A 211216-nucleotide genomic window follows, 5' to 3' on the forward strand; every position below is an offset into this window, starting at 1 on the left:
TTTACCGGTCGTCCGAGCGATGATGGTAGGAATGTGAGACATATCCACGGGAAAGTATAATTACATAAACTTTTCAAAGCTCTGGTAGTACTTCAGATTTCTATCACCTGAAGCATGCACAGAACCATGTAAACACGTGTACGAGCTCGGCAAGAATGCATGCGTCTCGTGCATGTATTTTTTATCTTGTGCACATGCTTCAGGTGATAGAAATCTGAACTCAATACCAGTGCTTTGAAAAGTTTCTAATTATACTGTCCTGTTGATATACACTGAGTGTACTGAACATTAGGAACGCCTGACCTTTCCATGACCGACTGACCAGGTTAATCCAGGTGAAAGCTATGATCTCTTATTGATGTCACTTGTTAAATCCACTTCAATCAGTGTAGCTGAGGGAGGAGACGGGTTAAAAAAAAAGATTATTAAGCCTTGAGACAATTGAGACATGGATTGTGTATGTGTGCCATTCAGAGGGTGAATGGGCAAGACAAAAGATTCAAGTGCCTTTGAAAGGGGTATAGTAGTAGGTGCCAGGCACACTGGTTTGAGTGTGTCAGGAACTGCAGCGCTGCTGGGTTTTTCACGCTCAACACCAGTCTCAACGTCAACAGTGAAGAGGCGACTTTGGGATGCTGGCCTTCTAGGTAGAGTTGCAAAGAAAAAGCCATAACTCAGACTGGCCAATAAAAAGAAAATATTAAGATTGCCAAAAGACACTGGACAGAGGAACTGTGCCTAGAAGTTGACATTGAGACTGGTGTTTAACGGGTACTATTTAATGAAGCTGCCAGTTGAGGACTCTGTTTTTCAAACTAGACACTCTAATGTACTTGTCCTCTTGCTCAGTTGTTCACCGGGGGCTCCCACTCCTCTTTCTATTCTGGTTAGAGACAGTTGGCTCTGTTCTGTGAATGGAGTAGTACACAGCCTTGTACGAGATCTAAAGTTTCTTGGCAATTTCTCGCATGAAATAGCCTTCACTTCTCAAGAATAGAATGACGAGTTTCTGAAGAAAGTCCTTTGTTTCTGGCCATTTTGAGCCTGTATTCGAACCCACAAATGCTGATGCTCCAGATACTCAACTAGTCTAAAGCAGGCCAGTTTTATTGCTTCTTTAATCATGACAACAGTTTTCAGCTGTGCTAACGTAATTTCAAAAGGGTTTTCAAATGATCAATTAGCCTTTTAAAATGATAAACTTGGATTAGCTAACACAACGTTCCATTGGAACACGGGAGTGATGGTTGCTGATAATGGGCGTCTGTACGCCTATGTAGATAAAAAATCTGCTGTTTCCAGCAACAATAGTAATTTACAACATTAACAATGTCTACACTGTATTTCTGATCAATTTGATGTTATTTTTAATTGACCAAACATGTGCTTTTCTTTCAAAAACAAGGACATTTCTAAGTGACCCTAAACTTTTGAACGGTAGTGTATATAGATAATGCTGAATGTAAAAAAAAAAATGCCTAACTTACCCCACTCTCCCCTAAGGGTTAGGGTTTAGGGTAGGTATATGTCCCAAGGATCCCGACTAGCACTAACGTTTTCATTTCCCCTGAACAGTCGCTGAGATTATATTTGGTTGTCAATGCAAAATAGCCTGCTTATTTAATGCTAAGCTAAACCAAGACAGAGCAATGTTGTAGTTGAAGTGATTTTGAAGTTGATTAGTGACAACGGTCCAATTGATATATTTAGAATTATTTTCTTTGTGAAAAAAAGAGGAACAAAATCAATTTTCCTGGTTCCATTTTCAACCAAAGTGAGTTTGGTCTAAAATACAGAGCTTCATACTACTCAACACTGCCCCCGCCGCTGCACAAGGAATTGCGCGGTCCATTTCAATATTTGAGTGAAAGAAAACTGTAGGACTACGCAAGCAACATAGGCAGGACTACGTACTGCAAGGGGCCAGCCATTTTGTGATTTAATACCATATTCATGTACTCCCCAGACATTTTGTGATTTAAAACCAACTTCACGTACTCCGTTGCGCTGCGTTTGCGTAAGATTCACTATACAATCAGCACTCGCCTAGCCACACTAGTGTTGACCTCATGTGGGTGCTAACGTTAACAAGCTAGCAAGCAAACTAGGTAGTGCTACCTATCACCAGCCATTGTCAGCCAATCCATTTGGGGTTGTAGGCTATGGTGAGCTTCGATTGGTCACTTGCACCGCAATATCGGGCAGGATTTGCATAACGTTCAGCTTTCCCCAACTTTTGTTCCGCCCTGTTCAGCTCACTCGCCCATGCTCGCATCGCTCAACGTTCCCCACCCACTCCATTTCTCTCGCTTTCCTTCCATTGAAAGTGAATGGGTGAGTTTGAGCAGAACACTTTTGTCAAGTCTTCTCAAAATTTGTCGCGTTATGGGGATGAAAATTGTCCGATTTGCTCCTACAAGTCCACTGCATGAACTTTTTCAAAAATTGTGATCGAAGGTCATGAAGTTTTGACTGCAAGTTCTTGCTGTTGCTCTTCACCAACTTCATCTTGCAGCCTTCACCTGGATTTAGTGAGTGTATTACTATTTGCGTTGCCCCTCCCCCCCACGCTGCTGCTACTCTCTGCTATTATCTATGCATAGCCACCTTAATAACTACCTACATGTACATAATTACCTCGTCACCGGAGCCCCCGCACATTGACACGTTGACTCTGTACCGGTACCCCGTTTATAGCTCCGCTATTGTTATTTACTGCTGCTCTTTAATTATTTGTTATTCTTATGTCTTACTTTTTGGGGGTATTTTCTTACAAGCCCTAAACCAACAATGCAGTTAAGTAAGCATTTCACTATAACGTCTACTACACCTGTTGTATTCGGCGCATGTGACAAATACAATTTGATTTGATATGGAGGTTGCACTAGACATGTTTTATTTAGACATTATAAAGAACAACTTTGATAAATCAATGGCAACACTGCCATGTTGATCTTGGTCTTACTGTTTGAAAACATCATTAGTGTTCGATAGCACGTGAATGTCTTTTTCCACCAGAAACATGACAAGGTTAGTGTTTCCTGTGGAAAATGTCAATGGTAAGCTAGTCATCGGAATGGAATATACCCAGCCCTTGGGTTCTCAACTATAGGTATGGACCACACTAGCTACGGCTTGTAACGCAGTATGTGATGGCTCCATAGTCAACCTTACTTACGGCTTAGCTAATGGAAAACGCAGCTATATATACACTGCATTACCAAAGGAATGTCGACACCTGTTTGTTGAACATCTCATTCCAAAATCATTGGCATTAATATGGAGTTGGGCCCCCATTTGCTGCTATAACAGCCTTCACTATTCTGGGAAGGCTTTCCACTAGATGTCGGGACAGTGCTGCGGATACTTGCTTCGATTCAGCCACAAGAGCATTAGCGAGGTCAGGGCTCTGTGCAGGCCAGTCAAGTTCTTCCACACCGATCTCGACAAACCATTTCTGTATGGACCTCGCTTTGTGCATCGGAGAATTGTCATGCTGAAACAGGAAAGGGCCTTCCCCAAACTGTTGCCACAAAGTTGGAAGCACAGAATTGTCTAGAATGTCATTGTATGCTGTAGCATTAAGATTTCCCTTCACTGGAACTAAAGGGCCTAGCCCAGACCGTTATTCCTCCTCCACCAAACTTTACAGTTGGCACTATGTATTGGGGCAGGTAGCATACTCCTGGCACCCGCCAAACCCAGAGTTGTCCGTCAGACTGCCAGATGGTGGAGTGTGATTAATCACTCCAGAGACCGCGTTTACACTGCTCCAGAGTCCAATGGCGGTGAACTTTACGCCACGCCGACGCTTGGCATGTGTGTGGCTGCTCGGCCATAGAAACCCATTTTATGAAGCTCCGGACGAACAGTTCGTGTGCTGATGTTGCTTCCAGAGGCAGTTTGGAACTCGGTAGGCGCTTCAGCACTCGGCGGTCCGGTTCTGTGAGCTTGTGTGGCCTATCACTTTGCGGCTGAGCCGTTGTTGCTCCTAGACGTTGCCACTTCACAATAAAAGCGCTAACAGTTGTCCGGGGTAGCTTTAGCAGGGCAGAAATTTGATGAACTAACTTGTTGGAAAGATGGCATCCTATGATGGTGCCCGTTAAGTCACTGAGATCTTCAGTAAGGCCATTCTACTGTCAATGTTTGTCTATGGAGAATGCATGCTCGATTTTATACACAGCAACTGGTGTGGCTGAAATAGCCGAATCCACTAATTTGAAGGGGTGTCCACATACTTTTGTGTATATATAGTGTACATATAACTATACATATGATGTGAAAATTATACCAATATAGACGTAATTATATGCCTCACATAAGTGATCTGGCAGGATGGGGGCTACACAGTTGTTCCAGTACACATTTGATAGCATTTTACAGGAACATGAAGGCTAATGTAACACTTATTTTATTAAAAGGTTCTTCTGGCCTTGATGACGCCAAGAAGATCTACAACTACCGCCACTCAAGATTTTTGGGGGGGATATTCCAAATCAAATAGCTAAATGGTCCTTGGTATGACCATCTTAAAACAATTCATATATCTTAGTAGAAACCCCCCTCCCCTAGCGTAGGCAGGACTTAGACTCTTATGGGTTAAACTAACCTGGTCTTGGCGATACTTTCTTCAGCGGAAGTGCAACACTATTTGGCTGGCAGCCAGACAAGTAAATGAGCTTACAATGAAAAAGCAAGGTCTTTTTTGCATAAACGATGCATGGCCATCTGATTTCTGTATCATCCATTTCCTTATGTTTTGCTCTGTGTTAACGTGGCCCCGAAGTTTAACTTGCTAGTTATCTATGTAAGTGGCTGAATTAATAAGGTGATGGCATCTTATTGTGTTAGCTTTCTGCCGTCAAAGCCCTTTGGATGAGTTATCTGTACTGCTGCCACTGCAACATGATTTTCTTGCATTTCTTTCTCCTCCGTTCTCGGCCCATCTGCTCCTCTCCCATCTTCTCCGAGCAGGCAGGCCCTTTGCCCTAGCGACTCCAGACTCCACACAGATACAGCGTGTACACATGCTACTCCAGAGCCAGTACTTTTCTTCCTTAAGACAAGCATGTTTTTGAAACTTTGTTTATTTGCACATTTGCTTGTAAATATCCAAACTCACTAAAAATTACATTCGGTAGCTCCTATCTATATATGTATAAATGTATGAGCTGGATTGCCTGTCTTTGCAATTAGTTTATTTTCGTCTGCGCTCGTTAGCATATTTTGCAAGCAGCCTCAATTTGAAATTCACAAATTTTGTTAGTGTTCTGGTAATAGACGCCAAATGGTATCTTGTGCGTTTTTTTGCCTCCCCCTTGTGTACTACGGTAATACCGTAAATTCTGGGATGAGAGAATGACGGTATGAAAATCTGGATACCGCCCAACCCTAGAACATGCAAAAACTCAACACTTTAATTTGGTCTGTATTGCTTCATTACCATCTCTTTATAACTAACACTGGGGGACAGCTGTGAGTGGAAAAACAAGCTCTGTGAGCCCTTTCTAAAAGTCCAAAATGTATGCAATTTCCTACTTAAACTTTTCAAATAAAGCCTAAACATACAGGTCTTAAAGGTCCAATGCAGCTGTTTTTATCTGTTGTCGACGTTTCTACCATAGCATTTTTATTGGATGGGGTTGCTAGCCCCAAGCCCAGCTGTCTGCCATTTCTGGTTTTGACGTTGATCTGTTAGTCCCCTGCCCTAGCCTTTTGACCTCAATGGTAGTGGATTGCAGTCTCATACCACATGATACCAGACGGGCTTCCGGTTGTGTACAAGCTGGCACATCAAGTCCTGCTACTGTGTAGTAAAGGCTACAACAGAATGCTGTCAGAATATGCTGGTTTTGGAGTTAGCGGTTCATACCAGCAGCCCGAGACGGAGACAGTGGGTGGAGTAAGTTCAAATCAAATGTTATTCAACATTTACGAGGGATGTGTAGGTTTTCATAAATACAAATATATATGTGATGATGTTGACCAAGGGACAGCATAGGAACGTCGGGGCTAGAAACGGTCTATCTAAGAACAATTTATCCTTGATTGCGGTACAGTTTTGGAAACTTTGAATGCGCAACTTAATTATCATAAAATAACTTTACAAAAGATTGAAGCAAAGTTTGTGTTCCCTTGCCTGTTCCCATTAGCTCAGGAAGTGTCGTAGTTTACGTCATTAGACATGGTGTGTTTCATAGTAGGCATGTGAACTGGCTATAGGCCTAGGGCTTGTGCGACTGAGAGCAAATAGTCCGCTATCTACCTTTAGGCACGTCTAAAGGCTGTATAGATCATAGAGATCTATAATTCACCTGTATGAATCAAGTGTTCTATTTCATTCTGCTCTTCCTCCTTCCCTCCAGGCTCCCTGCAGCTCTCTCTTGCTGTCTCTGAAGAGGCGGTTCCCCCTGAACAGCAGCACTGTGAGCAGGAGTGGAGCCACAGTCTGGGGCAGGAGGACCCAAAGCCCACACAGATTAAAGAGGAACAGGAGGAACTCTGGACCAGTCAGGAGGAAGAGCAGCTTCAAGGGCTGGAGCCTGATATCATAGAGTTCAAATTTACTCCTTCCTGTGTGAAAAGTGAATGTGATCAGGAGGTCTCACTTCAGTCCTTAACTCTTCCCTTGACCCAGACTATGGAGAACAGAGAGCGTGACTCTACACCAGTGGATCTCAAACCTTGTGGCACTGTTACCAACCTAAAGGGTCTCGACATTCCTTGTGACCGTCCAAGTAATCAAAACAATGCCTCTGGCCACAGCTCAGCCGTAAGCAGCCACCCAGTAGGACTTTACAGCAGCCCACCAATGGATGCCAACGCACCATCCGGGGAACACCGCTCTAAACCCAGCACCACATCTATACATATTCACTGCTGCCATGACTGTGGTGAAACATTTGCTCTGAAAGCTGACCTGCAGAGACATTTGACTCACCCCAAGAAGAGACCCAGTGAATGCCGCTTATGCAAAAAACACTACAACTCCACCTGTAAACTGAAGGCCCATGTTCGACTCTGTCAGGGTGGGAAACCCTGCCTTGTTTGTGGTGAGACCTTCAAATACAAAGGAGATCTGTCCAGGCACATGAAGACTCACAAAGGGGAGAAACCATTCAGCTGTAGTGACTGTGGGAAAAGTTTCAATCGCAAAGAGTACCTAACCGAACATATACGGACTCACACAGGAGAGAAACCATTTAGCTGTGGTGTCTGTGGGAAGACCTTCAGTCAAAGGGGAGCCCTAGGGAGGCATATACGGACTCATACAGGAGAGAAACCGTTTAGCTGTGGCGACTGTGGGAAAAGATTCAGGCAGAAGGGTGACCTAGGGAAGCATATGTTGACTCACACAGGAGAGAAAATATTTAGCTGTGGTGACTGTGGGAAATGTTTCAGTCGCAAACATACGAACTGATCATATACCGACTCACACAGGAGAGAAACCATTTAACTGTCGAGACTGAAGGGTGACCTAAGGAGGCATATATTGACTCACACACGTGATAAGCACACTGTTGCTCAGTTTGTGGTAGAACATTCATTCGTAAGGCTCATCTGCTGAAACACGTGAATAACGTCCACAAAAGAAAGAAGTCAGGACAAAAACGGAAAGAAAGAAAAGTAGGACATAACGTCTTCTGTCAGATGGGAATAAAAGTTCAAGTTTTTGTCATGTGCACAGGATAAGAAAAAAGAAGAAACCCGCACACTGCTCTTGCTAGTATCATTGCTCTTTATTAAGCTTTATGTACGTATCGGCCTCAAGGCCTTCGTTAGAGCTTTGAGGCCGGTACGTAAAGCTTAATAAAGAGCAGTGATACTAGCAAGAGCAGTGTGCGGGTTTCTTCTTTTTTTCTCATCTTATTCAACTGTCACCATGCACCTGCAACAAAGATGGCGCAGATGTGCGAGTGCCTTTTTTGAATTTTAAGTGCACAGGATCTACATGGTGTACAATAAAATGCTTACTTGCAGGTTCACCTCTTGACAATGCAACAATAGAACACAAGTATGACAATAATGCAAATAAAGGCTCAATTGAATAACAATAGAATAAAATAAATATAAATACAAGGAGGCCACTCAAACAAATTTACAGTAGAGTATTTACACGATTGTTAGGGGAGGGGAATGTGGAGAGCAAAGTGTTGAATTGTGCAATAGTTAAGCAATAATAAGTAGATGTTTAGTAGCAGCAGTCATGGTGTACGTGTGTGAATGCATGTGTGCCAAGGTGTGGAGAGGAGCTGTTGGTGTGCAGGTGGTCAGTGCCAGTTCAGGCGTTGTGGGTCGAAACTGTCTCTGAGCCTGGCGGTCCCGAGACACAACGCTCTGATACCGTCTGCCCGACATTAAGGGAGTGAACAGTCAGTGGCTGGGATGTGTGCGGTCCTTGATAATATTACGGGCCTTTCTCGGGCACTGCTTGGGGAAAACGCCCCTGGTCCCAGTGATGGACTGGGCCTTCTTGACCAGAGTGGTGGTGGTTGACCGTTGTGAAAAAAGTACTACTTAATTACTACACAAAACATATTTGTGCAGTAGTGACTATGTAGAGACTTGTAGGAATGGTGTAGTTTATGCACTATTCAAGATACACAAGTAGGGTTCAATAGAAAAACACTAGTGTTTCCTGTAGTAATCAGGTAGATTTTTTACAACTTGTTGATTAGTAAATAAGTAGTCAAAGTACTATAGATTCACTACAAAAGCTTTTCAATAGTCAGAGCTTCTAGTGCTTGTTTGTATAGTGAATAAGTAGTTACAAAACTTCAGCCAGACTACACCGGCTTTTCAGTATTGATCAGGGCCCGGTTTCCCAATAGCGTTGGAATTTAGGCTTAACGACAGATGTCACACCCGTTTCCCAAAATGCCATGCAGTGCACTCTTTACGAAGTGAAACTTAACTGTCACTACAGGAGCTGTCCCGTGCTGAAAATGATTCCAGAATATAGGCTAAAGAGCTCGCTGTAGCTGTTAAATGATTTATGCCTATTTGAAGTCATCTTTTTTTTGTATCACTTTATTTTTACACAGTACACTTTTCCCATCAAGAGAAGAACTGTTTTGTAGCTTAGTTTGTATTTAAGTGTTTGTATTATACGTTTTCCATGTGTCATGTAGTCTTAAGTGTTTTCTCGTGCTATTTTGTATGCTATGTTTGATTGTCAATTCTGCATTTCTTAAGTTTGTGTAACTGAACAAGAACGAGTAAAGCCAAAGTCAGTCGCTCGCTCGTTCACTCGTTCGCCATTTAGAAAATATCAAGGTGACCTAAAAATAGGCTTAGATAACAATGGTTTTTTGTAATTGCTCAACAAACCATTGTAGCCTAATGGCAGGCAGTAATTGGGCTTCAAGTAGGTCTACAGATATACTACAATAAAACATGAAGTAGCAAGGTAAGCGACGTTGTCATAGACCTAATAGGTTGACCTTAAGGTTATTGGTTAAGCTACAGTGAAATGTGTGAGCTTTTAGAAAACAGTACACTATAGCCCTAATAGATACTAATGTTGGAGCGGCTCAGATGTAACCCGATGGCTTACTACTAGGTAGGTCTATTGATGACATCCCTTTCATGCATGTCCAAACGGTCTTAGCTGTTAGCCGTTGTCAGAGATGTATTGTGTTTAGCCTAGCTGTTTGCTAGCCCCATTGAAATGTAGAAATGCAGCCTCTGTTTTCGTTATGCTAGCTAATAACGATGTGTTTTGTATGCAAATGTACAGTAAGCTCATAAGTATACTCACACATTCTACTTACCTATTTTGACCTGTTGCGAAGGAGGCCCTCGACATGACTAGAGGCCATTGTTGGTAGGATTAACATTGTTTATCATATTTTTTTCTTATTTGACCTCTGTTAGCAGATCATTGATAATGGCTTATAATTGGTTGTTTCGTGTGCATGTCTTTTAATAGAACATAAAATATAAACTCTGTGGATGTGGAAAGCTGATGTTCTCCTGAGTAGAATGACACAATGTACAGGAAATTGTGTACGATGCAATATGTATGTCCATTATGAAAAACCTACTTCGTTTAAGCTAAGGGCCGCAGAATGAGCAGTGATGCTCCTTGGGTTGTACACTGTGGATTTGGAAACTAGCGGTGCTCCTGAGTAGAATGGGCCCCCCTTTTACTGAAACGCAGTGTACAGGAAATTGTGTGCTACGGAGCAGTATGTCCAATATTAAAAACGTACTGAACATCGTACAATGCGGATGGGCTAATTAACAATAGGATTTAAGTGTTTTCCAAAGTTGATTATTATAATATTGTTATTACTATTATTAATAGTAGCATTAAATGTTTTGTTATATTACCATAATTATCTACAATAAAAATCAGTACTTTTAATGTTGTTAGTCCTAACAATGTCAATGCTATATTATTTGTGCTTTAAAGGAGATTAATTTATCATTATTCAACAATATGAAAAGAAAGAAAACTGCTTACATTTCTTACCTAAATGTTATACATTTCGACCATTTGTATTTGTCATCATTGCGGGACTTTTATTTTGGAGGAAAATCGCTGAGGTCATGGTCTTATTCTTGCTGGTGGAACAGGTGCTATAGAGACTGCTGCGGACTACGCCAGAGATAAAACTGTGGAATAGGTTTGTATGTAGATCTATTGATCGCTAGCTATAGGTCTACTCTATCAATAAACTGTTTAGGCTAACAGTGATCACTATTTCATCCATTTTACAGAACAGTTTTTTTAATAACATTTAAATGTCACAAAGATTATTGACATAATATACACTAGCTTGCTGAGAAATCTCAACTCTACACATACAATGGAGAACGTGTGTGTTCACTAGTGGAATCAACGGTTCATCTTCAAAATTAAAGTCCCTGATTTGAAATGGATGAAAATAGTGGAATCATGCCACAATTGGACAAGGTTGGAATGTTACATAAATTTAACAAAAAACAATTTAGTTAATTAACAACAAAAAAATGTAATCTGTTAAAATCACACTGTGGATGTATAGACTTCAGAATTGCATTGGGGGCATACTTACAGTGCCTTCAGAAAGTATTCACACCCCTTGTCTTTTTCCACATTTTGTTGTGTTACAGCCTGAATTTAAAATGGATTACAATTATATATTTTATGACTGACCTACACACAATACCCCATAATGTCAAAGTGGAATTATGTTTTTAGAAATGTTTGCAAATTTATAAAATATTAAAAGCTGAAATGTCCTGAGTCAATAAGTACTCAACCCATTTGTTATGGCAATTCACTGATTGACTTAGGGATCTTTCAGATAATTGGTCAGAAGTAAACATTTGCTTAACAAGTCACAGAAGTTGCATGGACTGACTCTGTGTGCAATAATAGTATTTAACATTATTTTTTTTATGACTACATCATCTCTGTACCCCACACATACAATTATCTGAAAGATCCCTAAGTCGATCAGTGAATTTCAAACACAGATTCAACCACAAAGACCAGGGCAGTTTTCTAATGCCTTGCAAAGAAGGGAACTTACTGGTAGATGAAGAAAAAAGCACACACTGAATATGCCTTTTGAGCATGGTGAAGTTATTAATTACACTTTGAATGGTGTATCAATACACCCAGTCACTACAAAGATACGTTGCACTTACTCCACAATACTAACCTGATTAACAGAGTGAAAAGAAGGTAGCCTGTATAGAATACAAATATTACAAAATATGCATCTGTTTGTAACAAGGCACTAAAGTTACATTGAAAAAAAATTGGTAAAGCTATTTACTTTATGTCCTGAATACAAAGCAATATGTTTGGGGAAAATCCAATACAACACATTACTGAGAACCATTCTACATATTTTCAAGCATAGTGGTGGCTGCATCATGTTATGGGTATGGTTGTAATAATTAAGGACTGGGGAGTTTTTCAGGATAAAACATTTATGGAATGGAGCTAAGCACACGCAAAATTCACCAAGAAAACCTGGTTCAGTTTGCTTTCCACCAGACACTGGAAGATGAATTCACCTTTCAGCAGGACGATAACCTAAAACACAAAGCCAAATCTACATTGGAGTTGCTTACCAAAAAGTCAGCGAATGTTCCTGATTTACAGTTTGACATAAATCTGCTTGAGAATCTATGTTAAGACCTGAAAATGGTTGTCCAGCAATGATCAACAACCAATTTGACAGCTTGAAGAATTTTGAAAAGAAAAATTGGCAAATGTTACACAATACAGGTGTGAAAATCTCTTAGAGACCCGGAAATACACTGCTGTAATCACTGCCAAAGGTGATTCTAACATGCATTGACTCAAGGGGTTGAATACTTACCTAATCAAGATATATTAGTTTTTTTTTTTTTTTTTTTTTTTACAGATGTTAGACTCTTTCTTTCCGTTTGACAGTGTATTTTGTGTAGATTGTTGATTAAAAAAAAAGACAATTAAATCCATTAGAATCCCACTTTGTAACAATAAAATGTGGACAAAGTCAAATGGAACGAATACTTTCTGAAGACACTGTATATTGCAATGTACAGCCTAACCTAGGGCGCTTGGGTCCATGAAATGGCATATCAGCCTACTCTGTGACACCCACAGATTTCAACTCTGAAAAGTTTACACAAATATTAGCGTCATAGCCAGGGTTGCCAGGTCTAGCTAAAATTTCTAGCCCAATGACCTGTGAAAACCTGTCCACAAGGCCTGAAAACTAGCCCTCCAAAAATCTGGCAGCAAGAGAGGACTTCCCACATTTATCCAGTAAACACTTTTTCCATAATGTTAGGAATATCAACGTAATTTTTTACAACGTAGGCTAAGAAGCAAAATTCTGTTTTCCATCAAAATAAAAATTATTGCGAGTTTAATAATGTAGAAAGAGAAAAGATAAATCACCCTTATTAAACTCTCCATATCATTTTCGATCAACGGATGTCAATCTAAATTGTTTTGACTTCTATGATTAAGCAATAAGGCCAGAGGAGGTGTGGTATATTGCCAATTTACCACACACCCCTGAGGTGCCTTATTGCTATTATAAACTAGTTACCAACGTAATTAGAGCTGTTTTGTCATAGCCGTGGTATATCAGACCCTAAACCATGGATGTCAGCCAATCAGCATTCAGTGCTCAAACCACCCAGTTTATATTTGCGCATGTGCATAACTATAGATAAATCCAACAGGAGAGTGTGTGTGATGAAAGTTGGACAGAGGATCTCAAAATCTCTGCGCCAGAAACACCTGGATGAACTTCAAAAATGAATGTTGGGCAAATTTCTGGCAATTGTGCCAATATTATGTGCCAGATGTTAAGACTGCAAACCCTTATAAATTGCCTATTGGCGAGATTTACTTGTTATTCCAATAGGCATAGGCTATTGACTAAAATTTGGGTTTATAATTGTCATTCAACTTTGCCATGCTTTCTGAGCTAAATAAAGGTAGCCTATAGCCCCTGATAGGCCAACATCTAATTTCAGATAAAAGTCCACAATGAAACTGACATTAAATGTGGAGAATGATACATTTGTGATAGAGCTCCATGATCCATGATTGATAACTTCCAATTTAATTAACTGAACATGACCATGAATAAATGCAAGATAACACAAGGCTACAACAACAAACATCAGTTATAGGCTATTTATTAAATCTGTTTGCCAGCTCCAGGTAGGCTACACAAGTGGCACAAATTGATTTGCAATGACTCCAGTGATATCGTCATTTCAACATATTTATTGTATCAACCAGCTTCACGAGGTAGTCACCTGGAATGCATTTCGAGGCACATTAGACTGAATTGTGAGGTGATTTTCCACAGTTAAAATCCCACAATAAGAGCTAAGATGCCAATATTCGTGAAAACTCTTTAGAATTGTAATCTGTGGGTGTCACTGAGAAGACCGAGTACCCCATTTCATGGACCCAATATCCATAGGTAAGGCTGTACATAGAAATATGTTCAATAGACAGGTTGACTGGTGAGCTTAATGTTGCTCATTTCGTAGTGGATTCAGAGTCCTGCATTAAGAGCCACATCGCTAATATTTGTGTAAACTCTTTAGAATTGTAATATGCGGGTGTCACCGAGTAGGCTGATACCCCATTTCATTGACTTAAGATCCATAGATAAGGCAGTACATTGCAATATGAATGTCCAATATGCACAATAGACTGAATCGTGAGGTAAAGTCCCACAATAAGAGCTATGACGCTAATATTTCTGAAAACTATTTACAGTTGTGTATTGTTGGTGTTACTGAGTAGGCTGATACCCCATTTAATGGAGATATGATCCATAGGTAAGGCAGTACATTGCAATATAAGTATGCTTCCATTGCAATTCTGAAGTCTATACATCCACAGTGTGATTTCAACAGATTTTTACTTTGTGTCAAATTAACTAATTATTGTCTTGCTGAATTTATATAACATTCCAATCTTGTTTAGCATTATCTAGTCCAATTGTTATATGATTCCACTATTTTTATCCGTTTGCAGCAGTTTCAATAGGGGACTTATTTCGAAGGCGAACCGCCAATTCCACTATTGTTGCTCATGCTAATGTTGCTCACAACACACTGGTCAAGGGAGTTGAGTGGCAACGATTGTGGGTGGACTGGATCTCTGACTACATCAAGTCGATTTCAGTCGATGCTTGTAAAAATTTACAATTTTAAACACTTATCATGTACCTATGTTTGTCCTGTGTAAAGTCTGGCCTTTCTTTGTTTGCTGAAATTCATACTTTTTAAACCTTTAACTACTTTGCTAGCATGTTACCTAACCCTCACCTTAACCCCTAAATCTAACCCTAAACCCTAAATCTAACCCTAACCCCTAACCTAGCTAACGTCAGCCACCTAGCTAGACTAGCTAACGTCAGCCACCTAGCTAGACTAGCTAACGTTAGCCACAACAAATGTACTGTAATGTACACGAATGCGTTATGAAGAATGAAAATCCTACAATACACATGAAATGCGTAGTGTATAAAATCGTGTTATACTTTTTGTGTGCCTGTCAGGAATTTTGAATAAGTAGGCTAATTCGTGTAGATTTCTCAATAGGCTGTGATGGTGTGAAGTATATTTTCACCCCCTGCTTGTACAGCATGTGTGAAATCCACTGCTGTTATCCACTGTAGGAGAGTATGTGGGTTTATGACCAATTGTTTTCTGGAAAATGTTTCCAATTCATCCATGACTTGACTCATCTCTTCAGTAGTTCCTATGATTGAGTGTAGTCTGGCCCAGGGGTGCGAAGGTGAATGGCAAGGCACTGGAGTGACGAACCACCAATGCTGTCTCTGCCTGCCCGGTTCCCCTTTCTCCACTGGGATTCTCTGCCTCTGACCCTATTACTGAGTCACTGGAGTGCTCATGCTCTCCAATGCCGTCCCTAGGAGGGGTGCATCACGTTGTGCCAAGCTTTTTTTAGAGCCACTGACTTGATCTTCCTGTCCGGTTTTACGCCCCATCGGGTTCGTGCGGTGGGGGAGATCTTCATGGGCTATTCTCGGCCTTGTCTCAGAATAGTACGTTAGTGGTCTGTTGATATCCCTTTGGTGGTGTGCGGGCTGTGCTTTGGCAAAGTGGTAGGGATTATGTCCTGCCTGGTTGGCCTTTCTGGGGGGGACCCCCGTCTCAGTCTCCAGTATCTATGCTGCAATAGTCTATGTGCCGGGGGGCTATGGTCAGTCTGTCCTATCTGGTGTAATTATCCTGTCTTATCTGGTATCCTGTGTGATCTGAGGACCATGCCTCAGGAGTACCTGGCCTAAGGACTCCTGGCTTTTTGTCAAATCAAATCAAATCAACGTTTATTTGTCACATGCGCCGAATACAACAGGTGTAGACCTTACAGTGAAATGCTTACTTACAGGCTCTAACCAATAGTGCAAAAAAGGTATTAGGTGAACAATAAGTAAGTAAAGAAATAAAACAACAGTAAAAAGACAGTGAAAAATAACAGTAGCGAGGCTATAAAAGTAGCGAGGCTACATACAGACACTGCTTAGTCAGGCTGACTGAGGTAGTATGTACATGTAGATATGGTTAAAGTGACTATGCATATATGATGAACAGAGAGTAGCAGTAGCGTAAAGAGGGGTTGGCGGGTGGTGGGTGGTGGGTGGCAGGACACAATGCAGATAGCCCGGTTAGCCACTGTGCAAGAGCACTGGTTGGTCGGCCCAATTGAGGTAGTATGTACTGTACATGAATGTATAGTTAAAGTGACTATGCATATATGATAAACAGAGAGTAGCAGCAGCGTAAAAGAGGGGTTGGGGGGGCACACAATGCAAATAGTCCGGGTAGCCATTTGATTACCTGTTCAGGAGTCTTATGGCTATGGGGTAAAAACTGTTGAGAAGCATTTTTGTCCTAGACTTGGCACTCCGGTACCGCTTGCCATGTGGTAGTAGAGAGAACAGTCCATGACTGGGGTGGCTGGGGTCTTTGACAATTTTTAGGGCCTGACACCACCTGGTGTAGAGGTCCTGGATGGCAGGCAGCTTAACCCCAGTGATGTACTGGGCCGTACGCACTACCCTCTGTAGTGCCTTGCGATCGGAGGTCGAGCAGTTGCCATACCAGGCAGTGTTGAAACCAGTCAGGATGCTCTCGATGTTGCAGCTGTAGAACCTTTTGAGGATCTCAGGACCCATGCCAAATCTTTTTAGTTTCCTGAGGGGGAATAGGCTTTGTCGTGCCCTCTTCACGACTGTCTTGGTGTGTTTGGACCTTTCTAGTTTGTTGTTGATGTGGACACCAAGGAACTTGAAGCTCTCAACCTTGCCAGTTGGTCAGTGCATGCTCGGAGTACATGTCCTGGTAATCCATCTGGCCCAGCGGCCTTGTGAATGTTGACCTGTTTAAAGGTCTTACTCCCATCGGCTGCGGAGAGCGTGATCACACAGTTGTCCGGAACAGGTGATGCTCTCATGCATGTTTCATTGTTACTTGCCTCGAAGCAAGTATAGAAGTTATTTAGCTCGTCTGTTAGGCTTGTGTCACTGGGCAGCTTTTGGCTGTGCTTCCCTTTTGTAGTCTGTAATAGTTTGCACTGCCACATCCGACGAGCTTCGGAGCTGGTGTAGTACTATTCGACCTTAGTCCTGTATTGACGCTTTGCCTCTGATGGTTCATCGGAGGATATAGCAGGATTTATTATAAGCTTCTGGGTTAGAGTCCCACTCCTTGAAAGCGGCAGCTCTGGCCTTTAGGTCAGTACGAATGTTGCCTGTAGTCCATGGCTTCTGGTTGGGGTATGTACGTACAGTCACTGCAGGGACGACGTCCTCTATGCACTTATTGATAAAGCCTGTGACTGATGTGTGTACTCCTCAATGCCATCGGAAGAATCCCAGAACATATTCCAGTCTGTGCCAGCAAAACAGTCCTGTAGTTTAGCATCTGCTTCATTGCTAAACTTGGCACCAAGACACCAAGAACATTCCCCTTTTACAGGTTAAGGATGCAACACTTTTACATACATGGAAAAGAATAATGAAAATCAAATAAGAATCTTCTATGGCAGAAGAAGATTGCTTATTAGATTTTTGTACAAATAATATAATATGGATCTGGTACAATTTTGTATGTCAGTGATGTATTTGTATGAGTTAACTTATATGCCTCACAGCGCCTTCAGAAAGTATTCATACCCCTTAGCTTATTCCAAATGTTGTATTATAGCCTGAATTCAAAATGGACATTTTTCTCACCTATCTACACCCAATAATCCATAATGACGAAGTGAAAATGTTTCAATTTTTGGTAATTTATTGAAAATGAAATACAGTATCTAATTTACATAAGTATTCCCACCCCTGAGTCAATACATGTTAGAATCACCTTTTGGCAGCGATTATAGCTGTGAGTCTTTCTGGGTACCTCTCCAAAATCTTTGCACACCTGGAATGAACAATATTTGCATATTATTATTTTTTAATTCTTCAAGCTCTGTCAAGTTGGTTGTTGATCGTTGCTAGACAGCCATTTTCAAGTCTTGTCATATATTTTCAAGCCGATTGAATCATTTTTTTGTCAACGATCTACACAAAATATGTCAAAGGGGAAGAAAAAGTTGAACATTTGTAAAAAAAATATATATATATATAATTTAAAAAGAATATGAAAAGTAAAACATGAATATATCTTGATTAGATAAATATTCAACCCCCTGAGACAATACATGTTAGAATCACCTTTAGCAGCAATTACAGCTGTGTCTTTCTGGGTCTCTAAGAGCTTTCCACATCTGGATTGTGCAACATTTGCCCATTTTTCTTTTCAACATTCTTCAAGCTCTGTCAAATTTCTTGTTTATCTGGGTACCTCTCTAAAAGCTTTGCACATCTGGAATGTGAATATTTGCACATTACTTTTTTCAAAATTCTTCAAGCTCTGTCAAGTCGATTGTTGATCATTGCTAGACAGCCATTTTCAGGTCTTGCCATAGCTTTTCTGTAACTCGGCCTCTCAGGAACATTCAATGTCATCTTGGTAAGTAACTCCACTGTATATTTGGCATTTTGTTTTAGGTTATTGTTGTGCTGAAAGGTAAATGTGTCTCCCAGTGTCTGTTGGAAAGAAGACTGAACCAGGTTTTCCTCTAGGATTTTGCCTGTTGTTCTCTCTATTCCATTTCTATTTATTTAAAAAAAAACTCCCTGGTCATTGCCGATGACAAGCATACCCATAACATAATGCAGCCACCACCATGCTTGAAAATATGAAGATTGGTACTCAGTGATATGTTGGTGTTGGATTTCCTCCAAACATAAAGCTTTGTATTCATGACAAAGTTAATTTCGTTGCCACATTTTACTTTACTGCCTTATTGCAATCAGGATGCATGTTTTGGAATATTTGTATTCTGTGTAGGCTTCCTTCTTTTCACTCTGTCATTTAGGTCAGTATTGTGGAGTAACTACAATGTTGTTGATCCATCAGTTTTCTCCTATCACAGACATTAAACTCTGTAACTGTTGTAAAGTCATCATTGGCCTCATGGTGAAATCCCTGAGCGTTTTCCTTCCTCTCTGGCAACTGAGTTAGGAAGGACGCCTGTATCTTTGTAGTGACTTGGTGTATTGATACAACATCGAAAGTGTAGTTAACTTCACAATGCTCAAAGGGATTTTCATTGTCTGCTATTTTAATTTTGACTCATTTACCAATAAGTGCCCTTCTTTGTAAGGCATTGGACAACATCCCTGGTCTTTGTGGTTGAATCTGTGATTGAGATTCACTGCTCGACTTAGGGACTTTACAGATGGGGTACAGAGATGAGGTAGTCATTTAAAAATCATGAGAGAATGCCAAGAGTTTGCAAAGCTGTCATCAAGGATAAGGGTGGCTACTTTCAAGAATCTCAAATATAAAATATATGTTGATTTGTTTAACACTCTTTTGGTTACTACATGATTCCATGTGTGATAGTTCATAGTTTTGATGTCTTCACTATTATTCTACAATGTAGAAAATGGTAAAAATAAAGAAAAACCCTTGAATGAGTAGGTGTGTCCAAACTTTTGACTGGTACTGTATTTTGGACCATTTTCAATGATGTTGACTACTTTAACCTCTTCTTCCCTATAACCGCTCGACCAATCAGCAAAGGATGTGGTATATAGAATGTCCCCATGTCTTCTAACGCAATTTTTTCCAGCACTCTAGCTCAAACAATATGGCCGCTATGAGCCAATGAGCTTGAATTAATGTTTTTTCCTGTCCAACAACGCCACCATGCGGCCAAACTGAACCATTCTTTACAGGTAATCTACACACATCCCTCAGTATGTGTGCCAAATTTCATGACTGAGTCATATCGTGTGGTCGACATGAAGGGGCTTGCATATGTTTAGTCTTGACAGTGTTTGCAACATATGTACCAAGTTTTGTTACAATACGAATATCCGTGACTGATTTATATGCATTTATATGCCAGACCACACCCATTAATGCTTATTGATTAATAGTGGCCATGTTGTTATAGGGACTATTTTGGAAAATATTGCATTGAGAGACCTTTGTTCATACAGTAGATGCCACATATTGTCTTGTGCAGTAGCATTTGAGGAGTAGAGTTTTGAGTGGTTTTCACAAAATTCTAAATGGCAGAAAATCCATCATGGCGGATCTTACTCTTATGCAACTTTTTATCTTCCTTGGCCTTATTATTTGAATTGTTTGCCAAATTGTCAGAACCGTAATAATAATAAAAATAATAATAATAATGAATGCCAACAAACAGCTTCACTGCTCAACCCCAAAAAATACAATATTTGTATATACAATTTCAGGTATGAGTTTCAATGGTTAAGGCTATGCAGCACCACCTACTGAACAGTTGATTTATATACAGCTATGCCTTTGGTATCCAATCCAAGGCTTTAACCAAGCTCAGCTTTGATATTTGCCGCTGACTACTATCAATGAGTTATTGTGAGAACGATTGTTGAGAGATCTCCGCTTAATAACTAAATAGATTCACTGCTGCGATCAGTCCTCCTCCTCCTCTCCTTCTTCTCTTGTCCTCCTCTCCTCCTCCTCTCCTTCCCCTCCTACTCTTCTCTCCCCCTCTTTCTTCCTTCCCCCTTCCTCCTCCATCTGCTCCTCCTCGCGGAGGACTTTGCTTCTTTTTTCAACAAGTGTCACATTGCATGTGTCAATGATGTCAGACAGTGGGATGCAAGTGCTTTGACATTCTTATGTCGCATGTATGAGACCTTAGAAAGCGTAGCTTACATGTCTCTTGTATGTTTTTTACATGCAACATTTCTGTTATGTCCGAATATTTAACCACCCATGTAAATCAGATATTACAAGAATCTACACTAATTGTCTGCCATATATTTTACTTACAAGTTCCATGTAGAATACATAAGAATCTTGTTGAATTCTTCGATATCTTTTACATATGCGCATTGCTGCAAAGTCAATACATACAGTACCTAAAACATGCATGGAGACTTTCTTTGCAACTTGCGCTGTTATCGCTGTTTCATCTAAAACTGTCTTTATCACAGCACATTGTGGTGCAACCTATAAGCACTTATTAGTGAATTATTAGTAGCCATATACACGCTCCACTATTTGACAAACTCTAGACAATGATCTCATGACTTAAGCCATGAATTCATTCATAACTTATAGAGTAAATAAGCACAGTATTAAAACGCTTTATAGATGGCACCGTAATGTAAAGTGTAACCAAGATCATGACATCAAGATAAGTGTGACATGTGTCACGTAAATGTGATTAGTTCCAAGTGTTGCCTGTGAGTGTGGGGTTTTGTGTAAAAATGCCCAGTGATGGGGTTTTGTGTATAAATACCCAGTGATGGGGTTTTGTGTATAAATGCCCAGTGATGGGGTTTTGTGTATAAATGTCCAGTGTTGGGGTTTTGTGTATAAATGCCCAGTGTTGGGGTTTTGTGTATAAATGCCCAGTGTTGGGGTTTTGTGTATAAATGCCCAGTGTTGGGGTTTTGTGTATAAATGCCCAGTGATTCCCTGTGTTCGGCAGATCCCTTTTTATCCGTGTAGCCTTTAGGTTGGTGTGCTCTGGAAGGATGAGAGCAAGGATGGGACAGTGTGGCTTCATCCAAATCCAGTGGAACTTTGTAAGTGTGCTTGCGGACTGAGTGCCCATCTCCCTCCAGATCCACTCTCTGTCTTCCTGAGCAGGCCTTCCTCAACGATGCACTTTTGTAATTGTTATTGAAAGCCGATATTGAATCTAACTATTGGATAGCTTGTTTTTCAAGGGACAGCGCTGAAGATCGTGTTTGATATGTGCAGACCGCTCCGATTATCGATTGTTGATTATTTATGGTGATATTGACCTCATTGCTGCAACAGAAAATACAAATTAGAATGCCTCATGTCCATGCTTCACCTTTGATGTGAAGAACCTGTGTTTTGTTAATGTTTAGTTGCATTTAATAGGTATCCGAGTACCTCAGCTCGTTAAACAAAGTGACGTAGCGGCTACAAACTTCAACCGGTTACACACGGTCATGAAAATGTTATCCCCAAAACCACACCAAGAGCAATCAAAAGAGCAAAGCAACATGAACCACATATATATGGTGGTAATGTCATAATTCGAGTGAGTATTATCAAGGAGTAACTGACAGTAATAACCAGGCTGTAATGTAAAGGGCCAGGGTGAAAATAAGGGTCAACTTTTTTTATTAAAAAAAATGTATAGAATCAATAGGCTGAAGGGTGTAAATGTCCGATTCCTTGCCCTTCACACTCCTTTTTCCTACCTCCTTGACCCAGATTCCCCAGTGTTTGGCTGTGGAGGAGCAACACAATCCCGCTGACCCTCGAAGCACGCCATACCCCTACTGATCCCCTAGTCACATGCCCCAGAATACATTGGGAGGTGGCGGCCAAGGCCTTGGGATGTCTAGGAGAGAGGAGCTCAGTCAGGCTCTAAGCCTAAAACAATCGCCTTTTTACAGTTCTGGGGTTTTGATCTTTCTATGCTTCAAATGTAATACATAGTAAAAACTGCAGGGAAATGATTAAAAACGGTGAGAAATGTATTGAGAAAACAGGAAATAATGGAGGAGAAAAGTGTGTGGGGAGAAAATGGGAGAATGGCAAGATGCAGTCTTGTGTATTCTACTGTAAGACATCTCTCCATCACCAACACAACAATCTATCTATCGCATGGTAAAATTGTGGACATTGCCACTCTGAAACCCAAACCCTTTATCATCTGTTATTGTTTAGTTCGTACTGTGGAAAGACTTTGAGGAATGAGAAGCTGGACCAGAAACCGAGACAATAGTTCACTGTGCGATCTGATCTGTATGACTATGAGTATATATATAGCTGCTTGTTTGGGGATTTATAAAGGGTTCTGTCAAATAGGGGTCAGTACACACAGTAAAGGGAAGGGGAAGAGGAGACAACAGAGATAACTGACCCTGTATGGAGGGTGGAGGAGAAGACTGCAGTATAAAGATCACACACGTTCTACAGCTAAGAGCCACTACAGATGCTTGAACACTGATACGACTATACTTTTCTGTTGTATTTCTCCACAAAAACCTGTGTCAAGTAAGTAAGTGACTTTAGGCTTTTTTTAGTGTGACAACAGATTTTACTGGGGGGGGGGGGGGGGGGGGGGGGTTGTATTTTTTCCTAGATTTACTGGTAAGCTGTAGGTAGGGAGACTGTTGGACATTTGTTGACATAAGCGATGGCTTTAGCTGGATCAAGCTTCCAACGGGGCTTGGATACTTTATGGAGACAAGATAAGAAATTGACGGGGGAAGAGCACAATATAGAGACAGATCGAGAGGGAAAAGGGCATGCAGGGGAGTCAGTACAGTAAGACAGATCGAGAGAGAGGGCTGGCTGAAAAAGAGGATAATAAGGTTCAAGAAGTGAAAGAAGAGTGGGCAGTTGATGGAGAGCAGAAAGGGGTGATAGATGATGTGGATACAACAAGGGTATACAGCAGAGACTCATATGCCAGAGAAACGTTCAAAGCCCTGGAGCAGCTCAGGGACTCGTCTCTCCTCACTGACCTGACTCTGAGCACTGAGAATGGACAGCGTCTCCACGCGCACTCCCTGGTCCTGGCTGCTGTCAGCTCCCTGGTCCATCGCTCCCTAACACACCAGAGGCTGCCCAAGTGGGATGAAGAGATGGAGAAGATGAGGGAGAGGAGAGATTTTGACATGAACACACAGACAGAGATATTCATCAGTCTGGGTTCTGAGGTGAGGTGTGTAGGGCTGGCAGGGGTGACTGAGTTTGCCTACACTGGTGCCATATCAGCTCTGAACAGAGATTCACTGGCCCAGATACAGACTGCAGCTAAAACACTAGGGGTCCCCAGAGTTCTAGAACTCTGCAGTAAAGAGGAGGGGGAAATGAAGAAGGGAGTAGAGAAGAGGGCTGAAGAAAAGAAGGTATCTGGTGAAGAACAGATGAACCTCACTCTTCAGTCAATCAGACAGCTGTGGAAAGAGGGAGTGGGCTGTGATGTGGAGCTGGAGGTTGGTGGGACATCATTCCATGGTTAGTAAACTGGTGTCAAAATACATCATGACTACAATGATAGAGAAGACAATTAATATATTTTTAGGTGGGAGCGTCCGAGATCAAGCTAAATAACCCATGCATGCTTTTGATGGTAATAATATAGATTTTTAGCATATAATAATATGATTTTAAATAATAATAGGATGATATATAATATATTAATATTACTAATATATTAATATATAACAACCTGACGTTATAATGAGAAAATATATAAATGAAATATAAATTGTGTTTATATTTTTGTAATAATTGTTGGGGACTCGTCCGGGATCAACAAAATAAAATTATGTTAACTTCAAATATTCTGACTTTCTGTCTTACATCTGAATTCATAAGAGTCACGATTAACCAGATGGGGAAGTAGTCTATTTATGAGCTACCTGATTATAATAAGGATGATAACATCAATAATCAATTTCCTCTTCTCTCTCCTGTAAGTCCACAGAGTGCTCCTGGCTGCCAGTAGTGACTTCTTCCGGGGAATGTTCACCAGCGGGATGAAGGAATCCCAGCAGCCCTGTGTGGCCCTTCCCTTCCTGGAGGCTGCTGAGCTGGAGGCCATGATTGGCTGCTCCTACAGTGGGTCCCTCCCCCTCAGCTGGCGGCGTGTCTTTGAGATTACCTGCACTGCCCTCCAGCTCCAGTTCCAGCCCGCCCTCTCGCTGTGCCTCAACTTCCTGGAACAGGAAATCGATGCTCACTCCTGCCTGGACGTGGCCTCCTTCGCTGAGGCTTATGGGATGCCGGAACTCCTCGAAGTGGCAAACAGTTTTGTCCTGAGACACTTCCAAAACGTGGCAGCCACCCCTAAATTTCAAGACCTGCCAGCCAAGAAGCTTAGAAGATATCTGAAAAGCGATTCCCTCTTTGTGCCCTCTGAGCTTGTCGTCTTCAAGGCTGTGGTGGCTTGGATTGAGGCATGTCCCAGCAAAAGGCTTAAACTCACCAAAGAGCTGATGAAGAAAGTCCACTTTCCCCTCATGAACATCAAGGAGTTCAATGAAGTTAAAACCACAAAACTGTGGTCTGAACGCAACACGGAAGGTCTCTACCTGACTATACTGGAGGACTTTCACTCCCATCACGTTGCACCTCGGACCCTGTGCAGGGTCTACTTGCCGAAGGACAGTCTAGTCTTGGTGGGTGGAGATCGGATCTCTGCCGACTTTAGCCGGCGATCTCCCAGCCGAGAACTGTGGTTCGGAAACTCTCTGAGGAACTACACAGGCATTGTAAAGAATGTGGAATGGAGGTTGCTTGGAGAGATGCCAAAGCCACCAAGGCTAAGTCACGAGGTGGCGGTACTCACAGGGAAGTTGTACGTGGTTGGGGGACAGAGTTATGAAGGCATGCTTGACGTTTTCAACTCGACCTACAGGTGAGATAAGACGCTTTGGGTTTGTATCTACTAACCAATGAGTCCTTTAGGTATGACATGTTTTATATATTTATGTTTTTACATGATTTTCTTCCTTCGTCTCTCATTCTTTATTGTCTTTCAGATATGATCCACTTCAGAACCTCTGGGAGAGATTGTCTGACTTGCATAAGACAAGGTGCAACTTTTCCATGGTTGTGCTGGACAGGATGATATATGCCATTGGAGGGGACATTGATCCAGAAACTAACCTGGATAGTGTGGAGTGCTACTGTCCAAACACAGATTCCTGGAGGTAGGTTTTTTTTTGGTAACTCAAAAGGGAATGGTAACACAGAATTGCTTGTTGCAGTAGTTAATGGTTCCATTGGAAATTTAAGTAAAACGTTGTTTCTTTGTTGCTATCATTACCAACTTTGGCCTTCCCTGTTAGCTTTGCCCGACCCTTGGATATGACTTTGAGCTGCCATGCTGCCACAATGTTGGATGGAAAGATGTTCATCTCAGGGGGGTTGGACTGCAGGCACCAGTGTCTGGTATCCATGTTTCTGTACCACCCTGAGAGAGGAACCACCTACCTGGCCGAGATGAGTCAACCTCGAGCCCGTCACTGCATGGAGACTTTAAATGGCCGTCTTTACGTGGCAGGAGGAGTCACTGTTGATGAAAACATGACGTCTATCGACCAGCTGGCCTGTGAGGTCTATGACTCGGTTAGTGACCTTTGGAGTGCTCTCACACCCCTGGCCGTCTCACATGTTGGAGCAGCCTCTGTGGTTCTGGAGGGGATTCTCTATGTGCTGGGAGGATACTGCCAAGAGGACTACAGGGAGACCAGACTGGTTCATCGTTATGATCCCACCATCCAATTTTGGGAGAATATGGGTGAGATGCCAGGACCCAACACTGACATACGAGCCTGTTTGCTGCACCTGCCCAACCACTTAAGACAATGACACATCAGTATAAATCCCATAAGACTACACTACATTTGTCAGGGAACAGAAACGGAACCAGGAATGAAAGTGATCCATACTTTTCTGGAACAGAACTGTTATTTTAAAAGCATGGGGCCGAATGATAACGTTATTTTATGTTCCAGCCACTTTTTTCAAGTCTCACAAAAATACGCAGTAAAGCATGTTTTGAATTCTTGTGCCGCTGTGCACACAGAAGCTTGTTAGCTAGCTTGCTCAAAAGACATTCAAAGTTCCTTCGTAGAAGCCACTCCTCCTAGGTATTATTCTGTGGACCTAATTCAGCTAATGTATGTCATAAGATTTCTAGCACTTCAAGCCTCCTCCTCAACCATCTCTTGCTCTCACTCCACCCACAAACTTTCAGTCACAACTTGCACCATAGGCTACACTTGTCTGCTCTATCTGCACTGATTGCTGAAGTAATCTAATGAGCTAAAATTGTTGATTTCACTGGTTGAAAAAGGAACAGAAAAGAATGATATAAACCAGTACTTTTTGGGGGGTTTGAACCAGTTCATAGCTTTCTTTTGCTGGTCGGAACAGTGGAACAGAATGAACAAAAATAGTGGTTCTGTTCAAATCAAAATGATTGGAAAAATATTTTGGTCCCAACACCACTTGTAAGTATAATACCCATCTAGCTAACACCAAGCTATATTTACATAGATTAAGTTTATATTTTCATCAAATGAATAAAATTACAAATACAGTATATGTTCTCTACTGGCTTACAGCTAACTGAACTAGCTGTCGGGAAATTCAATGTAGTATACAGTTGCTATTTCCTAGTTGTGATGTCGGAAATACGACTTTGTTTCATTCATGTGCTTTTTGGTCGGAACAATTCTTCAACCAACAAGATTTTAGCTAACTTGCTTAAAGGCCCCCACCAGAGGGAAATACCGCCCCTATTTCGACATAATTCCTATCCTAGAGTGAAAGTGCTCATTTAGGTTCCACCTCCAAGTGTGACCTAGGCTCCTAATACATATTCACGAATTGGGGGTGTGAACCAAGGTTATTATAGTTTTGTGTTTTTATTTCTATTAGTTTTAATATATATATATTTAGTTTAAGTTAAAAAATATATATATATTTCTTTTTTATATTATTTAGTTTCAGTTTTAGTGTTAGGGACAGAAAGTAGCTTATGCCTGGGAGGCTAGGAGCCATTTATGTGTTGTGTAGTTTGTGTTTTTTTGGGGGATGTCACTTCTTGCCACTGTGGGGCAGTAATGCATAAGGTGATGGGTCAGGGCATAGTTTCATTTAGGTTAAATGTCGACTCAGCGAGATGACATAGATGCAAAAATCCGGAGTGTGAAAGCGCGAGGCTAAACTTAAACTGTTTTGGTCCCGTAGCTAACACGTTGTAGCAGCATGAAGTGTACCCGTGCACATATACTCTGTGTGACTGTGTGAGAGCAAAGTCTTGTATCACGCTCATCTCATTGGGTGAGTTCGAAAAGTAAGGCTAAGGAAGCAGACGAGACGAAAGTCGACGAGTGAAGTTGGGGGAGGTGCATATGCAACAGCCGGAAGTCGAACACTGTAGTGGTTTTCAAACAGCAAGGCTCAGATCAACATGGCAGTGTCAACATAGCTGCTATTGTTAATAAAAGTGTTTCTTTATAAATGTCCGAATAAACTTTTCTAAACCCCCATATTACACACTCAGAAACTGAAGACATAACGTGTGTACAATTAATTGGTTAGAGAGCGGTCTCAAATTACTTTTATTTGCATCACCGGTTCTGCCTGTAGCTTTAGAATTTTGGCAAAGTTGGTTCCTGTTTCAGTCACGTCTATGGTCACGTTCGCGTAGGTCAACCAAAAACCCACTAATGATTGGTTGACAAATAGTGCCTCCCACTAGCCAGGCGTTGGCTGCATGGTGCAGTTGGTGAGAAGCAACCGCAGCAACTTGAAGGCGACTTCATTAAAAAACTGCATGACCTTTGATCACATCGTTTTTGCAAAGTTCATGCCGTCGGCATGTAGGCGCAAGTTGGACAATTTTGATCCCCATAATGCAGCACACTTTGAAAGGCGGTGATCAACGATGGTCACCGATTAGAGAAAATGGATCAGCTTGAACGTGCCCAGTGTCTGCATTGTTGCTAGTGGCAACCTCATCTTTCTGAGTCTGAACCTTTAAATGATCATGCCAATGGGAGTGTTCGAGCAGATCACTTTTGTCAAGTTGGTGACCATCGTTGGTCATCACTTTCAAAGTGTCTCGCATTATTGGGATTAAAACTGCAGTCGACTGCAAGTTTCTGCAGTTGCTCTTCGCCAACTTCATCCTGCAGCCATGGCCTGCATTGTGGGAGATTCTATTGTCAACAAATCATTCAGTTTCTTTTGTTTGACCCATGCTAACGTGATCAAAGACATGACCGAAATAGGAAACAACTTGTCTGAGTTTCGTGTATACAGTGGGGCCCAATCCCAAACGAACCCCTAAACCCTACACACTTGTGAAGATTGGAGAGGATTTGACAGGTGTAAGCAATATTGTAATAGCTCCACCTTGCCCTCTGATAGGCTATGTGGAATTTTCATCATTTTGCTTATACCAGTCAAATCCTCTCAGATCACCACATGCATGGGGAGTCCATTTGGGATTGGGCCTGATATATACAAATAAATGTGATATCTGAGGCTCTCTCTCCCAGTAATTGATTGTACAATGTACATACATATTATTTCAGTTTGTGAGTGTGTGATATGGGGCTTGGAGACATAGAAAGAAAACTTTAAGAACAATGGCAACACTGCCATGTTGATCTGAGCCTTACTGCTGGAAAACTACATTAGTGTAGCAACTTATGGCTGTCGCAGTTGCACCTCCCCTGACTTCACTCCTCGAATTTCATCCACAGTTGGTTGCTTGAGCCTTTACCACTCAAACTCACCCAATCTGACCCGCCAAACCTCATTAGAGAAAAAATCGTATAAACCCCATTTAATTTTTGCCCCAAAATAAGAGAAAAATAACTAAAACTGAACATAATTCATGATGGTTTGTATTTTATTTCGGGTTTTTTGGAGTCAAAGATAATGTTTTTTGTATAGTTTTAGTTTTTCAAACAGGTTTGTAAATCATTTTATTTCAGTTTACAAAATAATTTTTTCATGATTAGCTTTAGTTTTCTATAATAACCTTAGTGTGAACGTTGTGGTGAATTCCGCATGGAGTGGAGAAACAATAACATTGACAGCTGACAGTGTAGCTAGCTAAGGCCATAATCCTCTAGCTTCTGACACCATGTATATGTGTATAAAGATAAACACACGTTGTAACTTAACTTGCCGAAGTCTGGTTTATTCACATACAGCTAGCTAGCATACAGCGGTACCGGCACAGATAGAACAATGAGACAGATTTTTCACCGGATGTTTAAAAGTGAAGCATCCAGTTGGCGTTTCCACTCACAACCTAATATGGTCGTGAGAGGAAGCCCAGTGGCCGGCAGTGGGAGAAGATGTAGCAAGATAGATTTTTGCCGACATTCTGATAATTTTCTCATTGATGAAACATTTGATCTCAATACAGTTTTCTGATCCCAAAACTAGAATCTCTTACGAACAGAGTGGACTAAGTTTTGTAGACTTTACCTTTTTCCAAAGTATTTTTTGTTGTTGTTGTTTAGAAGGAGTGCAAGGGTGAATTGTGCTATTGCACACGTGCACTTCACATAGTAGGTGTTCCATAACGTAAATATGCAAATACATGCTAGAACGTGCCAATTAGGACCTCACTAGCTCATGCTTGGTTCTGCCTTCCTCCTGCCCACTATGACTCATTTGTTCCCATTGGAAACGACAGGCTGTGGTCTATCTTGGGTTAGTCATAAAAATCTTTGGTAATACTGTAGGTAGATATGTTGTCGATTGCATTTCATATCAGTAGTCATCGATCATGCAAGGACAAATTACTGAGACAAATTGTGTGACTGTTATGAGCCCTCTTAAGGATCGTATCCTTTTCTTTGAAATGCAAGAGAAAGGCCATAATATAATAGCTTCCATACAGAAAAGTCACTAACCTTCACACATCTAGATGGCCAAGCGGGTGGGTGTAGGGCCAGAAACAGCAGGCGTTCAAACTTTAGAGCCCAGTTCCTACATTTGAATGTAATGGATTTTATCAAACAAAACTATGCTACATTTTATCTCTGGGACCATCAGGATGACAAATCAGAGCAAGATTACTGAATGTAAGCACATTATTTACCTTCAGAGGTGAATGTATGAAACCAAGTGCCGTAATAAAACTTTGTTGTTCTGCACTCTCCTCAAACAATAGCATGGTATTTTTTCACTGTAATAGCTACTGTAAATTGGACACTGAATTTAAGATTTCTGCACGTATGAGACATGCCTATGTCGTGGAAAGTTTGCTGTTACTTACAACGTCATTCTAGTCACATTAGCGCACGTTAGCAACAACCGTTCCGGTATAGGGACACTGATCCCATAGAGGATATGAGCACTTTATACACACAATAAACCTCTTCAGAATGATATAGCTACCATCCCACAACACAGACGAAAGGGTACAGGATTAGTTATCATAATCTTTGATCACACTGTTAATATAAATGCACATTATTAGTTGGCTAACTAGAGTTCTACAAAGAAATAGCACTAGTCATCTTGTAGCCGAATGTGTATGCACTGTACAGGTGATGGCCAAGTGCAGGAACATGGGGTGGTGGCATGTTACTGACCACCCAGGTTTTACCCTGTATGCCTCAACCCATTGCAAATGTACAAAAAACATATAAAAAACTGAAATACTTTATTTACATAAGTATTCAGACCTTTTGCTACGAGACTCGAAATTGAGCTCTGGTGCATCCTGTTTCCATTTATCATCTTTGAGATGTTTCTACGCCTTCATTGGAGTCCACCTGTGGTAAATTAAATTGATTGGGCATGATTTGGAAAGGCACACACAATCATACAATGTGATTTTCAGGATTTTTGTTTTAGATTCCGTCTCTCACAGTTGAAGTGTACCTATGATAAAAATGACAGACCTCTACATGCTTTGTAAGTAGGAAAACCTGCAAAATCGGCAGTGTGTCAAATACTTGTTCTCCCCACTGTATCTAATTTGGTCAGTATATAGGCCATTTCAACATTATATATGCTATTTGCACATGGTTCACTGACTTTTGGGTTTGGAAGCCAACTTCCTATGATCATATATGGCAAATGGACATAACATCCTGATTTAGTACTTTCAATACTTATGTATGCCGTTTGGACATTTCCTATGCCATTTGGACATGGTTCACTTACTTTTGGGTTCGGAAGCCGACTTCCTATTGGGCATATATGGCAAATGGACATAAAATCCTGATTTAGTACTTTCAATACTTATATATGTCACTTGGGGGCGGCAGGTAGCCTAGTGGTTAGAGCATTGGGCCAGTAACCGACTTGCTATGATCATATATGGCAAATGGACAAAACATAGGCCTTATGGACAAACTAGCATACAATCTATGTACATACAGTTCCTACATATGTATAATTGAAAAAAAAATGTACTTTTTTTGGTCCAAAACACACTTTTTACAAGGTTTTAAAATTTTGGAAAAAAAATGGATTTCACCCTTGAGACCTGACTTTCTGACCATTTCCCATATAGAATCCTGCGGTGGAGTGCGCTTGCCCCCTTTGGGACACCCGACATTTGCCATGTTCCACTTGCAATATGTTTTGGACCAATTGCCCCCCAATTGAGTGGTATTTGCGATTGTGTATATGTTTCGCCCAATGCCAATAAATAGCCATTCTTTTTTGTCCATTTCATGGGGTCTTCCCTTATAATTGAACTCCACCAAGCCAGAGGCCCTCGCAAGGCATCACCTGCACTCTAGTCCCTCGTTCTACACATTAACCTCACCAGTCCTACTATAATCAACCCAGTACCACGGATCTGGACTTTTGGTTGCCCGCAACTGGCTAATTAACAATCATGCTAAAGGATACCTCACTTAAGAACACTCTTATCAACTCAACTCAGTCCTGCTAGTTACCTCAGCTGTGGCCCTCTTAAGGAAAACCTCGCTCTAGGAGTACCCTCAACAGGGGCTTTTGTAAATGTTTTATTTAAAAAATATATTTTCATCTCTTATTGATAGATTAGATTGTCCAAGCTCACCTCTCTCAGTACTATATTCCCTGCCAGATGGTGCCGACAGAGACGGGCGCCTCGCTTCTAGTCCTTAGGAAACTTTGCGGTATTTAGTTTTTTATGTATTATTTCTTACATTGTTAGCCCAGAAAATCTTAACTGTTATGATTGGGAGAATTTGGACAAGATGCCCGGACACAACACGGACATACGAGCCTGTCTGCTCCGACTGCCCAACCACTTAAGACAATGTGAAAGGGAACTTTAGAGGGTGAGAAAGAGGTTGGGGTCCAATTTAATTTATAATTCCAAATTAGATTCTGGAAATCAAGCAGGAAGTGGAGAATTTACTTGGAATTTAATTGATATTGCAGCATTGTAGGCATTTATTAGTTCTTCAACTCGTTCTTACAGTGATGAAATCATGAACAGAATTTGGAAAAGCCTGAATTTGGAAACAAATGAAAGTCCAATAGGAGAGAGAGAGACAGTGAGAGCAAAAGAGCAAGTTCAAGCCAGCCAGCCAATGAGCACCAATATCCATGTGTCTGGCGTTAATGATCAACTGTAGCCCTATTCACTCAGTATTTACAAAGCTTCTCAGAGTAGGAGTACTGAGCAAGGGTTGGTTTTTCCCTCTTAGATCATAGCGAATAAGATTACCAAGGAAACGCTGAGAGCTACTCCACTCTGTCTCTCCCGAGAGGATAATGAAAATGATGATGAAGAGGATGGCTACTAGCTGGCTGGTCTTGCTGGGCTACGTGTGTCTGGCTCAAGAAGAGGAGGTCTTGGGTCCTGTGGTGAACGTCTACACTGAACTGAAGGAGCTTAGGTCTTTGGTGGGAGAGCTGAGTACTAAGCTCCATACAGCAGAGGCAGACCTGAAAGAGCAGAGAGCTATGGTGGATAAGCTGAATAAAGAGAGAGAAGGTACAGTAAATTGTAAATATCAATTAATTAATATTTATAACCAGACATTTCTAAAGCATTTATAAACATGTACTCAATCAAATCAATCCAACTTATTTCTAAAGCCCTTTTTACATCAGCAGATGTCATCAAAGTGCAATACAGAAACCCAGCCTAAAATCCCTAGAAAGGCAGGAATTTAGGAAGAAACCTAGAGGCTCTGAGGAGTGGCCAGTCCTCTTCTGGCTGTGCCGGGTGGAGATTATAAGAGTACATGGCCATTTAAGGACAGATTGTTCTTCAAGATGTTCAACTGTTCATAGATGACCAACAGAGTCAAATAATAATCAGTGGTTGTAGAGGGTGGAACAGGTCAGTACCTCAGGACTAAATGTCAGTTGGCTTTTCAGAGCCGAGCATTCAGATGTCGAGACAGCGGGTGCGGTAGAGAGAGCGAGAGAGTTGAAAACAGCAAGTCCGGGACAAGGTAGCACGTCCGGTGAAAAGGTCAGGGTTCCCTAGCCGCAGGCAGAACAGTTGAAACTGGAGCAGCAGCACGACCAAGTGGACTGGGGACAGCCAGGAGTCATCAGGCCATGTAGTCCGGAGACATGGTCCTAGGGCTCAGGTCCTCAGGATTAGCTTATTATCATGAAAATGCATATAAAGTGTTACCCAATACGTTACAGGTCAACGTATATAAATGTATATAAGTGTATATAAATGTATATAAGTGTATATAAGTGTATATAAAGTGTTACCCAACGCTTTACAGGTCAATAATGCTCACAAATAAGAAAGTCCTCTTCTTGCTCCTCCCCTTACTCCTTTTTTCTACCAATGCGCGAGTTTGTTTTGCATCGGGTGGGCGGAGTTTGCTCATTTTAGACCATCCCATTAGTCCTAAAGTGAAATCTCCACCCACCTGGGGCACCAGGCCATGCAAAACGAACTTGCCCGTTGTTAGGGATGAGGATGTTCTCATTGCTGTGTTGTTGTTGATTGGTGTTGTTGTTGTTACTATCTTTGCTGGCAGAGCAACCCAAGGTAGCCTTCTCAGCAGCCTTGCTGTCGTCTGAAAGTAAACACCATGGGCCCATCGACGCAGAGACTAACCTCATTTTCGGAAAAGTCCTGACCAACATTGGCAGTGCATACAACCCAATCACAGGTCTCGCACTGAACATACTGTATCTACATCATTATTTATAGCAGGGATGGTCGAAAAGGGCCAGTGAGGTGCAGGCTTTTTCCCCAGCCAGTCATGACACATCTCATTCAACTAATCAACTATTTTCAATAAATACGTTTGATTAGTTGAATCAGGTATGTTACTGCTTGGCTAGAACAAAAGCCTGCACCATTAGCGTTCCTTTGTGCGTACGACTGGTCCACCTGATTTTAAGCCTCTAGTAGCAATGGCTAAATGCCACCACTATTTATCCACTCCTTCTATGCCTCAGGTGTCTTCACAGCTCCAGTGAGAGGGGTCTACTACTTCAGATTTTCTGGAAATGGCTTTGCAGGCCATGACATGGGTCTGAGCATATTCAAGGATGGCCAAAGGATGATGTCTGTGTACGAATACCAATCCAGTGGGGAACAGAATGACCATGCGTCCAATGGAGTCACACTGCAGTTGGAGAAGGGAGAAGTGGTCAACATGCGTCTCTGGATCAACACATGGGTCTTCATCGATGGGCGATATGACTACTGCTCATTCAGTGGCTTCCTGCTCTTTCCTATGTGAAGCAGACAGCACAGTGTCACATTTTCCTCTGTCATGAGATAAAACCCTGATGCAGGAAAAAATATATATATATATATCCTGTTTTGAAGATGTTTATAATCGGTCTGCTAATTCAGGACTAGTAAAGGCCCAGTGCACTACTTTTGTGAATGTTATCATTTTTCAACTACATGCATTTGAGTGTTTAACAGCATTTGTAACATGAGTCTGATAAGTATCTGTACAAAACAGATTATCTGATAACACATGGAATATTAAAAATACTTGCTTGATATCTGTTTTTCAGTTTCTTGAAATACTTATTGCAACTTATTTCTATGTGAAAACTGAAATGGACTATTGATTTCTATGGGAAAACTGAAATGGTCTATCCAGAGCAACTTACAGTAAGCCGAAGAACACCATCCCAACCGTGAAGCACAGGGGTGGCAGCATCATGTTGTGGGGGTGCTTTGCTGCAGGAGGGACAGATGCACTTCACAAAATAGATGGCATCATGAGGAAAGAAAATGATGTGGATATATTGAAGCAACATCAAGACATCAGTCAGGAAGTTAAAGCTTGGTCGCAAATGGGTCTTCCAAATGGACACTGCATACTTCCAGAGTTGTGGCAAAATGGCAACAAAGTCAAGGTATTGGAGTGGCCATCACAAAGCCCTGACCTCAATCCTATAGAAAATGTGTGGGCAGAACTGAAAAAGCATGTGCGAGCAAGGAGGCCTACAAACCTGACTCAGTTACACCAGCTCTGTCAGGAGGAATGGGCCAAAATTCACCCAACTTATTGTGGGAATCTTGTCGAAGGCAACCCAAAACGTTTGACCCAAGTTAAACAATTTAAAGGCAATGCTACCAAATACTAATTGAGTGTATGTAAACTTCTGACCCACTGGGAATGTGATGAAAGAAATAAAAGCTGAAATAAATCATTCTGTCTACTATTATTCTGACGTTTCACATTCTTAAAATAAAGTGGTGATCCTAACTGACCTAAGACCTAAAACCGGGAAGTTTTACTAGGATTAAATGTCAGGAATTGTGAAAAACTGAGTTTAAATGTATTTGGCTAAGGTGTATGTAAACTTCCGACTTCAACTGTACATTTCAAAGTGAAAAATCTGAGTCTCAGCATTTCATGCAATGATGTTTCATCTTGCATGCGCACCATCTCGTGTCAGTTAGATTTTTGAATCGGAATTGACACCATAGACAGCGTGTATGGCATTGTGTGGGCGAGAGGTTTGCTCTTGTCAACGTTGTGAACAGAGTGCCCCATGGTGGCGGTGCGGTGAAGTTATGGTATGGGCAGGCATAAGCTACGGACAACAAACACAATTGCATTTTATCAATGGCAATTTGAATGCACAGAGGTACCATGATGAGATCCTGAGGCCCACTGTCGTGCAATTCATCCGCCGCCATCACCTCATTTTTCATAATGATAATGCACGGCCCCATGACGCAAGGATCTGTACACAATTCCTGGAAGCTGAAAATATCTTAGTTCTTCCATCGCCAGTCTGTTGTCCCCATATGCTTCAAGATGGCTACCATTGTTCCTGTACCCAAGAAGGCAAAGATAACTGAACTAAATGACTACCGACCCATAGCACCCACTTCTGTCATCATGAAGTGCTTTGAGAGGTTAGTCAGGGATCATATCACCGCCACCTTACCAGCCACCCAGACCCACTTCATTTTGCAAACCGCTCCAACAGGTCCACAGATGACGCAATTGCCATTGCACTGCACACTGCCCTATGCCATCTGTACAAAAATAATACCTATGTAAGAATGCTGTTCATTGACTACAGCTCAGCATTCAACACCATAGTACCCTCCAAGCTCATTATCAAGCTGGAGGCCCTGTGTCTCAACCCCTCCCTGTGCAACCTGGTTCTGGACTTTCTGACGGACCGCCCCCAGGTGGTGAAGGTAGGAAACAACATCTCCACTTCGCTGACCCTCAACACTGGGGCCCCACCAGGGTGTGTGCTCAGCCCTCTCCTGTACTCCCTGTTCACCCACGACTGCATGGCCATACACACCTCCAACTCAATCATCAAGTTTGCCAACGACACTGCAGTAGTGGGCTTGATCACCAAGAACGACGAGACAGCCTACAGGGAAGAGGTGAGGGCACTCAGAGTGTGGTGTCATGAAAACAACCTCTCACTCAACGTCAACAAAACAAAGGAGATGATCGTTGACTTCAGGAAACAGCAGAGGGAGCACCCCCCTATCCACATATTAGGGACAGCAGTGGAGAAGGTGGAACGTTTTAAGTTCCTGGGCGTACACATCACAGACAAACTGAAATGGTCCACCCACACAAACAGTGTGGTGAAAAAGGCGCAACAGCGCCTCTTCAACCTTAGGAGGCTGAAGAAATTTGGCTTTTCACCCAAAACCCTGACAAACTTTTACAGATGCACCATCGAGAGCATCGTGTTAGGCTGCATGCCATCCATGACACCTACAGCACCCAATATCACAGGAAGGCCAAAAAGATAATCAAGGACAACAACCACTCGAGCCACTGCCTGTTCACACAGCTATCATCCAGAAGGCGAGGTCAGTACAGGTGCATCAAAGCTGGGACCGAGAGATTGAGAAACAGCTTCTATCTCAAGGCCATCAGACTGCTAAACAGCAATCACTAACTCAGAGAGGCTGCTGCCTACATTGAGACCCAATCACTGGACACTTTAATAAATGGATCGCTAGTCACTTTAAACAATGCCACTCTAAATATTGCCACTTTAATAATAATGTCTACATATCTTACATTACTCATATCACATGTATATACTGTATTGAGACCCAATCACTAGACACTTTAATAAATGGATCACTAGTCACTTTAAACAATGCCACTTTAAAGTGGTACTTTAATAATGTTTACATATCTTACATTACTCATATCACATGTATATACTGTATTTTATACCACCTACTGCCCCTTGCCTATGCCGCTCGGTCATCGCTCATCCATATACTTATATATACATATTCTCATTCACCCCTTTAGATTTGTGTGTATTAGGTAGTTGTTGGGGATTTTTAGATTACTTGTTAGATGTGTGTGTATTAGGTAGTTGTTGGGAATTGTTAGATTACTTGTTAGATATTACTGCACTGTTGGAACTAGAAGCACAACTATTTCGCTACACTCGCATTAACATCTGCTAACCATGTGTATGTGACCAATAAGATTTGATTTGACTACTTCTCTAAACTTTGACCTACCAGCACCATCACCCACTATCCCCAAGGCATCTCAACTTACCCTGTCCCTATGCTCAACTTACCCCGTACCCAGTGTAAGTTGTGCCAAGAGACAACCTTTTTTTTTTGAAAGGCTATGTTTTCAAAAATGTTATGTTTACATGAATTCTGATTATTTCCAAGGATACAAAACATCCTGAAATATATGTAGATATCTTTGTTAGGAATAATATAGTATTTCCCTTGATGTAGTGATGCTGAATGTAAAGACTTGCTCAACTTACTCCACTCTCCCTTACTATTGACACCTAAAGTACAAAGTTATCTAATGCATTCTGTTTTTGCTTGTTACAGTATGCTATGTTTGTTGAAGTTAGTCACTGTATGTGATGTTTTAGAATCTGTGTGTTGAAAGCATTTGAATAATGGTGCATCAATAGCTGGCAACTGTTCCACACGGCTTCGCCTGCTCAGATATTTTGTAATAATTAACTATGATTATAATAATGAGATCATCGTGCAAATTCGAGTTTCCAAACACAGCTCAAGTCATTGGGATAAGTTGAGCCATTGTTTACATTCAGTTTCACCCCGTCAAGGTAAATATAGTATTCTTTCTAACAAAGATATCACTATATTCTTCAGGATGTTGTATATCCTTGGAAATAATCATAATCCATGTAAATATTACAGTTTTGGAAAACATAGCTTGTATAAAAAATAAAAAATAAACTGGGTATGTATGGTGTAAGTTGAGCCGCTGTCACGTTCCTGACCTGTTTTCTGTTGTTTTGTATGTGTTAGTCGGTCAGGGCGTGAGTGTGGGTGGGCATTTCTATGTTATGTGTTTCTATGTTGGTAAATGGGTGACCTGATATGGTTCTCAATTAGAGGCAGGTGGTTTTCATCTCCTCTGATTGAGAACCATATTAAGGTAGGTGGTTTCACATTGTTTGTTTGTGGGTGATTGTCGCTGTGTCTGTGTTTATTGCACCACACGGTACTGTCTCGTCTCATTCGTTCGTTCGTTCGTTCGTTCTTTCCTGTTCGTGCGTTCTTCATTTTATGTAGTTTGCATGTTCAGGTCAGTCTACGTTGTCTGTTTGTTATTTTGTATTTATCAAGTATAGTTCGGTTCAGTGTTCGTCTTGTCTAATAAATTCATGATGTCTACATACCTCGCTGCACATTGGTCTTCTGATCCCTCTCTCCTCTCCTCGTCTGAGGAGGAGGAATATGACGACTATCGTTACAGAATCACCCACCAAACTAGGATCAAGCAGCAGGGAAAAGGGCAGCGACAGCAACCGCAGAAATCCCAGGATTCATGGACATGGGAGGAGATCTTGAACGGAGAAGGACCCTGGGCACAGGCTGGGGAGTATCGCCGCCCCAAAGCTGAGCTGGAGGAAGCGAAAGCTGAGCGGCGGCGATATGAGGCAGCAGCAAGGCAGCGCGACAGGTACGAGAGGCAACCCCAGAATTTTTTTGGGGGGGGGCTAGAGAGGAGTGTGGCTAAGCCAGGTAGCAGACCTGAGCGCACTCCTCGTGCTTATTATAAGCAACGCGTCACTGGTCAGGCACCGTGTTATGCGGTTAAGCGCACGGTGTCGCCAGTGCGTGCCCATAGCCCGGTGCGCTATAGGGCAGCCCCCCGAAAGTGTCGTGTGAGTGTGGGCATCCAGCCGGGGCGTATCGTGCCTGCTCAGCGCGTCTGGTCTCCGGTACGCAGTTTCGGTCCAGGGTATCCTGCGCCGGCTCTGCGTGCTGTGTCTCCGGGGCGCTGGGAGGGTGCAGTGCGTCCTATGCCTACGCTCCGCTCGTACCGGGCAAATGTGGGAGTGGAGCCTAAGGGAGAGGTGCGCGTAGTAGGCACTAGATCTCCAGTGCTCATCCACAGCCCGGTTCAACCTGTGCCTGCACTCTGGAGGGTACGGGCTGGAATAGTACTCCAGCCTGGGGGAGTGGTGCAAAGGCTGCGCACCAGAGCTCCAGTGCTCCCCCACAGCCCGGTCCTTCAGGTGCCTCCTTTTAACATCAAGCCTCCTGTAGGTCTCTCCAGCCTGGTGGGTCCTGTGGCAGCCCCACGCACCAGGCTGTCTCTCCGTCTCCTCCCTACAGGTGTGCCCGTCTGTCCAGAGCCGTCCAGCCAGGACCAGCCAGAGCCGTCCAGCCAGGACCAGCCAGAGCCGTCCAGCCAGGACCAGCCAGAGCCGTCCAGCCAGGACCAGCCAGAGCCGTCCAGCCAGGACCAGCCAGAGCCGTCCAGCCAGGACCAGCCAGAGCCGTCCAGCCAGGACCAGCCAGAGCCGCCAGAGCCTTCCGCCAGACAGGATCCGCCAGAGCCTTCCGCCAGCCAGGATCCGCCAGAGCCTTCCGCCAGCCAGGATCCGCCAGAGCCTTCCGCCAGCCAGGATCCGCCAGAGCCTTCCGCCAGCCAGGATCCGCCAGAGCCTTCCGCCAGCCAGGATCCGCCAGAGCCTTCCGCCAGCCAGGATCCGCCAGAGCCTTCCGCCAGCCAGGATCCGCCAGAGCCTTCCGCCAGCCAGGATCCGCCAGAGCCAGCCAGCCAGGATCCGCCAGAGCCAGCCAGTCCGGAGCGGTCCCTCAGTCCGGGGCTGCCCCTAAGTCCAGCGGGACCCATGTCTAGGGTTCCCAGTCCAAGGTCGGTGGCGAGGGTCGCCACTTTGAGGAGGCTACGGAAGCTGGGATTGACTATGGTGGGGTGGGGACCTCGTCCAGAGCCTGAGCCACCACCGTGGTCAGATGCCCACCCAGACCCTCCCCTAGACTTTTGGTAGTGCGTCCGGAGTACGCACCTTGAGGGGGGGGTTATGTCACATTCCTAACCTGTTTTCTGTTGTTTTGTATGTGTTAGTCGGTCAGGGCGTGAGTGTGGGTGGGCATTTCTATGTTATGTGTTTCTATGTTGGTAAATGGGTGACCTGATATGGTTCTCAATTAGAGGCAGGTGGTTTTCATCTCCTCTGATTGAGAACCATATTAAGGTAGGTGGTTTCACATTGTTTGTTTGTGGGTGATTGTCGCTGTGTCTGTTTATTGCACCACACGGTACTGTCTCGTCTCGTTCGTTCGTTCGTTCTTTCCTGTTCGTGCGTTCTTCATTTTATGTAGTTTGCATGTTCAGGTCAGTCTACGTTGTCTGTTTGTTATTTTGTATTTATCAAGTATAGTTCGGTTCAGTGTTCGTCTTGTCTAATAAATTCATGATGTCTACATACCTCGCTGCACATTGGTCTTCTGATCCCTCTCTCCTCTCCTCGTCAGAGGAGGAGGAATATGACGACTATCGTTACAGCCGCAGGAAAGTGGTAAGTAAAGCTGCCAAAAAAATTCTGTACTGAATAAAATATTACCACTACCTTTATAAAACCAAGTCTATCTTTATTTCCCAAACACGTATCAACAGAATTACAATCACTTTTTTCTCTTTAAATAATTTAAGCATATTTGAACACAGGCTAAATGCCTAACAAACACTTCTGTACTTTTTTAAAACACGTTTAACATAGGCAAGGCCCTGTTGTTACCTCATATCCCAGTGATAATGCCTTGCATTACGCATGACAAGAAAACACTTCAAGTTGCTCAACTAGCAATTGGCTCAACTTACCCCAAAACAAACATTGACTATATTAGCCCACACAACTACAAGGATGCACTTTCATGCTAGGTTTAGGACCTCATGTTGAAGCTTATCGAGACCAAAACTGATGTATAGAACAATCTGAAAATGATCTACTTTGGTTTAGATACAAGCATCATATAAACTCTAACACGATAAATTCATTTGACTTGGTGAAAATCCATTTTTTGGACCTAACTTGCTTTTCCCATGTGGTTTCTTCCTTCACGTACACCATAAAATATTGGGTCAAATTATTAATTTTGTGTATGGTTTCCGAGAAACAAGGGTGGCTCAACTTACCCCTTTGGCTCAAATTACCACACTCTCCCCTCTACCTTGCGTGTAAGTGTCTCGAACAATTCCTTCCCTTCTTCCTTGAAGAAATCGCTATACTGACTCGATTTGTCAACAGGTTAAAACATTAAGTGTATTTTATAATATTTTTATCCAGAAATTGCATGGAGGCAACCACAAACGCGAGCTATAAAGCACAAATTGTATCAAAGATCTGTGAAATACATTAAATACGGTTAACCTATGACTAGTACAGTAGGCCACAAAAAGTAACACTACTCCAACGGATCATTGGATGTCAAAGTCTTGAGTTCCGGCTTGGACTTAACCTTGACCTCGACTTCCTGCAGCTCCGTCACACTATTCCCATCCCCCTCCTTCCCCTTCCCCGACCGCCCCAGCTTGAGTGGGGCTGAAGAACCACTCCGGCTGGACTTTGTGCAGCGGGTAAAGGAGGCAGAGGTCCCTCCCTCAATGTTGGTGCCCTCGAAGAGCTTGGCCATGAAGCTGAGACCGGCCTGGCGGATGTGGGAGCTGCCAGCGAATACGTACAGTACAGGGTTCACGCTGCTGCTCAGGAAAGCGAGCGCTGTGACGTTGGGACGGGCCACCGCGGCTGCTTTAAACAGAGTGTCGTTACCACCAAGTAGACCAATCACCTGAGAGAGAGGCAGATACAAGAGAGACAGATAGGGCTTATACCTGTTATTATACCTGTATGACACACAACAAATGAACTGCTTCATAATGTGCAGTAACTTGAAATACATTGGCAAACTCTCATACCTGTAAGATGTTGACCACGTGGTAGGGCAGCCAGAAGAGAGCGAAGGTGCCGATGATGAGGAGGATGAGACGGTTTCCCCGTCCCTTGTGCTGGAACATGGCCCTGCGTAGTCCACAGATGACAGAGGTGTAGCAGACGGTGATGAAAGTGAAGGGGAGGAAGAAGCCCAGGACGGTCTCAAACAGGTACTGGAACACCTGGTGACCCACACTTTTCCAGTGGTACGACATGCAGACGGTCACAGAGCTGTTCAAGTGCAGCTTCAGGTTACTAGGTATAGATAGATAGAGAGAGAGAGAGAGAGAGAGAGAGAGAGAGAGAGAGAGAGAGAGAGAGAGAAAGAGAGAGAGAGAGACATTTTATAACATGAAGGAGACATGATGGGTCTCATGGATGTTCCCCAGGACCACAGTGTGTGACTTGAGGAATGCATAAGGACAAAAGAGAGAGAGAGAGTTTGTTTGATTGAGACAATGGGAGTGTTCGAGGTTGTCTTTATTGCAGCCATACTTCGCAGGTTATTAGAGAAGTGTTTAAGAGCTCGGGAACTACAGAAATAAACAGCCTGTAATGCAAACAAAAATCTTCAGATCAGTATTGAAGAATGATAAGCCTTTTTGTTCGTGTAAGTGTATTTTAATATTTCCTCTCTCTCATGCCTCTCGCACACACACAACCCATACACACAACCCATACACACAACCCATACACACAACCCATACAAACAGCCCCACCTGCGATAGAAGGCCATGGGCAGTGCAAAGACGAAAGCCAGCACCTAGATCCCCAGTAGAACGGCCATCAGAGTTTTCTTTGTCCTCATCCTCTGGGCCAGGAAGGGCCTTGCGACGGCCAGCCAGCGATCCAAGCTCATCAGGCTGATCAGGTAGATGGACACGTTCATGTTGACACAGCACAGGTAGTGTACCAATTTACAGGCCACCGCCCCAAACTCCCAGCCTCGCCCGCCTGCCAGGAAGCGCAGGAAAAGCGGGGAGCTTAGCAACACCAACGCGTCGGCCACGGCGAGGTTTAAGACGAGCAGGCAGGTAACTGAACGATGCCTCACACGGCACAGCACCGACCACACAACAAACAGGTTACCGGGGAAACCGAAGACGAATGCTAGGACCAGGATGGAGATGCCGATCTGGTTTGATAGGTGAGAAAGGAGAGGAGGTGAGAGGAGAGGTGGAGGGGAGCTTGGGGGGCCAGCGGAGATGGAGAGGTCTGACGCCATTTTGGGAGGGAGTTGAAGAATCTGTGGTTTGTAGATCTTCGGGATTAGCAGTCCTCACTACTGTTGAATAGAATGACCAGAGAAATAAGAATTAGAACACATGGTATGAAATATAGATCTATGAATAGAAGAGAGAGAGACACAGAATGAGAGGACAACAATGGATATTACACAATTCCCAAAGAGAGTATCAATCAAATGTATCCATAAAACACTTTTTCATCAACATACAGTTGTCACAAAGTGCTTTATGGTTACCCAGCCTAGACCACAAAGAGCAAACAGAAGCTCTGCTTTTGTGTTCTGGCATAGATCAGTAAATGCATTTGCAGAAGTTGTACAAATGGGGAAAACATTTTGTAGCCTAGGGTTTGTGAAAAATGTGGCCTTTATAAACGCATTTCATGCAATTCTACATAATTTTAAATCAAAATGACAGGCTACTTTGACACTAACAAACTAAGAATCTGAGATCAATAAAAACAAACTTGTCTTCAATACATCAATAGCCTAGACCTAGGTGTGTGGAGACACATATTGTACAATACCAGGAGGAAATTACAGTCCTAAAAAAGCTTTCCAGTTTCACTCACTCACTGGCGATGTGCTCGTGGTAAAATGTATCTCTTGTTTTACTTGGTAAACAATGTTGTTTGCTCAATAGGTCTATTTGGAAGTTGAAAACTTGGTAGCCTACAGACAGAATAGTCTTCTCTTTTCAACAGAATCCATTTGCTTTCCAACCTGTATTTTTGCCGCGATTGTATCTGAAATATCAGTAAAGGCCTGTTTCGGCTGCATGACTGACAGATTTTCCGCGCATTCCCAACTGTAAGCTGTTTTGGCTGCATGACTGACAGATTTGCCGTGCAATCCCGACTGTAGGCATGCCTGGTGATTGCCCAGCTAGCAATGAGGTATCGGCCCAATTGATTGTATCAGCCCAGGAATCAGGTGTCAGACTCTGCCCGGAATCAAAATTAATGACTGCCCAGAATCCAGATTCTGGTAAGATGAAGGCAAAGTCGGCTGAATTCCGGTAGACGGAAACGGCCCGATGTACTTGGGCCGTTTCCGTCTACCGGAATTCAGCCGACTTTGCCGTCATCTTACCAGAATCCCCCCAGAAGCAGCCCGATGCAAATTTAAATAAATGTATACAAAATTACCCGATTTAGTCATTTTAAATATTACCATTATACATTTTCTACATACAAAACATCTTGTGTAGGAGGAAACACCATACACCTGGTGACCGTGTCAGCGTGCATGCGCCTGGCCCGCCATAGGAGTCGCTACAGCGCGATGGGACAAAGACATCCCGGCCGGCCGGCCAAACCCTCCCCTAACTCGGACGACGCTGGGCCAAATGTGTGTCGCCTCATGGGTCTCCCGGGCACGGCCGGCACGGGTCTCGACCCAGCATCTGTAATGCTTATCAATTGCCCTGCACAAAGTATCAAAATACTACACAGGACTCTTAAAGAATTGTATTTAAATGTTAATTCTATTTTTTTTCTCACAGAAACAATGACAAAATATAGAAAAATAAATTATGAAATGTTAATTATATAAAGCAGCCCGTGTAATCATCTGCCAGAGAGTAGCCCCAATCATCCCGAGCCCCAAGTAATACATTTGGGCCAGATAACTCACACGGGAATCGGGCCAAGCCCCAAGTAATACATTTGGGCCAGATACCTCACACCGGAATCGGCCCGAGCTCAATCCCCGCATCCTAGCCATAAGTAATACTGCCGAAGGCGGCCCAGACTCGGGCCACGTGACGTCGGCCAATTCTGACTCTCAGCAGAGTGCCCCACCTCTCAGCCGGAAGGAGTCAACTTGAATTAGCCAAATTTTTACATTGTAAACAGTGGAAATCAGGGCTGCAACTTTTGTTTTATAAGTGGGGGGGACAAAATAATGCAAAAAATATATATACCTTTTTTTAGGGGGAAGATCAGCTTTAATATTGCAGATAGATTGTGGCTTCCATCAATGTAATTGTCCGCATCATTTCCAATCCCCCATATATTTTTGGGGTAAATATATATAGTACCAGTAACTGTCCAAACTTTTATATATTTTCCTTTATTATTTTTCTCTAACTCTACCATCCCTCCCCTACCTGGAGTAAACTAATGGACAACAACACTTAGGCTTCTACTTCCAGCCTATACATACTATATACATTTTACGGACACAGTATATTTTACGGTAGTTATCTTCTGTTTGTTTTTAGTCCCATCCTTCAGCTCCACTCAACCCTTCTCATCTATCTGTGAACACCATCCAGTTTTTCAATTTCTATTTGCCATATATTTTTTAAACTGTGCTGTGATGTTTTACAAAAGTTCTGAACCTTTCTATTCTCATAGACTCAACATATTGTAAATAAAATAAAAACGTTTTTTGCTCAGAGTATTATTATATTATTGATCAATTGACTATGACTTTTTAAATCACCCAGCAGTGCTATTTTCAGAGGGAGACATAACTTGGCAGGAGTCTGGGGGCCCTCCCATTTTTGGGGGCATCTAAAGCACATTTCCTGCATTTCTACACAATCTATGGCCCTTCTAGCCATCTCTATGTAGAACAAAAAGTAAGCAAAAATTCCCACAGTCATCAAGCTAGGTAAGTGATTGACTGAACTAGATCCATGATAATTCAATAATCAGTATTGTGTTGCACCTTTAACCAATAGCCTAACAAATGAACAACTCTTACAAATAAAGTACAAAGACAACTTTTGATTGTCTTTAAGACATCCTCTATAACAAATTTCAGCCAGACCGCCCAGCCAACCCGAGCCGCTTACACGCACAACACCACCAGTCTAGTCAATAACTCAGTTCTCTCCCCAACACAACTTCCTTCTCATCTTTTTTTTTATATCTCAAGGGAAAGGTTTGGAAAACAAAAGCAGAATGAAAACACACATACACCTACAGATTAAGACACAGAAACAGTGTACCCTCCATATAATTCATATCATAGGCCTAATAGTACTGTAGAGCTCTTTTCACTTGTACACAATAGCTGGGTCACCCCATCCTGCCCCTAAGGGTCCACCACCCTGCAGCGCCCCAACCCAACACACCCCAATCAGCTTTAGGATCTTAGTGAAACATTCATTATTGTTTTCAGAGGTGTGTTAGGCCAAGGGCCGAGTGACAACAGTAGAGCAGACCCCCAAGGCCAGGACTGAGCAGCCCAGAAGCTAGGGATTGCCTAAATCTCCTCTGACGTGGACATGTTTTCAATAGGGACTCCTTTTGTCGTACAGTATTCCATATAAGGCATCCAAACCTTATGAAAGTTGCACAGTATACCCTTAATCTTAAAACAAATCTAGTGATACTGTACATAACTTGACATTTGTTCCATACATTGTGGAAGGATAACCAACCTTCCAATTAATGGCAATGCATTTATTAGCCGCTATAAATGCTTGGCTACACAGTATCTCCAGTATTAACATTTCCAAGCAAACAAAAACAGGGAGAATCTGTAGACTTGCTGAGATTAAAGAACATACTATTTGCCAGATTTCAGCCAGCCTTCACAAGACCATAACATATGCAAATATGTCTCCTTTTATGTTTTACACCTCCAGCAGAATAATACAATTTCTGAGTGCATGACAGTCAGTTTCACTGGCATATAGTACGTTCTATGGATGGTCTTAAACTGCAGTAATTTATGTGTGAGATTATATGAACATGACCGGGCATTCTAACAGATCTGTATTCTCTCATCATTACCAGAAGCGTCTCCCAGGTCTTCCTTGCATTTTTGTATTGTGTCATCGGGAAAAGCCTCTATCAACCCTTGATACAGTTTGGAAATCAACTTTGGGTGTTTGTCAGACTGCCTTAAAATAGCATCTGGCTTGTCCAGTGTTTACTGGACAGAGAGAAGAAAGTGTTGTATCTCCTCACCTCTGTCACAGACTGGTCTCCCCTAGCTTCCTGGCTGCTGAGACCCCTGTCACCATCTGATCCTCCTAAAATGAGGCATGACAAAGAATTACCTTGGTGTACATTTATACATTATATTATCCCAAAATTTAATGAATGGTTCAATAATTGAAATGACCATTATTCCCAGATCCCAGACGGTAGCTTTAAACGTAATCTGCTGTCCTGTAGCTACTGTAGGTCTACCCATCAATTCAAGATGGAACTTTGCATCATTCACTGAATATACTGCAAAATTCCCTTGAGCTCCGTAGACTGGTCTTCCCTGGCTGTCTTACACTACTGGGACCCCTGTCACAATCTGATCCCTTTAAGACATGATGAGCATAGTGTTGTGTACTGACTACACTAGAGGGCTGCATTTCCGTGGCATGCCTGCAGGTCCCGATCTTTCATGCTGCAGGCGGGAGCGGGCGGTCAGACAACTACTTTGGTGATTAAAATATTTTTGTTGTCCCACAGATTATTTTGAAACGGTCCTCTTTCTGCTTTGTATACGTTAGCCTACCTACTGTACGAGTTAGCCTAAAAACACATTTTTTGCATTATTCATACATTCAGAATCCGGTGCTTCACCTTCAGTAGCCTACCTCTCCTAGTTGGGCATGAGAGTTCAAGTACGCCTAGTATGTGTAGTCTCGTTGAAATAGTAGGCTGCCTGCATGGGTGGAGAATCACGTGTCAGTTAACTTGAATATGAAATTAACTTAAATACGATGAGACTGTAGTTTACTACAGTGTCTGCAAATAAATATTGATAATGAAAAGAAGTGGAGGGCACTCAACCAACGTGAGTAGAAGTGCAATCAACAAATTTAATCATGATTGAAAAGGCACAACAGGCACATAGGTTAGTCTACTATGGTGAGCGAGCATTGTGCCTTTTCATTTTCAATAAGTATGGATCACCCATTAATTTGTCTCTGCCTGCAAATCGTCCTCCTAAAAAGGTAGGCATTAACCTATAGTACTATGCAAAACGTAGGAAGTGTAGCTTATTCATTCACCTCAGTCGAGAGGGGATGAAACATTAACTAACGTTAATTGTCAGTTACAATACTAGCTCAGCACTGCGAATAAACACTAGTTTAGTTTTTTCTGTTGAGTTAATAAGCAGTTACCTTGCCAGCGTAAGGCATATCAGTCAACTAAAGAGTAGCCAGTTTCTGTTCCTTTTACAACTCGGTGAAAGAGCGCAACGCGTACACTGAACTATACCCAACTCTCCTGTGCTGGTCCAGCCAGCCTTCCAGAAGCTTTGCCTTCACACAGCCTGGCAGCCCACTCTGTGGTGTCCACGTGGTCTTAAATCCAGTCGGATAAACACTCCAAACAGCCTACCCGGCCGCTCGGGGGCATCCGCATGGTCCTAAAGCACACCGTTGCCTTGTTTTATATCACATTCCAATGATAAAACTGTCACTTGTCCCCCATGAAAGTTGCACCCCTGGTGGAAATGATTTTTCATGCCATGAGAGTTAAGGATCCTGGCAAATAGGTTCCGGAATGAAACAGTCCCAAATTTAGAGGTTCCGGATCCTGTTCCGGCAAGATCTGGTTCCAAATAAGCACTGGACAAAGGCCAGAGGGACTTGTTTACAGCTAGGTCCCTGTGGCTGTATTTCCATTCAGCATTGATAGGCATGCAAAGATCATGTACTTATCTTCAACACATCATCACATACAGCCATACACGCACATGGACATAACATCGTCACAAACAAGGGAAAATAAAACACACCTCCCCTCCGAAACGTTTCATTCTGGACACTATACACAATGTTTGTATCAACAAATATAAAAAATGTATATTGGCTTTACACTTCACAACGCTGACCTTTATGAGCTGGTTCACTTGTGGAGTTATCTTCGTTTTACCATTGATCTTCTCAGAGCAAATCCACAGGAAGTGCATTTGTTGGCTATTTTGTAAATGTTTTATCTGTCCGTCTATCTGACTGCCCGTCCGTCCATTTGCCTCCACGTCTCAGTCTTCCTTCTCTCCTCACTCTTGTACTCCTTCTGCCATTATTGCATCATGTTCTTGCACGCAAGAGAGGGGAAGCACTGAGGATATGATATCGCCACAAATAAGGAAGGAAGTCTGCGCTCACCCCATTTGAGCATGTTCAAATGCGATGATATCCTTCTGTTCCAACCTGGTCATTTATGTTGACACATCCTATTGCATTAAGCATATGCAATAACGTAACGTGTCATATATACGTCATACTGTTAAATATCCATCCGTCATTGTAGTCTGTTGTCTGCCTTACTGACCTGCTTGCTCTCTTCATTTCCCTGTCACCATCCCACCGGGCACACAATGGGTGAATCAACATTTGTTCCATGTGATTTCAATTAAATTACATTGAACCAACATGAAATAGACGTTGAATTGATGTCTGTGGGATATTTCAAGTTGGTGGGAATTTAGAAGAATGTGGGGTTCCCTGTGTGGTGGGAGAGGGGGACCTGCTTTGATACTGCTATGCAATGAGATGTTTTACTTTGTTGGCATTTGGAATTTTGCTACAGTTGAAGTCAGAAGTTTACATACACTTAGGTTGGAGTCATTAAAACTCGTTTTACAACCACTCCACAAATTTCTTGTTAACAAACTATAATTTTGGCAAGTCGCTTAGGACATCTAATTTGTACATGACAAGTAATTTTTCCAACAATTGTTTTACAGACAGATTATTTCACTTAAAATTCACTGTATCACAATTCCAGTGGGCCAGAGGTTTACATACACTAAGTTGACTGTGCCTTTAAACAGCTTGGAAAATTCCAGAAAATGTCATGGCTTTAGAAGCTGATAGGTTAGTTGACATAATTTGAGTCAATTGGAGGTGTACCTGTGGATGCATTTCAAGGCCTACCTTCAAACGCAGTGCCTCTTTGCTTAACATCATGGGAAAATCAAAAGAAATCACCCAAGACCTCATAAAAAATTGTAGACCTCCACAAGTCTGGTTCATCCTTGGAAGCAACTTCCAAACGCCTGAAGGTACCACATTGATCTGTACAAACAATAGTACGCAAGTATAAACACCATGGGACCATGCAGCCATCATACCACTCAGGAAGGAGACGCGTTCTGTCTCCTAGAGATGAACATACCTTGGTGCGAAAAGTGCAAATCAATCCCAGAACAACAGCAAAGGACCTTGTGAAGACGCCCGAGGAAACAGGTACAAAAGTATTTATATCCACAGTAAAACAAGTCCTATATCGACATAACCTGAAAGGCCGCTCAGCAAGGAAGAAGCCACTGCTCCAAAACTGCCATAAAAAAAGACAGACTACGGTTTGCAACTGCACATGGGGACAAAGATCGTACTTTTTGGAAAATGTCCTCTGGTCTGATGAAACAAAAATAGAACTGTTTGGCCATAATGACTATCGTTATGTTAGGAGGAAAAAAGGGGGGCTTGCGAGCCAAAGAACACAATCCCAACCGTGAAGCACTGGGGTGGCAGCATCATGTTGTGGGGGTGCTTTGCTGCAGGAGGGACTGGTGCACTTCACAAAATAGATGGCATCATGAGGATGGAAAATGATGTGGATATATTGAAGCAACATCTCAAGACATCAGTCAGGAAGTTAAAGCTTGGTCGCAAATGGGTCTTCCAACTGGACAATGACCCCAAGCACACTTCCAAAGTTGTTGCAAAATGGCTTAAGGACAACAAAGTCAAGGTATTGGAGTGGCCATCACAAAGCCCTGACCTCAATCCCATAGAAAAGTAGTGGGCAGAACTGAAAAAGCGTGTGCGAGCAAGGAGACCTACAAACCTGACTCAGTTACACCAGCTCTGTCAGGAGGAATGGGACAAAATTCACCCAACTTATTGTGGGAAGCTTGTGGAAGGCTACCCGAAACGTTTGACCCAAGTTACACAATTTAAAGGCAATGCTACCAAATACTAATTGAGTGTATGTAAACTTCTGACCCACTGGGAATGTGATGAAAGAAATAAAAGCTGAAATAAATCATTCTGTCTACTATTATTCTGACGTTTCACATTCTTAAAATAAAGTGGTGATCCTAACTGACCTAAGACCTAAAACCGGGAAGTTTTACTAGGATTAAATGTCAGGAAAAACTGAGTTTAAATGTATTTGGCTAAGGTGTATGTAAACTTCCGACTTCAACTGTACATTTCTAAGTGAAAAATCTGAGTCTCAGCATTTCATGCAATGATGTTTCATCTTGCATGCGCACCATCTCGTGTCAGTTAGATTTTTGAATCGGAATTGACACCATAGACAGCGTGTATGGCATTGTGTGGGCGAGAGGTTTGCTCTTGTCAACATTGTGAACAGAGTGCCCCATGGTGGCGGTGCGGTGAAGTTGTGGTATGGGCAGGCATAAGCTACGGACAACAAACACAATTGCATTTTATCAAATGGCAATTTGAATGCACAGAGGTACCATGACGAGATCCTGAGGCCCACTGTCGTGCAATTCATCCGCCGCCATCACCTCATTTTTCATAATAATAATGCACGGCCCCATGACGCAAGGATCTGTACACAATTCCTGGAAGCTGAAAATATCTTAGTTCTTCCATCGCCAGTCTGTTGTCCCCATATGCTTCAAGATGGCTACCATTGTTCCTGTACCCAAGAAGGCAAAGATAACTGAACTAAATGACTACCGACCCGTAGCACCCACTTCTGTCATCATGAAGTGCTTTGAGAGGTTAGTCAGGGATCATATCACCGCCACCTTACCAGCCACCCAGACCCACTTCATTTTGCAAACCGCTCCAACAGGTCCACAGATGACGCAATCGCCATTGCACTGCACACTGCCCTATGCCATCTGTACAAAAATAATACCTATGTAAGAATGCTGTTCATTGACTACAGCTCAGCATTCAACACCATAGTACCCTCCAAGCTCATTATCAAGCTGGAGGCCCTGTGTCTCAACCCCTCCCTGTGCAACCTGGTTCTGGACTTTCTGACGGACCGCCCCCAGGTGGTGAAGGTAGGAAACAACATCTCCACTTCGCTGACCCTCAACACTGGGGCCCCACCGGGGTGTGTGCTCAGCCCTCTCCTGTACTCCCTGTTCACCCACGACTGCGTGGCCATACACGCCTCCAACTCAATCATCAAGTTTGCCGACGACACTACAGTAGTGGGCTTGATCACCAACAACGACGAGACAGCCTACAGGGAAGAGGTGAGGGCACTCAGAGTGTGGTGTCATGAAAACAACCTCTCACTCAACGTCAACAAAACAAAGGAGATGATCGTTGACTTCAGGAAACAGCAGAGGGAGCACCCCCCTATCCACATATTAGGGACAGCAGTGGAGAAGGGGGAACGTTTTAAGTTCCTGGGTGTACACATCACAGACAAGCTGAAATGGTCCACCCACACAGACAGTGTGGTGAAGAAGGCGCAACAGCGCCTCTTCAACCTCAGGAGGCTGAAGAAATTTGGCTTATCACCCAAAACCCTGACAAACTTTTACAGATGCACAATCAAGAGCATCGTGTCAGGCTGTATCACAGCCTGGTACGGCAACTGCACCGCCCTCAACCGCAAGGCTCTCCAGAGGGTGGTACACAACGCATCACCGGGGGCAAACTACCTGCCCTCCATGACACCTACAGCACCCAATATCACAGGAAGGCCAAAAAGATCATCAAGGACAACAACCACTCGAGCCACTGCCTGTTCACACAGCTATCATCCAGAAGGCGAGGTCAGTACAGGTGCATCAAAGCTGGGACCGAGAGATTGAGAAACAGCTTCTATCTCAAGGCCATCAGACTGCTAAACAGCAATCACTAACTCAGAGAGGCTGCTGCCTACATTGAGACCCAATCACTGGACACTTTAATAAATGGATCGCTAGTCACTTTAAACAATGCCACTCTAAATAATACCACTTTAATAATGTCTACATATCTTACATTACTCATATCACATGTATATACTGTATTTTATACCACCTACTGCCCCTTGCCTATGCCGCTCGGCCATCGCTCATCTATATATTTATATGTAGATATTCTCATTCACCCCTTTAGATTTGTGTGTATTAGGTAGTTGTTGGGGAATTGTTAGATTACTTGTTAGATATTACTGCACTGTTGGAACTAGAAGCACAAGTATTTCGCTACACTCGCATTAACATCTGCTAACCATGTGTATGTGACCAATAAAATTGGATTTGCATACTTCTCTAAACTTTGACCTACCAGCACCATCACCCACTATCCCCAAGGCATCTCAACTTACCCTGTCCCAATGCTCAACTTACCCCGTACCCAGTGTAAGTTGTGCCAAGAGACAACCTTTTTTTTTTTGGAAAGGCTATGTTTTCAAAAATGTTATGTTTACATGAATTCTGATTATTTCCAAGGATACAAAACATCCTGAAATATATGTAGATATCTTTGTTAGGAATAATATAGTATTTCCCTTGATGTAGTGATGCTGAATGTAAAGACTTGCTCAACTTACCCCACTCTCCCTTACTATTGACACCTAAAGTACAAAGTTATCTAATGCATTCTGTTATTGCTTGTTACAGTATGCTATGTTTGTTGAAGTTAGTCACTGTATGTGATGTTTTAGAATCTGTGTGTTGAAAGCATTTGAATAATGGTGCATCAATAGCTGGCAACTGTTCCACACAGCTTCGCCTGCTCAGATATTTTGTAATAATTAACTATGATTATAATAATGAGATCATCGTGCAAATTCGAGTTTCCAAACACAGCTCAAGTCATTGGGATAAGTTGAGCCATTGTTTACATTCAGTTTCACCCCGTCAAGGTAAATATATTATTCTTTCTAACAAAGATATCACTATATTCTTCAGGATGTTGTATATCCTTGGAAATAATCATAATCCATGTAAATATTACAGTTTTGGAAAACATAGCTTGTATAAAAAATAAAAAATAAACTGGGTATGTATGGTGTAAGTTGAGCCGCTGTCACGTTCCTGACCTGTTTTCTGTTGTTTTGTATGTGTTAGTCGGTCAGGGCGTGAGTGTGGGTGGGCATTTCTATGTTATGTGTTTCTATGTTGGTAAATGGGTGACCTGATATGGTTCTCAATTAGAGGCAGGTGGTTTTCATCTCCTCTGATTGAGAACCATATTAAGGTAGGTGGTTTCACATTGTTTGTTTGTGGGTGATTGTCGCTGTGTCTGTGTTTATTGCACCACACGGTACTGTCTCGTCTCATTCGTTCGTTCGTTCGTTCTTTCCTGTTCGTGCGTTCTTCATTTTATGTAGTTTGCATGTTCAGGTCAGTCTACGTTGTCTGTTTGTTATTTTGTATTTATCAAGTATAGTTCGGTTCAGTGTTCGTCTTGTCTAATAAATTCATGATGTCTACATACCTCGCTGCACATTGGTCTTCTGATCCCTCTCTCCTCTCCTCGTCTGAGGAGGAGGAATATGACGACTATCGTTACAGCCGCAGGAAAGTGGTAAGTAAAGCTGCCAAAAAAAATCTGTACTGAATAAAATATTACCACTACCTTTTTAAAACCAAGTCTATCTTTATTTCCCAAACACGTATCAACAGAATTACAATCACTTTTTTCTCTTTAAATAATTTAAGCATATTTTAACACAGGCTAAATGCCTAACAAACACTTCTGTACTTTTTTAAAACACGTTTAACATAGGCAAGGCCCTGTTGTTACCTCATATCCCAGTGATAATGCCTTGCATTACGCATGAGAAGAAAACACTTCAATTTGCTCAACTAGCCATTGGCTCAACTTACCCCAAAACAAACATTGACTATATTAGCCCACACAACTACAAGGATGCACTTTCATGCTAGGTTTAGGACCTCATGTTGAAGCTTATCGAGACCAAAACTGATGTATAAAACAATCTGAAAATGATCTACTTTGGTTTAGATACAAGCATCATATAAACTCTAACACGATAAATTCATTTGACTTGGTGAAAATCCATTTTTTGGACCTAACTTGCTTTTCCCATGTGGTTTCTTCCTTCACGTACACCATAAAATATTGGGTCAAATTATTAATTTTGTGTATGGTTTCCGAGAAACAAGGGTGGCTCAACTTACCCCTTTGGCTCAAATTACCACACTCTCCCCTCTACCTTGCGTGTAAGTGTCTCGAACAATTCCTTCCCTTCTTCCTTGAAGAAATCGCTATACTGACTCGATTTGTCAACAGGTTAAAACATTAAGTGTATTTTATAATATTTTTATCCAGAAATTGCATGGAGGCAACCACAAACGCGAGCTATAAAGCACAAATTGTATCAAAGATCTGTGAAATACATTAAATACGGTTAACCTATGACTAGTACAGTAGGCCACAAAAAGTAACACTACTCCAACGGATCATTGGATGTCAAAGTCTTGAGCTCCGGCTTGGACTTAACCTTGACCTCGACTTCCTGCAGCTCCGTCACACTATTCCCATCCCCCTCCTTCCCCTTCCCCGACCGCCCCAGCTTGAGTGGGGCTGAAGAACCACTCCGGCTGGACTTTGTGCTGCGGGTAAAGGAGGCAGAGGTCCCTCCCTCAATGTTGGTGCCCTCGAAGAGCTTGGCCATGAAGCTGAGACCGGCCTGGCGGATGTGGGAGCTGCCAGCGAATACGTACAGTACAGGGTTCACGCTGCTGCTCAGGAAAGCGAGCGCTGTGACGTTGGGACGGGCCACCGCGGCTGCTTTAAACAGAGTGTCGTTACCACCAAGTAGACCAATCACCTGAGAGAGAGGCAGATACAAGAGAGACAGATAGGGCTTATACCTGTTATTATACCTGTATGACACACAACAAATGAACTGCTTCATAATGTGCAGTAACTTGAAATACATTGGCAAACTCTCATACCTGTAAGATGTTGACCACGTGGTAGGGCAGCCAGAAGAGAGCGAAGGTGCCAATGATGAGGAGGATGAGACGGTTTCCCCGTCCCTTGTGCTGGAACATGGCCCTGCGTAGTCCACAGATGACAGAGGTGTAGCAGACGGTGATGAAAGTGAAGGGGAGGAAGAAGCCCAGGACGGTCTCAAACAGGTACTGGAACACCTGGTGACCCACACTTTTCCAGTGGTACGACATGCAGACGGTCACAGAGCTGTTCAAGTGCAGCTTCAGGTTACTAGGTATAGAGAGAGAGAGAGAGAGAGAGAGAGAGAGAGAGAAAGAGAGAGAGAGAGACATTTTATAACATGAAGGAGACATGATGGGTCTCATGGATGTTCCCCAGGACCACAGTGTGTGACTTGAGGAATGCATAAGGACAAAAGAGAGAGAGAGAGTTTGTTTGATTGAGACAATGGGAGTGTTCCAGGTTGTCTTTATTGCAGCCATACTTCGCAGGTTATTAGAGAAGTGTTTAAGAGCTCGGGAACTACAGAAATAAACAGCCTGTAATGCAAACAAAAATCTTCAGATCAGTATTGAAGAATGATAAGCCTTTTTGTTCGTGTAAGTGTATTTTAATATTTCCTCTCTCTCATGCCTCTCGCACACACACAACCCATACACACAACCCATACACACAACCCATACACACAACCCATACAAACAGCCCCACCTGCGATAGAAGGCCATGGGCAGTGCAAAGACGAAAGCCAGCACCCAGATCCCCAGTAGAACGGCCATCAGAGTTTTCTTTGTCCTCATCCTCTGGGCCAGGAAGGGCCTTGCGACGGCCAGCCAGCGATCCAAGCTCATCAGGCTGATCAGGTAGATGGACACGTTCATGTTGACACAGCACAGGTAGTGTACCAATTTACAGGCCACCGCCCCAAACTCCCAGCCTCGCCCGCCTGCCAGGAAGCGCAGGAAAAGCGGGGAGCTTAGCAACACCAACGCGTCGGCCACGGCGAGGTTTAAGACGAGCAGGCAGGTAACTGAACGATGCCTCACACGGCACAGCACCGACCACACAACAAACAGGTTACCGGGGAAACCGAAGACGAATGCTAGGACCAGGATGGAGATGCCGATCTGGTTTGATAGGTGAGAAAGGAGAGGAGGTGAGAGGAGAGGTGGAGGGGAGCTTGGGGGGCCAGCGGAGATGGAGAGGTCTGACGCCATTTTGGGAGGGAGTTGAAGAATCTGTGGTTTGTAGATCTTCGGGATTAGCAGTCCTCACTACTGTTGAATAGAATGACCAGAGAAATAAGAATTAGAACACATGGTATGAAATATAGATCTATGAATAGAAGAGAGAGAGACACAGAATGAGAGGACAACAATGGATATTACACAATTCCCAAAGAGAGTATCAATCAAATGTATCCATAAAACACTTTTTCATCAACATACAGTTGTCACAAAGTGCTTTATGGTTACCCAGCCTAGACCACAAAGAGCAAACAGAAGCTCTGCTTTTGTGTTCTGGCATAGATCAGTAAATGCATTTGCAGAAGTTGTACAAATGGGGAAAACATTTTGTAGCCTAGGGTTTGTGAAAAATGTGGCCTTTATAAACGCATTTCATGCAATTCTACATAATTTTAAATCAAAATGACAGGCTACTTTGACACTAACAAACTAAGAATCTGAGATCAATAAAAACAAACTTGTCTTCAATACATCAATAGCCTAGACCTAGGTGTGTGGAGACACATATTGTACAATACCAGGAGGAAATTACAGTCCTAAAAAAGCTTTCCAGTTTCACTCACTCACTGGCGATGTGCTCGTGGTAAAATGTATCTCTTGTTTTACTTGGTAAACAATGCTGTTTGCTCAATAGGTCTATTTGGAAGTTGAAAACTTGGTAGCCTACAGACAGAATAGTCTTCTCTTTTCAACAGAATCCATTTGCTTTCCAACCTGTATTTTTGCCGCGATTGTATCTGAAATATCAGTAAAGGCCTGTTTCGGCTGCATGACTGACAGATTTTCCGCGCATTCCCAACTGTAAACTGTTTTGGCTGCATGACTGACAGATTTGCCGTGCAATCCCGACTGTAGGCATGCCTGGTGATTGCCCAGCTAGCAATGAGGTATCGGCCCAATTGATTGTATCAGCCCAGGAATCAGGTGTCAGACTCTGCCCGGAATCAAAATTAATGACTGCCCAGAATCCAGATTCTGGTAAGATGACGGCAAAGTCGGCTGAATTCCGGTAGACGGAAACGGCCCGATGTACTTGGGCCGTTTCCGTCTACCGGAATTCAGCCGACTTTGCCGTCATCTTACCAGAATCCCCCCAGAAGCAGCCCGATGAAAATTTAAATAAATGTATACAAAATTACCCGATTTAGTCATTTTAAATATTACCATTATACATTTTCTACATACAAAACATCTTGTGTAGGAGGAAACACCATACACCTGGTGACCGTGTCAGCGTGCATGCGCCTGGCCCGCCATAGGAGTCGCTACAGCGCGATGGGACAAAGACATCCCGGCCGGCCGGCCAAACCCTCCCCTAACTCGGACGACGCTGGGCCAAATGTGTGTCGCCTCATGGGTCTCCCGGGCACGGCCGGCACGGGTCTCGACCCAGCATCTGTAATGCTTATCAATTGCCCTGCACAAAGTATCAAAATACTACACAGGACTCTTAAAGAATTTTATTTAAATGTTAATTCTATTTTTTTTCTCACAGAAACAATGACAAAATATAGAAAAATAAATTATGAAATGTTAATTATATAAAGCAGCCCGTGTAATCATCTGCCAGAGAGTAGCCCCAATCATCCCGAGCCCCAAGTAATACATTTGGGCCAGATAACTCACACGGGAATCGGGCCAAGCCCCAAGTAATACATTTGGGCCAGATACCTCACACCGGAATCGGCCCGAGCTCAATCCCCGCATCCTAGCCATAAGTAATACTGCCGAAGGCGGCCCAGACTCGGGCCACGTGACGTCGGCCAATTCTGACTCTCAGCAGAGTGCCCCAGCTCTCAGCCGGAAGGAGTCAACTTGAATTAGCCAAATTTTTACATTGCAAACAGTGGAAATCAGGGCTGCAACTTTTGTTTTATAAGTGGGGGGGACATAATAATGCAAAAAATATATATACCTTTTTTTAGGGGGAAGATCAGCTTTAATATTGCAGATAGATTGTGGCTTCCATCAATGTAATTGTCCGCATCATTTCCAATCCCCCATATATTTTGGGGGTAAATATATACAGTACCAGTAACTGTCCAAACTTTTATATATTTTCCTTTATTATTTTTCTCTAACTCTACCATCCCTCCCCTACCTGGAGTAAACTAATGGACAACAACACTTAGGCTTCTACTTCCAGCCTATACATACTATATACATTTTACGGACACAGTATATTTTACGGTAGTTATCTTCTGTTTGTTTTTAGTCCCATCCTTCAGCTCCACTCAACCCTTCTCATCTATCTGTGAACACCATCCAGTTTTTCAATTTCTATTTGCCATATATTTTTTAAACTGTGCTGTGATGTTTTACAAAAGTTCTGAACCTTTCTATTCTCATAGACTCAACATATTGTAAATAAAATAAAAATGTTTTTTGCTCAGAGTATTATTATATTATTGATCAATTGACTATGACTTTTTAAATCACCCAGCAGTGCTATTTTCAGAGGGGGACATAACTTGGCAGGAGTCTGGGGGCCCTCCCATTTTTGGGGGCATCTAAAGCACATTTCCTGCATTTCTACACAATCTATGGCCCTTCTAGCCATCTCTATGTAGAACAAAAAGTAAGCAAAAATTCCCACAGTCATCAAGCTAGGTAAGTGATTGACTGAACTAGATCCATGATAATTCAATAATCAGTATTGTGTTGCACCTTTAACCAATAGCCTAACAAATGAACAACTCTTACAAATAAAGTACAAAGACAACTTTTGATTGTCTTTAAGACATCCTCTATAACAAATTTCAGCCAGACCGCCCAGCCAACCCGAGCCGCTTACACGCACAACACCACCAGTCTAGTCAATAACTCAGTTCTCTCCCCAACACAACTTCCTTCTCATCTTTTTTTTTATATCTCAAGGGAAAGGTTTGGAAAACAAAAGCAGAATGAAAACACACATACACCTACACATTAAGACACAGAAACAGTGTACCCTCCATATAATTCATATCATAGGCCTAATAGTACTGTAGAGCTCTTTTCACTTGTACACAATAGCTGGGTCACCCCATCCTGCCCCTAAGGGTCCACCACCCTGCAGCGCCCCAACCCAACACACCCCAATCAGCTTTAGGATCTTAGTGAAACATTCATTATTGTTTTCAGAGGTGTGTTAGGCCAAGGGCCGAGTGACAACAGTAGAGCAGACCCCCAAGGCCAGGACTGAGCAGCCCAGCAGCTAGGGATTGCCTAAATCTCCTCTGACGTGGACATGTTTTCAATAGGGACTCCTTTTGTCGTACAGTATTCCATATAAGGCATCCAAACCTTATGAAAGTTGCACAGTATACCCTTAATCTTAAAACAAATCTAGTGATACTGTACATAACTTGACATTTGTTCCATACATTGTGGAAGGATAACCAACCTTCCAATTAATGGCAATGCATTTATTAGCCGCTATAAATGCTTGGCTACACAGTATCTCCAGTATTAACATTTCCAAGCAAACAAAAACAGGGAGAATCTGTAGACTTGCTGAGATTAAAGAACATACTATTTGCCAGATTTCAGCCAGCCTTCACAACACCATAACATATGCAAATATGTCTCCTTTTATGTTTTACACCTCCAGCAGAATAATACAATTTCTGAGTGCATGACAGTCAGTTTCACTGGCATATAGTACGTTCTATGGATGGTCTTAAACTGCAGTAATTTATGTGTGAGATTATATGAACATGACCGGGCATTCTAACAGATCTGTATTCTCTCATCATTACCAGAAGCGTCTCCCAGGTCTTCCTTGCATTTTTGTGTTGTGTCATCGGGAAAAGCCTCTATCAACCCTTGATACAGTTTGGAAATCAACTTTGGGTGTTTGTCAGACTGCCTTAAAATAGCATCTGGCTTGTCCAGTGTTTACTGGACAGAGAGAAGAAAGTGTTGTATCTCCTCACCTCTGTCACAGACTGGTCTCCCCTAGCTTCCTGGCTGCTGAGACCCCTGTCACCATCTGATCCTCCTAAAATGAGGCATGACAAAGAATTACCTTGGTGTACATTTATACATTATATTATCCCAAAATTTAATGAATGGTTCAATAATTGAAATGACCATTATTCCCAGATCCCAGACGGTAGCTTTAAACGTAATCTGCTGTCCTGTAGCTACTGTAGGTCTACCCATCAATTCAAGATGGAACTTTGCATCATTCACTGAATATACTGCAAAATTCCCTTGAGCTCCGTAGACTGGTCTTCCCTGGCTGTCTTACACTACTGGGACCCCTGTCACAATCTGATCCCTTTAAGACATGATGAGCATAGTGTTGTGTACTGACTACACTAGAGGGCTGCATTTCCGTGGCATGCCTGCAGGTCCCGATCTTTCATGCTGCAGGCGGGAGCGGGCGGTCAGACAACTACTTTGGTGATTAAAATATTTTTGTTGTCCCACAGATTATTTTGAAACGGTCCTCTTTCTGCTTTGTATACGTTAGCCTACCTACTGTACGAGTTAGCCTAAAAACACATTTTTTGCATTATTCATACATTCAGAATCCGGTGCTTCACCTTCAGTAGCCTACCTCTCCTAGTTGGGCATGAGAGTTCAAGTACGCCTAGTATGTGTAGTCTCGTTGAAATAGTAGGCTGCCTGCATGGGTGGAGAATCACGTGTCAGTTAACTTGAATATGAAATTAACTTAAATACGATGAGACTGTAGTTTACTACAGTGTCTGCAAATAAATATTGATAATGAAAAGAAGTGGAGGGCACTCAACCAACGTGAGTAGAAGTGCAATCAACAAATTTAATCATGATTGAAAAGGCACAACAGGCACATAGGTTAGTCTACTATGGTGAGCGAGCATTGTGCCTTTTCATTTTCAATAAGTATGGATCACCCATTAATTTGTCTCTGCCTGCAAATCGTCCTCCTAAAAAGGTAGGCATTAACCTATAGTACTATGCAAAACGTAGGAAGTGTAGCTTATTCATTCACCTCAGTCGAGAGGGGATGAAACATTAACTAACGTTAATTGTCAGTTACAATACTAGCTCAGCACTGCGAATAAACACTAGTTTAGTTTTTTCTGTTGAGTTAATAAGCAGTTACCTTGCCAGCGTAAGGCATATCAGTCAACTAAAGAGTAGCCAGTTTCTGTTCCTTTTACAACTTGGTGAAAGAGCGCAACGCGTACACTGAACTATACCCAACTCTCCTGTGCTGGTCCAGCCAGCCTTCCAGAAGCTTTGCCTTCACACAGCCTGGCAGCCCACTCTGTGGTGTCCACGTGGTCTTAAATCCAGTCGGATAAACACTCCAAACAGCCTACCCGGCCGCTCGGGGGCATCCGCATGGTCCTAAAGCACACCGTTGCCTTGTTTTATATCACATTCCAATGATAAAACTGTCACTTGTCCCCCATGAAAGTTGCACCCCTGGTGGAAATGATTTTTCATGCCATGAGAGTTAAGGATCCTGGCAAATAGGTTCCGGAATGAAACAGTCCCAAATTTAGAGGTTCCGGATCCTGTTCCGGCAAGATCTGGTTCCAAATAAGCACTGGACAAAGGCCAGAGGGACTTGTTTACAGCTAGGTCCCTGTGGCTGTATTTCCATTCAGCATTGATAGGCATGCAAAGATCATGTACTTATCTTCAACACATCATCACATACAGCCATACACGCACATGGACATAACATCGTCACAAACAAGGGAAAATAAAACACACCTCCCCTCCGAAACGTTTCATTCTGGACACTATACACAATGTTTGTATCAACAAATATAAAAAATGTATATTGGCTTTACACTTCACAACGCTGACCTTTATGAGCTGGTTCACTTGTGGAGTTATCTTCGTTTTACCATTGATCTTCTCAGAGCAAATCCACAGGAAGTGCATTTGTTGGCTATTTTGTAAATGTTTTATCTGTCCGTCTATCTGACTGCCCGTCCGTCCATTTGCCTCCACGTCTCAGTCTTCCTTCTCTCCTCACTCTTGTACTCCTTCTGCCATTATTGCATCATGTTCTTGCACGCAAGAGAGGGGAAGCACTGGGGATATGATATCGCCACAAATAAGGAAGGAAGTCTGCGCTCACCCCATTTGAGCATGTTCAAATGCGATGATATCCTTCTGTTCCAACCTGGTCATTTATGTTGACACATCCTATTGCATTAAGCATATGCAATAACGTAACGTGTCATATATACGTCATACTGTTAAATATCCATCCGTCATTGTAGTCTGTTGTCTGCCTTACTGACCTGCTTGCTCTCTTCATTTCCCTGTCACCATCCCACCGGGCACACAATGGGTGAATCAACATTTGTTCCATGTGATTTCAATTAAATTACATTGAACCAACATGAAATAGACGTTGAATTGATGTCTGTGGGATATTTCAAGTTGGTGGGAATTTAGAAGAATGTGGGGTTCCCTGTGTGGTGGGAGAGGGGGACCTGCTTTGATACTGCTATGCAATGAGATGTTTTACTTTGTTGGCATTTGGAATTTTGCTACAGTTGAAGTCAGAAGTTTACATACACTTAGGTTGGAGTCATTAAAACTCGTTTTACAACCACTCCACAAATTTCTTGTTAACAAACTATAATTTTGGCAAGTCGCTTAGGACATCTAATTTGTACATGACAAGTAATTTTTCCAACAATTGTTTTACAGACAGATTATTTCACTTATAATTCACTGTATCACAATTCCAGTGGGCCAGAGGTTTACATACACTAAGTTGACTGTGCCTTTAAACAGCTTGGAAAATTCCAGAAAATGTCATGGCTTTAGAAGCTGATAGGTTAGTTGACATAATTTGAGTCAATTGGAGGTGTACCTGTGGATGCATTTCAAGGCCTACCTTCAAACGCAGTGCCTCTTTGCTTAACATCATGGGAAAATCAAAAGAAATCACCCAAGACCTCATAAAAAATTGTAGACCTCCAAAAGTCTGGTTCATCCTTGGAAGCAACTTCCAAACGCCTGAAGGTACCACATTGATCTGTACAAACAATAGTACGCAAGTATAAACACCATGGGACCATGCAGCCATCATACCACTCAGGAAGGAGACGCGTTCTGTCTCCTAGAGATGAACATACCTTGGTGCGAAAAGTGCAAATCAATCCCAGAACAACAGCAAAGGACCTTGTGAAGACGCCCGAGGAAACAGGTACAAAAGTATTTATATCCACAGTAAAACAAGTCCTATATCGACATAACCTGAAAGGCCGCTCAGCAAGGAAGAAGCCACTGCTCCAAAACTGCCATAAAAAAAGACAGACTACGGTTTGCAACTGCACATGGGGACAAAGATCGTACTTTTTGGAAAATGTCCTCTGGTCTGATGAAACAAAAATAGAACTGTTTGGCCATAATGACTATCGTTATGTTAGGAGGAAAAAAGGGGGGCTTGCGAGCCAAAGAACACAATCCCAACCGTGAAGCACTGGGGTGGCAGCATCATGTTGTGGGGGTGCTTTGCTGCAGGAGGGACTGGTGCACTTCACAAAATAGATGGCATCATGAGGATGGAAAATGATGTGGATATATTGAAGCAACATCTCAAGACATCAGTCAGGAAGTTAAAGCTTGGTCGCAAATGGGTCTTCCAACTGGACAATGACCCCAAGCACACTTCCAAAGTTGTTGCAAAATGGCTTAAGGACAACAAAGTCAAGGTATTGGAGTGGCCATCACAAAGCCCTGACCTCAATCCCATAGAAAAGTAGTGGGCAGAACTGAAAAAGCGTGTGCGAGCAAGGAGACCTACAAACCTGACTCAGTTACACCAGCTCTGTCAGGAGGAATGGGACAAAATTCACCCAACTTATTGTGGGAAGCTTGTGGTAGGCTACCCGAAACGTTTGACCCAAGTTACACAATTTAAAGGCAATGCTACCAAATACTAATTGAGTGTATGTAAACTTCTGACCCACTGGGAATGTGATGAAAGAAATAAAAGCTGAAATAAATCATTCTGTCTACTATTATTCTGACGTTTCACATTCTTAAAATAAAGTGGTGATCCTAACTGACCTAATAACCGGGAAGTTTTACTAGGATTAAATGTCAGGAATTGTGAAAAACTGAGTTTAAATGTATTTGGCTAAGGTGTATGTAAACTTCCGACTTCAACTGTACATTTCTAAGTGAAAAATCTGAGTCTCAGCATTTCATGCAATGATGTTTCATCTTGCATGCGCACCATCTCGTGTCAGTTAGATTTTTGAATCGGAATTGACACCATAGACAGCGTGTATGGCATTGTGTGGGCGAGAGGTTTGCTCTTGTCAACATTGTGAACAGAGTGCCCCATGGTGGCGGTGCGGTGAAGTTGTGGTATGGGCAGGCATAAGCTACGGACAACAAACACAATTGCATTTTATCAAATGGCAATTTGAATGCACAGAGGTACCATGACGAGATCCTGAGGCCCACTGTCGTGCAATTCATCCGCCGCCATCACCTCATTTTTCATAATAATAATGCACGGCCCCATGACGCAAGGATCTGTACACAATTCCTGGAAGCTGAAAATATCTTAGTTCTTCCATCGCCAGTCTGTTGTCCCCATATGCTTCAAGATGGCTACCATTGTTCCTGTACCCAAGAAGGCAAAGATAACTGAACTAAATGACTACCGACCCGTAGCACCCACTTCTGTCATCATGAAGTGCTTTGAGAGGTTAGTCAGGGATCATATCACCGCCACCTTACCAGCCACCCAGACCCACTTCATTTTGCAAACCGCTCCAACAGGTCCACAGATGACACAATCGCCATTGCACTGCACACTGCCCTATGCCATCTGTACAAAAATAATACCTATGTAAGAATGCTGTTCATTGACTACAGCTCAGCATTCAACACCATAGTACCCTCCAAGCTCATTATCAAGCTGGAGGCCCTGTGTCTCAACCCCTCCCTGTGCAACCTGGTTCTGGACTTTCTGACGGACCGCCCCCAGGTGGTGAAGGTAGGAAACAACATCTCCACTTCGCTGACCCTCAACACTGGGGCCCCACCGGGGTGTGTGCTCAGCCCTCTCCTGTACTCCCTGTTCACCCACGACTGCGTGGCCATACACGCCTCCAACTCAATCATCAAGTTTGCCGACGACACTACAGTAGTGGGCTTGATCACCAACAACGACGAGACAGCCTACAGGGAAGAGGTGAGGGCACTCAGAGTGTGGTGTCATGAAAACAACCTCTCACTCAACGTCAACAAAACAAAGGAGATGATCGTTGACTTCAGGAAACAGCAGAGGGAGCACCCCCCTATCCACATATTAGGGACAGCAGTGGAGAAGGGGGAACGTTTTAAGTTCCTGGGTGTACACATCACAGACAAGCTGAAATGGTCCACCCACACAGACAGTGTGGTGAAGAAGGCGCAACAGCGCCTCTTCAACCTCAGGAGGCTGAAGAAATTTGGCTTATCACCCAAAACCCTGACAAACTTTTACAGATGCACAATCAAGAGCATCGTGTCAGGCTGTATCACAGCCTGGTACGGCAACTGCACCGCCCTCAACCGCAAGGCTCTCCAGAGGGTGGTACACAACGCATCACCGGGGGCAAACTACCTGCCCTCCATGACACCTACAGCACCCAATATCACAGGAAGGCCAAAAAGATCATCAAGGACAACAACCACTCGAGCCACTGCCTGTTCACACAGCTATCATCCAGAAGGCTAGGTCAGTACAGGTGCATCAAAGCTGGGACCGAGAGATTGAGAAACAGCTTCTATCTCAAGGCCATCAGACTGCTAAACAGCAATCACTAACTCAGAGAGGCTGCTGCCTACATTGAGACCCAATCACTGGACACTTTAATAAATGGATCGCTAGTCACTTTAAACAATGCCACTCTAAATAATACCACTTTAATAATGTCTACATATCTTACATTACTCATATCACATGTATATACTGTATTTTATACCACCTACTGCCCCTTGCCTATGCCGCTCGGCCATCGCTCATCTATATATTTATATGTAGATATTCTCATTCACCCCTTTAGATTTGTGTGTATTAGGTAGTTGTTGGGGAATTGTTAGATTACTTGTTAGATATTACTGCACTGTTGGAACTAGAAGCACAAGTATTTCGCTACACTCGCATTAACATCTGCTAACCATGTGTATGTGACCAATAAAATTGGATTTGCATACTTCTCTAAACTTTGACCTACCAGCACCATCACCCACTATCCCCAAGGCATCTCAACTTACCCTGTCCCAATGCTCAACTTACCCCGTACCCAGTGTAAGTTGTGCCAAGAGACAACCTTTTTTTTTTTGGAAAGGCTATGTTTTCAAAAATGTTATGTTTACATGAATTCTGATTATTTCCAAGGATACAAAACATCCTGAAATATATGTAGATATCTTTGTTAGGAATAATATAGTATTTCCCTTGATGTAGTGATGCTGAATGTAAAGACTTGCTCAACTTACCCCACTCTCCCTTACTATTGACACCTAAAGTACAAAGTTATCTAATGCATTCTGTTATTGCTTGTTACAGTATGCTATGTTTGTTGAAGTTAGTCACTGTATGTGATGTTTTAGAATCTGTGTGTTGAAAGCATTTGAATAATGGTGCATCAATAGCTGGCAACTGTTCCACACGGCTTCGCCTGCTCAGATATTTTGTAATAATTAACTATGATTATAATAATGAGATCATCGTGCAAATTCGAGTTTCCAAACACAGCTCAAGTCATTGGGATAAGTTGAGCCATTGTTTACATTCAGTTTCACCCCGTCAAGGTAAATATAGTATTCTTTCTAGCAAAGTTATCACTATATTCTTCAGGATGTTGTATATCCTTGGAAATAATCATAATCCATGTAAATATTACAGTTTTGGAAAACATAGCTTGTATAAAAAATTAAAAATAAACTGGGTATCTATGGTGTAAGTTGAGCCGCAGGAAAGTGGTAAGTAAAGCTGCCAAAAAAATTCTGTACTGAATAAAATATTACCACTACCTTTTTAAAACCAAGTCTATCTTTATTTCCCAAACACGTATCAACAGAATTACAATCACTTTTTTCTCTTTAAATAATTTAAGCATATTTTAACACAGGCTAAATGCCTAACAAACACTTCTGTACTTTTTTAAAACACGTTTAACATAGGCAAGGCCCTGTTGTTACCTCATATCCCAGTGATAATGCCTTGCATTACGCATGAGAAGAAAACACTTCAATTTGCTCAACTAGCCATTGGCTCAACTTACCCCAAAACAAACATTGACTATATTAGCCCACACAACTACAAGGATGCACTTTCATGCTAGGTTTAGGACCTCATGTTGAAGCTTATCGAGACCAAAACTGATGTATAGAACAATCTGAAAATGATCTACTTTGGTTTAGATACAAGCATCATATAAACTCTAACACGATAAATTCATTTGACTTGGTGAAAATCCATTTTTTGGACCTAACTTGCTTTTCCCATGTGGTTTCTTCCTTCACGTACACCATAAAATATTGGGTCAAATTATTAATTTTGTGTATGGTTTCCGAGAAACAAGGGTGGCTCAACTTACCCCTTTGGCTCAAATTACCACACTCTCCCCTCTACCTTGCGTGTAAGTGTCTCGAACAATTCCTTCCCTTCTTCCTTGAAGAAATCGCTATACTGACTCGATTTGTCAACAGGTTAAAACATTAAGTGTATTTTATAATATTTTTATCCAGAAATTGCATGGAGGCAACCACAAACGCGAGCTATAAAGCACAAATTGTATCAAAGATCTGTGAAATACATTAAATACGGTTAACCTATGACTAGTACAGTAGGCCACAAAAAGTAACACTACTCCAACGGATCATTGGATGTCAAAGTCTTGAGCTCCGGCTTGGACTTAACCTTGACCTCGACTTCCTGCAGCTCCGTCACACTATTCCCATCCCCCTCCTTCCCCTTCCCCGACCGCCCCAGCTTGAGTGGGGCTGAAGAACTACTCCGGCTGGACTTTGTGCTGCGGGTAAAGGAGGCAGAGGTCCCTCCCTCAATGTTGGTGCCCTCGAAGAGCTTGGCCATGAAGCTGAGACCGGCCTGGCGGATGTGGGAGCTGCCAGCGAATACGTACAGTACAGGGTTCACGCTGCTGCTCAGGAAAGCGAGTGCTGTGACGTTGGGACGGGCCACCGCGGCTGCTTTAAACAGAGTGTCGTTACCACCAAGTAGACCAATCACCTGAGAGGGAGAGAGAGAGAGAGAGAGAGAGGCAGATACAAGAGAGACAGATAGGGCTTATACCTGTTATTATACCTGTATGACACACAACAAATGAACTGCTTCATAATGTGCAGTAACTTGAAATACATTGGCAAACTCTCATACCTGTAAGATGTTGACCACGTGGTAGGGCAGCCAGAAGAGAGCGAAGGTGCCGATGATGAGGAGGATGAGACGGTTTCCCCGTCCCTTGTGCTGGAACATGGCCCTGCGTAGTCCACAGATGACAGAGGTGTAGCAGACGGTGATGAAAGTGAAGGGGAGGAAGAAGCCCAGGACGGTCTCAAACAGGTACTGGAACACCTGGTGACCCACACTTTTCCAGTGGTACGACATGCAGACGGTCACAGAACTGTTCAAGTGCAGCTTCAGGTTACTAGGTATAGATAGATAGAGAGAGCGAGAGAGAGGAGAGAGGAGAGAGGAGAGAGGAGAGAGGAGAGAGGAGAGAGGAGAGAGAAGAGAGAAGAGAGAAGAGAGAGAGAGAGAGAGAGAGAGAGAGAGAGAGAGAGAGAGACATTTTATAACATGAAGGAGACATGATGGGTCTCATGGATGTTCCCCAGGACCACAGTGTGTGACTTGAGGAATGCATAAGGACAAAAGAGAGAGAGAGAGTTTGTTTGATTGAGACAATGGGAGTGTTCTAGGTTGTCTTTATTGCAGCCATACTTCGCAGGTTATTAGAGAAGTGTTTAAGAGCTCGGGAACTACAGAAATAAACAGCCTGTAATGCAAACAAAAATCTTCAGATCAGTATTGAAGAATGATAAGCCTTTTTGTTCGTGTAAGTGTATTTTAATATTTCCTCTCTCTCATGCCTCTCGCACACACACAACCCATACACACAACCCATACACACAACCCATACACACAACCCATACAAACAGCCCCACCTGCGATAGAAGGCCATGGGCAGTGCAAAGACGAAAGCCAGCACCCAGATCCCCAGTAGAACGGCCATCAGAGTTTTCTTTGTCCTCATCCTCTGGGCCAGGAAGGGCCTTGCGACGGCCAGCCAGCGATCCAAGCTCATCAGGCTGATCAGGTAGATGGACACGTTCATGTTGACACAGCACAGGTAGTGTACCAATTTACAGGCCACCGCCCCAAACTCCCAGCCTCGCCCGCCTGCCAGGAAGCGCAGGAAAAGCGGGGAGCTTAGCAACACCAACGCGTCGGCCACGGCGAGGTTTAAGACGAGCAGGCAGGTAACTGAACGATGCCTCACACGGCACAGCACCGACCACACAACAAACAGGTTACCGGGGAAACCGAAGACGAATGCTAGGACCAGGATGGAGATGCCGATCTGGTTTGATAGGTGAGAAAGGAGAGGAGGTGAGAGGAGAGGTGGAGGGGAGCTTGGGGGGCCAGCGGAGATGGAGAGGTCTGACGCCATTTTGGGAGGGAGTTGAAGAATCTGTGGTTTGTAGATCTTCGGGATTAGCAGTCCTCACTACTGTTGAATAGAATGACCAGAGAAATAAGAATTAGAACACATGGTATGAAATATAGATCTATGAATAGAAGAGAGAGAGACACAGAATGAGAGGACAACAATGGATATTACACAATTCCCAAAGAGAGTATCAATCAAATGTATCCATAAAACACTTTTTCATCAACATACAGTTGTCACAAAGTGCTTTATGGTTACCCAGCCTAGACCACAAAGAGCAAACAGAAGCTCTGCTTTTGTGTTCTGGCATAGATCAGTAAATGCATTTGCAGAAGTTGTACAAATGGGGAAAACATTTTGTAGCCTAGGGTTTGTGAAAAATGTGGCCTTTATAAACGCATTTCATGCAATTCTACATAATTTTAAATCAAAATGACAGGCTACTTTGACACTAACAAACTAAGAATCTGAGATCAATAAAAACAAACTTGTCTTCAATACATCAATAGCCTAGACCTAGGTGTGTGGAGACACATATTGTACAATACCAGGAGGAAATTACAGTCCTAAAAAAGCTTTCCAGTTTCACTCACTCACTGGCGATGTGCTCGTGGTAAAATGTATCTCTTGTTTTACTTGGTAAACAATGCTGTTTGCTCAATAGGTCTATTTGGAAGTTGAAAACTTGGTAGCCTACAGACAGAATAGTCTTCTCTTTTCAACAGAATCCATTTGCTTTCCAACCTGTATTTTTGCCGCGATTGTATCTGAAATATCAGTAAAGGCCTGTTTCGGCTGCATGACTGACAGATTTTCCGCGCATTCCCAACTGTAAACTGTTTTGGCTGCATGACTGACAGATTTGCCGTGCAATCCCGACTGTAGGCATGCCTGGTGATTGCCCAGCTAGCAATGAGGTATCGGCCCAATTGATTGTATCAGCCCAGGAATCAGGTGTCAGACTCTGCCCGGAATCAAAATTAATGACTGCCCAGAATCCAGATTCTGGTAAGATGACGGCAAAGTCGGCTGAATTCCGGTAGACGGAAACGGCCCGATGTACTTGGGCCGTTTCAGTCTACCGGAATTCAGCCGACTTTGCCGTCATCTTACCAGAATCCCCCCAGAAGCAGCCCGATGCAAATTTAAATAAATGTATACAAAATTACCCGATTTAGTCATTTTAAATATTACCATTATACATTTTCTACATACAAAACATCTTGTGTAGGAGGAAACACCATACACCTGGTGACCGTGTCAGCGTGCATGCGCCTGGCCCGCCATAGGAGTCGCTACAGCGCGATGGGACAAAGACATCCCGGCCGGCCGGCCAAACCCTCCCCTAACTCGGACGACGCTGGGCCAAATGTGTGTCGCCTCATGGGTCTCCCGGGCACGGCCGGCACGGGTCTCGACCCAGCATCTGTAATGCTTATCAATTGCCCTGCACAAAGTATCAAAATACTACACAGGACTCTTAAAGAATTTTATTTAAATGTTAATTCTATTTTTTTTCTCACAGAAACAATGACAAAATATAGAAAAATAAATTATGAAATGTTAATTATATAAAGCAGCCCGTGTAATCATCTGCCAGAGAGTAGCCCCAATCATCCCGAGGCCCAAGTAATACATTTGGGCCAGATAACTCACACGGGAATCGGGCCAAGCCCCAAGTAATACATTTGGGCCAGATACCTCACACCGGAATCGGCCCGAGCTCAATCCCCGCATCCTAGCCATAAGTAATACTGCCGAAGGCGGCCCAGACTCGGGCCACGTGACGTCGGCCAATTCTGACTCTCAGCAGAGTGCCCCAGCTCTCAGCCGGAAGGAGTCAACTTGAATTAGCCAAATTTTTACATTGCAAACAGTGGAAATCAGGGCTGCAACTTTTGTTTTATAAGTGGGGGGGACATAATAATGCAAAAAATATATATACCTTTTTTTAGGGGGAAGATCAGCTTTAATATTGCAGATAGATTGTGGCTTCCATCAATGTAATTGTCCGCATCATTTCCAATCCCCCATATATTTTTGGGGTAAATATATACAGTACCAGTAACTGTCCAAACTTTTATATATTTTCCTTTATTATTTTTCTCTAACTCTACCATCCCTCCCCTACCTGGAGTAAACTAATGGACAACAACACTTAGGCTTCTACTTCCAGCCTATACATACTATATACATTTTACGGACACAGTATATTTTTCGGTAGTTATCTTCTGTTTGTTTTTAGTCCCATCCTTCAGCTCCACTCAACCCTTCTCATCTATCTGTGAACACCATCCAGTTTTTCAATTTCTATTTGCCATATATTTTTTAAACTGTGCTGTGATGTTTTACAAAAGTTCTGAACCTTTCTATTCTCATAGACTCAACATATTGTAAATAAAATAAAACGTTTTTTGCTCAGAGTATTATTATATTATTGATCAATTGACTATGACTTTTTAAATCACCCAGCAGTGCTATTTTCAGAGGGGGACATAACTTGGCAGGAGTCTGGGGGCCCTCCCATTTTTGGGGGCATCTAAAGCACATTTCCTGCATTTCTACACAATCTATGGCCCTTCTAGCCATCTCTATGTAGAACAAAAAGTAAGCAAAAATTCCCACAGTCATCAAGCTAGGTAAGTGATTGACTGAACTAGATCCATGATAATTCAATAATCAGTATTGTGTTGCACCTTTAACCAATAGCCTAACAAATGAACAACTCTTACAAATAAAGTACAAAGACAACTTTTGATTGTCTTTAAGACATCCTCTATAACAAATTTCAGCCAGACCGCCCAGCCAACCCGAGCCGCTTACACGCACAACACCACCAGTCTAGTCAATAACTCAGTTCTCTCCCCAACACAACTTCCTTCTCATCTTTTTTTTTTATATCTCAAGGGAAAGGTTTGGAAAACAAAAGCAGAATGAAAACACACATACACCTACACATTAAGACACAGAAACAGTGTACCCTCCATATAATTCATATCATAGGCCTAATAGTACTGTAGAGCTCTTTTCACTTGTACACAATAGCTGGGTCACCCCATCCTGCCCCTAAGGGTCCACCACCCTGCAGCGCCCCAACCCAACACACCCCAATCAGCTTTAGGATCTTAGTGAAACATTCATTATTGTTTTCAGAGGTGTGTTAGGCCAAGGGCCGAGTGACAACAGTAGAGCAGACCCCCAAGGCCAGGACTGAGCAGCCCAGCAGCTAGGGATTGCCTAAATCTCCTCTGACGTGGACATGTTTTCAATAGGGACTCCTTTTGTCGTACAGTATTCCATATAAGGCATCCAAACCTTATGAAAGTTGCACAGTATACCCTTAATCTTAAAACAAATCTAGTGATACTGTACATAACTTGACATTTGTTCCATACATTGTGGAAGGATAACCAACCTTCCAATTAATGGCAATGCATTTATTAGCCGCTATAAATGCTTGGCTACACAGTATCTCCAGTATTAACATTTCCAAGCAAACAAAAACAGGGAGAATCTGTAGACTTGCTGAGATTAAAGAACATACTATTTGCCAGATTTCAGCCAGCCTTCACAAGACCATAACATATGCAAATATGTCTCCTTTTATGTTTTACACCTCCAGCAGAATAATACAATTTCTGAGTGCATGACAGTCAGTTTCACTGGCATATAGTACGTTCTATGGATGGTCTTAAACTGCAGTAATTTATGTGTGAGATTATATGAACATGACCGGGCATTCTAACAGATCTGTATTCTCTCATCATTACCAGAAGCGTCTCCCAGGTCTTCCTTGCATTTTTGTGTTGTGTCATCGGGAAAAGCCTCTATCAACCCTTGATACAGTTTGGAAATCAACTTTGGGTGTTTGTCAGACTGCCTTAAAATAGCATCTGGCTTGTCCAGTGTTTACTGGACAGAGAGAAGAAAGTGTTGTATCTCCTCACCTCTGTCACAGACTGGTCTCCCCTAGCTTCCTGGCTGCTGAGACCCCTGTCACCATCTGATCCTCCTAAAATGAGGCATGACAAAGAATTACCTTGGTGTACATTTATACATTATATTATCCCAAAATTTAATGAATGGTTCAATAATTGAAATGACCATTATTCCCAGATCCCAGACGGTAGCTTTAAACGTAATCTGCTGTCCTGTAGCTACTGTAGGTCTACCCATCAATTCAAGATGGAACTTTGCATCATTCACTGAATATACTGCAAAATTCCCTTGAGCTCCGTAGACTGGTCTTCCCTGGCTGTCTTACACTACTGGGACCCCTGTCACAATCTGATCCCTTTAAGACATGATGAGCATAGTGTTGTGTACTGACTACACTAGAGGGCTGCATTTCCGTGGCATGCCTGCAGGTCCCGATCTTTCATGCTGCAGGCGGGAGCGGGCGGTCAGACAACTACTTTGGTGATTAAAATATTTTTGTTGTCCCACAGATTATTTTGAAACGGTCCTCTTTCTGCTTTGTATACGTTAGCCTACCTACTGTACGAGTTAGCCTAAAAACACATTTTTTGCATTATTCATACATTCAGAATCCGGTGCTTCACCTTCAGTAGCCTACCTCTCCTAGTTGGGCATGAGAGTTCAAGTACGCCTAGTATGTGTAGTCTCGTTGAAATAGTAGGCTGCCTGCATGGGTGGAGAATCACGTGTCAGTTAACTTGAATATGAAATTAACTTAAATACGATGAGACTGTAGTTTACTACAGTGTCTGCAAATAAATATTGATAATGAAAAGAAGTGGAGGGCACTCAACCAACGTGAGTAGAAGTGCAATCAACAAATTTAATCATGATTGAAAAGGCACAACAGGCACATAGGTTAGTCTACTATGGTGAGCGAGCATTGTGCCTTTTCATTTTCAATAAGTATGGATCACCCATTAATTTGTCTCTGCCTGCAAATCGTCCTCCTAAAAAGGTAGGCATTAAACTATAGTACTATGCAAAACGTAGGAAGTGTAGCTTATTCATTCACCTCAGTCGAGAGGGGATGAAACATTAACTAACGTTAATTGTCAGTTACAATACTAGCTCAGCACTGCGAATAAACACTAGTTTAGTTTTTTCTGTTGAGTTAATAAGCAGTTACCTTGCCAGCGTAAGGCATATCAGTCAACTAAAGAGTAGCCAGTTTCTGTTCCTTTTACAACTCGGTGAAAGAGCGCAACGAGTACACTGAACTATACCCAACTCTCCTGTGCTGGTCCAGCCAGCCTTCCAGAAGCTTTGCCTTCACACAGCCTGGCAGCCCACTCTGTGGTGTCCACGTGGTTTTAAATCCAGTCGGATAAACACTCCAAACAGCCTACCCGGCCGCTCGGGGGCATCCGCATGGTCCTAAAGCACACCGTTGCCTTGTTTTATATCACATTCCAATGATAAAACTGTCACTTGTCCCCCATGAAAGTTGCACCCCTGGTGGAAATGATTTTTCATGCCATGAGAGTTAAGGATCCTGGCAAATAGGTTCCGGAATGAAACAGTCCCAAATTTAGAGGTTCCGGATCCTGTTCCGGCAAGATCTGGTTCCAAATAAGCACTGGACAAAGGCCAGAGGGACTTGTTTACAGCTAGGTCCCTGTGGCTGTATTTCCATTCAGCATTGATAGGCATGCAAAGATCATGTACTTATCTTCAACACATCATCACATACAGCCATACACGCACATGGACATAACATCGTCACAAACAAGGGAAAATAAAACACACCTCCCCTCCGAAACGTTTCATTCTGGACACTATACACAATGTTTGTATCAACAAATATAAAAAATGTATATTGGCTTTACACTTCACAACGCTGACCTTTATGAGCTGGTTCACTTGTGGAGTTATCTTCTTTGGGCTGCAGGGGCAGTATTGAGTAGCTCTGATTAAGGGTGCCCATTTCAAACGGCCTCGTACTCAATTCTTGCTCGTACAATATGCATATTATTGTTATTATTGGATAGAAAACACTCTCTAGTTTCTATAGCCGTTGGAATTTTGTCTCTGAGTGAAACACAGCTCCTTCTACAGCACTTTTCCTGACAGGGAGTCAGATTTCAGAAATCTTGGCCCCTGATCTGGGGTCGGTTTTAAGGTCCCTGTAAATGCTATGAGGATACAAACACTGCTTACGTCTTCCCCTGGATGTCAGTACGTGGTGACGCTTTGAATGGAGTCGATTGCGCAATCATGGCCTGTATAAAACAAGAAATACCGGAAGTACCGTTCTTTTCCTGCTGCGCCTGACGCACGATGTACTTTGGACCTGCTCTCTTTCCAAGCTTGGGTTTAGCCAGTAATATTTCGCCGGTCATGTTTTTACTCGTTAGAGGTGTTAAAAACATCATAAGGTAGTTAATTTAAACCGTTTTATAGCAATTTATATCCGTTTAGTGCGATTTTGAGGCAGTTCTATGTGATGCTCTTTGAAGCTTTGGGCACGTTTCGGGGTCCCGGTCGAACGTTAGTGGGCATTTCGACGGACAGAGGACATCTTTCGACCAAAAGAAGATTAGACCCAAGAAAGGATACATTGCCCAAGATTCTGATGGAAGATCACCTCACAGTAAGAAATATTTAATATGATAAATCGTTGTTCTGTCGAAAAATTTTAAACGCATATTCCGCCATTTTGTTTGGTATAGCTTCGCTTGGCGAACCCTGTATTGCACAGTAAGGATAATTTTAGAAATGTAATTCAGCGATTGCATTAAGAACTAATTTGTCTTTCGATTCCTGTCAACCCTGTATTTTTTAGTCAAGTATATGATTAGCTATTGATTAAACTAGATCACTCTGAAAGATGGCGACCGACATTTTCAGGCTTGGTTTGCTACTATTTTCATTGTATAACCACGTTTTTTTATGGCTAAATATGCACATTTTCGAACAAACTCTATATGTATGTTGTAATATGATGTTACAGGAGTGTCATCGGAAGAATTCTGAGAAGGTTAGTGAAAAAATTAATATATTTTGGCGATGATAACGCTCTCTTTGGCTTGAATTCATGCTGGGGTAACGTTTGCATATGTGGTATGCTAATATAACGATTTATTGTGTTTTCGCTGTAAAACACTTAGAACATCTGAAATAGTGTCTGAATTCACAAGATCTGTGTCTTTCCATTGCTGTGAGCTGTATATTTTTATGAAATGTTTTATGATGAGTAAATTGGTAAAACACGTTGCTCTCTGTAGTAATTCTAGTCGAGTTGTGATGGTGGGTGCAATTGTAAACTATGATTTCTACCTGAAATATGCACATTTTTCGAACAAAACCTATCCTATACAATAAATATGTTATCAGACTGTCATCTGATGAGGTTTTTTTCTTGGTTAGTGGCTATCAATATCTTTATTTGGCCGAATTGGTGATAGCTAGTGGTGGAGAGAAAAAATGGTGGACAAAGAAAAATGGTGTATTTTGCTAACGTGGTTAGCTAATAGATTTACATATTGTGTCTTCCCTGTAAAACATTTTAAAAAACAGAAATGATGGGTTTATTCACAAGATCTGTATCTTTCATCTGGTGTCTTGGACTTGTGATTTAATGATATTTAGATGCTACTATTTAATTGTGACGCTATGCTAGCGATGCTAATCAGTGTGGGGGGGGTGGGGGGATGTTGTCATAGGTGTACCGATATCGGGCTTGCAGCCATAACAGGTTATCTTCGTTTTACCATTGATCTTCTCAGAGCAAATCCACAGGAAGTGCATTTGTTGGCTATTTTGTAAATGTTTTATCTGTCCGTCTATCTGACTGCCCGTCCGTCCATTTGCCTCCACGTCTCAGTCTTCCTTCTCTCCTCACTCTTGTACTCCTTCTGCCATTATTGCATCATGTTCTTGCACGCAAGAGAGGGGAAGCACTGGGGATATGATATCGCCACAAATAAGGAAGGAAGTCTGCGCTCACCCCATTTGAGCATGTTCAAATGCGATGATATCCTTCTGTTCCAACCTGGTCATTTATGTTGACACATCCTATTGCATTAAGCATATGCAATAACGTAACGTGTCATATATACGTCATACTGTTAAATATCCATCCGTCATTGTAGTCTGTTGTCTGCCTTACTGACCTGCTTGCTCTCTTCATTTCCCTGTCACCATCCCACCGGGCACACAATGGGTGAATCAACATTTGTTCCATGTGATTTCAATTAAATTACATTGAACCAACATGAAATAGACATTGAATTGATGTCTGTGGGATATTTCAAGTTGGTGGGAATTTAGAAGAATGTGGGGTTCCCTGTGTGGTGGGAGAGGGGGACCTGCTTTGATACTGCTATGCAATGAGATGTTTTACTTTGTTGGCATTTGGAATTTTGCTACAGTTGAAGTCAGAAGTTTACATACACTTAGGTTGGAGTCATTAAAACTCGTTTTACAACCACTCCACAAATTTCTTGTTAACAAACTATAATTTTGGCAAGTCGCTTAGGACATCTAATTTGTACATGACAAGTAATTTTTCCAACAATTGTTTTACAGACAGATTATTTCACTTATAATTCACTGTATCACAATTCCAGTGGGCCAGAGGTTTACATACACTAAGTTGACTGTGCCTTTAAACAGCTTGGAAAATTCCAGAAAATGTCATGGCTTTAGAAGCTGATAGGTTAGTTGACATAATTTGAGTCAATTGGAGGTGTACCTGTGGATGCATTTCAAGGCCTACCTTCAAACGCAGTGCCTCTTTGCTTAACATCATGGGAAAATCAAAAGAAATCACCCAAGACCTCATAAAAAATTGTAGACCTCCACAAGTCTGGTTCATCCTTGGAAGCAACTTCCAAACGCCTGAAGGTACCACATTGATCTGTACAAACAATAGTACGCAAGTATAAACACCATGGGACCATGCAGCCATCATACCACTCAGGAAGGAGACGCGTTCTGTCTCCTAGAGATGAACATACCTTGGTGCGAAAAGTGCAAATCAATCCCAGAACAACAGCAAAGGACCTTGTGAAGACGCCCGAGGAAACAGGTACAAAAGTATTTATATCCACAGTAAAACAAGTCCTATATCGACATAACCTGAAAGGCCGCTCAGCAAGGAAGAAGCCACTGCTCCAAAACTGCCATAAAAAAAGACAGACTACGGTTTGCAACTGCACATGGGGACAAAGATCGTACTTTTTGGAAAATGTCCTCTGGTCTGATGAAACAAAAATAGAACTGTTTGGCCATAATGATTATCGTTATGTTAGGAGGAAAAAAGGGGGGCTTGCGAGCCAAAGAACACAATCCCAACCGTGAAGCACTGGGGTGGCAGCATCATGTTGTGGGGGTGCTTTGCTGCAGGAGGGACTGGTGCACTTCACAAAATAGATGGCATCATGAGGATGGAAAATGATGTGGATATATTGAAGCAACATCTCAAGACATCAGTCAGGAAGTTAAAGCTTGGTCGCAAATGGGTCTTCCAACTGGACAATGACCCCAAGCACACTTCCAAAGTTGTTGCAAAATGGCTTAAGGACAACAAAGTCAAGGTATTGGAGTGGCCATCACAAAGCCCTGACCTCAATCCCATAGAAAAGTAGTGGGCAGAACTGAAAAAGCGTGTGCGAGCAAGGAGACCTACAAACCTGACTCAGTTACACCAGCTCTGTCAGGAGGAATGGGACAAAATTCACCCAACTTATTGTGGGAAGCTTGTGGAAGGCTACCCGAAACGTTTGACCCAAGTTACACAATTTAAAGGCAATGCTACCAAATACTAATTGAGTGTATGTAAACTTCTGACCCACTGGGAATGTGATGAAAGAAATAAAAGCTGAAATAAATCATTCTGTCTACTATTATTCTGACGTTTCACATTCTTAAAATAAAGTGGTGATCCTAACTGACCTAAGACCTAAAACCGGGAAGTTTTACTAGGATTAAATGTCAGGAATTGTGAAAAACTGAGTTTAAATGTATTTGGCTAAGGTGTATGTAAACTTCCGACTTCAACTGTACATTTCTAAGTGAAAAATCTCAGTCTCAGCATTTCATGCAATGATGTTTCATCTTGCATGCGCACCATCTCGTGTCAGTTAGATTTTTGAATCGGAATTGACACCATAGACAGCGTGTATGGCATTGTGTGGGCGAGAGGTTTGCTCTTGTCAACATTGTGAACAGAGTGCCCCATGGTGGCGGTGCGGTGAAGTTGTGGTATGGGCAGGCATAAGCTACGGACAACAAACACAATTGCATTTTATCAAATGGCAATTTGAATGCACAGAGGTACCATGACGAGATCCTGAGGCCCACTGTCGTGCAATTCATCCGCCGCCATCACCTCATTTTTCATAATAATAATGCACGGCCCCATGACGCAAGGATCTGTACACAATTCCTGGAAGCTGAAAATATCTTAGTTCTTCCATCGCCAGTCTGTTGTCCCCATATGCTTCAAGATGGCTACCATTGTTCCTGTACCCAAGAAGGCAAAGATAACTGAACTAAATGACTACCGACCCGTAGCACCCACTTCTGTCATCATGAAGTGCTTTGAGAGGTTAGTCAGGGATCATATCACCGCCACCTTACCAGCCACCCAGACCCACTTCATTTTGCAAAACCGCTCCAACAGGTCCACAGATGACGCAATCGCCATTGCACTGCACACTGCCCTATGCCATCTGTACAAAAATAATACCTATGTAAGAATGCTGTTCATTGACTACAGCTCAGCATTCAACACCATAGTACCCTCCAAGCTCATTATCAAGCTGGAGGCCCTGTGTCTCAACCCCTCCCTGTGCAACCTGGTTCTGGACTTTCTGACGGACCGCCCCCAGGTGGTGAAGGTAGGAAACAACATCTCCACTTCGTTGACCCTCAACACTGGGGCCCCACCGGGGTGTGTGCTCAGCCCTCTCCTGTACTCCCTGTTCACCCACGACTGCGTGGCCATACACGCCTCCAACTCAATCATCAAGTTTGCCGACGACACTACAGTAGTGGGCTTGATCACCAACAACGACGAGACAGCCTACAGGGAAGAGGTGAGGGCACTCAGAGTGTGGTGTCATGAAAACAACCTCTCACTCAACGTCAACAAAACAAAGGAGATGATCGTTGACTTCAGGAAACAGCAGAGGGAGCACCCCCCTATCCACATATTAGGGACAGCAGTGGAGAAGGGGGAACGTTTTAAGTTCCTGGGTGTACACATCACAGACAAGCTGAAATGGTCCACCCACACAGACAGTGTGGTGAAGAAGGCGCAACAGCGCCTCTTCAACCTCAGGAGGCTGAAGAAATTTGGCTTATCACCCAAAACCCTGACAAACTTTTACAGATGCACAATCAAGAGCATCGTGTCAGGCTGTATCACAGCCTGGTACGGCAACTGCACCGCCCTCAACCGCAAGGCTCTCCAGAGGGTGGTACACAACGCATCACCGGGGGCAAACTACCTGCCCTCCATGACACCTACAGCACCCAATATCACAGGAAGGCCAAAAAGATCATCAAGGACAACAACCACTCGAGCCACTGCCTGTTCACACAGCTATCATCCAGAAGGCGAGGTCAGTACAGGTGCATCAAAGCTGGGACCGAGAGATTGAGAAACAGCTTCTATCTCAAGGCCATCAGACTGCTAAACAGCAATCACTAACTCAGAGAGGCTGCTGCCTACATTGAGACCCAATCACTGGACACTTTAATAAATGGATCGCTAGTCACTTTAAACAATGCCACTCTAAATAATACCACTTTAATAATGTCTACATATCTTACATTACTCATATCACATGTATATACTGTATTTTATACCACCTACTGCCCCTTGCCTATGCCGCTCGGCCATCGCTCATCTATATATTTATATGTAGATATTCTCATTCACCCCTTTAGATTTGTGTGTATTAGGTAGTTGTTGGGGAATTGTTAGATTACTTGTTAGATATTACTGCACTGTTGGAACTAGAAGCACAAGTATTTCGCTACACTCGCATTAACATCTGCTAACCATGTGTATGTGACCAATAAAATTGGATTTGCATACTTCTCTAAACTTTGACCTACCAGCACCATCACCCACTATCCCCAAGGCATCTCAACTTACCCTGTCCCAATGCTCAACTTACCCCGTACCCAGTGTAAGTTGTGCCAAGAGACAACCTTTTTTTTTTTGGAAAGGCTATGTTTTCAAAAATGTTATGTTTACATGAATTCTGATTATTTCCAAGGATACAAAACATCCTGAAATATATGTAGATATCTTTGTTAGGAATAATATAGTATTTCCCTTGATGTAGTGATGCTGAATGTAAAGACTTGCTCAACTTACCCCACTCTCCCTTACTATTGACACCTAAAGTACAAAGTTATCTAATGCATTCTGTTATTGCTTGTTACAGTATGCTATGTTTGTTGAAGTTAGTCACTGTATGTGATGTTTTAGAATCTGTGTGTTGAAAGCATTTGAATAATGGTGCATCAATAGCTGGCAACTGTTCCACACGGCTTCGCCTGCTCAGATATTTTGTAATAATTAACTATGATTATAATAATGAGATCATCGTGCAAATTCGAGTTTCCAAACACAGCTCAAGTCATTGGGATAAGTTGAGCCATTGTTTACATTCAGTTTCACCCCGTCAAGGTAAATATAGTATTCTTTCTAACAAAGATATCACTATATTCTTCAGGATGTTGTATATCCTTGGAAATAATCATAATCCATGTAAATATTACAGTTTTGGAAAACATAGCTTGTATAAAAAATAAAAAATAAACTGGGTATGTATGGTGTAAGTTGAGCCGCTGTCACGTTCCTGACCTGTTTTCTGTTGTTTTGTATGTGTTAGTCGGTCAGGGCGTGAGTGTGGGTGGGCATTTCTATGTTATGTGTTTCTATGTTGGTAAATGGGTGACCTGATATGGTTCTCAATTAGAGGCAGGTGGTTTTCATCTCCTCTGATTGAGAACCATATTAAGGTAGGTGGTTTCACATTGTTTGTTTGTGGGTGATTGTCGCTGTGTCTGTGTTTATTGCACCACACGGTACTGTCTCGTCTCATTCGTTCGTTCGTTCGTTCTTTCCTGTTCGTGCGTTCTTCATTTTATGTAGTTTGCATGTTCAGGTCAGTCTACGTTGTCTGTTTGTTATTTTGTATTTATCAAGTATAGTTCGGTTCAGTGTTCGTCTTGTCTAATAAATCATGATGTCTACATACCTCGCTGCACATTGTCTTCTGATCCCTCTCTCCTCTCCTCGTCTGAGGAGGAGGAATATGACGACTATCGTTACACGCCGCAGGAAAGTGGTAAGTAAAGCTGCCAAAAAAAATCTGTACTGAATAAAATATTACCACTACCTTTTTAAAACCAAGTCTATCTTTATTTCCCAAACACGTATCAACAGAATTACAATCACTTTTTCTCTTTAAATAATTTAAGCATATGTTAACACAGGCTAAATGCCTAACAAACACTTCTGTACTTTTTAAAACACGTTTAAACATAGGCAAGGCCCTGTTGTTACCTCATATCCCAGTGATAATGCCTTGCATTACGCATGAGAAGAAAACACTTCAATTTGCTCAACTAGCCATTGGCTCAACTTACCCCAAAACAAACATTGACTATATTAGCCCACACAACTACAAGGATGCACTTTCATGCTAGGTTTAGGACCTCATGTTGAAGCTTATCGAGACCAAAACTGATGTATAGAACAATCTGAAAATGTTCTACTTTGGTTTAGATACAAGCATCATATAAACTCTAACACGATAAATTCATTTGACTTGGTGAAAATCCATTTTTTGGACCTAACTTGCTTTCCCATTGTGGTTTCTTCCTTCACGTACACCATAAAATATTGGGTCAAATTATTAATTTTGTGTATGGTTTCAGAGAAACAAGGGTGGCTCAACTTACCCCTTTGGCTCAAATTACCACACTCTCCCTCTACCTTGCGTGTAAGTGTCTCGAACAATTCCTTCCCTTCTTCCTTGAAGAAATCGCTATACTGACTCGATTTGTCAACAGGTTAAAACATTAAGTGTATTTTATATTTTTATCCAGAAATTGCATGGAGGCAACCACAAACGCGAGCTATAAAGCACAAATTGTATCAAAGATCTGTGAAATACATTAAATACGGTTACCTATGACTAGTACAGTAGGCCACAAAAAGTAACACTACTCCAACGGATCATTGGATGTCAAAGTCTTGAGCTCCGGCTTGGACTTAACCTTGACCTCGACTTCCTGCAGCTCCGTCACACTATTCCCATCCCCCTCCTTCCCCTTCCCCGACCGCCCCAGCTTGAGTGGGGCTGAAGAACCACTCCGGCTGGACTTTGTGCTGCGGGTAAAGGAGGCAGAGGTCCCTCCCTCAATGTTGGTGCCCTCGAAGAGCTTGGCCATGAAGCTGAGACCGGCCTGGCGGATGTGGGAGCTGCCAGCGAATTACGTACAGTACAGGGTTCACGCTGCTGCTCAGGAAAGCGAGCGCTGTGACGTTGGGACGGGCCACCGCGGCTGCTTTAAAACAGAGTGTCGTTACCACCAAGTAGACCAATCACCTGAGAGAGAGGCAGATACAAGAGAGACAGATAGGGCTTATACCTGTTATTATACCTGTATGACACACAACAAATGAACTGCTTCATAATGTGCAGTAACTTGAAATACATTGGCAAACTCTCATACCTGTAAGATGTTGACCACGTGGTAGGGCAGCCAGAAGAGAGCGAAGGTGCCGATGATGAGGAGGATGAGACGGTTTTCCCCGTCCCTTGTGCTGGAACATGGCCCTGCGTAGTCCACAGATGACAGAGGTGTAGCAGACGGTGATGAAAGTGAAGGGGAGGAAGAAGCCCAGGACGGTCTCAAACAGGTACTGGAACACCTGGTGACCCACACTTTTCCAGTGGTACGACATGCAGACGGTCACAGAGCTGTTCAAGTGCAGCTTCAGGTTACTAGGTATAGATAGATAGATAGAGAGAGAGAGAGAGAGAGGAGAGAGGAGAGAGAGAGAGAGAGAGAGACATTTTATAACATGAAGGAGACATGATGGGTCTCATGGATGTTCCCCAGGACCACAGTGTGTGACTTGAGGAATGCATAAGGACAAAAGAGAGAGAGAGAGTTTGTTTGATTGAGACAATGGGAGTGTTCCAGGTTGTCTTTATTGCAGCCATACTTCGCAGGTTATTAGAGAAGTGTTTAAGAGCTCGGGAACTACAGAAATAACAGCCTGTAATGCAAACAAAAATCTTCAGATCAGTATTGAAGAATGATAAGCCTTTTTGTTCGTGTAAGTGTATTTTAATATTTCCTCTCTCTCATGCCTCTCGCACACACACAACCCATACACACAACCCATACACACAACCCATACACACAACCCATACAAACAGCCCCACCTGCGATAGAAGGCCATGGGCAGTGCAAAGACGAAAGCCAGCAACCCAGATCCCCAGTAGAACGGCCATCAGAGTTTTCTTTGTCCTCATCCTCTGGGCCAGGAAGGGCCTTGCGACGGCCAGCCAGCGATCCAAGCTCATCAGGCTGATCAGGTAGATGGACACGTTCATGTTGACACAGCACAGGTAGTGTACCAATTTACAGGCCACCGCCCCAAACTCCCAGCCTCGCCCGCCTGCCAGGAAGCGCAGGAAAAGCGGGGAGCTTAGCAACACCAACGCGTCGGCCACGGCGAGGTTTAAGACGAGCAGGCAGGTAACTGAACGATGCCTCACACGGCACAGCACCGACCACACAACAAACAGGTTACCGGGGAAACCGAAGACGAATGCTAGGACCAGGATGGAGATGCCGATCTGGTTTGATAGGTGAGAAAGGAGAGGAGGTGAGAGGAGAGGTGGAGGGGAGCTTGGGGGGCCAGCGGAGATGGAGAGGTCTGACGCCATTTTGGGAGGGAGTTGAAGAATCTGTGGTTTGTAGATCTTCGGGATTAGCAGTCCTCACTACTGTTGAATAGAATGACCAGAGAAATAAGAATTAGAACACATGGTATGAAATATAGATCTATGAATAGAAGAGAGAGAGACACAGAATGAGAGGACAACAATGGATATTACACAATTCCCCAAAGAGAGTATCAATCAAATGTATCCATAAAAACACTTTTTCATCAACATACAGTTGTCACAAAGTGCTTTATGGTTACCCAGCCTAGACCACAAAGAGCAAACAGAAGCTCTGCTTTTGTGTTCTGGCATAGATCAGTAAATGCATTTGCAGAAGTTGTACAAATGGGGAAAACATTTTGTAGCCTAGGGTTTGTGAAAAATGTGGCCTTTATAAACGCATTTCATGCAATTCTACATAATTTTAAATCAAAATGACAGGCTACTTTGACACTAACAAACTAAGAATCTGAGATCAATAAAAACAAACTTGTCTTCAATACATCAATAGCCTAGACCTAGGTGTGTGGAGACACATATTGTACAATACCAGGAGGAAATTACAGTCCTAAAAAAGCTTTCCAGTTTCACTCACTCACTGGCGATGTGCTCGTGGTAAAATGTATCTCTTGTTTTACTTGGTAAACAATGCTGTTTGCTCAATAGGTCTATTTGGAAGTTGAAAACTTGGTAGCCTACAGACAGAATAGTCTTCTCTTTTCAACAGAATCCATTTGCTTTCCAACCTGTATTTTTGCCGCGATTGTATCTGAAATATCAGTAAAGGCCTGTTTTCAGGCTGCTATGACTGACAGATTCTCCGCGCATGTCCCAACTGTAAAGCTGTTTTGGCTGCCTGACCTGACCAGATTTTGCCGTGCAATCCCGACTTTAGGGCATGCCTGGTGGATTGCCCACAGCTAGCAATGAGGGATCGGGCCCAAATTGATTGTATCAGCCCAGGAATCAGTGTCAGACTCTGCCCGGAATCAAACAATTAATAGACTGCCCAGAATCCAGATTCTGGTAAGATGACGGCAAAGTCGGGCGGAATTCCGGTAGACGGAAACGGCCCGATGTACTTGGGACCGTTTTCCGTCTACCGGAATTCAGCCGACTTATGCCGTCATCTTACCAGAATCCCCCCAGGAGCAGGCCCGATGAAAATTTAAATAAATGTATACAAAATTTACCCGATTTAGTCATTTTAAATATACCAATTATACATTTTCTACATACAAAACATCTTGTGTAGGAGGAAACACCATACACCTGCGTGACCGTGTCAGCGTGCATGCGCCTGGCCCGCCATAGGAGTCCGCTACAGCGCGATGGGACAAAGACATCCCGGCCGGCCGCCAAACCCTCCCCTAACTCGGACGACGCTGGGCCAAATGTGTGTCGCCTCATGGGTCTCCCGGGCACGGCCGCACGGGTCTCGACCCAGCATCTGTAATGCTTATCAATTGCCCTGCACAAAGTATCAAAATACTACACAGGACTCTTAAAGAATTTTATTTAAATGTTAATTCTATTTTTTTTCTCACAGAAACAATGACAAAATATAGAAAAATAAATTATGAAATGTTAATTATATAAAGCAGCCCGTGTAATCATCTGCCAGAGAGTAGCCCCAATCATCCCGAGCCCCAAGTAATACATTTGGCCAGATAACTCACACGGGAATCGGGCCAAGCCCCAAGTAATACATTTGGGCCAGATACCTCACACCGAATCGGCCCGAGCTCAATCCCCGCATCCTAGCCATAAGTAATACTGCCGAAGGCGGCCCAGACTCGGGCCACGTGACGTCGGCCAATTCTGACTCTCAGCAGAGTGCCCACCTCTCAGCCGGAAGGAGTCAACTTGAATTAGCCAAATTTTTACATTGTAAACAGTGGAAATCAGGGCTGCAACTTTTGTTTTATAAGTGGGGGGGACAAAATAATGCAAAAAATATATATACCTTTTTTAGGGGGAAGATCAGCTTTAATATTGCAGATAGATTGTGGCTTCCATCAATGTAATTGTCCGCATCATTTCCAATCCCCCATATATTTTTGGGGTAAATATATACAGTACCAGTAACTGTCCAAACTTTTATATATTTTCCTTTATTATTTTTCTCTAACTCTACCATCCCTCCCCTACCTGGAGTAAACTAATGGACAACAACACTTAGGCTTCTACTTCCAGCCTATACATACTATATACATTTTACGGACACAGTATATTTTACGGTAGTTATCTTCTGTTTGTTTTTAGTCCCATCCTTCAGCTCCACTCAACCCTTCCCATCTATCTGTGAACACCATCCAGTTTTTCAATTTCTATTTGCCATATATTTTTTAAACTGTGCTGTGATGTTTTACAAAAGTTCTGAACCTTTCTATTCTCATAGACTCAACATATTGTAAATGAAATAAAAACATTTTTTGCTCAGAGTATTATTAATTATCGATCAGTTGACTATGACTTTTTAAATCACCCAGCAGTGCTATTTTCAGAGGGGGACACAACTTGGCAGGGGTCTGGGGGCCCTCCCATTTTTTGGGGCATCTAAAGCACATTTCCTGCATTTCTACACAATCTATGGCCCTTCTAGCCATCTCTATGTAGACAAAAAGTAAGCAACAATTCCCACAGTCATCAAGCTAGGTAAGTGATTGACTGAACTAGATCCATGATAATTCAATAATCAGTATTGTGTTGCACCTTTAACCAATAGCCTAACAAATGAACAACTCTTACAAATAAAGTACAACTTTTGATTGTCTTTAAGACATCCTCTATAACAAATTTCAGCCAGACCGCCCAGCCAACCCGAGCCGCTTACACGCACAACACCACCAGTCTAGTCAATAACTCAGTTCTCTCCCCAACACAACTTCCTTCTCATCTTTTTTTTTATATCTCAAGGGAAAGGTTTGGAAAACAAAAGCAGAATGAAAACACACATACACCTACAGATTAAGACACAGAAACAGTGTACCCTCCATATAATTCATATCATAGGCCTAATAGTACTGTAGAGCTCTTTTCACTTGTACACAATAGCTGGGTCACCCCATCCTGCCCCTAAGGGTCCACCACCCTGCAGCGCCCCAACCCAACACACCCCAATCAGCTTTAGGATCTTAGTGAAACATTCATTATTGTTTTCAGAGGTGTGTTAGGCCAAGGGCCGAGTGACAACAGTAGAGCAGACCCCCAAGGCCAGGACTGAGCAGCCCAGCAGCTAGGGATTGCCTAAATCTCCTCTGACGTGGACATGTTTTCAATACAGGACTCCTTTTGTCGTACAGTATTCCATATAAGGCATCCAAACCTTATGAAAGGTTGCACAGTATACCCTTAATCTTAAAACAAATCTAGTGATACTGTACATAACTTGACATTTGTTCCATACATTGTGGAAGGATAACCAACCTTCCAATTAATGGCAATGCATTTATTAGGCAGCTATAAATGCTTGGCTACACAGTGTCTTCAGACAACAGTCTCCAGTATTAACATTTCCAAGCAAACAAAAACAGGGAGAATCTGTAGACTTGCTGAGATTAAAGAACATACTCGTTGACAGATTTCAGCCAGCCTTCACAAGACCATAACATATGCAAATATGTCCCTTTTTGTGTTTTACACCTCCAGCAGAATAATACAATTCTGAGTGCATGACAGTCAGTTTCACTGGCATATAGTACGTTCTATGGATGGTCTTAAACTGCAGTAATTTATGTGTGAGATTATATGAACATGACCGGGCATTCTAACAGATCTGTATTCTCTCATCATTACCAGAAGCGTCACCCAGGTCTTCCTTCACATTTTTGTGTTGTGTCATCGGGAAAAGCCTCTATCAACCCTTGATACAGTTTGGAAATCAACTTTGGAAGTTTGTCAGACTGCCTTAAAATAGCAACTGGCTTGTCCAGTGTTTACTGGACAGAGAGAAGAAAGTGTTGTATCTCCTCACCTCTGTCACAGACTGGTCTCCCCTAGCTTCCTGGCTGCTGAGACCCCTGTCACCATCTGATCCTCCTAAAATGAGGCATGACAAAGAATTACCTTGGTGTACATTTATACATTATATTATCCCAAAATTTAATGAATGGTTCAATAATTGAAATGACCATTATTCCCAGATCCCAGACGGTAGCTTTAAACGTAATCTGCTGTCCTGTAGCTACTGTAGGTCTACCCATCAATTCAAGATGGAACTTTGCATCATTCACTGAATATACTGCAAAATTCCCTTGAGCTCCGTAGACTGGTCTTCCCTGGCTGTCTTACACTACTGGGACCCCTGTCACAATCTGATCCCTTTAAGACATGATGAGCATAGTGTTGTGTACTGACTACACTAGAGGGCTGCATTTCCGTGGCATGCCTGCAGGTCCCGATCTTTCATGCTGCAGGCGGGAGCGGGCGGTCAGACAACTACTTTGGTGATTAAAATATTTTTGTTGTCCCACAGATTATTTTGAAACGGTCCTCTTTCTGCTTTGTATACGTTAGCCTACCTACTGTACGAGTTAGCCTAAAAACACATTTTTTGCATTATTCATACATTCAGAATCCGGTGCTTCACCTTCAGTAGCCTACCTCTCCTAGTTGGGCATGAGAGTTCAAGTACGCCTAGTATGTGTAGTCTCGTTGAAATAGTAGGCTGCCTGCATGGGTGGAGAATCACGTGTCAGTTAACTTGAATATGAAATTAACTTAAATACGATGAGACTGTAGTTTACTACAGTGTCTGCAAATAAATATTGATAATGAAAAGAAGTGGAGGGCACTCAACCAACGTGAGTAGAAGTGCAATCAACAAATGTAATCATGATTGAAAAGGCACAACAGGCACATAGGTTAGTCTACTATGGTGAGCGAGCATTGTGCCTTTTCATTTTCAATAAGTATGGATCACCCATTAATTTGTCTCTGCCTGCAAATCGTCCTCCTAAAAAGGTAGGCATTAACCTATAGTACTATGCAAAACGTAGGAAGTGTAGCTTATTCATTCACCTCAGTCGAGAGGGGATGAAACATTAACTAACGTTAATTGTCAGTTACAATACTAGCTCAGCACTGCGAATAAACACTAGTTTAGTTTTTTCTGTTGAGTTAATAAGCAGTTACCTTGCCAGCGTAAGGCATATCAGTCAACTAAAGAGTAGCCAGTTTCTGTTCCTTTTACAACTTGGTGAAAGAGCGCAACGCGTACACTGAACTATACCCAACTCTCCTGTGCTGGTCCAGCCAGCCTTCCAGAAGCTTTGCCTTCACACAGCCTGGCAGCCCACTCTGTGGTGTCCACGTGGTCTTAAATCCAGTCGGATAAACACTCCAAACAGCCTACCCGGCCGCTCGGGGGCATCCGCATGGTCCTAAAGCACACCGTTGCCTTGTTTTATATCACATTCCAATGATAAAACTGTCACTTGTCCCCATGAAAGTTGCACCCCTGGTGGAAATGATTTTTCATGCCATGAGAGTTAAGGATCCTGGCAAATAGGTTCCGGAATGAAACAGTCCCAAATTTAGAGGTTCCGGATCCTGTTCCGGCAAGATCTGGTTCCAAATAAGCACTGGACAAAGGCCAGAGGGACTTGTTTACAGCTAGGTCCCTGTGGCTGTATTTCCATTCAGCATTGATAGGCATGCAAAGATCATGTACTTATCTTCAACACATCATCACATACAGCCATACACGCACATGGACATAACATCGTCACAAACAAGGGAAAATAAAACACACCTCCCCTCCGAAACGTTTCATTCTGGACACTATACACAATGTTTGTATCAACAAATATAAAAAATGTATATTGGCTTTACACTTCACAACGCTGACCTTTATGAGCTGGTTCACTTGTGGAGTTATCTTCGTTTTACCATTGATCTTCTCAGAGCAAATCCACAGGAAGTGCATTTGTTGGCTATTTTGTAAATGTTTTATCTGTCCGTCTATCTGACTGCCCGTCCGTCCATTTGCCTCCACGTCTCAGTCTTCCTTCTCTCCTCACTCTTGTACTCCTTCTGCCATTATTGCATCATGTTCTTGCACGCAAGAGAGGGGAAGCACTGGGGATATGATATCGCCACAAATAAGGAAGGAAGTCTGCGCTCACCCCATTTGAGCATGTTCAAATGCGATGATATCCTTCTGTTCCAACCTGGTCATTTATGTTGACACATCCTATTGCATTAAGCATATGCAATAACGTAACGTGTCATATATACGTCATACTGTTAAATATCCATCCGTCATTGTAGTCTGTTGTCTGCCTTACTGACCTGCTTGCTCTCTTCATTTCCCTGTCACCATCCCACCGGGCACACAATGGGTGAATCAACATTTGTTCCATGTGATTTCAATTAAATTACATTGAACCAACATGAAATAGACGTTGAATTGATGTCTGTGGGATATTTCAAGTTGGTGGGAATTTAGAAGAATGTGGGGTTCCCTGTGTGGTGGGAGAGGGGGACCTGCTTTGATACTGCTATGCAATGAGATGTTTTACTTTGTTGGCATTTGGAATTTTGCTACAGTTGAAGTCAGAAGTTTACATACACTTAGGTTGGAGTCATTAAAACTCGTTTTACAACCACTCCACAAATTTCTTGTTAACAAACTATAATTTTGGCAAGTCGCTTAGGACATCTAATTTGTACATGACAAGTAATTTTTCCAACAATTGTTTTACAGACAGATTATTTCACTTATAATTCACTGTATCACAATTCCAGTGGGCCAGAGGTTTACATACACTAAGTTGACTGTGCCTTTAAACAGCTTGGAAAATTCCAGAAAATGTCATGGCTTTAGAAGCTGATAGGTTAGTTGACATAATTTGAGTCAATTGGAGGTGTACCTGTGGATGCATTTCAAGGCCTACCTTCAAACGCAGTGCCTCTTTGCTTAACATCATGGGAAAATCAAAAGAAATCACCCAAGACCTCATAAAAAATTGTAGACCTCCACAAGTCTGGTTCATCCTTGGAAGCAACTTCCAAACGCCTGAAGGTACCACATTGATCTGTACAAACAATAGTACGCAAGTATAAACACCATGGGACCATGCAGCCATCATACCACTCAGGAAGGAGACGCGTTCTGTCTCCTAGAGATGAACATACCTTGGTGCGAAAAGTGCAAATCAATCCCAGAACAACAGCAAAGGACCTTGTGAAGACGCCCGAGGAAACAGGTACAAAAGTATTTATATCCACAGTAAAACAAGTCCTATATCGACATAACCTGAAAGGCCGCTCAGCAAGGAAGAAGCCACTGCTCCAAAACTGCCATAAAAAAAGACAGACTACGGTTTGCAACTGCACATGGGGACAAAGATCGTACTTTTTGGAAAATGTCCTCTGGTCTGATGAAACAAAAATAGAACTGTTTGGCCATAATGACTATCGTTATGTTAGGAGGAAAAAAGGGGGGCTTGCGAGCCAAAGAACACAATCCCAACCGTGAAGCACTGGGGTGGCAGCATCATGTTGTGGGGGTGCTTTGCTGCAGGAGGGACTGGTGCACTTCACAAAATAGATGGCATCATGAGGATGGAAAATGATGTGGATATATTGAAGCAACATCTCAAGACATCAGTCAGGAAGTTAAAGCTTGGTCGCAAATGGGTCTTCCAACTGGACAATGACCCCAAGCACACTTCCAAAGTTGTTGCAAAATGGCTTAAGGACAACAAAGTCAAGGTATTGGAGTGGCCATCACAAAGCCCTGACCTCAATCCCATAGAAAAGTAGTGGGCAGAACTGAAAAAGCGTGTGCGAGCAAGGAGACCTACAAACCTGACTCAGTTACACCAGCTCTGTCAGGAGGAATGGGACAAAATTCACCCAACTTATTGTGGGAAGCTTGTGGAAGGCTACCCGAAACGTTTGACCCAAGTTACACAATTTAAAGGCAATGCTACCAAATACTAATTGAGTGTATGTAAACTTCTGACCCACTGGGAATGTGATGAAAGAAATAAAAGCTGAAATAAATCATTCTGTCTACTATTATTCTGACGTTTCACATTCTTAAAATAAAGTGGTGATCCTAACTGACCTAAGACCTAAAACCGGGAAGTTTTACTAGGATTAAATGTCAGGAATTGTGAAAAACTGAGTTTAAATGTATTTGGCTAAGGTGTATGTAAACTTCCGACTTCAACTGTACATTTCTAAGTGAAAAATCTGAGTCTCAGCATTTCATGCAATGATGTTTCATCTTGCATGCGCACCATCTCGTGTCAGTTAGATTTTTGAATCGGAATTGACACCATAGACAGCGTGTATGGCATTGTGTGGGCGAGAGGTTTGCTCTTGTCAACATTGTGAACAGAGTGCCCCATGGTGGCGGTGCGGTGAAGTTGTGGTATGGGCAGGCATAAGCTACGGACAACAAACACAATTGCATTTTATCAAATGGCAATTTGAATGCACAGAGGTACCATGACGAGATCCTGAGGCCCACTGTCGTGCAATTCATCCGCCGCCATCACCTCATTTTTCATAATAATAATGCACGGCCCCATGACGCAAGGATCTGTACACAATTCCTGGAAGCTGAAAATATCTTAGTTCTTCCATCGCCAGTCTGTTGTCCCCATATGCTTCAAGATGGCTACCATTGTTCCTGTACCCAAGAAGGCAAAGATAACTGAACTAAATGACTACCGACCCGTAGCACCCACTTCTGTCATCATGAAGTGCTTTGAGAGGTTAGTCAGGGATCATATCACCGCCACCTTACCAGCCACCCAGACCCACTTCATTTTGCAAACCGCTCCAACAGGTCCACAGATGACGCAATCGCCATTGCACTGCACACTGCCCTATGCCATCTGTACAAAAATAATACCTATGTAAGAATGCTGTTCATTGACTACAGCTCAGCATTCAACACCATAGTACCCTCCAAGCTCATTATCAAGCTGGAGGCCCTGTGTCTCAACCCCTCCCTGTGCAACCTGGTTCTGGACTTTCTGACGGACCGCCCCCAGGTGGTGAAGGTAGGAAACAACATCTCCACTTCGCTGACCCTCAACACTGGGGCCCCACCGGGGTGTGTGCTCAGCCCTCTCCTGTACTCCCTGTTCACCCACGACTGCGTGGCCATACACGCCTCCAACTCAATCATCAAGTTTGCCGACGACACTACAGTAGTGGGCTTGATCACCAACAACGACGAGACAGCCTACAGGGAAGAGGTGAGGGCATTCAGAGTGTGGTGTCATGAAAACAACCTCTCACTCAACGTCAACAAAACAAAGGAGATGATCGTTGACTTCAGGAAACAGCAGAGGGAGCACCCCCCTATCCACATATTAGGGACAGCAGTGGAGAAGGGGGAACGTTTTAAGTTCCTGGGTGTACACATCACAGACAAGCTGAAATGGTCCACCCACACAGACAGTGTGGTGAAGAAGGCGCAACAGCGCCTCTTCAACCTCAGGAGGCTGAAGAAATTTGGCTTATCACCCAAAACCCTGACAAACTTTTACAGATGCACAATCAAGAGCATCGTGTCAGGCTGTATCACAGCCTGGTACGGCAACTGCACCGCCCTCAACAGCAAGGCTCTCCAGAGGGTGGTACACAACGCATCACCGGGGGCAAACTACCTGCCCTCCATGACACCTACAGCACCCAATATCACAGGAAGGCCAAAAAGATCATCAAGGACAACAACCACTCGAGCCACTGCCTGTTCACACAGCTATCATCCAGAAGGCGAGGTCAGTACAGGTGCATCAAAGCTGGGACCGAGAGATTGAGAAACAGCTTCTATCTCAAGGCCATCAGACTGCTAAACAGCAATCACTAACTCAGAGAGGCTGCTGCCTACATTGAGACCCAATCACTGGACACTTTAATAAATGGATCGCTAGTCACTTTAAACAATGCCACTCTAAATAATACCACTTTAATAATGTCTACATATCTTACATTACTCATATCACATGTATATACTGTTTTTTATACCACCTACTGCCCCTTGCCTATGCCGCTCGGCCATCGCTCATCTATATATTTATATGTAGATATTCTCATTCACCCCTTTAGATTTGTGTGTATTAGGTAGTTGTTGGGGAATTGTTAGATTACTTGTTAGATATTACTGCACTGTTGGAACTAGAAGCACAAGTATTTCGCTACACTCGCATTAACATCTGCTAACCATGTGTATGTGACCAATAAAATTGGATTTGCATACTTCTCTAAACTTTGACCTACCAGCACCATCACCCACTATCCCCAAGGCATCTCAACTTACCCTGTCCCAATGCTCAACTTACCCCGTACCCAGTGTAAGTTGTGCCAAGAGACAACCTTTTTTTTTTTGGAAAGGCTATGTTTTCAAAAATGTTATGTTTACATGAATTCTGATTATTTCCAAGGATACAAAACATCCTGAAATATATGTAGATATCTTTGTTAGGAATAATATAGTATTTCCCTTGATGTAGTGATGCTGAATGTAAAGACTTGCTCAACTTACCCCACTCTCCCTTACTATTGACACCTAAAGTACAAAGTTATCTAATGCATTCTGTTATTGCTTGTTACAGTATGCTATGTTTGTTGAAGTTAGTCACTGTATGTGATGTTTTAGAATCTGTGTGTTGAAAGCATTTGAATAATGGTGCATCAATAGCTGGCAACTGTTCCACACGGCTTCGCCTGCTCAGATATTTTGTAATAATTAACTATGATTATAATAATGAGATCATCGTGCAAATTCGAGTTTCCAAACACAGCTCAAGTCATTGGGATAAGTTGAGCCATTGTTTACATTCAGTTTCACCCCGTCAAGGTAAATATAGTATTCTTTCTAGCAAAGTTATCACTATATTCTTCAGGATGTTGTATATCCTTGGAAATAATCATAATCCATGTAAATATTACAGTTTTGGAAAACATAGCTTGTATAAAAAATTAAAAATAAACTGGGTATGTATGGTGTAAGTTGAGCCGCAGGAAAGTGGTAAGTAAAGCTGCCAAAAAAATTCTGTACTGAATAAAATATTACCACTACCTTTTTAAAACCAAGTCTATCTTTATTTCCCAAACACGTATCAACAGAATTACAATCACTTTTTTCTCTTTAAATAATTTAAGCATATTTTAACACAGGCTAAATGCCTAACAAACACTTCTGTACTTTTTTAAAACACGTTTAACATAGGCAAGGCCCTGTTGTTACCTCATATCCCAGTGATAATGCCTTGCATTACGCATGAGAAGAAAACACTTCAATTTGCTCAACTAGCCATTGGCTCAACTTACCCCAAAACAAACATTGACTATATTAGCCCACACAACTACAAGGATGCACTTTCATGCTAGGTTTAGGACCTCATGTTGAAGCTTATCGAGACCAAAACTGATGTATAGAACAATCTGAAAATGATCTACTTTGGTTTAGATACAAGCATCATATAAACTCTAACACGATAAATTCATTTGACTTGGTGAAAATCCATTTTTTGGACCTAACTTGCTTTTCCCATGTGGTTTCTTCCTTCACGTACACCATAAAATATTGGGTCAAATTATTAATTTTGTGTATGGTTTCCGAGAAACAAGGGTGGCTCAACTTACCCCTTTGGCTCAAATTACCACACTCTCCCCTCTACCTTGCGTGTAAGTGTCTCGAACAATTCCTTCCCTTCTTCCTTGAAGAAATCGCTATACTGACTCGATTTGTCAACAGGTTAAAACATTAAGTGTATTTTATAATATTTTTATCCAGAAATTGCATGGAGGCAACCACAAACGCGAGCTATAAAGCACAAATTGTATCAAAGATCTGTGAAATACATTAAATACGGTTAACCTATGACTAGTACAGTAGGCCACAAAAAGTAACACTACTCCAACGGATCATTGGATGTCAAAGTCTTGAGCTCCGGCTTGGACTTAACCTTGACCTCGACTTCCTGCAGCTCCGTCACACTATTCCCATCCCCCTCCTTCCCCTTCCCCGACCGCCCCAGCTTGAGTGGGGCTGAAGAACTACTCCGGCTGGACTTTGTGCTGCGGGTAAAGGAGGCAGAGGTCCCTCCCTCAATGTTGGTGCCCTCGAAGAGCTTGGCCATGAAGCTGAGACCGGCCTGGCGGATGTGGGAGCTGCCAGCGAATACGTACAGTACAGGGTTCACGCTGCTGCTCAGGAAAGCGAGTGCTGTGACGTTGGGACGGGCCACCGCGGCTGCTTTAAACAGAGTGTCGTTACCACCAAGTAGACCAATCACCTGAGAGGGAGAGAGAGAGAGAGAGAGAGAGGCAGATACAAGAGAGACAGATAGGGCTTATACCTGTTATTATACCTGTATGACACACAACAAATGAACTGCTTCATAATGTGCAGTAACTTGAAATACATTGGCAAACTCTCATACCTGTAAGATGTTGACCACGTGGTAGGGCAGCCAGAAGAGAGCGAAGGTGCCGATGATGAGGAGGATGAGACGGTTTCCCCGTCCCTTGTGCTGGAACATGGCCCTGCGTAGTCCACAGATGACAGAGGTGTAGCAGACGGTGATGAAAGTGAAGGGGAGGAAGAAGCCCAGGACGGTCTCAAACAGGTACTGGAACACCTGGTGACCCACACTTTTCCAGTGGTACGACATGCAGACGGTCACAGAACTGTTCAAGTGCAGCTTCAGGTTACTAGGTATAGATAGATAGAGAGAGCGAGAGAGAGGAGAGAGGAGAGAGGAGAGAGGAGAGAGGAGAGAGGAGAGAGGAGAGAGGAGAGAGAAGAGAGAGAGAGAGAGAGAGAGAGAGAGACATTTTATAACATGAAGGAGACATGATGGGTCTCATGGATGTTCCCCAGGACCACAGTGTGTGACTTGAGGAATGCATAAGGACAAAAGAGAGAGAGAGAGTTTGTTTGATTGAGACAATGGGAGTGTTCCAGGTTGTCTTTATTGCAGCCATACTTCGCAGGTTATTAGAGAAGTGTTTAAGAGCTCGGGAACTACAGAAATAAACAGCCTGTAATGCAAACAAAAATCTTCAGATCAGTATTGAAGAATGATAAGCCTTTTTGTTCGTGTAAGTGTATTTTAATATTTCCTCTCTCTCATGCCTCTCGCACACACACAACCCATACACACAACCCATACACACAACCCATACACACAACCCATACAAACAGCCCCACCTGCGATAGAAGGCCATGGGCAGTGCAAAGACGAAAGCCAGCACCCAGATCCCCAGTAGAACGGCCATCAGAGTTTTCTTTGTCCTCATCCTCTGGGCCAGGAAGGGCCTTGCGACGGCCAGCCAGCGATCCAAGCTCATCAGGCTGATCAGGTAGATGGACACGTTCATGTTGACACAGCACAGGTAGTGTACCAATTTACAGGCCACCGCCCCAAACTCCCAGCCTCGCCCGCCTGCCAGGAAGCGCAGGAAAAGCGGGGAGCTTAGCAACACCAACGCGTCGGCCACGGCGAGGTTTAAGACGAGCAGGCAGGTAACTGAACGATGCCTCACACGGCACAGCACCGACCACACAACAAACAGGTTACCGGGGAAACCGAAGACGAATGCTAGGACCAGGATGGAGATGCCGATCTGGTTTGATAGGTGAGAAAGGAGAGGAGGTGAGAGGAGAGGTGGAGGGGAGCTTGGGGGGCCAGCGGAGATGGAGAGGTCTGACGCCATTTTGGGAGGGAGTTGAAGAATCTGTGGTTTGTAGATCTTCGGGATTAGCAGTCCTCACTACTGTTGAATAGAATGACCAGAGAAATAAGAATTAGAACACATGGTATGAAATATAGATCTATGAATAGAAGAGAGAGAGACACAGAATGAGAGGACAACAATGGATATTACACAATTCCCAAAGAGAGTATCAATCAAATGTATCCATAAAACACTTTTTCATCAACATACAGTTGTCACAAAGTGCTTTATGGTTACCCAGCCTAGACCACAAAGAGCAAACAGAAGCTCTGCTTTTGTGTTCTGGCATAGATCAGTAAATGCATTTGCAGAAGTTGTACAAATGGGGAAAACATTTTGTAGCCTAGGGTTTGTGAAAAATGTGGCCTTTATAAACGCATTTCATGCAATTCTACATAATTTTAAATCAAAATGACAGGCTACTTTGACACTAACAAACTAAGAATCTGAGATCAATAAAAACAAACTTGTCTTCAATACATCAATAGCCTAGACCTAGGTGTGTGGAGACACATATTGTACAATACCAGGAGGAAATTACAGTCCTAAAAAAGCTTTCCAGTTTCACTCACTCACTGGCGATGTGCTCGTGGTAAAATGTATCTCTTGTTTTACTTGGTAAACAATGCTGTTTGCTCAATAGGTCTATTTGGAAGTTGAAAACTTGGTAGCCTACAGACAGAATAGTCTTCTCTTTTCAACAGAATCCATTTGCTTTCCAACCTGTATTTTTGCCGCGATTGTATCTGAAATATCAGTAAAGGCCTGTTTCGGCTGCATGACTGACAGATTTTCCGCGCATTCCCAACTGTAAACTGTTTTGGCTGCATGACTGACAGATTTGCCGTGCAATCCCGACTGTAGGCATGCCTGGTGATTGCCCAGCTAGCAATGAGGTATCGGCCCAATTGATTGTATCAGCCCAGGAATCAGGTGTCAGACTCTGCCCGGAATCAAAATTAATGACTGCCCAGAATCCAGATTCTGGTAAGATGACGGCAAAGTCGGCTGAATTCCGGTAGACGGAAACGGCCCGATGTACTTGGGCCGTTTCAGTCTACCGGAATTCAGCCGACTTTGCCGTCATCTTACCAGAATCCCCCCAGAAGCAGCCCGATGCAAATTTAAATAAATGTATACAAAATTACCCGATTTAGTCATTTTAAATATTACCATTATACATTTTCTACATACAAAACATCTTGTGTAGGAGGAAACACCATACACCTGGTGACCGTGTCAGCGTGCATGCGCCTGGCCCGCCATAGGAGTCGCTACAGCGCGATGGGACAAAGACATCCCGGCCGGCCGGCCAAACCCTCCCCTAACTCGGACGACGCTGGGCCAAATGTGTGTCGCCTCATGGGTCTCCCGGGCACGGCCGGCACGGGTCTCGACCCAGCATCTGTAATGCTTATCAATTGCCCTGCACAAAGTATCAAAATACTACACAGGACTCTTAAAGAATTTTATTTAAATGTTAATTCTATTTTTTTTCTCACAGAAACAATGACAAAATATAGAAAAATAAATTATGAAATGTTAATTATATAAAGCAGCCCGTGTAATCATCTGCCAGAGAGTAGCCCCAATCATCCCGAGCCCCAAGTAATACATTTGGGCCAGATAACTCACACGGGAATCGGGCCAAGCCCCAAGTAATACATTTGGGCCAGATACCTCACACCGGAATCGGCCCGAGCTCAATCCCCGCATCCTAGCCATAAGTAATACTGCCGAAGGCGGCCCAGACTCGGGCCACGTGACGTCGGCCAATTCTGACTCTCAGCAGAGTGCCCCAGCTCTCAGCCGGAAGGAGTCAACTTGAATTAGCCAAATTTTTACATTGCAAACAGTGGAAATCAGGGCTGCAACTTTTGTTTTATAAGTGGGGGGGACATAATAATGCAAAAAATATATATACCTTTTTTTAGGGGGAAGATCAGCTTTAATATTGCAGATAGATTGTGGCTTCCATCAATGTAATTGTCCGCATCATTTCCAATCCCCCATATATTTTTGGGGTAAATATATACAGTACCAGTAACTGTCCAAACTTTTATATATTTTCCTTTATTATTTTTCTCTAACTCTACCATCCCTCCCCTACCTGGAGTAAACTAATGGACAACAACACTTAGGCTTCTACTTCCAGCCTATACATACTATATACATTTTACGGACACAGTATATTTTTCGGTAGTTATCTTCTGTTTGTTTTTAGTCCCATCCTTCAGCTCCACTCAACCCTTCTCATCTATCTGTGAACACCATCCAGTTTTTCAATTTCTATTTGCCATATATTTTTTAAACTGTGCTGTGATGTTTTACAAAAGTTCTGAACCTTTCTATTCTCATAGACTCAACATATTGTAAATAAAATAAAACGTTTTTTGCTCAGAGTATTATTATATTATTGATCAATTGACTATGACTTTTTAAATCACCCAGCAGTGCTATTTTCAGAGGGGGACATAACTTGGCAGGAGTCTGGGGGCCCTCCCATTTTTGGGGGCATCTAAAGCACATTTCCTGCATTTCTACACAATCTATGGCCCTTCTAGCCATCTCTATGTAGAACAAAAAGTAAGCAAAAATTCCCACAGTCATCAAGCTAGGTAAGTGATTGACTGAACTAGATCCATGATAATTCAATAATCAGTATTGTGTTGCACCTTTAACCAATAGCCTAACAAATGAACAACTCTTACAAATAAAGTACAAAGACAACTTTTGATTGTCTTTAAGACATCCTCTATAACAAATTTCAGCCAGACCGCCCAGCCAACCCGAGCCGCTTACACGCACAACACCACCAGTCTAGTCAATAACTCAGTTCTCTCCCCAACACAACTTCCTTCTCATCTTTTTTTTTTATATCTCAAGGGAAAGGTTTGGAAAACAAAAGCAGAATGAAAACACACATACACCTACACATTAAGACACAGAAACAGTGTACCCTCCATATAATTCATATCATAGGCCTAATAGTACTGTAGAGCTCTTTTCACTTGTACACAATAGCTGGGTCACCCCATCCTGCCCCTAAGGGTCCACCACCCTGCAGCGCCCCAACCCAACACACCCCAATCAGCTTTAGGATCTTAGTGAAACATTCATTATTGTTTTCAGAGGTGTGTTAGGCCAAGGGCCGAGTGACAACAGTAGAGCAGACCCCCAAGGCCAGGACTGAGCAGCCCAGCAGCTAGGGATTGCCTAAATCTCCTCTGACGTGGACATGTTTTCAATAGGGACTCCTTTTGTCGTACAGTATTCCATATAAGGCATCCAAACCTTATGAAAGTTGCACAGTATACCCTTAATCTTAAAACAAATCTAGTGATACTGTACATAACTTGACATTTGTTCCATACATTGTGGAAGGATAACCAACCTTCCAATTAATGGCAATGCATTTATTAGCCGCTATAAATGCTTGGCTACACAGTATCTCCAGTATTAACATTTCCAAGCAAACAAAAACAGGGAGAATCTGTAGACTTGCTGAGATTAAAGAACATACTATTTGCCAGATTTCAGCCAGCCTTCACAAGACCATAACATATGCAAATATGTCTCCTTTTATGTTTTACACCTCCAGCAGAATAATACAATTTCTGAGTGCATGACAGTCAGTTTCACTGGCATATAGTACGTTCTATGGATGGTCTTAAACTGCAGTAATTTATGTGTGAGATTATATGAACATGACCGGGCATTCTAACAGATCTGTATTCTCTCATCATTACCAGAAGCGTCTCCCAGGTCTTCCTTGCATTTTTGTGTTGTGTCATCGGGAAAAGCCTCTATCAACCCTTGATACAGTTTGGAAATCAACTTTGGGTGTTTGTCAGACTGCCTTAAAATAGCATCTGGCTTGTCCAGTGTTTACTGGACAGAGAGAAGAAAGTGTTGTATCTCCTCACCTCTGTCACAGACTGGTCTCCCCTAGCTTCCTGGCTGCTGAGACCCCTGTCACCATCTGATCCTCCTAAAATGAGGCATGACAAAGAATTACCTTGGTGTACATTTATACATTATATTATCCCAAAATTTAATGAATGGTTCAATAATTGAAATGACCATTATTCCCAGATCCCAGACGGTAGCTTTAAACGTAATCTGCTGTCCTGTAGCTACTGTAGGTCTACCCATCAATTCAAGATGGAACTTTGCATCATTCACTGAATATACTGCAAAATTCCCTTGAGCTCCGTAGACTGGTCTTCCCTGGCTGTCTTACACTACTGGGACCCCTGTCACAATCTGATCCCTTTAAGACATGATGAGCATAGTGTTGTGTACTGACTACACTAGAGGGCTGCATTTCCGTGGCATGCCTGCAGGTCCCGATCTTTCATGCTGCAGGCGGGAGCGGGCGGTCAGACAACTACTTTGGTGATTAAAATATTTTTGTTGTCCCACAGATTATTTTGAAACGGTCCTCTTTCTGCTTTGTATACGTTAGCCTACCTACTGTACGAGTTAGCCTAAAAACACATTTTTTGCATTATTCATACATTCAGAATCCGGTGCTTCACCTTCAGTAGCCTACCTCTCCTAGTTGGGCATGAGAGTTCAAGTACGCCTAGTATGTGTAGTCTCGTTGAAATAGTAGGCTGCCTGCATGGGTGGAGAATCACGTGTCAGTTAACTTGAATATGAAATTAACTTAAATACGATGAGACTGTAGTTTACTACAGTGTCTGCAAATAAATATTGATAATGAAAAGAAGTGGAGGGCACTCAACCAACGTGAGTAGAAGTGCAATCAACAAATTTAATCATGATTGAAAAGGCACAACAGGCACATAGGTTAGTCTACTATGGTGAGCGAGCATTGTGCCTTTTCATTTTCAATAAGTATGGATCACCCATTAATTTGTCTCTGCCTGCAAATCGTCCTCCTAAAAAGGTAGGCATTAAACTATAGTACTATGCAAAACGTAGGAAGTGTAGCTTATTCATTCACCTCAGTCGAGAGGGGATGAAACATTAACTAACGTTAATTGTCAGTTACAATACTAGCTCAGCACTGCGAATAAACACTAGTTTAGTTTTTTCTGTTGAGTTAATAAGCAGTTACCTTGCCAGCGTAAGGCATATCAGTCAACTAAAGAGTAGCCAGTTTCTGTTCCTTTTACAACTCGGTGAAAGAGCGCAACGAGTACACTGAACTATACCCAACTCTCCTGTGCTGGTCCAGCCAGCCTTCCAGAAGCTTTGCCTTCACACAGCCTGGCAGCCCACTCTGTGGTGTCCACGTGGTTTTAAATCCAGTCGGATAAACACTCCAAACAGCCTACCCGGCCGCTCGGGGGCATCCGCATGGTCCTAAAGCACACCGTTGCCTTGTTTTATATCACATTCCAATGATAAAACTGTCACTTGTCCCCCATGAAAGTTGCACCCCTGGTGGAAATGATTTTTCATGCCATGAGAGTTAAGGATCCTGGCAAATAGGTTCCGGAATGAAACAGTCCCAAATTTAGAGGTTCCGGATCCTGTTCCGGCAAGATCTGGTTCCAAATAAGCACTGGACAAAGGCCAGAGGGACTTGTTTACAGCTAGGTCCCTGTGGCTGTATTTCCATTCAGCATTGATAGGCATGCAAAGATCATGTACTTATCTTCAACACATCATCACATACAGCCATACACGCACATGGACATAACATCGTCACAAACAAGGGAAAATAAAACACACCTCCCCTCCGAAACGTTTCATTCTGGACACTATACACAATGTTTGTATCAACAAATATAAAAAATGTATATTGGCTTTACACTTCACAACGCTGACCTTTATGAGCTGGTTCACTTGTGGAGTTATCTTCTTTGGGCTGCAGGGGCAGTATTGAGTAGCTCTGATTAAGGGTGCCCATTTCAAACGGCCTCGTACTCAATTCTTGCTCGTACAATATGCATATTATTGTTATTATTGGATAGAAAACACTCTCTAGTTTCTATAGCCGTTGGAATTTTGTCTCTGAGTGAAACACAGCTCCTTCTACAGCACTTTTCCTGACAGGGAGTCAGATTTCAGAAATCTTGGCCCCTGATCTGGGGTCGGTTTTAAGGTCCCTGTAAATGCTATGAGGATACAAACACTGCTTACGTCTTCCCCTGGATGTCAGTACGTGGTGACGCTTTGAATGGAGTCGATTGCGCAATCATGGCCTGTATAAAACAAGAAATACCGGAAGTACCGTTCTTTTCCTGCTGCGCCTGACGCACGATGTACTTTGGACCTGCTCTCTTTCCAAGCTTGGGTTTAGCCAGTAATATTTCGCCGGTCATGTTTTTACTCGTTAGAGGTGTTAAAAACATCATAAGGTAGTTAATTTAAACCGTTTTATAGCAATTTATATTCCGTTTAGTGCGATTTTGAGGCAGTTCTATGTGATGCTCTTTGAAGCTTTGGGCACGTTTCGGGGTCCCGGTCGAACGTTAGTGGGCATTTCGACGGACAGAGGACATCTTTCGACCAAAAGAAGATTAGACCCAAGAAAGGATACATTGCCCAAGATTCTGATGGAAGATCACCTCACAGTAAGAAATATTTAATATGATAAATCGTTGTTCTGTCGAAAAATTTTAAACGCATATTCCGCCATTTTGTTTGGTATAGCTTCGCTTGGCGAACCCTGTATTGCACAGTAAGGATAATTTTAGAAATGTAATTCAGCGATTGCATTAAGAACTAATTTGTCTTTCGATTCCTGTCAACCCTGTATTTTTTAGTCAAGTATATGATTAGCTATTGATTAAACTAGATCACTCTGAAAGATGGCGACCGACATTTTCAGGCTTGGTTTGCTACTATTTTCATTGTATAACCACGTTTTTTTATGGCTAAATATGCACATTTTCGAACAAACTCTATATGTATGTTGTAATATGATGTTACAGGAGTGTCATCGGAAGAATTCTGAGAAGGTTAGTGAAAAAATTAATATATTTTGGCGATGATAACGCTCTCTTTGGCTTGAATTCATGCTGGGGTAACGTTTGCATATGTGGTATGCTAATATAACGATTTATTGTGTTTTCGCTGTAAAACACTTAGAACATCTGAAATAGTGTCTGAATTCACAAGATCTGTGTCTTTCCATTGCTGTGAGCTGTATATTTTTATGAAATGTTTTATGATGAGTAAATTGGTAAAACACGTTGCTCTCTGTAGTAATTCTAGTCGAGTTGTGATGGTGGGTGCAATTGTAAACTATGATTTCTACCTGAAATATGCACATTTTTCGAACAAAACCTATCCTATACAATAAATATGTTATCAGACTGTCATCTGATGAGGTTTTTTCTTGGTTAGTGGCTATCAATATCTTTATTTGGCCGAATTGGTGATAGCTAGTGGTGGAGAGAAAAAATGGTGGACAAAGAAAAATGGTGTATTTTGCTAACGTGGTTAGCTAATAGATTTACATATTGTGTCTTCCCTGTAAAACATTTTAAAAAACAGAAATGATGGGTTTATTCACAAGATCTGTATCTTTCATCTGGTGTCTTGGACTTGTGATTTAATGATATTTAGATGCTACTATTTAATTGTGACGCTATGCTAGCGATGCTAATCAGTGTGGGGGGGGTGGGGGGATGTTGTCATAGGTGTACCGATATCGGGCTTGCAGCCATAACAGGTTATCTTCGTTTTACCATTGATCTTCTCAGAGCAAATCCACAGGAAGTGCATTTGTTGGCTATTTTGTAAATGTTTTATCTGTCCGTCTATCTGACTGCCCGTCCGTCCATTTGCCTCCACGTCTCAGTCTTCCTTCTCTCCTCACTCTTGTACTCCTTCTGCCATTATTGCATCATGTTCTTGCACGCAAGAGAGGGGAAGCACTGGGGATATGATATCGCCACAAATAAGGAAGGAAGTCTGCGCTCACCCCATTTGAGCATGTTCAAATGCGATGATATCCTTCTGTTCCAACCTGGTCATTTATGTTGACACATCCTATTGCATTAAGCATATGCAATAACGTAACGTGTCATATATACGTCATACTGTTAAATATCCATCCGTCATTGTAGTCTGTTGTCTGCCTTACTGACCTGCTTGCTCTCTTCATTTCCCTGTCACCATCCCACCGGGCACACAATGGGTGAATCAACATTTGTTCCATGTGATTTCAATTAAATTACATTGAACCAACATGAAATAGACGTTGAATTGATGTCTGTGGGATATTTCAAGTTGGTGGGAATTTAGAAGAATGTGGGGTTCCCTGTGTGGTGGGAGAGGGGGACCTGCTTTGATACTGCTATGCAATGAGATGTTTTACTTTGTTGGCATTTGGAATTTTGCTACAGTTGAAGTCAGAAGTTTACATACACTTAGGTTGGAGTCATTAAAACTCGTTTTACAACCACTCCACAAATTTCTTGTTAACAAACTATAATTTTGGCAAGTCGCTTAGGACATCTAATTTGTACATGACAAGTAATTTTTCCAACAATTGTTTTACAGACAGATTATTTCACTTATAATTCACTGTATCACAATTCCAGTGGGCCAGAGGTTTACATACACTAAGTTGACTGTGCCTTTAAACAGCTTGGAAAATTCCAGAAAATGTCATGGCTTTAGAAGCTGATAGGTTAGTTGACATAATTTGAGTCAATTGGAGGTGTACCTGTGGATGCATTTCAAGGCCTACCTTCAAACGCAGTGCCTCTTTGCTTAACATCATGGGAAAATCAAAAGAAATCACCCAAGACCTCATAAAAAATTGTAGACCTCCACAAGTCTGGTTCATCCTTGGAAGCAACTTCCAAACGCCTGAAGGTACCACATTGATCTGTACAAACAATAGTACGCAAGTATAAACACCATGGGACCATGCAGCCATCATACCACTCAGGAAGGAGACGCGTTCTGTCTCCTAGAGATGAACATACCTTGGTGCGAAAAGTGCAAATCAATCCCAGAACAACAGCAAAGGACCTTGTGAAGACGCCCGAGGAAACAGGTACAAAAGTATTTATATCCACAGTAAAACAAGTCCTATATCGACATAACCTGAAAGGCCGCTCAGCAAGGAAGAAGCCACTGCTCCAAAACTGCCATAAAAAAAGACAGACTACGGTTTGCAACTGCACATGGGGACAAAGATCGTACTTTTTGGAAAATGTCCTCTGGTCTGATGAAACAAAAATAGAACTGTTTGGCCATAATGATTATCGTTATGTTAGGAGGAAAAAAGGGGGGCTTGCGAGCCAAAGAACACAATCCCAACCGTGAAGCACTGGGGTGGCAGCATCATGTTGTGGGGGTGCTTTGCTGCAGGAGGGACTGGTGCACTTCACAAAATAGATGGCATCATGAGGATGGAAAATGATGTGGATATATTGAAGCAACATCTCAAGACATCAGTCAGGAAGTTAAAGCTTGGTCGCAAATGGGTCTTCCAACTGGACAATGACCCCAAGCACACTTCCAAAGTTGTTGCAAAATGGCTTAAGGACAACAAAGTCAAGGTATTGGAGTGGCCATCACAAAGCCCTGACCTCAATCCCATAGAAAAGTAGTGGGCAGAACTGAAAAAGCGTGTGCGAGCAAGGAGACCTACAAACCTGACTCAGTTACACCAGCTCTGTCAGGAGGAATGGGACAAAATTCACCCAACTTATTGTGGGAAGCTTGTGGAAGGCTACCCGAAACGTTTGACCCAAGTTACACAATTTAAAGGCAATGCTACCAAATACTAATTGAGTGTATGTAAACTTCTGACCCACTGGGAATGTGATGAAAGAAATAAAAGCTGAAATAAATCATTCTGTCTACTATTATTCTGACGTTTCACATTCTTAAAATAAAGTGGTGATCCTAACTGACCTAAGACCTAAAACCGGGAAGTTTTACTAGGATTAAATGTCAGGAATTGTGAAAAACTGAGTTTAAATGTATTTGGCTAAGGTGTATGTAAACTTCCGACTTCAACTGTACATTTCTAAGTGAAAAATCTGAGTCTCAGCATTTCATGCAATGATGTTTCATCTTGCATGCGCACCATCTCGTGTCAGTTAGATTTTTGAATCGGAATTGACACCATAGACAGCGTGTATGGCATTGTGTGGGCGAGAGGTTTGCTCTTGTCAACATTGTGAACAGAGTGCCCCATGGTGGCGGTGCGGTGAAGTTGTGGTATGGGCAGGCATAAGCTACGGACAACAAACACAATTGCATTTTATCAAATGGCAATTTGAATGCACAGAGGTACCATGACGAGATCCTGAGGCCCACTGTCGTGCAATTCATCCGCCGCCATCACCTCATTTTTCATAATAATAATGCACGGCCCCATGACGCAAGGATCTGTACACAATTCCTGGAAGCTGAAAATATCTTAGTTCTTCCATCGCCAGTCTGTTGTCCCCATATGCTTCAAGATGGCTACCATTGTTCCTGTACCCAAGAAGGCAAAGATAACTGAACTAAATGACTACCGACCCGTAGCACCCACTTCTGTCATCATGAAGTGCTTTGAGAGGTTAGTCAGGGATCATATCACCGCCACCTTACCAGCCACCCAGACCCACTTCATTTTGCAAACCGCTCCAACAGGTCCACAGATGACGCAATCGCCATTGCACTGCACACTGCCCTATGCCATCTGTACAAAAATAATACCTATGTAAGAATGCTGTTCATTGACTACAGCTCAGCATTCAACACCATAGTACCCTCCAAGCTCATTATCAAGCTGGAGGCCCTGTGTCTCAACCCCTCCCTGTGCAACCTGGTTCTGGACTTTCTGACGGACCGCCCCCAGGTGGTGAAGGTAGGAAACAACATCTCCACTTCGTTGACCCTCAACACTGGGGCCCCACCGGGGTGTGTGCTCAGCCCTCTCCTGTACTCCCTGTTCACCCACGACTGCGTGGCCATACACGCCTCCAACTCAATCATCAAGTTTGCCGACGACACTACAGTAGTGGGCTTGATCACCAACAACGACGAGACAGCCTACAGGGAAGAGGTGAGGGCACTCAGAGTGTGGTGTCATGAAAACAACCTCTCACTCAACGTCAACAAAACAAAGGAGATGATCGTTGACTTCAGGAAACAGCAGAGGGAGCACCCCCCTATCCACATATTAGGGACAGCAGTGGAGAAGGGGGAACGTTTTAAGTTCCTGGGTGTACACATCACAGACAAGCTGAAATGGTCCACCCACACAGACAGTGTGGTGAAGAAGGCGCAACAGCGCCTCTTCAACCTCAGGAGGCTGAAGAAATTTGGCTTATCACCCAAAACCCTGACAAACTTTTACAGATGCACAATCAAGAGCATCGTGTCAGGCTGTATCACAGCCTGGTACGGCAACTGCACCGCCCTCAACCGCAAGGCTCTCCAGAGGGTGGTACACAACGCATCACCGGGGGCAAACTACCTGCCCTCCATGACACCTACAGCACCCAATATCACAGGAAGGCCAAAAAGATCATCAAGGACAACAACCACTCGAGCCACTGCCTGTTCACACAGCTATCATCCAGAAGGCGAGGTCAGTACAGGTGCATCAAAGCTGGGACCGAGAGATTGAGAAACAGCTTCTATCTCAAGGCCATCAGACTGCTAAACAGCAATCACTAACTCAGAGAGGCTGCTGCCTGCATTGAGACCCAATCACTGGACACTTTAATAAATGGATCGCTAGTCACTTTAAACAATGCCACTCTAAATAATACCACTTTAATAATGTCTACATATCTTACATTACTCATATCACATGTATATACTGTATTTTATACCACCTACTGCCCCTTGCCTATGCCGCTCGGCCATCGCTCATCTATATATTTATATGTAGATATTCTCATTCACCCCTTTAGATTTGTGTGTATTAGGTAGTTGTTGGGGAATTGTTAGATTACTTGTTAGATATTACTGCACTGTTGGAACTAGAAGCACAAGTATTTCGCTACACTCGCATTAACATCTGCTAACCATGTGTATGTGACCAATAAAATTGGATTTGCATACTTCTCTAAACTTTGACCTACCAGCACCATCACCCACTATCCCCAAGGCATCTCAACTTACCCTGTCCCAATGCTCAACTTACCCCGTACCCAGTGTAAGTTGTGCCAAGAGACAACCTTTTTTTTTTTGGAAAGGCTATGTTTTCAAAAATGTTATGTTTACATGAATTCTGATTATTTCCAAGGATACAAAACATCCTGAAATATATGTAGATATCTTTGTTAGGAATAATATAGTATTTCCCTTGATGTAGTGATGCTGAATGTAAAGACTTGCTCAACTTACCCCACTCTCCCTTACTATTGACACCTAAAGTACAAAGTTATCTAATGCATTCTGTTATTGCTTGTTACAGTATGCTATGTTTGTTGAAGTTAGTCACTGTATGTGATGTTTTAGAATCTGTGTGTTGAAAGCATTTGAATAATGGTGCATCAATAGCTGGCAACTGTTCCACACGGCTTCGCCTGCTCAGATATTTTGTAATAATTAACTATGATTATAATAATGAGATCATCGTGCAAATTCGAGTTTCCAAACACAGCTCAAGTCATTGGGATAAGTTGAGCCATTGTTTACATTCAGTTTCACCCCGTCAAGGTAAATATAGTATTCTTTCTAACAAAGATATCACTATATTCTTCAGGATGTTGTATATCCTTGGAAATAATCATAATCCATGTAAATATTACAGTTTTGGAAAACATAGCTTGTATAAAAAATAAAAAATAAACTGGGTATGTATGGTGTAAGTTGAGCCGCTGTCACGTTCCTGACCTGTTTTCTGTTGTTTTGTATGTGTTAGTCGGTCAGGGCGTGAGTGTGGGTGGGCATTTCTATGTTATGTGTTTCTATGTTGGTAAATGGGTGACCTGATATGGTTCTCAATTAGAGGCAGGTGGTTTTCATCTCCTCTGATTGAGAACCATATTAAGGTAGGTGGTTTCACATTGTTTGTTTGTGGGTGATTGTCGCTGTGTCTGTGTTTATTGCACCACACGGTACTGTCTCGTCTCATTCGTTCGTTCGTTCGTTCTTTCCTGTTCGTGCGTTCTTCATTTTATGTAGTTTGCATGTTCAGGTCAGTCTACGTTGTCTGTTTGTTATTTTGTATTTATCAAGTATAGTTCGGTTCAGTGTTCGTCTTGTCTAATAAATTCATGATGTCTACATACCTCGCTGCACATTGGTCTTCTGATCCCTCTCTCCTCTCCTCGTCTGAGGAGGAGGAATATGACGACTATCGTTACAGCCGCAGGAAAGTGGTAAGTAAAGCTGCCAAAAAAAATCTGTACTGAATAAAATATTACCACTACCTTTTTAAAACCAAGTCTATCTTTATTTCCCAAACACGTATCAACAGAATTACAATCACTTTTTTCTCTTTAAATAATTTAAGCATATTTTAACACAGGCTAAATGCCTAACAAACACTTCTGTACTTTTTTAAAACACGTTTAACATAGGCAAGGCCCTGTTGTTACCTCATATCCCAGTGATAATGCCTTGCATTACGCATGAGAAGAAAACACTTCAATTTGCTCAACTAGCCATTGGCTCAACTTACCCCAAAACAAACATTGACTATATTAGCCCACACAACTACAAGGATGCACTTTCATGCTAGGTTTAGGACCTCATGTTGAAGCTTATCGAGACCAAAACTGATGTATAGAACAATCTGAAAATGATCTACTTTGGTTTAGATACAAGCATCATATAAACTCTAACACGATAAATTCATTTGACTTGGTGAAAATCCATTTTTTGGACCTAACTTGCTTTTCCCATGTGGTTTCTTCCTTCACGTACACCATAAAATATTGGGTCAAATTATTAATTTTGTGTATGGTTTCCGAGAAACAAGGGTGGCTCAACTTACCCCTTTGGCTCAAATTACCACACTCTCCCCTCTACCTTGCGTGTAAGTGTCTCGAACAATTCCTTCCCTTCTTCCTTGAAGAAATCGCTATACTGACTCGATTTGTCAACAGGTTAAAACATTAAGTGTATTTTATATTTTTATCCAGAAATTGCATGGAGGCAACCACAAACGCGAGCTATAAAGCACAAATTGTATCAAAGATCTGTGAAATACATTAAATACGGTTATCCTATGACTAGTACAGTAGGCCACAAAAAGTAACACTACTCCAACGGATCATTGGATGTCAAAGTCTTGAGCTCCGGCTTGGACTTAACCTTGACCTCGACTTCCTGCAGCTCCGTCACACTATTCCCATCCCCCTCCTTCCCCTTCCCCGACCGCCCCAGCTTGAGTGGGGCTGAAGAACCACTCCGGCTGGACTTTGTGCTGCGGGTAAAGGAGGCAGAGGTCCCTCCCTCAATGTTGGTGCCCTCGAAGAGCTTGGCCATGAAGCTGAGACCGGCCTGGCGGATGTGGGAGCTGCCAGCGAATACATACAGTACAGGGTTCACGCTGCTGCTCAGGAAAGCGAGCGCTGTGACGTTGGGACGGGCCACCGCGGCTGCTTTAAACAGAGTGTCGTTACCACCAAGTAGACCAATCACCTGAGAGAGAGGCAGATACAAGAGAGACAGATAGGGCTTATACCTGTTATTATACCTGTATGACACACAACAAATGAACTGCTTCATAATGTGCAGTAACTTGAAATACATTGGCAAACTCTCATACCTGTAAGATGTTGACCACGTGGTAGGGCAGCCAGAAGAGAGCGAAGGTGCCGATGATGAGGAGGATGAGACGGTTTCCCCGTCCCTTGTGCTGGAACATGGCCCTGCGTAGTCCACAGATGACAGAGGTGTAGCAGACGGTGATGAAAGTGAAGGGGAGGAAGAAGCCCAGGACGGTCTCAAACAGGTACTGGAACACCTGGTGACCCACACTTTTCCAGTGGTACGACATGCAGACGGTCACAGAGCTGTTCAAGTGCAGCTTCAGGTTACTAGGTATAGATAGATAGATAGAGAGAGAGAGAGAGAGAGGAGAGAGGAGAGAGGAGAGAGAGAGAGAGACATTTTATAACATGAAGGAGACATGATGGGTCTCATGGATGTTCCCCAGGACCACAGTGTGTGACTTGAGGAATGCATAAGGACAAAAGAGAGAGAGAGAGTTTGTTTGATTGAGACAATGGGAGTGTTCCAGGTTGTCTTTATTGCAGCCATACTTCGCAGGTTATTAGAGAAGTGTTTAAGAGCTCGGGAACTACAGAAATAAACAGCCTGTAATGCAAACAAAAATCTTCAGATCAGTATTGAAGAATGATAAGCCTTTTTGTTCGTGTAAGTGTATTTTAATATTTCCTCTCTCTCATGCCTCTCGCACACACACAACCCATACACACAACCCATACACACAACCCATACACACAACCCATACAAACAGCCCCACCTGCGATAGAAGGCCATGGGCAGTGCAAAGACGAAAGCCAGCAACCAGATCCCCAGTAGAACGGCCATCAGAGTTTTCTTTGTCCTCATCCTCTGGGCCAGGAAGGGCCTTGCGACGGCCAGCCAGCGATCCAAGCTCATCAGGCTGATCAGGTAGATGGACACGTTCATGTTGACACAGCACAGGTAGTGTACCAATTTACAGGCCACCGCCCCAAACTCCCAGCCTCGCCCGCCTGCCAGGAAGCGCAGGAAAAGCGGGGAGCTTAGCAACACCAACGCGTCGGCCACGGCGAGGTTTAAGACGAGCAGGCAGGTAACTGAACGATGCCTCACACGGCACAGCACCGACCACACAACAAACAGGTTACCGGGGAAACCGAAGACGAATGCTAGGACCAGGATGGAGATGCCGATCTGGTTTGATAGGTGAGAAAGGAGAGGAGGTGAGAGGAGAGGTGGAGGGGAGCTTGGGGGGCCAGCGGAGATGGAGAGGTCTGACGCCATTTTGGGAGGGAGTTGAAGAATCTGTGGTTTGTAGATCTTCGGGATTAGCAGTCCTCACTACTGTTGAATAGAATGACCAGAGAAATAAGAATTAGAACACATGGTATGAAATATAGATCTATGAATAGAAGAGAGAGAGACACAGAATGAGAGGACAACAATGGATATTACACAATTCCCAAAGAGAGTATCAATCAAATGTATCCATAAAACACTTTTTCATCAACATACAGTTGTCACAAAGTGCTTTATGGTTACCCAGCCTAGACCACAAAGAGCAAACAGAAGCTCTGCTTTTGTGTTCTGGCATAGATCAGTAAATGCATTTGCAGAAGTTGTACAAATGGGGAAAACATTTTGTAGCCTAGGGTTTGTGAAAAATGTGGCCTTTATAAACGCATTTCATGCAATTCTACATAATTTTAAATCAAAATGACAGGCTACTTTGACACTAACAAACTAAGAATCTGAGATCAATAAAAACAAACTTGTCTTCAATACATCAATAGCCTAGACCTAGGTGTGTGGAGACACATATTGTACAATACCAGGAGGAAATTACAGTCCTAAAAAAGCTTTCCAGTTTCACTCACTCACTGGCGATGTGCTCGTGGTAAAATGTATCTCTTGTTTTACTTGGTAAACAATGCTGTTTGCTCAATAGGTCTATTTGGAAGTTGAAAACTTGGTAGCCTACAGACAGAATAGTCTTCTCTTTTCAACAGAATCCATTTGCTTTCCAACCTGTATTTTTGCCGCGATTGTATCTGAAATATCAGTAAAGGCCTGTTTCGGCTGCATGACTGACAGATTTTCCGCGCATTCCCAACTGTAAGCTGTTTTGGCTGCATGACTGACAGATTTGCCGTGCAGTCTACCGGAATTCAGCCGACTTTGCCGTCATCTTACCAGAATCCCCCCAGAAGCAGCCCGATGCAAATTTAAATAAATGTATACAAAATTACCCGATTTAGTCATTTTAAATATTACCATTATACATTTTCTACATACAAAACATCTTGTGTAGGAGGAAACACCATACACCTGGTGACCGTGTCAGCGTGCATGCGCCTGGCCCGCCATAGGAGTCGCTACAGCGCGATGGGACAAAGACATCCCGGCCGGCCGGCCAAACCCTCCCCTAACTCGGACGACGCTGGGCCAAATGTGTGTCGCCTCATGGGTCTCCCGGGCACGGCCGTCTCGACCCAGCATCTGTAATGCTTATCAATTGCCCTGCACAAAGTATCAAAATACTACACAGGACTCTTAAAGAATTTTATTTAAATGTTAATTCTATTTTTTTTCTCACAGAAACAATGACAAAATATAGAAAAATAAATTATGAAATGTTAATTATATAAAGCAGCCCGTGTAATCATCTGCCAGAGAGTAGCCCCAATCATCCCGAGCCCCAAGTAATACATTTGGGCCAGATAACTCACACGGAAATCGGGCCAAGCCCCAAGTAATACATTTGGGCCAGATACCTCACACCGGAATCGGCCCGAGCTCAATCCCCGCATCCTAGCCATAAGTAATACTGCCGAAGGCGGCCCAGACTCGGGCCACGTGACGTCGGCCAATTCTGACTCTCAGCAGAGTGCCCCACCTCTCAGCCGGAAGGAGTCAACTTGAATTAGCCAAATTTTTACATTGCAAACAGTGGAAATCAGGGCTGCAACTTTTGTTTTATAAGTGGGGGGGACAAAATAATGCAAAAAATATATATACCTTTTTTTAGGGGGAAGATCAGCTTTAATATTGCAGATAGATTGTGGCTTCCATCAATGTAATTGTCTGCATCATTTCCAATCCCCCATATATTTTTGGGGTAAATATATACAGTACCAGTAACTGTCCAAACTTTTATATATTTTCCTTTATTATTTTTCTCTAACTCTACCATCCCTCCCCTACCTGGAGTAAACTAATGGACAACAACACTTAGGCTTCTACTTCCAGCCTATACATACTATATACATTTTACGGACACAGTATATTTTACGGTAGTTATCTTCTGTTTGTTTTTAGTCCCATCCTTCAGCTCCACTCAACCCTTCCCATCTATCTGTGAACACCATCCAGTTTTTCAATTTCTATTTGCCATATATTTTTTTAAATGTGCTGTGATGTTTTACAAAAGTTCTGAACCTTTCTATTCTCATAGACTCAACATATTGTAAATGAAATAAAAACATTTTTGCTCAGAGTATTATTAAATTATCGATCAGTTGACTATGACTTTTTAAATCACCCAGCAGTGCTATTTTCAGAGGGGGACACAACTTGGCAGGGGTCTGGGGGCCCTCCCATTTTTTGGGGCATCTAAAGCACATTTCCTGCATTTCTACACAATCTATGGCCCTTCTAGCCATCTCTATGTAGAACAAAAAGTAAGCAACAATTCCCACAGTCATCAAGCTAGGTAAGTGATTGACTGAACTAGATCCATGATAATTCAATAATCAGTATTGTGTTGCACCTTTAACCAATAGCCTAACAAATGAACAACTCTTACAAATAAAGTACAACTTTTGATTGTCTTTAAGACATCCTCTATAACAAATTTCAGCCAGACCGCCCAGCCAACCCGAGCCGCTTACACGCACAACACCACCAGTCTAGTCAATAACTCAGTTCTCTCCCCAACACAACTTCCTTCTCATCTTTTTTTTTATATCTCAAGGGAAAGGTTTGGAAAACAAAAGCAGAATGAAAACACACATACACCTACACATTAAGACACAGAAACAGTGTACCCTCCATATAATTCATATCATAGGCCTAATAGTACTGTAGAGCTCTTTTCACTTGTACACAATAGCTGGGTCACCCCATCCTGCCCCTAAGGGTCCACCACCCTGCAGCGCCCCAACCCAACACACCCCAATCAGCTTTAGGATCTTAGTGAAACATTCATTATTGTTTTCAGAGGTGTGTTAGGCCAAGGGCCGAGTGACAACAGTAGAGCAGACCCCCAAGGCCAGGACTGAGCAGCCCAGCAGCTAGGGATTGCCTAAATCTCCTCTGACGTGGACATGTTTTCAATACAGACTCCTTTTGTCGTACAGTATTCCATATAAGGCATCCAAACCTTATGAAGGTTGCACAGTATACCCTTAATCTTAAAACAAATCTAGTGATACTGTACATAACTTGACATTTGTTCCATACATTGTGGAAGGATAACCAACTTTCCAATTAATGGCAATGCATTTATTAGGCAGTATAAATGCTTGGCTACACAGTGTCTTCAGACAACAGTCTCCAGTATTAACATTTCCAAGCAAACAAAAACAGGGAGAATCTGTAGACTTGCTGAGATTAAAGAACATACTCGTTGACAGATTTCAGCCAGCCTTCACAAGACCATAACATATGCAAATATGTCCCCTTTTTGTGTTTTACACCTCCAGCAGAATAATACAATTTCTGAGTGCATGACAGTCAGTTTCACTGCCATATAGTACGTTCTATGGATGGTCTTAAACTGCAGTAATTTATGTGTGAGATTATATGAACATGACCGGGCATTCTAACAGATCTGTATTCTCTCATCATTACCAGAAGCGTCACCCAGGTCTTCCTCACATTTTTGTGTTGTGTCATCGGGAAAAGCCTCTATCAACCCTTGATACAGTTTGGAAATCAACTTTGGAAGTTTGTCAGACTGCCTTAAAATAGCAACTGGCTTGTCCAGTGTTTACTGGACAGAGAGAAGAAAGTGTTGTATCTCCTCACCTCTGTCACAGACTGGTCTCCCCTAGCTTCCTGGCTGCTGAGACCCCTGTCACCATCTGATCCTCCTAAAATGAGGCATGACAAAGAATTACCTTGGTGTACATTTATACATTATATTATCCCAAAATTTAATGAATGGTTCAATAATTGAAATGACCATTATTCCCAGATCCCAGACGGTAGCTTTAAACGTAATCTGCTGTCCTGTAGCTACTGTAGGTCTACCCATCAATTCAAGATGGAACTTTGCATCATTCACTGAATATACTGCAAAATTCCCCTGAGCTCCGTAGACTGGTCTTCCCTGGCTGTCTTACACTACTGGGACCCCTGTCACAATCTGATCCCTTTAAGACATGATGAGCATAGTGTTGTGTACTGACTACACTAGAGGGCTGCATTTCCGTGGCATGCCTGCAGGTCCCGATCTTTCATGCTGCAGGCGGGAGCGGGCGGTCAGACAACTACTTTGGTGATTAAAATATTTTTGTTGTCCCACAGATTATTTTGAAACGGTCCTCTTTCTGCTTTGTATACGTTAGCCTACCTACTGTACGAGTTAGCCTAAAAACACATTTTTTGCATTATTCATACATTCAGAATCCGGTGCTTCACCTTCAGTAGCCTACCTCTCCTAGTTGGGCATGAGAGTTCAAGTACGCCTAGTATGTGTAGTCTCGTTGAAATAGTAGGCTGCCTGCATGGGTGGAGAATCACGTGTCAGTTAACTTGAATATGAAATTAACTTAAATACGATGAGACTGTAGTTTACTACAGTGTCTGCAAATAAATATTGATAATGAAAAGAAGTGGAGGGCACTCAACCAACGTGAGTAGAAGTGCAATCAACAAATGTAATCATGATTGAAAAGGCACAACAGGCACATAGGTTAGTCTACTATGGTGAGCGAGCATTGTGCCTTTTCATTTTCAATAAGTATGGATCACCCATTAATTTGTCTCTGCCTGCAAATCGTCCTCCTAAAAAGGTAGGCATTAACCTATAGTACTATGCAAAACGTAGGAAGTGTAGCTTATTCATTCACCTCAGTCGAGAGGGGATGAAACATTAACTAACGTTAATTGTCAGTTACAATACTAGCTCAGCACTGCGAATAAACACTAGTTTAGTTTTTTCTGTTGAGTTAATAAGCAGTTACCTTGCCAGCGTAAGGCATATCAGTCAACTAAAGAGTAGCCAGTTTCTGTTCCTTTTACAACTTGGTGAAAGAGCGCAACGCGTACACTGAACTATACCCAACTCTCCTGTGCTGGTCCAGCCAGCCTTCCAGAAGCTTTGCCTTCACACAGCCTGGCAGCCCACTCTGTGGTGTCCACGTGGTCTTAAATCCAGTCGGATAAACACTCCAAACAGCCTACCCGGCCGCTCGGGGGCATCCGCATGGTCCTAAAGCACACCGTTGCCTTGTTTTATATCACATTCCAATGATAAAACTGTCACTTGTCCCCCATGAAAGTTGCACCCCTGGTGGAAATGATTTTTCATGCCATGAGAGTTAAGGATCCTGGCAAATAGGTTCCGGAATGAAACAGTCCCAAATTTAGAGGTTCCGGATCCTGTTCCGGCAAGATCTGGTTCCAAATAAGCACTGGACAAAGGCCAGAGGGACTTGTTTACAGCTAGGTCCCTGTGGCTGTATTTCCATTCAGCATTGATAGGCATGCAAAGATCATGTACTTATCTTCAACACATCATCACATACAGCCATACACGCACATGGACATAACATCGTCACAAACAAGGGAAAATAAAACACACCTCCCCTCCGAAACGTTTCATTCTGGACACTATACACAATGTTTGTATCAACAAATATAAAAAATGTATATTGGCTTTACACTTCACAACGCTGACCTTTATGAGCTGGTTCACTTGTGGAGTTATCTTCTTTTACCATTGATCTTCTCAGAGCAAATCCACAGGAAGTGCATTTGTTGGCTATTTTGTAAATGTTTTATCTGTCCGTCTATCTGACTGCCCGTCCGTCCATTTGCCTCCACGTCTCAGTCTTCCTTCTCTCCTCACTCTTGTACTCCTTCTGCCATTATTGCATCATGTTCTTGCACGCAAGAGAGGGGAAGCACTGGGGATATGATATCGCCACAAATAAGGAAGGAAGTCTGCGCTCACCCCATTTGAGCATGTTCAAATGCGATGATATCCTTCTGTTCCAACCTGGTCATTTATGTTGACACATCCTATTGCATTAAGCATATGCAATAACGTAACGTGTCATATATACGTCATACTGTTAAATATCCATCCGTCATTGTAGTCTGTTGTCTGCCTTACTGACCTGCTTGCTCTCTTCATTTCCCTGTCACCATCCCACCGGGCACACAATGGGTGAATCAACATTTGTTCCATGTGATTTCAATTAAATTACATTGAACCAACATGAAATAGACGTTGAATTGATGTCTGTGGGATATTTCAAGTTGGTGGGAATTTAGAAGAATGTGGGGTTCCCTGTGTGGTGGGAGAGGGGGACCTGCTTTGATACTGCTATGCAATGAGATGTTTTACTTTGTTGGCATTTGGAATTTTGCTACAGTTGAAGTCAGAAGTTTACATACACTTAGGTTGGAGTCATTAAAACTCGTTTTACAACCACTCCACAAATTTCTTGTTAACAAACTATAATTTTGGCAAGTCGCTTAGGACATCTAATTTGTACATGACAAGTAATTTTTCCAACAATTGTTTTACAGACAGATTATTTCACTTATAATTCACTGTATCACAATTCCAGTGGGCCAGAGGTTTACATACACTAAGTTGACTGTGCCTTTAAACAGCTTGGAAAATTCCAGAAAATGTCATGGCTTTAGAAGCTGATAGGTTAGTTGACATAATTTGAGTCAATTGGAGGTGTACCTGTGGATGCATTTCAAGGCCTACCTTCAAACGCAGTGCCTCTTTGCTTAACATCATGGGAAAATCAAAAGAAATCACCCAAGACCTCATAAAAAATTGTAGACCTCCACAAGTCTGGTTCATCCTTGGAAGCAACTTCCAAACGCCTGAAGGTACCACATTGATCTGTACAAACAATAGTACGCAAGTATAAACACCATGGGACCATGCAGCCATCATACCACTCAGGAAGGAGACGCGTTCTGTCTCCTAGAGATGAACATACCTTGGTGCGAAAAGTGCAAATCAATCCCAGAACAACAGCAAAGGACCTTGTGAAGACGCCCGAGGAAACAGGTACAAAAGTATTTATATCCACAGTAAAACAAGTCCTATATCGACATAACCTGAAAGGCCGCTCAGCAAGGAAGAAGCCACTGCTCCAAAACTGCCATAAAAAAAGACAGACTACGGTTTGCAACTGCACATGGGGACAAAGATCGTACTTTTTGGAAAATGTCCTCTGGTCTGATGAAACAAAAATAGAACTGTTTGGCCATAATGATTATCGTTATGTTAGGAGGAAAAAAGGGGGGCTTGCGAGCCAAAGAACACAATCCCAACCGTGAAGCACTGGGGTGGCAGCATCATGTTGTGGGGGTGCTTTGCTGCAGGAGGGACTGGTGCACTTCACAAAATAGATGGCATCATGAGGATGGAAAATGATGTGGATATATTGAAGCAACATCTCAAGACATCAGTCAGGAAGTTAAAGCTTGGTCGCAAATGGGTCTTCCAACTGGACAATGACCCCAAGCACACTTCCAAAGTTGTTGCAAAATGGCTTAAGGACAACAAAGTCAAGGTATTGGAGTGGCCATCACAAAGCCCTGACCTCAATCCCATAGAAAAGTAGTGGGCAGAACTGAAAAAGCGTGTGCGAGCAAGGAGACCTACAAACCTGACTCAGTTACACCAGCTCTGTCAGGAGGAATGGGACAAAATTCACCCAACTTATTGTGGGAAGCTTGTGGAAGGCTACCCGAAACGTTTGACCCAAGTTACACAATTTAAAGGCAATGCTACCAAATACTAATTGAGTGTATGTAAACTTCTGACCCACTGGGAATGTGATGAAAGAAATAAAAGCTGAAATAAATCATTCTGTCTACTATTATTCTGACGTTTCACATTCTTAAAATAAAGTGGTGATCCTAACTGACCTAAGACCTAAAACCGGGAAGTTTTACTAGGATTAAATGTCAGGAATTGTGAAAAACTGAGTTTAAATGTATTTGGCTAAGGTGTATGTAAACTTCCGACTTCAACTGTACATTTCTAAGTGAAAAATCTGAGTCTCAGCATTTCATGCAATGATGTTTCATCTTGCATGCGCACCATCTCGTGTCAGTTAGATTTTTGAATCGGAATTGACACCATAGACAGCGTGTATGGCATTGTGTGGGCGAGAGGTTTGCTCTTGTCAACATTGTGAACAGAGTGCCCCATGGTGGCGGTGCGGTGAAGTTGTGGTATGGGCAGGCATAAGCTACGGACAACAAACACAATTGCATTTTATCAAATGGCAATTTGAATGCACAGAGGTACCATGACGAGATCCTGAGGCCCACTGTCGTGCAATTCATCCGCCGCCATCACCTCATTTTTCATAATAATAATGCACGGCCCCATGACGCAAGGATCTGTACACAATTCCTGGAAGCTGAAAATATCTTAGTTCTTCCATCGCCAGTCTGTTGTCCCCATATGCTTCAAGATGGCTACCATTGTTCCTGTACCCAAGAAGGCAAAGATAACTGAACTAAATGACTACCGACCCGTAGCACCCACTTCTGTCATCATGAAGTGCTTTGAGAGGTTAGTCAGGGATCATATCACCGCCACCTTACCAGCCACCCAGACCCACTTCATTTTGCAAACCGCTCCAACAGGTCCACAGATGACGCAATCGCCATTGCACTGCACACTGCCCTATGCCATCTGTACAAAAATAATACCTATGTAAGAATGCTGTTCATTGACTACAGCTCAGCATTCAACACCATAGTACCCTCCAAGCTCATTATCAAGCTGGAGGCCCTGTGTCTCAACCCCTCCCTGTGCAACCTGGTTCTGGACTTTCTGACGGACCGCCCCCAGGTGGTGAAGGTAGGAAACAACATCTCCACTTCGCTGACCCTCAACACTGGGGCCCCACCGGGGTGTGTGCTCAGCCCTCTCCTGTACTCCCTGTTCACCCACGACTGCGTGGCCATACACGCCTCCAACTCAATCATCAAGTTTGCCGACGACACTACAGTAGTGGGCTTGATCACCAACAACGACGAGACAGCCTACAGGGAAGAGGTGAGGGCACTCAGAGTGTGGTGTCATGAAAACAACCTCTCACTCAACGTCAACAAAACAAAGGAGATGATCGTTGACTTCAGGAAACAGCAGAGGGAGCACCCCCCTATCCACATATTAGGGACAGCAGTGGAGAAGGGGGAACGTTTTAAGTTCCTGGGTGTACACATCACAGACAAGCTGAAATGGTCCACCCACACAGACAGTGTGGTGAAGAAGGCGCAACAGCGCCTCTTCAACCTCAGGAGGCTGAAGAAATTTGGCTTATCACCCAAAACCCTGACAAACTTTTACAGATGCACAATCAAGAGCATCGTGTCAGGCTGTATCACAGCCTGGTACGGCAACTGCACCGCCCTCAACCGCAAGGCTCTCCAGAGGGTGGTACACAACGCATCACCGGGGGCAAACTACCTGCCCTCCATGACACCTACAGCACCCAATATCACAGGAAGGCCAAAAAGATCATCAAGGACAACAACCACTCGAGCCACTGCCTGTTCACACAGCTATCATCCAGAAGGCGAGGTCAGTACAGGTGCATCAAAGCTGGGACCGAGAGATTGAGAAACAGCTTCTATCTCAAGGCCATCAGACTGCTAAACAGCAATCACTAACTCAGAGAGGCTGCTGCCTACATTGAGACCCAATCACTGGACACTTTAATAAATGGATCGCTAGTCACTTTAAACAATGCCACTCTAAATAATACCACTTTAATAATGTCTACATATCTTACATTACTCATATCACATGTATATACTGTATTTTATACCACCTACTGCCCCTTGCCTATGCCGCTCGGCCATCGCTCATCTATATATTTATATGTAGATATTCTCATTCACCCCTTTAGATTTGTGTGTATTAGGTAGTTGTTGGGGAATTGTTAGATTACTTGTTAGATATTACTGCACTGTTGGAACTAGAAGCACAAGTATTTCGCTACACTCGCATTAACATCTGCTAACCATGTGTATGTGACCAATAAAATTGGATTTGCATACTTCTCTAAACTTTGACCTACCAGCACCATCACCCACTATCCCCAAGGCATCTCAACTTACCCTGTCCCAATGCTCAACTTACCCCGTACCCAGTGTAAGTTGTGCCAAGAGACAACCTTTTTTTTTTTGGAAAGGCTATGTTTTCAAAAATGTTATGTTTACATGAATTCTGATTATTTCCAAGGATACAAAACATCCTGAAATATATGTAGATATCTTTGTTAGGAATAATATAGTATTTCCCTTGATGTAGTGATGCTGAATGTAAAGACTTGCTCAACTTACCCCACTCTCCCTTACTATTGACACCTAAAGTACAAAGTTATCTAATGCATTCTGTTATTGCTTGTTACAGTATGCTATGTTTGTTGAAGTTAGTCACTGTATGTGATGTTTTAGAATCTGTGTGTTGAAAGCATTTGAATAATGGTGCATCAATAGCTGGCAACTGTTCCACACGGCTTCGCCTGCTCAGATATTTTGTAATAATTAACTATGATTATAATAATGAGATCATCGTGCAAATTCGAGTTTCCAAACACAGCTCAAGTCATTGGGATAAGTTGAGCCATTGTTTACATTCAGTTTCACCCCGTCAAGGTAAATATAGTATTCTTTCTAACAAAGATATCACTATATTCTTCAGGATGTTGTATATCCTTGGAAATAATCATAATCCATGTATATATCCATCCAATATTACAGTTTTGGAAAACATAGCTTGTATAAAAAATAAAAAATAAACTGGGTATGTATGGTGTAAGTTGAGCCGCTGTCACGTTCCTGACCTGTTTTCTGTTGTTTTGTATGTGTTAGTCGGTCAGGGCGTGAGTGTGGGTGGGCATTTCTATGTTATGTGTTTCTATGTTGGTAAATGGGTGACCTGATATGGTTCTCAATTAGAGGCAGGTGGTTTTCATCTCCTCTGATTGAGAACCATATTAAGGTAGGTGGTTTCACATTGTTTGTTTGTGGGTGATTGTCGCTGTGTCTGTGTTTATTGCACCACACGGTACTGTCTCGTCTCGTTCGTTCGTTCGTTCGTTCTTTCCTGTTCGTGCGTTCTTCATTTTATGTAGTTTGCATGTTCAGGTCAGTCTACGTTGTCTGTTTGTTATTTTGTATTTATCAAGTATAGTTCGGTTCAGTGTTCGTCTTGTCTAATAAATTCATGATGTCTACATACCTCGCTGCACATTGGTCTTCTGATCCCTCTCTCCTCTCCTCGTCTGAGGAGGAGGAATATGACGACTATCGTTACAGAATCACCCACCAAACTAGGATCAAGCAGCAGGGAAAAGGGCAGCGACAGCAACCGCAGAAATCCCAGGATTCATGGACATGGGAGGAGATCTTGAACGGAGAAGGACCCTGGGCACAGGCTGGGGAGTATCGCCGCCCCAAAGCTGAGCTGGAGGAAGCGAAAGCTGAGCGGCGGCGATATGAGGCAGCAGCAAGGCAGCGCGACAGGTACGAGAGGCAACCCCAGAATTTTTTTGGGGGGGGGCTAGAGAGGAGTGTGGCTAAGCCAGGTAGCAGACCTGAGCGCACTCCTCGTGCTTATTATAAGCAACGCGTCACTGGTCAGGCACCGTGTTATGCGGTTAAGCGCACGGTGTCGCCAGTGCGTGCCCATAGCCCGGTGCGCTATAGGGCAGCCCCCCGAAAGTGTCGTGTGAGTGTGGGCATCCAGCCGGGGCGTATCGTGCCTGCTCAGCGCGTCTGGTCTCCGGTACGCAGTTTCGGTCCAGGGTATCCTGCGCCGGCTCTGCGTGCTGTGTCTCCGGGGCGCTGGGAGGGTGCAGTGCGTCCTATGCCTACGCTCCGCTCGTACCGGGCAAATGTGGGAGTGGAGCCTAAGGGAGAGGTGCGCGTAGTAGGCACTAGATCTCCAGTGCTCATCCACAGCCCGGTTCAACCTGTGCCTGCACTCTGGAGGGTACGGGCTGGAATAGTACTCCAGCCTGGGGGAGTGGTGCAAAGGCTGCGCACCAGAGCTCCAGTGCTCCCCCACAGCCCGGTCCTTCAGGTGCCTCCTTTTAACATCAAGCCTCCTGTAGGTCTCTCCAGCCTGGTGGGTCCTGTGGCAGCCCCACGCACCAGGCTGTCTCTCCGTCTCCTCCCTACAGGTGTGCCCGTCTGTCCAGAGCCGTCCAGCCAGGACCAGCCAGAGCCGTCCAGCCAGGACCAGCCAGAGCCGTCCAGCCAGGACCAGCCAGAGCCGCCCAGCCAGGACCAGCCAGAGCCGTCCAGCCAGGACCAGCCAGAGCCGTCCAGCCAGGACCAGCCAGAGCCGTCCAGCCAGGACCAGCCAGAGCCGCCAGAGCCTTCCGCCAGACAGGATCCGCCAGAGCCTTCCGCCAGACAGGATCCGCCAGAGCCTTCCGCCAGACAGGATCCGCCAGAGCCTTCCGCCAGCCAGGATCCGCCAGAGCCTTCCGCCAGCCAGGATCCGCCAGAGCCTTCCGCCAGCCAGGATCCGCCAGAGCCTTCCGCCAGCCAGGATCCGCCAGAGCCTTCCGCCAGCCAGGATCCGCCAGAGCCTTCCGCCAGCCAGGATCCGCCAGAGCCTTCCGCCAGCCAGGATCCGCCAGAGCCTTCCGCCAGCCAGGATCCGCCAGAGCCAGCCAGCCAGGATCCGCCAGAGCCAGCCAGTCCGGAGCGGTCCCTCAGTCCGGGGCTGCCCCTAAGTCCAGCGGGACCCATGTCTAGGGTTCCCAGTCCAAGGTCGGTGGCGAGGGTCGCCACTTTGAGGAGGCTACGGAAGCTGGGATTGACTATGGTGGGGTGGGGACCTCGTCCAGAGCCTGAGCCACCACCGTGGTCAGATGCCCACCCAGACCCTCCCCTAGACTTTTGGTAGTGCGTCCGGAGTACGCACCTTGAGGGGGGGGGTTATGTCACGTTCCTGACCTGTTTTCTGTTGTTTTGTATGTGTTAGTCGGTCAGGGCGTGAGTGTGGGTGGGCATTTCTATGTTATGTGTTTCTATGTTGGTAAATGGGTGACCTGATATGGTTCTCAATTAGAGGCAGGTGGTTTTCATCTCCTCTGATTGAGAACCATATTAAGGTAGGTGGTTTCACATTGTTTGTTTGTGGGTGATTGTCGCTGTGTCTGTGTTTATTGCACCACACGGTACTGTCTCGTCTCGTTCGTTCGTTCTTTCCTGTTCGTGCGTTCTTCATTTTATGTAGTTTGCATGTTCAGGTCAGTCTACGTTGTCTGTTTGTTATTTTGTATTTATCAAGTATAGTTCGGTTCAGTGTTCGTCTTGTCTAATAAATTCATGATGTCTACATACAATCAATCAATCAATTTTATTTTATATAGCCCTTCGTACATCAGCTAATATCTCGAAGTGCTGTACAGAAACCCAGCCTAAAACCCCAAACAGCTAGTAATGCAGGTGTAGAAGCACGGTGGCTAGGAAAAACTCCCTAGAAAGGCCAAAACCTAGGAAGAAACCTAGAGAGGAACCAGGCTATGAGGGGTGGCCAGTCCTCTTCTGGCTGTGCCGGGTGGAGATTATAACAGAACTATGCCAAGATGTTCAAAAATGTTCATAAGTGACAAGCATGGTCAAATAATAATCATGAATAATTTTCAGTTGGCTTTTCATAGCTGATCATTAAGAGTTGAAAAACAACAGGTCTGGGACAGGTGGCGGTTCCATAACCGCAGGCAGAACAGCTGAAACTGGAATAGCAGCAAGGCCAGGCGGACTGGGGACAGCAAGGAGTCACCACGGGCGGCAGTCCCGACGCATGGTCCTAGGGCCCAGGTCCTCCGAGAGAAAGAAAGAGAGAAGGAGAAAATTAGAGAGAGCCAAGATTTTCAAAATGTTCATAAATGACAAGCATGGTCAAATAATAATCAGGAATAAATCTCAGTTGGCTTTTCATAGCCGATCATTAAGAGTTGAAAACAGCAGGTCTGGGACAGGTAGGGGTTCCATAACCGCAGGCAGAACAGTTGAAACTGGAATAGCAGCAAGGCCAGGCGGACTGGGGACAGCAAGGAGTCACCACGGCCGGTAGTCCCGACGTATGGTCCTAGGGCTCAGGTTCTCAGAGAGAAAGAGAGAACGAGAGAATTAGAGAGAGCATACTTAAATTCACACAGGACACTGGATAAGACAGGAGAAGTACTCCAGGTATAACCAACTGACCCTAGCCCCCCGACACATAAACTACTGCAGCATAAATACTGGAGGCTGAGACAGGAGCGGTCAATATATACATACCTCGCTGCACATTGGTCTTCTGATCCCTCTCTCCTCTCCTCGTCTGAGGAGGAGGAATATGACGACTATCGTTACAGCCGCAGGAAAGTGGTAAGTAAAGCTGCCAAAAAAAATCTGTACTGAATAAAATATTACCACTACCTTTTTAAAACCAAGTCTATCTTTATTTCCCAAACACGTATCAACAGAATTACAATCACTTTTTTCTCTTTAAATAATTTAAGCATATTTTAACACAGGCTAAATGCCTAACAAACACTTCTGTACTTTTTTAAAACACGTTTAACATAGGCAAGGCCCTGTTGTTACCTCATATCCCAGTGATAATGCCTTGCATTACGCATGAGAAGAAAACACTTCAATTTGCTCAACTAGCCATTGGCTCAACTTACCCCAAAACAAACATTGACTATATTAGCCCACACAACTACAAGGATGCACTTTCATGCTAGGTTTAGGACCTCATGTTGAAGCTTATCGAGACCAAAACTGATGTATAGAACAATCTGAAAATGATCTACTTTGGTTTAGATACAAGCATCATATAAACTCTAACACGATAAATTCATTTGACTTGGTGAAAATCCATTTTTTGGACCTAACTTGCTTTTCCCATGTGGTTTCTTCCTTCACGTACACCATAAAATATTGGGTCAAATTATTAATTTTGTGTATGGTTTCCGAGAAACAAGGGTGGCTCAACTTACCCCTTTGGCTCAAATTACCACACTCTCCCCTCTACCTTGCGTGTAAGTGTCTCGAACAATTCCTTCCCTTCTTCCTTGAAGAAATCGCTATACTGACTCGATTTGTCAACAGGTTAAAACATTAAGTGTATTTTATATTTTTATCCAGAAATTGCATGGAGGCAACCACAAACGCGAGCTATAAAGCACAAATTGTATCAAAGATCTGTGAAATACATTAAATACGGTTATCCTATGACTAGTACAGTAGGCCACAAAAAGTAACACTACTCCAACGGATCATTGGATGTCAAAGTCTTGAGCTCCGGCTTGGACTTAACCTTGACCTCGACTTCCTGCAGCTCCGTCACACTATTCCCATCCCCCTCCTTCCCCTTCCCCGACCGCCCCAGCTTGAGTGGGGCTGAAGAACCACTCCGGCTGGACTTTGTGCTGCGGGTAAAGGAGGCAGAGGTCCCTCCCTCAATGTTGGTGCCCTCGAAGAGCTTGGCCATGAAGCTGAGACCGGCCTGGCGGATGTGGGAGCTGCCAGCGAATACATACAGTACAGGGTTCACGCTGCTGCTCAGGAAAGCGAGCGCTGTGACGTTGGGACGGGCCACCGCGGCTGCTTTAAACAGAGTGTCGTTACCACCAAGTAGACCAATCACCTGAGAGAGAGGCAGATACAAGAGAGACAGATAGGGCTTATACCTGTTATTATACCTGTATGACACACAACAAATGAACTGCTTCATAATGTGCAGTAACTTGAAATACATTGGCAAACTCTCATACCTGTAAGATGTTGACCACGTGGTAGGGCAGCCAGAAGAGAGCGAAGGTGCCGATGATGAGGAGGATGAGACGGTTTCCCCGTCCCTTGTGCTGGAACATGGCCCTGCGTAGTCCACAGATGACAGAGGTGTAGCAGACGGTGATGAAAGTGAAGGGGAGGAAGAAGCCCAGGACGGTCTCAAACAGGTACTGGAACACCTGGTGACCCACACTTTTCCAGTGGTACGACATGCAGACGGTCACAGAGCTGTTCAAGTGCAGCTTCAGGTTACTAGGTATAGATAGATAGAGAGAGAGAGAGAGAGAGAGAGAGAGAAAGAGAGAGAGAGAGACATTTTATAACATGAAGGAGACATGATGGGTCTCATGGATGTTCCCCAGGACCACAGTGTGTGACTTGAGGAATGCATAAGGACAAAAGAGAGAGAGAGAGTTTGTTTGATTGAGACAATGGGAGTGTTCCAGGTTGTCTTTATTGCAGCCATACTTCGCAGGTTATTAGAGAAGTGTTTAAGAGCTCGGGAACTACAGAAATAAACAGCCTGTAATGCAAACAAAAATCTTCAGATCAGTATTGAAGAATGATAAGCCTTTTTGTTCGTGTAAGTGTATTTTAATATTTCCTCTCTCTCATGCCTCTCGCACACACACAACCCATACACACAACCCATACACACAACCCATACACACAACCCATACAAACAGCCCCACCTGCGATAGAAGGCCATGGGCAGTGCAAAGACGAAAGCCAGCACCCAGATCCCCAGTAGAACGGCCATCAGAGTTTTCTTTGTCCTCATCCTCTGGGCCAGGAAGGGCCTTGCGACGGCCAGCCAGCGATCCAAGCTCATCAGGCTGATCAGGTAGATGGACACGTTCATGTTGACACAGCACAGGTAGTGTACCAATTTACAGGCCACCGCCCCAAACTCCCAGCCTCGCCCGCCTGCCAGGAAGCGCAGGAAAAGCGGGGAGCTTAGCAACACCAACGCGTCGGCCACGGCGAGGTTTAAGACGAGCAGGCAGGTAACTGAACGATGCCTCACACGGCACAGCACCGACCACACAACAAACAGGTTACCGGGGAAACCGAAGACGAATGCTAGGACCAGGATGGAGATGCCGATCTGGTTTGATAGGTGAGAAAGGAGAGGAGGTGAGAGGAGAGGTGGAGGGGAGCTTGGGGGGCCAGCGGAGATGGAGAGGTCTGACGCCATTTTGGGAGGGAGTTGAAGAATCTGTGGTTTGTAGATCTTCGGGATTAGCAGTCCTCACTACTGTTGAATAGAATGACCAGAGAAATAAGAATTAGAACACATGGTATGAAATATAGATCTATGAATAGAAGAGAGAGAGACACAGAATGAGAGGACAACAATGGATATTACACAATTCCCAAAGAGAGTATCAATCAAATGTATCCATAAAACACTTTTTCATCAACATACAGTTGTCACAAAGTGCTTTATGGTTACCCAGCCTAGACCACAAAGAGCAAACAGAAGCTCTGCTTTTGTGTTCTGGCATAGATCAGTAAATGCATTTGCAGAAGTTGTACAAATGGGGAAAACATTTTGTAGCCTAGGGTTTGTGAAAAATGTGGCCTTTATAAACGCATTTCATGCAATTCTACATAATTTTAAATCAAAATGACAGGCTACTTTGACACTAACAAACTAAGAATCTGAGATCAATAAAAACAAACTTGTCTTCAATACATCAATAGCCTAGACCTAGGTGTGTGGAGACACATATTGTACAATACCAGGAGGAAATTACAGTCCTAAAAAAGCTTTCCAGTTTCACTCACTCACTGGCGATGTGCTCGTGGTAAAATGTATCTCTTGTTTTACTTGGTAAACAATGCTGTTTGCTCAATAGGTCTATTTGGAAGTTGAAAACTTGGTAGCCTACAGACAGAATAGTCTTCTCTTTTCAACAGAATCCATTTGCTTTCCAACCTGTATTTTTGCCGCGATTGTATCTGAAATATCAGTAAAGGCCTGTTTCGGCTGCATGACTGACAGATTTTCCGCGCATTCCCAACTGTAAGCTGTTTTGGCTGCATGACTGACAGATTTGCCGTGCAATCCCGACTGTAGGCATGCCTGGTGATTGCCCAGCTAGCAATGAGGTATCGGCCCAATTGATTGTATCAGCCCAGGAATCAGGTGTCAGACTCTGCCCGGAATCAAAATTAATGACTGCCCAGAATCCAGATTCTGGTAAGATGACGGCAAAGTCGGCTGAATTCCGGTAGACGGAAACGGCCCGATGTACTTGGGCCGTTTCCGTCTACCGGAATTCAGCCGACTTTGCCGTCATCTTACCAGAATCCCCCCAGAAGCAGCCCGATGCAAATTTAAATAAATGTATACAAAATTACCCGATTTAGTCATTTTAAATATTACCATTATACATTTTCTACATACAAAACATCTTGTGTAGGAGGAAACACCATACACCTGGTGACCGTGTCAGCGTGCATGCGCCTGGCCCGCCATAGGAGTCGCTACAGCGCGATGGGACAAAGACATCCCGGCCGGCCGGCCAAACCCTCCCCTAACTCGGACGACGCTGGGCCAAATGTGTGTCGCCTCATGGGTCTCCCGGGCACGGCCGGCACGGGTCTCGACCCAGCATCTGTAATGCTTATCAATTGCCCTGCACAAAGTATCAAAATACTACACAGGACTCTTAAAGAATTTTATTTAAATGTTAATTCTATTTTTTTTCTCACAGAAACAATGACAAAATATAGAAAAATAAATTATGGAATGTTAATTATATAAAGCAGCCCGTGTAATCATCTGCCAGAGAGTAGCCCCAATCATCCCGAGCCCCAAGTAATACATTTGGGCCAGATAACTCACACGGGAATCGGGCCAAGCCCCAAGTAATACATTTGGGCCAGATACCTCACACCGGAATCGGCCCGAGCTCAATCCCCGCATCCTAGCCATAAGTAATACTGCCGAAGGCGGCCCAGACTCGGGCCACGTGACGTCGGCCAATTCTGACTCTCAGCAGAGTGCCCCAGCTCTCAGCCGGAAGGAGTCAACTTGAATTAGCCAAATTTTTACATTGCAAACAGTGGAAATCAGGGCTGCAACTTTTGTTTTATAAGTGGGGGGGACATAATAATGCAAAAAATATATATACCTTTTTTTAGGGGGAAGATCAGCTTTAATATTGCAGATAGATTGTGGCTTCCATCAATGTAATTGTCCGCATCATTTCCAATCCCCCATATATTTTTGGGGTAAATATATACAGTACCAGTAACTGTCCAAACTTTTATATATTTTCCTTTATTATTTTTCTCTAACTCTACCATCCCTCCCCTACCTGGAGTAAACTAATGGACAACAACACTTAGGCTTCTACTTCCAGCCTATACATACTATATACATTTTACGGACACAGTATATTTTTCGGTAGTTATCTTCTGTTTGTTTTTAGTCCCATCCTTCAGCTCCACTCAACCCTTCTCATCTATCTGTGAACACCATCCAGTTTTTCAATTTCTATTTGCCATATATTTTTTAAACTGTGCTGTGATGTTTTACAAAAGTTCTGAACCTTTCTATTCTCATAGACTCAACATATTGTAAATAAAATAAAAACGTTTTTTGCTCAGAGTATTATTATATTATTGATCAATTGACTATGACTTTTTAAATCACCCAGCAGTGCTATTTTCAGAGGGGGACATAACTTGGCAGGAGTCTGGGGGCCCTCCCATTTTTGGGGGCATCTAAAGCACATTTCCTGCATTTCTACACAATCTATGGCCCTTCTAGCCATCTCTATGTAGAACAAAAAGTAAGCAAAAATTCCCACAGTCATCAAGCTAGGTAAGTGATTGACTGAACTAGATCCATGATAATTCAATAATCAGTATTGTGTTGCACCTTTAACCAATAGCCTAACAAATGAACAACTCTTACAAATAAAGTACAAAGACAACTTTTGATTGTCTTTAAGACATCCTCTATAACAAATTTCAGCCAGACCGCCCAGCCAACCCGAGCCGCTTACACGCACAACACCACCAGTCTAGTCAATAACTCAGTTCTCTCCCCAACACAACTTCCTTCTCATCTTTTTTTTTATATCTCAAGGGAAAGGTTTGGAAAACAAAAGCAGAATGAAAACACACATACACCTACAGATTAAGACACAGAAACAGTGTACCCTCCATATAATTCATATCATAGGCCTAATAGTACTGTAGAGCTCTTTTCACTTGTACACAATAGCTGGGTCACCCCATCCTGCCCCTAAGGGTCCACCACCCTGCAGCGCCCCAACCCAACACACCCCAATCAGCTTTAGGATCTTAGTGAAACATTCATTATTGTTTTCAGAGGTGTGTTAGGCCAAGGGCCGAGTGACAACAGTAGAGCAGACCCCCAAGGCCAGGACTGAGCAGCCCAGCAGCTAGGGATTGCCTAAATCTCCTCTGACGTGGACATGTTTTCAATAGGGACTCCTTTTGTCGTACAGTATTCCATATAAGGCATCCAAACCTTATGAAAGTTGCACAGTATACCCTTAATCTTAAAACAAATCTAGTGATACTGTACATAACTTGACATTTGTTCCATACATTGTGGAAGGATAACCAACCTTCCAATTAATGGCAATGCATTTATTAGCCGCTATAAATGCTTGGCTACACAGTATCTCCAGTATTAACATTTCCAAGCAAACAAAAACAGGGAGAATCTGTAGACTTGCTGAGATTAAAGAACATACTATTTGCCAGATTTCAGCCAGCCTTCACAAGACCATAACATATGCAAATATGTCTCCTTTTATGTTTTACACCTCCAGCAGAATAATACAATTTCTGAGTGCATGACAGTCAGTTTCACTGGCATATAGTACGTTCTATGGATGGTCTTAAACTGCAGTAGTTTATGTGTGAGATTATATGAACATGACCGGGCATTCTAACAGATCTGTATTCTCTCATCATTACCAGAAGCGTCTCCCAGGTCTTCCTCGCATTTTTGTGTTGTGTCATCGGGAAAAGCCTCTATCAACCCTTGATACAGTTTGGAAATCAACTTTGGGTGTTTGTCAGACTGCCTTAAAATAGCATCTGGCTTGTCCAGTGTTTACTGGACAGAGAGAAGAAAGTGTTGTATCTCCTCACCTCTGTCACAGACTGGTCTCCCCTAGCTTCCTGGCTGCTGAGACCCCTGTCACCATCTGATCCTCCTAAAATGAGGCATGACAAAGAATTACCTTGGTGTACATTTATACATTATATTATCCAAAAATGTAATGAATGGTTCAATAATTGAAATGACCATTATTCCCAGATCCCAGACGGTAGCTTTAAACGTAATCTGCTGTCCTGTAGCTACTGTAGGTCTACCCATCAATTCAAGATGGAACTTTGCATCATTCACTGAATATACTGCAAAATTCCCTTGAGCTCCGTAGACTGGTCTTCCCTGGCTGTCTTACACTACTGGGACCCCTGTCACAATCTGATCCCTTTAAGACATGATGAGCATAGTGTTGTGTACTGACTACACTAGAGGGCTGCATTTCCGTGGCATGCCTGCAGGTCCCGATCTTTCATGCTGCAGGCGGGAGCGGGCGGTCAGACAACTACTTTGGTGATTAAAATATTTTTGTTGTCCCACAGATTATTTTGAAACGGTCCTCTTTCTGCTTTGTATACGTTAGCCTACCTACTGTACGAGTTAGCTTAAAAACACATTTTTTGCATTATTCATACATTCAGAATCCGGTGCTTCACCTTCAGTAGCCTACCTCTCCTAGTTGGGCATGAGAGTTCAAGTACGCCTAGTATGTGTAGTCTCGTTGAAATAGTAGGCTGCCTGCATGGGTGGAGAATCACGTGTCAGTTAACTTGAATATGAAATTAACTTAAATACGATGAGACTGTAGTTTACTACAGTGTCTGCAAATAAATATTGATAATGAAAAGAAGTGGAGGGCACTCAACCAACGTGAGTAGAAGTGCAATCAACAAATTTAATCATGATTGAAAAGGCACAACAGGCACATAGGTTAGTCTACTATGGTGAGCGAGCATTGTGCCTTTTCATTTTCAATAAGTATGGATCACCCATTAATTTGTCTCTGCCTGCAAATCGTCCTCCTAAAAAGGTAGGCATTAACCTATAGTACTATGCAAAACGTAGGAAGTGTAGCTTATTCATTCACCTCAGTCGAGAGGGGATGAAACATTAACTAACGTTAATTGTCAGTTACAATACTAGCTCAGCACTGCGAATAAACACTAGTTTAGTTTTTTCTGTTGAGTTAATAAGCAGTTACCTTGCCAGCGTAAGGCATATCAGTCAACTAAAGAGTAGCCAGTTTCTGTTCCTTTTACAACTCGGTGAAAGAGCGCAACGCGTACACTGAACTATACCCAACTCTCCTGTGCTGGTCCAGCCAGCCTTCCAGAAGCTTTGCCTTCACACAGCCTGGCAGCCCACTCTGTGGTGTCCACGTGGTCTTAAATCCAGTCGGATAAACACTCCAAACAGCCTACCCGGCCGCTCGGGGGCATCCGCATGGTCCTAAAGCACACCGTTGCCTTGTTTTATATCACATTCCAATGATAAAACTGTCACTTGTCCCCCATGAAAGTTGCACCCCTGGTGGAAATGATTTTTCATGCCATGAGAGTTAAGGATCCTGGCAAATAGGTTCCGGAATGAAACAGTCCCAAATTTAGAGGTTCCGGATCCTGTTCCGGCAAGATCTGGTTCCAAATAAGCACTGGACAAAGGCCAGAGGGACTTGTTTACAGCTAGGTCCCTGTGGCTGTATTTCCATTCAGCATTGATAGGCATGCAAAGATCATGTACTTATCTTCAACACATCATCACATACAGCCATACACGCACATGGACATAACATCGTCACAAACAAGGGAAAATAAAACACACCTCCCCTCCGAAACGTTTCATTCTGGACACTATACACAATGTTTGTATCAACAAATATAAAAAATGTATATTGGCTTTACACTTCACAACGCTGACCTTTATGAGCTGGTTCACTTGTGGAGTTATCTTCGTTTTACCATTGATCTTCTCAGAGCAAATCCACAGGAAGTGCATTTGTTGGCTATTTTGTAAATGTTTTATCTGTCCGTCTATCTGACTGCCCGTCCGTCCATTTGCCTCCACGTCTCAGTCTTCCTTCTCTCCTCACTCTTGTACTCCTTCTGCCATTATTGCATCATGTTCTTGCACGCAAGAGAGGGGAAGCACTGGGGATATGATATCGCCACAAATAAGGAAGGAAGTCTGCGCTCACCCCATTTGAGCATGTTCAAATGCGATGATATCCTTCTGTTCCAACCTGGTCATTTATGTTGACACATCCTATTGCATTAAGCATATGCAATAACGTAACGTGTCATATATACGTCATACTGTTAAATATCCATCCGTCATTGTAGTCTGTTGTCTAAGAATAATAAGAATAAGAACACATGGTATGAAATATAGATCTATGAATAGAAGAGAGAGAGACACAGAATGAGAGGACAACAATGGATATTACACAATTCCCAAAGAGAGTATCAATCAAATGTATCCATAAAACACTTTTTCATCAACATACAGTTGTCACAAAGTGCTTTATGGTTACCCAGCCTAGACCACAAAGAGCAAACAGAAGCTCTGCTTTTGTGTTCTGGCATAGATCAGTAAATGCATTTGCAGAAGTTGTACAAATGGGGAAAACATTTTGTAGCCTAGGGTTTGTGAAAAATGTGGCCTTTATAAACGCATTTCATGCAATTCTACATAATTTTAAATCAAAATGACAGGCTACTTTGACACTAACAAACTAAGAATCTGAGATCAATAAAAACAAACTTGTCTTCAATACATCAATAGCCTAGACCTAGGTGTGTGGAGACACATATTGTACAATACCAGGAGGAAATTACAGTCCTAAAAAAGCTTTCCAGTTTCACTCACTCACTGGCGATGTGCTCGTGGTAAAATGTATCTCTTGTTTTACTTGGTAAACAATGCTGTTTGCTCAATAGGTCTATTTGGAAGTTGAAAACTTGGTAGCCTACAGACAGAATAGTCTTCTCTTTTCAACAGAATCCATTTGCTTTCCAACCTGTATTTTTGCCGCGATTGTATCTGAAATATCAGTAAAGGCCTGTTTCGGCTGCATGACTGACAGATTTTCCGCGCATTCCCAACTGTAAACTGTTTTGGCTGCATGACTGACAGATTTGCCGTGCAATCCCGACTGTAGGCATGCCTGGTGATTGCCCAGCTAGCAATGAGGTATCGGCCCAATTGATTGTATCAGCCCAGGAATCAGGTGTCAGACTCTGCCCGGAATCAAAATTAATGACTGCCCAGAATCCAGATTCTGGTAAGATGACGGCAAAGTCGGCTGAATTCCGGTAGACGGAAACGGCCCGATGTACTTGGGCCGTTTCCGTCTACCGGAATTCAGCCGACTTTGCCGTCATCTTACCAGAATCCCCCCAGAAGCAGCCCGATGAAAATTTAAATAAATGTATACAAAATTACCCGATTTAGTCATTTTAAATATTACCATTATACATTTTCTACATACAAAACATCTTGTGTAGGAGGAAACACCATACACCTGGTGACCGTGTCAGCGTGCATGCGCCTGGCCCGCCATAGGAGTCGCTACAGCGCGATGGGACAAAGACATCCCGGCCGGCCGGCCAAACCCTCCCCTAACTCGGACGACGCTGGGCCAAATGTGTGTCGCCTCATGGGACTCCCGGGCACGGCCGGCACGGGTCTCGACCCAGCATCTGTAATGCTTATCAATTGCCCTGCACAAAGTATCAAAATACTACACAGGACTCTTAAAGAATTTTATTTAAATGTTAATTCTATTTTTTTTCTCACAGAAACAATGACAAAATATAGAAAAATAAATTATGGAATGTTAATTATATAAAGCAGCCCGTGTAATCATCTGCCAGAGAGTAGCCCCAATCATCCCGAGCCCCAAGTAATACATTTGGGCCAGATAACTCACACGGGAATCGGGCCAAGCCCCAAGTAATACATTTGGGCCAGATACCTCACACCGGAATCGGCCCGAGCTCAATCCCCGCATCCTAGCCATAAGTAATACTGCCGAAGGCGGCCCAGACTCGGGCCACGTGACGTCGGCCAATTCTGACTCTCAGCAGAGTGCCCCAGCTCTCAGCCGGAAGGAGTCAACTTGAATTAGCCAAATTTTTACATTGCAAACAGTGGAAATCAGGGCTGCAACTTTTGTTTTATAAGTGGGGGGGACATAATAATGCAAAAAATATATATACCTTTTTTTAGGGGGAAGATCAGCTTTAATATTGCAGATAGATTGTGGCTTCCATCAATGTAATTGTCCGCATCATTTCCAATCCCCCATATATTTTTGGGGTAAATATATACAGTACCAGTAACTGTCCAAACTTTTATATATTTTCCTTTATTATTTTTCTCTTCTCTAATCGCGGCACATTTCCTGCATTTCTACACAATCTATGGCCCTTCTAGCCATCTCTATGTAGAACAAAAAGTAAGCAAAAATTCCCACAGTCATCAAGCTAGGTAAGTGATTGACTGAACTAGATCCATGATAATTCAATAATCAGTATTGTGTTGCACCTTTAACCAATAGCCTAACAAATGAACAACTCTTACAAATAAAGTACAAAGACAACTTTTGATTGTCTTTAAGACATCCTCTATAACAAATTTCAGCCAGACCGCCCAGCCAACCCGAGCCGCTTACACGCACAACACCACCAGTCTAGTCAATAACTCAGTTCTCTCCCCAACACAACTTCCTTCTCATCTTTTTTTTTATATCTCAAAGGAAAGGTTTGGAAAACAAAAGCAGAATGAAAACACACATACACCTACAGATTAAGACACAGAAACAGTGTACCCTCCATATAATTCATATCATAGGCCTAATAGTACTGTAGAGCTCTTTTCACTTGTACACAATAGCTGGGTCACCCCATCCTGCCCCTAAGGGTCCACCACCCTGCAGCGCCCCAACCCAACACACCCCAATCAGCTTTAGGATCTTAGTGAAACATTCATTATTGTTTTCAGAGGTGTGTTAGGCCAAGGGCCGAGTGACAACAGTAGAGCAGACCCCCAAGGCCAGGACTGAGCAGCCCAGCAGCTAGGGATTGCCTAAATCTCCTCTGACGTGGACATGTTTTCAATAGGGACTCCTTTTGTCGTACAGTATTCCATATAAGGCATCCAAACCTTATGAAAGTTGCACAGTATACCCTTAATCTTAAAACAAATCTAGTGATACTGTACATAACTTGACATTTGTTCCATACATTGTGGAAGGATAACCAACCTTCCAATTAATGGCAATGCATTTATTAGCCGCTATAAATGCTTGGCTACACAGTATCTCCAGTATTAACATTTCCAAGCAAACAAAAACAGGGAGAATCTGTAGACTTGCTGAGATTAAAGAACATACTATTTGCCAGATTTCAGCCAGCCTTCACAAGACCATAACATATGCAAATATGTCTCCTTTTATGTTTTACACCTCCAGCAGAATAATACAATTTCTGAGTGCATGACAGTCAGTTTCACTGGCATATAGTACGTTCTATGGATGGTCTTAAACTGCAGTAATTTATGTGTGAGATTATATGAACATGACCGGGCATTCTAACAGATCTGTATTCTCTCATCATTACCAGAAGCGTCTCCCAGGTCTTCCTTGCATTTTTGTGTTGTGTCATCGGGAAAAGCCTCTATCAACCCTTGATACAGTTTGGAAATCAACTTTGGGTGTTTGTCAGACTGCCTTAAAATAGCATCTGGCTTGTCCAGTGTTTACTGGACAGAGAGAAGAAAGTGTTGTATCTCCTCACCTCTGTCACAGACTGGTCTCCCCTAGCTTCCTGGCTGCTGAGACCCCTGTCACCATCTGATCCTCCTAAAATGAGGCATGACAAAGAATTACCTTGGTGTACATTTATACATTATATTATCCCAAAATTTAATGAATGGTTCAATAATTGAAATGACCATTATTCCCAGATCCCAGACGGTAGCTTTAAACGTAATCTGCTGTCCTGTAGCTACTGTAGGTCTACCCATCAATTCAAGATGGAACTTTGCATCATTCACTGAATATACTGCAAAATTCCCTTGAGCTCCGTAGACTGGTCTTCCCTGGCTGTCTTACACTACTGGGACCCCTGTCACAATCTGATCCCTTTAAGACATGATGAGCATAGTGTTGTGTACTGACTACACTAGAGGGCTGCATTTCCGTGGCATGCCTGCAGGTCCCGATCTTTCATGCTGCAGGCGGGAGCGGGCGGTCAGACAACTACTTTGGTGATTAAAATATTTTTGTTGTCCCACAGATTATTTTGAAACGGTCCTCTTTCTGCTTTGTATACGTTAGCCTACCTACTGTACGAGTTAGCCTAAAAACACATTTTTTGCATTATTCATACATTCAGAATCCGGTGCTTCACCTTCAGTAGCCTACCTCTCCTAGTTGGGCATGAGAGTTCAAGTACGCCTAGTATGTGTAGTCTCGTTGAAATAGTAGGCTGCCTGCATGGGTGGAGAATCACGTGTCAGTTAACTTGAATATGAAATTAACTTAAATACGATGAGACTGTAGTTTACTACAGTGTCTGCAAATAAATATTGATAATGAAAAGAAGTGGAGGGCACTCAACCAACGTGAGTAGAAGTGCAATCAACAAATTTAATCATGATTGAAAAGGCACAACAGGCACATAGGTTAGTCTACTATGGTGAGCGAGCATTGTGCCTTTTCATTTTCAATAAGTATGGATCACCCATTAATTTGTCTCTGCCTGCAAATCGTCCTCCTAAAAAGGTAGGCATTAACCTATAGTACTATGCAAAACGTAGGAAGTGTAGCTTATTCATTCACCTCAGTCGAGAGGGGATGAAACATTAACTAACGTTAATTGTCAGTTACAATACTAGCTCAGCACTGCGAATAAACACTAGTTTAGTTTTTTCTGTTGAGTTAATAAGCAGTTACCTTGCCAGCGTAAGGCATATCAGTCAACTAAAGAGTAGCCAGTTTCTGTTCCTTTTACAACTCGGTGAAAGAGCGCAACGCGTACACTGAACTATACCCAACTCTCCTGTGCTGGTCCAGCCAGCCTTCCAGAAGCTTTGCCTTCACACAGCCTGGCAGCCCACTCTGTGGTGTCCACGTGGTCTTAAATCCAGTCGGATAAACACTCCAAACAGCCTACCCGGCCGCTCGGGGGCATCCGCATGGTCCTAAAGCACACCGTTGCCTTGTTTTATATCACATTCCAATGATAAAACTGTCACTTGTCCCCCATGAAAGTTGCACCCCTGGTGGAAATGATTTTTCATGCCATGAGAGTTAAGGATCCTGGCAAATAGGTTCCGGAATGAAACAGTCCCAAATTTAGAGGTTCCGGATCCTGTTCCGGCAAGATTTGGTTCCAAATAAGCACTGGACAAAGGCCAGAGGGACTTGTTTACAGCTAGGTCCCTGTGGCTGTATTTCCATTCAGCATTGATAGGCATGCAAAGATCATGTACTTATCTTCAACACATCATCACATACAGCCATACACGCACATGGACATAACATCGTCACAAACAAGGGAAAATAAAACACACCTCCCCTCCGAAACGTTTCATTCTGGACACTATACACAATGTTTGTATCAACAAATATAAAAAATGTATATTGGCTTTACACTTCACAACGCTGACCTTTATGAGCTGGTTCACTTGTGGAGTTATCTTCGTTTTACCATTGATCTTCTCAGAGCAAATCCACAGGAAGTGCATTTGTTGGCTATTTTGTAAATGTTTTATCTGTCCGTCTATCTGACTGCCCGTCCGTCCATTTGCCTCCACGTCTCAGTCTTCCTTCTCTCCTCACTCTTGTACTCCTTCTGCCATTATTGCATCATGTTCTTGCACGCAAGAGAGGGGAAGCACTGGGGATATGATATCGCCACAAATAAGGAAGGAAGTCTGCGCTCACCCCATTTGAGCATGTTCAAATGCGATGATATCCTTCTGTTCCAACCTGGTCATTTATGTTGACACATCCTATTGCATTAAGCATATGCAATAACGTAACGTGTCATATATACGTCATACTGTTAAATATCCATCCGTCATTGTAGTCTGTTGTCTAAGAATAATAAGAATAAGAACACATGGTATGAAATATAGATCTATGAATAGAAGAGAGAGAGACACAGAATGAGAGGACAACAATGGATATTACACAATTCCCAAAGAGAGTATCAATCAAATGTATCCATAAAACACTTTTTCATCAACATACAGTTGTCACAAAGTGCTTTATGGTTACCCAGCCTAGACCACAAAGAGCAAACAGAAGCTCTGCTTTTGTGTTCTGGCATAGATCAGTAAATGCATTTGCAGAAGTTGTACAAATGGGGAAAACATTTTGTAGCCTAGGGTTTGTGAAAAATGTGGCCTTTATAAACGCATTTCATGCAATTCTACATAATTTTAAATCAAAATGACAGGCTACTTTGACACTAACAAACTAAGAATCTGAGATCAATAAAAACAAACTTGTCTTCAATACATCAATAGCCTAGACCTAGGTGTGTGGAGACACATATTGTACAATACCAGGAGGAAATTACAGTCCTAAAAAAGCTTTCCAGTTTCACTCACTCACTGGCGATGTGCTCGTGGTAAAATGTATCTCTTGTTTTACTTGGTAAACAATGCTGTTTGCTCAATAGGTCTATTTGGAAGTTGAAAACTTGGTAGCCTACAGACAGAATAGTCTTCTCTTTTCAACAGAATCCATTTGCTTTCCAACCTGTATTTTTGCCGCGATTGTATCTGAAATATCAGTAAAGGCCTGTTTCGGCTGCATGACTGACAGATTTTCCGCACATTCCCAACTGTAAACTGTTTTGGCTGCATGACTGACAGATTTGCCGTGCAATCCCGACTGTAGGCATGCCTGGTGATTGCCCAGCTAGCAATGAGGTATCGGCCCAATTGATTGTATCAGCCCAGGAATCAGGTGTCAGACTCTGCCCGGAATCAAAATTAATGACTGCCCAGAATCCAGATTCTGGTAAGATGACGGCAAAGTCGGCTGAATTCCGGTAGACGGAAACGGCCCGATGTACTTGGGCCGTTTCCGTCTACCGGAATTCAGCCGACTTTGCCGTCATCTTACCAGAATCCCCCCAGAAGCAGCCCGATGCAAATTTAAATAAATGTATACAAAATTACCCGATTTAGTCATTTTAAATATTACCATTATACATTTTCTACATACAAAACATCTTGTGTAGGAGGAAACACCATACACCTGGTGACCGTGTCAGCGTGCATGCGCCTGGCCCGCCATAGGAGTCGCTACAGCGCGATGGGACAAAGACATCCCGGCCGGCCGGCCAAACCCTCCCCTAACTCGGACGACGCTGGGCCAAATGTGTGTCGCCTCATGGGTCTCCCGGGCACGGCCGGCACGGGTCTCGACCCAGCATCTGTAATGCTTATCAATTGCCCTGCACAAAGTATCAAAATACTACACAGGACTCTTAAAGAATTTTATTTAAATGTTAATTCTATTTTTTTTCTCACAGAAACAATGACAAAATATAGAAAAATAAATTATGAAATGTTAATTATATAAAGCAGCCCGTGTAATCATCTGCCAGAGAGTAGCCCCAATCATCCCGAGCCCCAAGTAATACATTTGGGCCAGATAACTCACACGGGAATCGGGCCAAGCCCCAAGTAATACATTTGGGCCAGATACCTCACACCGGAATCGGCCCGAGCTCAATCCCCGCATCCTAGCCATAAGTAATACTGCCGAAGGCGGCCCAGACTCGGGCCACGTGACGTCGGCCAATTCTGACTCTCAGCAGAGTGCCCCAGCTCTCAGCCGGAAGGAGTCAACTTGAATTAGCCAAATTTTTACATTGCAAACAGTGGAAATCAGGGCTGCAACTTTTGTTTTATAAGTGGGGGGGACATAATAATGCAAAAAATATATATACCTTTTTTTAGGGGGAAGATCAGCTTTAATATTGCAGATAGATTGTGGCTTCCATCAATGTAATTGTCCGCATCATTTCCAATCCCCCATATATTTTTGGGGTAAATATATACAGTACCAGTAACTGTCCAAACTTTTATATATTTTCCTTTATTATTTTTCTCTTCTCTAATCGCGGCACATTTCCTGCATTTCTACACAATCTATGGCCCTTCTAGCCATCTCTATGTAGAACAAAAAGTAAGCAAAAATTCCCACAGTCATCAAGCTAGGTAAGTGATTGACTGAACTAGATCCATGATAATTCAATAATCAGTATTGTGTTGCACCTTTAACCAATAGCCTAACAAATGAACAACTCTTACAAATAAAGTACAAAGACAACTTTTGATTGTCTTTAAGACATCCTCTATAACAAATTTCAGCCAGACCGCCCAGCCAACCCGAGCCGCTTACACGCACAACACCACCAGTCTAGTCAATAACTCAGTTCTCTCCCCAACACAACTTCCTTCTCATCTTTTTTTTTATATCTCAAGGGAAAGGTTTGGAAAACAAAAGCAGAATGAAAACACACATACACCTACAGATTAAGACACAGAAACAGTGTACCCTCCATATAATTCATATCATAGGCCTAATAGTACTGTAGAGCTCTTTTCACTTGTACACAATAGCTGGGTCACCCCATCCTGCCCCTAAGGGTCCACCACCCTGCAGCGCCCCAACCCAACACACCCCAATCAGCTTTAGGATCTTAGTGAAACATTCATTATTGTTTTCAGAGGTGTGTTAGGCCAAGGGCCGAGTGACAACAGTAGAGCAGACCCCCAAGGCCAGGACTGAGCAGCCCAGCAGCTAGGGATTGCCTAAATCTCCTCTGACGTGGACATGTTTTCAATAGGGACTCCTTTTGTCGTACAGTATTCCATATAAGGCATCCAAACCTTATGAAAGTTGCACAGTATACCCTTAATCTTAAAACAAATCTAGTGATACTGTACATAACTTGACATTTGTTCCATACATTGTGGAAGGATAACCAACCTTCCAATTAATGGCAATGCATTTATTAGCCGCTATAAATGCTTGGCTACACAGTATCTCCAGTATTAACATTTCCAAGCAAACAAAAACAGGGAGAATCTGTAGACTTGCTGAGATTAAAGAACATACTATTTGCCAGATTTCAGCCAGCCTTCACAAGACCATAACATATGCAAATATGTCTCCTTTTATGTTTTACACCTCCAGCAGAATAATACAATTTCTGAGTGCATGACAGTCAGTTTCACTGGCATATAGTACGTTCTATGGATGGTCTTAAACTGCAGTAATTTATGTGTGAGATTATATGAACATGACCGGGCATTCTAACAGATCTGTATTCTCTCATCATTACCAGAAGCGTCTCCCAGGTCTTCCTTGCATTTTTGTGTTGTGTCATCGGGAAAAGCCTCTATCAACCCTTGATACAGTTTGGAAATCAACTTTGGGTGTTTGTCAGACTGCCTTAAAATAGCATCTGGCTTGTCCAGTGTTTACTGGACAGAGAGAAGAAAGTGTTGTATCTCCTCACCTCTGTCACAGACTGGTCTCCCCTAGCTTCCTGGCTGCTGAGACCCCTGTCACCATCTGATCCTCCTAAAATGAGGCATGACAAAGAATTACCTTGGTGTACATTTATACATTATATTATCCCAAAATTTAATGAATGGTTCAATAATTGAAATGACCATTATTCCCAGATCCCAGACGGTAGCTTTAAACGTAATCTGCTGTCCTGTAGCTACTGTAGGTCTACCCATCAATTCAAGATGGAACTTTGCATCATTCACTGAATATACTGCAAAATTCCCTTGAGCTCCGTAGACTGGTCTTCCCTGGCTGTCTTACACTACTGGGACCCCTGTCACAATCTGATCCCTTTAAGACATGATGAGCATAGTGTTGTGTACTGACTACACTAGAGGGCTGCATTTCCGTGGCATGCCTGCAGGTCCCGATCTTTCATGCTGCAGGCGGGAGCGGGCGGTCAGACAACTACTTTGGTGATTAAAATATTTTTGTTGTCCCACAGATTATTTTGAAACGGTCCTCTTTCTGCTTTGTATACGTTAGCCTACCTACTGTACGAGTTAGCCTAAAAACACATTTTTTGCATTATTCATACATTCAGAATCCGGTGCTTCACCTTCAGTAGCCTACCTCTCCTAGTTGGGCATGAGAGTTCAAGTACGCCTAGTATGTGTAGTCTCGTTGAAATAGTAGGCTGCCTGCATGGGTGGAGAATCACGTGTCAGTTAACTTGAATATGAAATTAACTTAAATACGATGAGACTGTAGTTTACTACAGTGTCTGCAAATAAATATTGATAATGAAAAGAAGTGGAGGGCACTCAACCAACGTGAGTAGAAGTGCAATCAACAAATTTAATCATGATTGAAAAGGCACAACAGGCACATAGGTTAGTCTACTATGGTGAGCGAGCATTGTGCCTTTTCATTTTCAATAAGTATGGATCACCCATTAATTTGTCTCTGCCTGCAAATCGTCCTCCTAAAAAGGTAGGCATTAACCTATAGTACTATGCAAAACGTAGGAAGTGTAGCTTATTCATTCACCTCAGTCGAGAGGGGATGAAACATTAACTAACGTTAATTGTCAGTTACAATACTAGCTCAGCACTGCGAATAAACACTAGTTTAGTTTTTTCTGTTGAGTTAATAAGCAGTTACCTTGCCAGCGTAAGGCATATCAGTCAACTAAAGAGTAGCCAGTTTCTGTTCCTTTTACAACTCGGTGAAAGAGCGCAACGCGTACACTGAACTATACCCAACTCTCCTGTGCTGGTCCAGCCAGCCTTCCAGAAGCTTTGCCTTCACACAGCCTGGCAGCCCACTCTGTGGTGTCCACGTGGTCTTAAATCCAGTCGGATAAACACTCCAAACAGCCTACCCGGCCGCTCGGGGGCATCCGCATGGTCCTAAAGCACACCGTTGCCTTGTTTTATATCACATTCCAATGATAAAACTGTCACTTGTCCCCCATGAAAGTTGCACCCCTGGTGGAAATGATTTTTCATGCCATGAGAGTTAAGGATCCTGGCAAATAGGTTCCGGAATGAAACAGTCCCAAATTTAGAGGTTCCGGATCCTGTTCCGGCAAGATCTGGTTCCAAATAAGCACTGGACAAAGGCCAGAGGGACTTGTTTACAGCTAGGTCCCTGTGGCTGTATTTCCATTCAGCATTGATAGGCATGCAAAGATCATGTACTTATCTTCAACACATCATCACATACAGCCATACACGCACATGGACATAACATCGTCACAAACAAGGGAAAATAAAACACACCTCCCCTCCGAAACGTTTCATTCTGGACACTATACACAATGTTTGTATCAACAAATATAAAAAATGTATATTGGCTTTACACTTCACAACGCTGACCTTTATGAGCTGGTTCACTTGTGGAGTTATCTTCGTTTTACCATTGATCTTCTCAGAGCAAATCCACAGGAAGTGCATTTGTTGGCTATTTTGTAAATGTTTTATCTGTCCGTCTATCTGACTGCCCGTCCGTCCATTTGCCTCCACGTCTCAGTCTTCCTTCTCTCCTCACTCTTGTACTCCTTCTGCCATTATTGCATCATGTTCTTGCACGCAAGAGAGGGGAAGCACTGGGGATATGATATCGCCACAAATAAGGAAGGAAGTCTGCGCTCACCCCATTTGAGCATGTTCAAATGCGATGATATCCTTCTGTTCCAACCTGGTCATTTATGTTGACACATCCTATTGCATTAAGCATATGCAATAACGTAACGTGTCATATATACGTCATACTGTTAAATATCCATCCGTCATTGTAGTCTGTTGTCTGCCTTACTGACCTGCTTGCTCTCTTCATTTCCCTGTCACCATCCCACCGGGCACACAATGGGTGAATCAACATTTGTTCCATGTGATTTCAATTAAATTACATTGAACCAACATGAAATAGACGTTGAATTGATGTCTGTGGGATATTTCAAGTTGGTGGGAATTTAGAAGAATGTGGGGTTCCCTGTGTGGTGGGAGAGGGGGACCTGCTTTGATACTGCTATGCAATGAGATGTTTTACTTTGTTGGCATTTGGAATTTTGCTACAGTTGAAGTCAGAAGTTTACATACACTTAGGTTGGAGTCATTAAAACTCGTTTTACAACCACTCCACAAATTTCTTGTTAACAAACTATAATTTTGGCAAGTCGCTTAGGACATCTAATTTGTACATGACAAGTAATTTTTCCAACAATTGTTTTACAGACAGATTATTTCACTTATAATTCACTGTATCACAATTCCAGTGGGCCAGAGGTTTACATACACTAAGTTGACTGTGCCTTTAAACAGCTTGGAAAATTCCAGAAAATGTCATGGCTTTAGAAGCTGATAGGTTAGTTGACATAATTTGAGTCAATTGGAGGTGTACCTGTGGATGCATTTCAAGGCCTACCTTCAAACGCAGTGCCTCTTTGCTTAACATCATGGGAAAATCAAAAGAAATCACCCAAGACCTCATAAAAAATTGTAGACCTCCACAAGTCTGGTTCATCCTTGGAAGCAACTTCCAAACGCCTGAAGGTACCACATTGATCTGTACAAACAATAGTACGCAAGTATAAACACCATGGGACCATGCAGCCATCATACCACTCAGGAAGGAGACGCGTTCTGTCTCCTAGAGATGAACATACCTTGGTGCGAAAAGTGCAAATCAATCCCAGAACAACAGCAAAGGACCTTGTGAAGACGCCCGAGGAAACAGGTACAAAAGTATTTATATCCACAGTAAAACAAGTCCTATATCGACATAACCTGAAAGGCCGCTCAGCAAGGAAGAAGCCACTGCTCCAAAACTGCCATAAAAAAAGACAGACTACGGTTTGCAACTGCACATGGGGACAAAGATCGTACTTTTTGGAAAATGTCCTCTGGTCTGATGAAACAAAAATAGAACTGTTTGGCCATAATGACTATCGTTATGTTAGGAGGAAAAAAGGGGGGCTTGCGAGCCAAAGAACACAATCCCAACCGTGAAGCACTGGGGTGGCAGCATCATGTTGTGGGGGTGCTTTGCTGCAGGAGGGACTGGTGCACTTCACAAAATAGATGGCATCATGAGGATGGAAAATGATGTGGATATATTGAAGCAACATCTCAAGACATCAGTCAGGAAGTTAAAGCTTGGTCGCAAATGGGTCTTCCAACTGGACAATGACCCCAAGCACACTTCCAAAGTTGTTGCAAAATGGCTTAAGGACAACAAAGTCAAGGTATTGGAGTGGCCATCACAAAGCCCTGACCTCAATCCCATAGAAAAGTAGTGGGCAGAACTGAAAAAGCGTGTGCGAGCAAGGAGACCTACAAACCTGACTCAGTTACACCAGCTCTGTCAGGAGGAATGGGACAAAATTCACCCAACTTATTGTGGGAAGCTTGTGGTAGGCTACCCGAAACGTTTGACCCAAGTTACACAATTTAAAGGCAATGCTACCAAATACTAATTGAGTGTATGTAAACTTCTGACCCACTGGGAATGTGATGAAAGAAATAAAAGCTGAAATAAATCATTCTGTCTACTATTATTCTGACGTTTCACATTCTTAAAATAAAGTGGTGATCCTAACTGACCTAAGACCTAAAACCGGGAAGTTTTACTAGGATTAAATGTCAGGAATTGTGAAAAACTGAGTTTAAATGTATTTGGCTAAGGTGTATGTAAACTTCCGACTTCAACTGTACATTTCTAAGTGAAAAATCTGAGTCTCAGCATTTCATGCAATGATGTTTCATCTTGCATGCGCACCATCTCGTGTCAGTTAGATTTTTGAATCGGAATTGACACCATAGACAGCGTGTATGGCATTGTGTGGGCGAGAGGTTTGCTCTTGTAAACATTGTGAACAGAGTGCCCCATGGTGGCGGTGCGGTGAAGTTGTGGTATGGGCAGGCATAAGCTACGGACAACAAACACAATTGCATTTTATCAAATGGCAATTTGAATGCACAGAGGTACCATGACGAGATCCTGAGGCCCACTGTCGTGCAATTCATCCGCCGCCATCACCTCATTTTTCATAATAATAATGCACGGCCCCATGACGCAAGGATCTGTACACAATTCCTGGAAGCTGAAAATATCTTAGTTCTTCCATCGCCAGTCTGTTGTCCCCATATGCTTCAAGATGGCTACCATTGTTCCTGTACCCAAGAAGGCAAAGATAACTGAACTAAATGACTACCGACCCGTAGCACCCACTTCTGTCATCATGAAGTGCTTTGAGAGGTTAGTCAGGGATCATATCACCGCCACCTTACCAGCCACCCAGACCCACTTCATTTTGCAAACCGCTCCAACAGGTCCACAGATGACGCAATCGCCATTGCACTGCACACTGCCCTATGCCATCTGTACAAAAATAATACCTATGTAAGAATGCTGTTCATTGACTACAGCTCAGCATTCAACACCATAGTACCCTCCAAGCTCATTATCAAGCTGGAGGCCCTGTGTCTCAACCCCTCCCTGTGCAACCTGGTTCTGGACTTTCTGACGGACCGCCCCCAGGTGGTGAAGGTAGGAAACAACATCTCCACTTCGCTGACCCTCAACACTGGGGCCCCACCGGGGTGTGTGCTCAGCCCTCTCCTGTACTCCCTGTTCACCCACGACTGCGTGGCCATACACGCCTCCAACTCAATCATCAAGTTTGCCGACGACACTACAGTAGTGGGCTTGATCACCAACAACGACGAGACAGCCTACAGGGAAGAGGTGAGGGCACTCAGAGTGTGGTGTCATGAAAACAACCTCTCACTCAACGTCAACAAAACAAAGGAGATGATCGTTGACTTCAGGAAACAGCAGAGGGAGCACCCCCCTATCCACATATTAGGGACAGCAGTGGAGAAGGGGGAACGTTTTAAGTTCCTGGGTGTACACATCACAGACAAGCTGAAATGGTCCACCCACACAGACAGTGTGGTGAAGAAGGCGCAACAGCGCCTCTTCAACCTCAGGAGGCTGAAGAAATTTGGCTTATCACCCAAAACCCTGACAAACTTTTACAGATGCACAATCAAGAGCATCGTGTCAGGCTGTATCACAGCCTGGTACGGCAACTGCACCGCCCTCAACCGCAAGGCTCTCCAGAGGGTGGTACACAACGCATCACCGGGGGCAAACTACCTGCCCTCCATGACACCTACAGCACCCAATATCACAGGAAGGCCAAAAAGATCATCAAGGACAACAACCACTCGAGCCACTGCCTGTTCACACAGCTATCATCCAGAAGGCGAGGTCAGTACAGGTGCATCAAAGCTGGGACCGAGAGATTGAGAAACAGCTTCTATCTCAAGGCCATCAGACTGCTAAACAGCAATCACTAACTCAGAGAGGCTGCTGCCTACATTGAGACCCAATCACTGGACACTTTAATAAATGGATCGCTAGTCACTTTAAACAATGCCACTCTAAATAATACCACTTTAATAATGTCTACATATCTTACATTACTCATATCACATGTATATACTGTATTTTATACCACCTACTGCCCCTTGCCTATGCCGCTCGGCCATCGCTCATCTATATATTTATATGTAGATATTCTCATTCACCCCTTTAGATTTGTGTGTATTAGGTAGTTGTTGGGGAATTGTTAGATTACTTGTTAGATATTACTGCACTGTTGGAACTAGAAGCACAAGTATTTCGCTACACTCGCATTAACATCTGCTAACCATGTGTATGTGACCAATAAAATTGGATTTGCATACTTCTCTAAACTTTGACCTACCAGCACCATCACCCACTATCCCCAAGGCATCTCAACTTACCCTGTCCCAATGCTCAACTTACCCCGTACCCAGTGTAAGTTGTGCCAAGAGACAACCTTTTTTTTTTTGGAAAGGCTATGTTTTCAAAAATGTTATGTTTACATGAATTCTGATTATTTCCAAGGATACAAAACATCCTGAAATATATGTAGATATCTTTGTTAGGAATAATATAGTATTTCCCTTGATGTAGTGATGCTGAATGTAAAGACTTGCTCAACTTACCCCACTCTCCCTTACTATTGACACCTAAAGTACAAAGTTATCTAATGCATTCTGTTATTGCTTGTTACAGTATGCTATGTTTGTTGAAGTTAGTCACTGTATGTGATGTTTTAGAATCTGTGTGTTGAAAGCATTTGAATAATGGTGCATCAATAGCTGGCAACTGTTCCACACGGCTTCGCCTGCTCAGATATTTTGTAATAATTAACTATGATTATAATAATGAGATCATCGTGCAAATTCGAGTTTCCAAACACAGCTCAAGTCATTGGGATAAGTTGAGCCATTGTTTACATTCAGTTTCACCCCGTCAAGGTAAATATAGTATTCTTTCTAGCAAAGTTATCACTATATTCTTCAGGATGTTGTATATCCTTGGAAATAATCATAATCCATATAAATATTACAGTTTTGGAAAACATAGCTTGTATAAAAAATTAAAAATAAACTGGGTATGTATGGTGTAAGTTGAGCCGCAGGAAAGTGGTAAGTAAAGCTGCCAAAAAAATTCTGTACTGAATAAAATATTACCACTACCTTTTTAAAACCAAGTCTATCTTTATTTCCCAAACACGTATCAACAGAATTACAATCACTTTTTTCTCTTTAAATAATTTAAGCATATTTTAACACAGGCTAAATGCCTAACAAACACTTCTGTACTTTTTTAAAACACGTTTAACATAGGCAAGGCCCTGTTGTTACCTCATATCCCAGTGATAATGCCTTGCATTACGCATGAGAAGAAAACACTTCAATTTGCTCAACTAGCCATTGGCTCAACTTACCCCAAAACAAACATTGACTATATTAGCTCACACAACTACAAGGATGCACTTTCATGCTAGGTTTAGGACCTCATGTTGAAGCTTATCGAGACCAAAACTGATGTATAGAACAATCTGAAAATGATCTACTTTGGTTTAGATACAAGCATCATATAAACTCTAACACGATAAATTCATTTGACTTGGTGAAAATCCATTTTTTGGACCTAACTTGCTTTTCCCATGTGGTTTCTTCCTTCACGTACACCATAAAATATTGGGTCAAATTATTAATTTTGTGTATGGTTTCCGAGAAACAAGGGTGGCTCAACTTACCCCTTTGGCTCAAATTACCACACTCTCCCCTCTACCTTGCGTGTAAGTGTCTCGAACAATTCCTTCCCTTCTTCCTTGAAGAAATCGCTATACTGACTCGATTTGTCAACAGGTTAAAACATTAAGTGTATTTTATAATATTTTTATCCAGAAATTGCATGGAGGCAACCACAAACGCGAGCTATAAAGCACAAATTGTATCAAAGATCTGTGAAATACATTAAATACGGTTAACCTATGACTAGTACAGTAGGCCACAAAAAGTAACACTACTCCAACGGATCATTGGATGTCAAAGTCTTGAGCTCCGGCTTGGACTTAACCTTGACCTCGACTTCCTGCAGCTCCGTCACACTATTCCCATCCCCCTCCTTCCCCTTCCCCGACCGCCCCAGCTTGAGTGGGGCTGAAGAACCACTCCGGCTGGACTTTGTGCAGCGGGTAAAGGAGGCAGAGGTCCCTCCCTCAATGTTGGTGCCCTCGAAGAGCTTGGCCATGAAGCTGAGACCGGCCTGGCGGATGTGGGAGCTGCCAGCGAATACGTACAGTACAGGGTTCACGCTGCTGCTCAGGAAAGCGAGCGCTGTGACGTTGGGACGGGCCACCGCGGCTGCTTTAAACAGAGTGTCGTTACCACCAAGTAGACCAATCACCTGAGAGAGAGGCAGATACAAGAGAGACAGATAGGGCTTATACCTGTTATTATACCTGTATGACACACAACAAATGAACTGCTTCATAATGTGCAGTAACTTGAAATACATTGGCAAACTCTCATACCTGTAAGATGTTGACCACGTGGTAGGGCAGCCAGAAGAGAGCGAAGGTGCCGATGATGAGGAGGATGAGACGGTTTCCCCGTCCCTTGTGCTGGAACATGGCCCTGCGTAGTCCACAGATGACAGAGGTGTAGCAGACGGTGATGAAAGTGAAGGGGAGGAAGAAGCCCAGGACGGTCTCAAACAGGTACTGGAACACCTGGTGACCCACACTTTTCCAGTGGTACGACATGCAGACGGTCACAGAGCTGTTCAAGTGCAGCTTCAGGTTACTAGGTATAGATAGATAGATAGAGAGAGAGAGAGAGAGAGAGAGAGAGAGAGAGAGAGAGAGAGGAGAGAGGAGAGAGGAGAGAGAGAGAGAGAGACATTTTATAACATGAAGGAGACATGATGGGTCTCATGGATGTTCCCCAGGACCACAGTGTGTGACTTGAGGAATGCATAAGGACAAAAGAGAGAGAGAGAGTTTGTTTGATTGAGACAATGGGAGTGTTCCAGGTTGTCTTTATTGCAGCCATACTTCGCAGGTTATTAGAGAAGTGTTTAAGAGCTCGGGAACTACAGAAATAAACAGCCTGTAATGCAAACAAAAATCTTCAGATCAGTATTGAAGAATGATAAGCCTTTTTGTTCGTGTAAGTGTATTTTAATATTTCCTCTCTCTCATGCCTCTCGCACACACACAACCCATACACACAACCCATACACACAACCCATACACACAACCCATACAAACAGCCCCACCTGCGATAGAAGGCCATGGGCAGTGCAAAGACGAAAGCCAGCAACCAGATCCCCAGTAGAACGGCCATCAGAGTTTTCTTTGTCCTCATCCTCTGGGCCAGGAAGGGCCTTGCGACAGCCAGCCAGCGATCCAAGCTCATCAGGCTGATCAGGTAGATGGACACGTTCATGTTGACACAGCACAGGTAGTGTACCAATTTACAGGCCACCGCCCCAAACTCCCAGCCTCGCCCGCCTGCCAGGAAGCGCAGGAAAAGCGGGGAGCTTAGCAACACCAACGCGTCGGCCACGGCGAGGTTTAAGACGAGCAGGCAGGTAACTGAACGATGCCTCACACGGCACAGCACCGACCACACAACAAACAGGTTACCGGGGAAACCGAAGACGAATGCTAGGACCAGGATGGAGATGCCGATCTGGTTTGATAGGTGAGAAAGGAGAGGAGGTGAGAGGAGAGGTGGAGGGGAGCTTGGGGGGCCAGCGGAGATGGAGATGTCTGACGCCATTTTGGGAGGGAGTTGAAGAATCTGTGGTTTGTAGATCTTCGGGATTAGCAGTCCTCACTACTGTTGAATAGAATGACCAGAGAAATAAGAATTAGAACACATGGTATGAAATATAGATCTATGAATAGAAGAGAGAGAGACACAGAATGAGAGGACAACAATGGATATTACACAATTCCCAAAGAGAGTATCAATCAAATGTATCCATAAAACACTTTTTCATCAACATACAGTTGTCACAAAGTGCTTTATGGTTACCCAGCCTAGACCACAAAGAGCAAACAGAAGCTCTGCTTTTGCGTACTGGCATAGATCAGTAAATGCATTTGCAGAAGTTGTACAAATGGGGAAAACATTTTGTAGCCTAGGGTTTGTGAAAAATGTGGCCTTTATAAACGCATTTCATGCAATTCTACATAATTTTAAATCAAAATGACAGGCTACTTTGACACTAACAAACTAAGAATCTGAGATCAATAAAAACAAACTTGTCTTCAATACATCAATAGCCTAGACCTAGGTGTGTGGAGACACATATTGTACAATACCAGGAGGAAATTACAGTCCTAAAAAAGCTTTCCAGTTTCACTCACTCACTGGCGATGTGCTCGTGGTAAAATGTATCTCTTGTTTTACTTGGTAAACAATGCTGTTTGCTCAATAGGTCTATTTGGAAGTTGAAAACTTGGTAGCCTACAGACAGAATAGTCTTCTCTTTTCAACAGAATCCATTTGCTTTCCAACCTGTATTTTTGCCGCGATTGTATCTGAAATATCAGTAAAGGCCTGTTTCGGCTGCATGACTGACAGATTTTCCGCGCATTCCCAACTGTAAACTGTTTTGGCTGCATGAATGACAGATTTGCCGTGCAATCCCGACTGTAGGCATGCCTGGTGATTGCCCAGCTAGCAATGAGGTATCGGCCCAATTGATTGTATCAGCCCAGGAATCAGGTGTCAGACTCTGCCCGGAATCAAAATTAATGACTGCCCAGAATCCAGATTCTGGTAAGATGACGGCAAAGTCGGCTGAATTCCGGTAGACGGAAACGGCCCGATGTACTTGGGCCGTTTCAGTCTACCGGAATTCAGCCGACTTTGCCGTCATCTTACCAGAATCCCCCCAGAAGCAGCCCGATGCAAATTTAAATAAATGTATACAAAATTACCCGATTTAGTCATTTTAAATATTACCATTATACATTTTCTACATACAAAACATCTTGTGTAGGAGGAAACACCATACACCTGGTGACCGTGTCAGCGTGCATGCGCCTGGCCCGCCATAGGAGTCGCTACAGCGCGATGGGACAAAGACATCCCGGCCGGCCGGCCAAACCCTCCCCTAACTCGGACGACGCTGGGCCAAATGTGTGTCGCCTCATGGGTCTCCCGGGCACGGCCGTCTCGACCCAGCATCTGTAATGCTTATCAATTGCCCTGCACAAAGTATCAAAATACTACACAGGACTCTTAAAGAATTTTATTTAAATGTTAATTCTATTTTTTTTCTCACAGAAACAATGACAAAATATAGAAAAATAAATTATGAAATGTTAATTATATAAAGCAGCCCGTGTAATCATCTGCCAGAGAGTAGCCCCAATCATCCCGAGCCCCAAGTAATACATTTGGGCCAGATAACTCACACGGAAATCGGGCCAAGCCCCAAGTAATACATTTGGGCCAGATACCTCACACCGGAATCGGCCCGAGCTCAATCCCCGCATCCTAGCCATAAGTAATACTGCCGAAGGCGGCCCAGACTCGGGCCACGTGACGTCGGCCAATTCTGACTCTCAGCAGAGTGCCCCACCTCTCAGCCGGAAGGAGTCAACTTGAATTAGCCAAATTTTTACATTGCAAACAGTGGAAATCAGGGCTGCAACTTTTGTTTTATAAGTGGGGGGGACAAAATAATGCAAAAAATATATATACCTTTTTTTAGGGGGAAGATCAGCTTTAATATTGCAGATAGATTGTGGCTTCCATCAATGTAATTGTCTGCATCATTTCCAATCCCCCATATATTTTTGGGGTAAATATATACAGTACCAGTAACTGTCCAAACTTTTATATATTTTCCTTTATTATTTTTCTCTAACTCTACCATCCCTCCCCTACCTGGAGTAAACTAATGGACAACAACACTTAGGCTTCTACTTCCAGCCTATACATACTATATACATTTTACGGACACAGTATATTTTACGGTAGTTATCTTCTGTTTGTTTTTAGTCCCATCCTTCAGCTCCACTCAACCCTTCCCATCTATCTGTGAACACCATCCAGTTTTTCAATTTCTATTTGCCATATATTTTTTTAAATGTGCTGTGATGTTTTACAAAAGTTCTGAACCTTTCTATTCTCATAGACTCAACATATTGTAAATGAAATAAAAACAGTTTTGCTCAGAGTATTATTAAATTATCGATCAGTTGACTATGACTTTTTAAATCACCCAGCAGTGCTATTTTCAGAGGGGGACACAACTTGGCAGGGGTCTGGGGGCCCTCCCATTTTTTGGGGCATCTAAAGCACATTTCCTGCATTTCTACACAATCTAATATGACCCATGGCCCTTCTAGCCATCTCTATGTAGAACAAAAAGTAAGCAACAATTCCCACAGTCATCAAGCTAGGTAAGTGATTGACTGAACTAGATCCATGATAATTCAATAATCAGTATTGTGTTGCACCTTTAACCAATAGCCTAACAAATGAACAACTCTTACAAATAAAGTACAACTTTTGATTGTCTTTAAGACATCCTCTATAACAAATTTCAGCCAGACCGCCCAGCCAACCCGAGCCGCTTACACGCACAACACCACCAGTCTAGTCAATAACTCAGTTCTCTCCCGAACACAACTTCCTTCTCATCTTTTTTTTTATATCTCAAGGGAAAGGTTTGGAAAACAAAAGCAGAATGAAAACACACATACACCTACAGATTAAGACACAGAAACAGTGTACCCTCCATATAATTCATATCATAGGCCTAATAGTACTGTAGAGCTCTTTTCACTTGTACACAATAGCTGGGTCACCCCATCCTGCCCCTAAGGGTCCACCACCCTGCAGCGCCCCAACCCAACACACCCCAATCAGCTTTAGGATCTTAGTGAAACATTCATTATTGTTTTCAGAGGTGTGTTAGGCCAAGGGCCGAGTGACAACAGTAGAGCAGACCCCCAAGGCCAGGACTGAGCAGCCCAGCAGCTAGGGATTGCCTAAATCTCCTCTGACGTGGACATGTTTTCAATACAGACTCCTTTTGTCGTACAGTATTCCATATAAGGCATCCAAACCTTATGAAAGTTGCACAGTATACCCTTAATCTTAAAACAAATCTAGTGATACTGTACATAACTTGACATTTGTTCCATACATTGTGGAAGGATAACCAACCTTCCAATTAATGGCAATGCATTTATTAGCCGCTATAAATGCTTGGCTACACAGTATCTCCAGTATTAACATTTCCAAGCAAACAAAAACAGGGAGAATCTGTAGACTTGCTGAGATTAAAGAACATACTATTTGCCAGATTTCAGCCAGCCTTCACAAGACCATAACATATGCAAATATGTCTCCTTTTATGTTTTACACCTCCAGCAGAATAATACAATTTCTGAGTGCATGACAGTCAGTTTCACTGGCATATAGTACGTTCTATGGATGGTCTTAAACTGCAGTAATTTATGTGTGAGATTATATGAACATGACCGGGCATTCTAACAGATCTGTATTCTCTCATCATTACCAGAAGCGTCTCCCAGGTCTTCCTTGCATTTTTGTGTTGTGTCATCGGGAAAAGCCTCTATCAACCCTTGATACAGTTTGGAAATCAACTTTGGGTGTTTGTCAGACTGCCTTAAAATAGCATCTGGCTTGTCCAGTGTTTACTGGACAGAGAGAAGAAAGTGTTGTATCTCCTCACCTCTGTCACAGACTGGTCTCCCCTAGCTTCCTGGCTGCTGAGACCCCTGTCACCATCTGATCCTCCTAAAATGAGGCATGACAAAGAATTACCTTGGTGTACATTTATACATTATATTATCCCAAAATTTAATGAATGGTTCAATAATTGAAATGACCATTATTCCCAGATCCCAGACGGTAGCTTTAAACGTAATCTGCTGTCCTGTAGCTACTGTAGGTCTACCCATCAATTCAAGATGGAACTTTGCATCATTCACTGAATATACTGCAAAATTCCCTTGAGCTCCGTAGACTGGTCTTCCCTGGCTGTCTTACACTACTGGGACCCCTGTCACAATCTGATCCCTTTAAGACATGATGAGCATAGTGTTGTGTACTGACTACACTAGAGGGCTGCATTTCCGTGGCATGCCTGCAGGTCCCGATCTTTCATGCTGCAGGCGGGAGCGGGCGGTCAGACAACTACTTTGGTGATTAAAATATTTTTGTTGTCCCACAGATTATTTTGAAACGGTCCTCTTTCTGCTTTGTATACGTTAGCCTACCTACTGTACGAGTTAGCCTAAAAACACATTTTTTGCATTATTCATACATTCAGAATCCGGTGCTTCACCTTCAGTAGCCTACCTCTCCTAGTTGGGCATGAGAGTTCAAGTACGCCTAGTATGTGTAGTCTCGTTGAAATAGTAGGCTGCCTGCATGGGTGGAGAATCACGTGTCAGTTAACTTGAATATGAAATTAACTTAAATACGATGAGACTGTAGTTTACTACAGTGTCTGCAAATAAATATTGATAATGAAAAGAAGTGGAGGGCACTCAACCAACGTGAGTAGAAGTGCAATCAACAAATTTAATCATGATTGAAAAGGCACAACAGGCACATAGGTTAGTCTACTATGGTGAGCGAGCATTGTGCCTTTTCATTTTCAATAAGTATGGATCACCCATTAATTTGTCTCTGCCTGCAAATCGTCCTCCTAAAAAGGTAGGCATTAACCTATAGTACTATGCAAAACGTAGGAAGTGTAGCTTATTCATTCACCTCAGTCGAGAGGGGATGAAACATTAACTAACGTTAATTGTCAGTTACAATACTAGCTCAGCACTGCGAATAAACACTAGTTTAGTTTTTTCTGTTGAGTTAATAAGCAGTTACCTTGCCAGCGTAAGGCATATCAGTCAACTAAAGAGTAGCCAGTTTCTGTTCCTTTTACAACTCGGTGAAAGAGCGCAACGCGTACACTGAACTATACCCAACTCTCCTGTGCTGGTCCAGCCAGCCTTCCAGAAGCTTTGCCTTCACACAGCCTGGCAGCCCACTCTGTGGTGTCCACGTGGTCTTAAATCCAGTCGGATAAACACTCCAAACAGCCTACCCGGCCGCTCGGGGGCATCCGCATGGTCCTAAAGCACACCGTTGCCTTGTTTTATATCACATTCCAATGATAAAACTGTCACTTGTCCCCCATGAAAGTTGCACCCCTGGTGGAAATGATTTTTCATGCCATGAGAGTTAAGGATCCTGGCAAATAGGTTCCGGAATGAAACAGTCCCAAATTTAGAGGTTCCGGATCCTGTTCCGGCAAGATCTGGTTCCAAATAAGCACTGGACAAAGGCCAGAGGGACTTGTTTACAGCTAGGTCCCTGTGGCTGTATTTCCATTCAGCATTGATAGGCATGCAAAGATCATGTACTTATCTTCAACACATCATCACATACAGCCATACACGCACATGGACATAACATCGTCACAAACAAGGGAAAATAAAACACACCTCCCCTCCGAAACGTTTCATTCTGGACACTATACACAATGTTTGTATCAACAAATATAAAAAATGTATATTGGCTTTACACTTCACAACGCTGACCTTTATGAGCTGGTTCACTTGTGGAGTTATCTTCGTTTTACCATTGATCTTCTCAGAGCAAATCCACAGGAAGTGCATTTGTTGGCTATTTTGTAAATGTTTTATCTGTCCGTCTATCTGACTGCCCGTCCGTCCATTTGCCTCCACGTCTCAGTCTTCCTTCTCTCCTCACTCTTGTACTCCTTCTGCCATTATTGCATCATGTTCTTGCACGCAAGAGAGGGGAAGCACTGGGGATATGATATCGCCACAAATAAGGAAGGAAGTCTGCGCTCACCCCATTTGAGCATGTTCAAATGCGATGATATCCTTCTGTTCCAACCTGGTCATTTATGTTGACACATCCTATTGCATTAAGCATATGCAATAACGTAACGTGTCATATATACGTCATACTGTTAAATATCCATCCGTCATTGTAGTCTGTTGTCTGCCTTACTGACCTGCTTGCTCTCTTCATTTCCCTGTCACCATCCCACCGGGCACACAATGGGTGAATCAACATTTGTTCCATGTGATTTCAATTAAATTACATTGAACCAACATGAAATAGACGTTGAATTGATGTCTGTGGGATATTTCAAGTTGGTGGGAATTTAGAAGAATGTGGGGTTCCCTGTGTGGTGGGAGAGGGGGACCTGCTTTGATACTGCTATGCAATGAGATGTTTTACTTTGTTGGCATTTGGAATTTTGCTACAGTTGAAGTCAGAAGTTTACATACACTTAGGTTGGAGTCATTAAAACTCGTTTTACAACCACTCCACAAATTTCTTGTTAACAAACTATAATTTTGGCAAGTCGCTTAGGACATCTAATTTGTACATGACAAGTAATTTTTCCAACAATTGTTTTACAGACAGATTATTTCACTTATAATTCACTGTATCACAATTCCAGTGGGCCAGAGGTTTACATACACTAAGTTGACTGTGCCTTTAAACAGCTTGGAAAATTCCAGAAAATGTCATGGCTTTAGAAGCTGATAGGTTAGTTGACATAATTTGAGTCAATTGGAGGTGTACCTGTGGATGCATTTCAAGGCCTACCTTCAAACGCAGTGCCTCTTTGCTTAACATCATGGGAAAATCAAAAGAAATCACCCAAGACCTCATAAAAAATTGTAGACCTCCACAAGTCTGGTTCATCCTTGGAAGCAACTTCCAAACGCCTGAAGGTACCACATTGATCTGTACAAACAATAGTACGCAAGTATAAACACCATGGGACCATGCAGCCATCATACCACTCAGGAAGGAGACGCGTTCTGTCTCCTAGAGATGAACATACCTTGGTGCGAAAAGTGCAAATCAATCCCAGAACAACAGCAAAGGACCTTGTGAAGACGCCCGAGGAAACAGGAAAAAAAGTATTTATATCCACAGTAAAACAAGTCCTATATCGACATAACCTGAAAGGCCGCTCAGCAAGGAAGAAGCCACTGCTCCAAAACTGCCATAAAAAAAGACAGACTACGGTTTGCAACTGCACATGGGGACAAAGATCGTACTTTTTGGAAAATGTCCTCTGGTCTGATGAAACAAAAATAGAACTGTTTGGCCATAATGACTATCGTTATGTTAGGAGGAAAAAAGGGGGGCTTGCGAGCCAAAGAACACAATCCCAACCGTGAAGCACTGGGGTGGCAGCATCATGTTGTGGGGGTGCTTTGCTGCAGGAGGGACTGGTGCACTTCACAAAATAGATGGCATCATGAGGATGGAAAATGATGTGGATATATTGAAGCAACATCTCAAGACATCAGTCAGGAAGTTAAAGCTTGGTCGCAAATGGGTCTTCCAACTGGACAATGACCCCAAGCACACTTCCAAAGTTGTTGCAAAATGGCTTAAGGACAACAAAGTCAAGGTATTGGAGTGGCCATCACAAAGCCCTGACCTCAATCCCATAGAAAAGTAGTGGGCAGAACTGAAAAAGCGTGTGCGAGCAAGGAGACCTACAAACCTGACTCAGTTACACCAGCTCTGTCAGGAGGAATGGGACAAAATTCACCCAACTTATTGTGGGAAGCTTGTGGAAGGCTACCCGAAACGTTTGACCCAAGTTACACAATTTAAAGGCAATGCTACCAAATACTAATTGAGTGTATGTAAACTTCTGACCCACTGGGAATGTGATGAAAGAAATAAAAGCTGAAATAAATCATTCTGTCTACTATTATTCTGACGTTTCACATTCTTAAAATAAAGTGGTGATCCTAACTGACCTAAGACCTAAAACCGGGAAGTTTTACTAGGATTAAATGTCAGGAATTGTGAAAAACTGAGTTTAAATGTATTTGGCTAAGGTGTATGTAAACTTCCGACTTCAACTGTACATTTCTAAGTGAAAAATCTGAGTCTCAGCATTTCATGCAATGATGTTTCATCTTGCATGCGCACCATCTCGTGTCAGTTAGATTTTTGAATCGGAATTGACACCATAGACAGCGTGTATGGCATTGTGTGGGCGAGAGGTTTGCTCTTGTCAACATTGTGAACAGAGTGCCCCATGGTGGCGGTGCGGTGAAGTTGTGGTATGGGCAGGCATAAGCTACGGACAACAAACACAATTGCATTTTATCAAATGACAATTTGAATGCACAGAGGTACCATGACGAGATCCTGAGGCCCACTGTCGTGCAATTCATCCGCCGCCATCACCTCATTTTTCATAATAATAATGCACGGCCCCATGACGCAAGGATCTGTACACAATTCCTGGAAGCTGAAAATATCTTAGTTCTTCCATCGCCAGTCTGTTGTCCCCATATGCTTCAAGATGGCTACCATTGTTCCTGTACCCAAGAAGGCAAAGATAACTGAACTAAATGACTACCGACCCGTAGCACCCACTTCTGTCATCATGAAGTGCTTTGAGAGGTTAGTCAGGGATCATATCACCGCCACCTTACCAGCCACCCAGACCCACTTCATTTTGCAAACCGCTCCAACAGGTCCACAGATGACACAGTCGCCATTGCACTGCACACTGCCCTATGCCATCTGTACAAAAATAATACCTATGTAAGAATGCTGTTCATTGACTACAGCTCAGCATTCAACACCATAGTACCCTCCAAGCTCATTATCAAGCTGGAGGCCCTGTGTCTCAACCCCTCCCTGTGCAACCTGGTTCTGGACTTTCTGACGGACCGCCCCCAGGTGGTGAAGGTAGGAAACAACATCTCCACTTCGCTGACCCTCAACACTGGGGCCCCACCGGGGTGTGTGCTCAGCCCTCTCCTGTACTCCCTGTTCACCCACGACTGCGTGGCCATACACGCCTCCAACTCAATCATCAAGTTTGCCGACGACACTACAGTAGTGGGCTTGATCACCAACAACGACGAGACAGCCTACAGGGAAGAGGTGAGGGCACTCAGAGTGTGGTGTCATGAAAACAACCTCTCACTCAACGTCAACAAAACAAAGGAGATGATCGTTGACTTCAGGAAACAGCAGAGGGAGCACCCCCCTATCCACATATTAGGGACAGCAGTGGAGAAGGGGGAACGTTTTAAGTTCCTGGGTGTACACATCACAGACAAGCTGAAATGGTCCACCCACACAGACAGTGTGGTGAAGAAGGCGCAACAGCGCCTCTTCAACCTCAGGAGGCTGAAGAAATTTGGCTTATCACCCAAAACCCTGACAAACTTTTACAGATGCACAATCAAGAGCATCGTGTCAGGCTGTATCACAGCCTGGTACGGCAACTGCACCGCCCTCAACCGCAAGGCTCTCCAGAGGGTGGTACACAACGCATCACCGGGGGCAAACTACCTGCCCTCCATGACACCTACAGCACCCAATATCACAGGAAGGCCAAAAAGATCATCAAGGACAACAACCACTCGAGCCACTGCCTGTTCACACAGCTATCATCCAGAAGGCTAGGTCAGTACAGGTGCATCAAAGCTGGGACCGAGAGATTGAGAAACAGCTTCTATCTCAAGGCCATCAGACTGCTAAACAGCAATCACTAACTCAGAGAGGCTGCTGCCTACATTGAGACCCAATCACTGGACACTTTAATAAATGGATCGCTAGTCACTTTAAACAATGCCACTCTAAATAATACCACTTTAATAATGTCTACATATCTTACATTACTCATATCACATGTATATACTGTATTTTATACCACCTACTGCCCCTTGCCTATGCCGCTCGGCCATCGCTCATCTATATATTTATATGTAGATATTCTCATTCACCCCTTTAGATTTGTGTGTATTAGGTAGTTGTTGGGGAATTGTTAGATTACTTGTTAGATATTACTGCACTGTTGGAACTAGAAGCACAAGTATTTCGCTACACTCGCATTAACATCTGCTAACCATGTGTATGTGACCAATAAAATTGGATTTGCATACTTCTCTAAACTTTGACCTACCAGCACCATCACCCACTATCCCCAAGGCATCTCAACTTACCCTGTCCCAATGCTCAACTTACCCCGTACCCAGTGTAAGTTGTGCCAAGAGACAACCTTTTTTTTTTTGGAAAGGCTATGTTTTCAAAAATGTTATGTTTACATGAATTCTGATTATTTCCAAGGATACAAAACATCCTGAAATATATGTAGATATCTTTGTTAGGAATAATATAGTATTTCCCTTGATGTAGTGATGCTGAATGTAAAGACTTGCTCAACTTACCCCACTCTCCCTTACTATTGACACCTAAAGTACAAAGTTATCTAATGCATTCTGTTATTGCTTGTTACAGTATGCTATGTTTGTTGAAGTTAGTCACTGTATGTGATGTTTTAGAATCTGTGTGTTGAAAGCATTTGAATAATGGTGCATCAATAGCTGGCAACTGTTCCACACGGCTTCGCCTGCTCAGATATTTTGTAATAATTAACTATGATTATAATAATGAGATCATCGTGCAAATTCGAGTTTCCAAACACAGCTCAAGTCATTGGGATAAGTTGAGCCATTGTTTACATTCAGTTTCACCCCGTCAAGGTAAATATAGTATTCTTTCTAGCAAAGTTATCACTATATTCTTCAGGATGTTGTATATCCTTGGAAATAATCATAATCCATGTAAATATTACAGTTTTGGAAAACATAGCTTGTATAAAAAATTAAAAATAAACTGGGTATGTATGGTGTAAGTTGAGCCGCAGGAAAGTGGTAAGTAAAGCTGCCAAAAAAATTCTGTACTGAATAAAATATTACCACTACCTTTTTAAAACCAAGTCTATCTTTATTTCCCAAACACGTATCAACAGAATTACAATCACTTTTTTCTCTTTAAATAATTTAAGCATATTTTAACACAGGCTAAATGCCTAACAAACACTTCTGTACTTTTTTAAAACACGTTTAACATAGGCAAGGCCCTGTTGTTACCTCATATCCCAGTGATAATGCCTTGCATTACGCATGACAAGAAAACACTTCAATTTGCTCAACTAGCCATTGGCTCAACTTACCCCAAAACAAACATTGACTATATTAGCCCACACAACTACAAGGATGCACTTTCATGCTAGGTTTAGGACCTCATGTTGAAGCTTATCGAGACCAAAACTGATGTATAGAACAATCTGAAAATGATCTACTTTGGTTTAGATACAAGCATCATATAAACTCTAACACGATAAATTCATTTGACTTGGTGAAAATCCATTTTTTGGACCTAACTTGCTTTTTGCTTTTTTTGCCCATGTGGTTTCTTCCTTCACGTACACCATAAAATATTGGGTCAAATTATTAATTTTGTGTATGGTTTCCGAGAAACAAGGGTGGCTCAACTTACACCTTTGGCTCAAATTACCACACTCTCCCCTCTACCTTGCGTGTAAGTGTCTCGAACAATTCCTTCCCTTCTTCCTTGAAGAAATCGCTATACTGACTCGATTTGTCAACAGGTTAAAACATTAAGTGTATTTTATAATATTTTTATCCAGAAATTGCATGGAGGCAACCACAAACGCGAGCTATAAAGCACAAATTGTATCAAAGATCTGTGAAATACATTAAATACGGTTAACCTATGACTAGTACAGTAGGCCACAAAAAGTAACACTACTCCAACGGATCATTGGATGTCAAAGTCTTGAGCTCCGGCTTGGACTTAACCTTGACCTCGACTTCCTGCAGCTCCGTCACACTATTCCCATCCCCCTCCTTCCCCTTCCCCGACCGCCCCAGCTTGAGTGGGGCTGAAGAACCACTCCGGCTGGACTTTGTGCAGCGGGTAAAGGAGGCAGAGGTCCCTCCCTCAATGTTGGTGCCCTCGAAGAGCTTGGCCATGAAGCTGAGACCGGCCTGGCGGATGTGGGAGCTGCCAGCGAATACGTACAGTACAGGGTTCACGCTGCTGCTCAGGAAAGCGAGCGCTGTGACGTTGGGACGGGCCACCGCGGCTGCTTTAAACAGAGTGTCGTTACCACCAAGTAGACCAATCACCTGAGAGAGAGGCAGATACAAGAGAGACAGATAGGGCTTATACCTGTTATTATACCTGTATGACACACAACAAATGAACTGCTTCATAATGTGCAGTAACTTGAAATACATTGGCAAACTCTCATACCTGTAAGATGTTGACCACGTGGTAGGGCAGCCAGAAGAGAGCGAAGGTGCCGATGATGAGGAGGATGAGACGGTTTCCCCGTCCCTTGTGCTGGAACATGGCCCTGCGTAGTCCACAGATGACAGAGGTGTAGCAGACGGTGATGAAAGTGAAGGGGAGGAAGAAGCCCAGGACGGTCTCAAACAGGTACTGGAACACCTGGTGACCCACACTTTTCCAGTGGTACGACATGCAGACGGTCACAGAGCTGTTCAAGTGCAGCTTCAGGTTACTAGGTATAGATAGATAGAGAGAGAGAGAGAGAGAGAGAGAGAGAGAGAGAGAGAGAGAGAAAGAGAGAGAGAGAGACATTTTATAACATGAAGGAGACATGATGGGTCTCATGGATGTTCCCCAGGACCACAGTGTGTGACTTGAGGAATGCATAAGGACAAAAGAGAGAGAGAGAGTTTGTTTGATTGAGACAATGGGAGTGTTCCAGGTTGTCTTTATTGCAGCCATACTTCGCAGGTTATTAGAGAAGTGTTTAAGAGCTCGGGAACTACAGAAATAAACAGCCTGTAATGCAAACAAAAATCTTCAGATCAGTATTGAAGAATGATAAGCCTTTTTGTTCGTGTAAGTGTATTTTAATATTTCCTCTCTCTCATGCCTCTCGCACACACACAACCCATACACACAACCCATACACACAACCCATACACACAACCCATACAAACAGCCCCACCTGCGATAGAAGGCCATGGGCAGTGCAAAGACGAAAGCCAGCACCCAGATCCCCAGTAGAACGGCCATCAGAGTTTTCTTTGTCCTCATCCTCTGGGCCAGGAAGGGCCTTGCGACGGCCAGCCAGCGATCCAAGCTCATCAGGCTGATCAGGTAGATGGACACGTTCATGTTGACACAGCACAGGTAGTGTACCAATTTACAGGCCACCGCCCCAAACTCCCAGCCTCGCCCGCCTGCCAGGAAGCGCAGGAAAAGCGGGGAGCTTAGCAACACCAACGCGTCGGCCACGGCGAGGTTTAAGACGAGCAGGCAGGTAACTGAACGATGCCTCACACGGCACAGCACCGACCACACAACAAACAGGTTACCGGGGAAACCGAAGACGAATGCTAGGACCAGGATGGAGATGCCGATCTGGTTTGATAGGTGAGAAAGGAGAGGAGGTGAGAGGAGAGGTGGAGGGGAGCTTGGGGGGCCAGCGGAGATGGAGAGGTCTGACGCCATTTTGGGAGGGAGTTGAAGAATCTGTGGTTTGTAGATCTTCGGGATTAGCAGTCCTCACTACTGTTGAATAGAATGACCAGAGAAATAAGAATTAGAACACATGGTATGAAATATAGATCTATGAATAGAAGAGAGAGAGACACAGAATGAGAGGACAACAATGGATATTACACAATTCCCAAAGAGAGTATCAATCAAATGTATCCATAAAACACTTTTTCATCAACATACAGTTGTCACAAAGTGCTTTATGGTTACCCAGCCTAGACCACAAAGAGCAAACAGAAGCTCTGCTTTTGTGTTCTGGCATAGATCAGTAAATGCATTTGCAGAAGTTGTACAAATGGGGAAAACATTTTGTAGCCTAGGGTTTGTGAAAAATGTGGCCTTTATAAACGCATTTCATGCAATTCTACATAATTTTAAATCAAAATGACAGGCTACTTTGACACTAACAAACTAAGAATCTGAGATCAATAAAAACAAACTTGTCTTCAATACATCAATAGCCTAGACCTAGGTGTGTGGAGACACATATTGTACAATACCAGGAGGAAATTACAGTCCTAAAAAAGCTTTCCAGTTTCACTCACTCACTGGCGATGTGCTCGTGGTAAAATGTATCTCTTGTTTTACTTGGTAAACAATGCTGTTTGCTCAATAGGTCTATTTGGAAGTTGAAAACTTGGTAGCCTACAGACAGAATAGTCTTCTCTTTTCAACAGAATCCATTTGCTTTCCAACCTGTATTTTTGCCGCGATTGTATCTGAAATATCAGTAAAGGCCTGTTTCGGCTGCATGACTGACAGATTTTCCGCGCATTCCCAACTGTAAGCTGTTTTGGCTGCATGACTGACAGATTTGCCGTGCAATCCCGACTGTAGGCATGCCTGGTGATTGCCCAGCTAGCAATGAGGTATCGGCCCAATTGATTGTATCAGCCCAGGAATCAGGTGTCAGACTCTGCCCGGAATCAAAATTAATGACTGCCCAGAATCCAGATTCTGGTAAGATGACGGCAAAGTCGGCTGAATTCCGGTAGACGGAAACGGCCCGATGTACTTGGGCCGTTTCCGTCTACCGGAATTCAGCCGACTTTGCCGTCATCTTACCAGAATCCCCCCAGAAGCAGCCCGATGCAAATTTAAATAAATGTATACAAAATTACCCGATTTAGTCATTTTAAATATTACCATTATACATTTTCTACATACAAAACATCTTGTGTAGGAGGAAACACCATACACCTGGTGACCGTGTCAGCGTGCATGCGCCTGGCCCGCCATAGGAGTCGCTACAGCGCGATGGGACAAAGACATCCCGGCCGGCCGGCCAAACCCTCCCCTAACTCGGACGACGCTGGGCCAAATGTGTGTCGCCTCATGGGTCTCCCGGGCACGGCCGGCACGGGTCTCGACCCAGCATCTGTAATGCTTATCAATTGCCCTGCACAAAGTATCAAAATACTACACAGGACTCTTAAAGAATTTTATTTAAATGTTAATTCTATTTTTTTTCTCACAGAAACAATGACAAAATATAGAAAAATAAATTATGAAATGTTAATTATATAAAGCAGCCCGTGTAATCATCTGCCAGAGAGTAGCCCCAATCATCCCGAGCCCCAAGTAATACATTTGGGCCAGATAACTCACACGGGAATCGGGCCAAGCCCCAAGTAATACATTTGGGCCAGATACCTCACACCGGAATCGGCCCGAGCTCAATCCCCGCATCCTAGCCATAAGTAATACTGCCGAAGGCGGCCCAGACTCGGGCCACGTGACGTCGGCCAATTCTGACTCTCAGCAGAGTGCCCCAGCTCTCAGCCGGAAGGAGTCAACTTGAATTAGCCAAATTTTTACATTGCAAACAGTGGAAATCAGGGCTGCAACTTTTGTTTTATAAGTGGGGGGGACATAATAATGCAAAAAATATATATACCTTTTTTTAGGGGGAAGATCAGCTTTAATATTGCAGATAGATTGTGGCTTCCATCAATGTAATTGTCTGCATCATTTCCAATCCCCCATATATTTTTGGGGTAAATATATACAGTACCAGTAACTGTCCAAACTTTTATATATTTTCCTTTATTATTTTTCTCTAACTCTACCATCCCTCCCCTACCTGGAGTAAACTAATGGACAACAACACTTAGGCTTCTACTTCCAGCCTATACATACTATATACATTTTACGGACACAGTATATTTTTCGGTAGTTATCTTCTGTTTGTTTTTAGTCCCATCCTTCAGCTCCACTCAACCCTTCTCATCTATCTGTGAACACCATCCAGTTTTTCAATTTCTATTTGCCATATATTTTTTAAACTGTGCTGTGATGTTTTACAAAAGTTCTGAACCTTTCTATTCTCATAGACTCAACATATTGTAAATAAAATAAAACGTTTTTTGCTCAGAGTATTATTATATTATTGATCAATTGACTATGACTTTTTAAATCACCCAGCAGTGCTATTTTCAGAGGGGGACATAACTTGGCAGAAGTCTGGGGGCCCTCCCATTTTTGGGGGCATCTAAAGCACATTTCCTGCATTTCTACACAATCTATGGCCCTTCTAGCCATCTCTATGTAGAACAAAAAGTAAGCAAAAATTCCCACAGTCATCAAGCTAGGTAAGTGATTGACTGAACTAGATCCATGATAATTCAATAATCAGTATTGTGTTGCACCTTTAACCAATAGCCTAACAAATGAACAACTCTTACAAATAAAGTACAAAGACAACTTTTGATTGTCTTTAAGACATCCTCTATAACAAATTTCAGCCAGACCGCCCAGCCAACCCGAGCCGCTTACACGCACAACACCACCAGTCTAGTCAATAACTCAGTTCTCTCCCCAACACAACTTCCTTCTCATCTTTTTTTTTTATATCTCAAGGGAAAGGTTTGGAAAACAAAAGCAGAATGAAAACACACATACACCTACAGATTAAGACACAGAAACAGTGTACCCTCCATATAATTCATATCATAGGCCTAATAGTACTGTAGAGCTCTTTTCACTTGTACACAATAGCTGGGTCACCCCATCCTGCCCCTAAGGGTCCACCACCCTGCAGCGCCCCAACCCAACACACCCCAATCAGCTTTAGGATCTTAGTGAAACATTCATTATTGTTTTCAGAGGTGTGTTAGGCCAAGGGCCGAGTGACAACAGTAGAGCAGACCCCCAAGGCCAGGACTGAGCAGCCCAGCAGCTAGGGATTGCCTAAATCTCCTCTGACGTGGACATGTTTTCAATAGGGACTCCTTTTGTCGTACAGTATTCCATATAAGGCATCCAAACCTTATGAAAGTTGCACAGTATACCCTTAATCTTAAAACAAATCTAGTGATACTGTACATAACTTGACATTTGTTCCATACATTGTGGAAGGATAACCAACCTTCCAATTAATGGCAATGCATTTATTAGCCGCTATAAATGCTTGGCTACACAGTATCTCCAGTATTAACATTTCCAAGCAAACAAAAACAGGGAGAATCTGTAGACTTGCTGAGATTAAAGAACATACTATTTGCCAGATTTCAGCCAGCCTTCACAACACCATAACATATGCAAATATGTCTCCTTTTATGTTTTACACCTCCAGCAGAATAATACAATTTCTGAGTGCATGACAGTCAGTTTCACTGGCATATAGTACGTTCTATGGATGGTCTTAAACTGCAGTAATTTATGTGTGAGATTATATGAACATGACCGGGCATTCTAACAGATCTGTATTCTCTCATCATTACCAGAAGCGTCTCCCAGGTCTTCCTTGCATTTTTGTGTTGTGTCATCGGGAAAAGCCTCTATCAACCCTTGATACAGTTTGGAAATCAACTTTGGGTGTTTGTCAGACTGCCTTAAAATATCATCTGGCTTGTCCAGTGTTTACTGGACAGAGAGAAGAAAGTGTTGTATCTCCTCACCTCTGTCACAGACTGGTCTCCCCTAGCTTCCTGGCTGCTGAGACCCCTGTCACCATCTGATCCTCCTAAAATGAGGCATGACAAAGAATTACCTTGGTGTACATTTATACATTATATTATCCAAAAATTTAATGAATGGTTCAATAATTGAAATGACCATTATTCCCAGATCCCAGACGGTAGCTTTAAACGTAATCTGCTGTCCTGTAGCTACTGTAGGTCTACCCATCAATTCAAGATGGAACTTTGCATCATTCACTGAATATACTGCAAAATTCCCTTGAGCTCCGTAGACTGGTCTTCCCTGGCTGTCTTACACTACTGGGACCCCTGTCACAATCTGATCCCTTTAAGACATGATGAGCATAGTGTTGTGTACTGACTACACTAGAGGGCTGCATTTCCGTGGCATGCCTGCAGGTCCCGATCTTTCATGCTGCAGGCGGGAGCGGGCGGTCAGACAACTACTTTGGTGATTAAAATATTTTTGTTGTCCCACAGATTATTTTGAAACGGTCCTCTTTCTGCTTTGTATACGTTAGCCTACCTACTGTACGAGTTAGCCTAAAAACACATTTTTTGCATTATTCATACATTCAGAATCCGGTGCTTCACCTTCAGTAGCCTACCTCTCCTAGTTGGGCATGAGAGTTCAAGTACGCCTATGTGTAGTCTCGTTGAAATAGTAGGCTGCCTGCATGGGTGGAGAATCACGTGTCAGTTAACTTGAATATGAAATTAACTTAAATACGATGAGACTGTAGTTTACTACAGTGTCTGCAAATAAATATTGATAATGAAAAGAAGTGGAGGGCACTCAACCAACGTGAGTAGAAGTGCAATCAACAAATTTAATCATGATTGAAAAGGCACAACAGGCACATAGGTTAGTCTACTATGGTGAGCGAGCATTGTGCCTTTTCATTTTCAATAAGTATGGATCACCCATTAATTTGTCTCTGCCTGCAAATCGTCCTCCTAAAAAGGTAGGCATTAACCTATAGTACTATGCAAAACGTAGGAAGTGTAGCTTATTCATTCACCTCAGTCGAGAGGGGATGAAACATTAACTAACGTTAATTGTCAGTTACAATACTAGCTCAGCACTGCGAATAAACACTAGTTTAGTTTTTTCTGTTGAGTTAATAAGCAGTTACCTTGCCAGCGTAAGGCATATCAGTCAACTAAAGAGTAGCCAGTTTCTGTTCCTTTTACAACTCGGTGAAAGAGCGCAACGCGTACACTGAACTATACCCAACTCTCCTGTGCTGGTCCAGCCAGCCTTCCAGAAGCTTTGCCTTCACACAGCCTGGCAGCCCACTCTGTGGTGTCCACGTGGTCTTAAATCCAGTCGGATAAACACTCCAAACAGCCTACCCGGCCGCTCGGGGGCATCCGCATGGTCCTAAAGCACACCGTTGCCTTGTTTTATATCACATTCCAATGATAAAACTGTCACTTGTCCCCCATGAAAGTTGCACCCCTGGTGGAAATGATTTTTCATGCCATGAGAGTTAAGGATCCTGGCAAATAGGTTCCGGAATGAAACAGTCCCAAATTTAGAGGTTCCGGATCCTGTTCCGGCAAGATCTGGTTCCAAATAAGCACTGGACAAAGGCCAGAGGGACTTGTTTACAGCTAGGTCCCTGTGGCTGTATTTCCATTCAGCATTGATAGGCATGCAAAGATCATGTACTTATCTTCAACACATCATCACATACAGCCATACACGCACATGGACATAACATCGTCACAAACAAGGGAAAATAAAACACACCTCCCCTCCGAAACGTTTCATTCTGGACACTATACACAATGTTTGTATCAACAAATATAAAAAATGTATATTGGCTTTACACTTCACAACGCTGACCTTTATGAGCTGGTTCACTTGTGGAGTTATCTTCGTTTTACCATTGATCTTCTCAGAGCAAATCCACAGGAAGTGCATTTGTTGGCTATTTTGTAAATGTTTTATCTGTCCGTCTATCTGACTGCCCGTCCGTCCATTTGCCTCCACGTCTCAGTCTTCCTTCTCTCCTCACTCTTGTACTCCTTCTGCCATTATTGCATCATGTTCTTGCACGCAAGAGAGGGGAAGCACTGGGGATATGATATCGCCACAAATAAGGAAGGAAGTCTGCGCTCACCCCATTTGAGCATGTTCAAATGCGATGATATCCTTCTGTTCCAACCTGGTCATTTATGTTGACACATCCTATTGCATTAAGCATATGCAATAACGTAACGTGTCATATATACGTCATACTGTTAAATATCCATCCGTCATTGTAGTCTGTTGTCTGCCTTACTGACCTGCTTGCTCTCTTCATTTCCCTGTCACCATCCCACCGGGCACACAATGGGTGAATCAACATTTGTTCCATGTGATTTCAATTAAATTACATTGAACCAACATGAAATAGACGTTGAATTGATGTCTGTGGGATATTTCAAGTTGGTGGGAATTTAGAAGAATGTGGGGTTCCCTGTGTGGTGGGAGAGGGGGACCTGCTTTGATACTGCTATGCAATGAGATGTTTTACTTTGTTGGCATTTGGAATTTTGCTACAGTTGAAGTCAGAAGTTTACATACACTTAGGTTGGAGTCATTAAAACTCGTTTTACAACCACTCCACAAATTTCTTGTTAACAAACTATAATTTTGGCAAGTCGCTTAGGACATCTAATTTGTACATGACAAGTAATTTTTCCAACAATTGTTTTACAGACAGATTATTTCACTTATAATTCACTGTATCACAATTCCAGTGGGCCAGAGGTTTACATACACTAAGTTGACTGTGCCTTTAAACAGCTTGGAAAATTCCAGAAAATGTCATGGCTTTAGAAGCTGATAGGTTAGTTGACATAATTTGAGTCAATTGGAGGTGTACCTGTGGATGCATTTCAAGGCCTACCTTCAAACGCAGTGCCTCTTTGCTTAACATCATGGGAAAATCAAAAGAAATCACCCAAGACCTCATAAAAAATTGTAGACCTCCACAAGTCTGGTTCATCCTTGGAAGCAACTTCCAAACGCCTGAAGGTACCACATTGATCTGTACAAACAATAGTACGCAAGTATAAACACCATGGGACCATGCAGCCATCATACCACTCAGGAAGGAGACGCGTTCTGTCTCCTAGAGATGAACATACCTTGGTGCGAAAAGTGCAAATCAATCCCAGAACAACAGCAAAGGACCTTGTGAAGACGCCCGAGGAAACAGGAAAAAAAGTATTTATATCCACAGTAAAACAAGTCCTATATCGACATAACCTGAAAGGCCGCTCAGCAAGGAAGAAGCCACTGCTCCAAAACTGCCATAAAAAAAGACAGACTACGGTTTGCAACTGCACATGGGGACAAAGATCGTACTTTTTGGAAAATGTCCTCTGGTCTGATGAAACAAAAATAGAACTGTTTGGCCATAATGACTATCGTTATGTTAGGAGGAAAAAAGGGGGGCTTGCGAGCCAAAGAACACAATCCCAACCGTGAAGCACTGGGGTGGCAGCATCATGTTGTGGGGGTGCTTTGCTGCAGGAGGGACTGGTGCACTTCACAAAATAGATGGCATCATGAGGATGGAAAATGATGTGGATATATTGAAGCAACATCTCAAGACATCAGTCAGGAAGTTAAAGCTTGGTCGCAAATGGGTCTTCCAACTGGACAATGACCCCAAGCACACTTCCAAAGTTGTTGCAAAATGGCTTAAGGACAACAAAGTCAAGGTATTGGAGTGGCCATCACAAAGCCCTGACCTCAATCCCATAGAAAAGTAGTGGGCAGAACTGAAAAAGCGTGTGCGAGCAAGGAGACCTACAAACCTGACTCAGTTACACCAGCTCTGTCAGGAGGAATGGGACAAAATTCACCCAACTTATTGTGGGAAGCTTGTGGAAAGCTACCCGAAACGTTTGACCCAAGTTACACAATTTAAAGGCAATGCTACCAAAAACTAATTGAGTGTATGTAAACTTCTGACCCACTGGGAATGTGATGAAAGAAATAAAAGCTGAAATAAATCATTCTCTCTACTATTATTCTGACATTTCACATTCTTAAAATAAAGTGGTGATCCTAACTGACCTAAGACAGGGAATTTTTACTCGGATTAAATGTCAGGAATTGTGAAAAAATGAGTTGAAATGTATTTGGCTGTGTATGTACATTTCCGACTTCAACTGTATGTATGACAAATAGCTAAATGGTGCCAAAAAATGTTTTTAAAAATCATCTCTCTCCATCATGTAATATTTCTGACAGTCCTCTCCTTTTCCCCCGTGAGCTGATTAATTACACACCACACACACATTCAAGTTTTAGGGAGGAAATAGCATGTTGGGTTGTGATCCGGCAACAGATTATATACGAACAGTTGATGATTGAAGTCTATGTGCTGTCTATTTGGTTGAACTACAACTGAAGTAGAGTCAAATATTTACAGTATGTTGATGCTGTGTGAATTTGTAAATGTAGCCAATATATGAGAACTCTATTTCTCAAATGACGTCCTATCCTCCATAGCACACCACTTGAGGCAGCTGATCATTTAAGATCAAGCCACTGTTTTGCCCAACACCTTCCCCTTTTTCTCTGATCACCATGTATCTGTGACAGCATGCGAGAGAGAGAGAGAGAGAGAGAGAGAGAGAGAGAGAGAGAGAGAGAGAGAGAGAGAGAGAGAGAGAGAGAGAGAGAGAGAGAGAGAGAGAGAGAGGCACAAGAGAGAGTCAGAGTGAGAAGGAGAGAGAGAGACTACAGAGTATTGTGTATATTTATGTTGTGTATATATATATATATATATATATATATATATATATATATATATATATATATATATATAGACATTATCTGGTTGCTGTTTGACTCATCAGATACTTCCATGCATGTGTGTGGCCTGTTAGCTGTTAGTGTGTGTGTGAACCTGTGGAACAGGTTACAATATGACAGGTTACAACATGAGGCCAAATATGCCCAATAAATATTACACACGAATGAGACGCTGAAGAGATAAGAGGTATTTCATTATTTGCAGCATTTTTATGAATTATATCTTGTAAATCTTTTAAAATTGACTTTTAAGTTTTAAGGAATTGAACAGCATGGATTGTGTGTCGCTGATATGTTTCTTTATGCATGTTGATGAATTTTGATGCTATTTTGCATAAAGTGTATGCAAACACACTATCACAGCTTATTGTGAAATAGACACAAATGACTTATTCGAAATTCATGACAGGTACATGAAAAAGTGCACTATTCCATGTGTGTTACATGATTTTCATCACAACACATTTCATGTGTATTACACTATTTTCACAACGCATGAGTACATTACACAAATTCCAATTTGTTAGCTAGGCTGCTAACGTTAGCTAGGCTAGGCTGCTAACGTTAGCTAGGCTGCTAACGTTAGCTAGGCTAGGGGTTAAGGTTAGGGTTAGGGATTAAAGTCAGTGTTAGGTTTTGGGGGTTAAGGTTAGCGTCAGATAACATGATAGCTAAGTAGTTAAATGGTTAAGGTTAGGTTAAAGGGTTAGGGTTAGTGGAAGGGTTTGCAAAGTAGTTACAAAGTTGCTAATTAGCTCAAATGTAATAGTTGTCTAATGTTGAGATACAATCCCGTAACCTTCGGGTTGCTAGACTTTCATGTTATATCCCCACCCATCCTCCCCGACCAACCTCCTTTCCTGTCTGTCTTAAGTAACCTACTGTCTTTATCTGTGATTGAAATTCACTACAAAATGTACTGCTGACAAATACATTTCACAATAATCTGACACAGGGTTGCTAAACAACGAATCAAGCAACTTCCTCTTTCTCGATGAGAAAATCATCTATTTCCTCACCACTTGTTTTACGTCTCTCTCTGTCTGTCTCGCTCTCTGTCTCTGTCTCTCTTTCTCAATTCTGTCGCTCTTTCTCAATTCCGACTCTCAGGATGGAATCCACAGCATGGAATACCACCATTTACTTCTCTACCAACTCATCCGCTCCCAACCCATCCATCCCTTATTCTGTTGGAATCTCCTTTCTCCTGGTTGCTATGGCCATGGGTCTCCCCGGAAACCTCCTAGTGGTTTGGACCATACTATTCTGCCTGAGTCGCCGTTCCATCGCGTCCCTCTTGATCCTCCAGCTATCGGCCGCTGACGCACTCGTGCTGCTCTCCGCACCCTTCTTCATTCACCAGCTCTTCAAGGGCAGAGTCTGGGAGTTTGGAGAGATAATGTGTAAGCTCCTGCATTACGTCTGTGGCATCAACATGTACCTCAGCATCCTATTGATTACCTTGATGGGCGTCGACCGACTCCTTGGCGTGCTACACCCCTTCTGGTCCCAGCGCGTCCGGACGAAGTCGAGGCTCTTTCCTATCATGGGTGTGGTGTGGGCGTTGGCTATGGTGCTGCCCACTCCTCAGCTTGTGTACCGACAGGTCCGAAAGGGGGAGTGTACCACGCATCACCCCGGGCCCGCCCACCAGGTAACTTTACTGACAGAATATTCCTTCATACATCTTGTTATTTTGGTGTTGTACAGTATATTAGTATTGTACACCACATTATTTCATATTGTTTCATCCGTTTTCCATAAAACATATTGTAGATTTTTTAAATTCTATATGTATATTTATTCTAAATAGATGTGGATATAGCTAAAACAATTGATCAATCTGTCAACATTGTTTTTGATACATTTATTTGTAAACAGACCAGAACTGCAATTTAAGTAGATAAAATATGTAATTACACTCTTACTAAAACGTAACCCCATGTGGGCTTGGCATCCTGAAGACATTTTAATAATGAAATCAAATCGTTTCTGGTCCTATCCTCTCTACCAGGTGTTCCACTATTCCCTAGAAACAGTTACTGCGTTCCTGGTCCCCTTCAGCATCATGACGTTCTGCTACTTACGCATCGCTCATACCTTAGCGTCCAGCCGTGTCCACTGGCACCACCGCTCCTACAGGAAGACCAACCGCCTCATCGCACTGATAGTCGTGACTTTCGCCCTCTTGTGGGCTCCGTACCACCTGGTCAACATCCTGCAAGTGGGCATATATATTACAAAGGGTCTTGAATACTTATGTAAATAAAGTATCTGTTTTTTTTACTTGTAATAAATGAGCAAAATTAAAAATTAAAAACCGTTTTCGCTTTGTCATTATGGGTATTGTGTGTAGATTGATGAGGAACATTTTTTATTTAGCACATTTTGAATTCAGGCGGTATAACAACTAAACATGGGATAAGTCAAGGGGTATGGATACTTTTTGAAGGCCCTGTATATACAGTACGTACATACAGTGCCTTCAAAAAGTATCCATACCCCTTGACTTATTCCACGTTTAGTTGTTTTACAGCCTGAATTCAAAATGGATTAAAAAAAGTATAATAATAACCCATCGACGCACAATAACCCATTATGACAAAGTGAAAAAATGCTTTCAGAAATGTTTAGCAACTGTATTGAAAATGAAACACAGAAATATCTACATAAGTATTCACACCGGAGTCAATACTTTGCACAAGCACCTTTGGCAGCAAATTTTTTTTTTTACACTGAAAAACTCCCCGGTCCTTAATTAACATTACAAGCATATCCATAACATGATGCAAAGAGTGGTACTCAGTAATGTGTCGTATTGGATTTGTCCCAAATAGGACACTTTTTTTATTCAGGACAAAAAGCTAATTGCTTTGCCACGTTTTTCACTGTATTACTTTAGTGCCTTGTTGCAAACAGCATATGTTTTGGAATATTTTGTACAGGCTCCTTCTTTTCATTTTGCCAATCAGGTTAGAATTGTTGAGTAACTACAATGTTGTTGATCCATCCTCAGTTTTATCATATCACAGCCATTAAACTCTGTAACTATTTTAAAGTCACCATTGGAGGCCTCCCGAGTGGCACAGCGGTCTAAGGCGTCACTACAGACCCAAGTTCGATCCCGGGCTGTATCACAACCGGCCGTGATCGGGAGTCCCATAGGACGGCGCACAATTGGCCCAGCGTCGTCAGGGTTAGGGGAGGGTAAGGCTGGGGGGGATTTACTTAGCTCATTGCGCTCTAGCGACTCCTTGTGGGGGGCAGGCGCATGCAGGCTGACCTCAGTAGTCAGGTGAACAGTGTTTTCTCTGACACATTGGTGCGTCTGGCTTCCGGTTTAAGCGTGCGGGTGTTAAGAAGCAAGGTTTGGCGGGTCATGTTTCAGAGGAATCATGACTCGACCTTTGCCTCCTGAGCCCGTTGGGGAGTTGCAGCGATGAGACATGATCGAAATTGGGGATAAAAATGGCATTAAAACACAAATCTACTGTTTGTAGACATAGTTCAAGTTCATAATGAAACTTATGATTCCTTGTTTCAGGTGGGGGCCGTTCTCTCCGGGTCTTCCACGGATTTGCTGTTGTTCTGTCTGAGAGCTAGGACAGTGGTCATAGCTGTAGCTTACCTCAGCAGTGCTGTCAACCCTCTGCTCTATGCCATGGCCGGCTCCTGCTCTGGCTCCTCCCTCACAATCTATGGCTCATCCTCCAGGTGTGTGGGGGGCATGGCACAGCTGCTTGAGGGGATGGCCTCCAACATGGACAGGATGGCCTCCAACATGAGAGCAAAGCATGATGGTAGCGGTAGAGAGAAAGAGAAGGAGGACTGGGGAGGTGGGAAACCAGAGGGAGAGGTAGAAGAGATGACAATGGTTCCAGGGAAAAGAGAGGTGGAGAAGGAGGACGAGGAGGCAGAACAAGAAAAAGAGATGACAATAGTTCCAGGGGGAAAAAAGGAGGAGGAGGGAAACTAATTTCCTGAAGGCAAAGAAATGACTGGACTGATTGTGAAGCTCCTGCATGCTATTGCTTGCCAGCCGGTCATGACTCTTCTGATAGCTGTCTTGTTGTGAATGTCGATCTCACCTCTAAGAGTTTCCTAATCAATCAACGGCAGCCATATCTTCTCTGAGAAAAGTGTTTTTAATTTTCTTGCACTGGCACACAAACACAACATGTCTTAATGCTTTTGATCAAATAAATGGGGTAAACAATTATACAAATATTGGTAACACTTTACATTATACAGTGCTCTTTTTACTCTGTAACAATTTGGTATTGTACTGTACTTACAGCAGTAAATCACATGTGCACACACACACACACACACAAAAGCAGAGAAGGTGAGACAGTCAGACAGACAAAGCATACTGTAAAGACAATTGACTAAATTCACTCCACCACCCACTGAGCTTGAATCACCACCTCTAAAAACAGAGATATGGTTCAGTCAGTCGGTAAGTCAGTCATGAACCATTAGGAAACATGACTTGCACATCTAGTGGCCAACCATGCGAACTACAGGAAACTAAAATTCCCTCCAAAACAGCTTCAGCAATAGCATCCAACTCATTCATCTTCCAGTCAATATGGCCCAGTTTCCGACCAGAGTTAAGCGTGTGTAAATGGAACTTTATTCCTTTTTTTAAATGCGTTTTCCTCTCTACGCGTATTCTAACCTTAAGCATGAGAATAGTATGCTATTCATCAACTATTCCTTCAAGGTGGAGACCGAATAAATGAAGGTGAGGCGGAGGAGTGTCTACAGATACTTAGTATTCTGACCTTGACTTAATTCCCTAATAACTCCACCACCTTTACGCGAGGAAACCATGAATAAGGTCTAGCGAACCTACCGGTTCAAAGTGGAAAAAGCATCTACTTAATTTGTTCCAATAGAAATAACACCATTTCTCCATGCGCTGTAATTTACAACTTGATCATATCTATTGATAAGAGCTAGTAAAATGAGTAATCCGTTTTGAGAAGGGGATTGTAAATACCCATAGTAATTGTTTTAGATCATTTCCCCTTATGATTTCCTTATGTGAAACCAGACATATGTAAGCAAACTGAAATGTAGTGTACTGTATTGCACAGTGAAATAGGATATAAATAGACATGCAGTTATTCAGAATTCTCATTGTGTGCTCTCAATTTGCAAAGATGAAAATTGTTGACCAGAGCTATAGGAAAACCCCATTGAATGAAAACTCCAAGAGAAAATCTGTTGCCCAGCTTATGGGAGGGTTTTCAGCAGTTGAATGCAATTTATTCAGAGTGCGAAAGGTAGCCACCTGCAGAGCCCTTTACACAACTAAGTAAGTCTGAATGCCAAATACTGAAAAGTGCATAGGAAAGGCATGCATAGGAAAAGCAGGCATAGGAAAGGCATGCATAGGAAAGGCATAAATTCCTAAGTCTGAATCGGGCCCATAATTAAGCGTGTGTAAATGGAATTGCTTTTTTATGCACTTTTCTCTCTATGCGTATTCTGACCTTGAACTTAAGCATGAGAATAGCATGCTATTCACCTGCTATTAATTTGGGGTGGAGACCGAATAAATAATTTACAACTTGATAAGAGCTATTGGGAAGAGCTAGGTAAATGAGTAATCCCTTTGGATAATGGATAAATGACACTTGTTTTAGATATATTTGATAATTATAATTGCTGGAGGCATATGTGAAACCAGTCAAATGGTAGAAAACTGAAGCATATTAACTTTCCCACAGTGACGTTGATGAAATGCTGTGCCATTAGGCAGAATTTAAATTGTACGGTCTTACCTTGCTGGGATGGGCACTCTCGAATGTCTTGATCATAGACTACCCCGACCTTCTCTGTTTCCTATTTCTATCATGTTAAATATTAGCCACTATCAGCATCAATCGTCAGTAGGCCTAATAACAGCACATAATCAACTGCCAATTTACTGTTAGTTCCCTTCAGTTGGTATAGTCTACATTATCGTTCCATTTAATTACATTATTTCGTTAACCTTCATTTGCTTCCTCTGTAAACGCCATCGCGGGCATGTGGTTGTTGGTGAGGATCATTAGTAACAGTTTATATATATATATTTTTTTTAAAGACATTGCTAATTCAATCGTTATGGAGAGGAGCACAGACCAAACGTAACAGTTTGAACATAACGCATGGTGCAATACTTGGATGTGTCGTCACACAGTTCCATGGTTAGTGCAGGCAATAGATGAGGGTATAGCCTACTATTGCACACTATTCTCCCTATTATAATTCTTTGTTCACTAATCATCCAAAATTACAATGAGTTAAAGATCTGAACGTGGCAGTTTTCTGAATGAATCAAACCCATTTTCTTCCTCCAAACATTTTTCTATGATTCACAAATAATTTCCTAACCCTAAATAATCTAAAAGATCAGAGTATTTTAAAATCTACCACTTGGTGCTGAAACTGAGATGAGTATGCATATATATATTTAGATGGCTTTCTTTAATTGATCCCTAATATTCTGAGCCGATTCTCTCGATATATTGTATTGAGTCTGTTAACAAAATTCAAACTATAAGGTACGCCATATTTAAAGGGATGGCTAAATAAATGTACTGAAAACACTATTGAATGAAAACTCCACGAGAAAATCTGTTGGCCAGTAAGTGAGAGGGTTTTCAGCAGGTGAATGACATTTCTTCAGCGCGCGTAAGGGAACCACTCCTGCAAAGCCCGTTACTCACCTTCATAAGGTAAGTGTGAATACCAACTACTGAGAAATGTGTAGGAGAGGTGTGCAAAAGAAAGGCATCATTTCCTAAGTCGGAATCGGGCCCGGCTTGCCATTCTTAACAGATTTCACACAGACGGGACTCATGACATTGGAGCTGGTTGTCGACTCTAGGTCTCCCTCCTTTTCCTTCAGTCCGACCTCCTTTGCATCCCCGTCTCTCTCTCGGCTATTCTGGCTGTTCTGTCGGCTCTTCCTTGTCCCAGAGTCCTGCGTCGTGCCCTCGAACAAGCGGGCCATGAAGGCAAACCCGTCCCGCCTGATGTAGGACTTGCCAACAAAAGTGTAGAGGACAGGGTTGGCACAGCTGCTGATGAAGGCCAGGGCTGAGGTGACCGCACGGCTGGTCTGCCAAATAGGGTCAAGCCTTGGGGAGGGAGTGAGAGGAATGGAGGGAGGGAGATACAGGGGGGGGGGGGAGATACGGAGGACTGTAAACGGGTTGCAATGAATATAACAGTAACTTACAGCCAACTCGTTGGCAAGCAAAATTCGTTTTTTTTTATTTTAACAAATTTGATCAGTCACATGCTTCGTAAACAACAGGTGTAGACTAACAGTGAAATGATTACTTACGGGCCCTTTCCAACAATGCAGAGAGAAAGAAAATAGAGAAATAATGAGTAACGGTAACTTGACTATATACATGGGGTACCAATACCGAGTCAATGTGAAGGGGTACATGGTAATTGAGGTCAATACTGTATGTACATATAACTAGGATTAAAGTGACAGATAGCGAACAGTAGCAGCAGCGTACGTGATGAGTCAAAAAGGTTAGTGCAAAAAGGGTCAATGCAGATAGTTAAATAGTTAAACAAATAGCTACATAGACTAACTATTTAGCAGTCTTATGGCTTGGGAGTAGAAGCTGTTAAGGGTCCTGTTGGTGCATCGGTACCGCTAGCCTTGCATTAGCAAAGAGAACAGTATATTAGTATTTGTTAGCATTGCCTTTAAATTTTTTAACTTGGGTCAAACGTTTCGGGTAGCCTTCCACACGCTTCCCACAATAAGTTGGGTGAATTTTGGCCCATTCCTCCTGACAGAGCTGGTGTAACTGAGTCAGGTTTGTAGGCCTCCTTGCTCACACACGCTTTTTCAGTTCTGCCCACAAACTTTCTATGGGATTGAGGTCAGGGCTTTGTGATGGCCACTCCAATAACTTGACTTTGTTGTCCTTAAGCCATTTTGCCACAACTTTGGAAGTATGCTTGGGGTCATTGTCCATTTGGAAGACTCATTTGCGACCAAGCTTTAACTTCCTGACTGATATCTTGAGATGTTGCTTCAATATAGCCACATAATTTTCCATCCTCATGACGCCATATAATTTGTGAAGTGCACCAGTCCCACCTGCAGCAAAGCACCCCCACAACATGATGCTGCTTCACGGTTGGGATGGTGTTCTTCGGCTTGCAAGCCTCCCCCTTTTTCCTCCAAACATAACGATGGTCATTATGGCCAAACAGTTCTATTTTTGTTTCATCAGACCAGAGGACATTTCTCCAAAACGTACGATCTTTGTCCCCATGTGCAGTTGCAAACTGTAGTGTTCTTTATAGCGGGTTTGGAGCAGTGGCTTCTTTCTTGCTGAGCGGCCTTTCAGGTTATGTCGATATAGGACTCGTTTTACTGTGGATATAGATACTTTTGTACCTGTTTCCTCCAGCATCTTCACAAGGTCCTTTGCTGTTCTGGGATTGATTTGCACTTTTCGCACCAAAGTATGTCCATCTCTAAGTGACAGAATGCGTCTCATTCCTGAGCGGTATGACGGCTGCGTGGTCCCATGGTGTTTATACTTACGGACTATTGTTTGTGCAGATGAAAGTGGTACCTTCAGACGTTTGGAAATTGCTCCCAAGGTTGAACCAAACTTGTGGATGTCTACATTTTTTTTGGTGGAGGTCTTGGCGGATTTCTTCTGATTTTCACATGATGTCAAGCAAAGAGGCACTGAGTTTGAATGTAGGCCTTGAAATACATTCACAGGTACGCCTCCAATTGACACAAATGATGTCAATTAGCCTATCAGAAGCTTCTAAAGCCATGGTATCATTTTCTGGAATTTTCCAAGCTGTTTAAAGGCACAGGCAACTTAGTGTATTAAACTTCTGGCCCACTAGAATTGGGATACAGTGAATTTTAAGTGAAATAATCTGTCTGTAAACAATTGTTGGAAAAATCACTTGTGTCATGCACAAGGTAGATGTCCTAAACGACTTGCCAAAACTATAGTTTGTTAACAAGAAATTTGTGGAGTGGTTGAAAAACGAGTTTTAACTTCTTCTGGCTGAAGGGGCAGTATTGAGTAACTTGGATAAAGGTGCCCATTTCAAACGGCCTCGTACTCAATTCTTGCTCGTACAATATGCATATTATTATTACTATTGGATAGAAAACACTCTCTAGTTTCTAAAACCGTTTGAATTATATCTGTGAGTCAAACAGAACTCATTTGGCACAAACTTCCTGACCAGGAAGTGGAAAGTCTGAAATCGAGGCTCTGTTCTTCTTCCTGCCTATAAATGGGCATGATACGTAAGAGTCTACGTGCACTTCATAGACCTTCCCCTGGATGTCAAGAGGCTGTGAGAGAAGAAATTTAGTGTTTATCTTGGTCTGAAGTGGAATACAAGCTCTTTGTATGACGTGTCCCTCATTTCCGGTACTCTGGGGAGCGCGAGGTGGACAGTGGGATTGCCTTCTGTTTAGCTGCCGTTATAGGCGACTACTATCTCCGGCTTTGATTTTATTTGATACATGTGACCATATCATCGTAAAGTATGTTTTTTCAATATAGTTTAATCAGATTATTGACATTTTTTCGGGAGTTTTGACGTGTTCCGTTCTCTGACTTTGTTGACGATGGAGAGATCCGTGCTACTTGGCTAGTGCGCGTGCTAAATCAAGAGGGAAAGTTGCCGTTCTAAATCCAAACAACGATTGTTCTGGACAAAGGACCCCTTGTCCAACATTCTGATGGAAGATCAGCAAAAGTAAGAAACATTTTATGATGCTATTTCATATATCTGTCATACATGTGAACTAGTCGTGGGCGCCCAACGTTTGGGTACTCTAGCTATACCGAAGCTGCATATCGTAATGAAGTTATTTTTAGAATTCTAACACTGCGATTTCATTAAGAACTAATGGATCTATCATTTCCTATACAACATGTATTTTTTAGTTATGTTTATGAATAGCTATTTGGTCAGAATATGTGTGTCAGAAAAAGTGTCCGAAAAAAATCCGGGCGTTGTGGGAAAAAGTAGCTAAGTTAGCAGAATGTATAACCATTGATTTCAGCTCTAAATATGCACATTTTCGAACAACACATAAGTGTATGTATAACCTGATGTTATAGGACTGTCATCTGAGGAAGAAAATCAAGGTTAGTCAAAAATTATATATCTTTTGCTTGTTTGTTACGATCGCTTACTTTTGCTACTGGGAAATTGCTTGTGTTTTTGGCTATTGTGGTAAGCTAATATAACGCTATATTGTGTTTTCGCTGTAAAACACTTGATAAATCGGAAATATTGTCTGGAATCACAAGATGCCTGTCTTTCAATTGCTGTACACTATGTATTTTTCAGAAATGTTTTATGATGAGTATTTAGTTATTTGGCGTTGGTGTCTGTAATTATTCTGTCTGCTTTCGGTGCAATTTCTGATTGTAGCTGCAATGTAAACTATGATTTATACCTGAAATATGCACATTTTTCGAACAAAACATAGATTTATTGAATAACATGTTATAAGACTGTCATCTGATGAAGTTGTTTGTTGGTTAGTTTGGTTGGTTCTTGGTTAGTTAGGTTGGCTTTGTGCATGCTACCTGTGCTGTGAAAAATGTCTGTCCTTTTTTGTATTTGGTGGTGAGCTAACATAAATATACGTGGTGTTTTCGCTGTAAAACATTTAAAAAATCGGACATGTTGGCTGGATTCACAAGATGTGTACCTTTCATATGCTGTATTGGACTTGTTAATGTGTGAAAGTTAAATATTTAAAAAATATATATTTTGAATTTCGCGCCCTGCACTTGAGCTGGCTGTTGTCATAAGTGTACTGACGTCGGGCTTGCAGCCAGAATAAGTTTTTAATGACTCCAACCTAAGTGTATGTAAACTTCTGACTTCAACTGTATGTATTTCACAGTATTTTACTGAAATTACAAGGGATTGGTGCAAGCAGGTTGGCTACTAGGTAAAGTGTTTACACATTACAGCATATTAATGAATATCTGGTGTTTTATATCACTTGCACTTCTAAAGGCCTTAACAAAGGCTTCCAAACTGGCACTGACTACAGGGTAAAACAGACCAAAAGGACATGGCAAAATGCTCAACCATTTAAGGCACATGTGTCAAACTCATTCCAAAGGGCCAAGTGTCTGCGGGTTTTCACTCCTCCCTGGTACTTGATTGATGAATTAAGGTCACTAATTAGTAAAGAACTCTGCTCAGCTGGTTGCCTACATCTTAATTGAAAGGAAAAACCTGCAGACTCTAGACCCTACATGGAATGAGTTTGACACCCCTGATTTAATGTGTAAGACTTTCTGCCACTTCAATCTGTCCCCTATTCATTTTAAATTGATGGGGAACAAAACGACATAAGAGTTAAATTTGTACAGCATTCTCCCTCACGGGTGCAAAAAATATTGCCTCATAAAGGCACGCCTCAAAATATGTTAATGAGCCAGAAACAACAATACCATGCAACCACTAGTGTTCAAAAGGTTTTTGGGGCTCCAAAGATATGGTACGGAACTGTATTCTGTCGGGTGGAATTACAGTACCATTCAGAGTATATTACTCGCTAATGTTCAGTCGCTGGACAATGAAGTAGACGAGCTTAAGGCGAGGACCTCCTAACAGAGAGACATCAGGGACTGTAATATACTCTGTTTCACGGAATCATGGCTCTGTCGGGATATACTGTCCCCGTCCATATAGCCAGCTGGGTTCTTAGTTCATCGCGCACACAAGAATAAAGAACTCTCCATCCAGGTAGAAGAAAGGCGGGGGTGTATGTTTCATGATTAACTACTCATGGTGTGATTGAGATAACATGCAGAAACTCAAGTCCTTTTGTTCACCCAACCTAGAATACCTCACAATCAAATGCCGACCGTATTGCCTCCTAAGAGAATTCTCTTCGGTTATAGTCACAGCCGTGTATGTTCCCCCTCAAGCCGATACCACGACTGCCCTAAAGGAACTACACTGGACTTTATGCAAACCACATATCCTGAGGCTGCATTTATTGTAGCTGGGGATTTTAACAAAGCAAATTTGCAGAAAACGCTACCAAAGTTCTATCAACACATTGAATGTAGTACTCACTTAGGGAAAACACAAGACCACTGCTACTCACCTTTTCAAGATGCCTACAAGGCCCTCCCTTCGACAAATCAGATTACGACTCCATTTTGCTCCTCCAGAAACTCAAACAGGAAGTACCCGCGCTAAGGTCTATTCAACGCTGGTCTGACCACTCAGAATCCACGCTTCAAGATTGTTTTGATCACGCAGACTGGGATACGTTCCGGGTAGCCTCTGAGAATAACATTGACGTTTACATGGACAATGTGACTGAGTTCATCAGGAAGTGTATAGGAGATGTTGTTCCCATGGTGACTATTAAAACCTACCCAAACCAGAAACCGTGGGTAGATGGCAGCATTCACCCAAAACTGAAAGTGTGAGCCACCACATTTAACCATGGCAAGGTAACTGGGAATATGATCGAATACAAACAGTGTAGTTATTCCCTCCATAAGGCAATCAAACAGGCAAAACTTCAGTACAGAGACAAAGCAGGGCTCTCCAACCCGGTTCCTGGAGAGCTACCCTCCTGTAGGTTTTCACTCCAACCCCAGTTGTAACTAACCTAATTCAGTGTATCAACCAGCTAATTATTAGAATCAGGTGCAATAGATTAGGGTGAAAACTCAGACAAGCTAAACAGCTTCTTCGCCCCCTTTGAGGATAACACAGTGCTACCGGCGCAGCCCACTCCCAAGGACTGTGCTCTATCATTCTCCGTGGCCGACGTGAGTAAGACATTTTAAGCGTGTTTACCCTCGCAAGGCTGCTAGCCCAGACGGCATCTCTAGCCACATCCTCAGAGCATGCCCTATCCCATCTGGACAAGAGGAATACCTACGTCAGAATGCTGTTCATTGACTAAGGCTCAGCCTTCAACATCATAGTACCCTCCAAGCTCATCATTAAACTCGGGGCCCTGGGTCTGAACCCCACCCTGTGCAACTGGGTCCTGGACTTCCTGACCGGCCGCCCCCAGGTGCTGAAGGTAGGAAACAACACCTCCACTTCGCTGACCCTCGACACAGGGGCCCCACAATGGTGCGTGCTCAGCCCCCTCCAGTACTCCCTTGTTCATCCATGACTGCGTGGCCAAGTAAGCCTCCAACTCAATCATCAAAGGAAACAGCAGAGGGAGCACGATCCAGAAGGTTTCAAGTTCCTCGGTGTACACATCACTGACAATCTGAAATGGTCGACCCACACAGATAGTGTGGTGAAGAAGGTGCAACAGCGCCTCTTCAACCTCAGGAGGCTGAAGAAATTTGACTTGGCCCCTAAGACCCTCAGACACTTTTACAGATGCACAATTGAGAGCATCCTGTCGGGCTTTATCACTGCCTGGTACACAACTGCACCTCCAGCAACTACACGGCTCTCCAGAGGGTGGTGGGGTCTGCCCAAAGCGTCACCAGGGGCACACTGCCTGCCCTCCAGGACACCTACAGCACCCGGTGTCACAGGAAGGCCAAAATAATCATCAAAGACATCAACCACCAGAGCCACGGCCTGTCGACCCCGCTATCATCCAGAAGGCGAGGTCAGTACAGGTGCATCAAAGCTGGGACCGAGAGACTGAAACACAGCTTCTAACTGAAGGGCATCAGACTGTTAAATAGCCATCACTAGCTGGCTACCACCTGGTTACTAAACCCTGCACCATAGAGGCTGCTGCCGTATATACATAGACATGGAATCACTGGCCACTTTAATAATGGAACACTAGTCACTTTAATAATGTTTACATACTGCTTTACTCATCTCATATGTATTAACTGTATTCTATTCTACAGTTTTTTAGTCAATGCCATTGCTCGTCCTAATATTTATGTATTTCTTAATTCCATTATTTTACTTTTAGATTGGTGTATTGTTGTGAATTGTTAGATACTACTGCTCTGCTGGAGCTAGGAACACAAGTATTTTGCACACCCACAATAACATCTGCTAAATATGTGTATGTGACCAATAAAATGTGATTTGATTTGAAACAGCAATATCCTACAATGCTCCATCATTTACAGTACGCTGCAGTTAAATTATTCAGATTTTTAAAAACTGTTGATAATACCATTGGAGGGAGGGAGGGAGGGAGGGAGGGAGGGAGGGAAAACAGGGCTGTTCTATCTTTTAATGAAAATTGAGTTTGGGATTTGATAATAAGAAAATTAATGAAAGGTTATTATGACACTACAAACACAAAAGGGGATGAGGATGTTATGACACAGTCATTTAGTAAGCCTACCTTGCTTTTAGAGCTGAATCCTTTGGAGAAAGTGCTGCAGCAACCTGTAAGGACATATTTCATCTATGAGAACATATTTCATCATAACAGACAGTCATGTTACAGCAGCACCTATTGTTTTAGCCCCAATAGGGAGTGTGAGGCCCTGGCTATAAAACTCACACACAAACACACAATACCTGCACAATGTTGATGACATGGTAGGGCAACCAGAAGACACCGAAGGTTACCACGATGGCCAGGATGAGATTCTCACTGCGGATCCTCCTCCTGAACCTGGTCAAATCAAATGTTATTTATACAGCACGTCTTACAAAAATGCATTTCAAAGTGCTTAACAAACAAACATAAAATAAATTGAGAAAGATGAGGAAAAAACAATACATTCTAGACAAATATGAAATGAAGATCGAGAAAATTGTAATTAAGATCAAGATCAATACATGAAGATAGTAAAACAATAGTAAAACAGTGAACCTTGTCTGCCTGATCCTCCGCAGGATGCAGATGTAGCTGCCTATAATCACCCCGTAAGGAACTACAAATCCCAGCACTGTTTCCAACGTGTACTGGAGCACCACCTGTATCAGCATAGAGATCACCGTCATCGACAGCTTGATTGTTTAGTGTCAGTGACGCAATATACACAAAAGCAATGTAACGTTTATACTCCATACATAAATGCTTTTATGGATGATCTGACTACAGATGCTACGGTGATAGAAAGCCGTCATGAAAAGTAAGTACTTTCTTCTTCTCTCAACTGACATACAAGTCTTTAATTGTTGATGAAATGCTCTTCTCCTTCTCCCATCACTCACATGCAAGCCCTATGGTCAGTGGCGGATTTAGGCATAGGTGACATGTGCAGCCGGCCAGGGCGGCATCTTGCCGGCGGCAGCAAGGAGCACCCACACAAAAAATGTAATATATATCTATATATATATACCGAATGGTTACATTTGTGCGATCGGTTTTCTATCTCTCATTTGCATGTCACGTCAATGATGTGATTCTAGTTTGTGAGCTAGGCAGGCTACTGCCTGGGAAGGTCTCCCACTCAGAAGTAGGAGACGGGGAGGGGGGGGCGGGGTAGGTTGACCTCAGGTCGCCCCACTGGAAGCTCGATGTAGGGGGAGCGGGTGAATGTATCAAATAGTGCAACTCTTACTTCGTACAGTAGTAATGTAATTAGTAATTGCAATTAGTTGTGCAATTTAGTTTGTGTGTTTCTTGTTTGAAGTGCAATAGTGTAATAATCAGGTTCTCTTCTTTATAAGTGTGTTATTCTACTTGTGTATTCGTGAGATATAGGATTGGTGCAATTTAGTTTTATTTGTGTGTTTTTTGTTAGCAATAGGGTAATAGTGTAATAATTTGATTCTCTTTTCTATTTGTATTTATATACTACAATTTGTTTCTATTTGTCTTTGTTACTTCTTTCCGATCGTTATGATTGTTATTATAGTTTAAAATGTTATGATTATTTATTTGTGTTGTTCCAAATGTCTGAATAAAAATGACAGTTATTGCAGAATTGTGTTTTTTTGGGGGGAGGGAGTGGGTTCGCCCAGGGAGCCATACAAGCTAGAACCACCAGGAATGAAGAGGATTAAGCCAGTCAGGCAGTAAATAGCGTCACTCACATGACTCTGCTGCTTGTGCAACGACTCGCACACTACGCGGCTCTTCCCGTTTGGGTGCGCGGTGTTCTTCACGTCCCTGAACAGCAACGCAGGGATGGACGCGACCAGCACCATGGTCCACAGTACCAGCACCCCGCGCAGTACCGCCTTCCGTCCAGCAAGTGCAGCGACGCGCTTAGGCCACACCACGGCCACCAGCCTGTGCAGGCTCATCAGCATGATCAGTTGGATGGAGGCGTACATGTTGGCCAGGCACAAGTAAAAGAGTATCTGATGGAGACGAAAAGAGAGGGCACATTCTTAGCATTTCAAAAGGATAAGGATTCCGTGAAAAAGTAAAGTACTCACTGCATGTGAAGTATCAAACGTGTTTTGAAATTTGTCCGTCTTTTGGCATAAAATGTCACTGTTCTATTGACATTGGTCACGTTCCAGGCTGACGACATTGCAGTCATTGCATTGCATCAAGCAATGGTTGCTTGCCACGTCTTTCGACTGCACAGTCGGGCATCAGATTGGTATATCATATGAGTTTAGCGTTCATATGCTTAATACCTGTGCAGGCTTTGTGATATCTAGCACTGACTGCAATGTAGTCAGCCTGGAATGGAGCCATTATATCAACAATCAACAAGGAAAAGAGCCCCCACCTTGCACATGATGTTGCCGAAAACCCAGGTCTTCTTGACCAGGTAGATCACGAAGAAGGGCGTGAGCGCCATGAGCGAGCCGTCGGCCACCGCTAGATTGAGGATGAGGAGGGTGGTGACGGAGCGGCGGCGGGCACGCGCCAGGATACTCCAGATGATGAAGAGGTTGCCGGGGAGGCCCAGCAGCAAGACCAGACACAGGATGAGAGCCCCTACTGTCGTGGAGGTGGTATTACCCACAATGATTCCCCCGAAAACAGACGTGTTGGTGGTGTTCAGGATGTGGATGGAGGTGGACAGGAACAGGGAGGGGGATGTAGAGGAGGAGAACGGATGAAGGGATGAGGAGGGGTTTGTGAGGGATGGAGGGATGATTTGGGGGAGGGAGAAGTTGGACGGGAGGCGAAGGGGAGTGCTTTGGTTGTGGGCCATTGTGATGACCTGCAAGGGACAAGGTTATTGATTTCAAAAAAGTGTGGCATGTTTTATTAACTTGTATAAGCAGCAATGCTGAATAGCTGAGCTGACTAGGTGAAAAATCTGTCAATGTGCCCTTAACAAAGGCAATGAACCCTAATTGCTCTGAAGAGTGTCTGCTAAATGACTGATATGTGATGATAGGATACAGACTTGGGTTCAACTACTATTTTAAATTATTTCAAATACTTTATCTGTGCTTGATTGAGCTTGCCTGGTTCAGGAATTCAATAGAATAGTCAAATCCCACCCACCTGGCACTCCAGGCAGGCTAGAACAAACACTCAAAGTACTTGAAAGACTTCAAATAGCATTTGAACCCAGGTCTGATAAGATTTGAAACAAGCTCACATGTTGACCAAACCAGACGCACACTTGCGTCCGCCACCACGCGCACGTTGATTTTGATCACCCAGACCAGAAGTGATCAGGACACGCAGGTTGAAATATCAAAACAAACGCTGAACCAATTATATTAATTTGGGGACAGGTCGAAAAGCATTAAACATTTATGGCAATTTAGCTAGCTAGCTTGCTGTTGCTAGCTAATTTGTCCTGGAATATAAACATTGGGTTGTTATTTTACCTGAAATGCACAAGGTCCTCTACTCAGACAATTAATCCACAAATAAAACGGTAAACCGATTTCCTTTCTCATCATTTCTCCTCATTCCTCAGGCTTATTCTTCTTATTTTGGACTTAATATTCACGGTTGGCAACCAACTTTACAGCATTACTACAACCTACTGGAATGTGGACCTAAGTTCATCTTTCAATCACCCAAGTGGGTATATGCTCCTAAAAACCAATGAGGAGATGGCATGGGTATATGTTTCTAAAAAACCAATGAGGTAACGGGAGAGGCCGGACTTGCAGCGCGTTGAGCGTCACAAATAGAACCGATTTCTATTTTAGCACCTGGCCACATAGACCGCTCGCTGACCTCCGGCGAGCAGTGTGGGTGCAATGATTGAATAACATGTATGTGTACTGTACATTTATTTTGCCACGCTCGCACACGCTTATTTGCATTGGACAGTGTGCTGTGCTACAATCCATACGAACATTGTGGCGGTTCTAATTGCAAGTCAAACATGTATAGTTTAGGTCCAGTGGTTCCCAAAGTTTTTAAGTTACTGTAACACCAAATGAATTTTGCTCTGCCCGGAGTAGCGCTGAAGTACCCCCTGTGGATAGGCCAAGCAACCCCATGGGTCCTAATGCCCCTGGTTGGGAACCACTGGCTTAGGCCAATGGAGTGCAGGCAGCAATTGACTGTTTTTTTTTCTCACTCACTATTAAACATAGCCAACACACCTAATGGACAGCGAGGCTGTTGTGTGTCGACCAGCCTAGTTCCCCACACAACTGTTGTATAAATATTTGTATGCAGTCAAATGTATTTGTATCACAACTATCAGTCTCTGGCACGGAACAATGATGGAGCATTGATATCTATATCACAACTCATATGTTGAATGCACTGCACAACAGTTGTATAACACCAGGGTTGAACAAAGCCAGGCAGAGGAGAGAAGTGTAAACAGAGCAGCCAATGAGAATTCAGTGAAACACATGACCTGACAAAGAGAACAAATATAGAAGATCAAACACCATGGGAATAATGTGGAATTGATTTGGGATTAACAGATAGCTTTGAGTGATTCACTTATGGCGAATACATTCCCTTGTTGTGGAGCAACTGGCTGGTGTGCACTGTAAAGGGGTTATTGTGAATTTGACAGTAGTTTACAGACAGCTCGGAGGCAAGTACAATTCAGTATTTTATATTACAGTACAGTGCATTCGGAAAGTATTCAAACCCCTTAACTTTTTCCACATTTTATTACGTAACAGCCTTATTCTAAAATTGATTAAATTCATGTTTTTCCTCATCAAATTGACAAACAATACCCCATAATGACAAAGCAAAAACAGGTTTATAGATTTTTTTGCAAATGTATACAAATTGAAAACTTGAAATACCTTAAGTTTGTGCAAAGCTGTCATCAAGACAACGAGTTGCTATTTGAAGACTCTCAAGTACAAAATATATTTTGATTCGATTAACACTTTTTTGGTTAATACATGATTCCATGTGTGTTATTTCACAGTTGTGATGTCTTCACTATTATTCTACAATGTAAAAATAAAGAAAAACCCTTGAATGAGTAGGTGTTCAAAAACTTTTGACCGGTAGTACCAGTACCAGTCAAAAGTTTGGACACAACTACTCATTCAAGGGTTTTTCTTTATTTTTACATTCTAGAATAACAGTGAAGACATCACAACTATGAAATAACACACATGGAATCCTGTAGTAACCAAAAAAAGTGCTAAATATCAAAACATATTTTATATTTTAAATTCTTTAAAGTAGCCACCCTTTGCCTTGACAGCTTTGCACACTCTTGGCTTTCTCTCAACCAGCTTCACCTGGAATGCTTTTCCAACAACCTTGGTGTTCCCACATATTCTGAGCACTTGTTGGCTGATTTTCCTTCACTTTGTAGTCCAACTCATACCAAACCATCTCAATCGGAATATGTATGCATGAAATTCATGGGAGGGGTTTGTATTTCACAGTATTTTACTGTAATTACAAGGGATTTGTGCAAGCAGGTTGGCTGTTAGGTAAAGTGTTTACATATTACAGTGTGTACATATATATTTGGTGTTTTATATCACTTGCACTTCAAGAGGCCTTAACAAAGGCTTCCAAACTGGCAGCGACTACATGGCAAAACAGACCAAAAGGACATGGCAAAATGCTCAACCATTACATTTTTAAATGATTTTACCCCTTTTTCTCCCCAATTTCATGGTGTCCAATTGGTAGTTACAGTCTTGTCTCATCGCTGCAACTCCAGTACGGACTCGGGAGAGGCGAAGGTCGAGAGCCGTGCGTCCTCCGAAACACAACCCAACCAAGCTGCACTGCTTCTTGACACAATGCCCACTTAACCTGGAAGCCAGCCGCACCAATGTGTCGGAGGAAACACCGTACACCTGGCGACTGTTTCAGCTTGCACTGCACCTGGCCCGCCACAGGAGTCGCTAGTGAGTGATGGGACAAGGATATGCCTGCCGGTCAAACCCTCCCCTAACCCGGACGATGCTGGGCCAATTGTGCGCCTCCCCATGGGTTTCTCAGACGTGGCCGACTGCGACATAGCCTGGACTCGAACCCGTAATCTTTTGAGGCACAGCTAGCACAGCGATGCGGTGCCTTAGACCACTGAGCCAATCGGGAGGCACAATGCTCAACAATTTAAGGTTTAAAGCCCTATTCGGATGTGATTAGTTTTACCAAAGAACCACATCTGTAATTTTAATCCCATCCGAATCTGCCATGGCAGTCATTTTTACATGGGAGGAGACATCCACGGGAAGTAGGGGTTCTGAGGGTGCTGCAGCACCCCCTGAAAAACCTGAATTTAAAATAATATGATATATTTTTTAAATATTTAAAAAAATGTATGTCTCACAAAAGTAGTGCACTGGGCCTTTAATAGTCCTGTATTAGTGGTAATATTCATCTGCAGTGTCAGTGCGGGCATAACGGACATTCTGGGGTAATAATTAAATAACCAACATTCTCTAGCAATACTAGTTCTGTGTGAATAGGGCTTAACTTCTTATGGCTGAAGGGGCAGTATTGAGTAGCTTGGATGAAAGGTGCCCATATCAAATGGCCTGCTCCTCAGTCATAGTTCCTAATATTTGCATATTATTATTATTATTAGATAGAAAACACTAACGGTTTCTAAAACTGTTTGAATTATGTCTGTGAGATTAACAGAACTCATATTGGCAGGCAAAATCCTGAGTTGAAATCAAAACAGGAAGTCTGAGCCTGTATGTATTCACCAGAGTCCCTTAAGAAATCCACTTGAGTTATGAATGATGTTGCACTGCCTAGGGGTTCCACTAGATGTCAACCATCAATACAAATTCCAATGAGACTTCTATGATGTTGTGGGAGAGAATGATAGCAGAATCAGTCAGGTGTCCATCAAGCAGCCATTTTCTGATCATGCTTTTTTTTCATGGAAGTCACCTACGTTCCATTGCTCACGCAGACAAGAACGAATACTCCGGTTGGAACTTTATTGAAGCTATATGTTAAAAACATCCTAATGATTGATTCAGTACTTAGTTTGAAATGTTTCTTCGACCGGTAATATCACATTTTGGACATGTCCAAACGCGCTAACAATTGAACATAAATAACGGATTTTCTCGAACAAAACAAACCTTTATTGTGGACCTGGGATTCCTGGTGTGCTTTCTGATGTAGATCATCAAAGGTAATGGAACATTTATCATGTATTTTTGTGTTTATGGTGACGCCATCTTTGCAGCTGTGGTATGCTACTTTTGAGCGCCGTCTCAGATTATAGCGTGCATTTCTTTTTCCATAAAGTTTTTTTTTTAGTCTGACATAGCGGTTGCATTAAGGAGAGGTATATCTATAATTCAATGTGTAGAACTTGTATTATCATCTATATTTATGATAAGTATTTCTGTTGAAACGATGGGCTATGCAAAGTCACCATGCTTATTGTGGTTTTGTGGTGACCTAACATAATCGTTTGTAGTGCTTTCGCTGAAAAGCCTATTTGAAATCGGACACTTTGGTGGGATTAACAACAAGATTACCTTTAAAATGATATAAGACACATGAATGTCTGAGGAATTTTAATTATGAGATTTCTGTTTTTTGAATTTGGCGCCCTGCACTTCGACTGGCTGTTGTCATATCGGTCCCGTTACCGGGACTTCAGCCATAAGAAGTTTTAAGACTTGCTGCCACTCAAATCTGTCCCCTATACAAACTTATGGGGCACTATAACCACATAGGAGTGGTACAGTATTCTCACTCATTGGTGCAACTAATATAGCCTCTTACAAGGCATTCCTCGAAATATATTCATGCACCAGAAACAATAATACTATGCACCCGCTAGTGGTCAAAATGTATTTGGTGCTCCAAAGATACGGTACAATACCTTACTCTGTGGGGTGTATTATAGTACCATTCAACATACAGCAATTGTTTGCCACGCCCACAACATTTTCCCACAATGCAGCATTATTGTTAGTATGCTGCAGTAAAACGTTTGAGTATTTTACTGTTGATAATACCCCAAATGACCATAAAACGTACAGTTCTCCATTACAGTGTGTGCGTGCATGTGTGTGTGTGTGGGTGGGTGGGTGCGTGTGAGCCTGTGCATGTCCATGCGTGCGTACACATGCTTACTACTCTACATTACCGGGCTTCAAATTCTTGAAGTAATAACTTTCATTTTGATGCCCAAGTCTTTTATGTACCTTATTACATTTCAAAGCATCAGACAAAAATCCCTCCGAAAGGTATGTAAATCTTACTTCCAAAAGTATGTGCCCTTATTTGTCAGAGGCTTTTGCTGAAGCAATGGGAGGAGTTTCTACATGTGTAGGAATGTTGAGGAATTGTAACAGGCTTCTCCACTACACTGATTCCTAACCAGCTAGACCAGACTTGAGCGGTGACGCAAACAGTATATTGTTGCTACAGTGTTTGTTTGAGAAATCATTCTACCTCCCTCCGAGGCCTGTTTCAAATCAGTACGTCTGCTTTCGAAATGGCACCCTATTCCCTATGTAGTGCACAACTTTGGATAAAGTGCTATGGGAATAAAGTGCCATGTTGGATGAATCTTATATCTTAGGGTTTGGTCCAGAGAAGGCTATAGTCTGAGAATGTAGGTCTAATATAACATCAATGTTGTAAGAACTTTGTTCTTTATAAACAGCCTCAGGTTTATATAAGCTACAACTCTAACATCCTCAAGTTCTTGAGCTAGCATAACAACACTGCTTATCCCGGGTACGGTGGCTCCCGTAGGACATCTAAAATGAGTCGAAACGAACACAACAATAACTCCAAGGGGTTGCATAGAAAACATGACAATCGCAATCTAATATATCGTGTGTTTTTTCCCTTGCAACTGTCTAGATTAGAACCGTGGATAACACTTTAATTTAAGATACACACATTAACCACTAATTTGAAGTGTATAAATAGGTAGATAAGTAGTTTATAAGGCCTTTATAATGTCTTATTAGCCTTAATTAAGTGTTTTCTAATTCAAACATTTTAAGTCATGGAATACTGGACAATCCTTAATAACCAAATTATTAACTATAATAACAATGTATTAATAGTTGATAAAAAAGCAAGTTAGACAAGAAACAGACTCTTAGTAAGCGTTCTTAATGTGGGACTAATAAGGGCATACTACGTCAATGTGTGTTCCCTATTCTAAAGTGTGACCATAATTTTACTTGCAGAAGAATTGCAGATTTTTTTTCTTCAGAAATGACCTAATTGGACAGAAAGGGGCACACCCCCAACCATATGCCATACAGCATTCAAGTCCAAATTTGATCTAAACAATTAGCAACAAAGACTTGATTTATACTTCTATATATGAATGTCGAAGGTATGGCATATAACGGTATAATGTGAATTGAGCAAAACCATGTAATGTTTGCCCGAAACTAATTGTTTACATCAGACTTGAATGGTGGCTATATGACAGATATTAATCCACTTATGTCGTCAAACTACACAAATCAGGGAGACATTTTATGCTTTCGCTCAGGAGTGTGGGGAGGATTGCCCTTTTGCGATTCATAATCTTATCTTGTACAGTCAACATTCATATATATGTAATTATAAATGGAAGTTTAGTTGTTTACATCATGGCTGAATGGCATTTATGAGGGGAGGTGTGCCCCTTTCTGTCCAACGAGGTCATTTCTGGAAAAAATGTTCTGCAAGTAAAAATATGGTCACACTTTAGAATAGGGAACACGTAGAGGTAGGGTGCCCTTATTAGACGCACGTTGAGAACGCTTACTAAATTTGTCTAACTTGCTTTTTATCAACTATTAATTTGCTTTTATTATAGCAAACAATTGGGTAATTAAGCAGAATTACAAGAAAAAGTACTGTGAAAGTTCAAGGTTTGCTTGGTGTGTGTGTGTGTGTGTGTGTGTGTGTGTGTGTGTGTGTGTGTGTGTGTGTGTGTGTGTGTGTGTGTGTGTGTGTGTGTGTGTGTGTGTGTGTGTGTGTGTGTGTGTGTGTGCTAGATCATAAGGTGTGTTCTTTTACTGAGCAATAGTGTAAATATGTCCGACGTGTATCGACTTGCTGTGTGCAGCTTATCAATTAAGTTATTACTTTATAGGACAAGAACATTTGAACTAAGATTTACTTACACCGAGTGTACAAAACATTAGGAACACCTTCCTAATATTGAGTTGCACCCCCTTTTGCCCTCAGAACAGCCTCAATTCATCGGGGCATGGACTCTACAAGGTGTCAAAAGTGTTCCGCCGGGATGCTGGCCCATGTTGTAATAATATTTTGTCTTGCTTATTCACCCTCTGAATGGCAAACACACACAATTCATGTCTCAATTGTCTCAAGGCTTAAAAATTCTTCTTTAAGCGATTTCCTCCCCTTCATCTACACTGATTGAAGTGGAATTAACAAGTGACATCAATAAGGTATCATGGCTTTCACCTGGATTCACCTGGTCAGTCTGCCACGTAAAGAGCAGGTGTTCTTAATGTTTTGTACACTCAGTGTAAAAGGTAAAGCGTATCCTAAATCACAACTCCTACTCTGAACTGCTTGATAGGATATATAAAGGCCCCAGGACTACCAATGTATTTGCATTCCTATTTCTGATGTGTATATCTCTCTCTTTTGTTATATGAGGGTACGGTAATAGCTCGGTATCGTTGACTTTACTTGACTGCCTATTCCCATTGACTGACAGGACCAGAGTCAGGAGTGAGGTGGGGGGAAGAAAGAGAGGGAAAACATACTCACCAAAAAGTCCTAATCCTGGGGAAGAGAAAGAGATGGACTAGAGGCATGGATGGACAAGACTTCCTTTATTTCATTTCTTACAGTCTTGATGTTTATCTTCTTCCTACTTTTCTCGATACTCCTCTTTCTCTCCACGTGTTCTCACCTCCTTATCCCTTACTTTCTCTCTCGCGCGCTCTCTCAAACTGTGTGTTTTCCCTGAGCTGTCATGCTGGCTGTAGCATGCTATAGCAGAGTTAAAGGAAGGGGGTGTATCTTTTTATAATGTAATGTGTAATGACCCCTCCTAGCCGTAAAAAGAGTGAGACACACACATGCACACATTGACGCACACACAGTAAAAACAGGTGAATTAGTCACATGGCATGCCCACATGTTTCACAATCTATCATTGAATCCTGAGAGAGAGAGAAAGAGAGAGAGAGAAAGAGAGAGAGAAATAATATGTGTGACAAACATTTTAGAAGTAAATAAATAATGTAAGAGCCAATCACATTGAGTTGTACGTATAATCAATAACAATTGATAACAATCAATTGAGAGAGTAAGAAAGGCACAACAAGAGATTTAAACTTTTTAAAAAACCTTATCTAAATCTCCAAAGATTGAATCATAGGGCAGAATTTAGGATTAGAGTTGCACAGAAACAGGAAATCGCTCCTTTGTCTGGATTGGCCAGAAAATGTGACACATCACTCCCTATGCAAATCTAGGGTCTAAAACATGACACTTCAAGTGAGCCCCGCTGAGAGGTTAGCTACTTAATTGAGCTGAAAAGATTGAGTCTGGTGCATGGGGCAAAGAAGCCATTTTGACATCTTTCTCATTATACACCATATTTTCGTATCTAAAGTACTACAATGAGTTTTTTTGACGGCAACAGTCAAATTTAGTAACAAGGAGTTATGACAAGGAGGAGGAAAAAACACAAAACACAAACATGCGACTCCTGAAAATAGGGCTACATCTCCTGATTGACCAGGGTACAGAACTGAGGACCTTTGGAGGGAGTGAGGAAGAGGCAGTGTTTGAAGAATGGAACAGGAGTCGGGAAATGGAAATCCACGATGTGTCCACGAGGATTCTTTGCTGATTGGAGTACAAATGAATGAAAAAGTCAAATCATGGAGTTTTGTCTGATTGGTTTGAGGAATCAGGGTGGGTGTAAAGTAATCTAGGACAGGTGCAGCCAGTCAAGGTTGCGAGAAGTGGATTCATTATGATAGGGTGTACATCTGTTTCCTAGAGGAATTGAGCTTTGTGCTTGGTTTCTAATTTTCAGAGTAAACAACTCACGGACACTAGAGAAGCTTAACCAAGTTTAATTCTTCCCAAAGGGTCGATACAGCTGTATTCAGACAAAAACATGTTTCCACCACAAGTATATATACTCCACTTTAGGCACTTCGCCTTCTCTACAATCATTACATATTATGGTTCGACAGGAAGAGGGTAATAAACCATAATTTCTCCCTTCAGGGGATCTGACCTGACCTCAACCCCTCCTTCGCCTAATTCACAGATGTCCATCCGCTTCCCCAATAGCAATCCTGTGACTTCCTCCCGTCCACTCAACACGGGGCTAGTGGTTAGAGCATTGTACATTCCAATGCCATCTGTCACCTACAGATAACCATCAACTTCTGTTGTAAACACTAGTCTCTTTCACTCCTTTATATACTATGCTTCTGCGCATAACAATGTTCCAAGTTTCACCCAGAATCTAACAGTTTGAATGAGGGAACGGGAAGTAATGTGTTTTAGTCTACAGAGCAAAGCTCCTCTCAAGAGGGTGATAACAGTGCCTATAAGTGTAGTGGTTGTGCAACTTAAAGAGAGACTGCCCCTAAAAAACAACTAATCCCTTTGTAAACGGCCTATGTGGCATCGATATGAGTCAGAAACATTTATTCTAGTGTCAAAATTGCAAATAGGATAATTTTGTTCATAAAGTCAGTCTCATCTAAAACAGTGTAAATGAAGGTTTGGATTACAATGTCAACAATTCATGCCCCCTTTTGCCAAGCTTGAAGTGCAAATCGCCCAGCACTTCCCTTCATTGAATCAAGCTACATTGTTTCATCGCACCCAACACGTTCAAAGGATAACGAGACTGAAAAGCCCTATACGGATTGACCATGCCTCCGGCTCCGGTTCGACAGTGCATGCTTCCAGCAGGATGCACAGCTTACTATGCTTTGCATGCCCTGCCGAAGTATCCTACTATGTGGAATAGGTGGTTCAAGTTGTTGGTGCCCAATGGTGGTGAGAATATACCGGTAGCTAGACGATAAACTGCTGGATATGTATATTTTGATAATCATTATCACTATCATCGCTAGCATAGCTGACGTTAGCTACCTAACTAGATAGCTAGCTGGCTAATGTTAGCCTCCATCAATAAAACTCGGATTCGGCTTGGAAACATAACATTTAAAAAGAAGGTAGATAAGTAGAAGGAAAACATTTGTTCATGATTGTGATGTCACCAGATTGACTTTAGATGGTGTATAAATTTAGCCAGCTAAGTAAGATTGAGGGGACAGTATTTTAGCTAATTAACGTTGGCATTGCTAGCTATGGTGGACAAACTTTGCTGGTAACAGTAATGGTAACATTGCCATCTTTCTAAAGTAAATTAGAAATATGAATTTGCCTACTTTAGCAATGTCATCATATTTCCATTCCACTATACATGAGAGTAATTTAGACGAAAGCCACATTAGCCTCCGAGGTGGAACCCATGTCTAGGGCACAAGAAAATATTGTACGCAGCTATGGTGGTACTACCTAACTCATCTCTGACTACAAAAGTGTACAACAAACCCAAACCAACCCAGGGCCATAGCAAAACATGTCACAGTTGCTTGCAAAGTGTAAAGGCGTAACTGGTCTGAATCCAATCTGGAGCCAGTCAATCTGTAAAGCATAGAATTAGCTTCCAAAGGAGATTACGTTATTTCTCGAGCTATGTTTATAATTGAGGCCTACAGAGGGGTATGACAAGAGTGCCATCGTCCTGCACCTCACACATGAACTCCACCCTCCTGCCACCGGACTGTACCTGTTCATAACCTGCAATACATTACATAGATGGGACTTCATCAGCCAATGGACACTTGAAAACAGAACCAGAGAGCTGTGCATGTCAGTGTGTGATTAGCCGAATCCTTCGATTTGGGCAAATAGACAGTTGAAGTCGGATGTTTACATACACTTAGGTTGGAGTCATTAAAACTCAATTTTCAACCACTCCACAAATTTCTTGTTAACCTCTAATTCCTCATAGAAACCCGGATCCGGGAGCACCCCCATCAGTAAAAAAGCTGACTAGCATAGCCTAGCATAGCGTCACAAGTAAATACTAGCATCTAAATATCATTAAATCACAAGTCCAAGACACCAGATGAAAGATACACATCTTGTGAATCCAGCCATCATTTCTGATTTTTAAAATGTTTTACAGGGAAGACACAATATGTAAATCTATTAGCTAACCACGTTAGCAAAAGACACCACTTTTTTTACTCCACCAGTTTTTTACTCCATCAGTAGCTATCACAAATTCGACCAAATAAAGATATAAATAGCCACTAACCAAAAAACAACTTCATCAGATGACAGTCTGATAACATATTTATTGTATAGCATATGTTTTGTTAGAAAAATGTGCATATTTCAGGTATAAATCATAGTTTACCATTGCAGCCACCATCACAACTCTCACCAAAGCGACTAGAATAACTACAGAGAGCAACGTGTATTACCTAATTACTCATCATAAAACATTTCTTAAAAATACACAGCGTACAGCAATTGAAAGACACAGATCTTGTGAATCCAGACAATATTTCAGATTTTCTAAGTGTTTTACAGCGAAAACACAATATAGCGTTATATTAGCTTACCACAATAGCAAACATCACAACAGCATTGATTCAAGCCAAACATAGCAATAACGTATAAACCACCAAAAGATATAAATTTTTTCGCTAACCTTCTCAGAAT

The 211216-nt window shown here is 42.7% G+C and overlaps 11 protein-coding genes and 2 pseudogenes across 25 annotated transcripts in view; 3 read left to right on the top strand and 10 right to left on the bottom strand.

The window, feature by feature from the left end:
* LOC120049272 (zinc finger protein 135-like) overlaps nt 1-7685 on the top strand; it is a 9188-nt gene extending 1503 nt beyond the window's left edge. The window contains exon 2 of the mRNA XM_038995521.1: nt 6369-7685. Coding sequence (XP_038851449.1) covers nt 6369-7423 — 1055 coding nt within the window. The 3' untranslated portion in view covers nt 7424-7685. The remainder of the gene's footprint in view (nt 1-6368) is intronic.
* Nucleotides 7686-33179: 25494 nt separating this feature from the next.
* On the top strand, nt 33180-35530 carry LOC120049758 (complement C1q-like protein 2). Its single transcript, XM_038996146.1, has 3 exons — nt 33180-33529; nt 34545-34679; nt 34972-35530. The coding sequence occupies exons 1-3, from the start codon at nt 33307-33309 to the stop codon at nt 35256-35258; spliced, it is 645 nt and encodes a 214-aa protein (XP_038852074.1). The 5' UTR covers nt 33180-33306; the 3' UTR covers nt 35259-35530.
* A 6811-nt stretch (nt 35531-42341) lies between these two features.
* Nucleotides 42342-50483, bottom strand: LOC120049760 (annotated as a pseudogene).
* Nucleotides 50484-55964: 5481 nt separating this feature from the next.
* On the bottom strand, nt 55965-64621 carry LOC120049759 (leukotriene B4 receptor 1-like). Of its 3 annotated transcripts, XM_038996147.1 has the most exons (5): nt 64352-64620; nt 62476-62540; nt 58023-58588; nt 57314-57584; nt 55965-57186 (listed from the first exon to the last, which is right to left on the bottom strand). In XM_038996147.1, the coding sequence occupies exons 3-5, from the start codon at nt 58526-58528 to the stop codon at nt 56803-56805; spliced, it is 1161 nt and encodes a 386-aa protein (XP_038852075.1). In that variant the 5' UTR covers nt 58529-58588; nt 62476-62540; nt 64352-64620; the 3' UTR covers nt 55965-56802. The 3 variants fall into 3 exon arrangements, with proteins under 3 accessions (XP_038852075.1, XP_038852077.1, XP_038852076.1); XM_038996149.1 differs by lacking the exon at nt 62476-62540 and having other exon boundaries at nt 58023-58585; nt 64352-64621; XM_038996148.1 differs by lacking the exon at nt 62476-62540.
* A 4920-nt stretch (nt 64622-69541) lies between these two features.
* On the bottom strand, nt 69542-80126 carry LOC120049761 (leukotriene B4 receptor 1-like). Of its 3 annotated transcripts, none has more exons than XM_038996152.1 (5): nt 79888-80126; nt 78031-78060; nt 71702-72267; nt 70911-71181; nt 69542-70763 (listed from the first exon to the last, which is right to left on the bottom strand). In XM_038996152.1, the coding sequence occupies exons 3-5, from the start codon at nt 72205-72207 to the stop codon at nt 70380-70382; spliced, it is 1161 nt and encodes a 386-aa protein (XP_038852080.1). In that variant the 5' UTR covers nt 72208-72267; nt 78031-78060; nt 79888-80126; the 3' UTR covers nt 69542-70379. The 3 variants fall into 3 exon arrangements, with proteins under 3 accessions (XP_038852080.1, XP_038852078.1, XP_038852081.1); XM_038996150.1 differs by lacking the exon at nt 79888-80126 and adding an exon at nt 76155-76219 and having other exon boundaries at nt 78031-78064; XM_038996153.1 differs by lacking the exon at nt 79888-80126 and having other exon boundaries at nt 71702-72264; nt 78031-78057.
* A 6223-nt stretch (nt 80127-86349) lies between these two features.
* Nucleotides 86350-94247, bottom strand: LOC120049273 (annotated as a pseudogene).
* A 4918-nt stretch (nt 94248-99165) lies between these two features.
* LOC120049763 (leukotriene B4 receptor 1-like) lies at nt 99166-109729 on the bottom strand. 3 transcript variants are annotated; one of them, XM_038996158.1, is made up of 5 exons: nt 109491-109729; nt 107634-107663; nt 101305-101870; nt 100535-100805; nt 99166-100387 (listed from the first exon to the last, which is right to left on the bottom strand). In XM_038996158.1, exons 3-5 carry the CDS (start codon nt 101808-101810, stop codon nt 100004-100006), a joined length of 1161 nt encoding a protein of 386 aa, XP_038852086.1. In that variant the 5' UTR covers nt 101811-101870; nt 107634-107663; nt 109491-109729; the 3' UTR covers nt 99166-100003. The 3 variants fall into 3 exon arrangements, with proteins under 3 accessions (XP_038852086.1, XP_038852085.1, XP_038852087.1); XM_038996157.1 differs by lacking the exon at nt 109491-109729 and adding an exon at nt 105758-105822 and having other exon boundaries at nt 107634-107667; XM_038996159.1 differs by lacking the exon at nt 109491-109729 and having other exon boundaries at nt 101305-101867; nt 107634-107660.
* Nucleotides 109730-115150: 5421 nt separating this feature from the next.
* LOC120049764 (leukotriene B4 receptor 1-like) lies at nt 115151-123376 on the bottom strand. Of its 2 annotated transcripts, XM_038996160.1 has the most exons (5): nt 123343-123376; nt 121467-121531; nt 117217-117782; nt 116497-116767; nt 115151-116369 (listed from the first exon to the last, which is right to left on the bottom strand). In XM_038996160.1, exons 3-5 carry the CDS (start codon nt 117720-117722, stop codon nt 115986-115988), a joined length of 1161 nt encoding a protein of 386 aa, XP_038852088.1. In that variant the 5' UTR covers nt 117723-117782; nt 121467-121531; nt 123343-123376; the 3' UTR covers nt 115151-115985. The 2 variants fall into 2 exon arrangements, with proteins under 2 accessions (XP_038852088.1, XP_038852090.1); XM_038996162.1 differs by lacking the exon at nt 121467-121531.
* Nucleotides 123377-132101: 8725 nt separating this feature from the next.
* On the bottom strand, nt 132102-140757 carry LOC120049762 (leukotriene B4 receptor 1-like). 3 transcript variants are annotated; one of them, XM_038996154.1, is made up of 5 exons: nt 140488-140756; nt 138612-138676; nt 134159-134724; nt 133448-133718; nt 132102-133320 (listed from the first exon to the last, which is right to left on the bottom strand). In XM_038996154.1, the coding sequence occupies exons 3-5, from the start codon at nt 134662-134664 to the stop codon at nt 132937-132939; spliced, it is 1161 nt and encodes a 386-aa protein (XP_038852082.1). In that variant the 5' UTR covers nt 134665-134724; nt 138612-138676; nt 140488-140756; the 3' UTR covers nt 132102-132936. The 3 variants fall into 3 exon arrangements, with proteins under 3 accessions (XP_038852082.1, XP_038852084.1, XP_038852083.1); XM_038996156.1 differs by lacking the exon at nt 138612-138676 and having other exon boundaries at nt 134159-134721; nt 140488-140757; XM_038996155.1 differs by lacking the exon at nt 138612-138676 and having other exon boundaries at nt 140488-140757.
* Nucleotides 140758-157191: 16434 nt separating this feature from the next.
* On the bottom strand, nt 157192-165898 carry LOC120049766 (leukotriene B4 receptor 1-like). 3 transcript variants are annotated; one of them, XM_038996167.1, is made up of 5 exons: nt 165612-165898; nt 163736-163800; nt 159287-159852; nt 158541-158811; nt 157192-158413 (listed from the first exon to the last, which is right to left on the bottom strand). In XM_038996167.1, exons 3-5 carry the CDS (start codon nt 159790-159792, stop codon nt 158030-158032), a joined length of 1161 nt encoding a protein of 386 aa, XP_038852095.1. In that variant the 5' UTR covers nt 159793-159852; nt 163736-163800; nt 165612-165898; the 3' UTR covers nt 157192-158029. The 3 variants fall into 3 exon arrangements, with proteins under 3 accessions (XP_038852095.1, XP_038852097.1, XP_038852096.1); XM_038996169.1 differs by lacking the exon at nt 163736-163800 and having other exon boundaries at nt 159287-159849; XM_038996168.1 differs by lacking the exon at nt 163736-163800.
* A 4909-nt stretch (nt 165899-170807) lies between these two features.
* Nucleotides 170808-179487, bottom strand: LOC120049765 (leukotriene B4 receptor 1-like). Of its 4 annotated transcripts, none has more exons than XM_038996163.1 (5): nt 179221-179486; nt 177348-177412; nt 172895-173460; nt 172168-172438; nt 170808-172040 (listed from the first exon to the last, which is right to left on the bottom strand). In XM_038996163.1, the coding sequence occupies exons 3-5, from the start codon at nt 173398-173400 to the stop codon at nt 171657-171659; spliced, it is 1161 nt and encodes a 386-aa protein (XP_038852091.1). In that variant the 5' UTR covers nt 173401-173460; nt 177348-177412; nt 179221-179486; the 3' UTR covers nt 170808-171656. The 4 variants fall into 4 exon arrangements, with proteins under 4 accessions (XP_038852091.1, XP_038852092.1, XP_038852094.1 ...); XM_038996164.1 differs by lacking the exon at nt 179221-179486 and adding an exon at nt 177977-178021; XM_038996166.1 differs by lacking the exon at nt 177348-177412 and having other exon boundaries at nt 172895-173457; nt 179221-179487.
* A 3695-nt stretch (nt 179488-183182) lies between these two features.
* LOC120049274 (leukotriene B4 receptor 1-like) lies at nt 183183-186400 on the top strand. The gene is made up of 3 exons (XM_038995522.1): nt 183183-183844; nt 184205-184414; nt 185735-186400. Exons 1-3 carry the CDS (start codon nt 183185-183187, stop codon nt 186164-186166), a joined length of 1302 nt encoding a protein of 433 aa, XP_038851450.1. The 5' UTR covers nt 183183-183184; the 3' UTR covers nt 186167-186400.
* Nucleotides 186401-188986: 2586 nt separating this feature from the next.
* Nucleotides 188987-199271, bottom strand: LOC120049018 (leukotriene B4 receptor 1-like). Its single transcript, XM_038995279.1, has 6 exons — nt 198840-199271; nt 198190-198459; nt 197021-197124; nt 196723-196819; nt 196544-196587; nt 188987-189326 (listed from the first exon to the last, which is right to left on the bottom strand). The coding sequence occupies exons 1-6, from the start codon at nt 199269-199271 to the stop codon at nt 188987-188989; spliced, it is 1287 nt and encodes a 428-aa protein (XP_038851207.1).
* Between the last annotated feature and the right edge of the window lie 11945 nt (nt 199272-211216).

Source organism: Salvelinus namaycush, chromosome 6 (assembly GCF_016432855.1).
Source record: "Salvelinus namaycush isolate Seneca chromosome 6, SaNama_1.0, whole genome shotgun sequence".
NCBI classification, from domain to species: Eukaryota; Metazoa; Chordata; class Actinopteri; order Salmoniformes; family Salmonidae; genus Salvelinus; species Salvelinus namaycush.

What these genes read in the sequence shown, in the direction of transcription:
- LOC120049758 (XM_038996146.1), top strand. Translation starts at nt 33,307, where the DNA reads ATGAAAATGATGATGAAGAGGATGGCTACTAGCTGGCTGGTCTTGCTG. An exon ending in GCTGAATAAAGAGAGAGAAG is followed by an intron (nt 33,530 to 34,544) that starts GTACAGTAAATT and finishes CTTTGCTGGCAG; the next exon opens with AGCAACCCAAGGTAGCCTTC. An exon ending in TGCATACAACCCAATCACAG is followed by an intron (nt 34,680 to 34,971) that starts GTCTCGCACTGA and finishes TCTATGCCTCAG; the next exon opens with GTGTCTTCACAGCTCCAGTG.
- LOC120049759 (XM_038996149.1), bottom strand. Translation starts at nt 58,528, where the DNA reads ATGGCGTCAGACCTCTCCATCTCCGCTGGCCCCCCAAGCTCCCCTCCA. An exon ending in CCCATGGCCTTCTATCGCAG is followed by an intron (nt 57,585 to 58,022) that starts GTGGGGCTGTTT and finishes CTCTATACCTAG; the next exon opens with TAACCTGAAGCTGCACTTGA. An exon ending in ACGTGGTCAACATCTTACAG is followed by an intron (nt 57,187 to 57,313) that starts GTATGAGAGTTT and finishes CCTCTCTCTCAG; the next exon opens with GTGATTGGTCTACTTGGTGG.
- LOC120049761 (XM_038996152.1), bottom strand. Translation starts at nt 72,207, where the DNA reads ATGGCGTCAGACCTCTCCATCTCCGCTGGCCCCCCAAGCTCCCCTCCA. An exon ending in CCCATGGCCTTCTATCGCAG is followed by an intron (nt 71,182 to 71,701) that starts GTGGGGCTGTTT and finishes ATCTATACCTAG; the next exon opens with TAACCTGAAGCTGCACTTGA. An exon ending in ACGTGGTCAACATCTTACAG is followed by an intron (nt 70,764 to 70,910) that starts GTATGAGAGTTT and finishes TCTCCCTCTCAG; the next exon opens with GTGATTGGTCTACTTGGTGG.
- LOC120049763 (XM_038996158.1), bottom strand. Translation starts at nt 101,810, where the DNA reads ATGGCGTCAGACCTCTCCATCTCCGCTGGCCCCCCAAGCTCCCCTCCA. An exon ending in CCCATGGCCTTCTATCGCAG is followed by an intron (nt 100,806 to 101,304) that starts GTGGGGCTGTTT and finishes ATCTATACCTAG; the next exon opens with TAACCTGAAGCTGCACTTGA. An exon ending in ACGTGGTCAACATCTTACAG is followed by an intron (nt 100,388 to 100,534) that starts GTATGAGAGTTT and finishes TCTCCCTCTCAG; the next exon opens with GTGATTGGTCTACTTGGTGG.
- LOC120049764 (XM_038996162.1), bottom strand. Translation starts at nt 117,722, where the DNA reads ATGGCGTCAGACCTCTCCATCTCCGCTGGCCCCCCAAGCTCCCCTCCA. An exon ending in CCCATGGCCTTCTATCGCAG is followed by an intron (nt 116,768 to 117,216) that starts GTGGGGCTGTTT and finishes ATCTATACCTAG; the next exon opens with TAACCTGAAGCTGCACTTGA. An exon ending in ACGTGGTCAACATCTTACAG is followed by an intron (nt 116,370 to 116,496) that starts GTATGAGAGTTT and finishes CCTCTCTCTCAG; the next exon opens with GTGATTGGTCTACTTGGTGG.
- LOC120049762 (XM_038996156.1), bottom strand. Translation starts at nt 134,664, where the DNA reads ATGGCGTCAGACCTCTCCATCTCCGCTGGCCCCCCAAGCTCCCCTCCA. An exon ending in CCCATGGCCTTCTATCGCAG is followed by an intron (nt 133,719 to 134,158) that starts GTGGGGCTGTTT and finishes ATCTATACCTAG; the next exon opens with TAACCTGAAGCTGCACTTGA. An exon ending in ACGTGGTCAACATCTTACAG is followed by an intron (nt 133,321 to 133,447) that starts GTATGAGAGTTT and finishes CCTCTCTCTCAG; the next exon opens with GTGATTGGTCTACTTGGTGG.
- LOC120049766 (XM_038996169.1), bottom strand. Translation starts at nt 159,792, where the DNA reads ATGGCGTCAGACATCTCCATCTCCGCTGGCCCCCCAAGCTCCCCTCCA. An exon ending in CCCATGGCCTTCTATCGCAG is followed by an intron (nt 158,812 to 159,286) that starts GTGGGGCTGTTT and finishes ATCTATACCTAG; the next exon opens with TAACCTGAAGCTGCACTTGA. An exon ending in ACGTGGTCAACATCTTACAG is followed by an intron (nt 158,414 to 158,540) that starts GTATGAGAGTTT and finishes CCTCTCTCTCAG; the next exon opens with GTGATTGGTCTACTTGGTGG.
- LOC120049765 (XM_038996166.1), bottom strand. Translation starts at nt 173,400, where the DNA reads ATGGCGTCAGACCTCTCCATCTCCGCTGGCCCCCCAAGCTCCCCTCCA. An exon ending in CCCATGGCCTTCTATCGCAG is followed by an intron (nt 172,439 to 172,894) that starts GTGGGGCTGTTT and finishes ATCTATACCTAG; the next exon opens with TAACCTGAAGCTGCACTTGA. An exon ending in ACGTGGTCAACATCTTACAG is followed by an intron (nt 172,041 to 172,167) that starts GTATGAGAGTTT and finishes CCTCTCTCTCAG; the next exon opens with GTGATTGGTCTACTTGGTGG.
- LOC120049274 (XM_038995522.1), top strand. Translation starts at nt 183,185, where the DNA reads ATGAGAAAATCATCTATTTCCTCACCACTTGTTTTACGTCTCTCTCTG. An exon ending in ACCCCGGGCCCGCCCACCAG is followed by an intron (nt 183,845 to 184,204) that starts GTAACTTTACTG and finishes CCTCTCTACCAG; the next exon opens with GTGTTCCACTATTCCCTAGA. An exon ending in ACCTGGTCAACATCCTGCAA is followed by an intron (nt 184,415 to 185,734) that starts GTGGGCATATAT and finishes TCCTTGTTTCAG; the next exon opens with GTGGGGGCCGTTCTCTCCGG.
- LOC120049018 (XM_038995279.1), bottom strand. Translation starts at nt 199,271, where the DNA reads ATGGCCCACAACCAAAGCACTCCCCTTCGCCTCCCGTCCAACTTCTCC. An exon ending in ATGTCATCAACATTGTGCAG is followed by an intron (nt 196,588 to 196,722) that starts GTATTGTGTGTT and finishes ATGTCCTTACAG; the next exon opens with GTTGCTGCAGCACTTTCTCC. An exon ending in GATTCAGCTCTAAAAGCAAG is followed by an intron (nt 189,327 to 196,543) that starts GTAGGCTTACTA and finishes TCCCTCCCCAAG; the next exon opens with GCTTGACCCTATTTGGCAGA.